The 288,358-nt window shown below is 38.2% G+C and overlaps 1 protein-coding gene across 2 annotated transcripts; it reads left to right on the forward strand.

Moving 5' to 3' along the window:
- Window positions 1-50,868: 50,868 nt before the first annotated feature.
- On the forward strand, window positions 50,869-190,117 carry FUT8 (fucosyltransferase 8). Of its 2 annotated transcripts, XM_065636623.1 has the most exons (12): window positions 50,869-51,066; window positions 80,361-80,439; window positions 103,671-103,764; window positions 116,153-116,578; window positions 126,140-126,255; window positions 126,446-126,611; window positions 133,667-133,781; window positions 143,984-144,221; window positions 172,510-172,756; window positions 173,980-174,156; window positions 180,874-181,024; window positions 186,564-190,117. In XM_065636623.1, exons 4-12 carry the CDS (start codon window positions 116,376-116,378, stop codon window positions 186,879-186,881), a joined length of 1,731 nt encoding a protein of 576 aa, XP_065492695.1. In that variant the 5' UTR covers window positions 50,869-51,066; window positions 80,361-80,439; window positions 103,671-103,764; window positions 116,153-116,375; the 3' UTR covers window positions 186,882-190,117. The 2 variants fall into 2 exon arrangements, with proteins under 2 accessions (XP_065492695.1, XP_065492697.1); XM_065636625.1 differs by lacking the exons at window positions 50,869-51,066; window positions 80,361-80,439 and adding an exon at window positions 80,553-80,597.
- Window positions 190,118-288,358: the final 98,241 nt, after the last annotated feature.

The raw sequence follows: 288,358 nt of genomic DNA on the forward strand, positions 1-288,358 counted from the left end.
GGTGTGTCTGACCCTGGTGCCTGCTGGCCAGGGAACCAGCACGTACAGCAAAAAGATGGCTCATGGCACCCTTCTGACACTGCGATTTAGTGCACTGGAGATAGAGAGTGTAACTTTGCTATATTTGCTTTCTATTTGGTGAATGTGGCAATAGGATTGTGATGATTGTTCTGTGCCTAACATTCTCATTTCCGCATGTCAGCAGCCTATCTTTTGCCACTCTGACAAAACCCAGAATCATTATTTCCAGAACTTTGTCAAATGTGTTTCTTAAGAGTGAATAACTTGCTGTCATTCACCCTTCCAATTTGTGCCTATTTGCACAATTTAAAAAAATGTATCCAGACATTTGTTCTAGAAAATAATATGCTGAACAAATCAGAGATCACCTGGACTGATATATATTGCTTGGGAAATCTCTGCTGATGGTGTTTTCTGTGTATGTATCTGGAATTTTGGCTTTCTATTGTAGTACTGCCTGCCTCATACCAGTCCCTTGCCCCAACTTTTTCAAGTTAAAGGACTCAGAAATGCTAAAGCTAAGCAGTCTAGAAGATATCAGAGGGCAGAACAGTCTAGAAATGCTAGCCAAGTAATTAAAAAAAAATCTTAGTATATTTTATTGAAAATTCACTTCAAATTCATATTCCTTGTCCTTGCCTTCAAGGCTGTAAACAACTCTGCCCACGCATCTTTCTGCCCACAAGTCCACATGCTGTTTTTGCCAGTCTTGTCTCTCAGCTGCTCCTTTTGTGTCTCTCTCACACAGGACTTTGTGCTGGGATTCCTCCCTGCCCCAGGGCTTCCAATATCTGTGATGTCTGTGTGTGTATATATGTATATTACATATTATTATATTGTATATATTTATGTATTATCATATGCATATAAAAAATGTGATCTCCCTTTCAACTGTTCCTTAAAATTGACATCTTACCCCCAAGGCAAAAGCTCCATTGCTCCCTTCACTTCCCTTGTGATACAAGAATTTATCCCTGAATGAGAACTTTGTGTATGTGCTTTGTGACTCTGGAGAAAGGATTGCATTTATCTTTTCTAAACTATCATATTTGCCTAAAATGTCATGTATATGATAAGGTGTAATAACAGATGCAAGTGAGGTGTGCACAGTACTTGAACTTGGAAGGGCAACTGGCAGTAGCCTGAAGCTAAAAAACAAACTGCTTAGGCTACCTGTCAGGGAAAGTCCTTAACTGATGTTTCAAAGCCGTATGTAATGTTTTGGTAGTACAGAGAACATGCTGGAAAGTGCTCCAGGAGGAATTTATAGAATAAGAAACTTGAGTGCAAGACCCTGTGGAGTGCTTTTCCAGTGACAGGCTGATGATGCCAATCCTGACAGTGCATACTGGAAGGGAGACTACCAAGAGGTCATCTGCATGGTATCAGCATTTCCCCACATACACTTCTGGTATAAGACTGGAAGAACTGCTGAGCGGCAAGTAGTTATTCCTCTGTTGTGTGAGGTTTCCCATTGGAAGAACATCTGGTTATAAAGTTCTTCCTGAATGCTTTTACCTGATGCTAAAAGTATCGCACAAACTGACCACGAGATTATTACTTAAAAAGTACTTCCTCTCACTAATCTTTTCCTCTTGCAGTTTGGTAACACTGGAAATATAATTATCCTCACTTTTGGAACTATAGTCCTTTGTCTTTAGGACTTGAAAAAGCCATTGCTTTTTCATTTGTATGAGCCTCTTATAGGTAGCGATAAAAATGACAGTAAAGCCAGAAGTTAGACAGGAGACTGAAAAATCAGTGAAATAGCTGACATGTATCTGATCTTCCAACATGAAGTACAAGGGGGTCAGGATGACAGTCTCCCTTTAAGGGCCTTGAGAAATACTCCAAACACTGTGTTAGAGAGGATATTGTGGTTTGAGCTTTTCCAGAACTGTAATCAGTTTTATTTTTTTGTGAAATTAAAACCATGTGGAAAATTGGAGCTGAGCTTCTTTGCATCAGTGTCCTGAAAATTTTTGGTAGGCTATCTTAAAATTACAGCTTGGGTTTGGTCCCTTTAATTTATGTTTCTCCCCTGCCATTGTGCTTTACTACAGCTTCGTGAGGAGATCTGTGCGTATGCAATCTTTGTTTTAATGTCAATTTTCCATGCAAAATAATTTTAGAGTTGCAAAGCTAAGCATCTAGAATTTGAAAATGTAAGATTAAATCAACAAGTTCTTCTTCTAGAATATGTCTCCTTCTGCTGTCCCTATTTACTCTGAAGATCTCTTGCTTTTAAATTATGTGTGAAATATGCTCTGACCCCGTGGGGAAAGATGTGCATCCCTGTGGAGCTGCAGTGAGTCATTGTCAAGAAAAACTGTGCAGAGGTCTCCCGAAAACTTGACATCTATTTTTGTACAAGGTAGAGAAATTAGGATGAACTGAAAATGTTAGTGGGAGAAAAGACATCATTAAAGTTGCGTCCTTCTTTTTGGGAAGTTAGAAGGAATTCTGGGATAGGTTAAATGATCTTCCGCAGTGTTTGCAGAGGACATTATGCAGCAGTGAATGCTGCGTTTCTGGCACAGGGTGGTTTCTGCAGCGATGTAACACTCTGCAGCTTGGCCCAGGCCAGCCACACTGGTGCACACTGCAGTAGTTGTGTTATGTAGCAAGGAAAGGGCTCAGATTTGGACCTGTTGGTTCTCCGCCCCTTGCATTCAAATGGGATGTTTCCTCTTCCACTGTGGCTTAAGAACACTTTAACTTAAATAAGCTGTCATGTGTACCAAAAGGCAGTAAAGCAGGAGGTGTAAAGAATTGTTATCTGACAACAGGCAAGCTGCTGAACTGGCGCATTGGGAAGGTTGATTCCCTTGCATGTGCCAAAAAGGAGAACGAATAATCTTTCAAAGTACTAAACAATATTATCAAATTATTTGAAAGGACTTAATTTTGTGCAAAACCAGACAACCCACACCCCACTTGATCAGAGACATCAGATTTATCAGTTTCTGCAAGGGTAGTCAGAAAAAATTGAAATTTGACAGGGACGGTGTCTTCTTTCCTGGAGATTTACACTATCTCTTAATGTGTAAATTTGTCTCCAGCTGGTGGGTGGAAACAAACTAGTGGAGCTGAGTGTAAGTGCTCTCACCAAGAGGTTCCCAGAATTTGAAAAGGTGATACCTTAAGATCAGATACTAATGTACATATTTCACCACGGTCCAAAGCAAAAAGCAGCCTGCCAAAGGATGCATGGCTTGTTGTACTGTTCTGGAAATAGTAATGGAAAAATATACAGATTCTCACAGGAACATTTGATTTCTTTTTGTCTTGTTCCCTGACCTAATCAGCGATTGCCTGGAAGGCTCCATGTTTCAGTGACATTTCTGTGCCTAACCAAATATCTTCTTAGGCCCTGCCTTTAGGGAAAGGATAAACATTGGATCATAAAGTTACTTTGCACACTTCATAGATGGTGTTTCCTTGTCACTATTTGACCTGTTAGGCATGGAGTGAGCCATTTCAGAGTGACCTCAAGTCTGTCCATCCAAAAACTGCAATGGCCAGTGGTGGTAACTGCCACTGTGACCACTGCTGGTGCTCCATCTGGCATTGAAGATTTTATGTTTTAATATAGATAGATAGATAGATAGATAGATAGATAGATAGATAGATAGATAGATAACCCACACGATTCTACTACTTTATTATGTGGTTACAGACAGTGATGCACTGCGCCTCTGTTTTCCAACTGTGCAGTAGGGCTGTTTTGTACTTTATCAGCTTGTTGTGAACTGCATTATAACTAATTCTTTGTGTGAAGAACTTTGAGAATCTCTTGGAATAACTGAAGAAATGCCAGGTATTAGAAATACTTATGTGAGTTACTTGACCACACCATTGCACTGCCAGTTTGGTCACTAGCTGTGGTCTATGCCTAATGTTTTTAAGAACAAGATATAATCGTATAATCATAGAATCATAGAATCATTTTGGTTGGAAGAGACCCTCAAGATAACCAAACTCTGGCACTAATCCATGTCCCTAAGAACCTCATCCATATGTCTTTTAAACACCTCCAGGGATGGTGGCTCCACCACTTCCCTGGGCAGCCTGTTCCAATGCCTGACAACCCTTTCTGTCACGGATTTTTTCCTAATATCCAATCTGAACCTTCCCTGGTGCAACTTGAGGCCATTTCCTCTCATCATATCTCTTGGTACTTGGGAGAAGAGATCAACACCCACCTCGCTACAACATCCTTTGAAGTTGTTGTAGACAGTGATCAGGTCTCCCCTCAGCCTCCTTTTCTCCAGGCTAAACAGCCCCCGTTCCCTCAGCTGCTCCTCATCAGACTTGTGCTCCAGACCCCTCACCAGCTTTGTTGCCCTTCTCTGCACTCTCTCTAGCACCTCAGTGTTTTTCCTGTAGTGAGGGGCTCAAAACTGAACACAGGATTCGAGGTGGGGCCTCACCAGCACCGAGTACCAGGGGATGATGACTTCCCTAGTCCTGCTGGTCACACTATTCTTGATGCGCACCAGAATGCTGTTGGCCTTTTTGGCCACCTGGGCACATCACTGGCTCATGTTCAGCTGCTGTCGACCAACACCCCCGGGTCCTTTTCCACCAAGCAGCTTTGCAGCCACTCTTCCCCGAGCCTGTAGCATTGCATGGAATCCCTGTTAAATGGGAATGGAGAATGATGTGAGAACTGCACGATTCTCTTGCTCAAAAGATGACTGGAAATTATTTAGTTAGTTGATGAATGGTATTGTCAGCTTGCCTTTATGCTGATGTACCTTAAAGCATTTATTTTCAGTACTCCTTTCTCTCTTTCATCAAGTTTTTCTATAATCAACACTGTCTTAAATGTATTTCCTGCTTCTTACTCGAAATGTCAGTCCATTTGCCTGTTCATTTCTGACTCTGAGGTGAAGGGGAGGTGTTTCAGTTATGAAGTCAAGATGCTCTGGTGTAGTGGGTTTGCTGACTTGGTCAGAAAGCCTGGACTTTTGTGACTTAAGAGCTGTGGCTATGCAGTCAGTTCAACCTAGCACAGGTCCATGCTTATCACAGAGAGTGGCAGTCCCCCATCTTCTGTGAGTATTCCTCTGTCCCCCTTGGTAAGGCGCTAGCATTTGTGTGGCCAGATAAACTAAATCAGGAAAGTCATCTAGTTAAATTATTTTCCCTCTTCACCCTCTTCCACTGTCCCCTCACACTTCTGTTCCTTTTCCCTCTTCCCTTGTTTTTCTTTGCCATGACTTTCTCTGTCCTTTCTTTTTCTGCCAGAACTGTTACCTGATCTAGCTCACCGTGTACCTGAACGGGCTCTTATACCAAGACAAGGGACATAGCGGGAGTGTTTAGTGATATGGAGGTGGGCAAAACCATCCCATTCACCATTGTCATGAATTTAGCTTACATTAATGTGACTGTGTAATCACAGACAGAATGGCTATAGGACTAATTCTTTTCCATCCCTGATCTCTACAGAAGAAGCAGGAAGCTCTAGGAAGTGCTGTCACTGGGGACAGGAATCAAGAGGTTCTCGCTTTTGAAACGCGGGAGATCCAGGAGTTTCCAGGATGCTGTGGAATATACTTATTGATTTAGCTCTGACTTTTGTCCAACTGCAAAGGCAAGCCTGAAAGGAGGATCCCTAGACACAGCTGGGATGATTGTGATGGTATGAGGGTGAGCAGTCATTTTAAAATGTGATAATTCAATGTATCCAATGTGCATTGACAGGCTTCTTCAGATTTCCAGCTTGAAAGGCAAAGTTGCTACTTTCTAGGACAAAATAATGACAAAGGCACATGCTGCACAGCAGAACATTAAATAGCACAAAGGCACATTTTGCACAGCAGAACATTAAATATTCCCTAGAAGACTGGGTTGGAGCCTAATCATAGCTTTGAAGGATGACACTGAGGATCTCAGCCTTCTCATTGCCTTTTTTTTGCTTCAGGATTATTTATTAAATTTTTAGTGCAGTGTGGGTAGGTGTGCCTATGTTGTCAAAGGAGTAATCAAGGACTGAGCTAAAATGAGGGGACTACCACAACAGTCATTAAGGAAAACTGTGAATAATAACAGATCTTTTTGCCATTGAAATGCTGAAACATTTCATGATTGTAAACTGGAGCACCCAGGGGTGAAACTGATGGAATAATTAAGAGCTAAGCATGTTGAAGGTTTTTGCATACTAGAATGATATGTATATACTGCTCAAAAGACTAGAACAATTTCCAGAGTAGGAGAGACATACAGGAGAAGCTAGACTCAATTAAGAAGAGTAATACTTGGGCTGGCTGTCTTTCCTGATGATCTCTGCTGTGTTGTAAGCAGCCTTCGAAAGGAAACATTGTTCCTTATATATGGGACTTTAAAAGCTTAGTGGTCTGGAGGGATCAATTTGAAATGTACAACAGAGAACAATCTCACAGTAGCAGGAAGCTGGAACACATCAGGAAATGACAGTTTTCTCATTTTCTGAAATTATAAGCTGGCCACAAATTTTGGAACAGATTGTTAAATGATCCCTAATAAAGTAGTTGCTTCTATAGCTAGTCAGTTTACTCACCTAATCGTGATAAAGACATGCAGAGATTAAATCCTCAGTTATATGTCTTAATTCTTCTCAGCTAGCACACAGAAGCTTAGGTTTTTGCCTCAGAACTACAGTTGCTACAAGAACTGTAATGACAGGGAGAAGTCTAACACTTAGAGTGCTAATCTCCGAATATTTAAGTGGATTTTTTTTTAAAGACATACATCTAACCTAGCCCACTTCCTCTTGTTCCCCAGTCATAGCATTTATATTCTGTAATTGGAAACAAATACTTGAAATTCTACATAATGCTTCAACAACTAATTGACCTGACACTCTGGACTTTCCGTGTGCTTTGCCGAGCTATGCTTTTGAATAATTTACCAAAAGAATGGTAATAAACCATAAAATATTAATCAGGCTTTCTACAGAACATAAGTTGGAGGCTTTTATTTGAGTTGCAAGTGTGTTGATTTCTCAGACAATCAGCGTAACTCTGTCAACATGACCGAATCTGGTCTGTGAGTCTGCTGTCTTTCATCTCAAAGAGACTTTTTGCTGATGTGGTATATTACAGCATTTCAGTATTAACATTCCTCCTGCTCCACTGGGATGGATCCTGATGTGTCTGAATATAAATTGTTGAGTGTAATAATGTAAATATAAGAACATAAAACCAGCCATACCTGGTCAGACCAATAGTCCATATAAGTCAATATCCTGTCTTCAACAGTGATCACAAATAAGTCCTCTTTGGGCCCAAAGACAAGGCCAGTGAGCTTGGAGGCAGTAGGTAGCTGAGCAGCATAAATGTTTTACAGCAGTAAATTTAAAAATTTCTTTGCTCTATTTAGAGAACTATTTTTGGTAGGGGAGTTTGTCGTCTTTTAATGTGTTTTCTTATTCAGGAAAAAAAAGTTTAAATTGTAATCCCAAATGAACGGATCATTGAAAACCTGTATAAATGGTAGTTTACTGGAATGTCCATCTTTAATTCTTCAATACATGAATTGCTCCCAATTTTTAGAGAGATAGTACTCAACTTATGTGGTTTGAAATAGAGACTGGATGCTAAGAGCATTTTTTGACAAATCAGTGAATACTGGCTGTCAGAAAAAAGTGCCTTGCAATCCCAACCCCTGAGCAGTCTAGTTTTCTTCAAAAGTATTAAAGATAGATCCTCTTTCTGAATTTACTTTTTGTATGAATTCCCAAGAACAACTACGGTAAGGGGCTTGCTTGTATATGTTCAGTTAAAAGATATTGCAATCAAAAGAAGTTTGACCAACCTTTTGTCTTCCCCTTATCTTGTGAAAGTTTGAGAATGGCACCTGTTTATTCTCTTTCTCAGCAACATAACTGATCCTATGGGTGGCAGGCATCGCAACCTCAAAAATTACTATTCTGTTTAGGAGGCTGAATCAACAATCCTTAGTAGACATCTCCTAGGACTCTTAAAATCAAATGATTCTGAAGAATGTTGAAAGTAATTTTGGTTTTATTTAGTTGGTTTATAATCCATGTCCTTTCTGTATGTTCACTTTCACCTTTTGTTTTTGGATAGGTAGATACATTTCTCGTATGCTGTTCCCTGCCCATTCTTTCTCAGATCAAATAGGAACAGAGCTACAGCAGCAACATTACACTGATTCTGAGCTTAAAACTTATAAGCAATAAAATTTTTATGTCTTTTCATACATGTAGTCTGAAAGCTCATCTTCTCTAACAGTATGTGTACGGGGACATCAGGAGACGTGGTGAGAATTTGAAGTCCCAGTGTTCTGTGGATGATGCCCTATTCTAGGCTGCTTAATATTAGCTGAAATCATCATGACCTCATAGCTTTCAGTTGCCCTGAAGAGATGAGCAGGTGGCTCTGGCTGAAGTTAGATAAGACAGTAATGAAGCTACAGAGAAGTGCTCAGATGGAAACGCTCTTCTCCAATAACAATCACTCCCATTGAATGCAAGCCTTAGGGTCCTCTTAGCTCGTACTGCACAATCAATAGCTGTGAAGGTGAAAAATGTTAATTATCATCTGTGGCTGGCAAGGAGATTGTGCTGGATCCTATTAATATAAAACTGGCCAGTGTGACTGATGTAGTTCTACGGTACAGACTGGAACCATTGTAAGTGTTAATATATAGGAGTAATTAATCATGGAATGAAATGGAAAGACTGAAAAGGGCACAAATCTGTGAATATGCAAAAATTTGCAAGAGGAAAAGACTGATTAACTGGACTGTATATCCATTACAATTGGGATAAAAAAATAATTGTGATGGAAGAACCAGCTGAGGGGGATCTTAGTGATGCAGCTTCTGAAGGATCATTTCAGAGATCAGTCCAATTTACAATTTTCCTTATGATATTGACACAAAACCAAAATTATGGTGATGAAACTTACTGGTGGCCTAAAGTAGGCAGATATCATCACATGACAAACTGGGATATGCTACAGAAAGAACCAAAAGATCTTAAGGATCTGAGTCTGTGGAACAGGTTGGTTTTTAATATTTCAAACTATTAAGATCATGTATAGAATTAATAAGCTGAAATTTTGGGACATGCTTGGAGTTCATGAGTTGGAAATGACAAAGGGGGAGAAAGACACAGGGTATCTGTAAGCTATCAGTGTAACAGAATCATAAAGTGCAGTCTTAGGACTTGTATCAAGCAAGTGAAGGAAGAAATAAAGGCATGACTGTGTAGACTTACAAGCAAGCATGTTCAAGAGACAAGAATTAAAGTAGGACAGATGATGATGAGAATGGAGAGTTTACAATACAAAGGGGATTAACAAAGTCTGCCTGGTTTAGCCTCGGTAAGCCAAGAGTGAGAGGGCAGAAGTTCTAAAAACCCACAGTAGAGTCTGGGGAAGGCAGAAATGGAAGAAGGAGAGGTCTTCCAGCTAAAGGGCAATGTTGGCTTTAGAGCAGATCATACAAACTTGCCAAGAAAACTGATGTTCCTTCTAATTTCCAGACTTCTGACAATCAGAGCAGTGACATTCTGAGACAGCCTTTCAAATGGACTTGCAGGACAAGAGACACAAATGATTTGACAATGGACTGTAAGCTGTTTAGGAGAAGGCTGTATTCTATGGTTCTTGCAATAACAGCAATAATTAACAGACTCTTTATCCCCCAGCTGACATTAAAAGGTCAAATAAGTATTTTTGGCAGCAGTAGGACCGATGAAACCTGGTTTCCCAGAGGTTTTTGTCTTGGGTAGGACTCTCCTGTAGACCCTTTGATGTCTGAAAAGAGACTGCTTGCTGCCTCTCCCCAGTAGGGGCATTCCTGCATTTCTCTACCTGGCTGCCTAGTTTCACACCACCAGTAAGCACACTATACCCTCTGATGAATTGGGTTGAAACTGGCTAGCAGTGTTTTGGAAGAGATGTGTAACGGTATGAAGACATTGACTCATTTCCTTTGAAAAACAGGCCAAAAAACCAAAGCTGTTAGGGGAATAGATTTCTTATGCTAGGGGTGATTCAGCTGGAAGGCTTAAGCATCGCCAGACCCAGTTTGCTTTCCAGTAGAATAAACACCTCACTGCTCTGACAGACTCTCTGGTAATGGGAAATTGTGTAAACAGCCTACTGCTCCCCACTGGAGTCCTTGTTCTGTCAACCTGGTTTGCTCTTCAGATGCACAGGACTTCATTTACAAGCAAAGGCTCATGAATGAAGCTGCCCAGAAGCTGGCTGCATTTTTATTCTGAATTAAAAGGAACTCCTTAAAAAACCTGATTTTGGGGTTTCTCTTCTCTTAGTTCCCTTTAATTTACAAATGACTGGTTGCAATTTATGTTCACGTGGTCCTAGACTAAATCCCAGAAAAAGGCTTGTTGTCATTTCTTGTGCTTTTAAATGAAGCCTGTTATTTTTCAAATTTCCTGGACTTTACACCAAGCAAAGCAGATGGAGAAAACATTATCTGAAAAGCACTGACATCCAGCACAGACACCGAAATGTTGAATCCTGAAGACATTTGCATTTGTGCCTTTTCAGTTTGCTGCCCAACCTGTCTTCCTGCCTCCTTATTCCCACGGTGAGCACTCTCAACTGGAGACTCCTGAATGTATGACTGTTATGGGGGAGAGAGAATTAGGAAGCAAGGAGTGGTTAAAGGAAGTGTTTGAAGGGCCCTAAATTTATTCTTTTGTTGGTGTAACTGTGGAATGTAGGAGTGGTCAATGAAAGTCAAATTATAATGGAATGAACGTAGGTGGAAAAAAAATGGGTTTGGTAGGAACGGTTGTGAATACAGGCTATATGTTCCTGGTTTGTAAATTACCAAGCATCCTGAAGTCTTGTTTAGTCAGGTCTTTATGATATGAGAATGCAACTGATCACCTGTATCCTGAGTAGACAGCGACATCGTGTACACAGCACGTGGAAATGCTGTATGCATGATGAGTGGTGTAACTTCTGATGCTGGTTGTGAGTTAAAGCAGAGGAAATATTTCTGCTCAAACAGCAAAGGTGCTATGTGGATGGAGACAAAATGTGTGTTTTGGACTGCAGTTTCAAAGCCTCTGTCGCTAAGGCCTATTCCTGCCCTCAGTATACTTGTGGTAAAAACTACAGTGACCTCATTGCTGTAACAGCTTCGTTCTGAGGACAAGAAGAATTATTAGTTAATATGCACTCAAACCAATATAACCAGTTTTAATTCAACCAATATTAATGTTTAATATTGCATGTTCTGTTTACACAGTAGTCTAAACAATTTTTAGATGCTAAGCAGCAACAAGCCTTTTAACTATTATTTTCTGTCATTCACTGAGAATTATGTTCACTGAGAATCATGCTGGAATGCAGAAGTGTAGTTGTAGAAAACCTTCTAGGAGATACTGAAAAATACTTTACAGACATGACAGACTACACTGGTTCTACTTGTCGGAGTCTGATGCTCTTTGAATGTCTCTAGCTAAGGCCTCCTCAAGCTCCTTAATTCTAGTACCTTTAATAACAGCTCCAGCTCTTGAATCAGCTTTGTATCCACATTCCATCCTTGCATATCAGCTCCCCCAGAAATGTGTTTTAATCAAAGCCTCTTCTCAAAAAGAAAAAAAAAATTGGTCATTTTTCTTTCAAAGATAATTGCCTACATGTAGGCTGTAAAATGTCACATTAACATACAAAGACCCTTTAAGAAAACACTGAGCCCTGTTGGAAGCACAGGGTATTCAACTGTCTTCTGTATTTAATAACATTTAAACCTAATTCTGGGAGTCTGAAAATGCTTTAGCAGTGCCCAACTTACAAGCCCTGTCTTGAGGTGGAAACAGAACACCCTTGTTAGGAATACTTTGTCCCTGCTTTGCAGCTGAGAAGCCTGAGGTACGCCAAAGTTAAATGGCTTGGTCAAAGTGCTGTGACAGCACTGGGCAGACAGATTTGGGATATTGCCTGCAAATTCTGTGGGTTTATTGAAAAGACATTCCTTCCTGCTGATTTCTAAGCATTCCTCTGGCTTTCTAGAAGGACTCTGCATGGAAATAAACTATTCTTTTCAAGTTCATTCCTGCCACTGGGCATTACCCATTGCCAGAACCTTCCTGGTCACAAAATTATTCCTGCAACTGCCGGCAGTGTGTTGCAGAGGATTATACAGCAGGAGCAGATGAACTGCTAAACAGATCCTGTTTTCCTATAGATTGCATCAGTAAGGAAGACGGACAAGGAGTAAAACAGGGGAATATCATGGAAAGAGGCACAGCTGCTCCTGAGCTCAAATGTCTTTCGCTGGTTTTGAGTTCACGGCTGCAATGCTGTAGATGCAGTTCAGAATTGGAATTAACTCTCCAGAGCTGTAAAAGAATATTAATTAGAGCTCCTTTGCAATAAAATGGGTTCTCCTCATCCATTTTAAAACTGGATGAGTCAAACCCCAGAAAAAGGAATGAAGAAAATAATCCCTTCTTTGGCAGACCTATAGGCAGGATTCCAATTAATAGGGCTTGTAATTTTTATGATTCTTTGACAGTGTCCTTCAAACCCCTGTAGGATTAAGCAGTAAAAGGACTGTAGTCCTACTGCTTGGGAGTCTTATGGAATACTTTTACAAGGTATGCAGTAGCCAGGATAAAATGTCCAGATGTGAATACTTCATCAGCAAGACATGAATACTGCACTCTTGGTTTTGATTCTGCCTCTGAGTTTTCAATCTGAGGTTAATATTTTTTGACTAAGAAAGTAACATTAAGCAATCTACATTCATATTTTGAGAAGTCTGCTGCATGGAAATCTTGCTACTTTTATGTAGAAGCCCTTCACATAGATTTGAAGACCAACACTAGGCATCTCGGTTTTGTTATCCTTGGCACAGATAATTTTTTCCCCACAGTCCGCTCAGATTAACGATGACATTAACAATTGACATTTGGCCAGATTCAGGGTTGGAGAAATAACCTGCTACCCTGTCTCAGACAATTCAAGGGCATTAGGGCTTCCAAGCATTAGGGACTCCCTCTCTCGCAGATGACTCTCCTTGAAAGAATAAACAATCTGCCAGGAACATTAGTACCCCACATGCTGTGTGAGGTTTCCTTTAATAAACTGTACATACTCCTCAACAGACTGTGATGCAGAGATCCTCAGTTCATAACAACAGCTGTACTAACCCTGGAACAGGTCTGTGCCCTGCCTAATAAAACCTACTAAGGTAAAATAATGTGCAAGGCTCTCCGGTTCCAGGGAGAACTCTGCAAACATATGAGGAAAACTTAATTTGCCAAACGTTCTTGCGCCAGAGCTCTGCTTTGTGGAGCAAGTGGTGTGGAGTGACCCAGGAGGAGCTGTGGAAGGAAGACAGAAATTTCTCAAAGCACATGTGCATCTGTGTGTGAGAGGAGGAAGAAGCGAAGCCTCTTTGTCCGTGGGTGTACCTCGGCCAGGGTATGGCTGTGCCACGCTCAAACTAGTGACATGTTGGAGGTGCATCCTAGCTAGGTTTAAACTGCCTCATTTTGTCATTGGTCCAGTGCCGCACAGAGCCTAGCGTAAGCTCATTTTCTTCAGCTCCTTAGCTGGGTTTCATTCCCATTCTGACCTCCACTCTGTGAGAGGAGTATGGTATGTTATACCCTGCGTAGCTAATTTTAAACCTGGACATATCTCCATGCTATACAGCAGTCAGTGGGATGGCTGTACACCCAGCATGGCAAGAATACCTTCCTGTTGTCACTCATCATGCTTAAATCTCTCCATGAGAACAGAATCTGCCACAATTAGGAGGCAACCCGAGCTCTGTTGTGGTTCATTAGGAACAACGAGACTTGCCGGGCCCACATCCCATCTGATGTGTTCTATTCTTGTTTCCTGTCTTATTTCCTCCCCACTGCTTCCTGCCTCTTTGCTCTACCTGGAGTGGTGTACAGCTGAAGCCTCTGGTGCACAGGTTCAGTCCTGTGAGATACACAGCACAGTTTGGGGCATGATCAGATACTGTGCTTGAGCTAAGCCCTTCTTAAGATAAGAAGCTTTTCTTCTGATCCGTGTTTGTTTGATCCCAGCAGTGTGAAGGTTGATCTAGGTAAGAAATCTGTCCACTGGGAAATACCGTATTTCAAAAGTGAATTACACCTGAAAATGAAGGGCCAGATTTTCAATCCCCAACAAGATCCCTTTGAACAGGAGTAGTGACATGGAAGTGCTCTCCACACCAGCCTCACAGCCAGCAGTGGTTCCTGTGCCATCATTGCTTGAATAAGCACATTAGCCTTAATTTCTGATGGCTGCCTTTGGCTTGAGGAATATATTGAAGATAGTGGTAGTGGGAACTGGGACACAATGCAGTCTAGCGACCAAAGTTAGAAGAATGGTTTGAAAGGAATCTGTGGACAGAGCACCCTGAAGCTTTTCAAACGGGAGCCGACCCCTGCTTGCTCCAGGGTTAAAAGCTAGGAAGGACATCATCTGCCTTTGATTCCTCTGCCTAAATGAAAGCTCATGCACTCAGCCAGAGCTATTAATTTCAGAACCAGATCCTATTTTGTGCGGAACAGCACCTGAAGAGTCAATAGTTTGGCTAAAATGGCAAACACTTTCATTGCCTGTATTTGGCTATAAATACATCATCAACTAGAACCAGGTTATTTCCCAAATGGTATTTTCCTATTACAGGAATTAAAGGGCCCAGTGGGTGGAAGTGATTGTTTAAAAAATGATTCTGATAGGGGAAAGATTGTTGGTTTATTTTCCTTAAAAACCTCAGGTTGAATGAAAACTGGCATCTGCTTTAAATGAAACAAACTTACAAACTTCTTCTTCAGATCTCTTTCTCTCTAATAGAAGCCAGTGTATTCTTTTGTGTACGGCATTTCTGCAGTGAGATAATTCCTAGTTGTTTTCATTTCTTTGGATCTGGACTGAGAGCTGAGATGAAGGTATCTGATTAAGTTATATCGAAAGAGAGGGAAAATCCCTCAAAGGTGATGGTAAAGGTGAAGGAGATAAAATAAGTCTTTCCTCATGAAAGACTGCATTTATTTTCACAATGTTGTGCTAGTGTCTTCTGCAAACTATGTTCAGCAATGAATGGGAAAAGCATCCTGAAGAGAACAGTACTTTCAGAAACAGTATATCTGTTACATTGCTATCAGGGAGCTGCAAAAGAATTAGGATTTTTTGTTATAGTAAATGCTGGAGTTGGTTTTGCCTTGACATACAGTTTAAATGAATATGTAAATCTTGGTCTCAATTTACAGGTGGAGATCATTCAGATGTACATGAAGATGAATACAGATATAATCACTCTTTGCATGATCGTACCAGCCATTTAAAGACTCCAAAAAGATGATGGTGTGGGGAGCTATTGTCTGAGAATTTTCCTCTTCTCTACCTTTTTGCAGACTGGAGGACAGCATATACACTAGTATTTTACTTTGCAAGAATTAGGGCTTTTAAAAAATAAAGCAGTTGGGAACATCCACTGTGTTTATGAAGTGCAGTTTGCAAAGACTACAGTTCCCAGTCTGTGGTATCACATACATGTTCAGGTGGAGGATCCTTAGAGTATAACTGAGCAGGAGCAGCCACATGCACCACACATTAAGTACAGAAGCACTTTTCCAACAACCCCGATGGAAGCTTACAAGTTGGTTTCCATACTACTATGTGAGATTCAGTGTGCCAATAACCTGATGTATTGATAAAGCAGAATTCACCTCTCTACTTGCCCATCTTGTCCTGTCTCCCAGCTGTTCCGACAGCTTAGCAGTTAAGGCCCATATCTAAATAGAGTTTATCTAATATAAGCTAGAAATAACAAACTTCATTTTGCTAGAAATAACAAGGCTCCAACATGAAGTCTAAAGGAAACATCTGATGGAGAAGGAGGTTTTCAGACAAACAAATTTGCTAAGAGTTTCTTTTTGCAGACAGGTTTCATTGAGGGGGCAAAAAAGCAACTGATTGAACATTTTTTCAAGCAATAAAATGTATTAGAAGTTATTTTAAGTCCCTGGATTCATCTGTCAAACTTGATGGTACCTGCACTACAGAAAAGAGCAAGAAGGTCACCATGCCTCACAGAAGGTGTAGGCTGGTGGAGAGCTCAGCCTCCAGGGGAGAATGTGAGCATGAAGTATGTGCTAATTTAGAGAGCTGTGGTTTGATATTGTGCTGAGACAAAGCAAAATACTCTGCTTTCAGCTTTGTGTTTTGAGCCTAAGATTTTGCTTTGGTTATCTAAAGAGGAAACAATGTTCTGTCCAGCCTTTATTCCAATAGGAGGCTGTTATCTTAGCTTGTGTTCAAGTGAATAAGAGATGAGCTAAAGGTCTTTCAACCTTCAGAAAGTGTTTCTGCAACTTGGACAAAAGCACTGTGGGGGAACCTTTGGAACTAACAGGCAGGTCTTAGAAAAAAGTCTGGCAACTTTGCATTCCACCACCTGCCCCCCTGTCCCTCCAAAAAAAAAAGAAAAAAAAAGAAAGAAAAAAGTAAAAGGGAAAAGGAGGCCTGTATTCAGGTTTTGTCTGCGTGGCATGAAAACTTGTAGGCACTGATGGAGTGCCAGCATAGTAACCCAAACCCAGTGGGGCTGTATTTCTCGGAACAAAGCTTCTTTCAGAGAGCTATTATTTCTGTTTGAGAATATTGTGCTCTGGCAATGAAATCTTCATGTGTTTTATGCGTTCTGCTGTTTGTCAGTGAAAGTGCTTTATCACCCGCTTGTCACCCGGCAAGACTCAGGCCCAGCTCTCCTCTAAGTGGCTGATGCGATCACCTTTCAGTCTGCGACTGACAAACCCACAATCCCTTATTACTGTCAGCATTGTGGGTATGCTGAAGTATTAAAAGCTCTTTCTTGTTCCATCAAAGGAAGAATTAACCTTTTGATCTACTTTGCAGCATTCTGAACCCTGGGTTGTTTGTTTCATGTTAATGAAATTCAATCTTTGTGCAACAGCAGAGGCTTCTTACGTCTCACAATTCTTCAGCAGAGGCTGGGAATGGAAACCTGATCTAACAAGTATGGTCTGGAGCCTTGTTGTCAAGGTCATTCAGCCTTTCTTGAACAGGAAGAAACTGTAGGAAAAATCATATAAACTGTTTTCTATTTTGGTTTTGACCATTTATTGGATAGAAGGGATTTTTTTCCCCCTCATCTTTACTATTAGGTCCATAGCAGTCCTATAAACAGCGTCTTGTCAAAAAATTGTCTCGAAGCAGTCCTGTGAAAAGGTCTTCTATGCTTAACTCTGCATTGAAGAATTGCTGGGAGGTCTGTGCCAAATTAATTATACTAGAGATTATTCTAGGTATTTCTAAGCTGTGTATGAATTTGGTTCAACTCTGTATATCAAGAATGTGTGTAGAACAGGATTACTAGTCACTTTCTCGAAGAACACTGGTGGTCTTTAGTCCAAGAGTTGAGGAGGGCATGGTAGAAGAGTGATAATGACACTAGATTCCTTCATTGATCATTAAAACAGTAGAGCTGGGTAGGAAACATGCTGGCGTGCTCCAGCTGGTAGGGCAGGGTTGTTTTACAAAGTACAGTTTGCAGTGTCATGCCATGTAATATGAGGAAAAGACACTGGTTTGCTGTTTGCAGCAGTTTTCCACAGCCGTTTTACTCGTTGGGATCCCTTGCCTGGGAAGTATGCAATTTCCATTACGTCAGAGCACATGTCTCAGGGGTTGAAGCAGATCAGTTCTGTGCTTAGGTGGGGAATGCGCTACACTTGCAGGATGGTGATCTTACAAATCTTTTTGATTCCTTTTTTATTTTTGATAGGCTGTACCATAGGCAACTTGCAGTTTATGCACTCATAAGTCCTTGTGCTTGTAATAAAACTATTGAAATGAAGCTTTCACAAGATATGGTTCAGATAATCCCAGAAGAATTTGGAAGCTTTTTTGGAACTTCCTTTGGCTGTCAGACTGGTGTAGACAGGTGGCTTAGGGTGCATGCATGTGAGAGGGAGAAAGAGAGGGACAGAGGTTTTAATATGGTTCTAGGTGTCACCTAGTTCTAGACTGGCTGGCAATGCTGAGAGATTAGCTTTCATCCCGGTATATTGGCACTTGCGGTTCAGGCTCCAAGCGCAAATACAGCACAATAGACAACAAAATTCTTTGAATAGCAGCAAGACAAAAATAGGATTGTTTTTGTATCTACATGAACAAGCAGCAAGACTCAGGCTCTGCCTTACAATTTAAAATGCAATAAATTGTACCAAGTTGGCTATGACTGTCATATTACCCCTTGTGTACAGACGGAAATTGAGGCCACAAAGAGGGAGAGTGACTTTCTCAAGATGATACAGCAGCTCTTCAGCAGAGGCTGGGAACAGAAACCCAATCTCACAAATATGGTTTGGAGTCTTAATGTCAAGGTCATTTGGCCTCATCTGAACAGAAAGAAACTGTAGAACAGAGAACACAAACTATTTCTCACTTAATTTTGAGCTGTTTATTGGACAGAAGTTCATCTTTTGCCTTACCATTAATGTTGCTCCTTCAGTGATGCTTTGAAACACAAAATACTTCAGGACATGGAAACTGTCTGAAATTGATAAATATTTTTCTGTCTAGTCCCACACTATATCACTATTATTTTCTTCTTCTTGGTTTCTTTCAGTGTGAAAAGAGACATTTAAAAGCTGGTATCGATGCTTAATTTGTAGACCGTAAAAGCACAAGATATTTGGAAGGTTACATCAATATTGTGTGGGATTGTGTTATTCCTACTGCAGTTCATTCTCATATAGAAAACTAAACTCCAAATGTGCAGGGGGTACCAACTCCTTGTTTCACTGATGACAAGATTTTGCAGCCATACTAATAGCACGGCATTCAGCCTGCATGGACCAGAGCTGCAGAGCAGAGGTGCTTCACCTGTTTTAATTCCTCTTCATGCCTCTGGGAAGCAAATTCACAGGTAGAGAGGCTGGACGTGGTACAAAGGGCTTCCATTCATCTCTGCCCTCATTCCAACCCAAGTCTGCACTTCTGCCTCTCTTGGCTCAAACAAGGCAAGATCACAGCTGGGGAAGGTTAGTTCTAAAGTGAGAATTTCGACAAAACATAGCAAAATGTGCTTTCTAATGAAAGAAATTAGAGTCTTCTTTCTCCTGGCAGGTGCCTAGCTTTTTGGCCAGGCTGTGTTTGCTTCCTTATTTTCACCTAACATCTTCATTTCTTAAATAATTACAGAACTTTTACTGACTTGCTTTGTACTAGCTACTTTGAAAGCAAATATACAGCTGCAAATTTGCACCTTCAAACCTCAGAATAAATAAGGATCTTGTGCCTCTGAACAGTTTCATCCATGTGAAAGCATAGTCCTAAATTAATCTGAGTAGCTAAGGTGCTGAAGGAAGTAAATTTGTTATGATTCACTAGACTAAACTAATTTTTCTTTGCATCTTTTCACATATTAACTGTCTATAGGTTCTCTGGAAACTGAAGCACTAGAGTAGGAGAAAGAGAAAGCAAGAAAAGAATGCTTTAGTTGAGAAATTAAAAGAAAATATTTTCAAAATAAAAAGTAAATATTTTTAGCTATTTCCAATAAAACATTTCCATTGTAATCACTGTGGCAGGCATTAAGACAACTTGCTACATGATTAAGAATACATGATTGTATATTGATTGTAACTGTCCTCTGCTTTCATATTATTATATATGAATATTACCATAACTTGGTCTGAATATTTAACATTTCTATTAGCTTTCTGAGACATTTTTTGGAGCTTTTTGCTAGCATGGAGGAGAGGAAAATGCTTTTGAAGGGATGCAGTATAGAAGATTAGAGAAGTAGGAGTATCCAATCCAATTATTTTCCCCTTGAAAAGTTCTTTGCTTCATTTCACAAGATCATACTATCTGTATCAAAGCTTCTCCATAAGCTTAGTATTTCTGCTGTGCCATCTTTTCTTTGCAAGGTATGCCACCACTTTTGTCCATTTTGGAGAGTTTACTTGGCACTATTCTCACAGAATATGTCGAGTCTTCCATATTAGATGCTGTACTAATATTTTTTTCCAGCGATATATAGTGGGAGCTGCTGCCTGGGTCCATGGTTTTAAGATCGCTCTTTTCTTCCTACAAAGAGCAATAACAAGAGTAGCTTCCCCTTGCCCATCTTAAATCTTCTGAATGGACCGAATCCCAATACACATGTCTATAAACCCTGTTCAAGTTCTGTGTCTAGCAATTTTTTACTGCTTTCAACATGGATTTTCAAAATATTTTAACCATCTAGTATTCCTATTTTGTATGTACGAGGGAAAAACAGACTGTTTTGTGTTTCATATAGACATCTAGGGCAACATTATGTATTTTGTGAGATAGCAATGGAGAAATATGCATTCTGTAAACTAGATAGTACTGAATCCTGTGTGACGGTTAGTTTGGGAGCAAGTATTTATCATCTGCATGATCTCATCTCAGTCTTTCACTGTTATTTCATATTTACAGTCTAGACTAAATAACTTAATAGTTTTTATGCAGTTTGTCTTTTAAAACTGGCTATGAATCATATATTCTAGACATAATCTTGATCGTGGAAACTTCAGCCTTTGAATTATACTTTCTAATGAAGCTAGCCTAGTTTGTTGCTTGTCTGGAAATATTATAAATAATCTAAGCAAATAGTATACATTTATATTGTACGTTCCTCTTTCTCCTTCTATTGCCTTTCCCCTTCCTCCTGGTAAGAAATCACCTATTCACTACAGTTTCTTTCCATCAAGATATGAAAGAATTTTATTTTCCTTCTGATTAAGATAAATTTCTGAGACCTGATTTTTTTATTATTATTATTATTATTATTTTTACTCAATAACTTGTCTCTTCTGTGACCAATTAGTAGATACAGTTTTAATTACCAGGTGATATTTCATGGGTGCCAGAATATTGGATGAAAAGTCTTGTAATTGCTACAATGAGAATTAGTTTGCCATTTTATGATCCAGTCATAATTGCCTCTTAATGCCTCATCCCACAGAGGATCTGATACACATGACCCTAACATATTGTTTGAAATATGCTACCACTGCATTTTCCATCCCCTCTCCTTTTACGTGTTCATTACTATGTTTTATTCTTAGTCATTGGAACATTTCTGAAAAATTTATTTTTACTTTTGGGTTTGGTTTGTTTGTTATGATCAGAGAGGGGCAAGAGGTTCATTTTAGAGTTTCTGTTTTTTACCAGAGAGTTCCACCTTCTACTGCACAGGGTTCTAATGGATGGCTTAATATTTAATTTAATTATTCTTCACTATAAACAGTGAACTGCTGCTTAAATATTTCATTTTATCATCAACTGCATTCTGCAAGTGTTCACTCTTTTTTTAAGTGTTTCATGGACCAAAGATTGAAGTACCATAATATACATCTGCTGGGGGTTTTTTGTTCAACTATTACTTAAAACTTTTAAAGAATTTTTTCTGTGCTCATTGTACTTACTTCATAATTTTATTTGGTATCTTTGAATTTTAATATAATGGTTTGGTAACCAAATGAAACCATGAAGATAATAAGAGTCATTTTAATCTTGTTCTCCCATAAGATGATTTTTGTTTAGTTTGTCGGCTTTTTTCCCCTCCAGGAGAAGACAGAAGATTTTTATAGATAATTTTGATCCTCACTTGAAAATGTCTCCCAATGTAATCTCTCCAAAATACAAAGCAGTTAGCATTGATAGCTAAACTGTTAAAGTTTTTTTCTTCATACTCTAGGTGTGTGATTCCATATGGAGAAATCCTCTTTTATATTAACCAAATAACTTCTTTCTTTTACAAAGCCTTTCAGGGGCTGTTTCACTCCTGGAAGTATTATTATGTACAATCCTCAATAGCAGCATTTTAGACTCTCTCATTTACATTAAAGAAGATCTATGAGACTCTGTATTTTAAAAAAAATCCATATTTGGTTCAAGTTTTAAAATTGCATTTTTTGTGACAAGTCGATGATCAGCAAACCTTCTGTCACCAGTAAAGTGTTTTTACGATCAGGGAGCTGATGGTATCTCAAACATTTTACAGCATTTACCAGCACATCCATTTGTGCAAGAGTCTCTGTTTTTAACAATTTCATTGTCTTGCTGAGGTCACCTGGTACCTCTTTCATTATATTAGAATCAAGACATTCTGAAATCTGTTTCGTACTGGCTCTTGCAGCATAAAAAAACTTTTGATCTGCTTGTTCACAAGAGTTTATTTCCTAAAATGCTCTAGAGATGTGAATAGGCTTGCTTTCTCAATATGCCGTTTTTGTCTTTAAAGTATAGTGTTGTTGGCTGGAGACATTTGTTTGAAGTCACTCAAACTCACAACCTCTGTGACTTCTTCCCCGCTTGCAGAGTCTGTCTTTGCCAAATAGGTGAGTTGTCTGGGATTTTCCTGATATCCGTGTTCTTGATGCTATCTTCACATTCTTAATCTCTTGGAATAAGTTTGTCTCATTCTGTAATCATCTTGCATTTTTATGCAACCCATACTGAGGTACTGGAGGTCCTCAGACACTACTCTTCTCCCAACTAGAGAAACAAAATGGGACAAGATCAAGAACAGTAATACAAAATATTAGTATATGTGAGGTTAAAATTAAGCCTTACTGTTTACCTGAGAAATTACTGAGCTTTCTTGCCTACACACAATGAAATAATTTCTGTGAATCATTATGCATGATATAGCGGTGAAGCTTTATTTAAGTAGAATTTGTGAGCATCCACAGGAAAAAAAGTGTTTATGAACAGGAAGCACTCAAGCTTCTAGTATTTTGGAAGTATCTAGTATTTTGGAACAAATATCTGGTTAATCAAAATTGACAAAGACCATCAAAAAGTACCCAGAAGCCTGAAGTGAAAATATTTAGCACTAATCAGTAATCACTGTAGTGGTAATTAAACATGATTCTGTCTTCAAGTGACAGTTAAATGGATATGTGGCAAAATCTATCCATGATTGTCTTTGTATTAGCTTCTGTATGTCTCTTTATGATAGCTCATATGAATGAAGAATTTGGTTTTCTTAACTAAATGTGATTTCAAATGAAAAGTGCAAGCTGCTTTGTTATGCAGCTGTGGGCTCGTCAGTCAGTTACTGTCAAATTTCTTTGGGAAGTTCAATCATGAAGCACATTAAGCTTCTAGTAAAGACCAAATCTGGGTAATCAGTTTGGGTAAATCAGCAGAGCTTACTCGACTTCAGTTAAAAATCTTGCTGTCTAGGTCTGATTCTTAGAGATGCCCTTGTATTTACATGTTTAAAAACTGGGAGTTGCGGAATCCTACCTTATCATGATAGTAGCATTTTTTCCCTGTTCAATGCAAAGCAGCAGGGAATTGGGTCCCAGCTTCCAGTCAAATCTGGAAAACGGGAACAGCAGTGGGAGACAGCTTTTAAATATATTACAAAGTCAAATAACCATAATGCAGCCTCCATTTATTTTTCATCACCTTCCTTGTATGTGTGAATAGTCACACTGAAGTGCAACTATATTTAATCCTTGTTTAAATCAGCTTCTGTCAACATAAGCTGTAGAGCAAGGCCAAGACAGTAAAACCTCACCCAGGAATGGAAGTAATTGTAACCTGAATTATCTCAACTCTCCACCTTTCAGGGCACAAAACCAAGACCAGTGCTGCCGTGCCTGGGACCTGACCAGGGCCAGGACAACTGCGGAGGGCATTCTTCAGTGGGCTTTTGGTTCAGAAGGCAACATCCTCTCCCAGCAGAAAGTCAGGTAACAAAGCAACCTCTCACTCCTGTGAGGGCAAAACTCTGTCGATGACCAAGGGTACTGTTGACAGAAGGAAGTATGACTCATATTTTGGCTTCAGTAAACTGGAATACTATCAGGGTGACTCTGGAGTTGTATTACTGCTATTCCTACCACAGCAGTGGCTCAAAATATCATGAGCTGTTGGTCCATCTAGATCTTAGTAATGTTTTCATTTCTGTACCCTGGTAAATATAACAGAGATGTTACGAACTGAAAGTCAGTTAATTCTTGGCCCAAATAAGTAAATCATAAATTATGTTTATATGGAAGCAGTGTAATAGATTCCCAATCTGATGTACAGTTATTATGAGATATATAAAGAATAATTGTCTTAAATTTGTGAATTTGTTCTTCAAGTTCTCATACATGAAAGAGCATGGAAAACAATTATCTTGTGAATAAGAAATTAGTTAAAAGAAAATTTCACTGGTCTGAGACAGAGGTTTGAATTGCTGGTCTAATGCTGCTGCATTTATACAGAGCGTCTCACAAGTCCTGATTGATGTCATTAAGTGACATCATAACGGAACATTATGGAGTGGTATTTTAGATGTTGTAAAGTCCCAAACTAGTAGTGCACTAGCTGAGAATAAAACCTCAGGACATTCAGGACATCCAGTAATTTTTTTTCCACAAGAAGTCTGTGGAAAAGTTCCTTTCAGCTCTGTTTGTGACTCTCTTTCTAGACTTGTCTTCCAATAATGTTTTCCCTAGCCTACCATGAGTTGGTGAAAATACTTAGTGCATTAAAATAGTTTTGAGGACACCGAATGGGGAATGTCATTGATACTACTTTGCATCCTCTGACTCCTTTATTTTTTCAGATTGTTGAGTTTGTCTATTATTTTTCGGATTGATGAGTTTGTCTATTGCAAGATTCTCTTAAAATGGTTAAAGGCACAAACGCCTCTGTGACTTTATGCAATTCCATCATAGTTTTCTGTAAAGGTCATTCCACTAAAGAGAAGCTGCAGTGATCTTTACAAAGGCAAGAGAACCTGCCTGAAAATGATAAAAGAGCTACCACACACAGAGCCTTTGGTAACTCTGTCATCCAGAGAATGGGTTCCTTGACCTCCTGGGATTACTTCAGTATACTTTTGCCTTGGAGTGAGGCTTGGTTTAAGCCATAAACTAGTTTTATCAGCATAGTTACTCAAAATGTAGAAAAATTCAGAGAGACATATGCCAGTTGAAGAAGCAAGAGTACTGAAAACCTTCGTGGTGGTACACTTCTCTGTAAGGACAAGGATGTCTGTTCTACTCAGCTGCTGCGAAAGTTGCTGAGACTGTGGTTGTCTTACCTGAAAATATTCCAAGGCTTAATGTGGTTCCTATGGCTCTTCAGACAGGCTAGGATTCTGCCGGGCTGGGTATCTCTGGTCTGCCCTGTGAGACTGCTGTTGAAACCCAGGGCCCCAACCAATGGCTTCAGGCTTTTCAGGCTATGCCGAGCTCTGGCACAGTTCGCTGCTTCCACACCTATGAATCTGGGAGCACTGAGGTCACTTGAAGACCTCCAGAAGTTCAGACATTGATTTGCGCACATGTGTAGAGCCTAAAACGTTTGCAAGCAAATATTTGTGGACCAACGAATGATAATTTTTCAATTTAAATGTTGTTTTTTAAATATCGTAAAGAAAATTCTGCCCTGCTCAAGGGACAATCAGTCAGACTGCCAGTGTTAGGAGCCTGAATTGTCACATGCTGACAGTGCCTAGAGCTCAGATATGTCTGGAGCTCATCTGCTTTCCTGACCTCCCACATTGACCAGGTATTAAGGGGCAGGAAGATAGATACAGGTAGGCAGGAGTAGGAGTCCTGAATCCCATCTTGTCTGCTGCATGTCCTGATATTTAGACTCTTAGTTACTGTTTGGTAAGCTTGTGTGCACTTTTTAGAGAAGATCTGAAGACTGCACCTCTGTTCCAGCTGTAAGGGATACCAAATTTGGAAATATTCTTCCAAAGAGAACACTAATATTGTTAGACTTCTGGGATTCCAGGATGTTGTTTACTCCCTCAGAAGGGTAACTACTCCATGCCTCAGTTTACCTCCAGTAGAGGTCATCTCCCTCTAACATGGGTGCTAATGGGAGTATGGAAGCATACTTGAGACGGTACAGAGAAGATCTGCTACAGAACCACGCACTGGAGCTTCACCATCTTTAGAGAAGTGTTTGTAGGAAGTAGATTCTCCACAGTATCTGGATTTGAACTTGGCCTGAGGCAAGAGCTCCTACTGATTATATGCCTTTAAGAGGCAAAACCGCTGTTGAGCTTCTAGTGACGTGTCTAAGCTCTAAGTTTGGAACAGCTGACTTCAACACAACTAGAAAGCTGAATGGGGGTTTCTCCACTTCCATCCAGGATGTGACACTTCACATAAGGATCTGTGAAGTAAAATACCAGAGAAGTCTATAGAAGTATAGAATTGGCCAGAAAGTGTAATTAAAACAGCTTGACAGAAGAATGTTTCAAAAGAACATTCTTTGTGAACTTACAAATTTCAGTAAATACTTCTCAGGAAAATTGAATAAAATGAAAACTGGGTTTGAACAATTTCATTTCAGAATTTTGACATTCCACTTAGCATAGGATGTTCTTACTTTAATTCTTTCATTGTTTCCTAAAATTTAACTAGTAGTGAACTTTTTATGTTACTACTGCCATGTGCCATAATCTGATAAAAGAGTTGTATCTATTTCAAAAATAATGAATTGAGGTTGCTACTTTGTAATGGTTGAAATATTTTATCTGTTTTCTAGATCAGAGTATCTTCTCTTTGCATCATAATGAAAGTAGTAATAAAAACAGACAGCACTTTGATCTAGAAAAAGTACTTGTTCTAACAAGTAAGAACTTACTGTTCTTACAGATTTTTAAAATGAAGGAGCGTCTGTGCTTCTTCAGGAAACTTTTCCTGACTTGCTTTAGAATTAAACTGTAAAATAAATACTGTGTTCTTCTAGCACAGCATAATGTCAATGAGACGAAGGTTAAGAAGAATTTTGCACCGGTACAAACGCTGCATTTGCCGCTCATCTGAGCATTTCTGCATCAGGCAGATAGCCGGGAGACGAAGCACCAGTGTCTTTGCCTGATCAGATGCATGGGACCAAAGCCCAGGCATCTGGTGCTTTGGCAATCTACCTGCTGTTCTGAGAGACCAAGTGTGCGACACGTCTGACTTGGTCTGTACCGCCCAGCTTCCCTCAGCCCCACAGCTGGGTTGTGGAGGGGTGGGGGCTGCTTCCCTTTATGAACACGTACAACCTGGCTGACCACTGCGCTGGGTAAAAAAGGCTTTCTTCTACGGCTGCTGCAGAGTGCAGCAGGCCAAGAGCTGCTGCTCCGTACTGCCGAACTCTGAACAGAGCCTGCTGCAGTAACTCCAAAGAGATCGAGAGGGCTGAACAGGGTAGGAAGGAGAAAGGAAGGACGGATTTCTGAACTGCCCCAAATTGAGGTAAAATGTTACTGTTGCTTTGACAAAGAAGAAAGTACTTCTTCAAGTTAGCTGAAATGCCAACCAGGCCGCTTGAATGATTCTGGGAAAGAGAATAATATCGCTAAGGACAAACTTAGCCTTAAAGAGGTTCATGGCTTTCAACAATGATGGCTATCAGACAATGATTAGGGGATCTTGTGTGGAGCTGAATATGAGACCCAACTAAGCAGAAAAATCACAGAAAGTGCTGATAGAGAAGATATGTGCAAGATTAAAAGTAAATACTGCTTTTTTTTTTTGCTTTTTTTTTTTCTTTTTTTTAAGAGCGGTTTTTGCCAGCTTCTGGGAGTGGCTCTCTATCCCTGCTGGAAAATATTTCAGTATGTTCTCAAGTGCTTCATTCTCTTCCAGCAGGTTAAATTACTTGAGGGCATATATTTGTCTTGGTATATGATTATGCAATGCTAAAAGCGAGAAAGAATCTCAAGATCACATTTGGAAGAAGATGACAAGGTTTATACATATGTCTTTCACCTGCAGAATTATCTCATGCAGATCAACGTAGAAGAACAATAATGGCAAGTCGAAGAGAAGGGTTTTTTTACAGAAAAGAAGGTTGTACTGTTGCTGTCACAGGTCTGTGGTTATGTGGAAGATTTCAGCCTCGGCAACCACCAACTGTCACCACCATCCTCTCCACCATTACACAACGTTTGGTCATTATTTCTGTTTTGTGATAGAGCAGAAACTTGATACAAAACCCTTGTCCCAAAGCTCACCTATATATAACATTACACACACAATATAGGGGGAAAAATTATATCTAGAAGGGTGATTATATCTTATAGATACCTGAAATGTGAGATAACCATGGTAGGCATGAGATGGTAGTAGTAAAGATAAGCTTCCGGCTACATAGTACTGACAGTTAAGGGTTGAATATTTTTTCCATATTTTCCATTTTGTGCTTACATCCGAAAAAGAGATAAAGAGGATAATTTTTTCTTGTAATAGAAATATTTATTTCTCAACTGCAACGTGTGACATGATAAGATGACATTTTAGACTTGGTCTATGTCAGAAAGATACTGAAAGAACAGTTAAGACAACAGCAAGGAAAGATTGTGTTAAAAGCAGCTACCTTCTTTCTGGTAAGTAACAAGGAGAGGAGCTCCTGCCAGCTTGTCACTATAAGAAATAAGCTCTATGATCTTAAACAGTTTTCAACATCTGTGTTTCTGCAGTGGCTGACAGAGAAGCAAATCTGTTTTTTATCGTCGTAGTGCAGGCTGCTGTAACGTCACTGTGGCTAACCTCTGATTGTGTCAAGGACAGGACATTCCAGTAACCTCAGGGCAGAGAAATATGACAGAAAAAGTCGAGCAACAGGATACTATAAATAGGGAGAGAGGAGGAAAAATTAGCTGAAGAAAGCTTTTAGAAGAAAAGTAACTCTTCTTCGTTTTGTGTTGTCTTTTGCATGTTCAGAAAGTTTGATTTTTAGTGAAGCTGTGTCCAAAGAAAGATTATTTTTCTCCTCCATGCTGTTTCCAACAAAAGACACATAAGCATTTTCTGGCCTATGCACACATTAAAATAATTGGCATTGCCTCTCAAGAGTATGGAAGCCTGTTCCCCATTTATAGATGGTGAAATGGAAGTGCAGTATGTTGTAGGTTGAAATTTTGGAAACCTCTTAAATTGAAGAACAAATATTCACTCACTAAACATCAGGGATGAATATCTGTAGCTTATTGACTCAGTTTGTAGGTGCATCTGTTCTGCACTTTTGCTGACATGGCCCAAAGTCAGGCACAAGGTCTTTTCCCCTTTACATGAACTTTATTTCAGAACACTCAAGTCATGGCAGAAAGATTTTATGTCCATTATAAAATCAGTGATATATGTGGAAAGATGATGCACAAATTGCCAAGTGTGAAAACCTTTTAATAATTCAACATGACTAGGAAACTTACGATCTTTCAAGTAGCAATTTTATGTGGCAAGCAAAGTTGGCCAAATCTTAGAAATACAGATACATTTTATTCACTCTGGGAAAGACAACATTTTCTGATGTCTTGTGTCGGTTGGAATTTCCATTGCAAATACCAACACATAGGATTTCTGAAATGCAGTATGATCCCTGGCAGCTGCTGGCTGAAATCGGTATGGTGCTGGTCGGGCTCAGTGCTGCCCGCCTCCTGAGCAGCAGCTGTGACTTTCACGATGATGTTAATTTTGCTCAGTGTCTGCTTCCTTCTCTGGTCTGGATAGCTGGAATGGGTCTGTCCTCTGGGTTGCCTCGTGATTTCAGAGTTTCTAGGCCTTTGAGCCAGCTGGCTCCCTTGCTTGCAGGGGCTGGATTCCTGGCGATCCCCTGGAATCCCGCCCCATTATTCATCAAAGATGCTGATCCTGGTGCTGACGCCAGCCTGCTCTGATGAAGCCATGTCATCTTGGAGAGTTCACAATCAGCTTTGGCTGGGACAATGATTAATTGATACTCCTAGAGACACTGATGCACAGGCACATCATTATCTTTAGTTTCCTCGCTGTATAATTACCAGACATAATTCAATATTTCTCTCATGAACAAAGCATTTACCAGTTATGCTCCACCTGCCCCTTTGGCAGCGTCCACAACGCAGAATAGCTGAGCAGGCCTGCCAGCCCCTTCCAGCCTCCCTCCTCAAGCCCTGGCACACAGTTGCAAGGCAGAAGTGATCTAATGCCCATTACTCAATTTTCTTCACACAGTTCATCCTTATGTCAGCTTATTCTTTCCCCATATCCACATCTCTGTACTTGGCCACCTGTGCCTGTTGCCTTCTGTCCCTTCAGTCAGATGGTACTACTGTATTTCCCACTGCTGCATATGCTCACTTTTCTTCTCATCTCATTATCTCCTCTTTCAGTTTGCTGAGCTGTCTCCTGCCCTCTAACCTCTTTTTCCGTATTGCCTGTCATTGGGGAGCCACAGCTTCCTCTTCCCCTTCCTTCTGCAGAACCTGCTGGCCACACTATTTTCACTATCCCTTCCTCTCCTGCTTTTCAATAAATCGCTCTCTTCTGCCTTCTTCCCAGTTCTCTTTCTATTAAATGCTGTCTCAATATATCTTACCTCCTCTTTCAACAATTGTCCTGAAGCCATGACAAAGTCAGCTTCCTTTTTGTCTTGCCTCATTCATCTCCTTTCCACTCAATAACCACAGCTCTTCTTCCTATGGGATTTGTTCCACCCAGTTTGTCTTATTTCTTAAGGCTTATTTGATCCAGCTATGTGTATGTTTATATGAGCATCTATATCTAATGACCCCTTTTTGAACCCACTGGTAAGCTGAAACCCCAGTGGTAACAGAGTGAAGGTCTTAAAACAACCAGCTTCCTGCAGTTTTCATGGAGATTGATGACTGAGTGAAGAAGGAGGATTGGCACTTGCCTCTACTGCTGGAAAGGCTGTAGCATGTACTTGCTCCAGTGAATGCACAATTATTAATTATTATTAATGCACGACACCAGGAAAACCTTTGGTCGGAGTTCATATTTCCCAGGACAACAGAAAATGAAATCACAGGACATAAATTTGTAAGAAACCAGACATCAAAAATTCTGTTGCTCGTTTTTCACTCTTTCATGTGACCTAATACTCAGTGTGTCATTATTTAAATTTGAGTTCTGTCTTTCTTTTTTATTTCAAATTTACTTCTATCTTGGTTGACTTCCTTAATCAAAATGTCTCATACAAATTTTTAGTCTCTCAGGTTTCTGGTTTGACCTCCATTTATGAACACATTCTTTCTGCATCTTGACTTCATCTTCTTCAAGATATCACACTTCATATTTCCAAATTCTCCGTTGTACAATATCTTCTCTCATAATGTTTCCTCTTTTTCTCTTGTTTTCTTTCTTCTTCCTTTTCTCTTGTTTTCTTTCTTCTTCCTTTTCTCTTGTTTTCTTTCTTCTTCCTTTTCTCTTGTTTTCTTTCTTCTTTTTATCTTGTTTTGTATCTAAGCACTTTTCTCATGGATGTCAGTTCTTTAGTTTTGTAGCTGTTGGTGACTGCCATTGTCTCTGAGCACTCTCCTTATAATCTGGTGCTCTGTAATTGAGAAAATAGCTTTTTAAATGCAGAACTAAAAACCAAACCAAAACACAAACAAACAAAAACCCACAATAAAAACACCAAAGCCCACATGCGGGTGTGCACACACACACAAACAAACAAACAAAAACCCTTAATTTTTCTACCAGGGAAGACTACAGCATCTTTCTGAAACTTCATAAAACTAATTCATAGCCACAGTGAAAATTCAGCTGCCCTTTTATCAACCTTGATAACTTTTTGTATAAATGTTCTCATTTTGTCACATAGATATCTTTCCCTTGTTACAGGTTGAGATGAAAAATTATTTCTGAGCCATGTAAAGTTATTCTGCACAAGAGTTCATGCAATGAAAAGGCTGTGTGGCTTACGAGTCATACAAATCTTCTTTTGCTTATTTTATTCTCGATGACTTTTCATTAGTAGCTAATGCTTTAAACAATAGTGGGCAACGGTTTTGGGACCTTCTGAATAGAAGAATATCAACACTTGGCATGGAAATACTTCTAGTGAAAACCAACAAGAACAGAAATGAAAAAAAACAGGATAAATTGTTCTTTCACCCTAGACTTTCAGCTGAATTGTTTCAGAAATACCAACAATGAATTAAAATCAGCATTTCTGAAGATCCTGAATCACATACTTGCAGAGAGAATTTCTTACATCCCCAAATAAAAATACAACTGAAGCAAGAAATCAAATATAGAAGTCTTCTATAATTGAGTGACAGATAATGAGAGGCAACAGAGAAGAAAAGTGCTCTCTAGCGGGCCTGATTATAAGGGATGCTTCTCATTTTCAATTTAGGAACATGTAGAGGCATCTCTGCAGCAGAGTTTTCAATCACTGTATTTCATAATTCCCAGAGACCACACACTACTTCCTGGATAGGAGTCAAATTAAGATCTTGTACTAAGTGAGAATTTGATTTTGCCCTGAGCAATTTCTGCAGAAAATTTTGTTAGTGTAATAAATTTCAGCCTGTGAAGTATTACAGGTATAGCAGTACAACAGACAGCTTCATTTCCACAACCAGTAACAGCTTTGAGTGACAGTAGGTACAGCTCCCACTTTCAGACCTATATTGAGCAAAAAGAAATCAAGCAAATAGGAGTAAGGAAATTGCAGCTTACTTGTGTACTATCAGATCATATAATGACTCTTAAACTAACATGAGATAAATGGGCACATCTCACATGACAGGCAATAACTTCCGTTCTGACGAATAGGTGGACAATTTTGAAATATCATTTTCATTATTTGGTCTTTATGTCATGCCTAGGCTAGAACAAGAAATCTTCTGAAAAAATATTAACATATGTGTCAAAATCTACTGTGCAGATAGCAGTTTATGCTTTAAATTTGTAATAGCTGGCTGCCTTGTAGTGTACTACTGCTCATGTAATTGCCATCAAACTTTAGTGTTTTGGTCACATAGTTATTTGCTGTTAAGTACAATCTGCTTCTTACGTGCTGCCTGTAGAGACCTATGAAATTATGAGTCTATGATGAAGTAGCTTATGGAAGTGGATTGAAGTTGAGGCTAATAGTAATGGTTATATACTTGCAGTGAAGTCTAGAGAGCTTCATCAGGTCACTATTTTTCTAGAGACTATACAGACAAATAGTTTAAAAGTGCCTACTTTGGTTACAAGAAACATTAACTGTATGAAACATGCAGGAGAAAGGGAAAGCAATTATGCGTACATAGTTGGTTGTGTGGGGCTTTTTTGTTTGTTTGGTCGGTTGGTTTTTTTTTACATAGGGTTAAAAAAAAACCCCAAATCTGCCTATTTTATCAATGAGAATCTCCCAAATACAAACATCTCAAGTGAAATCCACCAGCCATAGCAGACAGACTGAATCAACTACTAGTAGAAAAATGTAAATTGCTTTATATCATCTCAATAGCATTGATTTTGTACCTCAGTTATCACAATGTTTGTTCTTTCCTCCAGATCATTTTAGTGAAAACACTTTAGAAGCACACTTGCCCTATTACCTTTATTTCTTAGGTCTCCTCAAAACCTTCTTTGCCCCTGGACTAACTGCTAAACCTTCCCTCACTTGATTTATTTCATTTTTCTTCAATTATCTGTTTGTTGTTGATTCCAATTTGCTAAAATTTCTTGTTAAATATGTGGGATTTAAGTCAACAAAAGATCTCCAGGAAATCAAGTGAAACGTGATCGCTTAGGTGGAATATTTTCCCCCAGGTCTTCAGTAGCAGAAATAAAAGCAGTGTAAGTCGGCCATTATCTCATTAAAATCTGTTTCTGCTTTCAGCTCATAACCTCACGAAATTAGCATTAGAAGAACAGACCTTTATGTTAAATTCATTGCAGAGTTGTGCCAACAAGACTAGTTGCTTTTTAGTGGTCCCTCATTGCCTGTTTGCACAAAATTATAGCAAAACCCTGAACAGTAAATTAAAATAGAACACAACCTTTTTATGTTGAACTTAGAGTAGTTGAAAGTTTAAGCTTCTGTAGAACTCCATAATTATTGCATAAAGCTTGTTTTCCAGATTTAAAATTCTGAATGATTGATTAATTAAAATCACTTGCAATAATTAATGTGCATGCTAGAGGAAGCCAGAAATTATTTACACATAATTGCTTATGGTTTGTTTTATTGTACAAACAAGAAAACTTGATATACTGTCTCTCTCCCAGGATTTATGACTCCACAGACTAACACTGTCTGGGTGCCTGATTTTAAATTATTCCCTGCAGTAGGTTTTTCTCTTACAGGCAGCTCTGTCTCTTCAAGTAGAGTTCTGCCTTCTGTGTATTTTGTCTCTTCTATTTGTGACCCAGCAGTTTGTGACCATGTTCTCCTCTTTCTTAGTACCTTTATGTTTTTGTGGCAATGAGCTCCTCATTGTCTTTATGCGTATTAATGTACTAATGTAATTTAATACTTTTAGACACTGTAGGAAACATAATCTCTGTTGAAGTACAGTGTAAGCCAGGTTGTTGCCAGATGTTTGCAAATGTGGTGAATTCAATGGCACTTAACAGTATTTTGTCCTTGTCTCTTTGCAAGAGTTCTCTGAGCCATAATCCTACAAAGGGCCATAACATGAGGAAATGTCTGTATGTAATTTAGGACTACAAATTGCCAAAAGGATATAAAAAACCGCAAACAAACAAACATCCCTGTTAGCTCCTGTTTTACCTGACAGTCTGAGCAAGAACAAGGGTTACCCAAGCCCATTTAAATAGTAAAGATATAGTGCTGGTTTGCACAGAATCATTTATCAAAATCTGATCTGTGAAACTGCAAATGGACAAGGACTGGAAGGTAAAATGAGTCAAAGGGCTTTATTTTTTATAGTATATATATAATTATATATATAAAAAGATGATTTTATATATATATATATATATATAAAAAATTATAAATGAGATTACAGTCCATATCAGCTTGTACCAGAAGAAAAGCAAAGATTTGAATTCACAGTTTGTTTTGTTCTTCCTTGTGTCTAGGCTGTTCAGGAACATATTATGGAACGGGGACCAGGCAGGCTACTGGATCTGCTTCAGTATCATCATAACATCTTTTTATGTAGTCTCCATTTTGAGCTGATCAGTTGATTTTGATGATACCTGCAAGAGACACTGCCTGTGGGAGATCTGCTTATTCAGAGTGCACGTGTCTGAGTACACACGGTGAATGGAAATTGTCCATCTCATAAAACTGGCAGAAGGCAGATCCTGAGTCTGCAGCTCCCCTGAAAACTCACCCAGAGCTGTAGAGGCAAGTTCACCCACAAAGATCTTGTCATGGATCTTGTCATTCTACCTGCTCCTAGTGATGCAAATTCAGTGTGGTGCTGTTGCTAGATGTTCTTGTCATTCTTCTCCTCCAGATTACTAACCAAGAAACCACCGTCTTTGTCCGTGGATGTGCTAATTGTGGAATAACAGTCTATGGAAGCTCGATGACTTTTAAAGATGTGTATGTTCTACCAGTTAACCCAAGCACAGCCCTCAAACTTTACAATTAATAGTTTCACATGTATTTCAAAGAAAAATGCTTCTTCTTTATGTCCAGAATTTCCTCTTAAAATCACCTCTGCCTCTTACAGGCAACTACAGTCTTTTCTGTGCATGAAGGTGGAAAGACTTTATGTGACTGAAGGTGATTTTAAGGCAATAGATATAAGGCCTTTAGCAGCTGGAAAAAAAGAGATCATTATGTTTCTCGCAGTGTCTGTCATTTACTTTCGAAAAGTCTAAGTTGTCAGGTGTAAGATACTACGACATTAGTTTTTTTCCTGCATGTGGAAATAGAGTATAATAGTTATTGCAAGCTCATTAGTACGCTTTGAATTTATCTCCTGCTTTATCGTGCACTGATTACTCCTTGTGGACAAGCTCATTAGTCTCCGCTAGCATGTTTATGGTTTCCCCAGAACACTGTGCAGCGGGACATATAATAATGCAGTCACCTGCCTTTACAAGTGAACCAATTTGAAAAATCAGTCCCAGTGTATTAAAAACAACAACAACAAAAACCCAAACCAAAACCGACCAACCAAAAAACTGTTAAACTTTCCTAGAATAATTATTTAGCCCTCCTCACTCTTTTCTCCTGGCAGCACATGAAGATGATTCTATACCACACTACCATGTAAGTTTTTTGTCAATGTTTGCATAATTGCACAACTCACTCATGAATAACGTAACCAAGATAAACTCAAAGTGATGACATCTTTTAATACTGAACTGTTATGTATTCTTTGTATCACATAAAGTACTATTTAGTCTTCGGGGTTACATAGAAATCAGTTAGTCAGACTGTATAGGTGTGAGACAATTAGGCTAGGTATTTGCTGTTATTTCAAAATTGGCAATTGAAGGTAATTTATTTGATTAAAGAATTAGCATTTCCAAGTTTTTCCGTGCTGTGATTTTGAGGGCTGATTTAGCAACAAATTGAAAACCAGGTTTATTTGGTAGTGTGTTGCTCTAGAATAGGCAGGGAGAAATGGTTAAGCTTAATATTACATGGGCTGGAGGAGTGAAGGCTTCACTTACTCTGAAATGCATCACTAATGTTTTTTTTTAACTAAGAACCTGTATTGGGTGTACTGGGCCAGATGAAAGGCGCAGCTAGTCGGTGCTTCATGTCCAGTGCTGGCCATACAAGAGATGCCTGGGGAAGAATAAGAACAAGGCAAGCAGGAATGATACTTCCCCCTAATACATTCCTAAGCTCCAACTGTTTTCAGGTCTGGCATTCCTTGGGCTGGATGTGGTTTTGAGGTGTTTATTGACCCTTAGAGACCGCTCCTTGAGCTCAAGCAAGCTTTATTATCTACAGCATCTTTGTGGAAAGAAGTTGCACAGGTCCACCACCTGTCACATGAAGAACCACCTTTCTTGTTTGCTTTGAACCTGGCTGCCACCAGCTTCTTCTCTTTTCTGGACTGGAGAGTCCTAGCTAACTTAAATCATTCTCTGAACAGAAATCTTTCCTTTCACCTTTCAACATTACTGGTAAATTAGACCTTTTACCCTTTGATAATAGAAATTATTTAGTAGCTTTTGAACAGTTAGCCCCGCAACTTCTATTGCATGGAAACATTTAATGTCTGTATATTCCTGCATGCCTGTCTGTCAGATTCTAAATTGGTGCAGATCTGTTAAGTTTGCTGATTTCAAAGGAGCTCTACCTGTTTAGATCGAATTAAGCTGTGATCCAGGATTTCCCTTTCTATTTATTGCCAGTGATATAAATTTAATAGGTGTTTGAATATTTTTACAACCTTTGTAGCCTGCCTTAAAAAAATCAATTACTTAAATGTTGAAAATAATCTCTCTACAGAACTAAATGATAAAGAGAATTTTGTAAACCAAAATAGAGCTGTGTTTTTTCTTTCTCAATTAAGAACTACTTCCCAGTTGAATTTGGTCTGATATTACTGCTTTGATAATAACTGGGATTACGAAAACAGTGTATGCCCTACAAGAGCCTTATATAGCTAATTCTGTGGATAGTATGAGAATACTGAATATTTCAATACTGGATACTTCAATGTGAGTATGACAGCGATGGCTGGGGTGGACAAGTAACCTCTATAAATGAAAAGTCTTTTAAATTGTGCATGTTTAGGATGAACATCCAGTAGCATTCAAAGCAAATGTGAGCTTTTATGAACTATGACAAAGATTGTAAAATAAGCAAAGTGAAGCTAACTAAATGCTCTATACAAGGAATCTGTGGAAGCAAAAGGAAAAGGTGTAGGCGCAGCCTGTCTTTTTAACCACCGTGTTAAAAATCAACACGCAAATTGTTTATACAGGAGTCAAAACCAAACCAAGCAAACTACCTCAGAGCTGGGCAGCATTCCACCCAGGCAAGACTTGTTACATCATGCCTTAAAACTGCCAGTGAGAGCTTCAGGGAATATTAGCATTGCAGCCAACATTACAATAATCCAAGCACCAGCTAATGAACATGTGGAGCATGTAGCTGGGCTTACTTTGCTTTGTAGAGCTGGTCACACTCTTATTGTGAAGAAAGGTTGGATCAGATGATCCTTAAGGCTCCTTCCAACCTGGTATTCTGTGATTCAATACTCAACACTATGCTTATTGCATTTCTGTATGTAAATATTAACTCTGATCTACATGTGTGCACTTTTTCAACAGTTTGATGAGTCACCTGAGGCGACCATGCAATAAAGAGTTTGTTTACAAATTCCGAGCAAGATAGCGTTTAACAGGAAGCAAGTCACACAGTTGACTTTTACATTTGAACCCGCCACATGACAAACTATATTTCACATTTCAGATATTAAACAACTCTGTCATTCCTGGTTGTCTCTTGAGTAAAATTTTATGCCTTTATGAGCGAATTTTATTTTCTTTTAGTTTCTTTTATTTCTTTAGTTTCTTTATATTTATTTAGTTTCTTTATATTTTCTTTAGTTTCTTTTATTTTCTTTTTTTTTCCTAGTATGCTTTGGGCTTAAGGTGGCAGCCTGAAGAATCAGCCGACATACTGTAGTTTCCTCTCCTTCAGAGATCCAGAGGTCCAGTTTCAACCAGCTGATTTTGTTAAAGTGATGAAATTAAAGGTTGACCAGGGATATAGACTCTCATACTTCACTAATTAAATGCCTTTAATTACTGAAAACTGAATGGAGACACTTGCTGTGGGAGGCAGGTTACTTGGTAACTGCTAGCTGTGGAACCTTCTTAGGCTTTTCTATGAAGTATCAAGTGTACAATTCCTGTGCTCCTTAGAAATATGAAATATATTCCTGTGTTGCAGAAGCAGAACAAGTGTGTTTCTTTACAATAGCTCTATGAGTCTCAGCTTACAGGGAACTGTAGAGCCTCCAGCACTGTTTTCAGCAGACACACGTAAGGCTGAGAGGCTATGGCAAGTCATGGTACAGGCAGAGCACTGTATGCTGGATGACGTGCTTCCAGAATCTCTGCACTTCTTCTCTGCTGTTCCATAGTGCCAGCTTTGGACACTGGTGCCTATGCTGCTGTCTGCTAGCTACTCAGACTGACGCATCAAATAATATTATTTTCTACCAGTTTCCCTCAATTCTGCATGGGCAGAGGGTGCAAAGCCTTTGTAGACTATTTGCCACTCACACCCTTCAGTGTGGATTCTGGGCCGTATCTTCCTGTTGATGTCAAGGAATAGGACCAATTCTTTAGGAAAGTACTGCCAACAGCATACCATTAGCTGGAAGTAAGCTGGGTAGCCTCCTGCAACAAACCGCCCTGATCTTTTAATTTGTGAGGCATTATTTTAGATTGCTTATGGTGTGCCAGGTGAAAAGAGCTGTGTGGATCTCAGCACCATTCACAGTTGATGAACACTTGGATTATACTTAGGTTATTCTGCATCCATATTTCTGCTGTTTTCCTTAAGAAAGCTGGTAGCCAGGGAGTTTTTCCTTGGTGTGCACACAGCAGCATTTTAGTAAGTGTAGCCTTGTATTGTCTTTCAACTTCCAAAGTGACTCAGGAGTACCTGAGGTCTATTACATAATGCCATCTGTGTAACAGCTAATATTTTCAACTGTTTGCCCTGCAGGATCCCAGAGCATTTTCCAAAATAATATACAAGTGTCATTTACTGTGCACTGTAAGAGGCTTATTAAATAAGTAATGTCTGAACCTTACAGCTGAGTAAATATTCCACTCATTCAATAAAACCTAAAGTCACAGCCTATGTAGGGTGGGTCTCAGTAAGAGTTGAAGAAAGTTGGCATTACCAGAGAATATAAAATCTACTGAAATGAAATTTGATAGGTCTGTTAACAGCCAGAAAGAGCCCCAGGAATAGGGTGTGTGATGAAATCTTATAATAAAAAAGCCACTCACCTGCATTCACTGAAAGTTTGAACTTTAGAATAAAAAACTTCAGTTGAATTACTATTTCCCCTGAGATACCAATAAAAGAAAACCTTTGTCATACCTACAGAGAAATAAAACTTTGCAACAACTTCTGACAAAAATCGTGTCCAATATTATTTGAAAAGAAAATATAACATCAGTACTTGTTATATCCCATTGCTGTCCTCTGAGAGCCACCATCTAACGATCTCAGCTCTTTTGCAAATTTTGGCTTGCTCCCTTTGCGATAGTTGTTATCTCACCGTTCTGCAGATCAGAATGGGAAAAGGCAATGATGAACAGATTAATAAAGCTGATCGAAATTCACACAACTGATCAACGGCAGAGCTGATAGGAGAAACATCTTCATTCCAGTTCATCTGGAATGAAGCTGCAGCTGTATTCATCTACATTTGTAAGGTATATCTAACACCAAGTTTATCCTGCCAGGTTAACACACACCACATGTGTCAGGTTTCGTGCAGCTGCCCTGCCAGAGGTGTGGGTTATCCAGCATAGCTACGCACTTAATCTTCAGAGTAATGAAGTTGAATTTTACCATTTACTTTGTAAAAAAATTGCAACAGTAGCCAAACGATGAATTGAAAATCTGGACAGAATAAGTTAGAGAAGAGTGGATTGAAAAAAAGTATCAGGACAGGAAATGTGAATCAGTATTACAGTGCTGGCGGAGCTGATAGGCACTCCGGCTGAGGGTGGCAGCTGGTCTCTCTGAAAGGCAGATTGCGTGATTATCTCACAAAACTAGCAAAAGCCACTTCATATATTTGTCTTTCTTGTAGGAAGGAGACTACTGACACTTAAAGTAACAAAATGGCATGAAGGTTTCTCTCCACTAACCACCAATATTGATTTCTGGCAATAGTAGCTATTTGGTTCATGTCAGTGGACATTTTTAAACATTTAAAGCTATTGCAGTAGAGATTTGAAATGTCCTTTTACATATACATGTTCTGATTAAGAATATCTAGAACTGCATGAAAGCTGTCTGCTCCTGACAACAGCCCTACCATTTCAAGAGGTGAAATGGTCAAAAGTTTTGTGTATATTTTTATGGCTATATTGATGTTGAGAGAGCGACATATGGCTGGCTGCTACAGAGAACTCAGAAAAAGTAATTGGCAGATGAGACATGACCTGAATTATTTGTCGAGGTGGGAACAGAAGCTGCTTTGCTCCTCCTGGCAGTGCAGAATAGAATGTCAGTCCAATGGGCACCTGCATTTCTTTCCAAGAGGTGCTGTTCATCAGCTTCTAGGAAACACTCCGTAGTTGTTTATGCCTCCAGATCTTTCTCAGGTTTTGACTGTGTGTTATCAATGTTTGTGGTATGTAAAAATACATGTATATGTACTTCATAACAATACAATTTATTATTTAGTTCTGAAATTGCATTATTATACCTCTTTTAAATTGTGTGCTACTCGGATGTGAGAGAGACTAAAAAAAATCTTATAATAATTATTACAGGTTTGAAGCCATCCTGGATAATGACTATCCTTTATGGAGTGGCTATAGCGGAACCCTGGAATGATTAAAACCTGCTTTATAAACCCTGCTGCTCCAAGATCTGCGCTGGCATTAACACGCTTTGGGCTTCTCAGTGGTTAAGCTGTATCTACATGTGTCAGTTTTCACCAGTTCCCTCTCACGGCATCCCTATTTCTGTTATCACACATGAACATGACTGTAGGATTAACAGGAAATAGAAACATCAAATGGAAATAATGATTTGTTTTAAAATATGTTTGTAAAAGATCATGCAAACTTTTCATCCTTGATGTCTCCAGTGACAGAATAGCTAAGCTGCCTTCAACCCTTCCCAGGAGGCACCTCTTAGAGCTCAAACAAACAGCAAGTCTCATTTGAACGTGATACAAATATGTACCATGTAGACTGTGTAAGATTGTTTTGCTGCACTAACCATGATAGAGGATGGGATAAAATATTTTGCCACCTACCATATGTTTTGTGGCCATCCTGCAAAGGTGAATTCAATTGGGTGGAATTGGTAATGAAGTTTGATTTATTTTTGCTAATGTCAGACTAGATAGATTATATCTGTGTTTCTAGGTAAATCTATCTATAATATCGGCTGCAGAATGCATGGGAAGAGAAGAGCACAAAAAGAGGTTCACCCATTTTGAATCCTTATGTGATAGGAGTCTTCACTTAAGTACTGTAGGCTTTTGGGCATAACTCAAATTATGAAAGCACATCTCCCTAGATTCCATGTGCAAACGAAAATGTTGCACTAACATTTCAGATAAGGTGAATTTTAATCTCATGTGTGCAACAGCTTCACATCCAAATTTTACTTCAGGATTGAAAAAAGTTTGCATACAGCAGATAGCCTATTATTAGTACAAATAAAAATAGTCAAACACAGACTTGCTTAGAAAGTAAAAGTGGGTCTTCTAGTTGTCTTTCAGCTATGGCCAAATCAGTAATTGCCTTTGGTAGTTATAAGATCCTAAACTGAACAATGTTTTTTGTTTTGCTAAAAGGCATGGCACCAAGTCAGCTTAATCTGGAAGAACTGGTAGAAGAGAAAGTTGCTTTAAACATTGGTTAAATATTTCATCTAAGAACTATTAGACTTTTCAAAACCAGTGACTATTCATTACCAATGTTGAAAAAAAAATCTGGCTGGTTGTCAGAAATGCTATGAAGTCATCACTTGAATATTAATTCAAGAAAGATGAAAGCTTATTGCTGAAAGTCAGTTTCAATCCTTCATATTATGCAACGTAACATTTTTCAAAATTACTAGAGAAGTCTGAATAACTTGGCTTTTCTAACTATATTGAATCTTATATTCCTTCTTGAAGGTTAGAAGCAATTGATTATCCAAAGAATCCAGAGAAAATTAATAAATGAGATAGCCAGTTCTGAAACCTGGCAACAGTTCAGTGACAAAAGCTTTGTTTCTCCCCACTGGCTGACAGTTTCCTGGTTACAGTGGGACACCAACGGAGCTCCCACCAAGTAGGAATGCTGGATGTTAGAAGTAAAACCTTGAACAACCTTGGCGTTTGGCGGAGAACCAACACAGGCCGGCATACCAGCGTAGCATGCTCACAACAGCCCTTCGTTCCCAGCAAAAAGCCTGGTATGTTTTGAATCAGTTGGAGTTTTTTCCAGGGATAATGGAGTTTAGTAAGGAAGAAGGTCCTGAAAACATCTATCACTATAGCAAAGCCCATTTCCAGAGTTGCAAGTACAGAGTTGCAGGAGATGGGCTTGTTTTAGTTCCTGCTGGTGGGAGTGAAGGCTGAATTTCTCTTCTGGTAGATACTATATGACTGCGGGGAGGTTATTTTATTTTTATGAGGTAAAAAGTCATGCTTTAAACTTTTTTGTTAGCCACAGTCTTTGCTTTGTGCCAGGGTTGCTAGAAACAGGAATGAAATTCAGCTGAAGGCCCTGCATATAACTTTTTAATTTCTAGGTAGGATACAGTATCTGGTTTATCTGGCACTTGCTAGGAGGCAGATCCTTTTTCTTAATGTACTTGCTAATGGAGGGAAAAAAACTGGTCGTTCAAGTTACATGTGGGACATGTGATTTGAGAATGGGCTGATAAGTAAATGGTACTGATCAACTGATTTTGCTTGCTTATTAGCTGTTTTTCCATTTGTGCCAAATACTGGTAGATGCAATAACAATGAAATGCCCTCGGGAAATTTCAAATTGTAGCTATTGATGTAATAATAAGTTCACTGAAATTAGTCAAAAGCAAAATAAAATAATTAAGCTTAATGAAAACTTAGTTGAATAAAATGTGTTTGTTTTGTCTGGTTTTGGTTTACAGAAATATTTATGTCCAGAACTCAGCAGTTTCATGTGACATGCTGGGCCGGTGCTACAGGTTGTCTTTCTCTGGCAGATCTTTTATTAGCTGATCATCCTTTGAAAGTGTATGCATAAACCATTTGCAAGGGCAATGCTGAGAAAGAGGACAGCTGGGTTCATTACTTGAAAAGGTGATAGCATTTTCCCTATAATCACAGATAAACTGTTCCATGTTTCTATTTCAGGCTGTAGACCAGACCAGGCTGTTCTTGAGCTTAAGTTTACCTTCACAGGAAATCCTTTGTTTGGAAAGCTAATGGAGCCACCACACCCCTGTGCACACACAGATGGGGCTCTCTGATAAGTTCTTGTTCTTCAACAGACATGAATACCTCCAAATTATCTGATAACACTATTGTTAAAGTTCCAATACTGAAAATCCTACAAGCAGTGATACATTTATTTACATTAATTTATTGGGGCAGGGAACTTGATCTGAGCAAGGAAGAAAATTAGCAAGCAGGAATTGTGGTGTTCAGACCAATGCAAAGACAAGTCATCAATCTGGAATAAATCACTGTAAATTTGCAATAATCCCAAATTCAAGGGCCGTGTTCTTTTTAAAGGAAAAGAGTGACCTGGTATACAAAAATACTGACAATCCAGTAGCTTTATTTATTTGCCTGGGGGTGTACGCAGGCAAAAATCTACTCAGAAGAAACATTGTTGCATAGTTAAGCATTCAATAATAATCACCACTTTCCCCTTCCCTCTGGTGGTAGAAATAGGAGCTGAGTAAAGCTAGGAAATTTTTATGCAAAAATGTGTTGATGATGAACAAGCATATCTCCTTCATAGAGGGGAACAGTGTCTAGAAGAGAAAATTAATACAGCTTTAATGTACTCTGCAAATAATGTAGATGCCAGAACTCTTTTGAGTGTCATGCATTCAGTTATTGTAAAATAAATCTGAGCAAGGAAACCTTCAGATATTGTAGCAATTAACATCTCAGTAATACCACATTAAACATATTTAGATGTTTGTAATCACTACTCAGCTCTTGAAATGCTGCCTCTCCTAGTCTTTTACAGCAGAAAAATCATGAGTTTGCCTGTCTGTATGGATGTATTAGCCTTTCCAGGAGTAAGAAATGTATGGAGACAATCTGAAACATGAGAGAGAAGACTTCTTTCTTGTAGTCTCCACATACACCTAGACCATAAATTCCATTCCAGATTAAATCCTACTGAAATAGTAGATCATATGCAATACATTTAGCAACTTTGGGAAATTTATTTGGAAAACATATTTGCAAAACTCAATTTGTTTATATGACAGTTCTGAGTGTGTGAAAAATCTGATTTTTAAAGTTATATTCTCCCTTTGCTTCTTCTACAAATAGCCTGGTTAAATACAAGTAGATTTTTAGATGAAAAGCTAAAGGCATGTCCCTACCACTAGCATAATCCTGACAAATTTGAAAGTCTTACTCCAGAACCTAAGGCACTCGATAGAAAAGGGACAAACCTTCGAAAATGCTTGTCCAAATGGCCAACAGTTTATGAAATCAAGTATTTCTGCTATAAGCACCTGAAATGGGATCTCAAAGTGAGAAGTGCTGGACCGACTTCAGGTGACAGAGCCCACACTGTGGCCAGCCCAGCTCGTAATGCAGGTTGCATTGTAGGATTTTAATCTTGAAGCAGATTTACTGTGTAGAGTTTTGGATGATCCAAAATACACTTTTTGGATAAGCTGTATTTTACTTACTTATGTGCAGGGACAAATGATTGTGTTTACGCAGCTGTATTACTGCTGGTTCAATTTTAAAAAACAGACATTGCCCCTTCTGTCTTTGCATTTACAGTACTGTCTTTCAAATATTATGAATGTGTCATCTCTGTTCTGCTGAGGTGCACAGGCTGCTGCTGTGATAGTGAAGCTGTCCCTGCTTCACTCACCCAGAAGACGTATCGCTATGCAGCAATATTTTCCACATGATCACAAGCATCTCTGACGTTTATTGAACATCCACAATGTGATTTTTTGATTACATGACCTGCCCAGCTCACTTTAATAGTGTTTGCACTTTGCTCCTTTTGACCTTTAAGTCTTTGCTTGCTGTAAAACCAGTGTGTGAAGAGAAACAAAATGGTATGCCACATCGATCCCTGTCAGAACTCAAAGTGAAGTGTTGAAAAAGTGGAAGCGTCCAGAAAGAATAAGTTTACACTGATTTATATAAACACTTTATTCAAACGCTTTGGATACAGATAAACAGTCCTTATGCAATATTTGTTATGGTTTCACCTGCTTTAAGCTGGAAACTGAAAGTGTTTTGATTAATGGGACAGAAAAGTTTGTTGAGTTACTCTGCAGCTGCAAGTACTTACGCTGAAGCGCTATCTTACATCTTGTAACAGCAATTCGTCTCAGTAATTCAAATTTTTTTTCTTGTTTTGTTTTGGTTCTTTTTTCCATAGAGGAGGAACCATTACTTTGTACTGCACTTACAATGACTGGCTGTACCTGCTGGCACTTCCTGGAAAATGAAAAGTACAGCTTTTGGTGTTATTCTTTAATGGACATAGGTGTGAGTCTTAGTTAAAATGTTTTAAAAACTTCTTTATAACATGAATAACTTGTGTTATTTTCAATTATTTGAAATTCTGTTTTACCTGAAACTGAGACTTAACAAGTGCAACATCGCATTTCAAAACATTGGAAGAAACTGGAAAAATTCTGAGGGCTAGAAAAGAAACATTTGATGAACCCTTAAAAACATTCTTTAGAATGTAAGAAATTTGGTTTTATATTACATGGTTGATAATATTCTTAAGCATTTTTTAAGAAGTTGTATTCAACTGTGGCAGTTTCTGTAATTTCCCTGCTGATTGTGGCTTGATTTTCTTTTAACCCCAGTGACATGTTTTCTTCAACTCTCACGTTCTGGTTGCATTTCTGCAGATAAAAGCATACAGCTTTCCCGACTGGTACAGTGTCTGGGTACTCGTAACAGGCTGACTTCTAAATGGAGGATAAATAAACTGATTTGGATGTCTATATTTTTCCCAGCTCATCCTCCTCCCCAATATGTACAGTCTTTATTTAAGAGGGACAAAGGCATAACACACTCCCACCCCAGTTCCATTTTCCAAATATAATTTCTACATTTGTTTCTTAAATATACTGGATCTAGGGTTGTTCCTACTCGTGTCTTATTCCTACTTTATATGAGAAAATAAAGCTGGCATAAATTATGCAAAAACTTTATTATTCTTTGTAGCCAACACAGAAAAAAATGCTTGTAATACTTGGTACTTGAGTTTCCTGTTTTATAATGGTCTGCAATAGGTTATATAGAACAGCCGGCATGACGTAAACTAGCTTGCAACCACAAGCTGCATATGGAGCAATTCAGACGAGTGTGGGGTCTAACTCTGGTGTCACCTATAGAACTGTACATCTTTATAAGCAAAGTATTTGCAAAGTACAGATACAGTGCAATAAATAAAAAGTGTTCAGAAAATCTAAAGTAAACAACCCCCAAACCTGACATTTCATAAGAATCACCAAACCAGTTCCAGAAATATTTTTAAATGCTTTCCAGCTCTGGTGATTCTTCCTTTCAAGCTTACTTCTATGACTATGACAGTTAAAAACTGAGTTTGCTTCTGATGTTTTTGAGGCAATCAGAAAACTCGAAGGGACAAGGACGTAAGAAGTAGGGTATTTTTATAGGGGTTGGTGGTATCCATTAAGACTGCTTTATGACACTGGAGTTTGGAGCTGGTGGAGAACAGGAGACAGCTAACATTGTACAGAGAAATAAACAGTTCACAGAAGTAGAATTTTGTATCCTTTGAGGGTTAAATGTGGACTCCAGTATGTTTTCATGTATTTGAGGGGCAAAGTTAAAACATCTTTACATTTCTTTCTAACTCAAGTTGCTACTCAGAGTAACTTCTGAGACAGGTGGCCGGATGTCTCATCAAAGTGAAACTAGAGTTGCCCTGCTGAGATTCCACCTGCTATGCAAAAGTGCTACCACCTTCTTGCCAAATGGAAAGAATTACCTGACTCCAGCAGATTTTGAGTCTTTATCAGTTAAAGGCAATTTATTAGGGTTGTGAGATTAAGCACTAGAAAATGTATGCTGGACAACTACAACTATCAACAGAAGTCTCCACCTTAAGACTGAAGAACTGCCTAAAATAATTTGTTTTCTACTCATAGGAGTGAAAAAGGGCCCCATGTTGTAGTGTAAATTTCCCTTCTCAAGAGTTTCAGGGCATCCACAAACCAAGACTCTGACCCTGGGTCACCTGATGGAGGAGTTGTTGTTAGTCACACATAAGGTTCTACACTTAATGAGTTTTTTGTGGTTAAAAAAAACCAGCTACTGGCCTTTTTGTCTGGTTTGGGAAATGTACTTCTAAACGTACGTACCTGCTGCATTTAGCATTTGTAAAAAGTTAGCGCTCTGTAAAAGCACTTCCCTCTGTAGCTTTTCATCTCTCACTGGTCATTTAATTTTCTTTCTCCCATTATGCCACAGCTTAGCACTACTCAGGTCACCAGTTCCCCGAAATAAAAATGAGGCTGATAACAGCAGCTAGTTTGAACTCGAATACAAATAAAAATAACTCATAACTACACCAGTTATGTGCAGATTGGTCACATCTCATCCACTGGTACCTCCAGCGGATATTGGGTCAGTCCTAGTACTATATCGTTTTCTTTGGGTTAAGATAATATGCCTATAGCACAGAATGTCATGGGCTTGAAAGTAAATAAATGAGCAGTAGTATCACTTGAAATGCACTTAATTTCACACTATAGTAAGTGCAGCTGAAATCATATTCATGAAATTGCCCATTTATTGTAGGCCTGATTTTCATCCAGTTTGTGGACAGTGTATCTCAGAACTGTTTGCATTGAAAATACCATACTATTTTCTGGGTTAGTAAACAGATCTATGTCTATAAAACAGTATTTCCCCAGAGGCAGCTCTTCAGTTTTCAGATGTCACCCTGGACAATTCTATTTTCTTTCAGAATCTTTCTTTAGGTGAGATCCTCCAAACAAAATAACATGCAGTTAAATGTGTCATCCGGAAAGCTGTGCCTTAGTTTCTGGACCATCTTGATGCATCATAGAATGGTTTGGGTTGGAAGGGACCTTCAAAGCTCATCTAGTCCAACCCCCTGCAATGAGCAGGGACATCTTCAACTAGATCAGGTTGCTCAGAGCCCCGTCCACTTGGCCTTGAATGTTTCCAGGGATGAGGGCTTTCTTTCCTCACCTGCACTGCATGCTCTTTTGGCCTTTTTTCTTACCTCAGACTTTTCAAATGTTTTTGATTTGTGGCACTGTTTTTTGGTTTTTCTTTTCCATGAAGAAATGGCAGGGTAGCAAGTTTGAGGTTATTAATGGCAGTTTAGTTCTTACTTTCTTCTTACGCGTGCCTCAGCAATAATTCACTAGTGGATTTATATCACAAATGGAAAAAAGCCTCTAAGCTCTTTTAAAACAACTGTTTTCTTCTTTTACCTGTATAAACACTGTACCTAACCGAATGGTTTCTGGAATCCAAACCCTTGACTAAGTTTGTTAGTAACTATAACAACAATTATAACAACTATCACAGTAACAGAGGCTGGCAGCAGCAACTCAGTACTTCACAGCCACTGGTGATCTCCTTAAGATTTCAACTTCTAAACTAATCTCTCTAGTCTTATCAGTTAGAAATTAAAACCTTAGGGAAAACTGATATATTCATTATTTTTGCATTTCCAGATCTCTCTGGAAGGTTTCTATGAGCACAGAATATTATAAATCTCCTCTCTGTCCCCCAGACAATGTTTGCAGTAGCTGTGCCCCAAGCCCTGTGTTAGCAGGCAGCTAACCCATTACAGTCAAAAAGAGAAAAAAGAAGAGACACTTCCCTAGACCTTATAAGCACATTTGTGAATGTTTACTAGTTCTGGGAAACAAAAAGAAGAGGGCTCACGGAACAAACTGGAGAAGACAAGTGTGAACAAACACACAACAGAGGCCAATATGCAGGACAGCTCTTCTGAGACTGAGAATGGGTCTAAGAAAGATGTTAGAAAAAATCTCTACCAGCTCTGATTTTCACATGAATCCTGAGATACTGAAACATAATCCCAGTGCAATTCCCGCTCCACATGCTACCCTCCCATCTCTGCTATTTCATCTCCCAAGAACACTGAAACATTCCCAGTGCACAGTACGATACAAACTTTGAAAATGTGTACAGCTTTCCCACACAAATGCTTAGGAAATTACAGTTACATTAAATGCCCTGAAATTCCACATCTGCCTCAGTTCACCTGTGTTTATGTGCATTTTCAGGAAGCATTTTGATAAGCCACAGAAGCCGTATGTGCTAAAGCAGCAGTCACACAAGCGAGGGGTGCTCACACTTAGCAGGCCTCCCCCAAGTCCGGCCCTCACCCAGCAGACACAGAGCACGTAAGTCTCTCATCATTAAATCTTGTGAGGTTTCTGTCCTTTGCAGGCATCGCTGAATTAAAAAAATCAAACCATCCTGAGCTTCATCCCTGGGCGGACAGAGCAGCGTTGAGGCGGGGAGCTGCCTGTTGCGGCCAGCAGCGCGGGCAGGGGCTCCGGGCAGCTCCTGCGGCCCCCGGCGAGCACCGACCGGCGGCTGCGCCCGGCCCTGCCCGCCAGCGCGGACCGGCTGCCCGGGAGCTAAAGCCGACGCTGGCAGACGGATGTCTCCCCAGCGGGCCTGTGCCCAGCAACCCCTCCCAGTGCCTCATCTCGGAACTCCCGGGCAGGAAGGCTCGCCGCCGCGGCGCTTCAGCCGGGCGCTGCTCCGCGTACCCGCCCGTCGCCGGGGCGAACCCTCCCACCCCGGCCTTTGCCGCCGCCCTGCAGGGAAAGCGCAGCGGGCTCCCTCACCCCGCGCCCGCGGCCCCCGCCGTGCGGAGCGGGGGGGGATACCGGCCCCGTCCCGCAGGCCCAGGGCAGCCGCTCCCGCCCGGCCGTTGGGACAAGGGGACGCAGCGGAGAGCGGGTGTGGGGGGGAACGTCCCCCGAAGCGCATGCGCGCCGGGCGCTCTAGCGCTCCGTGACGAGAGCGCTCCAGCATCACCAGGAGCCCGGCTCGCGCTCCCATAGGCTGCCTCCTCCCGGCAGGCGCGCGCCCGCGGCGGAGCTCTTCCTAGTGCGCTCGCGGGGGCGCGCGCGCCGTCGCTGGCACCGCCGGTTGCTCTCGGCGCGCGCTGCCCGGCGTACGCCGCTGCTCGCTGTCAGCTGTTCGCGCGGCGCTCCCCGCCCTGGGCGCGCGCGCGGTGCCCGTGTGTCTCGCTCCGGCTTCTCAGTCCGCCCGCGGCTCCGTTACGCGGCGGCGGGTTCCTGCTCCTGTCTCCTCACCGCCGGGTCCCCCCGCCCGCCCCCCCACCTCTGCTCGCCCCGGCGTCTCCCCGCGCCCAGCACCCTCGGCGACGGCAGCGCGGGCCCCGCCAGCGGCGCCGGCACTCGGGTAAGGGGATGCGGGGGCTGAGCGGGAGCCGCGGCGGCGGGGAAGCGGGTACCAAGCCGAGACCGAGCTCCTCAGCCAGCGCTCCCCATCCCTCCTCCGGGCCTGGCACGGCCGCTGTTGCGACTCTGGCGCTGCTCAGCAACCGCCGCCGCCGGGGCGGGGTGTGTGTGCGTGTATGGCGGGGAGGGGGCCGGTCCCCTGCCGTGTGCCGGGGTCCCCGTGGGCTCCCTCACCTGAGGGGCGCTGGCGGGGCCTGGGCCGCCGGAGAGCGCGGCGGGGGCGCTGCGCCCGGTGGGGGAAGGGGAGGCCGGGGCTTGGCGGGCGGCTGAGGCATCACCGTCGGCAGCGGGGCCGGGCCGGGCCCAAAGCGGGAGGTGCGTGGGAGCCCGGGCGGCGGCGTTGCCCCGGGGAGCGGCGCGGGCAGCGGGGTTCCCGCGGCGGGGAGCGCGGCTGCCGCCGTCCCGTGCGCCGCGGCCGCAGGGCGCCGAGGGCGGCCTCCAACTTTCCTTGTCCCAGGAACTGCGGCCGTACGACGGGACACCTTGTTTTGGGAGAGAGAAGTACACGGGAAACGGGGGCTTTATGGACGGACCTTCCAGTTTGGGGCTCCCTGGTAGCTTGAGGAAGTGCTTGTCTTAGAAGGGTGCAGAGCCATCGGTTGCTGCTTGGGGCTCTTCCTACTGCGACCTTTACCGTATTTCGGCACATTTAACTGCTTTGGTCTTGGACTCTGTTACTGATAAGGCTCCAGCGATTTTGTTCTCTAGTCACGTTTGTGCTTAATGTATCCTCAGGTCTTTCACATGTATGTGGGAGAGTGTACCCACTGTGTTATAGATGCTTTCCAAAGACCAGGCTGTGACCCTCTGCTTTCAGAAGCTCGTGATTGAGGGTACAAGAAGAGGTAGAGACTATCATGCCGTGGGCCAGGTTGTACCAAAAAGCCTATGGGCATAGCTAGACGTTCGCTGACAAATTGCTTGTTGAAAGACTCTAAGTTCTTTGGGGCAATACCTGTTCTAGTGTCCTCAGTGCATGCATGGTGTAGCGTGCAGTACTGTAATGTGGTCAACACACTGTGATCCACATGCTGCGTGAAGGTGGATGTGGAAAACAACCATGTGTCTAGAACATTTTCACTTTGTGATTACGTCAGCTGAAACGTGTGTTTCAGTATACACATGTACATTTATACATATATATTTACGTCCCCCCTCTACCCTAAAATGCAATGTTTAAGGTCTAGGCATTAACTGAAAGCTAATGGTGTAAATACTTCAAAAAGATTGTTTAGGCATGAAAAGGTTTTTTGATTTTTTTTTAAGTCATTCTCTACTGTAAATTGTTAAAAAACTTCAGAAAATCTGAACTGAAAAAGCAAATAGATGGCCAACATTGCATGTGCTGCTGCTTGGGGTGGTTTTACAGTTCTTGCCATTATTAAAGAAAGCTGCTGTTGGGAGTTGGTGATTATGCTTTGATGTACTTTCAGTAACATCTGTTTCTCTGGTTATTATAGGTGTCCTTACTGACAAATTTTTATTGATACTTGTTAGGGTCTCGTATGCATAAATACATGTACCTTAAACTGGCAAAGTAGAGTATTGCAAAGTTTGCATATTTTCCCAGCAACACATAATGAGAAAACCTTTTTTCAGTGTTGAAAGTTTATTTAATTATTCATATTTTCTGAGCAAGCAGTTCAATGAGGGAAGGCTAGGAATCAACCTACTGTGTTGAATCATTCAAATTCACTCTTTTAGTGTTGTAGCTGCCAGGACATTTGACAACTGGGAAATACAGAGGATCAGGTTGGAAGTTGAAGCTCCTTTTCCTTTTCCTTTTCCTTTTCCTTTTCCTTTTCCTTTTCCTTTCCTCTTGTGTCTTCGTTTGTTTAAAATTTTGGCAGTTTCATTAGCTAACTGAAAAGATATTAGTTCTAGCTAATATTAGAACAAGAAAGAAGGTTAGCTATGCTTGCTGGAGTAGAACTAGAGCTAACTTACCTTAAGTGAATTAGTAAATGTAGTACTAAACCACATAGGGACTTCCTTTTGTTTTGACATCTGTGGTTCATAATCAGTTTATTTGGATGGTAAACAGAGGCTTGATTGTATGATGGAATGTTTACGTATTATAAATATTGCAGAATATTCATAGGATTAATCTGAAAAGTTATATTTTTGGTCCATTCTTTTCTCTCTGTAGCTGTATATAATTACTGCTTTATCTGTCAGATCTATCCTAAACCAAATGATATTCCCAGTCTTGGAATTTATGTACAGTAAAAAAATAATAAACAATAATTTTACATATACATTAGCTGATAAGTCTGTTCACTGACATATGAGGGGCTAAAGATGAAGAAGATTGGGACTTGAGTATTTAAATCCCATTGCAGAGCCAGAATTTAAAATAAAATGTAATTACACTAATCTTAGATTGGTCTGGAGGGGGAGCTAGTGTCAAAGCAAAATGTGACAATTTTTCTCTAGACTTATTCAAAAGCTTGCTGTTTGGTCATAGAATATGCTTCTGATACAATAAGAAAAACAAATGCAGATGATGCATGCTATGTATGATTACATTAATATGCATCTATTTTATATGATGAATGTAATCTGCAAGTGAAGTGATGTGTGTGTATTTTAGGGAAACGGTGCATATGTTTTGCTATTATGCAACAAAAACTATCATCAAAGAACTTTGAAGTTGCAAGATCAAGCTCTCATAAATCATGAAATGCCAGAATTAGGGATTTTTGTAAGAACTGTAATTTGGCCTGTAAATATATGGTTAAATGTTACACTTTTCTCTACAATGTTTCTTTCAGTATATAGCATAGAATGGCATAGATCATGTTCAGTGAGCAATACTGAATCTTGTTTCTTGGTATCGAATAATGTGCAGCCTCACTATTTGTTATGTGCTGTTCGTACTGTACCTTCTTAATTTCCTCTTTTGCTGTTTCATTACCTTCAGTCTAGTGTCTGCATGTTTCACTAGTAATGTTTTCACAGAAGTCACTGGAGATGTATTATGTGTCCTTTTGTATTTAATATCCAATTTAAGGCCTTTATGATATGATTTTTCAAAATAATCTATCAGTGTTTTAATGATTTGCATGTTCTAAATTGTTTTCTCATAAAGGTCTGTCTCCCTGTGTAATTTACTAACAACAACCTGGCTTTTCTTTATTTTTTATAGATCGCTTAACAGGGATCTGTGAATGCATATGCTAGAAAAGACGTCACTGCTTGATTTGTAGTATGATGTCTGTTGATTTAGACTGCAAGTATAAATACTTAGATTTGTTGCAATATTAACACCAAGATACTAAGTCCAAAATTTTGATGAAGAGTGGATTGCCCATTGAAAGTTTTTTTATTTATTTTTTTTTATTTTTAAAGATGATTTTCTTGTGAGAAGCAAAAAGAAAATAAAATTCTCCAGGACAATATTAATCCCCTCTCTTTTCCTGCAATACCTATCATAGTAACAGCACACTTGCCAACATTTCTAGTGCATATGGCAAGGCCTTCATATAATATAGTGTCATTATTTAATTTTTTTAGCGTCTTATTCAGTAATACAGCAAGAGTACCATGCACACAAAGGCACAGAGAACGAGGTCAAATCATATGCAATTTTTGTGATGTGACTAGGTTTTTTTTTTAACTGAGTGTTAGGTTTTGGGTACTCATCTGTTAAAAAAAATTATTTGCATTTAAACAAAGTGTTCAACATGCTAGATTAAAAAAGGCAGGAACCCTGATGGGCAGGAGGAAACTTTCTATCATGTGAGACTGTATTACAGCATGTAAGTCTTTAGGAAGGCTAACATGTGTGTATGAGACTTCTGCCACTTGAGCTAGCAGAGGATGTGTTATTAGTAATTTGTAATCCATCTGTGGTCCAAATCATATGGTCTGTGAATGGTTTTCTGAGATTTTTAAGTGTTTCAAAGTAGTGACAAAACTCTGGAATCTTGGGTTCTATTCCCAGCTCTGGAAATGAATATGTTCTAGTGGATACTGATTTTTCTGCTTATTCCTTCCATGATATCTACTTAAATATATTTCTGTCCCAGTCTGTTTTGCCCCATTCTGAAATTTTTATCACAGTCTTGTTTTCCCTACGTAAACAGTTCGTTTCTTGCTCAAGGTCTTCTTATCTGAGGTCCAGAACTGCTGTGCAGGGAGTTTCTAATTAATAAATTGTTTATCCCAGTGTTCTTTCACTGTTTGAATCCTATCCAGCAATTTGACCTCCTGTCTGCTGATCTCAGGCTTCCATCCACTATCGTCAGCTTCACATCCAGTTCTCTATCATGGCTAGGATCTGTCTTCTCTGTGTTCTGTGTTTCCACTGGCTGCTGCTCTGTCTTCTAAAGTTTTCCAGCTTTAGTGTTTTACTTCATTCCATTCTACTTGCCTAGCTGGTCTGTGTGGCCAAATGGACTGTGTCTGACAATGTTGATAGAGCTGGCCAGAGTCACAGTGAGGTCCTTCCTTAGCATCCTTGAAACACCTTGGAGATCAGGAGAGCTTTCTGATGACTGGAGAAGGGCATATGTTGCACCTTTCAAAAAAGGCCAAAATACAGTCCAAGGAGCTATAAAGCTGGCTACCTTCCTTTTTCTCCTTGGGAAAATAAGGGCATGGGTGTTCTTGGAACACGTTTCTGGGCACAAGAAAAAGGAAGTGATTGGGAACAATTGGCACGGATTTATCAAAGGTAAATCATGCATGACTAGCCTGATTGCTTTCTATGGTAAAATGACTGAATTGTTGTATGAGGGAAGAACAGTGGATTTCATTTACTTTGACGTAAGTGAGGCTTTCAACTCTGTCTCCAACAATATTCTTGTATCCAAATTTGGACATTACAGCCTGAATGGATGGAGAACTAGATGGGTAAACTCAGAAAGTAGTGGTTAATGTGTCATATGTGGAGGTTGGTAACAAATGAGGTACTACAGGGGTTCATCCCATGAAGGTGATGGAGTGTCCTCTTGTGGCTGCAGATGACACCAAATTGAGAGGAATAATTGATATGCATGAGGACAGGGCCTGCCATTCAGGACTTTGGCACTGTAGACACAAGGCACATCTGGAGCCTGATGAAATTCAACAAAGACAAATGCAAAGCCCTGCACCTGGGAAGGAAGACCACCTTGCAGTGATACAGGCTTGGGACTGACTGGCTGGGAAGCAACTCTGCTGGAGAAACCTGGGGTCCTGGTGGACAGCACTGTGGCCGAGGGCTAGCAGCAGCATGCCCCTGCAGAAAAGAAGGGCAACAACATCCTGGGCTGTATTAACAGGAACTTCCAGCAGATGGAAGGAAGTGATAATCCCTCTCTGCTTGGTGCTCATCAGACCACATCTAGAGTACCGCACCCAGTTTTGGGACCTTCAATACAGGAAAGACAACAGAAATGAATTTGATGGAGGGCTACCAAGATGGTTAGGGAGCTGGAGTGCCTGCCCTTTGAGAAGAGTGTGAGAGAGCTGGATTTGCTCAGCTGGAGAAGAGATGGCTTCAGGGGGATCTAACAACAACTTGCTGATGTCTTTGAGGAGATCATTGAGAAGATGTAGTCAGGCCCTTCACTGAGGTGTCTGGTGGGAGGACACAAGGCAGTGGTCGTAAATTGAAACAAAGAAGGATCAGACTGGATATAAGGAGAAACTTTCTCTCCATGACCATAGTTAAGATGTGGAAGAGGTTGCCCAAAGAAGCTGTGTAGCCTCTGTCTTAGAGGTTTTCAAGACCAAACTGGATAAAGATGAGTAACCTGTTCTGATCTCATAGTTGACTTTAGTTGGAGTAGAAGGTTGGACTAGGGACATCTGAAGGTCCCTTCCAACCTGTATTATCCTGTGAGTCTACAACTGTGAATGCTTAGCTCTCAGAAGCCTTATACTGGAATGCAGTCAGTACAGACAGAATCTGTAGGTGATTCAGTTATAACATATCAAAAGAAAAGCAATAACAGTAACATTACAGTGAACTTGACAAAAACATCATTTGTGTGTCAGGATATGCATTTTGTTGTCTGTTAGGAGGATACATGTAGAGTTTAAAGCATGCAAGTGATTAAACTTTTTGAAGCAAAAAATTGACTTTTGCGATGTGGTGGAAGTGTATTTTTCTGTAGCTTTCCTTGGAAGGGGGAAAAATGTTCTATGAGCAAAGTGTTTTGCTTACATTGAAGTAGCTCATCTTTGAAATGGACGCATGTCACAGAATGGGTCATACTGGAAAGCCTTTGGCAACTTAAAAGAAACTGAAAAATGAATTTTCTACAAGGAAATACCTGGCAGCCATAAAAATAGCTGATGTTTCTGGGTCATTTGTCATGATATGTATATAAATTCATGTTATGTAGCTCATAATGCGTAATTTCAAGGTGGTGATTTTCTGACTATCTGTTAAATCAGTTGCAATCAATTCTGAGGTGTGTCCCCCCTCCTCTCCATACATGAAACACCAGTTCCCTCGCATAATTATTGTTTCTTTCTGTTCTTTTTCCCCCGCTTCCCTCTCTCCTTTCCTCCTCCCTCTGCATTTTCAAAGTGGGGATGAGGGACAAATAAAAGAAGAGAAGCAGTCTTAATATACAAGGAACTGAGTAACTGTATTGGAAGACTTTTGACTACGAGTCTTCAAATCAAAAGAGTTAACTGTAGCAAAGAGCTATTGTTAAATGACAGGCTGGGGAGGCTAGGGATTTTTTTTTTTATATATATATTTTTATTTTTGGTATTGAAGTATGAGACACTGTGTGAGGAAGTCTTTAAATGACCTTTTTGTGAAGTTTTTGCTCCTTTATGTGTATTTGCTAACCTGTAGTCTTTAGGGATCCTTCTCAAGACAAGTAGTGATTTCTGTAGCAAAGCATAGTTTCCAGCGAGTCAACCATTTTACTTATTTCCATCAAACATTAGATATTAATAAAACATAATTTACATCTTTTATTTTTAGGTGTGATACATTCAAAATAAAATGAAACACTGCAGGTGTTGGTCGTTCTAGAATTTGGTGGAGTTTGTACTGCTACAATTGCTTTATAGTAGCAATATTAATTCTGAACGTAAATACTTTTTAGGAGCCAGCTTTCATTATATGTTTGCTTCATAACTTTATAGTGGTAAGGTGAATAGTTTTCTCTAGTAATAGAAAGTTTCTTCTGTGAGACAGTTAATAGCAATGTGTATCACCATGATATTATTAATTCTGCAAGATAAACACCGTTTTTAGAAGCTTTTGGAACGTTGCTGCATCTTGCGGAAGTTGATTCTGACTTGCTGTGTGTTATAACCTTTCTTCAAAGCATTGCTCTTCCAAAAGGTTTTGTAAAAGAACAGTAAGAATTCTTTTTCAACAACCTCCCAATGTTCATCTTTAGTTTATTAAATTACTTGTGTTGAACTCCACCATAATTTGGTTAGAACTTGCACAATGTCATGGTAACTTTTTATGGTAAGTCTGATTTGTATGGGTGTAAGTACATTTGTCAGGCTTTTTTGAGCTTAAAGTTCTTGAAAGTCTTTGCCTGTAAGGAGATTTCTATTGACCAAGTGACCTGTTTCCAAAATGTGAGCTTTCAGATTGCCTGTAGCCTTTGTCTTTAGTTCCATGCCTTTATGATGATAAAACATGTAATATACCTGAAACAAGTATAGAGGTTTCTGATATGCTGTACTTAGCTGACATCTTGTCTCTTTCTGGGTGTTGGCTAAGCAACTTCCTCTGTTTTACAATCAGCAGATGACTGTATGCTTGAGACAGAACAATTTTTGCTGTTGCAGCATATGTAGCATGTTGATGGTCTCTTTTATCTCTCCTCTTTTTCTCTCATCCTGAGTTGTATAAGACTGGGCACATTATGTCTTTAGTTTTTCTCAGCTGCAAGCATTTGTTCCTTATTTAGGGCAAGGTTTGAATTCACAGAAGAATAATATTCCTTTTTTAAAAATCTTCATTGTTTTGTTTCCCCTATTTATGGTTTTATTTCAGTGAGACACCTTTGTGATGTTGTGCCATGGCTTACTATGCTTAGATAGTCTCTGCACTTTTTATGTGGTCTGGTTTTTTTACCTTTCTAAAAGGTTTGGAAAGAGTTAGTCACAGTTCACAATCTTCTGGATGCATGTCTTCACATTTCTATTTATTAAGTCTGTTTCACAGTTCTGCTGGGATATTTTTTTTAGTAGAACAACATCTTACTTTTTGATCTGTCCATTGCTTGGGGTGTTTTCAAGTTATAGCAGTTATGGCAGCATGAATTACACCTTTCTTCTGATGTAGCTCACTGTTTAGGACACAGTGGCATTGGAAGATGCTTTCCTTGAGTTGTTCTTCATTGCAGATGCCTAGTCAGTGCTCTGGATTTTGTGTTGAACTGTTAGATGTTCTCTCTGCCACTTTTGCTGTCTTTTAGCTTCAGCAAAGTGGTGCTGGAGTAAGTATCAATAGTGTTGAGTTTGCCCTACCAGGCTGTAAAGATGGATGGCAATTTGTGTAATATGACAGCTTACATTACACCCTATAACAACATCTTAAAACTCTGCAGATGTGAGTAGACATTGTGTACTTCCTAGGGAGCAGGGGATGTTGACCCGTAGGAGGCTATTAATAGTTTCTTCTGATGTGATTTTTTTCCTTCAGTGACAGCAGGACCTTGGAATGCATGTGATAAAGCCCTTTTATCCTTCTTCACCTGATTACAATGGATAGCACTCTTACAGGATGATGGATTCAGTACAACCTAGAGCAAAGAGGTGTTGGTCTCTTGAGAAGTTAGACAGGTATGTAAGATACCCTGATTTCAGCAGGATTTAAAATGCTTCTTGGATTTTCCTGTACAACGTATCACAGTGTCATGCATAGGTAATGATAGATAATAATTCTGCAGATTCTGTGTCTACAGAAGTGCTGAGAGAACATTGCCTTTCTTCAGTTGATTGCCCTTCAGATCTTTATATGTGTGTGCAAAATCACTTGCTTGCAGTTTATCCTCAGGCATGCTGAACACACGTCTCCAATATACCCCTAGTTGCTTCAAGATATTGGGCCAAGAATAGGAAATATCCCATGTACTGAAATCTGACAACGAGGTTGTAAAACCGTGTCTTGAGATGTAACAAGATATTCTGGTATCTCTCAGCCAGAGATGTTGTGATCCTAGACCGTCCACAGAATGAGCTTGAGACACAATTTTATAGAACATTGGTTTTTTGCTTACTTCCAAGACCACTATTTTCTAAAGTCCTACAGGACATAAGATCATGCTGTCCCTGCTTGCAGAGACAGTTACAATTTTGTGACCAACTATATATTCAGTTGGGACTTCCAGGACTCTGCCTTTCATGGCACATTTTCAATGTAGATTGTGAGTACATCTGCTATTCCAACTGTATCAACCTCAGCTTCACTATCTGAATGCTATGGCTGTTTAGGGCGCGCTTGCTCATTCTTCAGGAGCATAGAAGGGGAACTGTCTAATCTGTATGCCTACCTAAGTGGATTAGTTAGCTGGATGAATGTCTCCAGTGTCAGTCTGTTCATTGTTCCAATTGATTCCTTGCTGAAACAAACTCATACAATTTTTTTTTCCTTGCTATGTGTCATTTTTTTCTCCGTGGTCTCACTTTGAGGGTTTATCTATGCTCTCTTACTCTACAGTTCTGCTATTTAAGCAGGGAACACTCATGCCATCTTTCCTAGAAAACATTCCATATTATGTGGATACCTGAGTCCACTGCCCTTTTGTAAAGGTATTTTTTTCTGTTTCGGCATCCTACTCTCTTTCCTGAGGTAAGTTATTTTCTTGGCTATATCTAGACAGTAGATGGAGGATCAAACATTGAGAGGCCACTCTCAATAATCTTTTAATGCTCATGGCAATTGGAAGAAGCACCAAAGGACAGGAGGAAAGCAAATGTCACTCCTTTCTTCAAGAAGGGCAAGAAGGAGGACATAGGGAACTACAGACTGGTCAGCCTCACCTTGATCACAGGGAAAGTGATAGAATAACTAATCCTGGAAAGCATTTCCGGGCATGTGAAGGATGAGAAAGTAGTCAGGAGTGGTCAGCGTGGGTTCACCATGGGGAAGTCATGCTTCACCAACTTTGATAACCTTCTGTGATGAAATGACTGGCTTGATAGACAAGGGGAGAGCAGTGGACATTGTCTACCTAGACCTCAGTAATGCTTTTGACACTGCCTCCCATAAGATTGTCATAGAGCAACTGATGAAGTATGGGCTGGATGAGCAGGCAGTGAGGTGTATTGAAAACTGGCTTGATGGCTGTGTCCAGAGCATGATGATCAGTGGCATGGAGGCCAGTAATTAACAGTCAATACTGGAGTCAATACTGGGTCCAGTCCTTTTTAACATCTTTGTTAATGACTTGGATGATGGGGATAGAGTGCACCCTCAGCAAGTTCACTATGACACACAACTGGGAGCAGTGGCTAATATGCCAGAGGGTTATGCTGCTATTCAGAGGGACCTCAAAAGGCTGGAGAAATGGGCTGACAGGAACCTCATGGAATTCAACAGAGGGAAATGCCAGGTCGTGAACCTAGGGAGGAACACCACCATTTGCTGGAGTATGACTGGTTGGAAGGCAGCTTTGCAGAAAAGGACCCAGGGTTCCTGGTAGGTACCAAGTTGAACATGAACCATCAATGTACCCTTGAAGCAAAAAACACCAACAAGATCCTGGGCTGCATTGGAAGGAGTGTTGCGAGCAGCTTGAGGGAGGTGATCGTTCCCTCTTCTACTCAGCACTGGTGTGGTTACACCTGGAGTACTGTGTCCAGTGCTGGGCTCCTCAGTACGAGAAAGACATGGACATACTGGAGAGGGTCCTGCAAAGAGCCATGAAGATGATGAAGGAACTGGAGAATCTGTCCTGTGAGAAAAGTCTGAGAGAGCTGGGGACTGTTTAGCTGAGAGAAGGCTAAGGGGAATCTTGTCAATGTATATAAATACCTGAAGGGAAGTACTGGAGTCAAGGTGAGCTGAGAGTTGGTACAGCGTACTTTCTGGATCTCGGTAAGAAAGGCCTGACAACAAATGGCTTAATAAAATGACTGTTTTAATAATACAGACTAAGAAGAGGAATATAGATAGCATGTAAATCTTACATCCTTTCAGAACCTGTCCTTTCCCTGTTTGTGCAGTATCAGTTGGAGGAGCCTGGACTGATTTTTTTTTTTTTTTTTCCCTGATACACTGTGCAGAGCAGCATAGATCCTGTCTGTGGAGAGAAGCTTTCCCTTCTGATTATTTGAGCTATTATATAGTTCCCTCATAAAAACCCCCAGCTCTTCCTAAAGGATGTTATCATGAGAAGGTTTTACTGCACTTTTAGATAAAGGCAAGACCATGCAGGTGGTGTAACCAGTGGTACCATGTGGGAGCTGCTTGCAGGCTCCTCTGTTACAGTTAGCAGGCTGAGTATATCCCACAGCCAAGGAATTTGTGCCACACAGAGCAGGCCTGAACCCACTCGAGTTAACTGTTATGTGCAACTGTCTCTTGGTTGGGATCAACACAGGAAGGTTCAAAGAGGATGGAGTCAGTAGTGCCCAGTGACAGGACAAGAGGCGATGGGTGCAAACTGAAACAGGTAGTTCCATCTGAACGTAAGGAAACACTTTTTTTTCTTTTTTTACTGTGAGGGTGTTTGAGCACTGGCACAGGTCATCCAGACAGGTTGTGGAGTCACCATCTTTGGAGATACTCAAAAGCCATCTGGACGTGTTCTTGGTCAACTGGTTCTAGGTGACACCACTGGGACAGGAGGTTGGACAAGATGACATCCAGAGGTCCCTTCCAGTCTCGTCAATTCTGTGATTCATTGCAGTGTTGTGGTTTTATGTTTGTTTTCTCAAGGAAGGTTGCTCTTCTGTTGGCATTGAACACTTTTCCCTGTAGTTGAGACAGGATTCCAAAAAGATAGAGTTGTGCCAAAACCAGTTTTGAGACTCTCACAAGCATGCAGGTCACTAGAATTTAAACGGTGCATGGGTCTTAATTGCAAAATGGCTTCCTGGGTCTCAGTTATGCTTTCCACAAGCATTTTTTAATTTATTGCATAAGCATCTAGGAATTATTCTGTATTTGATTGAATGGTCTTCTGATACCTATCAACTTATTTCCATAATTCTCTCTCTGTCATAGCCTTGCAGTAGACCTGAAAAAGGGTTAAATGAGTTACAAAGGTGGAGGGAGCACAAAACTGTTAGTCCAAATGCCTGTGGCATGTATTAATAAATGCTAAAGATCTGAATGTATAACAGAATTCTGATTATTGATTGACAATTTCTGCAATTATGGTTAGCTCTTGTTGAAGTAATATTTGATAAATACATTAGCATGTAATATGATTTGATTTTTCCTTACTTTTGTCATCAATTGTAATAACTGTAAAGGAATTTTAAAGCTAAGTTAGACCTATTGGCTGTGGTCAAGTGAACCGTTCAAGAGCTAGTGACAGCTTTGCAAAAAGGAGGGAACTGGTAGGTAGCAGTTCAGCGTTTCTACAGGAATGATGTAATTTTGTTCAGGGAAGTAGAATGATGGAAATGAACTTTTGAAATGAAAGGGTCTCATTAGTTTATCTGAAGACATAATTGCAGTGTTTTCTATATATTTACTTGACAAAGTTTCTTATTTTTTGAGGAAGTTTAAACTGAATTATCAGGTTGTGTGCCCGTGGATTTATGCTGAACTGTTATAATTAGCTTACACTCAGTACTAAAGGATACATTTGCTTCTGGACAGTAAGTCAGTCAACTCAATGTTTTGAGTTTCACCTGTCATTAAGATACCCTTTTAGCTAACTTTTTATGTCAGGTTGACATCAGTTAGCATTTGGAAAAGATTAAATAGAAATAAATTTTTTTTTCTGCAGTTTTTGTTAATGAGATGTGTATTCCCTGCCGCTGTCCACCCCATGACAACCCCATCATTGATCAGTACTTTTATATAACGTAAGTTTTACTGGTTGGTTAACTTTGGGGATCCCTTCTGCACTACTTCAACCTGGCAGATTCTAGGTTTGCTCTTAGTTAAATGACATCCCGCTTTCTCAAGCAGAGCATCTCCTCCTTAAAGTAGATTTGTGAAAGAATTACGTATTTTGAAGACAAGCATAAAATTGTCTATGATACAATGTAGTAAAGATTTTCAGGTATTGTTGAGACATACCATGTTGGTTAAGGCACCTGTATGATACTTTGTATTTTGCTACAGATTGTTTAGGAAAATAAATGATAAATCTTGATGGCTTTCTGTTTTTATAGATTATTTGACTAATTTTTTATGTTTCTAAAAATCTGAGCCAGCAGATGGAGATATGATTTAGTGTCCCATCAGAAATGTCAACCGAAAATATCAATTACATGGTTATTTTTGAAAATAATTGTGAAAAATAGGAAGCAGAACTGTATCTTGTTAATTTCAGCGTGCTGTCTCAAAAGTTGATATAGATTCTAAACAGTCTTCCTCTGATTTTCTTAATGTTTATATAGCTAATGTAAGTATGGAAACACTTTTTCACAATCTTTAAATGTTTATTTAAACATATTTTCTCATGGCACTGATGTGAAATGTTGCAATATGCTCATACTGTGTTAGAAAGCAAAGGTGCATCCTGGGAGTTTATGAACATTATAGTTTCCTGCTGAGATGTTTGTAAATAGTGGGTGTAATTCAGTGGCACCTGCAACTCAAACATATTTAGCCAGTACAGTTTTTGTGTGTTGAGGGGATTTCAATTTATTTGACTTCTAGGGCAGTAAAGAATAGCTTGTGTGCCTAATGTTACTGTATGCCATTTCTGTAATTCAAGTGCTCCTCAAAGTCATAAACGAACAGGGAATCTTTAGATTGATAATCTTTTTTAGTAGCTTTTCTCCTGAAGTCTCCTACAAATGGGTAGTATTGTTGTTGCTTAAACTTTTACCTTCCCTGGCAGAATCAACCACAAGGAGATTGATTATTTCTTTATCTGGCTTAGACATATCTCTTACCAAAAGAGGTGGTAGCTTTAACTGTGCTATTTGAAATCATAAGTGCTTTGGAATGGAAGTGCATGGAATGCTCCTTTGGACAATTCTTTTCTCGGTTGATGCCTTAAAATGTTGCATCAGTGTGCTGTTTATTAACTGCCATCGCCTGGTGTTGAAGGGCATCTGGAGCTCAGAGTCCTTAGATTATGGCATTTTTTAGTTATATGTTAGGTCAAATGTGATTGTAGAGAAAAAAAAGCTGTGAACTGTGAATTTCCATCTGAGAATTCTTCAGCTGTGTTTGGATGTGCTGTGTGAAGACTTACTGTTATTTTTAAGGTGGATAGTCCCAGGTATGCACAGCTGGTATGAACTAACATTAAAAACAAAACAAACCAAAATACACTGGGACAGTATTTAAGAATAATCAGTGTAAATACTTCTTGTGGTGTGTCAGTAACACATACATCAGTGTGAAAAGTTTCTACTGGAATGTGGTAAACCAAAATGGAATGTTGTCTTTTGAATTGTGATTTCTAATGGCATTTATACTATTGCGGGGCCTTGTCTTCCCTGACTGCACTTTTTACGTGTGTATAATTGGTGATAGTTACTCAGTCATTGTATGTAGTGTGCGGAGAAGAAGATACTTGGAAAGAAGAGTTATCAGTTCTTGAGGATGCAGTTTGAGCCTCAACTAAACATTTTTTCTTGGGTTTATCTTGCTCTTTTTCAGCTCTAGGTTTTCTGTTTCCTGATGGAAATGCATGAAATGTAGTGACAATTTTGTCCTTCTTTATCCAGCAGGCTCTCTCATGAGTTCAGTGATGGACAGTATGGATCTCAAACTGTTTCTCTTTAAAACTAAGCATATAGTGAAAGCTACTACAAAATGTGCTTTTACATCAGGCTTCAGATTACATCTCAATGTTTTTTAACATTGTGTCAATGTTTTTTTCTTTCATGCTTCCCTGAATTCTTCCATATATTGCCTTTTCCTTTCCTCCTGTCCTCTTGCTGGAGTCAGGATTTAGCAGAACACTCAATTTCACAATTCCATATCCCTTGGTGTTTGAGTACTGCCTTGTCTTTTTGCATGGTGTCTGTCAGCACCTCTTGACTGCTGTGGGAAAGGGTGATCTATTGGCTAAGTGAAGCTGTTGTAATGAAGGAAAACAGAAGCGATGCTTGTTGTGATTTATGAAGTCCTTTGCTGTATGAAAATTAGCTTATACATAGGGTATAGATTATATGTATCCATATTATACACATATAGATATACATATATACAAAACTATATAATTATTCTAGATTATATCTAATCCTTGTCACATAGGGTAGCTTGTGCCATGGTCATTGGATAGTGTAGGGAAACCTGAATTACTACCAATATATACTTGTTTTGGGAATGAATGAAGAACTCTCAGTTGTGGAGCCTTTAACGTAAATTCATTGCAGTGAGTGTGTTTGCTTTACTGCATACATTATAGAATGAAAGAGATAAAAAGATGAAATTCAACTTGATTAAACTCAACATGTAACTTTAAAAAGGGTATTTGCTTTTTATCCCTAAGTAGGGAAGACATATGTTTAATTTCCTAAAAATTTCCTTAATAAATTAAGCATCAGAGGAATAAGAGAGGAATGCATGATTGCCTAATGGACAGTAAAAGTGTGAGACAGGAAAATAACAGAACCACTTCAGAAGGAACCTTTGTGCATACATTTAGCAATAGTCTCATCTTAATATAACACAATTTTAGTCTGTTTGTGGTGAAGCACGCTCAAGGAAAAGACATATCAAAGATTATTCAAATACGAGCAACTTAAAAGACTGAAAGCTCTCTGAAATGAAATGTGTGATAGTATTAGTACATGTTTTTTTCCCTAACATTTAGACTCTATAAAGCTTGGTGTGTAGTATTGAGGAGTAGTTTCAAAGGCATTTTCTGGTGTACTGAAATATATAAATTGCATATTTTTTGTGTAGTATTCATGCTAATAGAATGATATTCAATTCAAATTTTCAGCTTCATTCATTATCAGGCACCATCAGCCACCTACCAAACAAAGTTCAAAAAGGTCTTTCAGATTTTTCTTGCTGAAAATCCCTGACCACTTCTTTGATCTTAATTGCTAGAATCTCAGCTTTGATAGTCTTCTTGACCTTTGTTTGAAGATCTACCTTTGATTAGCCTGTGTCTGCTAAGCATGAAGCTGCAGCATGGTTTTGCCTCAAGGGAAGCAGTGTTGTGTCTTCCTTTTTTCTCAGCTTCCTGGACTCTGAACGCTGCTTGCATCTGGTCATAGCCTTCCCATGGAGCAGCAATGGCAGCAGTATGAAACTGATACCATCTTTGAAATCTGCACAGCTGCTGGTATGGTTCTGAATCACAGCAGTGAAGTTGACCACAGTCTTGTTATTGTCACCCTACTCATGTTTGGCTCATGTTGAAAACACTTAAAATGAAATAAGAAATTATGTATGAATTCCTAGTGTAATTTCCATAGCAATATCAAACTGCTCACTGTGGGCACGTTTGAAGAAGTTACCTTTTTAAGAAAGAAGGAAAAAAAAGAAAGAGGAAGGATCAGGGTAGGCATATAAAGCACAATAGAAGATGCTGTTTGTTTTTTTAATCTGCTACTACATGAATTGTTTCAATACATACATAGAAGATTCTTAGTAACTCTGTTGGCACTGGTATTTCTCTTGTGTGTTCACTTCTCTTTCAATATAAATTTCTCTCACTCTAAAAGACTGAGTAATAGTATTTGTAGGGGTAACCAGTATTTGTAGTGGGTAGTAACGTGTGTGTTTTTCAATTTTTTAAAAACTTTGTCTCTTTTATGTGAAGTTTGATAAGCTGAATTAAATCCCACAATTTAAAATAATCCCTCATAATTAATAAAGAGGCCCTCTAGATTTTTTTATATAAATATGAAATAGAAAAAAAATAGATTTCGTTTTTGGCTTACAGCTATGTTCCTTTTTGTTATATTTTCAATATCACAATAGCTTTTCAGTGACATGCATGGTACTGTCTTTTTTCTTCTGTGAAGCTTGTTGATTGAAATCTTCCTTTTTTTTTTTTTTCTGGGACTGTCAAACATTGTTTTCATAGCCTTCTCTTCTGATAGGATAGGCTTTCTCTTTTGAACTAATTACTGTACTCATAACAAATAATCATGAGGTTGTACTGCAAAAAGATTCCTTCCTCAAATTCAAACACAAGTTTGTTTCTTACTGAGTTTCTTGACTTTATTTCAGGAGAATAGGTTTTGCCTTTATCTCTTCATGTTGTCTGTATTCTCACTTAACAACTTTCTTAATTGGGCTTTCCTGACAGCTCTTTTCAGTCTTTTCTTTCAGTAACCTGTGTCTAGAGAGAGTCTTCTCTCTATGTGATTTCCTTGCCTCTACATTTCCATATTCTTTTGGTTAAATTTCTAAAGACGGTTACTACTTTGCTGTTTTCTTCGTTTTGTGTACTCCTCCAGACTTTATCTGCACTTAGATTTTGTTTCCTGAAGCTGGTTTGATTTCAAATCCCTTTTTGGCTGCATTGACACTAATAAAGTGGTATTGAGGACAGTGGTATTGTCTGGTATTGAGGACAGTTGACATGAATTGAGATTTGTCCTTTATCTCTCAGCCTTCAAACAGGTAGCTGCATGCACAGTGCCATTTGGAAGTTGTCCTGGCCATGTGATAACCTTCAGAATGTTTCCCGAGGTTGGGAGAGTGTGGTTGGCCTTGATCAAAAGTATTTCAGGGCTTGTTCTAATATGGTTATTTGCTTTTCAGTGTCTGGGAAAGTTTCAAGCATTAGTATCTTGATGTAACCTTTTAGGTTAACTATCGTAAAGCCAATAGTAAAGCCAGTTACCAGCTAGAGGTTAACTCAGTTATATCTATGATCTGCTTCCTGAAAGGCCTATCCCGTGAATCATTAATATTAAATCTTGTGCTTTGAATGATTCTGCTAGCTGTCTAGAAAAAAAATACCCAAATAAAACAGAAGGACCAAAAAAAGCCCCAAACAACCTTTCTCAACAGTCTCTCCAAACTGTCATCCACTTAAATTTTCTTCATTGGTAATTTATAGGAGATCTACACTTTCCTTCTTACTTTTTCATTTTAATGTTATGTGGAGTGTTTGGCTTCTGTTGCATTCTGGATCTCAGAACAAGTATACAAACCTTAGATATTCAACGTAAGATTTCCTGCTCCACCATCTATATCTGTCGTTCCTGAGCCAAGTATGCCCTCTAACTTTGTTTAGTATCCCACTAAATTTGTTTCGTCAGATGAGTCATATTTTTGTTTATTTTCTGAGATTTCCAGCTACTCCTGTTTTATTCCTGATAGTTTTTGTATTAGCTTACAGAGATCAAGGAAGCTCTGAAGACAGATAGTCTACTGTTTGCCACCTTTTCCTCACTATGGCCCCCATGCTAACTACTCATCACTTTGGAGTCGTGATCTAGATTGCCATTTGTAACTCTTGTTATTTTTTTAAAAAGGGTAGTCTTCACCTTTAATTTGCTCACTGGTGATATGAATAACAGCAGATTTTTAGCTTGCCAGGATGGGAAGCACAGATGGCACTTCACATGGCTGAGAAGAAGTGGGACTCTGGGGAAAAGAAATATAACGTATGTTTTCCTGGATTTAAGAGAGCTGATGTCTAGTGCTTGCAGCATTTTCCTTAATTTTTTCCCAAATTTGCACTACACATGATAGTCTGTAATGTATTAGCAATGTCACTGTAGCATACATGAAACTTCCTAAAGTAAAAAATGTAGGGCTGGGGACACCGAATAAGAGTGTCCTCTGGGAATATTTGGATATGTCAGCCAGGGTCATGTATTTTTTTTTTAATAAAAAGGAAAAATGAATCAAGTCGTTGGGCCAATGTGTCTTGAAGGCGGGGATCAGGAAAGAAGTTGAGAACTGCACAGTGTCACATTATGAAATGGGAGACCTGGTTACCCAGGATATGAAGAAGGCTGAAGTACTCAATGACTTCTTTGCCTCAGTCTTCACCGGCAAGAGCTCTAGCTACACTGCCCAAGTTGTAAAAGGCAAAGGCAGGGTCTGGGAGAATGAAGAACTTCCCACTGTAGGATAAGATCAGGTTTGAGACCATCTAAGGAACCTGAAGGTGCACAGGACCATTGGACCTGATGAGATGCATCTGTGGGTCCTGAGGGAACTGGTGGATGAAGTTGCTAAACCACCGTCCATTGTATTTGAGAAGTCATGGCAGTCTGGTGCAGTTCCCACTGACTGGAAAAGGGGAAACATAAACCCTATTTTTAAAAGGGGAAAAAAGGAAGACCTGGAGAACTATAGGCCAGTCAGTGTCATCTCTGTGTCCAGCAAGATCGTGGAGCAGATCCTTGTGGGAACCATGCTAGGGCACATGGAAAATAAGGAGATGATTGATGACAGCCAACATAGCTTCACTAATGGCAAATTGTGCCTGAAATATTTGGTGGCCTCCTATGACCGGGTTACAGCTCTGGTGGATAAGGAAAGAGCAAATGACATCACTGACCTGGACTTGTACAGAGCATTTGACAGTGTCCTGCATGACATCCTTGTCTCTAAATTGGAGATACATGGATTTGACAGATGGACCACTCTGTGGATAAGGGATTGGCTGGATGGTCGCATTCAAAGAGTTGCAGTCGATGGCTCAATGTCCAAGTGGAGACCAGTGACAAGTGGTATTCCTCGAGGGTCAGTATTCGGACTGATGCTGTTTAATGTCTTTTTCGGTGACCTGGACAGTGGGACTGAGTACACCCTCAGCAAGTTTGCAGATTACACCAAGATGTGTGGTGTGGTCGACATGCTGAAGGGAAGGGCTGTCATCCAGAGGGACCTTGACAGGCATGAGAGGTGAGCCTGTGCGAACCTCATTAAGTTCAGCAAGGCCAAGTGCAAAGTGCTGCACAATCATAGGCTGGACGTAGAATGGATTGAGAGCAGCCCTGGGGAGAAGGACTTGGAGGTGTTGGTTGATGAGAAGCTCAACATGAGCTGGTAATGTGTGCTTGCAGCCCAGAAAGCCAACCATATCCTGGGCTGCATCAAAAGAAGCATGACCAGCTGGTTGAAATAAATGATTCTGCCCCTCCACTCTGCTCTGGTGAGACTCTACCTGGAATACTGTGTTCAGCTCTGGGGCCTCCAGCATAAGAGGGACATGGACCTGTTGGAGTGAGTCCAGAGGAGGGCCACCAAGATGGTCAGGGGGCTGGAGCACCTCTCCTATGAGGACAGGCTGAGAGAGCTGGGCATGTTCAGCCTGGAGAAGAGAATGCTTCAGAGAGACCTTATAGCAGCCTGCCAGTACTTAAAGGGGGACTACCAGAAAACTGGAGAGGGACTTTTTGACAAGTGGTGACAGGACAAGGGGTAATGACTTTAAACTGAAAGAGGGTAGATTTAGATTAGATGTAAGGAAGAAATTCTTTACCACGAGGGTGATGAAGCGCTGGAACAGGTTACCTAGAGAAGTTGTGGATGCTTCATCCCTGGAAGTGTTGAAGGCCAGATTTGATGGGGCTTTGAGCAACCTGGTCTAGTGGTGGAAGGTGTCCCTGCCCATGGCAGGGGGAGTTGGAACTAGATGGTGCTTAAGGTCCTTTCCAACCCAAACCGTTCTGTGATTCTGTGATTGGTTGATTACATTCTGTGTGGCCTACCCTAGCAAGCAAATAGATTAAACGTGTTTATATTTGGGATGTTATTTAATAACTTAGTTTGGCCTTTTAATATTCCGATGAAATAAATCAGTTGATTATGTACTGTTCTGTGTACTGTATTGCTTTTTTGGACCCTTCTTGATTTATGCCTTGAGAAGCTACGATGTGTGAAAATTTAAAGGGAATTTGTACCTTATAGCAACTGTTCTCTATTTTCTTCTGGTAAGGATAAACACTTTATGATTCTGAATTTTGCTCCTAATTGTTATTCGTGCCATTAAAAGTGCTGTACTCTTAGAACAAGGTCAAAGTGGCAAAATCCTATGTGATAAGTACCTATGTGATGTGTACCCCAATGATGAGCAAGACTAGTAAACTGGTAACAACAGATGTGGAGAAGGCTGAGATACCGAACAACTTATTTACCTGAGTCTTCACTGTCAAGCTGTCTTCCCACACTTCTTGAATGGATGAACTGCAAGGCAGGGACTAGGGGAGCAAAGTCCCTCACACTGTAAGAGAAGATCAGGTTCGTGACCACTTGAGGAACCTGAACATACATAAATCTGTGGGATCTGATGAGAGACATTCCAGAGTCCTGAGGGAACTGGCTGATGTGGTTGCCAAGCCACTCTCCTTGATATCTGAGAAGTCATGGCAGTCAGGTGAAGCCCCCAGTGATTGGAAAAAAGGGAAACATAGCAAGCATTTTTAAAAAAGGTAGAAAGGAGAACCCTGGGAACTACTGATCTGTCAGCCTTACCTCTGTGCCTGGGAAGATCATGGAACAGATCCTTCTAGAAGCTATGCTAAGGCACATGGAGGACAGGGAGGTGATTTGAGAGAGCCAGCATGGCTTCACCAAGGACAAGTCCTGCATGCCAACCTAGTGGCCTTCTGCAATGGAGTAACTACATCAGCGGACAAAGGAAAGGCTATGGATATTGTCCATCTGGACTTGTGTAAAGCCTTTGACATGGTCCCCCACAACTTCCTTCTCTTAAAATTGGAGAGGTATGGATTTGATGGGTGGACTGTTCAGTGGATGAGGAACTGGCTGGGTGGTCACACCCAGAGAGTAGTGGTCAATGGCACAATGTCTGGATGGACACTGGTGACAAGTGATGTCCCTCAGGGGTCCGTACTGGGACCAGTGCTGTTTAATATCTTTATCAATGACATCAACAGTGGGATCAAGTGCACCCTCAGCAAGTTTGTGGATGACACCAAGCTGAGTGATGCAGTGTACATGCCTGAGGGACAGGATATCATCCAGAGGGACCTGGACAAGCTTGAGAAGTGGGTCCATGGGAATATCTTGAGGTTCAACAAGGCCAAGTGCAAGGTCCTGCCGTGAGCTGGGGCAACCCCCGGTATCTGTACAGGCTGAGGGATGACGGGATTGAGAGCAGCCCTGCAGAAAAGGACTTCGGAGTACTGGTGGATGAAAGATTGGACATGAGCCAGGAATGTGCACTTGCAGCCCAGAAGGCAAATCGTATCTTGGGCTGCATCAAAAGGCCAGCAGGTCGAGGGAGGTGATTTTGCCTCTACTCTGCTCTGGTGAGACCCCACCTGGAGCACTACGTCCATCTCTGGAGCCCTCAGTACAGGAAAGACATGGACCTGTTGGAGAGAGGCCAGAAGAGGCCCATAAAAATGATCAGAGGGCTGGAACAGCTTTGCTGTGAGGACAGGCTGAGAGAGTTGGGGTTGTCTCTGGGGAGATATTATTGCAGCATTTCAGTACTTAAAAGGGGCCTACAAGAAAGATGGGGACGGACTTTTTAGCAGGGTCTGTTGCGTTAAGACAAGGGATAAGGGTTTTAAACTAAAGGAGAGGGGATTCAGGCTGGACACACGGAAGAAATTTTTTACAATGAGAGTAGTGAAACACTGGCACAGGTTGCCCAGCGAGGTGGTAGCTGCCCCATCCCTGGAAGCATTCAAGGCCAGGCCGGACGGGGCTCTGAGCAACCTGATCTAGTTGAAGATGCCCCAGCTCATTGCAGGGGGGTTGGACTAGATGAGCTTTGAAGGTCCCTTCCAACCCAAACTATTCTATGATTCTATGATAAGGAAAAAGAAGTGTGAGGAAGTCTGTCATTTGGCCTTGTTTTAAGGAATTTTGAGGAATAAAGCTTCCAAATCTGTATCTTGTTTGATTAAAGTAGAATTTCATTGAACAGTTTTATGTCCTTCTCAGACCTGTAGTAGTCAAAACTTGTTTGAAGGGGAACCATCTCTAGAAAACTGAACTGCAGAAAAATCCTGTGCACTTCATTGCAAAACAGCTAATTCCTAAGAGTCTTTCTTGGATGTGCAGTAGAAATTAGATGATTTGGCTTTGATCCTTGCTTATTATGAATTTAATATATTCCAGATTTTCTTTTGCTCTTAACAGTAAAAAATCTTAAAATTAAAAAAAAAAAACATAATAAATATATAGATAATCTTATATCTATCCTTTTCAAGTATATGTATTAAAAATGTTAATCTTTCCCTCTGTTCCCCTGGGATGTATTTTCTTTCCATATTTGCTTAAGGAAACTTGCTTAGCATCAGCAGCTAACAATAATGCCAGACGGATTGATGGGTATAAGAGAAATCAAGTTCATTTTTTTCAGCTAAATAACTGTCTCTTAAAACCGAAAACCACATTTTGAGCTTCACTTGGCTTACAGAAAGAAAGTTTATAATTTGTTTTTCTTTACCAAACATGAAAAAAAAATTCAGTGTAACAATTTAGCTGATTTTTGAAGCTGTTTTGTTGTTTAAACTGCTTCTTTTCTTGTAATATTTTTCCTAACATAGGTTTAGTCACTTCTCTGCCAGCTACTTGTAACCGTAGCGCTGGCACTGAAGTAAGCGACTTCACTAACAAGCTGGTCTGTTTGTTTCTGAAATTGCTAATACTAGAGAAGGTAGGATTATTATACTTAGTAGTAGAGATTATCTATATGTTTGGAGTAATAGAAAATGGTTTAATTAAAATAAATAAGTTGCAAATTCACATACTTGAGCAGTGACAAGAACTCCTGGTATAACTAGGCTGGCAATCGGAGGTAGGTCATTGTTGTATGGCCCAGATCCTCATCTGTTTCATTCTCAGGTGATGTGCTTTTGTGAGAGTAACACAATTCTAAGATACATCATTTGGTTTCTAGCTTTTAAAAAAAATCTTTAGGACCAGGCAATAAAGTGTTGGTTGATTTGCACTTATGATGGTATATATGTCTGATCACATTCACACTCAGAAAAGATCGAGTCATTTGGAACAGAAAGAACTGTTAGTGTGATTATGCTGAAGTTGAACTTGCCTTCATAAAGATGAATGAAAGAAAGGATACTGAGGGAGCTGGCAGAGGTGCTCACCAAGCCACTTTCAATCATTTATCAGCAGTGCTGGCTAACCAGAGAGGTCACAGTTGACTGGAAGTTGGCAAATGTGATACCCATCTACAAGAAGGGCTAGAAGGAGGATCTGGGGAATTACAGGCTTGTCAGTCTGACTTTGGTGCTGGAGAAAGTCATAGAGCAAATCAGGCTGAGTGCCATCACATGGCACATACAAGACAACCAAGCAATCAGGGTAGGTCAGCATGGGATTACAAAAGGCGGGTCCTATTTGACTAACCCGTTCTCCTTCTGTGACAAGGTGACCTGCTTAGTGGATGAGGGAAAGGCTGTGGATGTTGTCTACCTAGACTTTAGTAAAGCCTTTGACACTGTTTCCCACAGTATTCTTCTGGAGAAAGTGGCTGCTTATGGCCTGGAGGGGAGTACTCTTCACTGGGTAAAGAACTGGATGTATGGCTGGGCCCAAAGAGTTGTGGTGAATGGAGTTAAATGTATTTGGTGGTGGCTGGTCGTGAGTGGTGTTCCCCAGGGCTCAGTACTGCGGCCAGTTCTGTTTAATCTCTTTATCAATGATCTAGATGAGGGGATTGAGTGCACCTTCAGTAAGTTTGCAGATGACACCAAGTTGGGTGGGAGTGTTGATTTGCTGGAGGGTAGGAAGGCCATACAGAGGGATCTGGAATGGCTGGATTGATGGGCTGAGGCCAATTGTATGAGGTTTAACAAGGCCAAGTGCTGGGTGCTGCACTTGGGTCCCAGCAACCCCATGCAAGACTACAAGCTTGGGGAAGAGTGGCTCAAGAGCTGCTTGGTGTTGCTTGACAGCTGGCTGAACATAGCCAGCAGTGTACCCAGGTAGCCAAGAAGGCCAACAGCATCCTTGCTTGTATCAGAAACAGTGTGGCCAGCAGGACTAGGGAAGTGGTCGTCCCCCTGTACACAGCACCTCAAATACTCTGTTCAGTTTTGGTCTCCTCACTACAAGAAGGGTATTGAGGTATTGGAGTGTGTCCAAGGAAGTGCAACGAAGCTGGTGAGGGGCCTGGAGCACAAGTCTTGTGAGGAGCAGCTGAGAAAACTGGGGCTGTTTAGCCTGGAGAAAAGGAGGTTGAGAGGAGACCTTATCCCTCTCTACAACTACCTGAAAGAAGGTTGTAGCATGGAGGGTCCTGGTCTCTTCTCCCAAGTAGCAAGTGATAGGACGAGGAAATGGCCTCAAGTTGCACCAGGGGAGGTTGAGATTGGAAAAATTTCTTCACGGAAAGGGTTGTTAAGCACTAGAACAGGCTGCTCAGGGAAGTAGTTGAGTCGTCGTCTCTGGAGGCATTGAAAAGATTTGTAGCTGTGGTGCTTTGTATATGGTTTAGTGGTGGACTTGGCAGTGTTAGGTTAACAGTTGGACTTGATGATCTTAAAAGTCTTTTCAATCCTAAATGTTTCTATGATTCTATGAATTCGGCAAATAAAGCCTAGGAAGAAACAAGAATAGTCTTTATTGGGTGTGAGGACATATATGAGAGAAACAACTCAAAATAAATACAATTGAGGGAAAAAATAATAAATCTTTTTTGAAAATCAGGGAGTGAGGTCTACTCTTACAAAACTGGTAATAAGGAGAAAGAAACTCAGTGGTTCAATATGATACTTTATATATTTATGTAAAAAGGCTGTCTAAGGTGATAAGATTGATCCTGGAGTCAGACATTAAAAATGAACATATGATATTTCTTGTTACTGGAGTAATAGAAGTCTCTGAGAAAGAGACCAAGAAAGTATTTGATTGCTATTTGTCATAAAGTTTCCAGTTTTACAAATTTGATACTTCAGGGCTACCACTGCTGTCCTGTAGATATCAGAATGGAATATTTATTTTTTAATTTTTATCTTCTTGCGGCATGATTTATGTTCTTCTGAAGCAGAGGCAATTTGCCTTTGACTAAAGGTGAGATTTTGAGTGAGGTGTTTGATTCTTCCTGTGGTATTGGGAAAGTACTCCTGGCCACGTATACAGATCTAGTGTCTGTGTTCAAAGTTAAATCAGTTCGCCACAGTCAGAGGGGGAAGGGAGGACAGAGGTGTTTCCTTTTTTCTTCCCCCCTGCTTCACTCTTCTGTATTCTTGAGGTGACGTAGGTATTTTCAGCTAATGCTTCTGTAGTTGGAGGCACTTACAGTGTGGCAGACATCCTTGAATTCTATTCTCTTGCTGTCGTGTATTCAAGATTTGCATATTTTTAAAATTCAATTTAAATTACATGAAAAGTGTTGATGAAATGTTTTGGACTTTGTGTTGAGTGTGTTCTTGTAATGCAAGAAACTGGATTAAACACTCCAGGTGGTATTGAACCCTTTATAAGGATATATTTTTTGATGAATATATTATTTTTTCTAAAAATAAAAGGTAGCAACTAGTCTGTGTTTACCCAGGAATTCAAAGTCAGAATTGGGAGTATAACTAAGATTTATTATCTGCAAATTCACTTCATGACCTTTGTCTCCAAAAACGTCTCTGAAAGTGGAGCAGACGTATCTGGAAGGCACCACTGTCTAATTTATCTAGTGATATTTGTAAATACTGTTTAGGTGACTGAAAAGCAAATGCAAAGATTTTTAAAAATTGTTGTGGTTTTTACATTATAAATAGAATTCTGTTTTCATGGATCTGTTAGCAATATTAGGCTGGAAAGTTGTAAGCTTTTCAGTAATTTTAAAGTTTTGAATGACTTGGAATAAGTTGGCTATTTTTTTCCACATTTCCATAGAAAGATCCTGAAACAGACAGTTGCTTTACATTAATTGCAATGGTCGTAAAACAAAAGACCTTTATTTTATTCCTCTTAGTAATAGATCTATGGATGGAAAAAAAAATGCTGATCTCCTGCATCTTGGTTTCAATATAACATTCGTTACAATTTTGTGAGTTATTCTGAGCAGACAATGAGCTGCAAGAAAATATTCTAAAACCAGCGCATAGCTGGTTGCAAACCAATACTCAGAACTTGGATTAAAGTTTTGTTGTCATACAGGTAGAATCTGCTAAGTGGAGCTACAAATGACTTGACCAGGCTAAGCTTGACTGTTTTCTGTTAAACCAGCTCAACATATTTCGCTGATTCGTATTTTCTTTTTTTTTTAATTATTTGTGTTCTGGACAAATTTTCCAGATCAGAGGTATAAACAACATTGGAACTTCTTTGCCCTCAACCCCTCTACTTTTTCAACAGCTGTTAAGTAGCTACCTCACTCTGATGGTATGTTAGTGTGGGAATAAAAAGACCCAAATATTCATGCTTTTTTATTGTCCTGTGGTTTTTTGCATATTTTAGGACAACAGAGTTGAAAATTTTGGGGAGTTTTTTTGCAGGGCATGGTGAATTGCCCAGACTGGTAGGATTCTGGCCTTTTGGTGTTGCCCATAATTCTGGTGCTTACAGATAAACCGACTTGTACATTTGTTAGTAGTTATTTTCATTACATGAAATGTAAACATTTCTACTTCATGTTTACTTTGAGCCAATCTGTCTAAATCTACTTTTCCATACATATAGCTCACATAATATACTACCTTCTACCTGTTATTGGGGTAGCAAATATGGACTTATAAGAAAAATACAGCATAATGCTTCATATAAAATTAAAAGTAACCATCATTCTAGACTGTGCCCTAATGGGTTCACTGCAGGGCTTGGAACAGGTGGACTCTATATGCAGTTTTGCTTGGCTTCCTGGCTCACCTTCAGTTGATATTTTCACCTCTCAAATTTTATGAAACAGGTTGTGTAACTTGTTTGATGAGAAGTACAATAAAATAACTAGTTTAGTTTTCCTGGAAAGCTAGAATCCTGATGTTACATTTTATGCAGGGGATAACAGTGTTGTATTTTTTCCTTTTGATTTCTGAGATGCTTTATCCCAGGAAATGCTGTATCCTTTTTATTGAGGACCTCCTTAGCTGAAGTATACCCAAAGTATCAATCTCAAATGGAAATGAAAATGGGTTCTCTCACTCATTCCCCCAGGCACTCAGTTTTTGAAAGTTCATGGGCTCTGACCTCGTAGGTGCTGATTATTTCTAAATAATTTATTACATAAAAAAGAAAATACAGAATTCAGTCTTTTTTATCACTGTTGTTGCTTTTGAGATTTTTAGAGTTGCCAGTTCACAGTGTTCATTTAACAGTACAGCTGCTAAAGCTTCTCTTCAAGATATAAAATAACTTAATTTTCATTCAAAAATAAGACTAATTTCGCAGAATTCTCATTGCAGAAAAAGACAATTATCTAAAGCATTTATCGTTTTCTCTTCACTCCTATTCCTGGTACTATTGTTATTTTAATTGGTTTCCTATTTATTTTTCTTCCCCAGTTTTATCCCTTTCCTTGAAGTCAGATTCACAAATTAGCTTTTTCAACATCCAATTTATTGCTGTTTCAGAGTCTGATATGTGCAGCTTTTGATTGCTTTTCTGTTAAATGGCCAACAATCAACACTTGGTTCAGTAGTATACAGCCATTTTGAATTAGCGAGACCACTGTTATAAAATGATGTAGTTGAGTTCATGCCTTGATAACCCAAAAGTAAGATTTTGTTCAAAACAGTCTACTATGTCATATATGGTCTACTATGTATGTTATGTACAAACACAAATAAACAAGTGGTACAGACCAACTTAATTTGCTTACACCTATTTTAAAGGTGTAGCCTGTTTTTTTCCATGTGGCAACTATTTCAGTTTGAGGAGTTTGCTCTTTTAATTTTTGGCATCTGGTCTTAGAATATTGATCCTATAATTTTTCTTAGTGTTCTTTTCCTAAAATCTGGCTATATATATTCTGAGAATGAATCCACTGCTTTCCCCTCCCCTCGCTTTCTTCATTTGTTTTCACAGATACCTTGAAGGTCTATACTTGACCTTTGTTGTCGTTTTTGGCAATGAAGCAAACAGTTTCTATTTTTTCATATCTCAGTGTAAATAGAGGTTGTTAAAGGGTATTAATTTCTGTTTTCATAAAAGTTTTGCTGTAAGTCATCTAATCACAAATCATATAAAATTCTAAGCAATATTTCTAATAAGTGTTTGCATGCATCTATTGAATGCTGCATATCATAGTCAAAGAATGAAAACATGGGTAAATAAGGATAAAAACTAATTATCTTCTTTTTGTCTTCTACTTTCAGGAATTACCTAGGTTCAAAATGAAAGTGAGGAACAAGAGTCCCCAGAAGTATTAATTTGAACAATAATTATTGCTGATAAGTGAGTACTTCCCTTCCTCTGTGATGCTGCCTGCACTGAGACAAAAACTAGATGTAAAGAAACTAGATAAAGACCTGCACTACCTAAACAGCAACTGAAAACTGCCCTCCTGTTGATAAATCCGTGTCAGCTGGAAATAGCAAACTTTCCAAAGAAAGGTCAGGTCCTTTGCTTTTTTGTCAGATCACTGACAACATTTTTTCAATTAGACACCCATTTCACCTTTCTTTTCTCTTTACACCCATTCCTCTCCCTTTTCTGCTTTGCCTCTCACCTCTAAAAAGAGAAAGTCTTAGATAGATACGTTATGTATCCTCTGTCTTATGTACAAATGCCTTACGTACTTATGTATTCTTTGACTGTATTTTTAGGCCCTTTCACTAGTATCTGAATTGCAGATATTACATGTATTTCTCACAGATCAGCAATACTTCCGTAGCAGCTGCCACAGGCCCTATTCCGTGAGGTTTCTCTGAGAATTTTAAGTAACTAGGCTGTTTTGGCTGAAAACTGTTGTGTGCTCTGGGATATTGTAGATCCAGTGCTAGATTTTCTCAAAGAGTGGCAAGTATTAAAAACTTAATACTACAGATCCTTATGTTTTTAAAGGTCTGTGCAAGTACCATAATAATAATTTAAATAAATAAACTGATTATAAAAGATAACTCTTCTTTTTGAAAAGTTGATTAAAGAATGAACTTCACTGAAAGGTGAATTCAGGTGTGAATTTGGAAACCAAGCATGTCATGAGGTTATTCTTTTTTGATGCAAATATAGGAAAGACTGTTACGATTGGTAACTATGATAAGGATAAGAAGGTTGTGAGGTTTTCTTGAACTTTCAGAGTTAAACAAATTAGACTAACAGCTCAAGGCAAATTTGTTGCAGATGGGATGCTTTTACTGTTCACTCAACTTCAGTAATTGTTGTCAAGCTGAAGACATTTATAGTACTCTCAGTTATTATGATTTATTTATACAGTCATAACTGTTGGAGTACTTTGTTAGCCTAAGAATTTAATGAATCGTTAAAACAAAGAAGTAAATGTGGGACTTGACATGATGGAATAAAAATAGTTCTGAGGCTTCATGGCCAGGACAGAACAAAGAATATGATGGTAGCTTTCCAAGCATCCTGTTTCCAGTTAGGTTTCCTGAAACCTGGGTTAGTTGTTGTAACTGCTTACTGTTGCTGGAAGGGGTTGTTTCCATTTCCTGAACCCTGCTCTTCTCCATACGTGAGTCCTGCTGAAACCAGGTAACTAATTTATCTTACAAACCCAGCAAAAAGGTGGCTAGTTGTCTTTCTTGTTTTTTGTGTTGGATCAGCTCAGATAAGAGTTCAGAAAGTGTTAAAGTGAGAGCATAAACTGTCCCTTTAGGCAGTGGGTCTGTGCAGCAGTTTGTGGTAAGGCTGTGTCGAAGTTGCTAGACTGGAAATAGTCAGTCTGAAGAGACGTGGCTTCTGTGAGAGCTTTAGACTAGAACTGGGTAATCTCTGCAGATCTTTCCCAGCCCTTTCTCTTAGTAGGAGTGATCTGTTGATGCTGAATAGAAACAATGGTTCAGAGGGAAAAAGTCTTAGCAGAAAACGAAAAAATCCGTGATAGTCTTCCCCCCACACTCTGTGTGTTCCAGGACCTCGAAATGAATGAAAAGTATATATGAAGAACTTGCATGACTTGTCCAAACCTTACTTCTTATCAGAATCGGCTGGTCCCTTGTACATGATATTATGTAATACAGCAATTTATCTGGATCTTAGTTTACAGTTTTGTGAATTATTTTTTTTGTTGTTTAAATGTGAACCTAGATGCATACTTGTTTATACTTAGTTTCTGTACTTCATTTTGTACTACATTTCATACTACCTTGATTTGTCTATAAACGGTGGTGATGGTTGCATCTTGTGTAGAGATGCAGTCCTTCCTTTAGCAAGGACAAAGCACAATGATTGAGAACTGCGTGAAACCTCTTTTTGCGTTTTTCTGTTCAATTTGTGTGGGAGGATGATTAAGAGGATTTGTGCAGGTCTGTAAACTGCAGTGTCTGGAGCATTAGTTAAGCCAGTAATTCTGTATGCATTGCTCAACTACTAAGAGAGATTGAGCAGTGGAGAAAAGCTGATTTGATCTTAAAATCTAGGTGAGATATAGGTAGTGCTGGTAGGTTGATGCAAGTTACTATTTAATATAGCAAAGACAATACCTTTCCTGTATTACTTGTTTATGCAATCTATGGATTGTGTCGGACTCCTTCCTGTCAGATTACATAGCAAACTGCATTCAGAAATATTTTCTGCTGTCAGAATCTGACTGGGAGAAACCTGATTTAATCCATCGGCCTATTTAATATGTTTTTCTTGATGCTTCTCCCATGTAAAAACATTCCTGTGGTAGTCTTTCCCTTTCGTTTTTTTTCACATCACATTTCACATTTGGTCTAATCCATTCCATCTGTGAACTGCATTTTTGTAGTTTATTGAAAAAGGAAGATCAAATGAGCATTTTTATTGCATTCTAAACCACTTTCTTATCCTTGCTTGGACATACTTTAAGTTAGATTTATCTGCGACTTTTGAAGATAAACTAATCTCTGCAAAAGGCCTTTATATATTTTGAGTTTTAAGGTTTATTGTAGGAGCACCTGAAATCCTGGATAGATATTCTTTATTTCTACATATCTAAATAGATCAACAAATGATACTTGATAGAAAAGGAAAAGAAGGGTATGTTGCTGATCTAGCTCTGCCCTTTTTATCAGGGTCAAAGCTGGTCCATCCCTCTGTTTCTGAAGTGTCTACTATCTTTCTTGCTTACTACTTTCCCTGTTGCCTGAGGATCAGCAGTCTGCTTCTTGTTCTAACATTCAGCCTTAGTTTACTGTTTTATTCTGGTAGTCATTTAGCTTGGATTCTTGTTTGAAAGATGACTTATTGCTTGGCTGTCTTATCTGAAACACATTCTTTATTAAAAGTGTGTTCTATATAAGTTCTATGCAGCAGCACAGACAACAGTATTTCATGTCTTTTCCTTCTCAAGAAAAGATGTATCCATTGACTTGCATGTTTACTGCAGTGAAAAATGATGCCAGGCTGAGAGACTGCAGAGAAGTTGGAAGATTGGATTAGAATTTAACACGAACCAACAAATTAGAATGATCTGGGGAAAATGGGATACAAGCCATTAAAGGCAAGCTTAAAATACTGCTTTTAAATGGAAGAAAAATAAAATACGCAAATACAGAATAAGGAATGGCTGAGGCTTCTGAAGAAAAAGATTGAGGGTTAAGAGCTGACCTTAAGTCAGCAGTATCAAAAAAAGAGCAGCACAAAAAAAAAGTTCTGAAAATCTGACATCATACCAGGGTAAATAAATGGAAGCGCTGTCAGAAACACTGTGTAAATCCCTCTGCTCAGCTTAGAGTAGAAATGGACTCAACTAGCTCATTGTGTCCAGTTTTGAACCATGCACATAATACATGAAAACAAATCAAAATTACCTTGCCAAATTGTCCAGAAGACAATAGGACGGATGATCAGAACACTGTATCCCTGACATATGAGGAGAGGTTGAAAAAATATAGTACGATTTAATACAGAGAGTAAGTGTTGCTGTTCTAGGTCTTTTGGAACACCACAAAACCTAATAAGCTTACATTTTGACCAGTGGAGATTAATGCATTGCAGCTTCTGAAGCACTGTAATAGACTGAGAAGACCATATGTCTGTCTTTGGAAGTTCATAAAAAGTAGTAAGACACATGAGCATGTGTAATCTCTTAGAGGAGAGGAGTCATCTAATAACTTTCTGATAATGTTATTACATTTTATGATTTAAAGTCTAGTTTCTAGCTTTTGTGTGGGTTTTTTTGACTTTTTTTTTCTTAATTGGCTTTCTCTTTTGTGAGTGGAGCATGAGGAGAACAGCTTTTTGCAAACAACACCTAGAAGCAGCATTAGATCTATGTATTACAGTGTTTTTTATTTTCAAATTTTTTTTTAGCTTAAATATTTTCTTCCAATGGACCAAGTAACTTTTGATCTCGGAAGCATCTAACTTTAAACTTAAATATTCCAAATCTAAAACATTGACTGTAAATTTCGCAGAATTACAGATGGTAACCTGGTAGATATTATTTAGCTATACATTCATAATATTTTTATAGTGCCTGAAAAATCAAATTTCAAATATAATTGATAATCTATACCATTTTAAATGTCTGGGATTAGACTGTTACACTAAACTAAGTGTTGACAAATTGTTTAAGGAGACAAGATCAGAGGAAATAGCCAGACAAGAAGTCTGTTTTGTCAGTAATATGTTTCCTGCTTCACAAGTTCCTGAAGTTAAATAGGCGAGGAATTATGTCACAGGGTTTTTTGTCTTTTTTAATATGGAATAGAGAGTTGATACAGCCAATTTTGATGAAAGTATCTGTGAGTTAAGAATTTTTATCTAGTATTATAATTTTAGATAAAATTATAGAGTGGGGGTGTTAGTCTTGCCCACTTTTTGTTGTTTGTAAGAGGCAATTGTAGTTGTCATGGAGAGAAGAATGGAACAGGGATAAATTCTAAGGCTACATCTCCAATAGAGAAAAATTCTGCAGTTGTTTTGGCATTTTTTTTTCCTTCCTTCCAAATGATGTAATAATACTACACTAATAATTCAGTACTTCTTCATTGTGTCTATGTTTGGATTATGTTAAATGGTGGCTAATAAACACTTAAGAAATTGGCAGAACCTGTTGGCATAGGAAAATCTTCATTTAGCTGTTTTTGCACTTCGATCTTGGGGTTTTTTTTGGTGAAGGGAATGAGAAATGAGGACATGGCTTACTTATAGAGTGATTCACTTGACGTTGATCCCAATTATACTGGTTTTTAATCAGATTGATTTTTCTTAAAGATATTTGTTGTAGCTTATTTTAGCTATATTAAAATTGGTTAAGGAATCAAAAAAGTGTCCCTAAACAGGGAACTTTCAAACCCTAAGGAAGGTTCTCTTAAAGCTGCATGGCAGAGGGGTCTTGATCATTGTCTCTGCTGGCTCTATATTGCTCACAATAAATCTCTCAAAGTTGTGGTTTTAAAGATATAGCAATTTTAATGATAGAAAGAGATCACTAACTTAAATTGCTTGGCGAGTTGAACCTGCAGAACTTCTATTTGGATAGAGCCAAATGAGCGATCCCAGGTGTAGACACTAATATTGTAGATTGCACTTGAAGAGTTAGAGGCAGTACTGTTGTCTAAAATAACAGTAGGAGGAATGTAGGGGAGGTGGTATTACTACTTTATACAATATTAATGGACAATGGTGGGTACATTATGACTATGTTGGAAGTCTAGTTTTCAGAAATAATCTTAGGAAGTAGGAAGGGGCTTAGAAAAGAGGTATAAGAATCATTCAGATTCTGAGGAAGTGTATCTCATTTTAGAGATTTAAGAAGCCTGTTCTGTTGAGGTGTTACTCGAGAAGTTTTGAACATCTGTACTTTGATCCTGTATGAAAGGACATTGCTTGGAGCTGAAAACAGACATGTTTGGTAATTAACTAATTGAGCAACTTATTTGGGAATCTGTCATTCTCTTTCATGTAATATGTTTAAACCATATGGATGGCTTTAGTAAAAGATATGTATTACCTGGACAAAATGTGCGGTTCTGATGCAAAAAATAGGAACAAGTTTCAATGATTACTGGGTTTCAGTGATCAGTTTGTGGGACGTCAGATTATGTTGGAAATGGTATTAATATGATGTGTATAAACAAATTCACCTTTCCTCGCTGTACCCAGCAGGCTTTTTGAATTAACCCTAGCAATACATAGTTCAACAAAAATTTCAGAAAATATCGTGACTACTGCAATTAGCTTTCATTCATACTATATCAAAATAGGCTTTTAAGTGGCTGAACTTATAAAAGCTTTTTATTAAAAACATCCTGTAATATGGCCATGATTTTTAGACCAATTTATTGAAATAGGAAGAATGTAAATTTGTAGCAAAGGCCATCATTCAACATTTTGCTGTAGGAATAATACTTACTTATGGTAGCTTTGCATGTCTTTGTTTCAAAATTCAGCTTTTGCTCATAAAGCCAAATCTAGTATTTAAGCAAAATTGGTTTGTAAATGAAAAAAGTCTGCTGCCAACATTGCCACACTCTGTAGATGCCACGTTCTCTGTCTTGTGAAATAGTCTTTCATTGGTGTTCCTCACAGTGCAATTTGTCACCAACTGGCTACAATTTCAAGTGCCTAATGGTTATTGTGATTGGTATCAGGCTGTTGTCTTTAGAATTAACCAATGTGTTTTGGGTAACTTTTTTCCTGCTGCAGTTCATATAATGTAAACTGTGTGGATCTTTTCAGCACATAGAATCATGCTGTTTGGAAGGGATTTCCATTTAATCCAGCCACTCAATAGCAGGTCCAGTTGGAGCATCTTGCTCAAGTCTGGTCTTGTATATCTTCAAGAATGGAGATCTACAGCATCTGAGACTATTGCCTCTTGTCCTTCCACTGGGCAGAAAAAAGAGTGCAACCCCATCTGCTGAGTACTTGCAGGAATACCTCTGTGTTTATTATAGTCATACAAGAGGAGAACAAAGGAAAGGATGAAAAGTCGAGTGATAAGATGGCTTTTACCGAAAGAGGGGAAAAAAGAATAACTAAAATGCCTATGCTACTGTCCATGCCTTTGGCTTTCTGATGCAGTTTCATGCTATTCCTGTTTGGAATACTTTATCAACATTATTACCAAAAAGTAGATTTCTTTCAAGGCACAGAAGAGGGTACTGTAGTAACATCTGTTAATATTAATTCACCAAAAGGGGATGTACTGGAGGAGACAGACTCTTAAAGAAAGGAAGGAGGCTTTGGATACCAGCATGAGGCTCGGTGAATGGGTGAAGCAAGTTCAGGGAGGTAGCTTGTGTTTATATTTTTTATGTTCCTGTGGAAGCCCAACATTCTCCCTCCCCTCCCCAGCAACATATTCTGGTTGTAACTCTGAGTGTGTGATAAGAAAAGGAAATAAAAGAACTCGCTCTCAAAGCACCTTGCAACCCATAAATAGCCCATAAAGTCAAATAAGCTAGTGTTTTCTGGCAACAAGGTAGAATTTCTGGTTATGTATTACCAAATTGATTAGTTTCAGACAATAATATGTCACAACCAAGGACATAAAAATAAAATACGTTGGAGAAATGAAATACTCTTTGAAAACAAGATAGTAGTTAATTGGCCAAACTAACTGATTTTTAAGCCAGATTTGTGAGGAAAACTGGAAATATGAATGATACAGAAGGCATTACCTGAGTTTGTTCTTTTTTTTTTTTTTTTTTTTTTTTGTCTCCTTCGTCACCAGGACACCCTTCTCGTGCTGTTTCAAAAAAGTTTTAAGCAGATGCCTTTTCAATGCCATAAAACAGAGAACCGTTTAGGTTGGAAAAGACACTTAAGATCATAGAGTCTGACTGTTAACCTGCCCCTAATCCACATAATCCACATCCCTAAGCACCATGTCTTTTAAACACCTCCAGGGATGGTCACTCAGCCGCTTCCCTGTGCAGCCTGTTCTAGTGCTTGATAACCCTTTTGGTGAAGAAATTTTTCTTAATATCCAATCTAAACCTTCTCTGGTGCAACTTGAGGACTGTTTTCTCCTGTCCTTTTGCTTGTTGCTTGAGAGAAGAGATGGACAACCACCTCTCTACAACCTCGTTTCAGGTAGTTGTAGACAGCGATAAGGTCTCCCCTCAGCCTCCTTTTCTCCAGGCTAAACAGCCCCAGTTCCCTCAGCTGCTCCTCATAAGACCTGTGCTCCAGACCCCTCACCAGCTTCATTGCCCTTCCTTGGACATGCTCCAGTACTTCCATACTACAGTCTTTCTTGTAGTGAGTGGCCCCAAACTGACCACCGTATTCGAGGTGCAGCCTCACCAGTGCTGATTACAATGCTTGCTATGATTGCCTTTAATATCAAAGAGCAGCCATAATCACCAGTGTGTCTAAAATTTTGGCAATTCTTAGTGCACTATTTCTACATCTGGATCTTCAGCTACTCAACAGTTTACCCAGCAGCCTTTTCGTATCTGTAAGCTATGTTGTATGGTATACAGTTCTCTTGAGGGTGGGGACAAACCACTCCTGAAACAAACCGATTTAATTCAAAGAGATTCTCTTGGAAAAATGTAATGGTACTTGTATTCTCCTCCCTGCTCCCCCTTCTTTGGTGTGAGCAAAATAAATCTGTGCTTTCCATCAGTGGCTTTTGGTTGAGGTATCAGATACCTGAAAGACTGACTTTGAATAGGAGAAGGGAAGACATAGCTTAGGCAGTGACCATCTGTGGCGATAAAAAGGCTACTTGGCAAGCAGAGACACGAGGCATAATGTATTATCTGCAGTGCAACAAGACAGTAGAATGTCCACATTAGATAGAAGAAGGGAAGGATTGCCATTGGCTTTGAAAGACAGAACTGAGACTTCATTTTATTGCTCAAGGAACAAGCATGTTACAGAATATTACAGAGTGATCCCAGTTCAGTTCTCAGTACCATGCTCTCCTCTGCCAAGAGGTTATCCAACCTACCTTTGCCAAAGTCAGGATATTACTGGTAACATTTTTGTCACAAATACTGTGTAAAATACAATGTGTAAAAGTAACAGGAATATTAAAATCTGTGAAATCCATCCTTGTCTCAAGGCATTACCAGGTCCTTTTCAGCCAATCAAATGCATATTCAAGGTCGTTGCATCTTCTCATGCAGTAACTGTATCACTCCTTTCTCCTCTTCAGATACCGTGTAGAATTTCACCTATCAGGCTAAAGGTAGAATCCTTCAGAATGAATATTGGCATTGCAATTCTGCCACTGAATATGTGCCGTTCCAGGAAAGATGTTAATATTTTCACAAAGTCCTATTTTTAAAAGACCGCCCTTTTTGCCCCTTTCTGCCCAGCCATGTTAATATTGATGGCATTTTTTTTAACCATAGAAATGTACTCTTTTCCCTTCTATGCTGAAGATTGGCTTAGGAAGGCAGAACTGCTATATGTCTCCTTCCTCTTGATTGATTACATTTTAGAAATTCAGTTGTCTTAAAGTGTTCTTTTTCTTGCACATTACAGTTGCAATGTTGAGCAGGAGGTCATGTTTTTAGTGGCTTTTTATATGTGATGATGGCTGTTTACTCTATATTTCCCTTCAAACGAATGATCTGGTGACTGATAGTAGTCTGAGATTGCAAACTTCCAGAGGGCAATCATTCCATTTTGCCCCATTGTCAAATGCCTTTGATGTTGTTGTCAGTGTTGTTACATGGCAGTTGTATTTGGCACGAATGTGATCTTCTCTATCTGAAGAGTGCGAGGAGATTGCTGGTTGTCCTGTAACTGCAACAGTGAATAATCTTACAACTCGTTGCTTTTTTTCACAGGCTCAAAAGGCGCTTTGCAGCTGGTCAATGAATACTTGCAGCAGTTGGTGATTTTTATGCACCATCTGTATCATGCATCCTTTTGCCTTGATTATCTCGTCTTCTTTTCAGCATGATTTGGTAGTTGTTGAAGTCAAACAAATATGGAAAAAATATGTATGCTATTGTTATATGTGCATAACACTTATCTGAGAAGAATTTTCTTCTGGAGGGTGGCAGAATGAAAACGTGTGGTGAGCCACAGGTATTTTTAAAAGGGCACACTAAAAAGCGATGAATGGAGTTGTGGCAAGTGGACTCTGAGTTTTTCATAATTCCCTGAATGCTCTGATTGGCGTCCCACGGAACATTGTAAAACAATCTATTAGTCCTATCTTAGACAGTGATAAAGAAGGCTTGGAATGTCAGTCATATTGTGCACCTTTTTGGAGGGCAAAGGTTGATTAATGCTGATACTCCTGGAAGTATTTTGCAAAAACTGAAAGTTGAACATTCATTCTACATCAGTGCTTCACAACATATTTGAAACAGGACATTCTGAAAAACACTTCTGTTCTGAAGCATATGCTTTAAGCCAGAAGTAATGGCATGTACATGTACTCTGAACATACTACCAATTCACTAAATCAAAACTCTGCAACTGATCCCTAGATTTTTTCAGCTAGCAGCTAATGTTTAGTTTTGGTTGTTCAGTACAATAGCAGTATTCCAGAGGATGTTGCTAGGATGTGACCAATGTAAAATAGTCTCTGAGTTTGGGAGCATTTGCAGCAACATATGTTTCAGAGAGGCTTATTATTTTGATGTCTCACTTGAGCAGGGAGCATAGGAAAAAGCAAGGTCATGAAAAAGGAAAACTCAAGCTCTTTTCAGAAAATTAGTGGAATGTGGTTCATGCATTCAAATGGCTTCAGAGAAAATCTTAAAAACAGATGCTCTCCACGCTTCACTCTGCTTTCATTTCTTCCACGTCTTTTGGAGTAATGATCTTTCAAGCTTGAACTCTAAAAATCCCTCAAATTTGGCAGTATTTGAGGTTTTTCCCCATTTGCGTTCTATTGAAGGATTGCTTATTTCCTACATTTTGTTTATTCCTTTTCATTGACTTTTTCATAATTTAGTAACGGTTGTAAACATATCACATGGAGATGGAGTTGATGGCAGAGAGCATGAGGTCTTTTTCTGGTGCGTGCCAAATATAATCAGTCGGTTCTGTATGATTTCCTAAAATCTCTGGATTTTCTCTAGCTCTGTATGTGCTGAGACTCAAAACAAGCTGTAAAGAAGCATCTCAGTAATTAACTAACTGATAATTTGATAGAGAAAAAGATCAGAACTTTCTTGCAATTTAGTATTTACATATATGCATGCTCCTTCCAAATCTCCTTTCCCTGTAGACACTCACTAAGTCATTGCCAGCCCCTTTTGTTAATGTCTTTCAACAGGATCTTTATCTGTGCCATTTCTTTAGTGACCTTTAAAGTATGTGTGTGTCCATGTGCACACACATGATTTTTTTTTCCCCCCATGTTTAATCTCTGTTCTTTTTAGCAGGCATAGTATAAACAAATGCTTTTTCCTGTTTTCTTTTCTGTAAACATAGTATTTTTTCTGAAAAGCAATTTATTCTATTACTCTGCTTAAGGCTGTAACTTCTTTTGATTTCAGTCTAATTCACGGCCTGTTATGATGAGTAATCAAGTGTTTATTTAATCTGGAAAGGTTGTGGTTATGAATTGATTATCTTTCTTCAGCAAATAAATTGTTCAGTGTGACTATTTGTTCAGGATTCTTCAAGGCAAGAAGAATTTTGCCATTTCCCCTCCCTGTCCTTCTGGGCCACTTCATGCAGTCAAATTCTAGAAAGGATTCTAGGTTTTTCTGTTTTGTGTTTTTTTTAATTGTATTTTTCCCTACCTGTTATGTAATTGTACAAGATTAAGGAATGGGTTATAAAAACATGTTTTTCCTAAGCAAGCAGGGAAGACAAGTAACAAGCTAAGAACCAGGTTATTGCTGTTTGGTTTTTTTTGGTTTTTTTTTTTTTTTTTTTTTTTGTTAACCAAATATGAGAATTCTGTTGGGATCGTTTTGGTAAACTGGTTGCAGTGCAAAGTGTTTGCGGGAACCTAATGTTTTTCTTTCTTTATTGTCAGAATAAATTGATTTTTTTTGTTCCTCCACTTCATTTTATTAATTATAATGGTCTCCTGAACATTTTAAAATGACCTTCATTACTAGCATCAGAACTCTGAATATGTAAAGAATGTTTTGAAGGTGTGTGATTGTAATGATTTATTGGGTTTCATGTGAGTGCTTCTTTCATAGGATATAGCTTTATCTTAGTTGGCTGTAGTTCTATACTAGGACCAAATCCTATTCAGATATGTATATATAGAACTGGCTTTGTTGTGTAACTGTTGCTTATATTGGTCTCTGTACCAGAAAAATAGAAGGTAGCATATTTAATAGAACCTTATTCTGAAAGAATTTCAAAGCTGGTCTTTGGGGCAAAAGATCTGTAAGTTTAACTTCTGTACCAAGCAAATCTGGAGCATCTGTGAAAAAAGAGTTGTTGGGTGTGTGTTTAAGTATGGTATATTGAAGAAGAGCCAATGTAGAGCTGACCTTGTTGGCAAGGCTCTTTAACAATCACTTGTAGAAAAATGAAAGTCTACTGGGAAAACAGAAATAGGCTGTGAATTGATAACTTGATAAGGGAATAGAAAACCAGGAATATATGGTTATTTTTCATAGTAGAAAGAGTGTAATGCAAGGATTCATCTTACCCTGCTCCAGGAGCTGTGCTGGGTCGTGTGTGGTTCATCATAAAAATAAATTATCTGGAAAGCGGTCTCTTGAGTTTTTCTTAATAGAATCTGTATAGGAAACTTTAGCATTATATTTGGTTCTAAATAATCTTGATTTAATGTTTACATTTTAAGTGTCATTTTTTGGTGCACTTCTCTGACATAAAGTAGAAGTGAAGAAAGTTAGTAATGACTACATATTGGGATTTGGGAGGAGGTCTTCCTGCAGTCAGGTAATGAATAAAAGAAATCTGAATAGTACTAAATGAACCTGTGAATGTAGCATTTAATGAAGATGTGGCTATTTGTATTTTACTTGGTACAGTACGTAGAAGTGTTTTTGAACACTATGTGAAAGACTCGAAAAAATAATTGCATTCTATAAACATAAAGCTGAATTTTGCAGTAAAGTTTTTGCAACCTTCCCCACCTTGTTCTTATTTGACTGATATTGTTTTATATGCAGTTAAATAGCAACCAGCAATTTTTTCAGTTTAGTTCCATTTGTTCTGGTTCAGGTTTAACAAGTGTCAAAATACTGCTTTAGGTTCATTTCTGGTTCAAGGAAAACAAAGATTTTTGGGTGAGCTTCTAGATTAAGTTAAATTCAACTCGGTACATTAAAGGTATAACTCAAAACAGTGGCCTTGAATGTTCCCATTTTCTTGGTTATGATCTTAATATGCATTGCTTACAAAAAAGAACTGTGAAGCATGATTTTGGCAGTTGTTGCTGTTTATTGCGCATATAATTTCTTTTTGTGTATTGTAATACAAATATTCTAGCAGTATTTTTTAAAGCCTGTTTCAACTTTTGAGTACACATAAATGTTTTATACTTATGTATAACCAAGTTTCTTTAAAAGCCTATGATTATTTAGTAGTCGGTAACAAATCAAAATGTTATTTGTAGATCTGATTGTCAGTACACCGTTGTTTTTGCTAGCATCAGGAATCCCTTTTGCAGTTTGGAAATATTAACAGATCTATTAAAAGCAAATCAGAACAGTGTTTTGGTGGTGTGTGTTTGTTTGTTTGTTTGTTTGTTTTTTTAAATGCCAGAGTTGAATTTTTGACCACTCAACTCTATTTTAGATTTCTGTCTATCGTTGTTGCTATAAAAAGCAAGGTATTCTGGTGTATTTATTATAAAATGTATATTCCATTGCATGTGTGTTTTTAAAGTTTAACTTCTTCTGTATTACTGAAATAAATGAATAAAGATCCCCAAACTGAAGTTTTATTGGGTTAATGAGAACTGTATCTGAAATCTTTTGTATCTCTCTGGAGCCACCTATGGAAATCAGAGTGACATAAACTCAGGGTACATAATTTCTCTTCAATCCCTTGTTGCATAGAGAGTTTTTCCTAGAGAAATCTTATGAAATCTATCAATACATATTTAGACCATTTATAAATGATTCTCTATAAAAGTATAAAGTACTGTTTTTCATATATGTGAATTACGAACTTTTCTGTAATCTTATATATATTTCTGTGAAATAACCAGTGACAGTTTGTAGTAACAAATTATATGGCCATCACTTCTTTTTTCCAAAGGAAAATAAAAATACCCTGCCAAATATCTAGTATTTGAAAATGAATTAATGAAAATCATTAACTAATAAAAATACCCTGAGCTACTACAGTAGCAGAACATTGTGATATTGCATGATTTTTTTTTGTATATGCCTGGTTCCATTAGTCTTCACTCTCTCTGTGTTGCTGTTTTTAGTATTGATTTGAAATGTATTTAGTAAATAGATTAAAAAAATTATCTTGCTGTCATATTCAGATAGCTGCTTTTTGGTTTTGTTTATTTAAGAAAGCTTGTATCAGTTTTGACCTCCTGATATATGGACACTGATGTCCATCACCACTTATGCTTCTGAAGGCTGATGATCATAGTGTGAAGTAAAACATCTTGCTACCAGTTCTGTAAATATTTAAAATATTCTAAAGCATTACACTGACTATAGCAAAAGACTTAAAACATTCACTTGTGATGAGCAGATACTGTGGTAGTGAAAGCTAAGAGAGCAATGACAGAAGTGATTAGTAGTTCCACTCCAGGTAAAAATAAAAAAGCACGAAATTCTCATTTAACCTAGTTGTTATAGTTTAATGAAGGAATTTAGCACTTTTAAATTTTTCTCTGGAATTTAAAGAGAAGAAATGTTATCACAAAATTGTGACACATTTTCAGAAAGAAATTTGGTTTGAGTCTTCCTTTTGCCATGCAGGATGTTTAACTACATAAAGGGAAGGCTAAGATTCTATTCCAAATAAATGCAGTGGCAGCTACTAACAGTCTTGAAGTCATTTATGTGGTAATGATCAACACCTGAAAAGGTGGCTTGAGAAACCATAAAACATTTTTAGAGGAACTAGGTATCATAGCGTTTTCAACCTCAGGTGAATTTCTTATTGCTCAGTGTCTCAAAAACTGGATCCAATCTACAAATGTGTTTAAATTAGTATTATATTTCATTTCAAGTTAATGCCTCTGTGGAAAATTTGAAAACAGCAGATATATGTGGTCCAAGCTTATTCAAGTTTGAACAAACTATTAGCAGAAGAGGCAGAGTTAGGATTGCATCTGAGGTACTGTAGTGATATGCTTAAATACTTGGATTCCGATGTCTTTACAAGTTGGTGTTTACAAGTTATGCAAGTTTAGAATAAGAAGATTGTAAAATACAATTCAGTCAGAATGTTTGTGTTTGTTTAATTCAGTCTTTATAAAAGCATCTGTATCTACAGAAGGCAAAAGCTGTTGGAGAATCAGTACATCTGGAAAGTTCAATTAAGCATAAAGAATCCTTTCTAAAGAAACAATTCCAATGCTTGTTATATTGGTAGTATTGTGTTAAAAGTGTGGTGATGGATGGAGAGTGGGGAGAAAATCAGTTACCACTTAATCAATGTTATTTTTTTATTTAAGTTTCTTTTTCTCCATATGCTGCACTTTGGGAAGTTTGAATAGTAGACATGTATTTTTAGAACCTAAAGCTTATAGTATTCCCTGAACTTTGAAGACACATTTTAGTATATTTTAATCTACTTTTTTCATTTTTTTTTCCCCTGACAGATTTGAGATGTAATGCTTTATGATTACTTAAATTTTAAATGAAGCCTGTGATTCTGATGTTTTGGCAATCTCAATCTTTTACTCTACATGATGTGATTAGAAAATAGGCCACACACTATTGCACTGAGAATGCGGTGTTGGTATTCTGTGTTCACTACTGCTGTGCCACCCCCCATAAGTGAATTTAGTAAATAGTTTATTTTTTTGACATCACTTACACAAATGCATGTAAATATAAAAAGAAAAATGAATAGTTATCCTCCAAATTGATGACTGAATGTCATTCTGAAAAGATTAGAAATAACTCAGACCAGTATTGGAAAATAAAAATGTGTAAAATCGCATAGGTAGTCAGGGGTTCAGTTTTGTTTATTTCTGAGAATTCTTGTGTATTGATTGCAGCTGACACTTTTGGAATGTGTGGGTGCTTCTGTGAATGCCAGTGGCAGAAGCAGGATCTGAGTTAGGGGTGCAAAGCAGGAGCAATAAGTCCTTTGATACAGACACCGTGTGAGCATGTTTTATTTATCACACCATTCTGAAAAGTGCAGTCTGCCTATGCCTTAAATCCTATATGTACACACAGAATGTTGTGATTTGCGAATTAAAACATGAACACAAAGTTCATGCGCAGATTTCATTAGGATATAAAAATCACAGAAAAATAAATTTACCTCTTGTAAGTCAGAAGGCCAACTAATACATCCTTCTGGCTCAAACATGGCATCAATTCTTATGTATGCTTATCTTAAATGAACAGAAGCATTTGATTCATCTGCAAGGGACTGTATGCCTACAGAAAGGACATTTTAAAGCTGAACGTAGGAACTGTTTCGGAAGAAATAGCAATGTTTCAAGCATTCAGTATGTATTATAATGCCAGTATTTTTTCTGTAGTACTTAATGTTCTCAAATTGCTTCTATGTTTCAAAGGATATAATTTTTTGGGAAACTGTACTGGTTGGAAACAAACAATTACAAATTTTCTTTGATCTTGTTTTCTGAATAGCCTGTTTTTCAAAGCCCTTAACTGTGATTGTCCTAATAATGCCATGTTATTCATAGAAGATCATAGTAATTACTGCATTTACAAAACTAATTACTGGGATTTTTTCACTCAGTTTGCTATGAGGGATGGCTAGCTCTCTGATTAGAACAAAGTTACCAGACAAAATGTGTCTTGTAATAGTTTGTTTCCTGCAAGCCCTGATGCTTATAAGTAGGCCATTTTATAAACTATAGATTAAAAGTTATGTTTTGTATTTTATTTTACCATTCAAATGACTTTCATAACATTTCTTCTGTAGAAAGGCTGTATGACAGGGGTGACAAACTCATTTTCACCGGGGGCCACATCAGCCTCACGGTTGCCTTCAAAGGGCCAAATACAATTTCAGGACTGTATAAATGTAACTACTCCTACATGTTTGGCACACTATAGAGAAGCCCCTGTCCTGCACTTAGCTTCTGCTGCCATTTTTTTTTTAAATTGTATGTCTGTAATTTTAAGTGTAGGTGGTGGAGTTATTTTATTGGTTTATTGATTTTTTTTTTTTTTTTTTTTTTTGTGAATAATTTAAGGAGTAGAGATGTAGGTTCTTTATCCTCCTCCTTTCCTGTAGAGCTGAACTCTTATGCCATCCACAATCCCCTTTACCTTTCCAGGTTGTTCTGTCCTGAGACTCACTTTGCTGAAAGAAGAATCTGTCAGACTGGCACTGGATTTATTATCTGTGGCTGGGCCTTAGCCAGACTCTTCAGCAAAGAGTTGCTGGAGCAGGCGAGTCTTGCAGGAGATTGCTCAGGACCATGGAGAGCTCCTTCACAGGCCAGCATGGGGAATAACGGGCATCTTTTTCCTGAGCTGTTTGCTAAAACTAGGTTGAACTATTTATAAACAAGGGAAGTTGAAAGGAAGGGCTAAAGAAAGCCTACACTGAAAGTGGGAACAAGAAGGTAATATCTGGTATAAAAGAGAGTAGATGAAAAAAGCCTAACTTGCAAGTTCAGGGAATTATCATTGGAGGACTGCTAAACATAGGAGCAGCTGGCTGTGGTATAGTCAAATCCTTATTACAAAGGGAAATACTGCTTTTCTCCCAAATAATGAGTCTATATGCAATGATTCTATGAATTTAATGGCTTTCTTTGTGCATGGTATTGTAGAGCTTGCCTAGGAAACAGTAAGAAAAGCGCATGGTTGTAGGTTTTTCCTAGTGCTTGACCTTTTAAAAAATATTTCAAACTCTGTATTATGTTGCTTATTACCAGTCTGAAATACTTGAATAGGATTTCATTAGAATTTCATGTGAGAAAATATGCAAATATAGCTTTTAAGACCTATTTTACAATACAATATTCATATTGTTTTAATAATTACAGAATTTATATGAAAAATTGGTTTTATTTTATAAAAGAAAATATTCTTTTAAAAGAAATCAACAACTTTATTTTGTTTCTGTTGATAAAGTTTTATATATCTACGCACACAGACACACAGAAAAAAACAATATTGCATATTAAAGAAAATAGCTCACTACTTAGGGCTGATAGTTTCTAACACTCACCATGGTTTGACAGCAAATTTGTGAATTAGTAATAGTTATGAATAAAAATGGGAATGCTCATTATCAGTGTAATCTTAATACTTGACGTAAAAGGAGTTGAAGAAAAAGCTTATACCTTCAAAGCTGTTTTAAACTCAGTAAGTTTTAAACTCATCTGTCTTTTTCCTTTAATAATATGTAACACCAATTTTGAGAGGAAAAGCTGTTGGCAGCTTTATGTGAGGTTTTGACTTGCAACATTCACAGTCCTGTTTTATTCATAGCCTTACGATTATAGAAAGTATTTTGAGTTTTTCAGTTCCTTCGCTTTTGAATAAAAGAATAGATCTTAGATCAGCAGTGCACTTGAGCCATGGTGATGGTGAAGATCAGATACAGGAAGCAGTCAAGTTTTGGTGGCATGGAGCTCTGTGAAAGCTGTAAACCAGTGTAAATTAGGCAGCATGAACCTATATGCTAATGGATATAAATTGCTTCCCATACTTGAGTTAGCTCATTAGATCTCTTTATTGTGCTTTGTAGTGTATACAGTTGTGTCCTGAAGTAAAGGTTTTTTATCTATGAAAACAGAATAGTGTTTAAAAGAAAATTGGAGTGCCAAGGGGAATTTTTACAGGTTGAGATACACATATGGTGTACAGTGGAATTAAACTTAAATACCTCTTTATCATATGGCAATATTAATATTTACAATCTTCAATAAAATTTGTCTTATTCTAATAAAAACACTGCAGAAAACGGTTCAATTTAAGTTAGAAAATGGTGATACAAAGCAAGTGTGATTATTTAGATAATGATCATTTCAGACATTCTTTCCCTGATGTGGCCCACTCGAAATTGTATTCTGGCATTTCTGTTACTGGGTTGTCAAATCACCCAGTTTCCAAGCCTCCCATGTGTAACAAGGAAGGCTTTTAGCTCAATTCTGTGATTTTTTTTTTTTTTTTTTTTTTTCTCTCCAGTTCCTGAATAGCATATAGCCTTCACTATGTTTTGAGTTTGCAGAACCTCCTGGTTGCAAATAGCACTCCAGTTTACTTATGGCTGCCAAGTGTCATGCATTTTTGCATAACTATTACAAACTCAGCATCTCTCTCATCTGGCTGTTTTTCATCTTGATTTATAAGCATCCACCTCAGTTGTGAAAAGGCTTATGTTATATTTCTTGGTTATTAGGTTTTGCATGTTGCTTTGATGCCAGCCAAAAGAAGAAAGATCTTACCTCTGATCCTGCTTCTGATGTTTGCAGCCATTAAGAAATGAGATGGGGAAGCTGGTGGAAAAGAAGATTTAATGTAATGCTTCAGCACCAACAAGAATGGAAGGACCAAATATTAGCTAGAAGTTGTCCATCTTTTTTGTCCCACTCTGTTTCTTGCCCAAGGTATCTAGATTATGCTACCAGTAAGAAGCTGCACTTGCCTCAAGCAGAAGAGTCAGTTATACTTTGGTCCCAGAAAAGCACTGAAACAGAAAGCAAAACATTTGTATGTCTGATTCTGTTAAATTTGGATTCTAATGCAAAACTATGGAACAAAGTACCATCTTGGGGGTGGTGAGGGGGGAACAGCTCATTACTTTGTGAATTTCTTGGCTGTGGAACCACATGCAGTATGAAAGATGTTATCTTACAGTTGTGTATTCTAAGTGATGTTAGAAAATTAGCTGGTTTCTTTAAGCTTCTAATGAGTTCAGCCTGATTTTAGGAGCTTCTATGCTTCTATAAATGATAAAATTTGGAGAGCATTAGCTTATTTTTTAAATCAGGCTTTTTCTGGCTTTTGGAGAAAAAAAATCAAAAGTTTGGCTGTTGTGGCTAAAAGGTTATATGAAAGATTAGCAAGATCAGTAAGCATGTTTGAATACATTTTAACTAGGTCATGCTAGAGTGCCTCAGGGTCCATTCTTTTAGAGAAGAGATGGCAAATCTGTAGCTTACATGAAGTTTAAATGCAACTCGCATTTTAGAATTACATCATGTGACCAGTAGTGGGGTCATGCTGACACAGGGGCTGTTGGTTAATAGAAATCTCCAGCTACTGGAAGGAGTCATCCAGCAGCAGTGAATTTCAGCAGGATGTTCCACGAACCATTGTTCAGGGAGGCTTCTGAGCACTTTATCTTTTCACTGTATGTGCCCTGCTATGTGGATATTAACCATGTTAAGATTTTGGTATGCAGCCTGATGGGCTAAGAAGATTTGCTTTCTTTATTCTAGACGTTTACGGATCTTCAGAAGTATTTCACGGAATTAGGGGTGTTAAGTTCTCTGCTCCATTAAGAACATAATAAGTTCTAAGTTCTCTTAAGAAAGAGATGGGCCATTGTTCATCAACTCTTATCTGACTAACACATGGCAGAATACCCAGTTCTTTTCAACCCCTTGATTGAAATACTGTATATTTTTATAAGCATTTTTGCTGCTTCAATTTAAAGGAAACGAGTGACTGAGAATCCATTACCTCATTAAATCATCTGTTTCAATGGCAGATTCCTTTAGTTGTTTATACTTACAGGTTTAGGAACTCCTTTCCCCTTTTTTGTGAGCTGAATTTATCTAGGTTAAACTCCTAATCCCCAGATTTTGTTATGCATTTGTTTGCAAGTGTAAGAAGCCATTCAATGTCAGAAACCATTTCTTTTTTAACATAAGTTATGTCCTGCTAACTTCCACAGTCTGTTCCTACTGTATTGCTTCCACAGATTCTCACTCTTCCTATTTTCTTTTGGAATGAGGTTTCTGCAAGGGCTATCACTAGATTATTAATTTATTACTCTGGAGGAGGATCATGCTTGATGTTAGAGTTGATGTTTGAATTTTTATTATTCATTCTTGACTGTGATGGTATTAGATTAGGGTTGAATGGAGTCAATACAGAAAGTAAACAAGAATACATAAACCTTTGCTCTTATATAATTGTCTTGTTCATTTGCTAAGATAATTTTTATCTTACAAAGACATTTGGTTAGTTCAGATGAGACAAGATGCAACATCTTTGCTGTGCTTCTGGTTAATGTATTATCTTAATAGTTAAAAGGGACTATAAAACTGAAGACTGCTTTATCCATTACTTATTAAAATGAGTCCATATATATAGTTTCCATGGAGGAATGTAGTGTTTCTGCAATTGACTCTTTTATCTTCTAAAAGAAAAATCACCAGTTACTTTTTGTTGAAGTGTTTGACAGAGAATCTCACATATATTTGACAAGTAAGCTGCTCTTTTCCTTTGAAGGTACAATTCCCTCTTTTGTTTAAAATTGCATCAGTTGTCAAAAAATTAGAAATTACTGTATCTTTTTGCAAGTTTTCAAATGTAATGTTACAAAAATTGTAAGCACTTATTTATTACTGTATCTAAAACAAAGAAGTGCTTGATATTTGCAAACAGTATTGGTTTTTATTGTTGATTTAAGCCTTTTTCTAGTTTTGAGAATGTTTGGTCTGTGATAATAAAATTACTTTTTTTTTTTTCTGATCTCTCACCAGAAGCTATATAGTTGAAGTAAGATTAGTAGTAATACTTAATTTTCTTCTCTCTTTTTTTTTTTTTTCTTTTCCCTCCCACCCCCCGAAATGAATTTAGTAACTATAGGGAGTGGGAGCCTGAATTAGCCAGAATTTTGATGTTTTTCTGCCTATGCTTTCTCATTGTAACTAGCTCGTCAAAGGAGACCAAATGTTTTTTACTTTAAAAAATGCCAATTTTTATTAGAACGACAGGGTAATTAACATTTTAAGTGTTGCAAACTCAGTGAGTAGGGAAAACAGAAGAAAAGGGTTTGTTTTTTTTTTAACAACTTCTTCCCTACCCACATTGTCACTATGTTTATATTGTTGCTTCCACTTGGCTACAGTTAATTCAGTGACTTTCAACTGTGTACAGTGCCCTCTGATCTGCTGGAAGCTTTTCCTACTGTGTGCAAGGTCAGGTGCCTGCTCCCTGCTCCTTACTGCAATTTCTTTCCTTGGGCTGCAGGCTTTTCTACTGGAATTTTCTCGACTGCCATACTGCACAGTTTCTTGAGCCTCCCAGACCTGAGTATAGTCAGGATATCTCCAAGAAAAGACGATTGTCTCTCTCTGGGAGGCCCTACCTGACCCAGTCATCTTAAAGAAGCATTAAAATGGTTGTGAACAAGTAAGCACAATGCTTCCTGCCCCCCTAATACTGTCTGTCAAAAAGAGTGGAAGGCATTTCTAAAAGGTATGAAGCAATATACATCAAAAGTATTATTAGAACGCACAAAAGGCAGGGCTTGGAACAGCATGTATATTGTCTCTAATAACAAAATTCTTCTTTGTTCATTTTAGTATTTATAAGAGCTGATTATTTTTTTAGGTTAAGGAGGTATGTATTTTGAAGGATAGCAGGAATTTTCTTGAAATTTTGGGAGTTGTATTCTTCTGCTATGGAATTATTTGAATGGGCTATTCGATTTATTTGTAATGTGTTTTCTCCATATCTCCAGATTTGTGACAGTTCAATTAAATGATCATTCTAGTGACTTTTAGTATTTTGATTAAAAGAAAATTAATTTTTTTTGCAAGGTTTCCTTATTTATACTTTCTATAAACCATAACGTACATGAAAGAATATACATGAATACTCTTCTATCCATTTTATGAAAAACAGGATTAAAAAAAAATCCATCCTTAATGGTGGTGGTGGTGGTTGTTGTTTTGTGTGTTGGTTTTTTGTTGTTGTTGTTGTCGTTGGGGTTTTTTTTTTTTTTTTTTTTTTTTTTTCAATTTCAAAGTTTTCACTGGTATTTTGAACAGGGAGTAATGTTTAGAGATGGGGAAACAATTATTCAAAAAAACTGCTAAATGGGTGAATTACTTTAATTATGTAGATTTATATCTTGCATTCAAAATTTATGACATCCTTCAGCTGAAAATTTGATACTATCTGTAAACATTAGTGAATTCAACTTCAAACATCATTTTGGGCTTGGTAAATATTAACAAGGGAAACAGATCTGGTGAGACTGGCTTGTACAAGTTATTTACTAAATCACTACAGACACTAAAATATTCTTTGATTTAATTCTTTGATTGCTAGATCACATTGTATCTAGTTTAAGTGTAATGAGAGATGGTAGCTAAAATATTATGATTAAATAAGTAATTGATCTTTGTGGAAAATCAATAATTAGTTAAATAAAAAGTAGAAAATGTGATATTTTAAGATGAATTAGGTTCTTTTTTAATGTTATGATAAAAAGGCAAATCAAAAGGAAGATGTTCTTGTAGAATGTGAAATGTTTTTGCTTGAATGTGAAACTAAAGGGACCTTCTCTTTTCTTTTAAACAGTTACTAATTTCACTAGCTGCTGGACTAGTGGAATTACTTGTTAACCTCCAAGCCCATGATGCGCTTGCGTTTATGTCCTGCTATCATGGAATGGGTAAGCTGTTCTTCAGATGTGTTCTGCAGTTATGATATTTAAAAATTTACTATTATTTGTGTGAAAGATAATATACATTGTACATTTGCATGTTATGCATTTTAGATTTTTTTTCACACCAAAAGCTGTAAAAAATGCTGATTAAATTAAATTCCTGAAAAGTTCTGTTATTTCATGGAATCATAGAATAGCTGACTTTGGAAAGTGTTTCTGGACATCTATTCCAACTCTACTGCTCAAAGTATTGTCAAATGGAGCAGGTTGCTCAGGTCTATGTCCAGTCTCTAGGGATGGAGACTTCACTAACCTGCCCAACCTGTTCCAGTGTTTGATCACCCTCACAGTAAGAAGTATATTCTTAGGCTTAAATAGAACTTTTTGGTTTATTTTGTGCCCGTTGAATAGAGTAGACTATTTCAGTTGGAATGAACCTACAAAGATCATCTATTCCAACTGCCTGAGCAACCCAGGGCTGACCAAAAGCTAAAGCATGTTATTAAGGACATTGTCCAAATGCCTCTTAAACACCGACAGGCTTGGGGCATTGACCATCTCTCTAGGAAGCCTCGTCCAGTGTTTGACCACCCTCTCCTGCTTGTGACATGGGGAGCTGGAACCTCACAGGGAGTCTACAGAGGTGTTCAAGGAGCTGAGGTTATAAAGATATAATATAAACGCAGGAGTATGTATTTATTGGTTTCCATCAGGTGTAAATGAGGGAAGCATGAACAGCTATCATTACCAAAGAGAAAAATATATTAATCTGGATGGTTGACCTAGATAATGTTTGCTGTTTTGAACAGCAAGGAGATAATGGAAATGAATGTAATAAAGTAGTATTAGAAATTCCTTTGGAGTGGAAGAATTAAGACCTTGTTCAATAATGGTACCATGATTATTATTCTGGATAACAACTCAGATATTTGTGGGAATTAGAGATCACTGATGGAGGAAGAGGCTTATAGGAAATAAAAGGTATGCATACATTCCTTAGTTGCTTTCCTACAGCATTCTGATTGAACTTATTGTAAGGAAGATGGGAAATTACTGTTCTGTCAGCTTCAGCTTGTCTGCTATACACCTTCCTAAGAACTTGAAAAAAGCAGTAGCAATGTTGGTTTGGCAACTTCTGACATATCTTCACTGATTATCAGTCAGTTTAGGGAATTTATTGCTACTGCTTTGCTTCAAATACAGCAACTCTGGAGCTGTCAATCAGCTCTCAGTTTATAATCTACATGTGTTTATCTTTTCTTGTTGACTTTATTTTGGTTGAATCAGTAATCACTGCCTATGATTGAAGGATAAAATTAGTTATACAGAGCAGCTACCTTTGTTTGAAGTGCAAACAAACTGTAAGTACTGACTTCTCAAAAGGAGAAGAAATTTGGCACAAGAAGATTGCTTACTAGACATTCCTCTGCCTTCCTTTCTGAAGGTGTTTTAATTTCAAAATACTGCAAAGTGGTTTTCAACTATAAAATTTTATGCAGTTAATTTGAAAAAAGTCTCTGTGTTGGTCAGCTCAGTATTTTAGAATAGACACTAGAAACTCAGAAATAATACTAGGATCCTTTAAGGTTCATATTTCCTCTGCTTTGAATTCCTTGTCTGTAGTATAATATTTATTCTGCTTATGCTTCCAAATGAATCTTATGATGACTTTTCTCAAATTGATAATCTTGGTTTTAGGCCTAGCTTTAATTCCTCAACTCCTGGTAATTTACCTTCTTCATAAGCTCTGTAAGCAGAAAAGTCATCAAGCTTCCACACTCAGTGGTAGCCTCTCTGTAACCAAATTTCAGGAAGGATAAATCACATTGCATCTTTCTCCTAAGTTTGTTCTTGTAGGTTATGATTTTCTTTTCTAACCAAATAAGTGAGCCTGTAGCTTTCACAGAGTTAAGGAAGTCCCTCGGCATCATCTCTTCCTGCCAGGGAGTTTTCTGTGGTGAAGATGCAAAATCATAGTATTCAAAGGTTTCAGTAGTGAATAAATCTCCACTTGCAATGACATTAAAAAGAGCAGTGAATTCCTTTGAGACAATGTTTAATATGAGAATAATCTGCTGATCGTATCAGATGAGCAGGTCATATTTATTTGTGTAAAATTATAGGGGAGTATATGAAGAGAAAATTGCTCAGAGCAATCCATACAGATACAAAATTATGCTTTTACAGAAACAGTAGTAAAGATGAAGGCATGGATGTAGGAGTAAATAGTAAACAAGAGTCACGATTATGTTTACTTATGTGCTATGATACATGTGAATAGAAGTTAAGAAGAAAAAGGAAGTAAATTTACACAATAATTAAGTATATATATGGAATACTACAAAATTTATGCCCTTGTTCCAGAAAAAGCAGGGAATGGATAGTTTTTATGGACTGAAAAATAAAATTATATAACTGAAACAATGAACTTGAATAGAAAACGAAAGGAACTTCATTTTGTATATTTTTAGAATATAAACATTAATACATGCTCTGTGAATGGTTTTCTGTTCTCTGGTTGAAGAAAATAATACAAAAATATGTATATTAATAAAGGTAATTAAAAAGTTTTAGATGAATGAAAGAGTTTCTAAATTGTTTCCACTTAATATTCTGAAAAGTTTGGAACTAAATTGGATGAAGTGTCTTGGGATTAGTATATGTGAATGCTAGAATTAGAAATAATTACCAGCGCTGGCTTGATCCCAAGTAGTATGCAAAGCATGGGGACAAATTTTGAAAGAAATGATAATTAACAAAGTAGAGCTAGATGAAAATGAGATAAATGCAACGCAGGTTTGCCAAAGACAGTTTGGTCTGGATTATTCTAGATTTACTTATTAACTGTTTCAATAAGGGAAAGTAAATTTCCTAATGAAACTTAATTTGAGAGAAAATGTGTATCTGGACTTCCTTTCAGCAATTTCTTGGCACATAAAAAATTAGATATTGAGTTAGAGAACATGTGGATGAAAAGTACAATCAGTCGTCGGAAAAGGAAGTAGCTGAAAAGATGAAGTGACAGTGACTTGTGCTGCAAGGAAGAGTATTAGACTGGAGAGAGACACTATTAATGCAATGGATTACATCTGTTATTCATCTTCAGTGTTTTCAGTAGTGAAAATGTCACAAAAAACATAATAGATCATAATGAAATTTAGGTCACAAAGTAGAGGAGTGTTATGAAGGGGGTCAAAACTGGGCAAGAATAATTTTTTTACTTGGGATACTGGAGTGGTAGAATGAGATAAGGTGTAATAACACAAATTTAAAAGGATTAAAAAGAAGAATTTCTGTATAGAAAATGTGTGCTCATCAATTTGAACAGATATAAATGCAAAAAGATTTGGAGGTATTATGTCCTTGCAAAATGGTCGTTTACTGACAGAGTAATGTGGCCATGAAAAAGACATGTCCAGTTGTGGGATATATCATAGAAAACAGGTCCAAGGGAGAAAAGCAAGTAATTGTTTCATACAAGATAGCGCCAACATCTTGTGTGTTATGTATACAATTCTGACTCCTGATGTTCTGAAAAGACTTAATTGGAATGGCAGCTGGTGCAGGACCTGGAGAATTTGTAAGGCTCTGGCAGGGAAGAGCTTGTAAGCCAGTGTATAAGACTCAGACTAGCGTAGAAGTCTGAGAAGGGATGTGGCTGCTTTCTATAGATAGGCCACTGTGTACAGAATAAGGCAGTAGCTGAGCTCTCTGAACTGAGTTTATACTAGGGCAAGAAAGCACAAGTATAAACTGGCAAAATATAAATTTAGTGTGGAAATTAAAGAAGGCTTTTAAGCATTGGAAGAATGAGGTTTTTAAACAGCCTTCCAATAATTAGGAAAGGAAATCCATATTTTTTCTTTTAGGTGGAACTTAAAGAGGTTTCTATGACATGGTTACCTGAGTACTGGGACGTAGGATTTGAGTGAAGAAGTCTTGCCCATATGACCTAGTTCAGATTATGAAGATGGTGTTTCATTAATCATTCCTAAAGAATGCATTGCATACACCATGGATAATATTTGCAACATTTCTTATTTGTGTCAAACACTACAAGAGTCATTTAATTGTTATTTTTGTCCTTTGATCCTTAGTTTTATTTTAATATCCTAAAAGGATTATTTCTTTAGGCTCTAATCCTTTGTCAGAGGCTGTGCCATCACATCATTGTTACATAGGAACTAGAATCAGAAAATTGTGGGTTTTTTTTTTTTTTAATTTTTATTGGAGCACAACAGGTTAACATTACTTAGTTGCATGCTTTCCTAAGAAGATAATTTTTGTTAGTGAAATCTTACAAATAACAATGTGACTTATTGAAGTTTACTTGTAAGCGAAACTAACAATGATGTGAAGGTTCAATCTAAGTTGCATGTACAGTGTAACATGCTTTTTGAGTGTTTCACACTTAGTGATAAGTCATTGTGATAGCCCTTAACAGTGAGGTGAATTTCATGTTTCATATGGTGAAAAAAGAATTGTAGATAATGTACATGCCATTATATATAATACTGTGTACATTAGCTATAGTAATGTATGAGTTTTGCTTCATGAGTAATTTTTCTTCTTTTCCACTTACATAAGATACACTTTTGTTTGAGTGAATTTGGGTCAGTAGGTGGTTGAGCCAAAAGTAGACTTGCTTAGCTTGCTTTGAACTGAACCTAAAATATCTTGAAACTCTACATTGCCAAGAAAAAGCATAGTGCTATTCTGGGCCATAATTCTGAACAGCAAGCAAAAATACACAAGGAGAAAATCACTCAATCACTGAATTTGTTATTGAAAGCATGTTGGGAATAGTAAGTTAAAAGCACTTTTTTAAGTCATGGAAGATTTCCTTTCATGTGAAATGATGGTATGGGGCTATACAAGTACCTTTTAAAGCTTTAAAATAACCAGAAGGCATTATGAGAGCAAGATGAGGAAAGTTAGTATATATTTATTTTTTCATTGATTAATCATTTTTGCTATAGCAAAAGAAGTTTGTCATGGATGCACATTATTTCTGCTGCTAATGTTGGAGCTACACTTCAGCCTCTTTTTTTGTTATTTTAATTAAGTCGATGTTCTCTTTACTGTTTCTTTTAGTCATTTTGTAGACACTGCATTGCATTCAATTGAAGCAATGGTTTTTAACCGAACCTTGGCTGTTAATTTGACAACAAAACATTTTTATATGCTTATAATGAATTGTGCGTTACATGTGTAGTATGCACAATTTGATTTCCTGATTAAGGCATTGAAGCAGACCCTTATTTTTATGTAAATATTCTGCCTTCTCTTTAATGGAGTCTAAATAAATTTGTGACACTAACCACATTTTCTGTGCTATGCATTTAGCAGTAAATAAATTTTAATTTCACAATCTTGTTTTCCATTCAACTGATTCATTAAAAGTTGTGTAGTCCTAGTGGTTTATAATAGGAAGTACTTATCAGAACTTTTTTTCTTCATTAAATAATCCTGCATGTTTTGTATTTGACTGTTTATGATAGAGCTACAGGATTAAATTAAACCTGAAAAATAGCTTAATGTAGGTGATACTTTGCTTTCAACTTAGCATTTGCTTTTAACATTACTTTGTTCTTATTCTATGGAACTTTTTCCTAATATCGTATTGATTTCTTTAGTAGCTGAAACAGGAGTTTGAAATAACAAATCAATTTATGAGTGACAAAAAACTCCTACATTTAAATACAAAAAGCCCTGATGTTAATTACCACCAATATCTATTTGTTTCTCACTTTTTTTGAGAAGATTTCATAGCTGTCTGTAGTCTCTTCATCTTCGGTCTCCGATGGAACCGGGAGACTCTTTGCTTTCATATGTGAAAGATTTTTCCACTGTCTATGTAGGTTCAAACAGCTTTATTTCCCAACGGCTAAAAGCTGTGTCTTTACAAGTCTACATTCAAAAATCCCCGAAGGTTACCAGTTTCACTGGGGCATCTCCAGCCCCACACTGATACTGGCATTAACACTTCTTTTGCCACTGTACTGTTGTGTGCTGCTATTTCTGCTGAGATTCATCTTTTCAGTGCACACCCAGCACCTACACCAGTGCTGTGACTGGGATGTCTGTGGATGGTGGCTGGTTCTTATGAAGGGGAGATGATTTGCCTGAGAGATCAGATTGAAACCCTCTTAACTGGGTGTAGTGATGACATTTAATATGAAAATTAACTTGAAAAATTGCTGTAGAGATAATTCCAAGAGCTGTTGGGGAGAACAGAGCAAGACATTCTTTTTCATCCCAAACACCTAGGTTAAGCCCTTTGAAAGAGAAAAAAAGAGGTATCTTATGATATTGTTTTAGAAGGTGATACTATAAGAATGTAGTCAACCATTCTCAGAATTCCCTAGAAGGAAGACAAGAACTAATCTAAAATTGCAGGTAAGAAAATGCAAATTAGCTAATTGTCGATATACTGTGTTTTGACATGCTTATGGACTGGAAAATGCAAGAGCATGGGTAGATCCAATCTAACTTAAGATGAGAAATCATGAAAAATCTCAGGGAAAACTAGTTAATCAAAATACATGGCTTCCTCTGTTAAAAGAAATGTAGTGTTGTATTCTTAGATAAAGGATCTTCAGTATATAATAACATATTTTAATAATAAAACTTGTAATTATTATTTAGATATTTTCCTGTTTCCCACTTAATAAAATATTTATATTCATACTGCTTTCTCACAGCTTTTAAGTTTAGTGGGCTCTTATTTTGATATTCAGTATCAGACGATGTTAATGACTATGTATGTTATGATTCATCTCAGGTTTGAATTACTAGGTTTGTGGGCTGCTGCTGAGTTCTCTCTAATTTCAGGCTTATACTTTCAGTCTTGGCAGTCCTGAGCTTAGTTTGCAGTATGAAAACTCATAAACAGAAGGATAAATATTGACATTACATCTTGACTTTCTGTCAGGCAGGTAACTGTGGTATACGTCTGCATGTGGAGGTCTTTCAGAAACCTGATAACAAGCTGTAGAAATTGAACAGTTTTAAAAATGTTATAATTTTTCCTTTTTGTTTCCCTATTTGTTCTTTTATTTCTGCTAGTCTTTTATTTATTATAATTTAATTTATTTAAAGGTCTTGTATGGACTTTGAAATACTGAAATACTTTGACATTTTGTGTTCCCAGAACAATATGAAATGGAAGAAAAAAGTAAAAGGCATATTACAGTACAAAGCCAATAGTTAAGAGTAGTTAGAACTCATGTATAATTAGAAGCACCACTTTTTGAGGTACTGGCTGACTGTTCAATGTTAGTTCAAAATATTCTTTCTATTTCCTCAGATAGTTTGGCATTGTTATTTTATATTTAACTGTACTGTGACCTAAGTTATAAAAAGAACAATGACATCATCAGAGATTCATAGGAACCAGATAAAACATGCTGTCTTTTGCATATTATATAAAATGTTTGAATAGTTTGAGAACTCTATGTTCTTTAAAATATGAAAGTCCATTAATTGTTTTAGTCATAATTTTATTTATTCTCAGGAGGTAAAAACCGGTTTACTATTAAAGAAAGTTAAATTTAAAGCGTCAGTACTTTAAACTCACTTGTGTAAAAGCAATGTGAAGGTGCTACAAGAACGATGTACTTGAAAATAATTAATGTATGGCATTAATTGCTCAAGATGTACAGTGATGTAAATAAAAATGGTATTAGCTGTTTTTCCCCCTATATACACTTGAAGATTTTATAAGCTCTTGAGAGCCAGGAGTAATTGAACGATCTTATCCTCAGAACCACAGACAAGTACTTGATAACACTATCATTCCATTTTCTTCCTTGAAAAGATTGTCTGATATTTCTCCTGAGTTTCTATTTTTTTTTTTAAACCAAACACTCAAGAAGTTACATTTTTTATTAGTGAGTTCTAATTTTTTTTTTTATAAAGTAGATGTAGGATAGTTAGCCCTTTGAAAATGTAGTCTTTTTGTGTTTGATAACACAAAACCTTTAATAACATTTAAAATAATGTTGGTTTAACATTTTAAATATGATTGTAAAAGTATTCACACCGTATCAGATCAAAGGCTTATCTAGCCTGATGTATCTCCAAGACTGGCTTGTAATAGATGTTTAGGGAAAACTGCATGAACCAGGATACCATGATGATATGTATTACCCTGGTATATTCACCAGTTTCCAACAAATTGTGACTTGGGATTCTGAGAATATTGGATGGTGTCTTTGTGGGTAGCCTTTGATGAATTTTAATCTTCCTTAAAATGATCTAATGGCCTTTGAAATGTAAACTTTTAACACCTGCAGTGTTTCATCAAAATGAGTTTCATGCTGGAATTGCAAACTTTGAGAAATACCTTCTTTTGTTTTGAATTTAGTCAAGCCAGAAAGTTTTAGTCGTTATTGCCTTGTACTAGCAGTAACAACAAACAATTATACCCTGTTTACTTTCTTATACTGTTAATGATTTTTATTGATTTGCTTCATTAATTCCTGAGTTGTCCTCTCTACTAATCTGTTTAGCCACTCATACTTACTGAAGGTTATTCTCTTTCTCTTGGCTAATTTTTGTAACGCTTTTCTGTATAATTTATATTTCTACCTTATATTTTTTTTTGTTGGTTCAATCAGAATGGTATGAAGTAATCAAAGTTCTAACACTGTGTTTTTATCCAATGGTATAATGGTAATGATATCTGTAGGGGTTTATTTTGGGAATTCTTGGGTTTGTGTTTATGTTTTGTTGTTGTTTGGTGTTTTTATTTATTTATTTATTTATAGCCTGTGAAGACTCGGTTGCCTTTTGCCCAATGCTGAGCTGATATTTTATAGAATTACCTGTCACAGCTAAAGTCCTTTCCTGATGGATAGTGATCAAAGGTCATCTATACACAACTCTACACACTGATCTAGACTGATTTTTCATCTGCCATTTTATTTCTTTGTTAGATAGTGTCTTGATGTCCTTGAGTTCATTGCTGTCAGCTTTTGTACTATATGTGCAGACATTCTTACCTCACTTTTCTCCTTGTTTTCCAAATCAATTATCAATTATGAATATATTAAACTGTATGAACTCTACCATGAGTCCCAATGAGGTCAGTCCCTTGTCATTTGTTTCTCTTAAACTGCTGACCTAGTCTTACTGTAAGTGTTTTCTCTTTTAATGGGCTGGTGGCTCACATGATGAACTGTCTTTTTCCATGCAGCTTAGTTTCTTTGAAACACTTTGAGGACCTCGTTGAATGCCATCTGACATATTGAATAGATCAACTCTGTAACAATTAGTACTGCTTCTCTCTTGCCTTTGTGTTTGTTTACATCTTCAAAAGAAATTTAATAAATTTATGAGGCACAATTTCTCCTTCCAGAAGCCATGTTAGTACTTTTTTACTTTCATTACATTTATCCCTATGTCTGCAGTTTTATTTAATCTTATTATTATTTCTGCCAGTTTGCCTGACATGAACATAATGTTTTTTCTGATTTGTAGTTGCAGACATCCCTGCTGTAGCCCTTACAAAGAATTCGGTTTACTTTTTTCATTTTCCATTCCTTTGCTACAGGTGATTATAAATGAGAGGTTACATACTACTGTTAATAGTTAAACTATTGCATTCTTTAACTGCTTTAGAATTGTTGGAAGAATACCATCTGTTCCTGATGGCTTGCTAAATTAATTTTGTGTATCGTTTGATAGCCTGTTCTACTAACACTGTTGTTTGAGACAGACCAATGCTTCCTCTTATAAAGCAGCTACCTGATTTGTGAGTCTACTTAAGCTCCTGTGTTACGAAAAACAGTTCAAAAAAAAGAAAGTCGGTATTTTCCTTGCAAAGTACTCAAAACATTTCTTTTATACTCTCGTAATTTGTTGACTTGGAGTCTGTGGTAAGCTATCTGCTTTGGAAAAAAGGTTTAGTATTAATTTTTATGTCTTTGATGTACCAGAATTTACAGTTTTATCTATCTAATAATTTGATCATGCTTGTAACTTTTCAAAAAGGTACTTGCTTTGCTAATTATAATAGTCACCTTTACCTGCTGTTTTAATCAAGACCATGATATCTTTCCAGGTGGCATGGAGTCCCCTTGTCTTTTAAAATAGTTAATCTTCTCGAAATGAATCACAGCTGTAGTTAATTTTTTTTACTTTGATGCTCTTAGAATGAGATCACATCTGAGGATGTTATGGAGACTTATAAAGTGGTCCTCCAGCAGAAACTTTTTGATCTAAGTTTTGCAAACTGCTTATGATTAAGTCAAGAGTTTTTCATAGTTGCTTCTCTCTTAAGCAGTAGTTTTATTATGTCTGTAGCATCTGTTTATCCTCATCACAATTCCCAGAATAATAGTTACCCAATCGGTAGAGCAATATTTGAAATCTCCTATTATTTTTTCTTTCCTCTGCCTTCACAGACTTTGCTGCAGCCATAGTCAACCATTTTCTGGGCGACTGGTAGTATGGATGTAAGAATACACTCTCTCACTTACACCTTCAATGTCAGTCCATTGGGGGTTTATGTTAATAATTCCTGCAAGTAGATAGGCTTGCTTCGCTTATAGCAGCAGTCCTCTGTGGGTCGGTCATGGCCTTTTTCATATAATGTGGGATCTTTTTACTTGTGCTGTGATCTGTAAAGATTGTTGAAGAAACCACTGTCTTCCTGAAGGCAGTCCCATGCTTTTGCCAAGCTAAAGCAGAAGCTATATAAAGCGTTCTCAGAGATCTGTAGAAAATGAGACACTCCTACTGTGGGATTCTGATATTACGTTCAAAGAAAACCGATCTGCTTATAAATCACCTTGCCACAGATACATTAGATGGAAAAGCCTGAGAAAGGTACTAAAGATGTTTTCCATTTCATCAGTAGTATTGAATTTTCAAATAGTTTTTCTTATGTTCCATATTACCAGTCTTAAGTGGAATTTTTTTTCCCTCTTTCAAAAATATACAAACAAAAAGTCTTCTGCAAGATAACTAGAGAAATTTTTCAACTTTTTTAATACTATGTTAGAATTTTTGTATCTGGAAGTGTGTGCTCCAGGCGTGTGTCCACGACTGGGTGAGTTTGGAAGTTATTGCAAGATGGGAAGTCTTTTCTCTAAACTTGAAAATAGTCGGAACTGAAACAAAAACCACCAAAATGAAAGGAAAAAGAAGTTAAGGTGAAAGAAGTTGGGTGTGGATAGCATCTCAGAGGAAACACGATGGATTTACAGATTTGAGAAAAGGAAATATAGATTATTTTGGAAATTGAGTATAAATGGCATACATACGGATTTTACAAAATGTAAAAATATTACTTTGCAGAGAAAGAGGAAAAGAGGTGAGAAGTACTTAAGATTTTGACCATGCTGATTGCTTAAATCTTAAAATCTGTTCTAGTTAGAGTGAGGAGATTATTAAACTCATTTAATGATGTTTTGCCAAGTAGAAAATGAGTTGAGGTGATTTTGCATTTTTTTTAATGGTGCAGCGTTTTTAGATGAGAGAAGGTATTACCTATGGAGCATTTTTTTTTTACATTTTTATAGTATTAATAAGACTTGTCAAAATGGGTTTGGTAGTTTTAAAGCAGAAGAAAAGGGTTTCTAAAAATTAGATTTCTAAAGTCATATCTGATTTTTAAACGTGTGATTATAGCAGTGCCATATGGGTTCTACTTTCAATCCCCCTTTTTTCTACCCCTTAGATGTTCAGTGTTTGTATCTGTTTTAGCAAGTACAGTGGAAGAGTAAAGAGAGAAGTTGTGTGTCTTCCAATTTTAAGCAAGAAAAAAAAAATTTGGGTTTCATTGTAGGTGAGCATTTCAGGGGCCACTATAAATTTAAGAGTAAGATATATAATGGATTGTTTGTTTAGAAATTATTGCTTACAAGTTGCTTGATTGGTATTACAGCTGCTACTAGGCCAATCTACTTGCAAGTAGTAGAATATACTGTTAGAATGGCTATAACTCTTCTGTTACAGAGTGGAGATCATGATAAAAATGGAAAAGTGTGTTCATAAAGGTGAAAAAAGAAGATAAATTTGTAATTGAATAAAAGCTCTTTGTTGATAGTAAAGGAGACTATTCAGTTTACCACAGATGATTTTTGAACTATTTTAATGCATGAAATGACACACAAATGGGTAAACATTTCTCTTACAAAAAGTAGCATTTATTATGGCCATTTCAAAACCAGAGTTAATTGCATATTCTTTAAGTGGTTCATTCTTGAACTCAGCATAGTTTTTGTGGAAAGTTAGAAGTTTTTTTTCTTTTTCTCCTTGACAGAATACAGTAACATTGTCTACAATTGTTCCTGAATGTTAATGACAGTACATTGAGCTTAATTGCACTCCAGTATAATTTTATATATCAGAATTATAATTTCAGATTTTTTTATTCTTTTCACAGAATATAAATGAAGAATGATGTGTTATTAATGCTTTCTATGTACAGCCCGATAAGGATCTTCTTTAAGGAGCTGCATTAGGAGAAACACTGAAAATAATTTTCCTGTGGTACAATGTGGTGAAGCAGAGGAACTGAAATTGTCCACTTTTGTACAAGCTAAAGACTTAAAATGTTTGTTATTTTGTGAGCAGAAGCAGTTCTGGAGTGAATTGAACTTCTGAAAATGCGGCCATGGACTGGTTCCTGGCGTTGGATTATGCTCATCCTCTTTGCTTGGGGAACTTTACTTTTTTATATTGGTGGACACCTGGTACGAGACAGTGAGCACCCAGATCACTCTAGTCGTGAATTATCCAAGATACTTGCTAAACTTGAACGTTTAAAGCAGCAAAATGAAGACTTAAGGCGAATGGCAGAATCTCTCAGGTAGGATCTAAAACTAATTAAAACTTTTCAGGAAATGGTTGAAATATGAAATATCAGAAATTAAACTGAAAGAGTTGGTTTGTTTTTTTTTTTCAATCATGTTTAACATTTAAAAATACAGATAAGTGTTTTAGTCAGTGCTATAACTAACTGAAAATATATTGCAAAGCCTTTGAACAAGTAATATACATTTTGTTTTGATCTACTATATTCATTATTTACCAGTCATTATTTAATAGTGACAAATGTTACTGTCACAATAACAGAGTTCTGTGGGTGGTTAATTTCTCGATGCCCATTTCAAACAAGTGCAATTATTATGATGTTCAAACCAATTAGAACAGCTAGTGACTTTTCTACACTTTTGCATGCAGTAAATGGAAGAGCTCGTTTTAAAGGCTCTGAAAACATTTGTACAGTTTGTTGAAGATAAACTTGGATTTGCTGAAGAGGAGATGCATTAGACTGCTGCATTGTATGAATTCTTTTTTTTTCTTTGTCTTGCTGATAAACTTCTAGCAATACTTGTAAAATAGTAGGATCATATCCCTTTTTATAATTATTTGTTATGTTATGGATGGGTACAATTACAATTTAAAGTGTTTTCTTTCACCTTTTCAGACAGACAGCTTTTAACATAGACATCTGGTATCACCTTTCCTAAGAACTTGCAAGGGAGAGTTTCTTAGGCAGGATGTGTGCCAGGGTCAGGTTGGACCTAAGTATGTGGACATCACCACATGCAACCTAAAAGTCCCGATGGATCGCGGGGACAGTAGAAGTAGTTTCATGTGTTGTAGGAAAGTAGAGAGGAGCAAAGCTCAATAAAAGATTTTACAGAATGGGAGGGTGATGTTTATTTTAAAAATCTCTAAATGACCTGAATTCACTTACTGTCTCAGAACTACATACTGACAAGCACCAGGTCATGTGTGTAGCAGTGGTCTGGCCAGGATTACCTGCATAGAACATGGAGAGCAAGTGGCACTTGGAGTTGAGTCTTCATCATGTCTCGCGAGTGGTTCTTGCTTGGCAATGAGAAACTGATTTAGGACTTGCCTTTTAATACAGTTTAGGAGAAGATGCCATTTTGGATCTTCTACCTTGCTATTTTGCTTCATAAATCATAGGAAAAAATAGCAATTGCAAAAATCTCTTTGTTTTCCTTACTAGAGTGTTTTATGGTTCTAGTCCTGTTCTTGATACCAGTCTATTTCTTCCCTTCATTTGAATGAAATCGCACGTATGGACATCCTAGCAGTGAGATGAATCTCTTTCCTCTTAACACTGTTCTGATATTTCTTCTGGTGCATTCTCTCTCTTTCATGCATAGCCATGGCTATTTGATCTGATAGGCTGGATAGACTCCCCTGCCTGGCTGAAATTTCTTTTCAATGCACTAATATATGGTAACAACTGCATTGTCAAAAAGTTTAATATACTTTTGTTGACAGAATGGTGTAATGTAGAGTATGCTTCTACAAAGAAACTTAAGCAAGATCCTAGATTTGAGTAAATACAATATCTTTAAATTCCTTTAATATTAGACAATAATAGTCAACCTTAGGGTTTCTTGCCTCAGAGGGGAAAATATTTGGTCTTGAATGTAAAGATTACCACCCTCCAGGCTTTCAGCCCCCCATGTTTAATTATTTTACCACCCTCCAGGCTTTCAGCCCCCCATGTTTAATTATTTTTATTGAGCAAAATCCATGAAATGTTTTTTATAGAAACTTCACAGATAGGTTTGAGAGAGATCATGGTCGATCTCCATCATTAACATATTAAATCATAAGTGTGATATAGAATTTCAGTATCTCATTTCTTTGTTTGCCAAATAGAAGAAGTGGTTTTAAAAATAACTGTTAGCTTTAAAATTGTCCCATTTACGGTTTTGTGGGAAAATGGCTATTGAAAATGAGGCTTTAGCCAACAGTACATGGATTCAGTATCTATGTCCTGGAAGAGATCACTGCTGCTATGAACATATATAAAGAAACAAAACACCTCAACTTCAGAAATTGAATTAGACAGAAAGGATGACTTCTGCTCCAGTTAACATCTTAAAGTGAAGACATAACTTGTTTTAGGCTTTACTGATCAAAAGCAGAAAGACTAGAACTATTATTCGAATATGATTTAATTGCTAGATTTTTTTTTTTCTTTTTTTACTGAAAACTCCAGTTACTGATACTGGCTGTGAAATCTGAGTGGTTAAGATGACAGTCTTTACATCATTGTAGCTTGTAAAGGTAAAGCCTGTTGCCAAGTTGGATTTTGTTGCACTGAGGTAAAGACTTGGTTTTGCTGCCTTTCTCCATTAAGATTTTATATCTAGAGAACTAGGATGGTGGGGGTTTTTGTTTGCTTTTTGTGTTGTGGGTTTTTTTTATTCCACCAGAAGCACACTTTTTGCAGTGAAGATCTAGAATATATTATGGCATGCAACAGGGTTAAGCTAACACAGGAATTTAAGTATATTTCAATAATAAGTCTAACTTAAGGAAAATCATATCGATAAACAGGCTTCTGATTATCTACACCGATTAAAGTACTTTGACATACAGAGATAAAACTTTTGGATGGTAAAAATCTCAAAGTTAACAGAATTTATCTTATTGGACAAAGAAGTCAATGGTAGAAAATGAGCATTAATATCTAGCTGTGCCATTTATAATAGCTAGTTAGTGCAGGGATGAAGTGACAGAAAGCAGGTATGGTTACAAGAATTCAGTACTTTAATAAAAGTATAAGTCGTAACAATTCCCATTTTGAAGTTAGCAAAAACTGGTGTTTCATCTTTAAGTACATTGGGACCTTACTTATATGGTAAAATACATTTCAATAACATACATTTGAATTGCTTAGCATTTCCCATTATAATGGGCTCTCGTGACTTCAGTGACTTCCATCTCACCTGTTAAAAGTGTCAGTCCTCTGGGATGGTTGAAAACAGGAGCTGGGCTGTGCTTAGTTTCATCCAGGCATCCATGAATACCAGCATACGACAAGAAGTGATCTTTCCACTCCGAGATTTGAATGCTCCTTTGCTGTCAATTTATGTAGCAGCTCCTCATCCCCAAAGACAACAGCAACAACAAAACATGCCTTACAAAACACACCTTATGTGCATGCAAAATCAACCATTCAAAAGTTGAGATATGTTGTATCTGTGACAAAGTTTTATAAAATCTTGCTAAGCCCTTTTTTGCATATTTGATGTTGTAATATTTCTCCTGGTTGCTTCTTTTCACGCAGGATATGTGAGGAGTAGAATTAAGGTTTTAGGGCAGTAAAAGGACTGTTTGTTTTGTTTTCCCCAACACTTCTATGTTTGATTTCACAAACTACATCATGTTCTTCTGTTTTGGTTTTTTGTTTTGTTTGTTGTTGTTGTTTGGGGTTTTTGTTTGTTTGTTTGTTTGGTTTTGTTTTTATTTTATTTTTGTTTTTATTTGTAATTCATTACCCATATTGATTAAGAATAGTTCATACTTCAGTAAGGATTTTTGGTGAAGTTATTTTGAGATACTTTTTTTTAATATGTACCTTCAAAATAGTGCTGGTTGGAACAGTCACATCATTTTGAAAATTGCCTGAAGTAAAAATATGAATAGGAAATGAATACACTTCTCTGGTGCACTTCCGATGACTTGAAATGACTTCAGGCACCACTCAGGCTTTTCACATGCACAGTAAAAGCTTAGGTGAGAAGTTACTGTAGTTTTTCTTTTGCCAATATGATGCTTTGTAAAAACCTTACTTGTGGGCTATAAAGAGGCACAGATGTATATTAGTGATGCGGAAGATAAATGAAATTAAAGTCATTTTGTGTTGCCTGAGTTTTAGAAATTATGTGCATGAATATTGTGGTTTAATAAAATCTGGAGAGGTACCATAGTCTTTACAGGTTTATAAAGAATAATGTATGAGCAAATTGGATTGCTTTTAGAAGCAGCCTAGATCACATTAGTGCAAAATAGTAATAAAACTGAGTTTTTTCTATGTTGTTATGTTACTATTCTATATCCATTAGAATTGGAAGAGCCCTTTCAGGAACACTTATTACAGATGTTGTAGGTTTCACAGCAAAAATCTTCACCACAATTTTTACAGTTATTTAAAGGAAACTTGATAGGGTGTAATAATCAAATCAAAGTATTACATACTGTTTCATTGTTTGCCTGTAATGTAGTTTTAACTGAAAGTTTTATTTACTAGTACAGTTATGATATGACTACTAAAGGCCGTCACTGTTGCATTGCAATGATATAAGGCTTTTTGGAAGAGGAGAGCTTAAAATTACTACTTCTGTAAGCTTAAAATTACTACTTCTGTAAGTTCCTTAAACAGAAACTGGAAACATTGTGTGTATACCTTCATCTGTGTCCTAGACTTCCTTTTTTTTGCAATACATGAGTGATTCATAGTATTCATGTACTTCTTTGTGTCTGGCTGGGTGATAGTATAATTTTTATCTTTTATGGTATATTAGTGGTTTCCTCTCTTGGAAGATAAGCCTGGCAGTATGAGTACAAGTAATTTCAGAGTTTTCTTCAGGGAAGCTGAGAATCTTGTTAAATGGATTAATACTGTGTTCATATTACTAATACATAACTTCTGGTATATATTTACATACTAGAGTCTATTCAATATTACATTTTGTATAACCTGCAATTATTTTAATATGCACAATAACCTGTTTCTTCATCTGAATGGGATCATGTGTTATAAAGTAGAACAGGAATCAAAAAGGGCAAAATGTAATCAAACAAATAAAACCAAACACCAGTATTTCTAGAAATAGTTCTCATAGTTCTGAGTGTAGCTTCGGAAAGAAGAGGTAGGATTTTAATTTTGAAAGAGCATTATAGCTGCTTTAATGTAGTTGGCACTGAGGCTGGTATAGAATCCAAACTTGGGATCATTCATAAGGAAATCTCTTAAAGTACTTCCATCAATTACTCTGGGCAGTTGTTGGGCCCAGTAAGCCTGTAGTAAGCATTGAAAGGTACTTGGATACAAGAATGGCTTTGGGTTGATAAAAATTTAAAGGTTATTTTAAAATACTGTTTTCTATTACATGTACTCAAAGTGTCTCGTGTCTGAAGCTGATGGTATTGCAAAGGCTAGTGTGCGAGGGAGGAAAATCATTGAACTATATGGTGTGCATCTCTGCTCTTTTTACTGTTTTTTGTGCAATTCAGAATTAAGGGAAAGGACGCATCTTCAGTGGACATAAATAAGCGCCGATCAGGGCTGTACTGATTTAAATTGCTAAGAGATGTTGCTCGCTCTTTATTTGCAGATAACATTGAGTGTTTTCAGTTTTATTTACTGATGAGGTTGTATTTTAGGAGGGTGAAGTGACAACTTATATTCTTTTTTTTGATTGTGTGTGTTAGTGGTCATGAATAATTAAACATGCTTTTCTTCCTGGGGAAAAAGAAAAAGAGAAAGAAGAAAAGCCAGTCATAATGTGGCTTTAGTTAGTTGTAGACCTTCCAGCTCCATATGAAGAACTCAAAAAGATATAAATAAAAGAATGAGAAAATATTTGAGTGCGAATTTGTGAAATCTTACATTTTTCCTTTTGTTGATAAATTAGTTGAACCTTTTAAATGTCTTGGAAATAGGAAAAGGTTACAATGGTTTTTATAATTTATTTTTTGTTTTAAATTTTTTTAACAATTATTTTACACATTATGGCAGTTCTTGCAGCTAAACTGAATGTCACTACAATTATTTTTTGAGTGGGTCTTTCTGCCTTCAGAGGTTCAGATGAGAGCGCGCTACTTTGCCGTTGCCTTTCTATGTTACCTGAAGGTGGTGAGCAAGTGGCCTCAGTGATGTGGCTGAATTATTTTTTCTGTCTTTAAGTGTAGCTGGATTACTAAACAAAAGACGAAATAGAAATGGATTATCTCTACAATAGATAGTATTTTTGATGTTTAAAGTTATACAGTAATATCTTTATCTAATATGAGTTCATTATGCAAAAGATAATTTCTGTTTACTACAAAATGGTAGGAAACAGCATGCAAAAATTGCACCTTGTAAGTACTGAGAAAAATAATTCAAACAAAGCCACTGTTCCGTTTATTATCATGGCTTCCCATGTAAGTGGATTATAATTTTGTTTATTTTGTATTTGTAACTTAATTTGCAATGTTGTCATAAGAATAAGTGAAGTATAGTCTGTTCTAGATGCTTACTGAAATGTTCCTTTATTGTTGATTAGAATCATCATAGTTTAGATAAACTTACTTTGAACTCACTTCTCAAATTTTAAGGAGCAAGTCAGGACTTATTTTGATATGAAAACTTATGTGTATGTTTTTCAACAGGCATTCTTAGTCATAAGTATGTGTTATTCCTAGGATTTTCTGCACTAGGAGTTATTTACATAGATGATGTCATGAGTATAGATAAGGATTTTAATTCCAACACTTTTCCCTCAAATGTTGCCTTATCTCCAACTCAGTTGATGTACTTGTAGAGGGCAGTAACAAGCAAGCTGTGCTGGTTGCAGAGAAGAACCTTTTCCTTAATTTTGAGACTGGATGAAAGTGAGGAAGACAGCAATTCCAAGTCTGATGAGGTAACAGATGTAGAGACAAAACTGCAAAAAGAATAAGTTATTTTAGTTTTATACTGAATTTTTGAAAGTCCAAACAACTAGCTGAGGAGTATTCCCCCACCCCCATCCTAGCTCCTTTTATCTAACAACATAAGTGTTGTAAATGTTTTTATTGCAGCATGCCAAAGCAAGTTGGATGTTAAATGGCATGTACTTTTCTTTTTAAATACGTTAATTATATCAAATGGTCAGAATTATTTGGTTTCTTTTATATCATCCACAACCATCCTTCTGCAGGATTCTGTAATGGCTACATTAACAGACTTTCCTTATATTCAGAGGATGTGTGTGCTCTCTGAAGATTTTTTTTTTGTGGTAATGATTTTGTATCATTTTACATTATTCTTCGCAAATTCTACCTTTAGGGAATGAGACATATAAGATAAGCCATTCCACTTTCTGGTAATTTTGTGACTAGTTGTTCTGTCAAAATACAAGTTGTGATACCAAGTTGACAGATCAGAAATCTATTTCAACCTTGTGGTTTTAAACTACTGCAAGAACTTAAATGTGTTTCAGTATGCTTTTAAAAGATTTATTTTTATTGTCTTGTACATGGCAATACAGTACTGTATCTCAGTATGGTATCATACTGTACATTTGTTGCAGAAACAAATTCACAAATGTATTGTTCATACAAAGGGAGTGTATTTAGGGAGTACACATATTTAAGATTAAAATATTTTCCTCAGTTTTGTCATGCATGTTCCCTCAGTGCATAAAAATGCCAATATATGAGCAGTTATTGATAATTCCTTTTTATTTACTGTCACAGTTTAACCCCAGCCAGCAACTAAGCACCACACAGCCATTTACTCACTCTTCCCTGGTGGGATAGGGCAGAGAATCAGAACAGTAAAAATGAGAAAGCTCGTGGGTTGAGATAAAGGCAGTTTAATAAGTAAAGCAAAAGCCATGCACATAAGCAAGGCAAAACATGGGATTCATTCACCACTTCCTGTGGGCAGGCAGGTGTTCAGCCATCGCCAGGACAGCGGGGCTCCATCACGCATAACGCTGACTTGGGAAGACAAACACCATAACTCTGAATGTTGCCCCCTGCCGCCTTTTTTCCCCAGCTTTATATACTGAGCATGATGTCATATGATATGGAATATCCCTTTGGTGAGTTGAGGTCAGCTCTCCCAGCTGTGTCCCCTCTCAAATTCTTGTGTATCCCCAGCCACTCACTGGTGGGGTGGTGTGGGAAGCAGAAAAGACCTTGACTCTGTGCAAGCACTGCTCAGCAATAACTAAAACATCCCTGCGTTATCAACACTGTTTCCAGCACATGTCCAAAACTTAGCCACGTGTTAGCTACTCTGAAGAAAATTAACTCTAGTGCAGCCAAAACCAGCACATTTACCTTGGTAGCTTTAAAACACAAGTAAGTATTTTGCAGTAATTTAGTTATGCTTAATCTTCTTTCAATAGGGAACTTTAAGAGTGCAGACTTTTTTACTAAAATTCTGTCGGGCTATATAGCTTCCTGTTCCACCTCTCCCACCCCCCTCTGAAAAAAGGGGCTTAAATGCTATGCTTCATTTGATATACCTTTCTAATGCTCACGTTAGGTATTTATTCCCTTCAAGTATTCCAGTGAAAATGGACTTTTCATCAGTTCCTAAATTTTTATTGGTATTTAATGATCCAGATCTGAGAGACACTGAAGTTAATGACATCTCAGTAGGATCTTTAGAATGCTGTCATTTCTGGTTTAGGGTGAAGATACTCCCTCTAACCACTGTTTTCTCCAAGCTAGAGGAATCTTCCATCTGGTGGGGGGTCTTCCCATACGGTGCCTTGAAACTCTGTATGTGTGTGTTGTGAGATTATCCCTTTCTTTTTATGTTCATATTCCATTACAAATGGAGAATCATCTTCATGTTCTGCAAGAATTCTGTATTTTTTACAGTTCTTATGACTGCTCGTTATACATCTTCCTCTTTTCCTTTTCAGGGTCAGCTCATACAAGAGTCTTATAAAAGGTGGAATAATTTTTAACCCTTGGCTCCACCAGCAGTGTCATTTCTCTAGCAGTGAAAGGGATTTGTATTTTCCCTGCAGTAATTTTTAATTTGCGAGGCACATAGAAGATATCATCTAATGTATATCCTTTAATAATTTCAGTTTATTATTATGTAGATTCAAGTTGAGATGTAGAGAAAACCTTAGTAGTACCCCCGGGGCTGATTTATGGCTCAGATTTCAGGATATGTATTCCTATGCTCCTGTGCTCACATACCAGAGATTTCACAAATAGATTTTACGGTTACCGGTGTTATTTTAGGTGACCAGCAATTTAGAGTACCAGAGTTGTCATAAAAAATCGGTGTGATGGTACATTTAAGGAGTTAGGATCTTGTTCTGAGTGCACAAAATACATTGGAATAATCTCGTGCCAATGTGTAGGAAGACAACTTAAAAGTGGAGTTCCCATGCTACAGGTCTGCTCCTCTAGGATTATATGGCCAGCATTCAAGACCAGAATGTGTTTCATGTCTGAATATAAAAAGTAGCGAGAACTTGAGTCTTGTGGAGGCACATCCCTCGATTAGGCTTTACTTGTGTGCCTGTCAGTCCAACAAATGATCTGAGTTAAGCTGCTGCAAATACTGTTTTCACAAGTAGAGCCTAGGATTGGTCTTGTCAGTGAGTGGGACTCTTGTAAACAGCACAGTTTAACACCAGGTTGAATCTGTGTGCTGCAGCTGTGTTATACAGTGTTTTTCTCCTATGGGATTGAGGTTTTAAAATCTTTGTGTTAATATGTTTAATTTCTTTTGGTTTTGCCAAGAAGACTTATCAGCAAAACAGTGTGGAACAAAAATGAGAGGAGACCTGAATTGTTAATGCAAATAACTTATAAAATAACAATAATATTTATAAATCATATAATTTCTTTATTTTCTATATCCTAGGATACCAGATGGTCCCATTGATCAGGGACCAGCTGCAGGAAAGGTACATGCTTTAGAGGAGCAACTTTTAAAGGCCAAAGAACAGATAGAAAACTTTAAGAAGCGGACAGGAGATGGTTGGTAGATAAGTTCTCTTTTACTTCTAAAACAAGTTTTGGTATTCCATATCACAAATAAATTGGTTTCTTAACAAATAATTGAGCTACAACTGCTGATGCTTTTGTGCTTTTTTTGTTGTTTTGTTTTGGTGGGGTGTTTTTTGTTTTATTTTGGTTTTTTTTGTTTTGTTTGTTTGTTTGTTTATAGGAGGCCTTGGAAAAGACCATGAAATATTGAGGAGGAGGATTGAAAATGGGGCTAAGGAACTTTGGTTTTTCCTCCAGAGTGAATTGAAGAAGCTGAAAAATCTAGAAGGAAGTGAACTGCAAAGACGCATTGATGAATTTCTGTCTGATTTGGGTCATCAGGAAAGGTATTTGTATTAGTTGATTCTACATATATCTTGTAAGGGTTATGGATTGATTTAAATAAACTACTGATATACTGCTTAAAAATCTCTTAAGATAAGTTACTGGTGTATGGACTGGAATATTGTGTCGGAAGCATGAACATAGAATTATTACTTGTATTTAACGGGACATAAAGTGTACATCCAGCTTATGTCTCTACGGCTTAGAGTATGACCCTTTGACTTGTATATTTTCCTTTTTTTAATCAAAGACCTGGGTCCTGGATGCCAGTTGTTACTTTTCAGTTGTATATGTCTATATATGTGCATATATGCATATTTGTACGTATAACAAAACCATTAAAAAACCTTAAAAATCTTTATTTTAGGTATCTGATTGTGCCTTTCATAAATACTAGGATATAAATTACATTGATCATTGTATAATTGGAATTACTTTCAAATTGAGTATTATCTTAATTTCAGGACTAATTGTCATTCTGAAAAGTCACTTCTTTTTGTAATTAGAATTTAACAGGAAATTTCAGTTAGAAATAACCACTGTCATTATTGTGTTGTTCAAATGTGTTGGAATTGTGTTTTCAGTTGTTGTTGCTCTTCTGGCTTCCCCATTGTTGAATTACCTTTGTATTATACTAAAACATTCTGTATGAGTTTTATCATGCTGAACAAAATTAATTAAGGAGGTGTTAAAAATTCAGTAAAATCTGTCTGTAAGTTTGTTATATTTATAACTCTATTTCCAACAGGATTGCAGTGACAAGTTGTGTCTCATTAGTAAACAGTCATAAGAAAATAGTTGAATTAACTAAATATACCACCTTACACAAGTATCTCCCAAAAAAGCTGAGATCCGCAGGTATGAACATCAGTAGTAAAGCATAAGCTTTGAAAATATTGTTTTAAAAGGAAAAAAAATATGACAATTTAATTATTTGGAAATAATGTAAGCACTCTTTAAAACATAGTTTATAAATAAGACAAATTTGACTATTAATGTGAGCAAATAATATAGTCCATTAAATTTTGTAATTTAATCTTCTACAATTCCAAAACCCAGTTTATCACAGATCGATGGAGTTTAAAGTGAGAAGGGATTATTCAATTATCCAGAGTTGTTATTTATATAAAATAAGCCACTACATTTCATTCAATTATTTCTCCACTGGGTGCAATTATATATGTTTAACTGAAATAAAAGTGGTGCTTAACTGAAGCAGAATTATCCAGAAGACTTGAGATCTTCAGTTAAACAGTCAACTGAGAGAGAAACTGCCACTTCCCTGGACAGTTTGTTTCAATAGTTACCTCCACTCAGAAATATTTGTCTCTAGAGAAGTTATTTCTGTTAGGGTTTCTTGGGCTTCAGGTCATTGATTCTTGATGTACCTTTTAAACTACCTGTGCCGAAACTAGAGCAAGTAGAGACTTACTGATGTCTGTCATGGGAACAAAATTCCTTATGTATGCATTACTGCTCTAGTTGTGATTGAGCCAGGATCACATCAGGCAGTTGCCTCAGTGGAACCTTGAAAAATGTTGTGTGTTTGATGCTGGGAGGTTTTTATGTCCCTGCCTCCCAGGATGAATCCTTTTCTTATTCCTTTCCATCCTACACCAATGACTATTAATTCATGAAGCAAGTTTCTGTACTTCTGACAGCCTTATCTTCTCATTTCTCTGTACTTCAGGATGAGGTGAGACCCATACTAGAAATGCATACTCCTTTGCATTGATTGATAAAAGTCTGCCTTGTAGATCTCTGGAAGTTATGAGATGAATCCCACTATGGAAGTCTGAAACCACTGTGGTACTGGAAGAAGTTTGCATATAACGCAAGCAATCACGGTTGCTCTTTTTTTTCTTTACTTAAATACTTTCTTGTTGAATAAAAGTATTCTTTAGACTGACACAGTGGTTATCAAAAGCAGAACATCCTGGAGTCTGTTCAGTCTTAGTAGTAGATCTGCATAGTCCTTCCTGTGTGGTGAGGTTCCCAAAGAAGACTGAAGTAATTTAAGCTAAAACCAAACAGCCAGAAAGTAGATTTTATCAAAATAAAATGTAGAGGATTTTTTTACAATATGAAAATTCAAAGCAATTGCATAAGAGAAAACAGATACAAAAATATTTCTTCAATATTCAGCCTTGGTGTATTGCTGCATTTACAACATTGGCTTCGGGCAATAAAAGTATCTTGTGTTGCAGAATGCTCTTCTTGGTTGCCTCTAGTCCTGAGGAAGCTCATTCTTTCGCCTTTGAGGTCAGGCTGTCTGCTTCTTTCACTTTAATCTTTCAGTCTCGCTGTGTGAGTTGTAGGAGAACTCTCAGCCCCGTGAGTGCACGTCCTCTGGCCTGTGATGCACTACTGAATCGGGGCTGTTCTGTGCCCTTAAGAGGCACAGTAGCTCCCAGGGAAGGAGTGGGGTCTTTTTCCCTCCACACAGTCCATCTGGTCTCTTCTGAAAGGAACATACGTTTAGAACGAGCAAATCAGATGCTCTCATTCACTCTGAGAATGACAGCTTTTTGGTGGGGCTTTTTGTTATTGCTGGGTTGGGGTTTTTTTGAAGTAGACGTGCACTTGGTTTTTTAAGAATTTTAACAAGCTGCCGAATGCCCTTTTGTTGATGGTGATGTCCAAAAAAATTGTTACCTATGTAACCTATGTAAACGGAACATTGCGTGTGAAGCTGGTATTACTTATTTATAGATATATGTATATTTCAATATGTATGATAATATTGTAGTAATATAATGTATATACATATATATTTTAATATATATTACAATATTTGGATGAGAAAGATGTTAATATTAGTGTTAATTATGAGTACTTAGTACAGTTTTCATGCCCTCCTTCTGTGGGAAAGCAGATAAAGGAGTGGGTTTTGATCAAATGATGACATAGCTAGGTAAGGAAAGTGGCTAATATTTATTTTTGTTTGTTTGTGAGGAAAGCCTATTGTGTCATAGAGAAGACTAGCTTTTTAAGGGATGATAAAGACAGTTTCTGTGACTCTGGTCACAGTAGTATTAGAGTTTTTTGTTAAACTTTGTGCTGTTATCTGAATAGTCTACTACTAATAGGATAGCGCTTCTCTTGTTGGATGCCTCGATCACTGTTTCTTGGCTGTGTCCTAGGGATTGTGTAGGTTTTCTCCTGGGGAGTGCCAGTCTTGGCAGGTATTGTTGTCCAGTATTTCACTACCGATCCTGTTTAAGAAATAATGTAGCCCAATGCAGAGTTTCCTGCATTATAGAATGTGTAATTATATTCTTGCAGTTGCCATAAGGAAGGGGGTCGTTGAGAGTAACTTCATCTTAGCCATGGAGCGACTATTTGATATAGAGTTAACGAAAAAGAACAGATTAATCCTCTAGTTGTCATGCTTGTTTCCTACATTGGCATTATGTTTTTTGCAAAGTGGCCATTGCTGAGTTAGTTTCATTCCTTCTCCTGGGGAACAGCTGTCGTCAGGGCTTTTGTGGTAGCTGGCCAAGGTTTGATACATAGTGTTTGGGCATATTTTCACATTATTTCCTTTGAATTTGGTGGAACATATCACAATTTTTTTCTTTGAGGTTTTATTTGTTGATGTAAAGTTTCTACAATGTTTAAATGTAATTTTGTGGTGTGGCTGGAATACATGTGCAGACTGATCTTTAAAAATGTGTTAAAAGTGCCTGCCCTCCCCACTTTATGACAATCAATTGCAGGCGAAATATACAGTCAGACTCTTTACTCCATTCAAAATGCTTTCAAGAGCAGCTTCAACATTTACTTGATGATAAGAAGCAAGAATAACATCAACAAGTTGATATTGTTGATTAGTAACACAATGAAAGACCAAGTTTGACTGACTGAATATCTACAATGCCACTGTCTGAAATTCTTTCTGCCATTTTACCACCCCAACAGCCTCTAATAATCCTGTGTAGGCTCATCTTTTGTCTGCACTTAGCCATCCTGGGGTCATGGATCACCAGTTCATCTACTTTTTAGCTCTCCACATGGAGCCTGATTCTGGTCTTTGATATTAGTTCATGTCTCTTCTAAATCTCCATTAATAAGCCATCGTGATGGTCTGTCACACTCGACCTAGCAGGCGTAAACCTAAAAAAATGCACATTTCTCAGCAGTAGCAATCAAAGAAAGAAGGTCTCTGTGACTGAAAGTTTGTTGAAATTGCACTACCCTATAATCATTTCTGTATGATAATACCTGTGAATTTTTCAGTCCCTGGTTTACTTCAGAGTTTTGTAAGAGTAAATTTTTTTAAAAAAAGATTGTGGAAACTGTCTAAAGCTCTTGCATGAATTCATAAAATTTCCCACAAATTATTTGACATAGTTTATGGTTTGTACTGAGCAAAGCTGCCTTTCCCTGAAGTGTTGAGTCACTGAGGCTGTGTAAGGACTCTCATCATTCCTTTTAACCTCAAAAATGATGGAATATAATTCTATTTCATCTATAACGCTGATTATTTAATCTTACCTACTGCCTTTGCTTTATCATGGTCACTGTGGCCAATAAGATAAAAAATAAAATTTGGACAATACATTTTTTTTCCCTCAGAAATAGGAAAAATTACCTAACTGCTGTGAGAGAATTTTTTTTAAAAATTTTTTATTTGCTGGCTTTGTATTTTCAGTTATTTTATGCCAATATTTAACAGAAATGTACTTCTAGAAAGTGAAAGGAGAGTATACTGACTACTTATGTGACAAGTACGGAAGAGACTTTTTTAAGGCCATGGACAGACAACATTTGAAAATTGTTTAAAATGTGGCTGTGGTTGTGCAGCTGCTTTTCATGGTAGTAAGGATTTTTTTTTTTAGTGCTTAGACCTGAAATTATAGTTTTTCTTTAAACATCCAACGTAGTTGCATCCTGATTGGGAAGAAAAAGATATTTAAAATCCCAGGAAAATGCATGGATTTCCTTTTTTAATTTGCCTACTAGCCTGTAGTGCTTTCTGTAAACTGGAAAACACTGCTTTAAGAGGAGCAGACTCTTCATCTGTTCAGTTATGTATGTGTAATCCATTATATGAAATCTACTGCATCATTAATTCTGTTCAAATTGTTCGTAAACTGTGATTGTATGTTACTTCAAGTATTGTGTCTTTAATAGTTAGTGATTCAAAACTAGTTACCTGATGATACCTTGTTTGTTTTTTGTCCAAAACCAGAGTAGTAGGGTGTTTCAAACTTGGTTATGTTGTAAAAGAAAATCCAGTTTATATAGATTGAGATTAGAATATAAATACGGTACTTTCAATTGATTCACAGAAGGTGAACATAACTGCTGCTGAACAATTTGGATATAATGTTTTGTACAGCAACAGTAGATGATATAGTAAGTCAGTGTCACTTATCCTGTGTAGAAGTATGGGTATAAAAACCAGAATGAGTGTATGAAAATTGAAAGATTCAGGTCCATAAATCCAGTTATTAGCAGGAGAAGGTTGTCTGGTAACTCTGCTGATAATGTTAACTCTGTCCCGATTGGATTTATCTCAATATTTAATGCTTAAATATTGTGTCATTTGAGATAGTTACCTAATAGATATATGTCGTCTGCTCCTCTCTCACTTGCCAAGCTTATATTATGTTACGGTATATTATATTATGCTGTATTATGATATATAAGTATATATATAAAATATCTATATTATACAAGGGATAGCCCTAGCTAACAAGGTTTGTTGTTCCAGTACTAACAAGTGCTGCCAAAAAGTGTCTTGTATTACTTCACTGACAAGACCACTTGAAAGGTTGTTAGGACATATGCTTGTCTTCCCATCACATTCTTTTTTGTCACCTCCCAAATTCCTCTGCCTTCTATTGCATCTCTTCCTAGTGATCAAACTTGTGCTGATCAAGAATTTCAGGCAATAAATTGCAACATCTGAATTTCAGCTGAAATAATTCAGAAAAGTGGTTAAAAATTAAAATTTTAGCGTTGTTATGGCGAAATGTTTAGCAACTTTAAATATTCTCAGTCTATAAAGCCAACTCTGAAATTATTGGTTCTGAATTGGGCTAACTCTTGCTTGTAGAATAGCCATTAATGTTTTTACAAATATTTCAATGGTTTGTCTCTAGTTTTGCATTTCCTCCCAAAAGCCACAGATATAAAAAATCTTTCCATAGGTGTTACTGTTTGGGCTGTTTTTCAGAAAATTTCTGGCTAATCTTAATAAATAAATGCCATATACCATTTCTCTTCTAATGGCAAGGAGTTCTTTATCCTTTTATTTGGCCATGGAAATGTGATAACCGTAAGAAGAGGATCTCTAGTGTATTAGATAACCTCAATTTAATATTTGATAGTTTCTCAAAATTAATGTTTTGTAGTCTAGACTTGTAATATGTCCTTGAATCTGTTTTGAATTTTTAAATTTTCATTTTTTTTCCCATTTGAGTATTAGTAGCATGCAGTCATTCTTAGCAGACAGAATACTTACCTTCTTCTAGAGTCAGGAGGAGTTCCATGCCATAGAAAATACTGCTTCCTAAACCTTGTAATAGTATTCTGTAGTTAGTTTTCTCTAGTAAAAAGAGAAGGATTACTGTTATACCTGTGCTAAAGATATTTGTAATATTACATTCGATATAAGCATAGTAAGATGATAGTTGAAGGAAAATTAACAATGCGTTAGAATAGAAGGTACTCTAGGAATCATTATCGTACTTTCATCTGGCTCCACTGGATAATGTATCTAGCATGGAACTATTCTTTTCTTTTTAGTTTCCTTTAGCACATACCAGAAACAAGTGCTTTATAGCGGGCCTAAGGATTTTTGTAACCCATTTCCTACTTAATACTATAATGACTTCTGGATGTGGAACATATGTTAAATGGAGGATACAGTCAGTCTGTCTTGGCTGCTGTTTGAATTGTGGGGTAGGAGTTGGCATGAAGAAACAGATTTTGAGGCTATAATTGAATTATCTGTTTAATTTGTCTTTGATTTCATCTAATCTTCAAGTTTAGTAATGTTAAGATTGTTTTCCATTTTTTAAAGATTGTTTCCCATTGTTGTCTACAGGTCGATAATGACCGACTTGTACTACCTCAGTCAAACAGATGGAGCAGGAGATTGGCGAGAAAAAGAGGCCAAAGATCTAACAGAATTGGTACAGAGGAGAATAACTTACCTACAGGTAGGGGGGTAGAGCTTTTAAATCAATGTAAATATTTATTTATAGATGTGTATATATATCACTTAGCTATACCCTTGTAATAGAATAATTACATGACAGTTTTAAATGAATGATTGTGTACAAATGAATTACATAAAAAATAAATTAAAATATTCGTTTCAGATATTATTTTATATGTATATGGAATTATAGTATTTCGAGCAAATATTTGATTTTTGGGTTTTTGGAGTTGGTTGTTTTGGTTTGTTTGTTTGTGGTCTTTTGGATCTGTGGTTTTCACAGGGCTGTATTTACCTGTTTGGATTCTTTGTTTTATTAGAAAAGATAAGTCTCTGTTTTCTGGTTTTGATTCTTTAGAGTATCAGAATGTATACATGTATCTGCACAGTGCTAAAAAAAAAATTATGAAAGTCCTTGCGTGAAACTTCTGAACAAGGAGCCTATTTTTAAAAATATGAGTATACACAATTCAAGTGCTTATATAGTATGTTGTCCAGCCCTAGACTGTTTCAACAGAGGTGTGAGGCTTCTTATAGATGCTCATATTTGTGAGTGCATAAAGCCTTTTTAATATATGTCCTTGTGTGTGTCTATAAAATTTAAACAAAACTTAATCTGAAGGTTTTGGAACTTTTATTTATGTATGAATGCATGCAGCTATTTACATGGTGATCAAAAAGATATTTGATGTAGTCTGTCTTATTTTTACTTGGTTTGTTTTTCCTTGCATGTGTGCACGTCACCACTCTTTTTTATATGGTCACCCCTAACTTCTGATCTTTCCTCTACATAAACAGCTGAATTTGGGTCTCAGATTTTCGTTATTTCACATCTCACAGTTCAGCTATTGGAACCTTCTCTTCTGTGACCAAACTATATATTCGTTGCTTGTTAAACAAAAAAAGACACCCTTCTGTGGAAAAAAATCCCTGTAAATTATGCAGGAGACATAACTTTATTGCCTTTCTTCAACTCCTCCTTGAGAACTATTCCTCATTCTTTCATTTTTGATGTCACTGTTTGGCAGAGGTGTACTGTAACTACTTTTCATGCTGATAAATCTGGCCTTTCTCTGCCTTTTTCTCTTCTTTCACTGTATCCATTTGTTGTCTTACCTAAGAATCTATATGTTTCTGGAGAGTGATTGTCTTCCTATTGTATGTTTTACAGTGTTCAGGGCCTTAGTTCAAGACTAGGACATCCAAATACGTCCAATGAATAACAAAAGTAGAAGGAGTTTAGAACAGAATCTCAAAATTGAAGCATAAAAATAAATGCTTACATTGTTTTCTAGTGAATTTGAAAAAAATTTCCTTACTGAGTGAAGAGCTGGGAGACCAATTAGCTTTTCCTAAAATTAATTTGTATGCCTATAGTCTATGATAAAGGGCTTTCTTCTTATTAGAGGTAATTTATCTCATTTAAAAAAAATGTAGAAAAAATATTAAGAATGAAACCAGTGCCAAGTGACAACACATATAGAATCCTAATATTTCATATATGTAGCACAACTGATTAAAGCCTTTCAGAAAGTGTACTGTATCCTCAGGCACTTTCTTTATCCTCATTATCGTGAGAAGGAAACATGATGAGCATGAGTGGGTGATTTACAGAAAGTTGTGGCATTAGGTTCAGAATTAGAATTAGGTCTAACATACATGGCTCAATTTCCATCAAACAGGCCACTTTTGTTTCATTTTATTTATCAATTTGTTAAAAAGGAAGCAATTATAAAATTTCTGTCATGGGAAGAGCAGAGCATTTTGTCATATTTATGCATTTAAAATATTATTAATCAGTATGGTTTAATCCCGTAACACTGAGAGGTACATAAGAAAATGAGTATTACCCTCCTTTTTTTTTCTTCTTTTTTTTTTTTTTTTTTTTAAGTTTTAGTATTTTCTGTATTCTAGGGGAAATTACATTGTTTTTTGGTTTTCATCATTGTTAAATTATAGAAATTAGAAACATATAAATGTATTACTGCTGCTCATCAAATTACATATGACTTCTTCACATGGAAGGATCTAGAAACTATACAGAAGGAACATGTGTTTCCCTTGTAATTGTCTTTGAGGTTAAAGTTTAAGAATGGTGATAGGTATTTTCCAAAAAATGTAATTCCAGCTTTGATAAATGTTGATATTTTTAGCATTGTAATTGTGCAGGTCATAAAAAATAGCACTAAATTCTTGGGTTTAGCAAATATGCAGCAGCACATTAAAAATTATGTGGATATTTTATGAATAAATAATATTACCCTGTTTATTCTATATGTCTTTTAGGTTAGTTGAAATATTTTAGCTGTATCGGATGCTCAGTTTTTGTTGTACCGAAAAGTGAAACAGAAATATGTGATGAGCCTTTTCCCACTAAACTGTTCTTTCTTTCATATGCTTACTGTGTGTGTTTTTATTAATCTCTTTCCAGACCGAATATACCTAAATTTTCAAACATTTAGAATTTATATCACCTTTAATTTTTTTCTTCCTGATGTCTTCCCTTAACACTAATTGTTCACCAGGCTTTTAGAACTGAGCATCCACTACTTGACAAAGGACAATAGACTATCAATTTATTGAATAGCACCAAGCTATGTTTTTTTCTTATATTGCTTTTTATGCAGTCTAAGATATTATTTAGCTAATAATAGGTCTCCCTTGATTTCATGTAACTATGGAGCTATTGAACATGATGCCCAAGATTTTTAATTCAGCTGAATTTTGAAACTTGAATTTTTTTTTCTTGAATATTTTTTTACTTACTTTAAATTTAGTTAGCAATACAAAATTTCACCTGTCTTGAGTCATGCCTCCTTTGGTTAGTTTCTTCTGGAATTCATGCCAACCTTCTCTAGACTCGACTAATTTGAAATTTCTTAGGCATTTACTTTAATGGCCTTGCTTTTACCAGTTCTTCTGTGTTTCGTGCATGAAAGTATGAGTCCTGCTAAGATAACTAGAGCCATTTCTCTGTGTATTTGTCGTTTCTCTCTCCTTCTTGTAATCTGGTTTTGATTTTTGACCACACTTTGTCCCTCATGCCACGACTACTGTATTGCTTTGAAGGTTGTTCGCTAAAAGACAAAAAAAAATTTTTTAAAAATTACACTGTGACAGGAAACTGTGAATAGGATGGTTTAGTGCCTACATATGTTTATGGATGATCATTAACCTCCAGGTGTATACTGTTAACATCATTCATACAAAATATTCAAACCCCAAGGCATGGAAATTCTCAGCATGTGCAACATGTGCAACATTGCCCAAAGCTGGGGCGGAAGTAAGCCAGCTCCTCAAATATAGAAAATATTCTTTCTTATGAATAATTATAGTTTTTAAGTTGGGTCATTCACGTATACCATTACTACCATCTCTCTTTTTATTCTCATTCTTCTGTTTGAAAACAAACAAACAAAAAACAAGGATGCAACCTCTTGCCTGCATGCCTGTAAGCCAGACATAAGATTTTGGAGCCCTTCTAAAGATTAAAATATCGCCTGTCTTGAATGATTGTTGTAAGTAATCATCCAAAGTATGGAGTATGTCTGTGTCTACACATTTGGAAATCAAGTTGACTTATTTTGTACTGTTAGTTTCAGGATTTTGAAGAGTGTAGGGCTGACTGTGAGTATTCAATGTAAAGCAGTCCATGATCTGAAATTACACATGTAGACCTCTATTCATAATATAACTACAATAAAATAATAAAATTAAATAAAGTAAAATGAAATATTCAACAACCCTTGCCTGCCAGCTCCATGCCAAAAAGAACTATCTGAAACTTTTTTTTTCCCCCTAGTTCTCTCTCTGGTACATGTTGAACAGTGACAGCTGTATTATTTTGGGACATCTCCCTGGGAAATAATTTAGCGGAATGATTGTGAATAGTGATGACTGCTACTTCATCTGGATGACATTACCATAAATTTGATATAAGGAGACTACATTTAGCTGGTTTCCTATAGTTAGAGCAACACTCTACAAAGCTAGGAACTTACATTTAAGCAAAAGACCTTATTTTCAGGGATGTTCATTATGAAACTATTGAAGAGAATGTACAAGAGAAGTCAGACAATGGCTCCTGTAGTACTGTATATTCAGAAAGCGGTAGAGTGACTAAATGATTATGAAGGCAGTAGTTTGTTTTCTTCCCCTTTCCTTTTGTGCTTATTTTTGTTGTGTGTATTTTAGGAAGTTTGTGATTCATCATCCAGTCTCCCAATAGCAGAATATTTTTGCCTCCAATTAAAAAAAAATCAAACCATTTTGTTTGACTTTGAAAGTTAAAAATATAAGTAGATGATAAAGGTTACTAAGTACTCAACAACATAATCAATTTTAATAGTCATAGTTTGCCATTTTCATACTATTTATTTGGGGTTGTGTATGTATGCAAAGAAAATAAAGTTGCTTACAGGACTTATTCTGAGGTTTCTGGATTTCCCAGGTTTTTTTGTGATTTGATATGTCACTTAAATTCTTCTGTCTTAAAGTGTATTAAATCCTCCCTCTTTCCCTTCCCTTCAAATGAATTATATATATTTTTAATGAAAGTACTCATGCTAAACTGACAACAACAACAAAAAAGGCAATGGGCATTCTGTGTATGTGAAAAGGGATGTACCCTTCACAACTGTAAGTCTTGAAAAGTGTAAACTTATATCCTTCAATAATTGAAATCTAATGCATTATCTTTTCCCAGTTATTCCACTTCACTCATGAGAAACAAATTATAGTGTGTTCTAGCAGTTGTAGCATGCTGTTGATGTTGATAAATCCAAACTAATTTGAAACAAAAGCAAAAGTAAATTCCAAAGTGGAAAAAAACCTCACAGAAAATTCTCCATCAGCAATTACTGTTTTTCTGGGGAAGGAGGACACTTGCTGAAGGACTTCAGCAATGTGTCTATATGGGCACTCTTCTGGGACAAGAGATGCTTTATTTAATACACAGACCTCGTAGTGCTTCAGTTTTCACATGCAACCCAAAATCTACCCATTGAGAGACTTATTTCTACTTTTGATGGATTCTCAGGAATGTTTGTAATTTAATATGCATTTTTCTCTCTTTCTTTTTATTTCACCTCTATACATTTTAATAATTACCAACTGAAGTCTTTGGCAGATTGAAATTTAAGTGTGATTATATTTGTAATTTGATGTTTTGTCTAGTGACTGAGCAGTGTTGTGTTTTTTGTAGTTGCACATTTCTGGCTCTTACTCATGTTTTTTGTGAACAGATTCTGTCATTATATATTGAACTATATTTATTGTTTGATATTATAAGTTCATCTGTATTTTGCAGGGTTTTTTTCCCCATTTTTTCCTGGTTGTTGTATTGATTGTACAGCACAGTGATTTGATTCCTTCCTTGTAATACTAGACAAGAAAATAAAATTTAGGCATATGAATTAATCAAAGCATTTAAAAAGTTAATCTTTTTGCCAAAATAGATTTAAAAGTGAAACAAAAGAATTAAAGAGAAAATAGCAGACAGCAATATTCTATACTGCTAAATTGTTAGAACAGTTCCTAGTGTACTTTTGACTCGCATCAAGTAGCTTTCTCCCAAACATTCTTTGGCTGTGTTTGAGACTTAGCACAAGACACTTTTCACAAATCTGCTGTGTGTGTGGTAACTCTGTTTTAAGAGGTTTAGGATGTTTAATATCAAGGTTTTAGTCATTTCTGTGCCAGCTAGAATTAGTCTCAGGCATGTTTGATTTACTCCTATAGATTTTCCCTATGTTTATATGTTTCAAATTATCATATTTCTAACACTTTTTATTTTCTTTTATTTTTGTTGCCTTTGTTGTATGGTAGTAAGCTGAACCTAAAAATACCACAAACTGTAATTTTGGAGCCACACATTACATAATGAAACATCACAGCATTTTCTTAATCTTTCAGCAGTTTATGGAGTTAGTGGAGTATGTTTTCATTTTACTCAAGAGTACTCAGTCACCCAATAGGAACACGAAACAAAAATGCACTCATGGTACAAATAATGTGCTAGAGAGCATTAGACCTTTTGATTCTTTTGTTTCATGTGTAGAATTATGTGAACAGAGATGTGGTCTGTTCTCACCATTCTTGCTGGTGATTCCATTTAACATATTGCTGTTTGTTTAGGTGAAAAATAAATACCCACTCAGTAATGGGTATTTCCCACTATACCTATAATTTCCCCTCTAAACTTTTTCCAGATTTTCACGTTTTTTACAAGACAATACTGATTTATTTTAATACTTCTCAGGATTTCAGTCTCTCTTTTTGTTTGTTTGGTTTGTTTTAATTAGAGATAGAAAATTAAGACCAAAAAGTTGTTGCATTTCAAACAATATATTTAAAATATCTGGCTTTAATACTTTAATAATCAGTATTCTGCAAACCTTATGCTAAACAGCTTGAGACTAGCAGTTGCAGAAGACTTTTACACTATTAGCTCATTCTCCAGCTGTATCGTCTTTGACTGGATATTAAACTTGTAGATTACAGTCATCTGCACTGAATTTTGAATTACGTACATGGAAGAAGATAGTATTTAATATATATACACATGTACAGTTGACTAATACCATTGAGCAACAAGATCTTGGAGTTACCACTGATACTTCTGTGAAAATATTTCAGTGCTCAACAGTATTTAAACAATGCATCTGCCTCAGGGATAGACTGTGCAGTTTGACACTAGTCCCTTAGTGTCAAAAAGGATATAATAAAACTAGAAAACTTGAAGAGGAAAGTAATGTGGATCATCAAATACATGAACCTAGTATCTCTGAGAGTAAAGACTAAATAGATGAAGATTTCAGTCTACTAACAGAGCTGAGAAAGGGGTGTGATACATAGAGGTCTACAAAATCTTGTGTACCCTGGGGAACTTGAGTAGTCAATGACAGTCTAGTCTTTTCTAAGGAAGACATACTTCAGTACAAGTCTTCTACTGTGCTGCTTTTGCAGAATTAAGTTTAAGGTTGGATTTGACAAGGATTACATATTTGGGGCAGTCAGTCATAATAGCACAGAATCTGCTTCAGTCTTGTTAATAATCTTGTGAAGATTTATAGTGGCAGCATTCCTTTGAACCAAAATAATAATAATTTTATTTAAAGACTAATGGTTCCTGTTTGCAACGACTCAGATAAAATAGTTCTTACATGGACACAGGAGAACAATTTTAAATAAGTGTTATGAAGATGAAGTAGATATCCAAGTCAGTTATTCAAAAGAAGCCATTCAAGGATATTCCTTCAAACAGGCGGACCAATGAATGTTAGTTAAATCCAAGACATAACACTAGTATTTCATTACTAATGTAGTTTTGTAGGTCTGCAATGTAATAGGAGATTTCTCAGTTCCATTAGTAAAGAAGTCAGACAGACTTCTGTAACTCTCCTACACTCATATGGCCCACGTACCTCATCACAAAGGTTGACAAGTACAACAGAAGAATTAGGGAAATACATTTATTTCTGAGGAAACCTGGATATACTGTTCTCCTTGTAACCCAGGCAGGAGAGGTCATTTGCAGCCTAAAGGGTGGTAAAATTTCTTAAGGGAAGAAGGAACTGGAATCTGCCAGTGCTTAGAAGTTGGAAGTAATGGCATATTGCCTTTATTTGAAAGTTTAACTCTATCCATTTAGTGGAAACCTTGAATTTTGTGAGAGTAACAGCATATGCCCATCTTGTTGGTGATGAAAGACCATCGAATCCATTTTCCCAGTAATAAAAATCCACTTCTATATTAGGTGACATGTAGCATTCTCATCCATAGAAATACATAATTTTAACCTTTTTACAGTTCTGGAAATTTGCTACTGTTTTCAGTTGCAGTGTTCATAGAAGTTGGTTGTTCAGCCTGGAGAAGAGGAGGCTCTGGGGAGACCTTATTGTGGCCTTGCAGTACTTAAAAGGGGCCTATAAGAAAGATGGGGACAGACTTTTTAGCAGGGCCTGTTGTGACAGGACAAGGGGTAATAGTTTTAAACTAAAAGAGGAGAGATTCAGGCTAGACATGAGGAAAGAATTTTTTAAAATGAGGCTGGTGAAACGTTGTCACAGATTGCCCAGAGAGGTGGTAGATGCCCCCTCCCTGGAAACATTCAAGGCCAGGCTAGACGGGGCTCTGAGCAGCCTGATCTGGTTTTTGGGTTTGGTGTTGGGTTTGGTGTTGTGTTTTTGTTTGTTTGTTTGTTTTTAATGCAGTTGTATGGCTGTTACATTACAGGACTTGACAATCCCATAGGTCCATTTCATCCCTCTCTTGATTATGTAGACAACTCAATTAGATATAAGAGTCTGTGATGAGCGGTGTGGTTAGGGATAAAAACAGAGTGTGCATTGCTTATTCAAATCAGAGATTTATAATCCCTTTCTGTGACTTTATGCCAGGATGAAAAACTATTTATCAGTCTTCACTGAATTTGAAATTGACTGTTGCCATCCTCTATTAACTCGATACTTTTATGGGTTGCTTTGGTTGGCAGTTGTGGCTTATGAGCACACAACATATTCTGATGCATGTAATGTGATTGTAATTTTTCTTCCTTCTTGATGATTATTAATTCCACCTTTTTCAGGGATTCTCAGTTGAAACTGCAATATATCTAAGTATCTCTACTTTTTTTTCTCAATAATTTTTTTTTTCCTCAATAAATAATTTAACCTCAAATAGTGCCTTTTCTTAAAACAATTTGAAAAAACCACAGTCATAAAGAAATTAGCTTAACTAGCTTTCTGTTTAAGTCACAAACTAGTATTAGTAGATATACTTTCTAGTTAAGTCTCCAAATGATGTTAGAACCCAAGTGCATTATATTAACATTGGTAAGCAGTCACAGTATCGAATTATGTTTCTTATGTGATTCCTGCTTGATTTCCATAATATTGTTAATAAGCTATTTTAAGAAACTTGCATGTAAAAGATTAGAAGGGCACACCTTATTGAAGTTTACACAACTTCAAATATGTCATCAATTAAATGGTTTCATTGCCTAGTTAGTCTTAGAGTCAGATGTTTTTACCTTAAATGAAATAAATAAAATGCTGCACTAACACTTTTAAAAATTTTTTTCTTTTTTCTTCTTTTTTTTTTTTTTTTTCTTTTTTCCCCAGGGTTGAGCTGTTCTCCCCTCATATACGCAACTGAATGCACAAATTAAATTTTTTTATTAAGCATTTTAGGGCTCAGAATATTCAGAGTATCTTTAAGATCACTTGATGGAGAGATCTCAGTTGTCCAGCCAGTGATTGTTGGGTTTTGGAAAGACCTGATTTGTTGCAAATTTACAGAAGATTTTATTTAAAGTTGCTTAGATGTGAGAAGAACAGAATTTATATTGATGCTCAAATATCAGTTTTCTTGCAGCTTAACTGAAAACTAACTTTTAGTCCTAGAGATTTTATAAAAAACCTTTTTGGAATACAGAAGTATGTGTAGAGACATGCAAGCGTGAATGTATACAGCAAAGTACTATTTCTTACAGAAAGAAAAACTTCTGTAGATTATTTTGTTGTGTTGTCCACCTACCTAAAAATATTTTTTTAGTTTGCACTTTTAAACATAGTATTCACATCATCTAGACATTTGCCTCCTTTGTTGGTTTTTTTGAATTGTGGAAGTGTAGTATATTATTTTATTGAGAGTGCATGCAGCTTAAAATACTATCTTTTATAAGTCTGCTCAGGTATGTGTTTTATATTCTGTATTTGGTATGTGGTCAGTTAGTCTGGGAAGCAGTCCATTAATACGTGTTTGATTTATTCTGTGTCCTGTAGACAGGTGGACATTTTCTTTTGTTGGATGACATGTTTTCATTGAAAGAGAACTAACAAACTTGAAAAAATGCCAAAGGGAAATGCATTCCAACATTACAAATCATGTTGATGAAATGTGAACTCTGAGTCCAAATGTTAGCTTATTCTGACAGATTTACAAATGAGAAAGTTATTTAAAATCTTGAAGGTATTCTATTTTACATTAGGATCATGAAGTGTGTTCAATAACCGTTCATGTTCACAGTGAACAATTCACATAAAATTTTCATGGAGCTAAAGCTTACTCATCCATTTTAATAGAAAATGTATTATAGCAGGATGCCTTGTGTGATTTATGACATTTGTCAGTTTTTCAGAAAAAAGGTGTGCCTTTGTGTATATCTTCTCCTCAGCTTCTCTTTTTCATCCACACTTACAGAACCCAAAGGATTGCAGCAAAGCTAAGAAACTCGTCTGCAATATCAACAAAGGCTGTGGCTATGGTTGTCAACTTCATCATGTAGTCTACTGCTTCATGATCGCTTATGGCACTCAGCGAACCCTCATTTTAGAGTCTCAGAACTGGCGCTACGCTACCGGTGGCTGGGAGACTGTGTTTAGGCCTGTAAGCGAGACATGTACTGACAGATCAGGTACCACCACTGGGCACTGGTCAGGTAAGACTTAATAACTCAAATACTTTCTCCTCGTTTTTTTTCTGATTAATTCATGTAGAACCATTTTGATACCTCTTTCTTTAATGTTATGTGGAGTGTAATAACTATGACTGCAATTGTATATGGAAGCATCTTTTAAATCTTATTTTTGCATTGTATTGAAAAAATATCATCCTTATTAAGATATCTCTGCTTTGGCAGAGATTTTTTTAATACAAAATTTTGTATTTCAGATTTAAATTATAGTACTTCAGCAGTCTGCCACTCTGTTATGTGCCAGATATGAATCTGGTTTTTACAGGAAGAGAATATTAAATAGAGGCTGTTGCTGGTAAATTTTAAAATAATATAGCATGTTTCAAATATAAAGCAAAAGAAATACATAGCAAATGGTATCCAATAATCATTCACACACCAACAAAATAATGAAATAACTTTTAATGTAAACTGAACTGACTCAAAATTCAGGTTGTAGAAACAGTGGCAATGTTATAGGTCAGTAAGTTGATGCATTCTTATACTAGGTTGAACAATTTTGCTAGAATAACTCGATGAGCATTCATGTTTGGAGGATCAGATAATTTTGTCTCAAAGTAAACAGCACTCATTTTAATGAAATTCTCACAGCATCTCAAACAGTTATTAACATGTCCATGGTTTTGTATTTTTTCTATGTATTTAAAATTTTTTTCAGATACTTCTCAAAATTGAGTAGGTATACAGCACAACTGGAGATGGCTGTCAGTATGCTAACTTTTTGCTCTCAATTTATGATAAATATTAGGAATAATTTTTTAAAATTAAGTTTCTGCACAGGCAATTTTTGTGTGAACAGTTGTCAGCTTTTCAAAACATACATTTTATTGACTCTTCCTCTTTTGTTAAGCATACTTAATTTTTCTAAGTCTGTAACTGGTATAACAGTGGGAGTTTATAAATATTACAAGAAATGCAGGGAAGACACAGTTGATCAAAAAGATTACAACTGATTTACCCATGACTAGGTAAATTTAGTGAGATGTCTTCATTGATAAAAGGAGATTTTTGTTAAAAAACCCCATAATTAAACCATTGGGTTACAGAGAGATGAAACTTTAATTTAAAAAATATTTTGTATTGTTGACAATTATAATACATATAATTATTGGATGAGTAGATAAGCTAACGGTGGGTAGAGAATGGCCTAAGGTATGGACAAAAACAATTTAGAGTGGGAAACAGTAAAGAAGATATCATAGCACTTTTCAGGCTATATCTATTTATCAGCACTGATGTGAATTTTGATTGTTAGCATGTGGCATGTTAATCTTATCCCAGAAAGGAATTTTGGCTCTGTAGCTCTGTGCTTAAGGACAGATAAAAAGGACTAATACTTTTCATTATTTATGTTAGATGTGCCTACAGACTCAAGAATAGACTCAAGAATTTCTCTCCAGTATGTCCTGCAGGATGTATTTGGCAGCAACAGTTGTGACTTGGATTTCATTGGGACATTTAAAAATTGTGTAGGGATTTTCAGTAGATGATTATGTAAACTACACCCATCAGGAAGAGATAGTGCGCTGATGAGGTGTTATTTTAGCATACAGTTTTCTCATTAGAACTACAAGAGCTACAGCATGACTCTTGCAGACCAGTACTATCCCAGTGCTATAGAGACAATATACAGTTTGTCCGTTTGGACAGCAAGCAGAGCTTTTCAATTCTGGGTTGACAGAAACTGGTTTCCCCTGCACCATCTTCATTCTTCCTCTTCTGTTGCCTATCCCCAATACACAAATTTTGAATGGTGTGTAAAGTTAGATGCAGGCAAGAATGGCCAGATCTCCAAGTCATCAGAGGCTGTACACTGTACACTAGAGCCACAAGAAATACTCCCCTTCCCACATTTCTGATAGGTACAGGGTTATCCTAAGTTTCAGGAGGACTTTGAACTAGTCACTGGGCTTGGAAATTAGCATGAATGTGGAGATGGAAAAAAAAAAAAAGGCAGGAGTTCCTTCCTTCACTTCATCTGTTTTTCTGTCTTTGAAATGGTGGAACATGTGGCCAGTATCATAGCCACTTCCAGACAGGGAAAAATTATCTGTTCTAACAAGTGTCTCAGGTTTCAGTTGTCATTCCATAGTGATTGTGCCTCTCATAGTTTCTTAAATTATTCGAGTCCTCAAGCCTATTACAGGCAGAACTGATACCTTTCAAGGATTTCTAGTTATATATAGTGGAAGTGTCTGTATCTTCAACAATTGTACTACTTGAATGATTGCTTTATAGTTATTTTACTGAAAATTCTTGGGAGTTGCATTCTACGCTATGGTTTGTTGTTTTTCTGAGACCAGTGTGATATTTTGTTTGTTTCATGTGTATTTTTTTTTTCCTAGAGAATCAGTAACATTTCTTATGCATGTTGGATCCAATAGTTCTTGAAGATCTTTGTTATCTGGCTGATTAGCAGTTTAGTGAGGAATTGTGCCTTTGAGAATATGTAGAGGAAGGAGAATTGCCTATGCAGTGGGCAGTTCAGCCCCGGGCCTATTTGAGTCCAGTCATAACAAAAATTGAACTTCGCAGAAGTTTCCTTGATCCCACACATTGTATATGTCAAAGTGTCAATGAGATCTCGTATTGTCCACTGTTGTCTCTGTGTGCTGGTTTGACCGAAAAAGGGTTAATTTTCTTTGTGTAGTTAGAAACTTTTCTTTTTCGTAGCTAACGCACTCATTATTTGGACTTAGTTTGAGAACAAGCAGATAACACCCCAGCACAGAGCTAATGTTTTTAATTGCTCTGGTGTGAGAGCCAAGGACATTCTGAGGGTGATGCTTACAGCTGCTGAGGAAGGCAGGGCAGAGATGGGGCAGAGCTTGACTGGCATCCAGACTGATCAATAAGAGTATTCCATCACATTAGTGTCATGCTAATTATTTAAGGGGAGTTGAGACCTTCCAGTTTTGGCTCTTCCGATCTCTCTGGTTCTCTCTCTCTCTCATTCTGGGGGTAGCCAGGAAGTTTGATTGCAATGTTTAGCCCAGCCTTTTGCCATTTTGCAGAGGCCTCTGGGCTTTTCTGCCTTTTTCCTCTTTTCTCTCTCTGGTATTGGTGTTAGGACCAGGTGTGGCTTGCTGGGACTGACTGCTCAATTGTGGACAGAGCTTGTGAGGAATTGCCTTGAGTATCTTTTATTTCTATTTTATATATATATTTACTAGTAGTGTATTAGTATTTTGTTATTAAACTGTGTTTATCTCAATCGAAGTTTCTCCTTTCCCTTTTGATTCTCTCCCCTGTTGGTGGTGGATGGAGGGAGGGTAGGGGATGAGCGAGCAGCTATCTTGGTTGTATTGCAAGCTCAGGTTAAACCACGACACACTGTGGAAAAGGTTTTACAAATGTTTTTCTACTTCAAAGTATTCCTCAACTTAGCTGTTTGTAGGCTTCTTAGAAGGTTCAGGTACAATAACCTTGCTGAATTCTGAGGAGGGCAGGGCAAGGCAAAATGTTATAGGGAACTGTAGTTTAGGATAAAATGCAGAAACAGTACTTGCCTTACCAAAGCAAGCACACCTCTCTAGTTCAGTAAGCTGATATTTTGTCTTCTATTGACACTAAAGAACATTTCCAAGTCCTGATTTTAGATACCACACCAAGAACAATGCTGATTAAAAGCAAAACTTTTTCATCATGAACATAGTTCCTTGAAGAGCATGTGCAGTCTCCATCTTTGGGGGTTTTCAAGACCTGTCTGGCTGAAGCCCTGAGCAACCTGTTCTGATCTCATGGATGAGCCTGTTTTGAGCAAAAGTTTGGAGTAGATGTCCTCCTGCCCTATATACGATGTGATCTGGACAAAGCTAGTAAATTAGTTCAACTGTGGGAAGTGTTGATTATAACTAATAATAAGCTGATCTTTTACCCTAATGAACTGGCTCTATCCAGAACCAGCTGTTTTAGAAGAGGGTTAAAGTACAGGAAGAGCAGACAAGTAAGGGCTAAGCTGTGTCAAAGAGAAATTCCTACAAAGGGTCAATTCCTCCTGTTCTGGTTATACATATGAATCCTCATACCTGCAGGTGAATCTTGGATCTTTCTCCATGTGGTTGATAGTCAGAACATATCAAAATCTTCAGTGTTCTCAGTAGGAGACTGCATACCCTGTGCATTTGGAATCTTGAAGATTTTAACTCTTGAAGTCTTAGGGATCTCAAATTAATTTTTTCAGATTTACAAAATCCAATTTACAGATTGGTCTGTAAACATACTTGTGTGTTTATGCAATGAATCAATATTTGCACATTGAAATAATGTCTCTTCATCAAAGCTTCAGGATGCTGCAAAACTTTTCTTGGAAAATTCAGGCAGATTTTGTGAAAGACTTTTTTTTCCAAAAATTCATTCTTAGAAATGGTTGAATGTTTTCTAAAAATAAATCAAAATGGAAATCTGACATTGAAAACCTCAGCTAAAGCTTTATTCATGTTTGGCAAAGTTAGCAACTGAAACTGCCATCTGGGCATGGTTCTGGGCGGGCTGCTTTATGTGACCACAGAATTTAGTTGCATACAGTTTCGTGAGCCTTGCATTTAGCAAAATAAGCTGTAAACGAGTGTTGTGGAGCATTTATGCACACATGGCTTAAAAAGACTATATATTTTCATGAAAATCTGTTAAAACAGATCATGATTGCCTGAAATATGGGCTCTTGCTGATGGAAGTACAAATAATGTTTCTTTTAGTTCCCTAGAGGTTGTTTTTTTAAAAATTAGTTTCTGCATCTAGATCAAGTACCTCATCTTTTTCCTTGTCCTTTCTCACTGTTTCCCCCTGCATCCAACAGAAGATGGAGATTCTCCTTAGCTCTCTTTTTGTTGTTAATGTATTTATAGAAATATTTTGATTGTCTTTTACTACGATAGCCAGTTTCAGCTCTAGTTGGGCTTTGGCCCTTCTCATTTACTCCCTGCATAACCTCACAACATCCTTGTAGTCATCCTGAGTTTCCTTCCCTGTCCTCCAAAGGTCATAAACTCTCTTTTTTTTCTGGAGTTCCAGCTGCAACTCTCTGTTCAGCCAGGCCGGTCTTCTTCCCCATCAGCTCGTCTTTTGGCACATGGGAACAGCCTGCTTGTGCGTGCCTCTAAGATTTCCTTCTTGAAGCCTTCCTGGACTCTTTTGCCCTTCAGAGCTGCCTCCCAAGGGACTCTGCCAACCAGCCTCCTAAACAGGTCAAAGTCTGTCCTTTGGAAGTCCAAGGCAGCAGTTCTGCTGACCACTTACTTCTCCAAGAATAGAAAACTCGATCATTAAATGAACATTGTAGCCAAAGCGACCTCTGACCATCACATTGCCCACAAGTCCTTTGCTGTTCACAAGCAATAGGTCCAGTGGGGCACCTTCTCTAGTTGGCTCACTGACCAGTTGTGTCAGGAAGTTGTCTTCCATACACTCCAGGAGCCTCCTAGACTGTTTCCTCTCTGCTGTGTTGTACTTCCAGCAGACATCTGGTAAGTTGAGGTCCCTCATGAGAACAAGGGCTAGCAATCGTGAGACTTCTCCCAGCTGCCTGCAGAGTATTTTGTCTACCTCTTCACTCTGGTTGGGTGGTCTGTAATGGACTCCCACCAGGATATCTGGGTTGTTGGCCTTCCCCTTGATTCTTACCCATAAACACTCAACCCTATTGTCACCCTCATCAAGCTCTAGACAATCAAAACACTCCCTAACATACAGGACTACCCTACCTCCTGTCCTTCCTTGCTTATTACCTTCTGGACTTTTATAGCCATCCAATGCAGCACTCCAGTTGTGGGAGTCATCCCACCATGTTTCTATGATGGCAACTGTATCATAGTTTTTCTGCTGCACAGTGGCTTCCAGCTCCTGTTTTTTGCCCATCCTGCTTGCATTGGTATAGGTGCACTTCAGCTGGGCTATTGATCCTGCCACCTTTCTGGGGAGAGAAGCTTTAATTCCTCTGTGGCCATTCTGTGGGAACTGCTGGGCAAACTCAAGTGGAAGAGGAGGGTTTACAAATCATGGAAGGAGGGGCTGGCCACTTGGGAAGAATATAAGGCTGTTGTCAGAGGATGTACGGAGGCAGCCAGGAAAGCTAAGGCCTCCTTAGAGTTAAACCTGGCAAGAGGGGTCAAGGACAACAGAAAGAGCTTCTTCAAATACATGGCAGATAAAACTAACACCAGAGGCAATGTAGGCCCACTGATGAATGGGGTGGGTGCCCTGGTGACAGAAGATAAAGAGAAGGCAGAGTTACTGAATGCCTTCTTTGTCGCTGTCTACTCTGCCGGAGGCTGTCCTGAGGAGCCCCGTGCCCCTGAGGCCCCAGAGGAAGGCAGGGCAATGGAGGAGTTTGCCTCAGTTGATGAGGACTGGGTTAGGGACCAGTTAAGCAATCTGGACATCCATAAATCCATGGGTCCAGATGGGATGCACCCACGGGTGCTGAGGGAGCTGGCTGAAGTCATTGCTGGACTGCTCTCCATCATCTTTGCCAAGTCTTGGGAAACGGGAGAGGTGCCTGAGGACTGGAGGAAAGCAAATGTCACTCCGGTCTTCAAAAAGGGCAAGAAGGAGGACCCGGGTAACTATAGACCGGTCAGCCTCACCTCCATCCCTGGGAAAGTGATGGAACACCTTATCCTTGGTGCCATCTTAAGACATATCAAGGATAAGAGGGTCATCAGGGACAGTCAACATGGCTTCACCAAGGGGAAGTCGTGTTTGACCAACCTCATAGCCTTTTATGAAGACGTAACAAGGTGGACTGACGATGGCAGAGCAGTGGATGTGGTCTACCTTGACTTCAGCAAAGCATTTGACACCGTCTCCCACAGCATCCTCACGGCAAAACTGAGGAAGTGTGGACTGGATGATCGGGTAGTGAGGTGGACTGCAAACTGGCTGAAGGAGGGAAGCCAGAGAGTCATGGTCAATGGGGCAGAGTCTGGTTGGAGGCCTGTATCTAGTGGAGTGCCTCAAGGGTCAGTTCTGGGACCAATACTATTCAATATATTCATCAATGACTTGGATGAGGGAATTGAGTGTACTATCAGCAAGTTTGCTGATAACACCAAGCTGGGAGGAGTGGCTGACATGCCAGAAGGCTGTGCTGCCATCCAGCGAGATCTGGACAGGCTAGAGAGTTGGGCGGGGAAAAATTTAATGAACTATAACAAGGGAAAATGTAGAGTCTTACATCTGGGCAGGAACAACCCCAGGTTCCAGTATAGGTTGGGGAATGACCTATTAGAGAGCAGTGTAGGGGAAAGGGACCTGGGGGTCCTGGTGGACAGCAGGATGACCATGAGTCAGCACTGTGCCCTTGTGGCCAAGAAGGCCAATGGCATCCTGGGGTGTATTAGAAGGGGGGTGGTTAGTAGGTCGAGAGAGGTTCTCCTTCCCCTCTACTCTGCCCTGGTGAGACCTCATCTGGAATATTGTGTCCAGTTCTGGGCCCCTCAGTTCAAGAAGGACAGGGAACTGCTGGAGAGAGTCCAGCGCAGGGCCACGAAGATGATGAAGGGAGTGGAGCATCTCCCTTATGAGGAAAGGCTGAGGGAGCTGGGTCTCTAGCTTGGAGAAGAGGAGACTGAGGGGTGACCTCATTAATGTTTATAAATATATAAAGGGTGGGTGTCACGAGGATGGAGCCAGGCTCTTCTCGGTGACAACCAACAGTAAGACAAGGGGTAATGGGTTCAAGCTGGAACACAAGAGGTTCCACTTAAATTTGAGAAGAAACTTCTTCTCAGTGAGGGTGACGGAACACTGGAACAGGCTGCCCAGGGAGGTTGTGGATTCTCCTTCTCTGGAGACATTCAAAACCCGCCTGGACGCCTTCCTGTGTAACCTCACCTAGGTGTTCCTGCCCTGGCAGGGGGATTGGACTAGATGATCTTTTGAGGTCCCTTCCAATCCCTAACATTCTGTGATTCTGTGATTCTCAGGCATTTCTGCGGTTTCTAATGCATCAATAACTCTTGTGTCTTTGCTGCCACACGGCTTTCCATCCCCTGCCTCCACTGAGAGGGCAGACCGAAGAGCATGCCGCCCCCAGGCTTATCTCTAGTGAGCCTGGTTTTATCCCTTTTTCCCTTCAGATCTAGTTTAAAGCTTTTTCAATGAGTCCTGCTAATTCCTGTGTAACGATCCTGTTTCCCCTTTGAGACAGGTGTAACTTGTCTGTCACCAGCAGGCCTGGTGTCGCATAAACCAACCCATGATCAAAAAACCTCAAATTCTGCGCGTGATACCAGGCTTGGAGCCAAGTATTCATCTGCTGGGTCTTTCTGTTTTTTCCCCTCATCATTTCCCTCAATTGGAAAGATAGAGGAGAACGTCACTTGTGCTCCTGATCCCTTAACCAGTCCTCCCAAGGCCCTGAAGTCTCTCTTGATTTCCCTTGGACTTCTTGTTGCAACTTGGTCTCTGACTACCTTAAAAATGAATAATGGATAACAATCTGAGGGCTGTACTAGGAAGTTTTCTCTTCCCATATTTAACCCAAGCCCTGGGGAGGCAGCAGACTTCCTTAAGAAGTTGGTCTGGTCTGCATATTGAGTCTTCTGTTCCCTTCAGAAGGCAGCCTCCTGTGACAGAGACCTGTCTTTTTTTGTTTGTGGAACTAGTTTTGACACAAGGCCTAGGCCAACTTAACCTCAGTGGCACCTCCAAGCTGAGTGAACCATCGTCCTTGTTTGCTTCCTCTTGTAGAGCCTCAAATCTATTAGGCAGGGGCACCTGGGAAGGTAGGGTAGTCACAGAGAAGATGTGCCTGATGTGCTCAGCAGGAACTTCTCGCCATTGCCCCCTGTCCTTTAAGTCACTCTGTTCAGCCAAGAGGAAAGAGGTTAGGGAATCCTCCATATCATGTGTCCGGTCTGCCTGTTGGGCCTGTCTCTGGGAAGGTAGGGTGGGATCCCAGTAGTCTATCTTTCTCTCATACTCTCTGATACTCCTAAACCCACCCACGTCCTCCTGGAGCGCTCTCACTAAGCAGAGGAGTTCCTCTACCTGAATGTCCCTCCCATGGGTGTGCTCACTGCGGCTGTCTGGTACCCTGCAGCCTGGCACTGGGGTGGCAGCATGTTCCCACCACAGCTCTGTCTGGGAAGTGGCGTCAGTCGTGGTGGATGCAAAGCTTGGAGAGGCCATGGCTTTCTGTTGGTTGAGCTGGCAGAGCTTCAGTGCCCTTCTGCATGCTCTTCCGTGCAAACTGCCACACCACGCCCTTGCTGATGCGCCGCACCCTGCTTGCCTGCCCTGGTTGCTGGTGCTCCCTAAGGGCATCTTTTATACATGGTGGGTGGGGGATTGGCTGCTGTTGCTCCTGACTCTGCTGAGGTCTCGTCAGTCACTGCTTTGCGAGCTGCGGGCTCCTGGCAGCTCTCAGCTCCTCAGCTCTGGAAATCCTCCCTGCGCACTTCCATCCAGCTGTGAAGGACAATCTTTCTGCGGTTAGCCTACTGGCCAGCCACACACACTATGAACTGCATTAAAGGCTCCTCTTCTGCAATGGCATGATCACTGACGAAGAATGACACTGACAATTGATCTCTTTGACTAGCTTCAATTGGCTTCAGGAGGAATCCTCACTGGATACTTAATTGCCAGTAAATTTGAAAGACATTCTATCTTGCTGAAGATTTCAATGTATGTTTTTAAAGCCATTCTAAATTTATATAGATTTTGAGTTCTTTTCTTTTTTATTCCCTGTACCTTAACAGGGACAAATAAGACTGAAATTCTTAACTGTAATTAAAAACAGTTTTCCCACAAAACAACAACTTTCATTTTTTTTCTCTACAGCTTCTGAAATCAGCATGGGATTTTCTGGATTTTCGACATAAATGTATAAAAATGCATTGACTTTTATACATTTCTATTTCTCATAAACAAAATTTTTCTCCTATAGTGTACTTATTATGCTCTATATATGGGTTTTAATGTTGTTTTATACTTATGTATCAAAAATATTCGTACAAGTGAATGCTTATAACAAAATAACTGTGTAAATTACAGAAACAGGCCAAAAAGCCAGAAAACTGTATCGTCATCTTAAAGAAGTACTTCCATGTAATTTGCAGACCTGCATAGATAATAATTTAGTAGATTGTTCTTCATGACAAAATTGTTTAAATCTGTACATTTATCTTTCTTTTTAATTAAATTGCCTCTGCTTGACAGTTTTATTTTAGTTTTATGAGCAACATAAAGTTTTGAGTTTTCTGAAGTCAGTCTTCAGCAAAACAATTTAGATAATAATCTCTTCTACAAAGAACTAAGAGGCTTATATGAGCTGATAATATAAATATATTTAAAATATTATTGGTCTTGTCCTCTCCTAACTAGGCATAAAAGCTAATCTTGTCTGTTTCAGAAGAAATTATCATGTTTTTTTAATTTGGGAAGTAGGGTGAATTTTAATAAGCAAACTGACGGTAGTCTGATGGCAAGAGTAGTAAGGCATGTTCTCACCTGTGCCGAGAATTAGGGGTCATCTCATGCCTTGTCGTCTCTGGCAGGAATTGTTCTTTGCCTTTGACATGGTATTCCTACAAGTCAAGTTCAGTTTTTCTAGCTTAAATATGTTAAAAGAATGAGAATTCTATTGCAGGTTTTTGCAAATACAGGACTTATTTTAATCTGTGGCATAATTTTTCCTTTTCCTTTGTTTCACTCACTTTCATACTCTTATTCTAGAGAAAAAAAAACGTAATAAGAGATGATTTTATTCATGTTCTTTTAATTTTAAAATTATACCTTGCCTGCAATTGTAATATAGTTGTAGTTCATTTTTCTTTGGTATCTATGGCCAAACTATTTATTAGTAATTTAGGTAGGAATTGCTATAAGAAGCATGTATGACTTTCTAGTAATACGAACCAAAACATAGATAACTCGTGAAGACATATTTATCATTATTTTTTAATTAATTTTCTTTAAAGTAGTTGGTTATATAGAACATGAATATTTTTACTTGCCAGGTAATAATGTTCTGTTATCATTGCAACATGCTAAAACAAGGTGGGCGTCTTATCATTTTTTCCTTGCTGATTTATGGTGTCCTTGTGGCATTCCCCAATAATACATTGAAGGAGGGCTATAAAATAACTAGATAAAAGAATAGAACCATACCATAAATGGGAAAAGAAAACACATTAAGAGAAAGGACAGATTGATGTATGATGAGAAGTCAAATCTGCATTGGATGTCAGGGAATGAAGGGATGTGGAAGTAAAGAATCCAGCTTCATGTTTCAAATAACAGCATGTGCTCCTTCCCATACGGCCTGCAAGCCAGTAAGATGAAAGACAACTTGAAAAAGGAAGCCTGAAACAAAGTTTCCTGCAGTTACCTTTGAATATTGGTTTTTCTGCCTCCAGCCATGGTTTGATGAATGGATGCTTTTAAGGAAGGGCTACCCGGAGGGCAAAAATGGCAGAGCTCTTCACTTCATGGTAGTGCCAGCTTTTAAGTATTCCTTGAACTATAATCTTAAAATATGAATTAATTAATATGCTTATATGTATAATTCAAGAACAAGGATACTGTGGGTACACAAAATTAATTTTTAATTTATTGAAACCAATCAGGCAACAGTCATCAAAAGGACCAAATGAAAATTGCGAACTCAAACCATAAAAAGTTCTGCAGAATTAATTGCAATAAATAAAAAAGTTTCATTCCATGAACTAGATCTTCCTTGACAGTGGTTTTTCTTTTACGTAAATCAGGTGAATGTTTAGTATTATCCTAAAATCCCTTCAACTTGCATACAATTGTATGAATTACATTTTGCTCCCATATTTCACTCTTCTTTATAAAATCTTGCAGAAAAAATGGATCAATTTCTATTTCTAATTCTTAATACTTTCTTATACACTGACTTTCATTATTTACATTTTAATTCAAGCAGATTTGTATTACTGTGAAGCATACTGGGGAATGGGGATTTGAGAGAAAAGAGCAGAACAGCAATGTGTCTTGTATTTTCCCTTTGTTTCAGTTTCATTAATCTTGAAATAAAGCTGCTGATACTGTGTAGATTTTTTTTTGTTGTGAAGGTGCTTTTTAAGATGCTCTCTATGAAGATGTGTGTATGTAAACATAAGTAAATATTTAGAAAGTGGTAACTCTTAAAGCAAAGAGTTTCACCCCTCATAATCAATGATTCTTTGGCAGCTACCGAGGTGAGCAGTGCTGGCTTCAGTTCCTGAGCCAAATGGGAATTCATGCTGTCATTTACTGTTTGCTGAAGGGAACATTTTAATCAATGACCTCATCACCTTTTTGGTATTTCATTGACTCATGGTAGTTCTTCTGTTAGTTTCTGGATTTTAAATTCCGTATTTATTTCAACCACTGTACAAATTAAATGAATAAATAAGGTTTGAGCAATTCTAACGATATGTAAGTGAGGGCTACAAAAGAACAGCCATGTTTTAGCTCTAAATATTCAACACGAAAATAAGTTTTTTCAGAGTAAAGGTTCGGGTTTATTTAAATGTAAGGAAAGAGGCAACACTAGAGATTGCATGCAGAGTTGAGACCGAGGTTGATTCAACTAAACCATCTCTGGAAAGGCAACATGGTTGAGAAGTTTTTCCATGCCTCTTGGCATTTCCAATGTTGTCAGCAGAACCAGAACTGATGGCTACTGTGATAACTAGGCCTCTGAGGGCTAGAAAGTCTTGCCCAAATTCACAATTTAGGTCCACTTCAGGGAATTAATCTCCCTGTTCCAGGTTCAATGTCTTATGAGGACATGTCTCCTCTTGTTGTTACTCCTGACCTTTAGGCTTTGAGTGTGGTGAAGACCAAAGCAAAGATGGGTAATGGTTTTAAACTAAAAGAGGGGAGATTCAGGCTAGAGTAAATAGGAGGAATAAATTTTTTCAATGAAGGTGGCAAAACACTGGCACAAGTTGCCCAGAGAGGTGGCAGATGCCCCATCCCTGGAAAAATTCAAGGCCAGGCTGGATGGGGCTCTGAGCAACCTGATCTGGTTGAAGACGTCTCTGCTCATTGCTGGGAGGTTGGACTAGATGACCTTCAAATGTTCCTTCCAACCCAAACTATTCTATGATTCTATAAACTTAGTATTCTAAAGAATTAGATCTGGGTTTTCAAAGCAATGCAGTAACCTAAGAGAGCGAAGTGTGATCTTTATTTATACCTAAGTGGAGGTTTATTGAATAGTAGCAAGAAGTTATTTTTGCCTTGCAGAGCAATGGCCAGACTGCAGCACACTGCCTAGTTTTGTTATCAGACCTTCAGAATGGATGTTGATAAATCGGAAAGGATTCTCAGAAAGAGCTGCACTGATTCAAGGCCAGAAAAATCTGCTTTACAGTAAGAGGTTAAAGAACGTCATTCAATTTAAAAATGAAGCAAGTTTAAAAAGCTGATCCCACCACGTCTTATAGCTATTTCTATATGGGAAAATTTCTACTTTTAGACAAAAAGAATGTGGCTGGACGATTCAGATTGGAAATAATGTCTGGTTTTTTGTGGAGAGATTGGCTGACTACTGTAATAATTTATTCATGGGATATGGTTGATTCTTGATCAGTGAGTCTTCATTTAATCAAGATTAAATATGTTCTTGGAAACCATAGATTGTCTCAGTTTCAATCTTTTATTATTTTGCATGTGTAGTATAGAAAGTTATGATGATTTTGGTGACCCAGTTGAAGGTGCAGTCTGGTGTACAGTAAACAGGCTGGGATGAGGAAGCCTGAATAGAGCCATCAGCAAGGGAGTAGCTGTGCCTTGGATGAGCACAAGTAGAGTCCTTCATTTGAAACAGTCATTTACCTGCTGTTGCTTAAGAGATTGGAACTGCAGAAAAACAAAAGGAAAAATAAGTTGACACATTTTTTTAAAATGTGTATTTTACCTTTTTGAGTGAGGTGATTCAATTCATGAAAAGAAACACAAGTTATAACTGAAGAGTTGTTGTCTTTGAGTACATGGCAATACTTTTTCAAGTATCAGATCAGTGCTTAACTTTATGAACAAAACTGTTAGTGGAATAAAAGAAGGCAAGTCTTAGAGACAAATGGAAGTCAAATCCATTTAACCAGGCGATCTTACAGCGAAGGAAAACACTTTATATATAGAGAGAGGTGGGATGGAGAGGGAGAGAAACAGATTTGTGAGATTGAGCCAACTTTGCTATGCATAATGTCTTTGCGGTCATTGCAAATATCCTATCAAGAGTCAGAGATAGTTATAAATTCTGGAAAAAGATATTTTCTAATGGTTAAAAATTGACTTTAAATCCTCTTCTGATTAGAAGTCTTTGAATCAAAAATATTCTGAGCTTATAATATTCAGAAATAAAAATGAAACTGGTAGAGACAAATTAAAAATAACACAAGGGGTAATGAGGCAAAGATTTCGGTATATTTCAAAAGCAATTACATTCTTTCCTAGTAAGAACTCTATGTCATGAGACATAAGTAAAATAAATTGCCCTTTTTTTTTTGATTGACGATATATTTACACTGATGTTATGAACAGCAAACCAGACAAAAGTACTGTAATTCTTTTTCAGTTTTACCACTTCTTAAATTAGCAATTAGGCATCCAACATTTTTTATCATTGCAAGTCAGTATTTACTGTTGCTTCATATGAAATTTACATCCTTTATAAAATATAAATTGATGCTTTCTGGATCTCAGAGAAACTGAACAGCATACTTTGCTGTAGCTTTACAAGTAATTTAAAAGACGATTTGTGATCCTGTTTTGAACCATGGGTAGAAAAGATTGTCATTTTTTTCCTGCTATGAACTAATTCTCATTAACTCTTATTGACATAGAAAATAGTTTCTGGAAAGTAAAATCTTCTTATATATGTAAAAAAAAAAAAAAGGTCTTCAGCATACTATAAAGGAAGCTGTAATTAGAAGATATCTGGTAATGTAATTGAATTCAGTTCCAAGAAAACTGTTAAATATATTCCTGTTTCTTTTTTTTTTCCCCCACTTTGTCCTTTTTTCAAGAGGGTTTGCTTAATATAGATTGTCTGCCCGTTGCAGCATAAGTGAAGAGTTCAGCCTTCCTTTGGCCCTGAGTTAAATTGTAGCTTAAAAGTACATTATTTATATTTAATTATTTTTAAACTCTTGCTACAGTTTTTTTCTTGTTATGAAAATATGATTGTCCAAAATCAGAAAAAAAAGTCTTTAGAGTTCATCTTAAGAATATATTAGTTATTGTCATAGCTGCATTTATATAACATAGATTATTGTCTGAAAATTGGAAAATGGTGTCTGTAATTATTGATTCTGTTACAGAAGCACTTAAAAGTCTTGTTGTGACAGGGGTTTTCTTTTCCAGGGAGATAGTATTACAGACTGTAAAATCTTGCAATCACAATTAGGACCAATAAAATAGACACAGCAGAGTATATTAGTAGGATAGGTAATGTTATACCTAGTGAAATCCACATGAAGATATTTAACTCTTGGCTTAATTTTTAAATATAGTGTGCAGCGAAGTCATTTGTAGTTATAATCCCATCCTGCTGTTTAGTAGCCTGGCATTCATTGCAGACATAGCAGAGAAACGAAGATGCCTATGAAAGAGATTTCTATACCTGATGGGAAATAGGATCAAGTAGTAAAATACTGAAGCAGGTTTTGAAAAAGACAGTATTGTTCTGTTCAGAAGCCTGAGAATAAAAAAGAAATCTTCAGAAGGACTTTTGGTTTGGAGAGACTACAGGCAGAAGGAACAGAAGTGTTAGAGTCAGCAAATGCCAGGATGATGTCACAACATTAACTTAAATACTGTGAGTATCAACATACAGGTATTATCTACTTAACAAATCAGAATTAACTTGGTGTTACTCAACTTGTCCTTTATATGTTACATTATTTGCTGTGTCAGCCTTATATATGTATTTCCACCTGTTAAAAGCATCATGGCATTTCAAAAATGAACAAGAGACTAAAAACTGAAAAACATATACCAAGATGCTTGTGGGGAGTGAATTTCGTACTACTACTGTGAAGATAATGTGGTAGCAATGAAGTCTTGTCCATGAAAGTTTTTTAGATATGAGCATGGTAAGAATTTCAAGAATACAATGCAAACTTCTAAAAAGAAACCATACGAAGGTAGGGTTTTTCAGTTTCAACTGTGGAGTTTTCATATGCAGGGACAGGAATTGGACTCAATGATCCTTGTAGGTCCCTTCCAACTCAGGACAGTCTATAATTCTATGATTCATTATTTATATTTTTTTATTATTCTATTCAGTTGTTGCAACCTGTATTACAGGTACCGCACTTCTTGCTACTTTTTTTAGGCAGAATCGTCTATATTGCTGCAGTCATTAGCCATTGCCCAGCATTATTTTTTATGTTAAAATTCACTTTGTGCAATTCTCTGCTTTGTATTTTGTCAGTTTAGGAAAAGTTTGGAGGATAATTTTTCAGCAAATTTCATGGCCAGCGTTGCAATTAGGATTATTCTGTCCTTAAAACCCCATCCTTGTTTTCTCATACTTATGGGATGAAACACTAGAAGGATAAAGGAGAAAACAAGGTTAAAACTGAAACGTTCTTTACTCTGTGACAGCACTCTGCCTGGAAGAATATTGCTTAGTTAACAGAATAAACAGAATGTTATGTACCACCCATTTATTAGAGTAAGCTTGATATGTAATGTATACTGCCAGTTGTAGTTAGCTAATTATTTGTCTATAGTAACGACTGTTGAAAGATTTTTGTTGAGCTATGGATCTAAACCATAACTGCTTAAGAAGTCAAGTGTGCTCTTGGAAATTGCATTTTGTTGAAGAATGCAATTTTAAAATTGTTATTATTATTTACATCATTAACTTTTTAAAAAATTCTCCAAAACTGTGACTGCAGGATATAACTTTATTAAAATATTAAAAGAATCAATAATAGTGTTCTAGGGAAAACTTTGTTATATAGTCTCATATTTCTTGTCATCTAACATGTTAAGTTGCAGTTCCTTATAGAAGAGAAGATACTGGGTGCAACTTACTCTTATAATTGTGTTCTTTTTTTGTTCTTTTTTTTTTTTTTTTTTTTAAACCCCATAATCGTGCAGGAGAATATGAGATCAGTTTACATGGGAAGACAGTATAGTATCTCTCACGACATTTCTTGCAACATGTCTTAAAGTTCCAGTTAATAGTTTAATTTTACTTTTTCCCACTTTCGGACCTAAGAATCAGCTACTGATACCTTAAAAAAAAAATCCAGTATATGCTCTAAAGAGATTATATGCTGATTATAGTTATTTCACAGCATGTACATACAGTATCTTGTCAACAGTTGACATGTTCAGTGGAAATGTGTGAAGACATTTGGCTTGCTTTGTTGGTATACCACTCTTCACCATTTTGTAGCTACAGTGGAAGTTTAATTAGGCAAGAAGACTAAATAAGGGAAAACAGATAAGTGAATTCGTTAGAAGGAAAAAAATCTAAAGCGAAAATAAAACAGTTATCTTTGCATCTTAGAATAGAAAGCAGTATTCAGATAAATCAAACTTAGCTTGCATGACGGTAGGGATTTCTCACTTTAGGACATTACATATCATTTGTAAGGTGTTATGCTGTGTGTGCATCTCACAGACCTCGGAAACAAAGTGTTCTCTTCCAGACAGAGGGATGAAACTGAGAAAAAAAGGGGAAAGAAATATAATTGAGACTCTCAGTGATATCATAGAGTTGTCCTGCTTTCAGCTTGCAGTTCTGTTCTTGTTATGGAGTAACATTTTCTGGTAGGGTGATAAGAAGATGCCAAAAGAAACAGAAGCCTACAAATAGAATGGGAGGCTGAAATTCCTGTTTTGAAATGTGTGTATAACCAGAACAGCATATCAGAAATTTAGAGATGTTTTTGTACTCACAGTAATTTATGTGAGAACAACAGATGTCATGCAGCAGAGGTATAGCCATGTCTGCTTAAAATAGCAAATAAATAACAGTAAATAAAAGGAATCCAAACAACCCACTACAGTGTTTCATAGAAAAAAGGAATCTACACAAAAAATAAGTCAGACTACTTGTAAAAGAGGACTAAATACTTGCAAGCAGCATGAAGATTACAGAAAACATGGACTAAACTCATACCAGCTGTCAAACCTCCCTTCTTTTTAAGGAGGCAAATATAATGAAGTTGCTTGATGTTGTTAAAAGGCGTTTAAAAAACAACCAACAAAAGAAAAAAACCCAAACAAAACACACAGACAAACAAAAACTTTTGTGCAAATGAGAAAAATAGGAAAGAATATAATTTCTAGCAAATTACGTATGAAACCATCCCAAGGAAGGCCAGAAAAGATTTTGAGGAGAAGCTTGCTAAAGGCAAAAAACTTGATAATAAATCCTTTTTCTAACACATCAGAGTTAGAAAGCCTGCCAGAAAATCTGAAGGGCCAATAAAGGGTCAGAGGTTGAAAGAAAGCCTGAAAGGAGAAAAGGCTGTAGTACAAAATATGAAAATCTTTCATATCCACACTCATTATAGAAGAGCTTAGGTAGGCTCCCATACTGGAATCTTTCTTCATAGGAGACACTTTGGATGCTTTTTCTCAAACAAGTATCATTGACAGCATTTCACAACAAAATATTTTGTTTATAACGGCTATTTGTTTGTAATTACTAATTGTTTATTATTGGTGTTCTACAGAACAATGGGAGTTAGCTGAAGGAATATTAATTTTCAAAAAGGGTCCCAGCAAATCACAGACTGTGTATTGGACAAACTGACAGAAATAATGAAGAATCAGTTTAGGGAATACGCAGAAAAATATGTTACAGTAGAGAAGAGTAAATGAGAGTTTTATAGAAGGAAATGTCTCATAAATTCAGTAGATTTGAAGGAGGCAAAAAATACGTAGGTATAGAAGACTGAGCTCATTTCGTATCTTGCACTTCAAGAAAGCACTTCAGAAGGCTTCCCCAGATGTAAACTACCACGAGGTAAAAGAGAAGCTCCTGGTATATATAAAATTGGGTTAAAAGAAACTTCAGAGGGAAAGTATAGAAATTAATGATTAATATTCGTTAGAGGAATCAGTCGCCAGCAGAGGCTGATGCAAAATTTACATTTCAACATATTCATATATCATCTGGCAAAGAGATGGAGTGTGAGGTGGCAATATTTCTAATGATAATAACATATTTTTGTTAGCGAAAGTGAACATTCTGTCTGAAGAGTTGCAGAAGGCTCTTGCAGTAGCGTTTGTGAAATAAAATAGCAGATAAAAGTCTGTGTTGATAAAGACCAGGCAATGGGGAAGAATGACCCTGAAAATACATTCAGTGGTGAGATCTGACTATGTATTGCTACTTAAGAAGTGTGGAATCACATCCAGTAGTCTCTGTACCATAGTAACATGTTTGCCTAAAAACGTGCACTTAAACTTGCTTTTCAATATTTCATCTTCAGTATTAGAGAGTGCCTATTTAAACGGTAATACTAAAGGGACTAGGTGACTCAATTCATGTAGAGTGAGAAGAAGGTTTTTAATTTTCAGATCACAAGTTCATATCTATAGTTTAAAACCAGTCTGGGTATTGGTTGGATCTCTAAAATAAGTATATGGACTTTTCAAGCCACTGCTCCTGTTGACCCCTGTTTTGGCAGCCTTTCCAGAAGCAGAAAGGCTTGCATTGAACAAGGTGAGTTGAATTCTTTTGCCCTCCTCTCCCAAGTTTAGAGTAAACCCTTGCTGACGACGTGGTGGTTTTGCTGATACTTTACTTTTTTGTGTGTAAGTAGAAAACTACATACTTCAGTTTTCTGCACAGCTGTTTTCACAAGAATACCACTGTCTTTCAGAAAAAAAATATAAGGATAAAGTATATAACTAGCTGTAACTTTTTCACAAAGAATGTTAAGTGTGATCAGTATTAAAATCAAGTAGCTGTGCACTGACAGTCTGTTTATTTCTGAAAGATCTAATGCTTGGAAATTAAAATTACAGGAGATGCAGTCATTTGTTGTAGATTTATTTCTTTTGTTAGAAGAATGTTGGCCTTTGGTCTTTCAGTGCAGTTGTGGGGTTTTGTTTGGTTGGTTTTTGGTGGTTTGTTTGTTTGTCTTCCCTTTGTAGCAATACTTTTAACATTGTCTTACAGCTTGTGACACCAAGTTCACTTGTGCAAACCCAAATCTGCTGTACTAAACTAAACCCGTTTGCATTTTAATAAGTTCTTCATAAAATACATCTGTGTGCTCTTTTACACTGTAATCAATCAAGCCCACAATATTGAATGTTGATTCTGATTAAGCCATTTATATAGGCTAAGCGTACTATTGGTTCTCATTTAATTGTATGAGGAATTACGTTAAGTCTATTATTGATAAAGGAATGGTGTTCTTAGAGGTTGTTTTCCATGTCAGCAGCATTTTTCAGCAGGATGGGAGATAAAGGGAGAATACATTGCTTTTAAATACAGCCATTGTTCAGTAAATTTTCCAGTGGCAGAAGTAAGAATGTATATATTTCTTTAATGTTTTAGGTGCTCATGCTCTCTCTCCAATAACGTTCAAGGAGCAAAAATGTGAAGGTTTTATACAATGATTTCTCCTTATGTCATTGTTAATTTAGATTAACGTTCGATGTCTGTATAAAATGTGATTAAGTTTGATAATAGTTCCATGCATGGGCAGGACCATAAATAGACCAGCAAACACAGTGTTCAATCAGAATTATTTAAGTATGATGAAGTGAATGAAGGTAACCTAGAACAAGGGAATTTTATTCATGAATAAATATGCCCACTGAATTAATTATTTTCAAAATAGCAGAGACTTATTTCCCTACATTTCTTGATTATGGGAAGTTGAAGCACTGGCGTTATTTTCTAGACTTGGAAATCTAAGGAGTACATGAAGGGGGAAAAAAGGACTTCTGACTCTGTTCTCTGCAGTGGTACCAATGACTGATCACATATTTGATCACATATCTTATGCTGTTCATATGAAATATTATCTTTTGAAGCATGGCTTTCCCATTTTCCTAAAAGGTTGATGTTGTCTCAATCTACTAGCAAAACTAGTACTAGTAGGTTAGTGATTAATTGCAAACTTTTCTCACAAGCATTAAATCATGGATGACAAATCATAGATTGGTAAACAAATGCCAAGTTTCCATTACAAGCTGTAAAAGTTTTTTGCTTAACTGTCACTCTTCTAAGCGTTTTTCTACAAGCAAAATGCTACAAATTGGCATAATGTTAGAGTTTATTTGATTTAAGGTGACCATTCTTTACCTGAAGTTGTACTGTAGCATGTACACTAGGGAAGAGTACAAATATATTTTGTGTTCAAATGAAAAAAATCAGTGTTTTTTGAATATCAAGAGATAGCATTAGGCAAACTGAGAGTAAAATTACCTCAGAAGAATGGTAGGTCTCAAACAATCTTTACATGGTTTCAAACGTTAATCTGAGTTCTTTGTTTGGCTGCATAAATTTCAATCCAAACTGAAGCATTCTTAGATTTTGGGGAAGTTGTCACCTATATTCTAGTTTTGAGTTACTTTCTAATGCTTTACACTAGTCGTTACAATGTAAGCAATGTTATGGTTAAGTAATATTGCTTTTAAGTAATCTTTGAACAAGGGTAATCTGAACTGGCAGCTGTGGCATTGAATTCAAGTCATGGAAGCATTTCATCTAAACCCTTCCTGTGTCTTGAAAATGGTTACCACCATTTCCAGATGAAAGGCATCTCAGAGCACCTCCAGCACTAGCGGTTATCACTCTGATACTTGGGAATGTATCATTTAATATGAGGTCATCCTTTCTATTAATGCAGATACTATTAATTCTGTATAGAGGGGCTGTAGATCAAGGCTGGACGTTTCATTCATTTCAGTATAACTTTGCCAAATCCTAAAGGGTTCTAGTCTTTTTGCATTTGAGTAGTGAATTAAAAAACCCTAAAAATGTCACCTAAATAGTGAAGATCTATTCCTTTTATAGATTCAGAATGTCATACTGAAAAATGCTTTTATTGCTATATATTTTGTTTAGACATGATGAATGAACTAAGTAGGCAAATGGTACTGAATACAGTTTTTCCACTGTGTGAAATAACTGAAAGCTGTACAAAAGCTTTTAAGGCAGAAATAATTTCTTGCATTTTATATTTGTTTCTCAATCTTTAGGCCTTCAGCCTGCTGATTGCTTCCTAGTGTTGCGAACAAATAAGGAATTTGGAAACCTGCATTTTATTCCATTGGTCTTCTACCTACATTGGAAGACACAGATTTATTTTGTGTATTGAAATCTCATTACTTATTAGGACAGTAAGAACACTTTTTATCTTTATGTTGTGGGTTTGATTATGGGTAGGATTTTCAAAGAACCAGAATGATGTGGGGAAATAAATACTGTTGAAAGTCAGTGGAACTTGTGTTACAAAGATGTGTTGGTTGTTCAGGAGCTCTGGAAGTTAGGGTTTTTGCTGGAGCAGAAATAAGACTACCATCGAAGTTTTATTTTTTGAGAGTGAGCTGATAAAACAGTATCTTTGGCAGATAAGTATTTTAGCCAAGTTTCTTATAAGCGCAGAGGTTTTGCCATTATGCTATGCCTTTCTATCTGCTCCTTTTTTTATCCTGACAGCACAAGTTCTGATTATTGGTTGAATTTTGGCCAAAAGAAATAGGTCATGTTAAAGTCTCTCAAAAGTCCTCAAAAGAGGCAGCCTGGGTATGTGTATAGAGGCAATAAAGTCAGTATTCAGGCCTACCAGCAAGTGAGAAGCAGTGACTGATCACAGACTTCACTTTCCAACAGGCACCAGTACAGGGAGTGGTAAGAGACACAGGAGTATGTGAGAGTAGTTCCAAGAGTTGTGCAAGAGAGGAGAGGAAAGAATGCAGGAAAACAGCCTTGGGAGTGCTGGGTTGAGAAAAGCAATAGAAGATGTGTTGGCATGTTTGAAAACAATTTGGTTTATTCCCTCCTGAAGCTATCAAGAATCTGCCTCTTGGGGTGACAAATAGGACAACACAACCCATATGGTATATAAAACCTGAAAAAAAAAAAGACTGTATTTTCAGTTTATTTAAAAATGAATTGCACCAAATTTATGCAGTACCTGCCTGCTTTAAAAGGTTTGATTAGCCGAAGGATGATTTAAAAAATTAATAAGTGGAACACTAGTGTGAAAGTAATTGGAAACCAAGTTCAAAAATTTTGTATTAAAAATGTACAAAGCAAAATCTTAGAGCAAAACCACTTAGGTAAACAAGTTGTATTTTACACTGATGACTTTAAAAGAAAAAATAGGATGATTTATTGCATTTTAATTCCATTTTATATTCAAACTATGGCATTAAGTCCTTACTAGGTGACTCTAATAATGTTTGGAAGTGCCCAAAAGATAGTTGTAGGAGGTGCAGGCTGCAGCACAGGAGAGATAAAAGCATACTTTTTCTTTCTTCTGAACTAGTTGACAATTCATAAATAGCATAACACACCATAACTTTGCGTAGTTTCCTTTTTTATTTTGTCTGCTTTGCAAAGAAAAGCATTAAGATATCATTGAAGTTGATGAACCATGAACCTGCTGTCTTTGCAATACATAACAGTATCCAGCAAGACAGTGAGGAGCCTTGTGAGAGTTCGGCACGGTCCCTCTCACCATATCCTGTGGTAATCTAACAGCATTCCTAGCATTCTGACTATCCTGTGTGATTGAATTTAGAATTGTTCACTCAGTTGGGGTGAGGTTTCAAATTGATAGTGAGTCTTTCAGGTTATAGAGCTTAGTTAGGTAGAGCTGTGTTTAGTCTATGCAAGTTGATATCAGCTTAAATAAGTATTTTGTAGAAACGGGAAAGCAGTGAAGCGATTGCATCTTTATTTGAGTTCATTCAGTTGTGTTTCCAGCAACGCGAACAGAAATTAAATTGAAATTCTCATTTACACAACAGGAATGTCCTTTAGCACAGTATTCCTTGAAATACTTTTAAGGACAACTTCTTGAAACAATACTTTGAAATTAGATGATGAATTTTGAAATAACAGGAAAATGAATAAAGTGCTCAAACAGGTGTTCAGTTAACATTAAATAATAGTATTGATCGTCACTTGAAACAAGGCTGACATTTTACTGTTCAAAGTAATGAACACCCAACAAACATACCCATCCAAATGCAGATCTGAGCCAATGTTCAGGTGGCAGGAAGTAAGGTAAGGTAAAATGACAAAATTTCAAAGGTCATTTTGATCCAAATCAACATTTTTCGGGCTTCTAGTAAGTTGATATGAAAGATATAAATAGGAAAAGTTTCTAAATGAGCTTTAAACTAGGATGACAAAGATTAAATTTGAAAAGTAGACAGTCAGTAAGATTATGCCGAATCACAAAAAAATTATATAAGTCCTGTGAGCTATAAGGTAAGTGATTAGGCACATTGGGATACTGTAGGGAAGCAAAGTTACGTTTTTTATAACACACACAGCTCATTTCAGTATTTAAAAAGTAATCTATGGTACTCCTGGAAACTGAAACGGTGTTACTGATCTATTAGTGATGAACCTATAAAAAAAAAAAATCAGTTTCTTTACAGTCCATGATTTTGCTCCAGAATATGTTGTTATGATAAAAGAATGACTGTTGTTAATATTGCAGTACTTTATGACTATTACAAAAACACTCAATCTTTTGATTACTTAGTGAAGGAAAAATGGATTAAGTTGCAGAACTTTGGAGGGCAATTATTTAGATTAATCTGAACTGAGAAATAGGACCTGGAATCGTATGAAAGTTAAGCTATAAATAGAATTGTAGAAGCAAATTTTGGCAGCTGTAAAAGCAAAATATATCACACTGGAGGTAGTAGCTTGAAGTATTGCTGAAATGTAAATTACCTATAACAACTCTAGAGGTGTCTTCCAACCTAAATAATTCTATGATTCTGTGATCAAATGTCAAAGTTGGACCTGCACTGAACAGGGAATTGGATCTGATTGACATGATGATACTGTGATTTGAGCTACAGACATGATAAAAAGATAGAAGTATTAGTATGGAGTATTACCTTTTGTAGCTTATTTATTTTTTAACAAAATACAGCTGGGAAGTGGAAGAGCTAAAGTATTTTAAAATTTAGAGAATACAAAGCTGAAAACTGAAGAAGTGTGTAGATAAAAAGATCATTCTGTGTTTTTAACCCAACTTCACTATCTTCAGCTGAACAGCTACAACTCAGATCAATCAAGAATATGACAATGTTTTTGTAATGTATATGCTTGCCTATCCATCTGACAGAGTTTTTGTTACCTACTGTGTAATTGATTTTGATTGCAGCCTATTTCTGAGCAAACCAAAACAATATCCTCATACCCAAAATTTCCCTGGAAGTTTTTTAAACTATGCTTGATGAGATAGAACAATATCATTGCCTATTAGGAGTCTTTCAATGAACACTTTAAAAAAAAAAAAAAAAGAAGTGATCAGGAGGATAAGAAAGCTGTTGCTTGCCTATATGAGTGTTGCAGAGTTGTTTACTCCTGCAGGTTACTAGAGTTGCTCTTCACTGGTTTTGTCCAGGATAAAAGCAAATAGTTGCTGTAAGTTTTACCGCATCTGCTATCTCATGCTTTTTAGAGTGAGTGAAGACTAATAGGAAGTTTTTTCTTCACTGTTCAGAATGATAATAAAGGTAATAAAAACTAGAAAGAAGTTTCCTAGAATTGTTCACTCAAAGTGCACTCATTAGCACTTGACCTAGTAGTTAATTTTGCACAAGCAAGTTGTTTGTTTTGCCTTAATGAAGTACATTTTGTTTGTTTCTGATTTTGATTCACAGCAAGTCTTGCAACTTCATTAGTATTCAAACAGTGTATCACATACAGTTGAAAGCTCAAATCTGTGTTGGGTTTTTTTTGTCTATTTTGGGTTTTTTTGTTGGTGGTGTTTTTGTTGGTTGGTTGGGTTTTTTTGTTGGTTTTGGCGTTTTGTTTGTTTGTGGTTTTTTTTGGTTTTGTGGGGTTTTTTTTCCCCATGTGTTTTGGTTTTTTGGTTTTAATTTTTTTTTTTTTCCCCAACGATCTGCTTTGGCGTTCTTGTGATTTTGGATATTTTAATCTAGTTTGGGATATGCTGAGAGTTTTCCTGGCCAATCTCGTTTTCTTCAAAACCTTAAGAGAGCCCATGGAAATTTTTAGAAGCATAGAACAATGTATTGGGTGCTTTTCAGGGTCAGAATGCAGGATAGTGGGTCAGAATGCAGGACAGTGGGTCAGCTTTATGAATAGCAAGGTTTCCGAATGGCTGTCTTTAGACAACAACATGTTTTTTCAATGATAGAATAAAGTTTCAAAACTTGTCAGTGATACCACACAATAAAAATTCACCTTTTTGTATCTACCTTATTATCTCTGCTTTTTCTCCTCAAAAGAATTGCAGCAAATTTCCTTCTCTAACTTAAGATCGGAGTCTTTTTGTTGTTCCCTTGGCTAAGATTGCTTTCACTTCTTTTGCCACCGTGTTCTTTCCTCCACTCTCAATTAAGGAGGGGAGGGTAAAAAGGATTGAACCTCAAGTGTTGTGTCACGCTATTCCCAAGCTAAACATTTCATGTCTAGACTTCTGACTAATACTTCACATCTGCACCCGATTTTGCACTTCCCTGGCTTCAGGATGCTTTTCTTTATTGCAGCTTTCTGAAGACGTACTGATAAAATATTATCCATCTTATTATAAGAAAACTTAAATGCTCAGTATTTTTACTAAATTTATGAACTTTTACTAAATCTTTTCCTGTGTGATATAATAGATGGTAAAAATATGAATTGTCTTCTTGAATTAAAAAGTATCACCCATACCTGCAGTACATATTCTATGGGAAATTCTTCTAAAAGATCCCTTTAGAGTGGTGTTATATAGTGCAGTAATGAAATATTAACATATAGATACATCAGTGTAAACAGATTTTCCAAATCTAATAAAAATTAATTGCAAATATACCTGATCATAAAAACATATTCCTTATTTAAATAACCACATGTTAGGGTGTTACTGCTGAATATTGCCTAGTTTTGGTATGTTCACTGGTGTTAGTCTAGCATTCTGGCAATGTATGACTTAATCATGCAATTGTCATATTTGTAGGACTTTGTCGCAAATATACTGAAATTCTTTTTAGTGCATACAAGAGTGTTCTAACCTTAGGATTTTTTAACTGTTTTAGCCTATCCTTGCACTGAATTGAATTTTTCAGCCATTAGATTTACTTGGTGGACAGTTATGAGTGTAATTTGCTTATATTTCAAACAGTTTTCTTTCCTGGCTGCTGAGCACTAAAGAGAACATCTTTGCTAGTAAACACTGCAGACAATGAAAATATACTTTTAGAGAAAATGAGCACGCTAGAAATCTTGCCTGAAATGTTCAGTGTTTCAAAAATGTAATGCTTTGTATTATGTTGTCATGTATTATACTTTATTTCAGTGTATGAAAATAGCTTTGAATTATCGATTATGTAGACACTTACGTTTATGTAGTTTGTAAAAACTTTTAAAAAATGTTTAGTGGCTATTGAGCCTTGAATGAATGTCCCACCTAACACATCTGTATATTCAACTTCAGTTAGTATTTAACAGATAACAAATTCTTACCTGTAGGTAAATCACATGCTGGGCTGTTTTCCTTGATCTCTTTAATTTGACAGTTATCTTTTCAGTTTAAGTTCTTCAAGATAGGAATTGTCTCTCTGCCCTTTTTCCGCTTCTGTCAACAGAGCAGCTAATTCAATGATTCTAATGATGCCTAAAATGCTAAGATCTAGTGCAATAAGATGTATTCAATAGAGCAGCAGGGTTGTATACTCTTTTTTTGAAAATTTCTTATGCCTTAAAATATTTGTTTATTTTTTAAAAAAGTAGGTGAATTTTAAGCATATTAGATAACAAGTTTGTCAAAGTAATGGTGTAGTTGTAAATTCAAAGGTATAAATATATCAGCAGGAACACTTTTTATATTTTACTAACTTCCAGCTGCCAAGAATTCGAGGACCTTCAAGTTGTTCTGCTGGAGTCGATTGTTAGATACAGTTCATACATGAATCTAGTATAAAACTATGGGGTTTATTATTTTTTTAATGCTATTTAGAAAAGGTAGAGCAAGGGTTGGGCAGCCCTGTCAAAGTTGAAGATGCAGTTTAGCAGATACGTTGGACCGTTATATGCCAATGCTAAAGCTTATTAATGAAGTAAACTACTTGACTCATCCTAGTATGTATTTTAAAACAGGTGAGACTAATGATAAGGATGTTCAGGTGGTGGAACTTCCCATTGTTGACAGCTTACACCCACGGCCACCTTATTTACCATTGGCTGTCCCTGAAGACCTGGCTGATAGACTAATTCGTGTACACGGGGATCCTGCAGTGTGGTGGGTCTCACAATTTGTGAAATACTTGATTCGTCCACAGCCTTGGTTAGAAAAAGAAATAGAGGAAGCCACGAGGAAACTTGGTTTCAAACATCCAGTAATCGGGTGGGTATTTAGTTTTCTTTTTAACTCTCTGTGCTTCAATATGTGTATATAGTGATCCCTCTTCAGGACAAATTGTTTTATGATGGTTTTCTGAGAGTCTCAAGCATTTTGTGGGGAGAGAGGGTGCTTTCTAGGTTAAGCTGTTATTTTTAAACTGTGCATAATACAAGTTGATCGCAAGTACATCTTCAGCATACTTGCCTACCCGTAGTTGGATAAATATGTAAAAGGCAGCTCAATTGAAGGGGTTTTTATATGTCCTTCCATATCTAGTAATGTAATACAGAATTTCATTCATGTAATTGCCTTACAGCTTGTATTCCAGACACTTTCCTGTCTGGGTCTTCTTTTCAAGTGCCTATAGCCTTTACATTTGAGGAAAAAGGCTAAGCCTACATTTTACATGCCACAATCCACAACTAATTTTATTGTTGGCTGCACCTGAACATGGTATGTGCCTTTCCCTTTCCTGCTGATGTTTTCACGATTGTTGTTTCTTAGCAGTAACTATGAATTGCCAAGGTTTGTATGGGGAGATATGGGGAGAAGGAAGGGAAGCACCAATCGGCAATAAAGAATAGCTTGTGAACAAAAGGTTTTACTGTCATGTAATGTGAAAAATTGTGCTGCTCCTGTGCTAGAGTCTGTAAATACTGCTTCCTTTGACAGAATTTTCCTTCAATCCTTAATCTTTCTTTTTGTAGGAGTACACAACAGGTCTGTCCAAATGTTAGTTGGCTTTTGACTGTTGGGTTGGTAGGCCACTTCATCACTGGTGGATCTGAATACTTGTTTGGTTTCAAGCAGATGGGGAAGATACATTTTTAAGTACCTTCATTCGAAGTCTGCATTGTAGTTGGTGTCCCTATATATCCATGATGCAAATATTCCAACTTGGCTTTTGAATTGTATTGATCAAGCATTATCTAAATACACCAGATAACTTCTGCACAAACAAAACACCTTGTATGCTATAACTAAATCTCCTTCATTCTTTTCTTTCAGTTACCCTTTGCCTTCCATGCAAGATTATTATAATGCTTTCAAGAGCAGACTGACAGCTAACTTCGTGTTGTCAGCATGTTTTAATCCTCCCTTGTTTTATGGAGGGATTCAATTTTAATATTCTAAAAGCACAGGCATGAAATTTAGGGTTAAAATTTCAGTTGCTAAAGTATGTATTGTATTTATAAATTGAATTCCTAGTTTCTGCCTTTTTCCAGTGTTCATGTCCGAAGGACAGACAAAGTAGGAACAGAGGCAGCATTTCATCCCATTGAAGAATATATGGTACATGTTGAAGAGCGGTTTGAACTTCTTGCTCGCAGAATGCATGTTGACAAAAAAAGAGTGTATTTGGCTACAGATGACCCTTCATTGTTGCAAGAGGCAAAATCCAAGTAAGATGAATTACGTTTATATTATAATTTGTTCCTTCTGGTTAGCTTTACAATTTCTGACTACTGCGTGCACAAATCTTAGTATCTTTTTTTTTTTTTTTTAATTGTTTATACAGTTAAGATTGCATTTCAGCTTCCAGTGATTTTGATTTTTCTCTCAGATATTATCTTTTTTGGATGTTTTCCCAAGTATGTATGAATTATAAATACACCAAAGTTATTATACAATATACATGTTAAAGAGAAACTATTCAGAAATCTTGTAAAAACTAGTTAATGTGTTAAGAGGTTTCACCTGTCCAAACAATACATTTCTGTGAATAGTTGCCAGAGAAATTTTTTTAAGTTGGTTGAAAAGCTTCTCATGACTCTTTCAGAAAGACTTCTGTATTGACAACTTCGAAGACTTACACCCTACATGTTGAATAATTTTAGAGTTTGTCCTTGAATATATGTGGGATTCTCAATCTGTAACATTGTCTCTGTCCTGTTTTTGCTCTTTGTCCTCTTCTAGCTCCACAGAATGTGGGTGTAACAAGCTGCTCTAGCTATAGGATATCCCAGCCTGTTGTAAAAAATATAACTGTGTTAAAACCTGGAAATGCACAGTGTGCATCCATTTACTCCTAACGTGACCCGTATTTTCCTGTTAAAAAACTCATTGTGAAGTTACATGTTTTGCAAGGTGTCACTGAGATGGCAAAACCTTCTGTTTAGTAAAAGAAAGCAGATGCATATGGAAGAAAAATGTTCCATATTTAACCGTATCTTTCTTGGGTTATGGTGTTTCTGTTATATAAACAATTTCACAAATGCTTATTGCCGTGACTATGGAAACTTGGATAAGTATTTCAGATGCATTGAAGTTAATCTTATTTGTTACCAAGTACAAGTTTTCCTTTTGAATAGTATTTATTTATCTGTCTACTGAATGGCACCTATTTCTGTTTCCAAGATTTTGCCTCCCTTGAGCAGAACAACAGATTTTTTTTTCATTGAAGCAAGGAAATTAATACTTTTTTAAAATCAAGGTTACTCAAGAAAGGCAAATTTTTGACATGTTTATTCTTGGTAGACATGCTTGGAAAAATATATAAGATAACAGCCTGGATTACAAAGTTTCTTTGGCATATACAAGGTAAGCAGAAAATGTTATTTTGTAGCAGAGGAATTTTCTACAGCATTGCCAACCTGTGTATTTCAATTGTGCTGTTTCTATTTTTCTTTCATATCTATAAAGGGCTGCTGTTTAAAATTATGGAGTTTTGAAAAACTAAACGAACATACACAACTCCAGATGATGGCAATCTAATCCTTCCTTTTTTGTATATGTAGAGACAAGAACAGTAGCAGAAACAATTATGATAACATGACATTTAAAGTTCAAATCTGAACAATGAAAAGACAGGTAATACAAAGTTGAGGTTACACTATTTAATTCATTACATTGTCTTAAATAACTTTAATTATTGTTTGTAACATAACAGAATTCCATATTGCTGTAACAATCTTAGTTATGCATTTTTTCTTTGTGTTCAACTTTTGACCCTTAGCACTGTACACTTCAATTTTGTGAATAATAGTGAGATGCACTACCTATGTAAACATGTTGTCCCAAGTTTTCAATAGCAATAAAAATGAATAGTGGAATTGTGACTTGCTCAGTAAAACAATACTGAATTTTATTAAGCATTGCAGTTTCTGTGGCACTTCAAGGTCCATTCCAAATCAATTTTATTGAAATATGAGGAAATACAGCACATTAAGACAGAATTCATTTTGTATGTTTTCTTAATAAAAGCCATAGAATCTCTAAGTAGTGAAGATTTTTTTATGTGTTGCTGCTGAGTTTTCAGGTAATAGTTTACACTGAAACATGATTTCCTAAGCTGCTTGCACCCTACTGTTGCTTGCAATCAAGTAGAAGGCTTTGAAACTGCCTGTGATTTCACAGAAGACAGGATGCAATTTGATCTTTCAGCATTTAAAGGCATCTGAAGACAGGTTAAGGTCAGGTTTTAGAAATAAAGAACCTTTTCTTCCACTTCTTGTGAAGAAAACTACAAATTAGTTTACACTTCTGACAAAAAAGTTCTAGTCACATTGAACAACCAAACTTCGATAGAAACAACTGTCACATTGTACTGCAGTAGCTTATGTTGCATTTATTATTAGGTGCACTAATATTAGCAAGTACTAAATAGTATATCTCTCTTTACATGAGAGTGATTGGCTGTCAAACAATGTTGGCATTTAAATAATAAGGATTTAGCCAACATTCACATGAATAGGCGTGTGGTTTCTATTAAGAGAAGTATTTCGAAATATTCAGAGTCATGAAAACAAAAATGTTATGATGTAGGTTTTGGAAACTTCCCTTGCAGTCAGATGTCTTATCAACTGCAAGTAAAGTAGTAAAGACAGTGGAGTCAGTACTATCAGTTTGTAGAGTTTTTTGTTTGTTTTGTTTTCTGAAAGAAAGAAAGAAGTGATATATATTCAGAATTAGGATGATATAGAACAACGTGATAGAGAGGAGCATGGTTGGAGAGTTCAACAGCTGTAATGATTATGGGATTAAAGCTCTTGACAACTTCTGGTAAGCAGAGGTCATGGTATTTGTCTTAGATAAGTGATGTGTTATGGATGGAGTAAATTGCTTTTTCTTTGATTTAACAGTTTTCAAATACAAACTTTTGAATTTCTAGTATATGTATTTCTAGTCCATAACATTATTTACAGCATCTTCTCTATTTGTTCAAAAAAAGGCAGTTGAACATGCACATAAATTCTTAAAAATATATTTAATACCTTTCTGATTTATATATGAATCTATTTAGGTCTATTTCTCATGTCTGTGAACGCTAAAATACAAAAAATTGTATTCTTCCTTTCAGGATATTTACCTGTAAAATCATCTGTATTTTGCTTTTTCATTTTTTTGCAGTAATTTGCCTCCCTCATGAGGTCTGTTGGGTTTTTTTCAGCACTTGTGAAAGCTTTTTTCCACCCCATTCCACTGCTTATTTGCTTGCACAATAGCAAGTTAATGTCTTTTCTCCCTGTCTACTATCTGTAGTTTAGCTGTTGCAACCCCACCTGCCCCAAGTCATAGTATGCCTGATATATAGAATTCAAATGCACCTGCTGCACAGTGTAGCACTAAGCTATACTTACACAACTAGGTGATCAGCTTCTGAAACCGATGGGAACTTGAAATAGTCTCATAATTGTGCTTGATTTGTATCCTTATCTGAGGCCAGTAGGTGCTGGAAGGAAAGATTTTAAACTCTCTCTTCCCCACCTTCTTCTGATTTCTTCTTTTCCCCTTTTCCTAGGTGGGGGGAAAAAATCCTTCCTGGCTTGTATATTGGTTTCAAGAATCTATTAGGTAGCTTTAGAAGAATTAGATATTATTTTTAGATATGTGGAGGAGATATACTACATATATGTAGTCTGATACAAAGAAAACCATATTATTCCAGTTTCCATTCTTTGCTTTTATCTTTGCAGTTTATTCCTTCCTTGTTATAGAGAAGAGAATATGTGGGTAATTTCTTTGGAAAGCTAGGAGCTTTCCTCCTCCAAAATCCTACAAAACACTGTTTTTAGGAGATTCTGTTAGTAAGAATATGACATCTTATTATTTATTATTCATGTACCATGCAGTCAGGAATCCTAGTAATAGGATCATTGCTGAGTTCTGCTTAAAATGGAAAAAAAGTTCCCCAAAAGCTTACAATGTAAGTATTACATTAATCATAATATAAATACAGATGGAAAGGGAATAGAAGGAAGCAAGAGCTAACTATAGAACTTTAGAAGTTTCGTTTCCTTTATCCTTTGTAGTCATTGTGGTAAGAATAGCTTTAAATAAAATCTAGAGCACTATAGTAAGTGGGAAGGATAATTAAACCTCACCTGGTGCAAGAAGTCAGTAGGCCACATATGGCTAAACTTCAGAGGGGTATAGACTTGGCCTTTTACTGTATTTCTCTTTATGTTCTGCTTTCAGTCTGTGCTGGAGACGGGATGATGGACTAGAAGATTCTTTGGTCACACTGAGTATGGCTGCTGTTATACTCACATTTTAGGGTGTTTAAAAGAAGCCTCTTTTCTCAAGCATGAATATAGCATTGTGTGTGTGGGACAGCATGAAAAGTGCTCATTGGAAAACTTAAACTTGTGCGTAGATAAACGCTAAGCTTTTATCACTGATTTGACTAAATTCGTCCTGAAGCTGTTGGTTAGGTGAATTTGGATCAGCTTTACAAAACGGAATTGAAGACCAGATTTAAAAGCATCTTAAACACTTTTTACAGAATAAAGGAGGGAACGAGAAGATTTTAGATGTATGAAGAAGATCCAATATGACAATTTTTTTTGTGTGCTTCATTTGTTAAGTTATTAGACTGATCTTTTGCTAGTAAGAAATCACGTTCTTCGAGGAAGGTTTTTTTGGTCTCTGCTCAGCATGTGGATTTTAATTTTTGAAATCTGAAGAAAGTGAATAATTTTAGCAGTATTCCTGATGAAGAACTTGCAAAGGGGTGTGCAAATATCCTTACTATATTCACTGTCCCTAGAAAATGATATCTTCTGTTAAACGTTCTTCATGTTGCTTCTCTCAAAGTTGTGTCACTGAAATAAGACTGATGCCCATCTCTGTTCCTCAGCTAGTTTCACAGTAGAGTATGACGTATTTCTGTTTGGTCGGTACTTTTTTATTTACAAAAATATCAATATGATTCACACAATGGAAACAGAAATAGAATGTATCACAAATATTGTGTTGTCATCTGTTCTAAGAACTGGTTAAATACTGACAAAAATGCTAGACATGAAAAGATAAAGACAATTGTTGCAATAGACTTCATCTTGAAAAGAATATTTCTTGCCATACCCTTCTATAATTTCCCCAGAAGAGGTCTTATCATTTATTACAAATATTCCCTTCCTTCTCCCCCTCCCCCCATTTTTATTTTTGGTTGGCTGGTTTTTTCCTCTGTTTGTTTGGTTTGTTTTTTTCTTTTTTTTAATGTAACATGAACTTCCCCTGACACTCATGATCGGATGTACCCTTTAAAGTTGTCATGCTATCTCTGGGACATTTGCCATACCTATATTATTTTTTTGTTAGAGTGGGTGTTTCTCTTAGGAACATATAATTATTAAAATCACTACAGAGATAAATTAAAATTCTTCCTCAAATGTGGAAATTTTATATATGACTTTTTAATTCGCTCTTGAGGTAAATTTCCTGATTTGGTAGTCATGGCTAGGGAATGTTAGATGAAAAAGCCTGCTATATTTCCCCATTTCACTTTCGAATACGCTTTCCCTGTAGTTTAACATTAAAATGGAATAAATTAGGCATATTCTTACAAGAGGTTGTCATAATCATGTCTACCGCGTGCCCAGAGTGTATGCACATGCTGTGTTATAGTATCCAAGTGTGTGCTAAACTTCAGAAAATTTCCAAGAACTTCTGAGTGTAAACCTTATTTTGAGCAATGTTCAGCACAGGGCTGTCAGGTTTTGAAGCATCTAGTTACAAGTCTAAGTTATTGTTGCTCCAGCGTTATGGCCTGCTCTATATTCTGATTTTCTTTATTAAACAGTATAAGAATGATTAATTCTTGCAAATGTAATATTAGCTGCCTTACTATCTTATGTAATATATTGCTTTATAATTGCTATGAAGTTTTGAATTTGAAAAACAGATTTTATTTAAATTATTTTATAATTAACACTGTAGTTGAAATGTTGTAGTTGGCAGGTTAGTCACATGAGTTACATTTCATGAATGAAATGGAATTATTGTGTAACAGCAATGTAATTATCATCTTTGTTAAATCTACCTGGAATTTTTCATGTAAAATGTGGTTTTGGTAGGAGTCTGACTGAAAATTTAATTAATTTGTGCTACTTTCCACAGTTTATTTCAGATTTCAGTTCCCCAGTAAGGGCGTACAACTGTTTTGAGAAAGACCGTTCTTTTTCAACATTTTTAAAAAGTATTTTATTTGCTTTTAAAGTCATTGTTACATGTCATTAATGTTAAATCTTATTTCTAAAGTAATATAAAGTAAGGGTTTATATTCTTGCTTAAAGTTTTACTAGTTAGTTTACGATGTCTACATAGGCAGATTGACATGAAATTTTACATTTCTTTTATTTCCTTTTAACCAGTGAATTGCAAAATTTGTTCTCCATGTGACCTTAATAACTATGAAAGACTTAATTAATTTTAATTCATTTAGAGTCCTTTATTTAATATGACCCTTTTACAGGTGACTGATTTTCTTGCACAGTATCATAATCAGTATCTAATAGAATATGGTAGTAAAAGTTAGTCCAGTAAAGACACAATCCCATATTCTATTTAGTAGTAGAAAAAGTGAAGTAATCTGAGTATTTTTCATCTAAAATCAGGAGAATTAGCAGTATATACTTCCTGATATTTTTTTACTTCTTTTACAGTGTCAAATCTCAGACAGACTTACAGCATCTTTTCTTTTTTTCTGGATAAAGAGAGGGCAGGCTTGGGAGGAGCAGTATCATTCTAGAGTGTTCAACAAAATTACAATTAATTCCCTGTAAAACAGACTCACTGAAAACAAAGTAACAACCTTATCTTGCAGCAAAGATGATGCTTCTTAAAAAAAGAAAAAAAAAAAACGACTTTGCTGTTAACAGTGTATTGTATTTTCACAGGTATCCAAATTACGAATTTATCAGTGATAACTCCATATCCTGGTCAGCAGGACTTCATAACCGGTACACTGAAAACTCCCTAAGAGGTGTTATTCTGGATATTCACTTTTTATCTCAGGCAGACTTCCTGGTCTGTACATTTTCATCCCAGGTAAAATGCAACACAAATACAATAGAGTATACATACTAGTTCTAAATCTTAGTTTCTTTCATGCTCCTGTTAGCTTATTGTCAGTGCTCTCTCATGAAAATTTCAGTGGAAAATTAAAGGCTTGTTATGCTATCTGAACATTTAGAGGACTGTAAGCTCTGATTGACTAGTTCTCTTCAGTTGAAGTTACAAGCTTAATTAAGACATTTGAAATCAGCAAGAAATAGTATTAAACATCTTTAAGCATTCCTTGTTTTGCATAAAGTTAATATATACCTTGCGTCCATCCATTTGTACACATCATTGCGCTCTACTACAGTTCAAACATGTCTGCTATTGCCTTAGTTGATTATGGGAATGGAAAAGAATGAAGAAAGCAGACATTTAATTTCTCTTTGGTCTGTTACATATCTAGCAATCCAGTGGCAGTGCAATAAATGTGAATTCTGACTACGGTAATCCATAGGGAGTTCTTGTTGCAGATAATTATATGCTACAAGCTTCCATTCTTGAGTGGTCCGATGAAACAGGTTGGAGTCGCTTAGAAAATGAAATCCTATAATTATCATAGTTGGCATTTTCTTCTGTTATGTAATATTGTATGTTGATTTCATATACCGTGAAAATCATAGAAATGTTTAGGTTGGAAAAGGCCTTTCAGATCGAGCCCAACCATTAACCTAGCACTATCAAGTCCACTACTAAACCATGTCCCTAAGTGCTGCACCTACACATCTTTTAAATACCTGCTTAACCACTTCCCTGTGTAGCTGGTTCCAATGCTTGCCAAGCCTTTCAGTGAATAAATTTTTCCTAATATCTAATCTAATTCTCCCGTGGCGCAACTTGAGGCCGTTTCCTCTCATCTTGCCACTTGTTGCTTGGGAGAAGAGACTGGCACCCACCTTGCTCCAGCCTCCTTTCAGATAGTTATAGAGGATGATAAGGTCTACCCTGAGCCTACTTTTCTCCAGGCTAAACAACCCCAGTTCCCCAATGTCAAAGGCTTTACTAAAGTCTAGGTAGACAACATCCACAGCTGTTCCCTCATCCACTATGCAGGTCACCTTGTCACAGAAGGAGATCAGGTTAATTGGGCAGGACCTGCCTTTCATAAACCCATGCTGATGTGGCCTGATCACCTGGTTGTCCTGCATGTGCCATGTGATAGCACTCAAGATGATCTGCTCCATAACCTTCATCAGCACCAAGGTCAGACTGACGGGTCTGTAGTTTCTTGGATCCTCCTTCTGGGCCTTCTTGTAGATGGGTAGCACATTTGCCAGCTTCCAGTAAACTGGGACCTCCCTGGTTAGCCAGGACTCCTGATAAATGAAAAGCGGCTCCACCAGCTCTCTCAGTACCCCTGGCTGGATCCCATCTGGCCCCGTAGACTCATGTGTGTCTAAGTGGTGTAGCAGATCGCTCAGCAGTTCGCCTTTTATTATTGGGACTTAAGTCTGTTCCCTGTCCTCCAGCTCAGGGAGCTGCATACTCAGAGAACAACTGGCCTTACTATTAAAGACTGAGGCAAAGAAAGCATTAAGGACCTCAGGCTTTTCTTCATCCCTTGTCACTATTTGACACTGTCCGCATGACATCCTTGTCTCTAAATTCGAGAAACGCAGATTTGACAGATGGGCCACTTGGTGGATAAGGAATTGGCTGGATAGTCACACTCAGAGAGTTGCAGTTGATGACTCAATGTCCAAGTGGAGACCAGTGACAAGTGGCATTCCTCAGGGGTCAGTACTTGGCCAGTGCTGTTTAACATCTTTGTCAGTGACATGGACAGTGGGACTGAGTGCACCCTCAGCAAGTTTGCCCCAGGCTGTGTGGTGCAGTCACCCTGCTGGAGGGAAGAGAGGCCATCCAGAGGGACCTTGACAGGCTTGAGAGATGAGCCCATGTGAACCTGATGAAGTTCAACAAGGCCAAGTGCAAGGTCCTGCACATGCGTCAGGGCAATCGCACGTACAAATACAGTCTGGGCAGAGAATGGATTGAGAGCAGCGCTGAGGAGAAGGACTTGGGAGTGTTGGTTGATAAGAAGCTCAACATGACCCAGCAATGTGTGCTTGCAGTCCAGAAAGGAAACTGTATCCTGGGGTGCATCAAAAGAAGCATGACCAGCAGGTCAAGATAAGTGATTCTCCACTTCTACTCTGCTCTGGTGAGACGCCACCTGGAGTACTGTGTTCAGCTCTGAGGCCCCTAGCAAAAGAGGGACATGGACCCGTTGGAGTGAGTCCAGAGGAGCGCCACCAAGATGATCAAGGGGGCTGGAGCTTTTCTCCTGTGAAGACAGGCTGAGTTGGAGTTGTTCAGTCTGGAGAAGAAAAGGTTCCATGGAGACCTTATAGCACCTGTCTAGTACCTGAAGGGGACCTACAAGAAAGCTGGAGAGGAACTTTTCGCAAGGGCATGTAGTGATAGGGCAAATGGTAATGGCGCTAAACTGAAAGAGGGTAGATTTAGATTAGATATAGGTAAGACATTCTTTACCATGAGAGTGGCGAGGCACTGGAACAGGCTGGCCAGAGAAGCTGTGGATGCCTCATCCCTGGAAGTGTTCAAGGGCAGGTTGGATGGGGCTTTGAGCAACCTGGTCTAGTGGAAGGTGTCCCTGCCTATGTCAGGAGAGTTGGAACTAGATGATCTGTAAGGTCCCTTCCAACTCAAACCTTTCTATGATTTAATGATAATAATGTTTGGTTCAGATGAAGTATGTCCACTGAATGCATATCAGTGAAAGAGGTGATCATCAGCCAAGATCTAGGGCTGTATGTCTTCAGTGCCACACAGATCTTGGTGTTGAGACAGTTCATACTCTGAAGGAAGAATTACGTGGTCTTGGATAAAAACTTGATCAGAAATCTGAAGTTTTCTGCTATTACGATATTCAGATAGCTGTGTTAAAATTAGTAAATGTTGGCTTTTAAACATTTAGACAATAAAACACTGGGTACCGACATAGATGAAGTACGTTTTAAATATAGGTACAAATGGCTTCGGCAGAATATATTGTCCTTGAATTGTAAGTGTTCGAGTCATTTTGAAATAAGAATGCTATAATTGATATAGTTAAGGTGGTACAGGTTGATGGGGACCTCTGGGACTATGAATTTGGTCCAACCTTCTACTTAATTTATTCTGAGCAATTTCTTGTGCATTAATAATTTAAACTCCTCAAAAATCATTTAGCAGCAGTTTTGCTGGTCATGCAACAATGTGGATACAGTATTTTCATATATTGGGCTTTTCTAAGGTCTGTTGCAAGTTTTCCCTCTTTTCAGAAAGATTTATTTTTTATCAGTTGAAAGTTAGATCCTCTGATCTCTAGCATTTGAACTACTGTCTCTGTCCTTTCATCAATGAAATAAACAGTTTGGGTAGTTACTTTGGATTAAAGGTAAGCAAAATCAGGCTGTTAATGGCCATCTTTTGTCCAATCTGTATAAAGAGAAAGTAAGGATAAGAACATAGTCTAATTTATTTCCAGAGTGATTTTGGAGTTTCACATTAATCAATTGTATGCTGAGTTTTTTTCCATTTTCTTATCAATGCCAAAAAGAGTAAAAACTTCATTACAGAGGTATTAAGAGAAAATTACAGTATATGTGAGTAGAATCAGGTGCTTTAGGAAGTCCTCTATATTAATTCTTATTTATGCTACCGAAACTAAATGAATACTGATATAAGCTGAAGAATAGGTAATTCATTAAAATACTGTCATTAAAGAAATTAGGCCCATCAAGTTCTGTGAAGTCAAGGGAAACAACCTATATTAGCACTGTATTTCGGCAACATTGCATTAAATGAGATGTATAGAAAAGCCACATGGTACTTACGCAAATGGTAACACAGTAGCAGAATTAACATTGCACATTAAAACAAAGAATTTTTTTGTCCCTTCGGTCTTCATTTAGATGAGATCATAGCTCCCTCTGCCTGACGTACATTTCTTCATAATCTCATTTCCTTCCAGGAATTATTAGTCTCTGTATTTTGCATTGTACATTTAAGTATGCAGGCTGCAAAACAAGTGAATCTATGAATAAAAAATGGGAGGCTGGCTTTAACTATAATTCTGCATGTGGTCTCTGCCTACTGCCCTCAACAGCTTACAGTTTAGTTACCCAGGTTTGGCACCACAAAGGAAACAATTCCTGAGAGATGTTTTATGTTTTATGTCAGGTATGCAGGACACTAACACTCACTAAAAATCATTTCTACTGAAAATATTTGAAATCTTTTACAGAGTGTGTGTGTATCCTCCTCCTGTGGTGCACACACATGCGAAGAAGATCAAAAACAGTCACAGAAGCTACAAAATAAATTACCTCTTACCAATGTATGGGTAATCAAATTTGCTTCTGTATTATGGGGTATAACAAATTGTTTGAAATAATGAACTTCAGCCCAGTCTTCTCAAAGGTACTTCTGAAAAGTTATTTCAAAGATCAGATGGAGGTAAATAAAAGGAAATTATGACATTTTTAGAGCAAATGCCTCTCTTAAAGAAGCTAGGAATGTACAAATATGTCTGGTTTGACTGACCAAAGTTCTATTCACCATATCCTTAGAGGAAGAAAAGTAAATTCAAGCTCTACTATATTTACACAGAATGAAAATTATGAAAAAGCTCAAATGCTTGTTCATATTAAAGAAGTCTGCTGTATTGTTAGTTTATCACGCTTTTTCAAACTTAGACAAAATCAAAGAAAGATATGGTCATGTAGATTAGAAGTTAGAAAGGTCACAGTAGCCAAATCAAACACCTGACAGAGAGGAGCTTTCTTGCCAAATGTTGAAAAGAACTTGTTTAATATAGCAGGAGCCTTTTGTGTTCCTGACAAATCTGACAGATACAACACAATTCTGATGTGGGAACCTGTTGCCAGTCTGAAAATTCCCTTCATAAAATGTGATACAATGACATTTCAAAATGCATCTTTCTCCTCACCAACATCATTATTGTCTTGCTGAAATTCCATTTCATTTGGTTGTCTTCCAAGTTGCCAAAGATAATTCTATCACTGGTCTAATCTTAACATCATTTTAAAGCCTTGGACTTCTGGAACTGTTGGATAGTGGAAGGCAGAGCTTCCTTTAGAAAAGTAAACGTAAAGCCTCATTATTGCAGAATAAATTTTGAAAATGTAAATTCTAAAGGTTCAAAGGGAAGTAAAATACAGTTTTTATTAATAGAAAAGGAAAACAAATTTGCTCTTACATTTGATTGGCTACATATAATTCATTTAAAAAGCAGGATGGCTAGTGTTTCTATAGGCATTTTCAATTTTTACTGAAAAACAGACTGTTCTAATGATTTATCTTTTTATTTATTTACCAAATCTGATCACCAAAGTAGTAATTAAAATGCTGTAAAATTGTATGCTTCTTATTAGTAAAGGTGTGGGTCTTTTGGTTTTGATTCTCCTGTGAAATTTCATTTTTATGCATTGGTTTCTGGCTTCTGTGGTATATTGCAGGCACACACAATATTTATGACTTCTCTTCTGTTTTTGTTTCTAAGGTTTGTCGAGTTGCCTATGAAATTATGCAGACATTGCATCCAGATGCTTCAGCGTATTTCCATTCTTTGGATGATATCTACTACTTTGGTGGACAGAATGCCCACAATCAGGTTGCTATTTATGCTCATCATCCACGAACTGCTGATGAAATTCCAATGGAACCTGGAGATATAATTGGAGTAGCTGGAAACCACTGGGATGGTTATTCAAAAGGCATCAATAGGAAACTAGGAAGAACAGGCCTGTACCCATCCTATAAAGTTAAGGAGAAAATTGAAACAGTCAAGTATCCTACATACCCAGAGGCTGACAAGTAGACTAAAAGGACAACGTTCGGCAGTAATTCTCAATTTTGATTGGTTTGAACCAGCCAACACGCTAACTAATGGTTTATATGGGATTTGAATTTGCATTTTAACATGCGGTTAAAATCAAAGCCTTTAGCAATGAAACTGGATGAGAAGCTGAGAACAAATGGATGGGCTATTATCTGAACTTACTCTTAGACAGTTTTTGTTATATGCACTCTCACACATGCACACACAAAACTGCATACAACAGGAAAACGGTTGTTTTATACTTTTTGTCTCTTTTCAGGATTCGTCCCAGTCATTAGTCTTACATGAGCTTTGGGCTCTTTTCTCTGCCATTAATTGACAATAATGTTCAGACTTATAACACTGCCACATTGTGTAATTTGAGTGACATGAACATATTTTGTATGTGCAGAATTTAAAACATGGTGCCTATATTTGAAAAACTTGTGACCTTTTTAGAAGAGCCATCCCTATTTCACAGTGGGCAAGAGTCAATCTTCGACTGGTGTTACCATGACCACTGAACTTGCTTCAAACAATAGATTCAAATTTCAGACTAGATTTCTTTATAAGTTTATTTTTAGCATTCCATTGATTACTTCTCATCATTAATAAAATAAAGGATACATCCAACATTAAAGAAGTCACTGTCTGTTAGGAACTTTTGTAAAACAATGCCATGAAGATTCTTTAGTACTCATAATGTTTCTGGACATTGTCTCTGATTGAAAACAAAACAAACAAACCACAAAATGACAAAGGAAAAAGTAGCTGGAATTTCATTACATTTTTAAACACTCATTAGTACAACAACTGCTTAGTGACACATTGTTGCTTCGTTCTGTGGACAGTGGGTTTCAACACGATGACTTCAGTGGCCCAATTTCTTACATTTGCTCTAGCACTGTTCTTTTACCTTCTGTGTTTCTCTTCTGAAAATATTTTTTTAGGGTATTGTAGATGGCCATTTATCATTTTGGCATTGAATGTAGTTACTTTTAAGTGAAATACTTCAGGTTTTTGCATTTATAGAACCCGTCAATCTAGAGTACTCTAAAAAAATCTAACAATTTACCCCAAAAATAGTAGGTTCCAAGAAAATATACACAAGGATGAATTTTTATGCATGACATAAAATTGTTAGTAATTCTTAGTGTTCTGAAATCTGTTGCTAGTCTGCTCTCTATTAAGAAAAGAGATAATTTACAAAACAATTTTACAAGTAAATTTTTAGAATTGCGGGTTATATGTGTATATATATATATAAAAATCAATGTACAAGATATCAAGAGATTATTTCCAAATAGAAATAATATTAATAGCCTTATATGGGTTCTAGTGCAAGCCAGTCTGGAATACTGGAAGCGCAGAAAATGTTTACTATTGAGACACTAAGAAAATACCACATGAGTAAAGATTAAAAAAGCATGACTGATTGACCTTAAAGCGAAAGTTTAAAGGATATTTAATTATATTTATGAATAGACCAAGGACAGTGTTGGTATAAGGAATGAATGCACTTGACCAAGAATAAATTTTAGGCTCAAAAGTAAAATGAAATCTCTGGCAGCATGAAATTCTACAACAGTCTTCCAATTGAAATAGTGGCAAGATGGAACTTGACTGGTATGTAAATGAATTAACAAAGTGGTTCTCTCTGACATTACTTGCAGGACTGATTCTATAGATCCCTTCCAGTTATGTGTTCCTCAACTGAAAAACTATTTTGTGTCTTGAAAAAGATCAAAGTCGAAAACTACCATGGAAAATTAAAAAAAAAAAAAAAAAAAGAAAAATTATCTTTTAATAGTATTAAATAGACACATCAGTAAAAATGAGCATAGATACCAAATGGGATTTAAAGAGGGATTGAAGGATAAAGGCAAATGAATAGGAGTGGCCAAGAAATGCTAAAGATGATGAATTTTTATGACTAAAGATGGCTAGAGTTAACTGGTGTTTTTGTATTCTGAAACTACTAAGGAAGCTGTTCAATGTTAGTTTCCTGTGTAAGTGATTCTGATAAATTTTCCACTAACTTAACCAAACCTTTGATATTTCAGAGGCACAAATGTAGGCTAAATAATAACTTCTTTTTTACTCAAATTTGAATTGTACATATAAAGGTATTGCTACTTTTCAACTTGGAAAAAAAAAATCCAAGCCCACAGACATTTCTTCCTCAATGTTTCAATCAATGCATTTTATCTTTGGGAAAACTAATTTAATTATTTCTCCACAAATTCTACGTTATCTATTTGATATTTGTAGATTTTGAAAATGTTTTGGTTTTGAAGCTCTTTACTTACAGCTTCAGAGCTCATCATTTCCAGTGCATTTCTTAGAGTGCAGAAATAGTGTTCATAAATGAATTAACATAGGAAAATTACTCCATAGTCAGGTAACTCAACCGAAATAATCACTAAAGAAGATCAATAACAGAAGGTATAAGACAAGCCCAAAGGCAAGAGCAGATCTTCTGATATAGTAATGAGACAACTGAAAACAGTGATGTTATAGAAAATGTATAATGTGGCGATTCCTGAACAGAATATATCTGGCAAAATATTGGCAAGGTACATGTGCCTCCCTACATATTCTAAGTACCTAATTAATAATTAGCTCATCATCTTTGAGAAAATGATCATGAAATGATATGAAATTTGAAACTATTGTTAAGAAATGTACTAATGATGATCCTGTAGTGCTTATAATGCATTACTTGTCAGAGGAAGAAAACTAGCAATAGGCTGTATACTAGATGCATCTGTTTCTAGTGATTTGTTCTGTTTAAGACTACCACATATTTGGAGTCATAGGACCTTGGGACATTAAAACTGAATTTGTTTTATATTAAACAAAATGAATATTGGAGACTTTATTCTCAACTAAGGTGGAGTCCAGGTAGTATGGAAGGATCTATAGGTAACTGAAAATGAGACCCCCAGATTTTTATTGTAGCTCACAGAAAAGTGAAATAATAGGAAATTTAAAAAATGTCTTAAATACCTGAAAGAAAGCTGAATCTTTTTAAAGTTGTGAACTTGTTAATATCCTAACCAAAATGCTTGCAAGCAAGCAAATATACATCTTGTTTCTTCCGTTCGCCTTGTAGCTTTGCAACAATAGTCATGTAATTTTCGCCTCATACCAGACCACCAAGTCTGACATCCATAAAACAAAGACAGCCCTCATACTCTCTCAGAGAAGCTAATGTTTGATTAAATTTTTCCTCTTTAAGAAGCATTTGTGTGTGTGTGTATGTTGTGTTCATAAAAGGAATATGAACAGTACTCTTTTCATTCTTTGCTATTTTACATTATCATTGTCACATTTTCTGTAATAACGTGTTTGCCAGGTAAATGCAGTCTCTGGAAACTGAATATGGTACTTGCTTCTTACCAGCTGAGCTAAGAAGTTTATTCTAGGTAGTTTAGTTGTTTAGTCTTCTGTGTCATTGGTGCACCTGGAGACTGGGGTCATCAGCAGCAGTTTGCAGCTGCCACTGCAGTGACACCAACCTGAGTTCTGTCCTTGATTTTCAGTCCAGCCTACAGTCAGACACGTGGGATTCCCAAGCCGCCTCTACCAACATCCTTTCCATGTGAACTGCAGAGTATTATGGATTTGTCCATGAAGGATGATGTTTTATTTCAAAACTTTTAAATATTTACCTTCAAAGAAGTCTGTGTCTTCCCTTATGCCACTGAATTTTAAGGAAGTTTGCAATTGCCAGAAAGATTTCTCTCCACCAGTTTTTCAGAAAAGAGAACTGATGATACCTTTCTTGTGGAGAGATATGCACAATGTGAAAGTTTCCTTCATAATGGGTTTTCTGTTTCTTTGGTATGCAGTTGTAAAATAAGGGTCTTCTGAGCTAGGAACATAATAGAATATGAAATTTTCATTACAAATTATTGATAAGGAGACGGAGATTTTCCTTCATGCCTGTGGAGTAGCACATGTGGAACTTTTTCAAAACGGTGAATTGAGTTTGTTTGCAATGTAGTCTCTCAAATGTCTGAAGAATCCAAGTAAAAATCATCCATTCAGTTTGGGAGGCGGGAAGCAGAGAGTCTAATAAGACATGAAATTGTACTTTTAATTTAAGTTGCAATATAAATTCATAAAGCCACAAATAAACCTTTCGCTGTCAGGTTCAGGACCTCTGCCAGCAAAATCGTTCTGCTGTTTACCAAAAATACTTAAAATTTGCAACCCCTCTTTTGATTTTGCCTAATTCCAGTCCCAGTTATGTGTATAAATATCATGTTGGTCATATTCTGGTCACTGGTTGTTACTATATTACAGTTTCATTCATATTTGGGTGGCTTGGGAGCAGGCTGTCAAAGGGCACAAACTTTGTTTGGTTTACTTATTGTGTTGAATTAAAATTACCTTTAAAACTCACCAAAATCCCATTTCTCTAAGGCACCACTAGAATTCTATTTGTAGTCTACAGATTTTTGTCAAGATCCCCTATATGTACCTGCAAGCTTATCGGAAGCAAGACTGAAGCAAATAAAGTTATGCATAAATATCAACTGCAAACAGGTTGGGTTAGGCTTTGTAGTATCCTATTCATTTCTAAAAAGCATGAAATGTGGAACTGCATGATGCAAATAAGAGGATAGTATAAAGTTTCCAAGCCTGCAAAAAAATTGCTAGTCTGTTTGCTTGCATCACTGGTTGGGTTCACTGTGTACACAAGGTTGTTTCAGAATCAAAGTACATAAGGCAGAGGTCTTCCATCATTATTACAGGCATCTGAGAACCCCTTCCATTGGTGTGTTTGCTGGTCTTTACCCCTTTTAGTACCATGTATAAATACCTAACGATGCTGATCAGGTTTGCTTTTCAGTGGAACCTTCCTTTATTTCGTATGCTTGTTTCCTTTGACTAAACTTACTTGTCAGCAGAATCCTATTGCCACTATAATTCAAGCACATTTCAATTAATGCAAAGGCATGCCAATTGTTTTCACCAAAATGTCTTTACTGTTGCTCAAAATCAACTTCATGCTCTTAGGCTGACTCGTAAGGAGACGCTGCTGAGGGAAGGTGCCATCTCTGCTGGAATATACTGTACATCTTATATATCTGCTGACACATACGTGTACTGGTTTTACTTTCAATTTTGCATGATTTGTCCTCTTTATACAGACTCAAGATTTTGCATTTAGTATGTTTATGAAAGGTTTTCTTGAGCTTGGTGAGGCAAATCCCCAACTATCCTGCATTTTCTTCCATTAGCCCCACTGCCTACCTTATTCGGAGCCTAATCTACCATGGTTGTATGAACTTCAAACCTTTCTGCTTTGGTTTCCTTGCCTAGTGGCTAGTGGTCATTACTTGACCAGGAATCCAAGGGACAGCAAGTGTCTGTATGTGATTTTTCATAATGTGAAATTATATTTCTTGCAGGTTATTTTTTTTTACAAAATACATTTTTCGTATTTTCCCTAACTGGTATAGTCAAGGATTTGAAGAGAAAACATCATAATCGGATGTGCCTAATAAGTGTTTAGGAGGCTTACAAAGCATAGAAGTTCCTTATCTAACAAGGTTTAAAGCTCACACTGTAGCAAGTTTCTTGACCAGATGAAAGATGTATTCTCATAGCATTCCCTATCCATTTTTGGCTAGCACCTATTATACACTAATGCCTGCAGCTTAATTTGCAACCAACAGGGACACAATCTAAATGCAGTCTTTTTACAGGACCGTGAAAGACAGGACATTTTCTTCTCTTTAGTCTTAGAATCCTTTCTTTTAGCTTAGTTTCAGTGTTCCTTGTCTCTTTCTTTGGTGTTTTTTGTTTGTTTGTTTGTTTCTTTGTTTGTTTTTTATGTTTTTATTATATATAATACAGCTGCACAGTTTTCAATTACTCCACTACAAGGAGAACCACAAGGCTATTACATGTCAGCTGTGAGGATCCACTGAATGTAGAGATTGCTGTCCAATTCAGCTGTCTACAAAAGATTTGTCTCTCAAAGAAGCCGAATATGTCTGCTGATATCTTTCCGAACAGTAGCTACCTGGAAGAACGGAAGGAGACCGAAAAACAGGACATGCAACTTCCTCCTTTGTGAATGAGGAGTTGGGAATCCGTTATGTCCAACGCTAACAAATGTATGTCTCTAGGGTTGCTGATGTGTTATGACTACGCTTTATTACACTCATTCGTATTAGCTCATGTTGTCATGTTTCCGAGTGTGCCGCTCATTCTTTTTGTCCAATGTTTAGCTTGTAAGATTGATGATCCAGGAGTCTCCTTTGTTTCATGTTTCCACTACACTTGTCACAGTGGGATTCTCATAATTCAATAGGATCCCTAGACAGTACAGTAGTATGAATAATTGTAGTAATAAAATGTGTTAAACATTTCATCTATAATGCTAAATTCAGTATGACTTTATAGTGTTTGCTTTTATTTCTATTGCATTAATATTTTCATAGAATCACAGAATACCAGGCTGGAAGGGACCAACTATTGTTTGTTTCCCATCGTGTGTGTGAAAATAAATTATTTAAAAAAAACCCCAAACCAAACAACCAAACCCAAGCCCAAATATCAAGAGTTGAATTCAGGAAGTATTCTTAGTTCCTTCCGGCATGTTGATGACCTTTGTTATTGATAGTATATTTATATATTTGGTTCTGAAACAGCACAGTGATTTAAGAAATTACCTTGCATACTTCGTTTGCTCTCATTCCTACTCTTGAGACTTAGTAACTGAACACCGGTATGCTAAATCTATTTCGATGTGAATTGAAACAGGTTCATATCTATGCCACTGCTGATTAGGTTTGTATGTATTAGTCAGTGAGAGTTTTGGAAATAAATATGAATGTATATCCTTCATTTCTGTGCTTTTAAAACTGAAAGTAGGAGAGTAAGTGTAAGAACCATTGGAATAATAGGTTTTTGTCACCTTTTGTTGAACTGGCTAGAGCTTACTCAGGCCCCTTTTCGTTCTCAAGATAACACATTCCAGGAATATGCTATGGAGAGGCAGATGCATACACCATAGACAGTTATGTACCTAATAGGTACATGTTGAAGAGCTTGAAGAAACTTCTAGAGCAGGGGTGTCAAACTCATTTTCACCAGGGGCCACATCAGCCTCGCAGTTGCCTTCAAAGGGCCAAATGTAATTTTAGGACTGTATAAATGTTGGAGTAGTTACTGCTCTAGATGACAAGGATGTGACCAAGGTAATGGTTAGCTGGACATGAAGGTGTTCCAGTCTTTGCTTGATCTGCCAATGTGATTGACTGGTGGTCTTCTTCTTCTCTTTCTGGGCTGCCCCTTCAGGATTCATTTAACAGACACACATTGTTTTGTCGTGACTTCTTGCTGGTTGGATATTGGTTCAGAACACACTGTTCCTTTCTAATAAGATGCATCCTGTTAATGCAGGTGCCCTGCTGTACTATCTACGTAGATGTTTCCCTTGGAGCGTTTTCTTCTGGGAAAGGTATACACAATGGATAAACAACAACAACAAAAAACCAAACTAAAACAAAACCAACCCAAACAAACAAAAACAACAACAAAAAGCCATTATTTGCTAATTTGAGTCTGATTTTTTTATTTCTGACATACCTGTGATTTGCCCTGTTGACCTACAAAACCACAAGGTAGATTTTAACTTCTTTTCTGTGGCAAGTAGCTTACTACTGTTGGCTGTAGCCAGAAATTTGGTGCTGAAAGTAAGCTTTAAGCCTCTGTGAGAATTTCTGGCTCTTACTGCTGTCTGAGAAGGAGTTCTGGCTCCCCTAACAGTATGATGTATGGAGTCCACAAAAACTAGTATGGGTTCATTCTGTGTGATATACTTTTTCCTACTAACGTTGCCACTCTTTTGCCTAAATCTGTTTTATCCAGCTTTACTTTGGTTTGGAATTTATCTTACAGTTGCAGGAGTACAAGGCAATGTCTGTGCTTGAAAGGCAGCTGTAAATGAGTTTTCTAAGCATGCTGCTAGTACAAGGCACAACAATGTCCATTAATCTCTTAATTTATGCAATATCTTCTCCAGCAACTTTTCTACCAGTGGTGCCAGCTTAATTTCCACACTGTCTTCTGTCTTCTATGTCTTCTGTTCATTCAGATCTCTAAAAAACCTGCATATGTACAAAAAATGAAAAAAGGAAATGAAATGCAATTAAATCATCAAAACATCTGCTTTTTCATCAACTTTTGTCATATATGTATTACATTTTTGAATTTCAAGTTCTCAGAAACAAAAAATTTATTTTGCTGTTGTTCAGACTAGTTAAACCTGAAACAATAAATAACAGACAAAAAGGTGTATTGAAGGAGTAAAGCTTTTGCAAAAAGCAGAAGATCGTTTAGGCCTAGTACAAGCATAATAAAAAATAGAAATCCCATTAAATTCCTAGAAGCAGAACTGAATTACAGAGTAAGAAATACACAGGATTGTAATTTTTTCCCTGTTTCTTTCCCTATTAGTTGCTGCTTATGTGAGGAATCAGCATTAATTAGCATCTGCTGAACTGGACAGACTCTTCAATGTACAAACTGCCTGTCGGAACAACTATGTGAAATTTTATCGTGGTCATTTTTAATCTTAATACAAAACTACCTTGATGTTCTGTTACAGCATTTAAAATTTTTGCATCTTGAGGTTTTCAGATAACCACTAGTGGGTGATATATAACATGAATGATAGAACTTCGAGTACATCCCTCCGGAAAGAGTAGAAACAGCTGTCTATGCATAAGGCAATACATTGATATGTCATGTTAATTAATCATTTTAATTTCAGTTACAGGATGTGCAAAGGGCGAAACTGTTTGCTTCACAGCAATATGGCTAACAAATGATTTGTGAAATCATTGTCCATTTTAACTGGGATGTTCTTATTAAAGAATAGTAGGTATGACTAGCAAGAGGTTTCCATATTGTTTTAGTTTGAGGCATGCTGTTTGTTTATTATGGCAAACACTCAATGACTGAATAATAAAGAATGTAAACTACATTTTACTATTGCAGACAGATTCAAAGGCTAGTTGAGTCCTACCCAGGAGCCAAAAAATTTGCTTTTGGGAAACTCCTCAAATCACTTAAATTAAGAAAATAATAAGTTATTAGATAGAAAGGCTGATATTGAGTTCAGAGAAAAGTCTCTGCTCTGGAGTCTTCAAAATTTCTGTCTAGGAAAGATTTATTTTTCAAAGTGTGCATCAGAGCAGTACACTGTACTCATATTTTCTCATGATTACTATTTGTATGAAGATCTATTAATTTTCTGTTACTCCGATCTTATGCTTTTTCAGAATTCCTAGCATTTGTCAAGATTGTATACAACAATAAAACAAGGTATGCTACCTAAGCAAACAAGAGTTTTCCAAATTTCCAAATGCTTTTCCTTCTGTATACATTATTATTAGTGCTCTGGAATTAATGCATGCATGCATGATTAAATCACCACGTCAATACCTAAGTTGAGTATCTCTAGCATGCTTGTAATTGCAGAAAACTTTTTTCCAGGAATCACAAATGGAAATTCCCTAGATAAGTGAAGCTTATTTTCAACTGTAGTATTGTTTAGCTGTGCATCTGTTTGCAATGAAAGGAAACAAGCCTTTTGTCAAAGATGGTTGTAATCTGTGTTTTCCTGAGGATGTCTCTTTTATTTGAAAGTCAAGTGTGCTGATGGATGCATTCCTTAACAATTCTCTTGCTTCTGAGACTTCTCAAAAATTAGGTAGAGCACTTTATGCTGGTAATTACTACCTAGACAAGATGAACTTAGTTTGCAGTGCTGGTCAAATTCTCTCCCGATTTTCTGGCAAAAACCTGGTGATTTTTGACTGATGACAAAGTATTAGTTGCGCACTCTAACCTTTTCAACTGTACCTATTAAGATGGCTTTTGTATGCATTCCTGGCCTGTACAGACTATGCTCAGTAAAAGGCTCATCTGAATATCAGGAAAAAAATCTACAAAGAAAACTTAGGGGAATAAAGTCTGGGGTGTTTTTTTGTTTTTGTTTTGTGTGTGTTTTATTGTTATTGCTATTATTATTTTGTATTCCCAATTGCAGCTACTGATGATAATGACTGTCGTGTTCTTTGCACGCTTTGGGCCACTCCCAGGAATTACTTCATGTGCACTTGCCAGCAATTAGAGTCTTCTGTTTCTGTTTCATCATTACAAGGCTTCCATTAAATCATAACCAAAGCTCCTAAAAATACTCGTAAATATACACAGCTCAGGTTTCATAATGGCCCTAATCGTTACTTTTTGTATTAAGCTGTTCAAAATTTCTCTTTTTTGAGAGACTGACAAGTTCTGCAGTTTGCACCAGAAGTTTTCAAACTAAATATGCAGTAGAGTGCGATGCTGTGAATGGTCAAAGCCACTGATGCTCAATGTAATCCAATATGTTCAAAAATTTTCACCAGCTTTCATCATTGGCAAGTACAAGAAAATAACATAGACTTCTTTATAGACCTTTTGCAATGCATTTTGAACAAGTATTGTTCTGGATATATCTTCTAGCCAGTCATTCCATCCATAAGTACTGAAAAAGGACCGATTTATTCATTCATGTATTGTTTGGGAGAAAATGACAATTGAATAGGAATAAACAAATGAAGAAAGACAATTGCTTCGATCTAACAGATTTATCTTTGTAACACGTGGTTCCCATATGTATTCCATTTTTTTTCCAACTTTCTCCTTTGTTTCATATTTCTTTATACCTCATGAAATCTATAACAGAAAATAAATTACTAGAATTTTCCTTTGCACTGTGTGTAAATGGCTGAAATGTACTTATGAACTGAAGGGTCTCAATTCTCTGACCTTAGGCGTGGGAGTGCGTGCCCAGCCCCAGTCAAATGCACACAGTGGCAATACATCTGGAAAACGTAAGCTGTCATATGGGTATGTATTTTTCAATTATTAAGGGTTTAATATTGAGAGAGTTGTGCATCTGCTCTTCTCTCAATAGTTGTCTTACATATTCTCTCAATAGTTGTCATACATACTTATTCTACTCTTCAGTATGTTGTGTCATGGGTGTTTTAGTTATCAGCCACTACACACTGGACTGTAATGGCTCTTATGGCTGCTGGTGTTGAGTGTTTAGGGCAATAAGAGCAGACCAGTCCTCTGTCAGTTCTTTCCCTCACAGTGTTGGTTAATAGATGGAATAACTAGCAGTGCTTTTTCCCAAAGACATAGTTCCCAGATTCAGTGACATATTTATTTTTTAGCCATCACTGACTTAGGATTATTGATCTATGTTCTAGAATGTGTATATATATGTCATTCTGTCTATTTTATTTTTAGGCTTTTTATTTTGAGAGAATGTTGTTGGAGCAGACTGAGTGCTTTTATGAGAAAACTTAAGTCACTCATTTCAGGCTTTTTTCCCTTATTCACAAACAATGGTGACTGCTGTAGATGTGCAGATGGCAGTGTAAATGATGGATGTTTGTTACCATTTAGCTGTGATCCTACAGCTTTGTATTTTGACCTTGCCAGAACTTGGAGCCTGCTCAGTCATTTTCTTGAAAGCATAACTAGTTTTCCTTCTTCATTAAATTAGAAATAACACTATCATGAGGTCCTAAGGAGACCTGAATTGCAGGTCTCAAAATTTTGGACTAGCTATAATGTTTACCTTCTGTTGTTGCTTAGAGTAATTGCAGTGATTCTAGCACTGCTGCAGTGTATAGTCTACGTCAGCATCAGCTAGATACTAGCTGTAGCTATTATTGCAATGGACTCGTATTGCTGAGAGAAGTCACAGGATTTATTCTCTGGCTCAGCAGTATTAATGCGTACTAGTGAGACTCAGTTATCTCTTTGAGAATTTAACTGCTTGGAGGTAAAAATTAGTTTAATCTTTATCCAGGTTTGGGGGAAATGTACTAAATGCAACTCAGCTACCAGTTTGATTTTTTGTGCAATAAAACCTGCACATCCTGCACATGCCCATTTATTCTTGTAGCTGGAGAAGAAATCTCACATATTTGTTTTCCATATGGTTATATCAGTAGCCTGTGCATACATGAAGCTAGAATTATGGTCACTTGATGGAAGACAAGGCGTAGACAATATGGTATCTGAAATGGTATGCAGTATGTTTAATGAGGCCCTTGAGTTTTTGCATGTGTTATTAAGAGGTCTACAATAAAAACCCATTGTTAAGCAGACTTCTGAAGTGAAGAAAGGGGACAAAGGAACAGGAGGGTGACAGAGAGGTCAGTCAACCATCCCTACCCTTAAGCACAAAACCAGTATGCATAGCATTCTGGTGACTGGCAGTAAAAGTGGCTGAAGCAAGCTGTCAATTTTTATTGAATAGAATGTCTAAAATAAATTGGATTTATGACATGAAGTAGGTATAACCTCTGTATACGCTGAGCTGTTCCTCTACGTAGGGTATGCACCATCTGTTGCAGCCTGTTAATTTCTTTAACTGAATTTATCAGAGTCTCTCTCATATTCAGATTCATTCACTACTTTTCCAGTATCATTTATTCAACCGCATTATCATTTATGCATACTGTTGTTCTCTCTTTATTTCTCTGTTTTCAAGAACCATGTTGGTCTCTAGAAACGACACTATAACAGCTGGAAAATTAACCTAATATGAGCATATATATTCTGGACAGAGGCTAATACTAATTGACCTAAGTGTTACTAATAAAAATGTCACCAGGTGGTGAACTCTGTTTGCCTTTGCCCTGCCATCATTCAGATTAGAGCACTGGCAGGACTAACTCTTAGGTTCCAACCTGCCAGTGTGTAATACAAGCATTAAAATTTGTGATACTTAAGAAATTCATGCTTGAGTTCATACTGTGTGACCATTTATTGACATTAACAGTTTTATAAGTTTTTCATTAAACAAAATATTTTCTAAGTTAAGTCATGTGCATTTAATCTATTTTCAAGCAAAATAATTGACATTTTCTAGTAAAAATGAGGTATCATTTAGGTATCAGAAATGAGAATAGGAAATCTAGACTGAATTGCACATTTCAAATAATGGCTAAAAAAGGCAGAAGGCATTTAAACTACTCATATATTTTTGTCCTGATTTTATAGAAAATGAAACATGTCAAAGAAAAAAATTAGGAGGAAGTATTCTGAAACCTGAAGATTAATGACAGTGCACGTTCTTTCAGATAAAAAACATTGTCATTGGTTCTTGATCTTTATTTTGAAATGGCTTCAAGTAGGTAATCTCATTTAGTTTGAAAGAGAACTCATGTTTATGTTTCAGCTTCCAAGAGGTGTTAGCTGTTTTTTTTTTATATTATTACATTTTTCCTCGTTAATTAAAGGCACAGATACTCATTCTCATTTCAACACATATTAAACCCCTGTTGGAAAATTATTCCCCACAGCATCACAGCTCGGAGAAGCAGGTGTTTGACTAATGTTCAGTGAAGATGAAACATTTCATGACAGCTGTTCAGAGAAAGAGAAAACGTAATCATTATTGCTGGGTAATTATAAATTAATTGAGTTTTGCTTTAATTGAGCCTTAGTCCATAAGTGCTGGAAGATGATAAAACTGTTGGAAAAGTCCTAATCATCATGTATGTCCTTATCTCAATGATCTGCTGCCTATACTCCAGTGGAATACAGACATACTTCAGATAGTTTTAATACACCAGTGAGGGTAACAGCAGCACCGTAACCACAGTAAAGTCAAACTCATAATAGGCTAATTAAACCTTCACTCAGTTTAACCCTGGATTGAACATACCTATACAACACTGAAGTCCTAATTATAGATGCACTTTGAAAAAACTTACTGGTAAGCTGACTCTGCATTCATGAGCGTGCTAGTTGCTCTTTTGAGAATACGTCCTGAAGACTAAAATTAATGTAAGACACTTTTATGCTAATTAAAGATACTTATCATCTGGAATGGGGAACCTTATTTAAGTCAGTTCACAATTTTAGCCTTTTCTGCTGGCAAGCTATTCTATTCTAGAAATGATAGGTTAATTAACATATCATAACCATGGGGAGGTTTTAGTTTGCTTTTTTTCTTCCTGGAACTAAAAATGACACTTTAGCAGGTGAATTTGGCAAGAGCATTGTATCCTGTGAAGAGATCCTAAGTCAATGTTCTGTTTGAAAACTGGGAAGTGTCTCAAGTCTGTTTACTTGTGACAACTGTCTCTCTAGAAAATAAATTCTAAGGGAGAAGTTAAGGCTATTTAATGGATATTTTATTTTGAATTTAGTAGGATCTTTATGTTTGTACTTCATTCTTCCATGACACTTCCAAGGATAAGGTGTGATAGAATAAAATGTTTTCTTTTTGTTTGCTACCTGCCATTGTTGACCTGTTATGCCTTGATGGTAGATCCCTTGTAAGATAAAACTTTCAAGCATTCTCCATTATCCCTGGTTCTAATTATTCAGATACTTGCTATTTGAATAACATTAATTATGATTATTTTGAGAACAAGAAAACAATTTCCTGCTGCAGAACAGAAAACCCTGTAGAAGTAGATGTGAGTATTTTTGTTTGGTTGGTTTTGTGATTCCTTTTTTTCTTTTTTTTTTTTCCCTCTTTTTTATTAGGCAAAGGCTATTTTTGACTTTGCCAATACAGAAGGGATCTTACTTCTGACACACTCACACTCTTAATTTTTCTCAAGTTTGTAAATACTTATTTAATTCTTATTTAAGCCATAAAACTTTCCTGCAAAATACTGCTATATTACTTTCCTGACAACTACAAGACTCTTCTTTTAGTAATACTCCTCTCTGTAGCATAAGTGGTGAGCCCACTGAGGTAACATAATTTGAGCATGATAATGCTCTCTGTACTATTAAACACTGAGGGTTTAATTCCTGATCATAATCTCCTCAGTCCAGGAGAAACGAAAGTTCTAATCAATTTTTCTTCTTTGTTCTCATCCACTCAAATGTTACTGCAATTAACACATTCCAGAAAGTTCACTAAAACTGTGTTTCTGATCATTGTATTGATCATTCAGATGAATCTGGCACAAACAAGACAGGATTAGCAAAGTCCCCATTCAAGGTTAACTCAGACTGCTACTGTGAGCATTGGTATCTTCAGTCATCTTTGACAAGATTAACAAAGTCCTACCTTCTTGAATTTAAAATGGAAATGTGTTCTCTGAGACTGATCTCTCTCACCAGTCTCTGAAACCAGTGGGGAAGACTTACCCTTGGTGGGGGAGAGTTAGATTAGGGAAGACTTAAACAAACTGGGAGTCCCTGAGTGGACCTGACTCAGCAAGTGCTGATTGAGTTGGCTGATGTCATTGCAAGGTCACTCGTAATTTTTTTTGAACGGTTATTGTGTTTGGGGGAGGTTCCTAAGGACTAGAAGAAAGCTAATGTCATTCTTATCTTCAGGAAAGGCAAGAAAGAGGATCTTGGGAGCTACAAACTGGTCAACCTCACATCGGTCCCTGGGAAGCCATTTCTAAACATATTAAAGAACATGGTTCGAGTAGTTGGCATGCATTTATGAAAGGAACGTCATGCTCAATGCCTGATAACAGGGCCAGTAGCCTGGAATTAGAGGGTAGGGGAGCCGAGCAGCTGGGTTGTTTGTTTAGAGAAGGGGAGATTGGCAAATGACTGGAAATGTGGCACAAGGCCTTGGCTTCTGGAGGTGACTCCTCTCAGGTGTGAAGGAAAGGTATCCCTTCAAGGAAGATGTTATATGTCACCCAGGCAAGTGGACGACCATGGAGAAAGGTATCCAGTTGAACTGAGGGAATTTCTGTGCTGGAGACAATTTATGGTGACCTGGAAAGACAGAGAGGGACAAACGGTGGATGAATTGGCTGGTGAACTCTGGCCATAGGAAAAATTCTTTCTTCCTCCCTACGGGCCTGTGTCTCAGGTGTGGAGAAACTTCCCTGGGAGTTCCAGCAATTCAAAGAGGATATGTCCTACTCCCCACCTGTACAGGCCAGTATCTCAAGTATTAGGAGTAAGATTGCCTCTGCTCGAGAGAGGATATAGTGGGTAGACACCATGGGCCACCATGTGTTTTTATATGTGTGACCACAGAGAGGACATGAGGAAGTGGGATGGAAAATCTATCTTGACCCTGGAGGCAGAGATGCGTGAGCTGCAAGAACAATCACAAAAGAGAGTTCTTCCAGGAAAAATGCTGCGCCAGTTTCCAGTGAGCAGTTCCCCAGACAGAGTAGAAAGGCTGATCTTACTTGTGATCTTAACAGAGGCACTTCTGACTTGTATTTACAAGAAGTGAGTAACAAATACTATGACCAGGACTAGAGGAGCCCTGCCTTCAACCACGTGGAGGAAGGAGACAACTGAGTTTATTGGACTGTGTGGATTTGACCGTCTGGCACGTAAGACCCACAAAAGTACAAGGCTCTAGTAGACACAAGTACATGATGTGCCCTAATGGCATCAAGTTCTAATGTGCCAGAACCCATCTGTATTTCTGGACTGACTGGGGGATCCCAACAGCTAACTATACTGGAGGCCGAAGCGAGCCTAACTGCAAAAAGCACCCCATTGTGACTGACACAGAGACTCCGGTGAATCCTTGGCATAGATTATCTCAGAAAAGGGTATTTCAAGGACCCAAAAGGGGGCTTTTGGTATAGCTACCCTGGGGACAGAGGAAATTAAACAGATGTCCACCTTGCCTGTTCTTTCAGAAGACCCTTCTGCTGTGGGGTTGCTGAGGGTTGAAGAACGGGTGCCAATTGCTACCACAACAGGGCACCAGCAGCAGTGTTGCACAGAGATACTCTGATTCTCCTCTGTACGCTGATTGTCGACTGGAGAACCAAGGAATGATCAGCAAGACTTGCTCACCCTTTAAGAGTCCCATATGGCCAATGTGAAAGTCTAATGGAGACTGGAGACTAACCATAGACTATTGCGGCCTGAATGAAGTCATGTCGCTGCTGTGCCAGACATGGTAGAACTTCAATACAAACAGGAGTTAAAGACAACCAAGTGGTATGCCACAACTGGCATTGCTAATGCATTTTTCTCAATCCCTTTGGTGGCAGAGTGCAGGCTACAGTTTGTTTTCACTTGGAGGGGCATCCAGTACACCTGGAATTGACTGCCTCAACTCTACCATTTGCCATGGACTGATCCAAACTGCACTGGAACAGGACACCTGCAGTACCAGGACATCCGCAGCACCAGGACACCCGCAGCCCCAGAACACCTGCAGTACACTGATGACATCACTGTGTGGGACAATACAGCAGAAGAATTATTAGAGAAAGGGAAGAAGATAGTCTAAATACTTCTGAAAGCTGGTTTTGCCATAAAACAAATTAAGGTCAAGGGACCTGCACAGGAGATCTGATTTTTAGGAATAAAATAGCAAGATGGACATTGTTGGATCCCAATGGATGTGATCAACAAAATAACAGCTATGTCTCCACCAACCAGCAAAAAGGAAACACAAGCTTCCTTAGGCGTTGTGGATTTTTGGAGAATGCATATTCCAAATCACAGTATGATCGTAAGCCCTCTCTGTGAAGTGATCCAGAAGAAGAATGGTTTCAAATGGGGTCCTGAGCAATGACAAGCGTTTGAACAAATTAAACCGGAGATAGTTCATTCAGGACAAGAATGTGAAAAACGTGCTCTACGCTGCAGCTGGGGAGAATGGCCCTACCTGCAGTTTCTGGCAGAAAACACCAGGGGAGACTCAAGGTTAACCCCTAGGACTTTGCAGTCAGGTGTACAGAGGATCTGAGGCCTGCTATACTCCAACTGAAAAAGAGATACTGGCAGCATATGGAGGGGTTTGAGCTGCTTTCAAAGTGAATGTTGCTGAAGCACATCTCCTACTGGTACCTCAACTGCTGGTGCTGGGCTGGATGTTCAAAGGGAGAGTCCCATCTACACATCATGCAATTGATGCTACGTGAAGTAAGTGGGTCACACTGGTCACACAACAGGCTTGAACAGGAAATTCCTGTCACCCAGGAATCTTGGAATTTATCATGGACTGGCCAGAACACAAAGATTTCAGAATATCACCAGAGGAGGAGAGGAGGTGACATGTGCTGAAGAGGCCCCGCTGTAATAAACTACCAGAAAATGAGAAACAATATGGCCTGTTCACTGGTGGGTCCTGTCATATTGTAGGAAAGCATTGGAGGTGGAAGGCTGCTATATGGTGTCCTATACAACAAGTTGCAGAAACTGCTGAAGGAGGAGGTGAATTGAGCCAATTTGCAGAAGTGAAGGCCATCCAGCTGGTTTTCAGACATTGCTGATCGAGAAAGATAGGCTGTACTTTATAATGACTCGTGGATGGTGACAAGCACGCTGTGGGGGTTGCTACAGCAATGGAAGCAGAACAACTGGTGGTGCAGAGGGAAACCTATCTGGGCTGACCCATTGTGGCAATATATTGCTGCCCGCGTAGAGAACCCGGTTGTAAAAGTATGACACGTAGATGATCACGTACCCAAGAGTCGGGCCACTGAAGAACATCAAATCAACCAGCAGTTGGATCAGGCTGCTGAGATTAAAGTGGTGGATCAGGTGGATCTGGACTGGCAACATAAGGGTAAGCCGTTTCTAGGTCTGTGGGCCCATGACACCTCAGGCCATTAAGAAAGAGATGTAACGTGTAGATGGGCTCATGACTGAAGGGTGGACTTGACCGTGGACACTATTGCACAGGTTATGCATCATTGTGAAATGTGCTGCAATCAAGTAAGCCAAGAGCTTAAAACCTCTCTGGTATGGGGGACAATGGTAAAATATAAATATGGGGAGGTCTGACATATATTACACTCCTGCAAACCTGCCATGGCAAGCGCTATGTGCCTACAATGGTGAAAGCAACCACTGGGTGGCTGGAAAAATATGTTGTACCCCATACCACTATCCTGGGCCTTGAAAAGCAAGTCTTATGGCAACACGACACCCCAGAAAGAATTGAATCAGACAATAGGACTCATTTCCAAAACAACCTCATAGACACCTGGGCCAAAAGTATGGCATTGAGTGAGTATATCACATCGCCTGTCATGCACCAGCCTCCAGTAAGATCGAAAGATACAATGAGCTGTTAAAGACTACACTGAGAGCAATGAGTGGTGGGACATTCAAACATTGGGACACACGCATTGAGCAAAAACCATCTGATAGTCAACACTAGAGGATCTATTAATCAATCTGGCCCTGTCCAGTCAAAACCTTTACATACTGTATGACAGATGGAGCCAAAAGTCATGGACTAAATGAACTCGACAGACATTTTAGAGGGATGGCCCATAGACTAAGAGAATCATATCTGTGTGTATACATATCAAAAGACAGGAAAGGTGATGATGATTAATTGGGATTTTTTTTTTTGAAAGTGTGGGGCCTGGCCGTGATGTAGATGATATAGCATAGGAGGTGGATATTGTCTTGATTTCAGCTGGGATAGAGGTAATTTTCCTCCTAGTAGCTGGTATAGTGCTGTGTTTTGGATTTAGAATACGAATGATGTTGGTAACACACTGATGTTTTAGTTGTTGCTAAGCACTGCGTACACTAAGCCAAGAACTTTCCAGCTTCTCATACTACCCCACCAGTGAGGAGGCTGAGGGTGCACAAGAAGCTGGTAGGGGACACAGCCAGGACAGCTGACCCCAACTGACCAAAGGATATTCCATACTATATGATGTCATGCTCAGTGTATAAAACTGGGGGAAGTTGGCCAGGGTGGTGGTGGCTACAGCGCAGGGCCTGGCTGGGCATCAGTCAGCGAGTGGTGAGCAATTGCATTGTGCATCACTCATTTTATATATTATTTTATCATTATTATTATTATTATTCTCCTTTCTTTTTCTGTCCTATTAAATGGTCTTTACCTCAACCCATGGGTTCTACCTTTTTTCCAATTCTCACCTCCATCCCACTAGGGAAGGAGTGAGCGAATAGCCGTGTGGTGTTTAGCTGCCTGCTGGGTTAAGCCACACCATCACCTCTACTCAGAACTGGTGAAGCTCTGTCTGGAGTGCTGTGTTCAGTTCTGGGGTCAACAGTGCAAGAAAAATATGGACTTAGAGCGAGTCCAGGGAAGGGCCACAAAGATGATTAAGGGATTGAATTATCTCCATCCTTGGAGATATTAATAACCTGTCTGGACATGGTTGCGAGCATTCTGCTCTAGCTGACACTGCTTTGAGCAAAGGGCTTGGACTATATGATCTTAAGAGGTCCCTTCCAACCTCAGCTACTCTGTGATTCTGTCTACTAATCTAGAAGAAGCCACTACTAATATAAGAAGCCTTTGTCTTCTTATATTTAGAAATATCAATGCAGAATTCCAAGTTCATTTCCCAATGTGTCCATGTTAAGTTGGGTCAATTTCTGAATAAATTATGAAACTGTTTTGGAGGTAAGAATTACAGTTGCTTCCATCTGATGAATTGGTTTCAGTAAGAAGGATTTGGTAGCCAAAATGCTACCCTGAATTCCCCCGTGCAATGCTGTGTTTTTTAAAAACTTGCTTTACGTCTATGTGCTAACTCTGTTGATGTCAGCGACACCTCAAGTAGCATACTTTGAAAAGGATTTTTAAATGTTCCAATGATGTTTACTGGTCAATAGAGAGCAGGATTTTTCTCTTAAAGTTGAATTGCCTCTGCAAAACTGAAAACAGTAAAAATATGTTAAGATATTACGTTAATCATTGATACTGGTATGTGAAGCTGGTTATACACTAGAAATTAGAGGAAAAATACTATTTGTTTATAGAGTGACTTTTCATGAATAAATCTGCATATAAAACTATAAATTAAGCTTAAGGAAAACAACTTACTCAGTGTTTTAAGTGTAATGGAAAAAAAATTAGTACCACTTTTTAGAGCAAAAATAATATCTTCCCTAACCAAGAGACACACATTGAGGCCTGCCTGTGCAATTATAAGAAAGATCTTAATAATCTGGAAGATCTTCAAAAATAGTCTGGAAAAGCTGCTGAATCATTATAGGACAGTTGTTCAGAACAATGTTAATGATGGCTTGTTCCTGCTCTGTAAGCATAGCAACTCCTTGTAAGCTATTATATTTAAAAAAGGTCACTTAGGAGATTTACCTTGCTGTTAAGGTTCCTTTTGATGCCAACCAGCCTAGGAGGAATTGTCACTGATGAAGACTTGCATAATACAGTCCCCAGTATAGTCCTGAAAAATAATCAGGTAGTAAAAATTATAGTCCCTATCCATGGTCACGGGAAGACATCAGGCAACCAAAAACCTTGTATATAGCCAGACTGATTCTGTAGCTTGAACTCACATTAATTGTACATAGTTCCACATTAGGTTGCTGCTGAGTTTAGCTGAATTATGCAGCTGACGAGCTTACTTACTCTGTAGATCTGCAGTGGTTTTTACACTTACTGATACTGCGAACCACAGGAGTATTGCCCTAAATTTCCTTGTGTACTGAACATAATGTATCTGAGAGAAGAGATTTAAGCAGTTCTGACATTTCTTGTAGCATATTTTTTTTGCCTCCCTGAGCTGGAAACCCTAAGCTCTTAAATCATTATCTAAAGCTAGAGCTTCTACATAGACTCATGGAGCTGCTTCTTTCCTTCCACTTCACAAAATTTGCTTCTGCAATGGTATTAACATACACACTCATCTCGCTATTTTAGCCAGAGTAAATGTTGCAGCACTAACTATCTTCTCCCTGTCTGCTTTCAGCTAAAACTTAAACTGGTCATGCAAAAGAATCAGAGAGCTCTTTAGCATGCATTTTATTTAGTGTTTAAGTAGTTTTCACTTAAACATATGACTTGGGATTTAATTTGAAAAACTTCAAACATACTTATTTTTTCCTGTAACAGGAGCCAGAGCAATTGCCAAGAAGTATAAGTAGAAAACGCAGAGTGATATTTTCAGTGGATGACTTAGGTAACAACATATTAATAAATAGTGATAATAGTCTTTGTGAGATTACCAAAGGGAAATGGAAAAGGCTTTGTGTGATATCCATGTGTGTTCATAGAGCTCATTTTGTATAGGATTGTAAAAATTTTTTTTACCATTTTAAGAATTTCTAGAAGCTTGCCTTCAGGGCACTGGGAATTGTGTACACATGCAGCAAAAATATATCAATGCTTTGAAAAGCTTTTAGCTTGTTCAAAGAAACCTCAAATAAAACCCATCAATAAGTATAAAATAACAGTTTCAGAATAGAGGGAATTTTGTTGGACAGTTATAATGACCAAAAGCATATTTAGTATACCAGATGCATGTTTAACTGTCAGACCAAAAAGCCAGACTTCTTTATGTCTGTACTGTAAGCATGTACTTGGAGTTGAAAACTTATATATTCTGATAAGGCCTCTAAAGGACTTGCATTTTTTTTAACTGCTAGGGGAGAATAGACCTTATTAGCCAGAAAGTGAAAATGTACACTGAACTCCTAATCTAGTTATGAAAGAAACAAAATAAGAAATGCGAACTCATTCTTACGAGAGCTGATAGTGAACCCTCTCTTTAGATTGCCTAACATTTCATATTATGTAAGATTTTCATAACACCTTTCCCCCCCCATCAAAGCTTTAATATTAATACCTTATTGTTTTAACCAACCTTTGAAGTTAGTCAGGGTCGAAGACCTGTAGCTAGAGACAGATCTTTTGCAAATTTTTGAAATTCTCATTGAATTATAAAATATGACAAATTACTATTTCCCTTCTTTCATTTGCATTTCTGAAAGAGATCTTTGTAGGCTGCCAAAAATAACTGGATACAAAGACTACAAGTCCATACTGCTGCTGTGGTGGAACAATGTGTATTGGGAACATTGAGGACCTGCAGGAGCACCTACAGTAGAAAGAAACGATGCTGAAAGCAAAGTGTGATTGATTCATGATGGATCACCTGACCTCAAAATATGTCCATTTTTCCTGAGGCTTCTTAAAGGGTAAAAGAGGAAGGGAGAAAATGTTCTGTATCCTTCCTTCTGTTCTACCATCCCAAGCACACAACACACTATTGCATTTTCCACTCTAGTATGAAAACCTTTGTTCAAAAGCGAATGTTATTTTGATTCTAAAGTCATGTTCTCAGACATTGCTCTACCTTCATGGTTCCTCATGTGAATTTTATTATTTTCCTTTAAATCTTTGTATTATAATATAGTTATTAATTATATGATCACATTATGTATAAGAGTTGCACATCATTTAATACATGAGATTTTTTTATGTAAGAGAAATTATTACAGTTTGATGAGGAACTTTTTTTTCTGTAAGATTTTATTTTTAATACAACATCTAATGTAAAGAAGGAACAATAATGTACATGGAATATTAGTCTGTGTTTAAAACACCAATACTAAAGTAAGAGGCAGCATGAGGAAAATAGTATGGATAATATTTTTCTAGGAAAAATAGTCACTGTTCAGTTGGAAAGTTTACTCCTTTCCAAAAGGAAAATAGTCCAGAGATGTGATGACCTGAGCTGGTAGGGATATAATTCTGCATAGCTTACTTGCTGTTTTTTCAGTGTTAGAACTGTGCAGAATATTTTCACAAAGTAGTATAAAAATGTAGGAAGAGGTAGGCAGTCTAAGGGAAACCTGTTGGGTTTATAGAAAAAGTTGGAGGCAAGGAAAGGAAATATTGAGAATTACGGTAAAAGAAAGAGCAGTCAGTGAGCATTTAAAGAAAAAGGGATGTGATGATAAATTATTATTATGAACATTTGCAAGTAATCAGACATTAGAAAAAAAAATCAGGATCTTCAATTTTTAATGATTATTAATAATAGGAGCAGGGAATTAGAAATTATAGAAATTTACAGAAAAATTAAACACATCCATACATATGGTAACACTTTTATGCTATTTATTTTGAAATGTGTTCAGTGAAATACCTGCAGGAGCATAGTCAAATATTTTTTTTCTAATAACCCAGAGCTCCAAAGCATAGAAGGTTGGGACCAGGACTGGTAAGGCTGGAGAATCCTCAGAAGGTAGGTTTGGTGTGATGGTGTCTGGTAGTCTCCAAGTTCAGTTGTTGGTATTAGTGTTTATAAAACAGATAATGCAAGCAAAACAGTGGATAAACAGTCAGGATTCCCACATTTACTTACTTGATCATATTGGACCTCCTAGGAATGAAAGATACCTGTGAAATGTCTAATGAAATCTAAGCAGAGAAAACATACATATGGAGAGGCTTAGTGTAATACGCTGTTTACACTAATTAAGGCACATTTACATGTGCCTCTAATTTTGACACAGGTGCAATGGAGATTGAATATCGATGCAAACATTCCTTTTTTTCTTTCTGTTAAGCAGCTCAGAATGTGAATGCTAAAGCGTTTATTACATGAAATTACATCACAACATTGTTTTCTTCAGCCTTCGGTCTCTGAAATTTGGAAGAAATACAGCCCTAAAAATGGACAATGTTCAAGGGGACAAATGTGCATTTTTTCCCCTTATTTTGTTAATAATGCATAATGAATAATGTAAGTAACAGCAAATTATAAAAAAATGTGTGCTGTGATGATGCTGATTAGGTCATCATTTGGAATGCACTTTAGAGAGAAACAAAATCACAAACTGTATAAATACCTATGATGCACACTTTTCTCCTTTTCTGGGGACTGTATGGTTTTTTGTGTTTATTTTGGAATATATAGAAGGTATGACACGATAGAGGTCAAATTTGCAAGTAGGAAAATGGAATTAAAACACTTCCTGCTAAAGTTAGTGATTAAGCAAGAAATATGTCTGGCTAGTCAATCAGACATGCAATTGGCACTTAAATACACTGATAAGCAGCTATGCTTATTTTAGCGACGTCTACTATGCTATCTCTGCAGCTTGGCCAGGCCTAACTGAACCAACACTATATAAGCAAGAAACTGGATAAGCGAGGGGCTGCAGAAGGAAATAATGCAATGTGCACTAGTGTCCTAAGTAGTTGCACAGCTCCTCAAGTGGTGTTTTAGTCATACATTTTATACTGGAATTTGTTTTATCCTCAGCAATAGCAAAGGCCTGTTGTTTCAGAGTTTTTCTTTATTGTTTACTAATACACTGGTATTAATACAGAGCTGTTAATGATTAACTGTCTACCTCTGAGGATCAACCTGTCATTTGTCACAACTGACTTTCACATTCTGGAATAGTCCTAGGACTTGGATATTAGTGTGCCATGGAGCACTGAGAAGTGAGGGAGATATATGTGTCATTCTTGAGGTCCGTTTGCAAAGTCTCTGTGAAGATCTATACATTTAAGTCAGAACACAAGGTATATGCATTACCAGAGCTGCACAGAGCTGTGGTTTGAAGTTCAAGTGGAATAAAAACATGGACTATAGTCGCTCAGTAGCTCAACATGTATTTATGTGCTATAAAGCTACCTGTACATGATTCTAGATAGTACTGTCACATAATTATGCTTTCTAAGTCTGTTCATGTCAGAAAAGTAATATATTAGTACTGTTCATGTAAAACAAACAAACAAGCAAACAAACAAACAAAAACCCCTTCAAATTTTAAATATATTATATTTACTTTCTAAATGAAATCAAAGGTGCACATCTGTGCATATATGTTTCTATACAAAAATGCTTGGCACGAACACTGGCGTTAGAGGGCATAATAATTGAATATGTGAGATTGTTTTAAAATAAACAACTGTTAGGTAGCCTCCCTGATGTTAGTTTTATAAACCGCTGCTGATACTGCAATGACTTGTGTATTTCAAATTAAACCTAGTTTAGAATAATTTCTTTTTGTACTGTTCAAACCCATCAAGTCAGTGTAATTGTCACTGCAGGGTACTAGTGATATGGTAAGAATGCCTAGACTCACTTTCTCTGGAAGGAATAAATGCTAAATAGAAAATCTCCCAGCAATTCTAATATAATCCATAGATTTTGAAGAAAGAACATTTTTAATAGGATTTACTCAATATTCTGCCCTGTGGTCACCCTCACTGGATTAAAACTTAATCCAATTTATTAATTAGCATATATCAAAACAATATCATGCACAATACATATGTCATCAATATACACTGTGTAAACAGTGTTATGTTCTCTGTTTCTTTGTATTTTCCACTTGAGAATATCAACGAGACCTAAAAAGGTTAAATGGAAATAGACTGGTTAAATTCTGCAGGATTTTTAATTTATACCTGAAAATCACCTATTCTATCCACAAAATTTTGTGTTATTCCCTTCTATATTCTCTCATATAACAGACAATATAATCCTGGGCAGTGTCATATGCAGATATTATATTTGTTGATGTATCAATGGGTGAAATCCTGGCTTCATTAATATCAACACGAGTATGTTGAGTGAAACAAGGTTTTCACTGAAGTTCTTTTTCTGCATGTCCTTTCTACTGTTTTGTTTGGAATAATAATAGGGATTTTCTGTTGCTTATCCCAGTTAAAGTGTCAAAGATGCTTGAAAGTTTGTTTCTGACTTGAAATGACGATAAACCTTTCCAGGCAAATATCTCTAAGTAAAAATAATTTACTTTTCTTTGCTAAGAATCTTGTAATCAAAGACACTATATATAAGATTAGGTATCTGGTGCTTGCATGGGAGCTAACATCCTGACTAAATACAGTCCTTCTGTGTATATAGGACAGTCCCAGCAGTGTTTTTCAGCTGTGCAGACAGAACCTTTTCTGATCCTAAGCTTCAGAACAAGAATGCTTCATGTGTCAGATCAATATGAAAATAAAGATTTTTCATCTTCTGATTTTAGTTTTTCTTGGATACCTGTTAATGTGCCATTTTTGAGGTTGAGCATTATGATATTAACCTCTGGTCTTTTAATCCCCCTGATTTTTGTATCCATAACATAATAAACAGCTGTCCTCTGAGCAAATGTCACATTCATCTAGGTTGTTTGAACTCCAACAGCTTTGTTTTCAGCCTCTAGAGGATGTAAAGCATCTGTAGCAGCTGTAAAACAGGAGCCAGTTTGTTTTGTCCATATCTGAATTGAGTCTCTTCCATCTCAGACACTATAAATGTGAAAATTTAATGAAGTGTACAAAGAACAGCGGTACTATAAACATCATTACCTACCTATACCTGATGCATCTTCTCTGTTCTTTTTACAAAACTGTTCAGGTTTTCTCTGAAGTAAACTAGAAATTTTCAGTGAGTGAGTTGAAGAAAAATCAGAAAGTAGTGATATTGATTCCAACAGCCTGGATTTTAGACAAAGGCTCTGGTAAGTACTCACAATACTGTGACAGTGCCAAAATAATTCTGACCTTTTCAAGTTAATTGCCTTGAAATTCACTGGTATTCTGCTTTTGTTACTAAATCTTTCCCAGTGTTCATAATGTAAATGTTTTCTGAGTCACGTAGTTTAAAAAATTAGAGATTTCACAATGTGATAATATAGAAAGTACATTGATATGACGCAAAGGAATGATTAGGTAATACGTGGTTACCTTTCTTTTCCTCTGACTGATCTGTTTTCTGATTATTCCTATTACCTCTCTTCTTAAAAATTTAATTAGTGGACTGTTCTACCTGGGGCAAGTTTTGTTAAGGAATAAGGCGATAAGTAAGGCTGCGGTAAACAGTTGTCGAGATCAGCTGATCAGGACCAGCTTGGCCGGAGCCGTCGCAGCGATCTCGAGGTAAGGAGAAGCGTGGGGGTGGGTTTCGGTTTTGGGACCCGGCAGCCCCCGGCAGCCCTTGCGAGAGCGGCCGTGGCGTGGGTGTTACCACAGTGATGGTGATCACACCCCCGCCCCTCGCCTTGAAAAAGCTTCAAGGAGCCACCAGGCGCTGGGAGAGGCAACCAGCTTGTGATGCGGGTGAGTATCACCTACTCTGTGCTGCGGCGGCAGGTGGGGTAGCTCGTGCAGTAGGGCGCAGAGATTATCACTCCTCGCTTGTTAGACCCTCTCAACTACTGCTAGTGTCCCTGACTGTTGCCAACCATGGTCTCCTCCAGACAGAGAGCTTGTCACAAAAAGACTGTGGTGACCCAGACGGAGCACCTGCCCCAAACCGTGGCTATCCAGGTGTCCGGCCGCAGGGAGTGCCAGAGGCTGCTGCTGCCGGGGGAGGGAGGCAGCATTCCACCTGCGTGAGGTGTGAGCAGGTGCAAGATCTGCTCGGCATGGTGGTGAAACTTAAAGAGGAGGTGAAGAGACTGAGGTCCATCAGGGAGTGTGAAAAGGAGATCGACTGGTGGAGTAACTCCCTGGCGTGCCAGGCAGAAAGGCCCCAAGGGGGAACCCCCCAAAAGGTGATGGACCCCCTGCCCTGTCGGGGAGAGAGGGAAGATCTGAGAGAGCCCCTGCCCTGTCGCTGTCGGGCAGAAGTAGGGGGCCAAACAGCTGAGGAGGGTTGGAAGCAAGTTCCAGTTAGGCGTCGCGGGCAACCCCCCACCCTACCTGCTTTGCTTCCCCAGGTGCCCCTCCGTAATAGGTTTGAGGCCCTGGATATTGAAGAAGATGTAGGTGGGGATGTGGTGCAAGGGCCGCCTACAAGGTCACATAGGAAGAGGCGATCAACTCCACGCCTCAAGACTGCCTCTGATAAAAAAGAAAGAAGGGTAATTGTGGTAGGCAATTCCCTTCTGAGAGGGACGGAGGGCCCGATATGCAGAGCTGACCCTCAGCATCGGGAAGTTTGTAGCCTACCTGGAGCTCGGATCAGGGCCATCGCCAGGGCGCTCCCCAACCTGGTGCGCCCAATGGACTATTACCCCTACTGATCTTCCAGACAGATGGGGAGGAAGCGGCATCCCGTAGTCTGAGGGAAATGAAGAAAGACTTCAAGGCCTTGGGACAAATGGTGAAAGAGTCTGAGGCTCAAGTTATCTTCTCTTCCCTCTTTCCATTTTTGGGTGATGATGTGGGATGGAATAGAAAAATTAAGTCCGTAAATGATTGGCTTTGGGACTGGTGCTACAGGCAGGGCTTTGGGTTCTTTGATAACGGCTGGTTTTATAAGACACCAGTCCGGTCAGTGATATGTGGGAAAGGTTTATCCCACAGGGGTAAAAGGATGCTGGGACAGGAATTAGCAGGGCTCATTTGGAGGGCTTTAAACTAGATTCGAAGGGGGATGGGGTTGTAGCTGGGCTTGCATCAGTGGGGCAGCACGCTGGAATCCATAAAGACCGGGAGGCCCCTCAGGCCCCTAGGGTGAAATCGGTGTACTCGGCTCGCTCCCTGAAGTGCCTGTACACCAATGCGCGCAGCATGGGGAATAAGCAGGAGGAGTTAGAAACCTGCGTTCGGTCAGGAGATTATGATCTGGTGGCAATTACAGAGACATGGTGGGACAGCTCACATGGCTGGAATGTGGTCATGGATGGCTATGTCCTTTTCAGGAAAGACAGGCCAGCCAAGCGTGGTGGTGGAGTTGCTCTTTATGTGAGAAAGCAACTACAATGTATAAAGTACTGCCCAGGGGTGGATGAGGAGCGAGTTGAGAGTCTGTGGGTGAGAATTAAGGGGCAGGCTGGCAGGGCTGATACTATCGTGGGAGTCTATTACAGGCCACCAGATCAGGGTGAGGATGTTGATGAGGCCTTCTACGGGCAGCTGAGCGTGGCCTCACAGTCACAGGCTCTGGTTGTTATGGGGGATTTTAACTACCCTGATGTTTGCTGGAAGGACTACTCAGCCAGCCAGCCTCAGTCCAGGAGGTTCCTCTGGTGCATTGATGATAACTTTCTGATGCAAATGGTGGAGGAGCCGACTAGGAGAGGTGCGCTGCTGGATCTCGTCCTCGCTAACAAGGAGGGTCTGGTTGAAGCAGTAAAGGTGGGGGGCTGCCTTGGCTGCAGTGACCATGAGATGGTGGAGTTCAGAATCTCCTGTGGCGGGAGCAGAATACCGAGCAGAATTGCAACCCTGGACTTCAGCAGGGCCGACTTTGGCCTTTTCAAACAATTGCTGGAGGAAATCGCGTGGGCAAGGCTGCTTGAAGGTAAAGGGGCCCAAGATAGTTGGTTAACATTCAGGGACTGCTTCTACCAAGCTCAAGATCAGTGCATCCCGACGCGCAGGAAGTCAAGGAAGGGAGCCAGGAGACCTGCGTGGTTAAACAGGGAACTGCTGGGCAAACTCAAGTGGAAGAGGAGGGTTTACAAATCGTGGAAGGAGGGGCTGGCCACTTGGGAAGAATGTAAGGCTGTTGTCAGAGGATGTAGGGAGGCAACTAGGAAAGCTAAGGCCTCCTTAGAGTTAAACCTGGAGAGAGGGGTCAAGGACAACAGGAAGAGCTTCTTCAAATACATGGCAGATAAAACTAACACCAGAGGCAATGTAGGCCCACTGATGAATGGGGTGGATGCTCTGGTGACAGAAGATACAGAGAAGGCAGAATTACTGAATGGCTTCACCAAGGGGAAGTCGTGTTTGACCAACCTCATAGCCTTTTATGAAGACGTAACAAGGTGGATTGACGATGGCAGAGCAGTGGATGTGGTCTACCTTGACTTCAGCAAAGCATTTGACACCGTCTCCCACAGCATCCTCACGGCAAAACTGAGGAAGTGTGGACTGGATGATCGGGTAGTGAGGTGGACCGCAAACTGGCTGAAAGAGACAAGCCAGAGAGTCATGGTCAATGGGGCAGAGTCTGGTTGGAGGCCTGTATCTAGTGGAGTGCCTCAAGGGTCAGTTCTGGGACCAATACTATTCAATATATTCATCAATGACTTGGATGAGGGAATTGAGTGTACTATCAGCAAGTTTGCTGATGACACCAAGCTGGGAGGAGTGGCTGACACGCCAGAGGGCTGTGCTGCCATCCAGCGAGATCTGGACAGGCTAGAGAGTTGGGCGGGGAAAAATTTAATGAAATATAATAAGGGAAAATGTAGAGTCTTGCATCTGGGCAGGAACAACCCCAGGTTCCAGTATAGGTTGGGGAATGACCTATTAGAGAGCAGTGTAGGGGAAAGAGACCTGGGGGTCCTGGTGGACAGCAGGATGACCATGAGCCAGCACTGTGCCCTTGTGGCCAAGAAGGCCAATGGCATCCTGGGGTGTATTAGAAGGGGGGTGGTTAGTAGGTCGAGAGAGGTTCTCCTTCCCCTCTACTCTGCCCTGGTGAGACCTCATCTGGAATATTGTGTCCAGTTCTGGGCCCCTCAGTTCAAGAAGGACAGGCAACTGCTGGAGAGAGTCCAGCGCAGGGTCACAGAGATGATTAAGGGAGTGGAGCATCTCCCTTATGAGGAGAGGCTGAGGGAGCTGGGTCTCTTTAGCTTGGAGAAGGGGAGACTGAGGGGTGACCTCATTAATGTTTATAAATATATAAAGGGTGGGTGTCACGAGGATGGAGCCAGGCTCTTCTCGGTGACAACCAACAGTAAGACAAGGGGTAATGGGTTCAAGCTGGAACACAAGAGGTTCCACTTAAATTTGAGAAGAAACTTCTTCTCAGTGAGGGTGACGGAACACTGGAACAGGCTGCCCAGGGAGGTTGTGGATTCTCCTTCTCTGGAGACATTCAAAACCCGCCTGGACGCCTTCCTGTGTAACCTCACCTAGGTGTTCCTGCTCCGGCAGGGGGATTGGACTAGATGATCTTTCGAGGTCCCTTCCAATCCCTAACATTCTGTGAAACAGATATATCTTAAAGTGTGGGAGAATATGGAAAACTAGATTTAATGCAGCCCAGGATACAGTCAATCTTTGTTTCAGGGGAACATCATTAACTATCTGTCTACCAGGAACCCCAGATCCTTTTCTGCAAAGCTCCTTTCCTGCTAGGTGGCTCTTAGCACATACTGGTGCTGGGGGTTGTTCCTCCCCAGGTGCTGGGCTTGGCACTTCCCTCTGTTGAACTCCATGAGGTTCCTGTCAACCTATTTATTGAGGTTGAGGTCCCCCTGAATAGCAGCACAACCCTCTGGCTTTTCAGCCACTCGTCCAAGTTTTGTGTCATCAGTGAGCTTGCTGAAGGTAAACTCTACCCCATCATCCAGCTCATTAATGAAGATGTTGAACAGTTTTGGACCCAGTATTGACCCCTGGGGTGCACCACTAGTTACTGGGCTCCAACTAGACTTGGTAGCACTGATGACAACCCTCTGCACCTGGCCATTCAGACAGTTTTCATTCGCTGCCCCATTCAGCAGTGAGTCTGCATATTCCTAATCTTCCTTTTACTACTTATGCACTTGTAAAAGACTTCACCAGGTTCAGTGTCAGGTGGGCTCTTGCTTTTCTAACAGCGCCTCTGCGTGCTTGAGACAGTGTCTCTATATTTCTCTCAGGTTACCCATCCCTGTTTCCACCTTCTGTATACTTACTTTTTGTCTGAGTTTTGCCAGGAGTACCTTGTTCATCTATGCAGGCCTCATGAATTTTTTTGCCTGGCTTTCCTGCTCACTGGGATGGACTACTCTGTTGGAGGAGGTGATCCTTGAACATCAGCCCTCTTTCTTGGACCTCTCTTCCTTCCAGGGCCTTATCCAATGGGACTCTGTCAAGCTGATGCCTGAAGAGGCCAAAGTCTGTTCTCCCCAGGTCCTGGGCTGTGATCTTGCTTTTTGCCATGCTTCCTCCTCTCCTCTCCTCTCATGATGCTGAACCCCACCACCTCATGGCCACTGCAATCAAGGCAGCATTCAACCTTCCCATTACCTTGTTTGTAAGCAAGGTCCAGCAGAGTGTCTCGTTTACAAACGATGTCTGTACCAGCCCCATTAAGAAGGGAAGATGTGCAGTTTATTGTTTAAATGAAACAGTTAAAGTTGAAAGATCCCCTCCTCAAGATCCACCATTAACTCTTCATTCCAATTCTGTTGTAATTTTCACAGGACTGTGTAATGAATACATATTCAATAGGACATCAGTTGATGGGACAGACATCAAGTACATCTTCTGGTTACTGCTACCAGAATCATGCTGAAAGGAGCTATTATTTGGGGCTTTTAGTGCTCTCTGTGTGAGAGTAGAAGAACATTAATATTTATTAGTCACATGAACACCTAAAGTTACATTTTATGTCAAATCAACAATTATGAGATATGTAGGTGAGAATTTTTCAAGTCATCTAAAAGCAGGGAAATGAGCAAATTTTTTTCAGAGCTTTTTCTTTGAAGTTTTCAGAGCACATTTTTCAGCTTGTACATAAAAGTTAACACTTGGCCATAGACTTTTCAAGAAAGTATAGACAGGATAAATGTTCCCTGTACCAAGGAGAAAAGCTAAAAAGATGGAGCTGAGACAGACATGGTGGACATGAGATGTGGATGGGGAGGAGCCTGTACCCAACAATGCAATTTGAACAATGGAAAGCAAGACAGTGCTGACAAATTTTGTGGCCTTCTACGACAGGGTTACAGTGTTGGTGGATAAGGCAAGAGCAAGTGATGTCATATACCTGTACTTGTGAAAAGCATTTGACATTGTCTTGCATGACACCCTTGTCTCTAAATTGCAGAGACATGGATTGGATGGGTGGACCACTCAGTGGTTAAGGAATTGGCTGGACGCTTGCACTGAAGAATTGTGGTCAAAGGCTTGATGACCAAGTGGAGACTGGCGACAAGTGGCATTCCTCAGGGGTTGATACTGGGGCCAGTGCTGTTTAACATCTTTGTTGGTGACATGGACAGTGGGACTGAGTGCACCCTCAGCAAGTTTGCTGACAACACCAAGCTGAGTGGTATGGTTGACCTGCTGGAGGGAACAACGCCATCCAGAGGGACCTTGACAGTCTTGAGAGGTGGGCTCATGTGAACCTCAACAAACTCAAGTGCAAGGTCCTGCACATGGATCAGGGCAATCCCATGCACAAATACAGGCTGGGCAGAGAGTGGATTGAGAGCAGCCCTGAGGAGAAGGACTTGGGGGTATTGGTTAATGAAAATCTCAGCATGAGCCGGTGGTGTGCTTTTTCAGCCCAGACAGCCAACCATATCCTGGGCTGCATCAAAAGAAGCATGACCAGCAGCTCTGGTGAGACCCCACCTGTAGTACTGTGTTCAGCTCTGGGGCCTCCAGCATGAGAGGGACATGGACCTGTTGGAGTGAATCCAGAGGAGGGCGATGAAGATGATCAGAGGGCTGGAGCCCCTCTCCTATGAAGACAGGCTGAGAGAGTTGGGGTTGTTCGCTTGTAGAAGAGAAGGCTCTGAGGAGACCTTATACACTTGTCTAGTACCTAAAGGGGGCTTACAAGAAAGCTGGAGAGTAACTTTTTGCAAGGGCATGTAGTGATAGGATGAGGGGTAATGGTTTTAAACTGAAAGAGGGTAGATTTAGATTAGATAAAAGGAAGAAATTCTTCACCATGAGGGTGGTGAGGCACTGGAACAGGCTGTCCGGAGAAGCTGTGGATGCTCCATCCCTGGAAGTGTTCAAGGCCAGGTTGGATGGGGCTTTTGAGCAACCTGATCTAGTGGAAGGTGTCCCTGTCTACAGCAGGGGGCTTGAAACTAGATCATCTGTAAGGTCCCTTCCAACCCAAGTCGTTCTATGATTCTATGACAAACTTCAAGGAGGTCAATTTACATGTCAAATTGTGTGAGTTTCATGACGCTATGAGACAAGAATTATCTGAATAACTGATGGTTTTGCTTGTTTGTTGTTTTGTCCTTCCACTGATTTCCAAAACAAATTCCTTCTGAGAGACTGATCCAACATTACTTAGTTTGAATGTCTCATTGATAAACAAATCCTTCCAGGTATAGCTAAGCGCTGCTTGCTCAGAAGTATAAAGCAGTAGTATAACCTTTTCAAGACTGGATAGGACACAATGCTTGCTAACAGTAATGGGAAATTAGAAATTGGAAATATAAATCTTTTGAAACTTCTTTTTACTGTATAGAGGAGTAGAAGGCAGCCAGACAAGTGTTCATCTGATTCAGTCTTTGGATCATATATTAGAAACTAAAGAAAAACAAACCAAACCAAAATAACAAACAAACCAAAACCAAACCAACAAAAACCTGAAAACCAACCAAACAAAAACAAACAAAAAACCAACCAAATCACAACAAAAACCAACCAAACAAAAAACCAAAAAATTCAGAAGGAAAAAGAAGATAAATCTAGAAATTAATCTAGAAATTAGTTCTTCAAAGATTTAATGAGAAAGAATATGGAGAAGAAAGACAGAAGTAGTAACCATTGCCGTAGTTTCTATGATACCTCTTCCCAAGATTCTGAAGGGCCATCAGGATGGGTAGGGTATGTAGTGTTTTATTTAGCTATTGTGAAGTTAAAAGGACACTGTTCTGCACAATAAACTTTCTGACAGTCTTGGTCTAGCTTGATATGCTTCTGTTGAGTAAGCAAAAAATTTGTTCACAGTTTCTTTATGAAGAATGACAAAACATGTTTGAGAGAGAGGCAGCAAAGACTCAGATGTAGTTATATTGTTCCTTAAAATCTACAGAGCAAGCAGAAGAGAATTTGTAGTGTACTTGATTTATTGATTTTAATCTACAGTAAACTGACAGAACACCTTTGTCCTGCAGTGCACCTGTTAAAGAAAACATAATTGCAGTGAAGCAGATGAAATAGATCATGGAAATGTTTCCTTCTGGTGTTTCTTCCTGGCAGATGTGCTAAATGGTTATTCCTTTCTTCAGAGGGTTCTCACACTGTAAAATATGACCTGCTTTTTCTGTACTACATAAGCCAGGCAAACTGCCCATGCACTAGCAGAAACAAAATAAATGACCTTTCTGAAACATTGGAATTTATCAGAGCTATTTAACTGGCACTTCAGTTGTGTGTGCTGTAGACATTTGAATTGGCACAGTTTTTGTGACTTCAGACTTCTCCTTTCTCCACATCGAATATAACTTATGTTGGAAATGAACAGACAGTGAGAATGAATACTGAGGCTTTATTAATCTCTAAAATGTTGAGATCCAGGATTTTTTTTTAACTGGAGCAACTTTGGATTCTCTAATTGAAGGCATTGCAAGCTAATTAAAACCACACCAATAATTCTGCAGAGGGCAATGATTCTATAATAATAAGGAGAATCACGGGAGTGGAACACTTCTAAACGATACCATTAGAATTTTTCTAACAGGACCCAGTTAATGATCTGGAAAGAGGACAAAACCAGATGTTATGCTAGACTTAGGAAAGTCCAAAGCTGGGCTAAAAATAGCATATGCAGCTGCACTGAGATACTGGGGACATAGTCCTCTTCCCATCTCCTCCCTCTCAGTGATATTTCACTGTTTTGAGATACTGATATAACTGTTTAATAAAGCAGCAGCTCTGGAAATAAAAAAATAACATTACCCAGAATATATATTTTTGAGTTTCAGTTGAGGGAATTAGCTTCTTTTTCTATCTAATTCAACTCTCTTAATTACTCATTAATACTTTGGAATTTGTAGAAGAATGAACATAGGCACAATGACTTAGAGGAGTTGGTTCATTTAAATTTCTAAATGGGATTGTATGTGTTGTTTACTGCCCTCTGAAGTTCAAACAAATCTATTAACCTGAGTCTGAGTGATGACGAAGTATTACTCTTGCATTGTTGAAGCCAGATGTTCTTTAAAAAATATTCAAGGAAAAAATAATTAGCCCACATCAAGGGACTCTAACACAGATGTCATTTAGTGAAAAATTACTTACGCATTCAATACGTCTTGAAAGACTTTATTAAAACATAATACAAATTCTCTCAGAGCACTCACACATGCCAGAGGGCAGATTAATGAGAACTGGATAGCGAAGCCACCTGCCTGATTTCTGTACTGACAATTTGCTGGAGTTTTAAGAAATTGCTGAATACGTCTGTAATTTTTCATTGCTAGAAGTACAGTCTTAGACGTTGCTTGGCTTCCTCTTCAATATAAAGGGTAACAACAGAAAAGCAATCTCAGCTGCAGGGACACTTGTACCACTTCTGGCTGTAATGCCAATATAGCTGTCACATTTGTCACTTGACATGGTAATTACGTATATCTCGAAGAGGAGGCACTTGGTTTCCTATAGAGTTTTGTGGCTCCATATTCACAGCTGCTTAGCCAGAGTCAGAAAGATTATTATAGTAAATTGCAATTAATGACAAAATTGACACATAGCATATTGTGATCAAAACTGATACACCTCTCACTGGTTTTCTGAGATCTTAAATAATTAATAAAGCTGTGCTGGTTTGAAGAGGTACACTAGTAAAACACTACCTCTGCTGTGGTTGGTTGTATCATAATATACTCCATTTCAAAGAAACAAAAAAAAGACTAAAAGTCTTGCAAGTTTCAGTGATGCTTATTTCTCAGCTTTTCAGAGGTGTTTCTGGTAAAATGCTATGAAAATGTTAAATTCCCTCTCAGAGAAGCACAGTGATATTTTCTTTTGTTTACTTAGCTCTTCTTTGTTCTTGACGCGCGGAGAATGACCTTACAACCTGTAAGACTGTAAAGCAGGTATGTTTATTTCAGCGCTGGACACACAGGGAAATAGTTTTCACCAAAGATGTGTGCAAATTTCCAGTAGCCGTGAGCTTAGTTAAATACTGTAAAGTGTTACATATTCATGAAAGTTCTAGGAACGCCTATACATATTCATAACCTGTCCCCGAGAAGGTGGTTCTTATTACAATGAGTTCCGGGAAATCATTTCCATAGTCTCTTTGGCCCCTCCTGGTTGCGCCTGCGCAGTGATCGTGGACCGGGGTCATCTTCTCTGTACACGTTCACCTCCAGCCTGGTGTGATGAGTTGGCTGGGACTCAGATTGCTGAGTTGGTTAGAACTGGTGTATCTCCTGTCCTGTGCCCAAGTTTCGGTTATCTAATTCACCCAAGGATGCACCAAGGATGCACCCAAGATTTTGTCTGCAAGGCCTGTAAAGTTGTCAATAAACTTTTGTTTCTCTTACACAAGGCTAAGCAAAGCTAGGCAATTGTAATGTGGTTTAAGGGTTCTAAGCGTTGTGGGTTAAGGGTTTGCTCTCTAAGCGTTAGCTCCTTAAGTGTTAGTTCTCTAAGTATTAATTAGTTAAGTGTTAATTAGTTAATTCCCTGTGTCAGTTCTGTTTTTGATGGAAGAGTTCTTTTACATCTCTCCTAGTTATTGACTAATGCTAACTGTTGCAATCCATAGTAAAGAAACATACCTCTGGTGCAGCTTGTCAGACTATCAAAATGAGCCATCTTCAGTCATGCTGCAAGGTGCAGGCTGTCTCAGCATCATCATCTGGCTGTCATGGTAAAAGGTTTGTCTAAGGCACGAGCTTTATCTCTGGGAGCTCGTCTTGGAAATGTTTCAACAAACTAGCAGCTAATGTCTGTCTACTGCTTCTGAGTGTTTATAGGGTTGTTACTGTAACAGAAATGGCAGTAGCTATCCAGGTCTTGGTCTAATTTATGTAGTGATTATCAGGTGATAGAGGTGAACAGACTTTTAAACAGAAATATTTGGGGAGAGGTAGCAGATGAAAATAGTTAATGAGACTCCTCAGAGTATCTTATGGCAGTTTAAATTACTGAGAATAACAAATAAAATAAATTTACCTCTAGATGCACTGGTTAGAGGTCTGGTCCTCATTTCTTCTGACTGACAGATGTGATGGCCTGTTGAATACTCTGTACAGAATGATCTGAGGGGCATTATAACCTGTGTCCTACTACCTAAGTCATCATATTGCAAAAAACCCCATAATTGGAACAAAGCGCTGTTGTAGACAGCTGTCTCAGTAGAGATTCTAGGAGGAAACAAAGACTAAGGTTCCTTCTCAATTCAAGCTGCTCTTTTCATCTACACTACTGGCATATTTCCATATCGTTATTTTAAAACACGAAGTCAACACTGTCAGCAATTTCTTCATACTTCAGACTTGCAGATCGTTTGCTGGAACTTTTACTTCACTAACATTCTTGAATGCCCTTGGTTTTCTACTGGGATTCCATTTCAGTGTAACCCTCTCTGTGGAGTTTTCCTGCATGATTCTTGTCATCCACCTTTTTATTTTATTAGTGCTATGTTATTTTTAAAAAATGAAAGAAGATCTGAATGTCCATAGATGTTGAAAAAAGTTTGATTGAGGTGAAAATACCAAGATTGTTTGCTAAAGAAATCTCAGTGACTGGAAATCAGACATATAATACAAGTTTCCATCCCTTTGTAATTCAGTTCAACAGTGTGAAATCAGGGTATGGCTCCCTACAAAAAGGGGAAATTCTATCTGGAAACCCATGCAACCTTAGATACAGATGAATAGAATAGAATAGAATGGAATGGAATAGAGTGGAATAGAATGGAATGGAATAGAATGGAATGGAATAGAATGGAATAGAATAGAATAGAATGGAATGGAATGGAATAGAATAGAATAGAATAGAATAGAATAGAATAGAAATGTTTCAGTTGGAAGGGACCTAAAATGGTCATCTGTTTTGGCCAATCTGAATGTGAAAGCATTTAAACTCAAGTAGGTCATCATTGCCCACAGGCTGGAGTAGAGTGTGCCAAAAGTTTCGTCTTCTAAATTAAGAACTATTTAGGTGTATCCCCAGCTACAACTTCCAAAAAAGAACTGACTTCCTTATCCCAACTCTCTAGAAAAGTTGACATCTTTAATTCCTTAGGTGCAGAGAATTCATAACAGGTTTCGTCCCAGGACTACAAGAGTCTGACTCCTGAATCTGGAGGATTTTTTGCTTTCTTTTCAGGATTGTCTGTGATTAGTGCAACTGGACTTTTTCCTCACTTTGCTACCTCGATTGAATTCCTTCCTTTTTGGGGGAGAAGGTTCCAGAGCTGGCAGGTCTGGCAGGAGTAGAGTCACAGTGCAGCCCAGGAGGCTGCAGCCCACAGGGACAGAGACCGCTCAGAGAAGCCGTCAGCAGGACCCAGAGATAACTGAATGAGCTTCCTTGGGGTCAGAGGAGAACAGCAAAGTTCGATGCAGTTCAGAAAGCCACTGAGCTATCCAAAGCTGTGCCTACAAGCAAGGATCTGTCTTCAAGGATGCAATTAGCAGAAGGGATAATTGTTTGTGAAACTCTTTAATTTTCATTCTGTCTGATGTAGTCACTTCTTACACTTTAAAAGCTGGTTTACTTTTTTTTTTTTTAATATATATAACCTGTCCCTTCTTCTGTTTAGAAGTATTTTGTCTTCTCACATTATATTTCTATAGAAAAATGTCTAAGGAAACCCAGATCAAAGCTCTAACCAGTACTAGCTTCCTACAAATCAAACATTTCTGGTCATTTTATTATTTTTACAGTTCCTGTCTGTAAAGGACACCCTCAGCTGGTCTTTGGTGTGGCTTTCTGTTGGTCTTGGCATGATGGTGGAACTAATAACTTCCTGAAGGCGAAACCTTTGCTCTGCGGCTTCTGCTATCTTAGTGCTTCCTTCTACATCAACACTGTGTCTGTTTTCAATGACTCTTACAGAAAGTGCATATGTTTTCCTTTTCTGGACTCTGTATTTTTCTTAGCTACTCTTCTGCTTATGTGCTTAAATCTGTAAAACGTTTAATGACTCAGCTTGTTTGAAATATGCAGTTCTTTTCTTTATGGTGCAAGTAGCAAGAGACCTAAGCAATATAGTTGACTTCGACCGATTGTGGGCAGCAGGGTTCTTCCTGTGCTTCACCAAATCTGCTACAACGCATGGATTGTGAGAGAAAATGAAGTCTAGTGTCTTGAGGGTAGATTTCTCAGTCATATGTGGGACTAGAGAAGCATTTATATTGTCAGATGGGACTAGGATGGATTTTTTTCCCAGCTGATTCCTGTTCTCGCTGCTCACCTCTGGGTTTTCTCACACCTGCTCGTAATATTCACAGACTTGTACAATCACACACAAGTGAGACAATCTGCATGAAAAATTCATAGCAGGTTTTCAGATCATGACATTATTTAGGGCTTTAGGGAATGCGGTATAGTCACTTGTTATGCAGCAGTGCATGTTATCAGCAGGTGCCCTTGCCATGTTCAGCAAATGATACTTCTGTTCCTTCTCTGGCAGGTGGTCTCAGAACTACAAGTGTTCAGTGCATCTGGCCCTAGTACGTGGGAACAGCATCAGCATAAAGACTGCCATTTCTAATTACTAACAAATCAGAAACTGGAGCGGGAGAATCCTTCCAGTCCTGACTTCTCTTGAGTCATGTGCCACTCCTAAGCTGTAACGATGTGTAATTAGCCAGTTCATGTTTGTTATTCACTGCAAAGCTCCCTTCATAGGACCTTTCAAAAAAGGCTCTGCCTCATCTCTAGGTATATTCTTCCTGGGCTTTTCTTGTCTAAAGGAAATACAGCAGGAAGATAAATAATTAGGGCTATAAAACACCCAGGTAAGGACACAAAAGACAGTGAGTAAATCATCAGTGTTGCCTGTTGATTCAGACAGGTAGGACACTATGAAGAAACAGTGTTTCACCGTCATTGTCAGTATTTAGGTTGAAAAGCGTTAAGCCAAAGGTAGAAAAGGCACATCCAAACATTACACCATAATCTCCAATGTAAGAAGGACCTGGAAGACATTATGAGGACTTTACAACTACTGTCATCGTCCATCATGGCCAGACTACTTAGTGCTTGTGAGTATATGGATATGAAAGAATTATCGTAAAAGGATGAATGAGTTAAATTCATGAGAGAAGGACTGTGAGTGAAATTAGTTTTGATTGAAATAAAATTCCCTTTCCTTCCTTTATGATCTGTCACTTAGTTTAGTCACAATACTTGTGCAACACCAGCATCATAAGTTAAATTCAGAAACATATAACTATTTTTACATTGTATGAGTAACAGTGATATTATGACATTTAGAGGAGGCAGGAGAGGAGTCTCTCAACATTTGAAAATTGAGTAAGTGTAATTCAAAGCTTAAGAAAGAAGAAGCAGGAGGAGTGCATTATTGTTCCTTTCCTTGGCATGTCAGAGGGTAAGGAAGGAGGTCCTGTCACTATTAACTCAATATTAAAAACTTATGTTCTGTTGAGAGGCGGCTGCTTTTATTAACATCAATTACAGTTGATGAAGTTCATTTCTGTGGATAAGCAACCCTACATTTCCAAAAGTATTTTACTTATGGTTATATGCATTGTTTGTGTAGCATTTAATTCTCATTGTTTGCTATGTTTCTCAGTTAGAATGTAATATTAGACTGTAGTGTCAAATCCACAGTTCTCAGTTTGCTTTTAGGTCAAATACTTTTGTAAAGGCGATCTGTTCAGCCACAGCCTTAGAATGTTCTTTCTGCTTAGCATTTGTTGAGGCTCTGTGTGCTATTTGTGTGCAGAAAAGAAGACGTGCCCACATTCACACACTGAAGCAAGAAAGAGAGAAATGGGAACATGAACTGGGAAACACAAGGATGTTCATCTAGACCACTGTCCTAGGCTGATTAATTTCCCCTAAGCGGAGAGGGAAGGACATTGCTGTGGTGCTCAGCACTGGCTTTATGAAATGCCATGTACTCCTTACAATGTCACAGGCCCCTCTGTGCTAATGGGAATTTTGCCTGCTATGAGTCATTAATACTGAGGTCACCATCTGCTTGTTTCTGCTTCTGGGTGAAGGCAAGGGCTGCCTTTTTTCACATGAAGTAGATCTGCAGCCTATGTTTGTTTTTTAATATCTTTATTAACGGAAGAGAAAGGGCCTGCATCAAATGAATAATTATCCTAGAGGCTTGGTGCCCATTAGTGACACAGGAAAAGCTGTCAAGACTGTGCAGTCCTGAAACCAATAGTGGGAGTTTATAGCATTTGAAAAGGTGACAGCTCAAACTCTTCCTTTGTATTAAAGCTCTGCTAATGTGCTGATGTGGTTTTACACAGAAAACTGTTGCCCTCCAAATATTAGTCACCAACACTCATATAGTATCTTCTACAACACAGGGCATAGTGCTGCTTTCTGATATAATGCATCTGAGTCTTCTCGATATGGTCATTTGCACCTTCCTTGCAGAGGTTTAAAACAAAACCATTTTTATTTTCATCTTATTTGTGCTGGAACACTGACTTAAAACATTGCAGAGCAATTGAGAATGAGTTTGTCTAAGTCAAAATGTCAGTGACGGTCAGCTTAGAAAGACATGCAGTGTCCACTAAAGCATCATTAGCCTTTGATTCAGTCCAGGACCAAACACTGTTGAAACAGGTATGAAATTATGTGACATTAAAAGGATGTAGTAGGCTATGTAAGAATTAGTAGCTAAATTCAAGAGAAGATTTCTGTGATGTAACAAAAAAGTTTTTCAGGGAAGATTTTGCAAACATTAAAAAAAAGCTTCTCTCAAGCATTAGAGGAAACATGAAAGTATAAAAGATAATTGACATCGTTAAGTAGGTGTTAATCTTTTAATAATGTATAAAGGATGATAAGTAAGTCATTAATAGAGTTATGGCTGGTATTAGGGTTAAGATAGCTGGGAGGTAATTTTCAGGTACCATGGAATATGGCCACAAGTTCTTACTAAAAGGAGAATAGCCAAAGTACCAATGCACACCATGGCTTTTTTACCTGCATTTGAAAGCATAGACCAAGATAAATTTATTGCCTCAGTAGGCTGTGTTGGGTAGAGAACTGACACTGATTTGCTCTGGAACTAGGATCCATAGAGTGTGATACTTTTTTGTTTGTTCGGTGGTGCAGGTGTGTTTCATGTATATAAAAAGATATTTCAGTGCATTGTTCAAGATAGTTTTCAGATGCAATTAACAGGACTGGGATTAGCAATGAATAATGTACACTTTTTTTTGTAAATTGAGCTCTTTTAATATAGGTAGTGAGACACAGTAAACATGCAAGTCCCTCATACAGTTTTCCTTACTGCTTTTCATATTAAATCAACAGCATAACATCTTTCTTCTGTATTATAATGCAATGTTTAAGTCTGAGCTCTGCTTTGAGATACACTTTTTATGAAAGATCTTTCACAGAATAACATTGCTGTATTTTTACACTGTCAGGTCCAAGAAGCAAGTGAAGACCCAGGAGATACATCACAGAGGTTGCTTGAGGTGAGAGCTGAATAAGGTAAATAGCAGTTCCAGTGTTCGGTCACTTGGACGAAACGAACACTGGATGCCTGGGACAAAAAATGGGTAAATGTATTTTTCTTTGAGTGTTATTGTTAATTGCACCCCCAGTGTTAACCTAATCTTTCCTACTGCAGTTTCTAATTATTTTAAGAACTGTCTAGTAGAAGTTTTAATGTGTCCCCTACTCCTTTTCAGATGAATGTTTATTGGCTCATTACAGGAATTTTACAAGTAAAAGCAAAGTTACGGATTATTCACTATTTTCCATCATGTTCTAAAACTGCTTAAATGATCAACAAAGAAATTTTAATGGTTCAGCTGACATTTAGCTTTTGAATGTTGTCATGAAACAACCAAACATTTCTTCTAATGACTTGTCTGGGAATCCCAGATAAATAATGCCAGGGATGAAATACATTCTTCTGTGTAGTGTTTTCTTATTTGTTTAGACAGATAAGACTGAATAGGTTAAACAACATGTGTAACTGTAGAACCAAGAGTCCACCAAATCTGACTATTTTTACTGTATTTCAGGTGTCACTTTCAGAAATATAGTACCTGATCATTGCTAACTGAGGTCAAGAGAAAGATTTTCAGTGTTATCAGGCAGAGCTGCTGTTAAACATTTTGTGCCAACAGAAGTTCTGTTTAAGATGAATGCAGCACAGAACACTGAAGCTCAATATATCGCAGTTTTGTGACTGGATGGAAAGCAGGGCTGTTCCTAACCTATGTTAGAGCAACTGGGGTTACCCCTTGCATAAAAGTTGGGTTCTTGTTTGTCTGTGAAGTCCCAACTATCCCCAGGAAGTGGAGGATCATCAGAGAGACTGTTACAAGTCACCTGTACATGAAACATCACTGCATTGCACCATATTCCTCTCAAATACAGGAACTAATATGCAGATGATGGAAAAACAAAGCCTTTGTTGCATATTCCTAATTGAAGTCCCTGAAGAGTCAAATGACAGCTTTTCACACTTTGCTATCTTTTTATGCTGTATCACCTTATGTCCATATGGCTGCCAAGAACTTCTAATAGCAGCAGCTGTATAAGTCCTAATAATAGGACTTATACTTTTATATTTCTCAGAGTCACAAAATGGTTGAGGTTGGAAGGCACTTCTGATCCACCCTCCCTACTCAAGCAGGGACACCTGGAGCCAGTTGCTCAGGAACAATTCTGGGAGACTTTTGAATATCTCCAAGGATGGAGACTCCACCACCTCTCTGGGCAACCTGTGCCAGTACTTGGTCACCCTCACAGTGAAAAAGTATTTCCTCATGTTCAGAGGGAACCTCCCGTGTTTCAGTTTGTGCCTGTTGCCTGTGGTCCTGTAACTGGACACCAATGAAAAGAGCCTGGCTCTGTCTTCTTTACACCTTCCCTTCAGGTGTTTGTACATATTGATGAGACCCTCCCTGAGCCTCCTCTGTGCTAGACAGTCCCAGTTCTTTCACCCTTTCCTCATAGGAGAGATGTTCCAGTCCTTTCATAATCTTTCTGGCTCTTTGCTGGACTTTCTCCAGCATGTCCATGTTTCTCTTGTACTGAGAAGCCCAGAATTGGACACAGTACACCAGGTGTGGCTGCACCAGTGCCGAGTAGGAGGGAAAGATTGCTTCCCTTGACCTACGGGCAATACTTTGTCTAATATAGCCCAAGATACCATTAGCCTTTTTCAATGCAAGGGCATGTTGCTGCCTCACGCTCAACTTGGTGTCCAATAGGACTCCCGTGTCATTTTGTGCAAAGCTGTTTTCCTGCTGGGTGGCCCCCAGCACGTACTGGTGCCGGGGGTTGTTCCTCCCCAGGTGCTGGACTTGACACTTCCCTCTGTTGAACTCCATGAGGTTCCTGTCAACCCATTTCTTGAGGTTGAGGTCGAGGTCTCCCTGAATAACAACACAACCATCTGGCTTATCAGCCACTCTTTCCAGGTTTGTGTCGTCAGTGAACTCGCTGAGGGTGAACTCTACCCCATCACCCAGATCATTAATGAAGACATTGAACAGTTTTGGACCCAGTATTGACCCCTGGGGTGCACCACTAGTTACTGGCCTCAAATTCAACTTTGTGCCACAGATCACCACCCTCTGGGCCCTGCCATTCAGCCAATTTTCAATCCATCTCAGTTTTGCTTCACCTCAATTTGCTTCAGCTTTTCTTCATACTGAGTATGGTTTATTACTCAAATCTAAGTGGAGCTGAAGTTATCACATCTCAAGAGAAACAATTTGTTTAAATATATTTAATTTTAGACTTGCAGTGATTAGGTAATGCAAGTGAATGTTCTGATCTGTCACTTTAACATTTTGTGCACATTCCTGTTAAGAGTTTTCTTTCAGATAGCTGCTGGTAGTATATAAAACACTGTTGCTTTATATTCGATTTTCTTTCTTCACTGACTACTTTGCTACTGAGTAGTGTTAGATTTAGTTATCTTTTCTGTTTGCTGCAGGAATAAGGGAAGTACTTGTAGACTCCCATGCTGATACTTTCATTTCCACCTGTAGAGATGAGAAAATAAGCTTCTGCTACTCATTCAGTTCTTGACTTCTCTAGTAGCTCATACTAGGTATGGACAACTGGATATTTTGAGAGGTCCCCATATCACTGAATTTTGGCCATTTAGAAGTTATCAGAAGACAATTCTCTTCAGCAATAAGTTGTGTTCAGAATAGTGTCCTCTTGCTTATTCTGGAAGTACTGGACTAACTCTTGTACTTGTTGGTGGACTGTGGTGTCCTTTCATCTGAACATTCAGGTTTCTGCATCAGGATGAAATTAGGTAGCATGAGCTATCTTGTAATACAGAAGTGTGACTATGTGCTTTACTGAACAAAATCTGGAATCGCCAATGTCCTGTGCTTGTGCTTTTCAAATCAACAGAGACTTCTGATGATGGAACTCTAATAGGGTAATTTTTAGCCTACTCAAATGAAGAAGAAAAATGACACAAGCCATGTCTAAAATAGGAATGTGATTTGGTCTTTGGAAGAGATTAAAGAATTGTTGTGTAGTTTTATTTTGTTCCTAAACCTTTCATTTTCAATGTCCTCTTTATAGATAAATGCCTTGATGTGACAGGAATTGTTAAATACTGAAAGAACACCTACTTCTATTTTTATTTCCCTTCGCCCCCAGTATTTCTGGTCAGAGCACAGAAAAGCTTGCTTTATATTGCGAGTTGCAAAAATCCAAGATTCATCAGAATATTGAGGTTTCTGGGTGCACCATCAACTCTTTGAATCTTTTGAGATTTGTCCACAATGTATAATGTATCTCAGTCATTAGATTGTAGAGGGTGCATTCTTAAGACTTTTAATGTTGGAGAGTCAATGGAAATACCACAATTAACACGACAATGTTTATTTTTAAACTAACCTTTTTCAACAGAAAAAACCTTAGAGCTACTAGTTTTGCTTGTTGGCTGTCATGCCTCTTGTCCCAGGGGTAACCATTCCTAGCTGAGTGTGTTGTACTGTGACACTGACAGCTTTTTGCTGCAGGGAATCTTCACATATTTTCCCCCAGTAAAGAGGCAGCAATATGATGTCATTTTAGCTGTTTTGGGGAACAGACACGGTGAGAAAGGCAAACACAAAAGAAGTGGAACTGCAGGGCTCACAGGATTAACAGGTACCTGTGAGGTGCCTGTATTCTATTCCTGGCTCTGTCATTGTCTTCTGCTATTGTGAAGTAGTAAATTAACCTTGTTCTGTGACTGCAGCACCATTTATAAAGTGGGAATGATAATGCTTAGCACCACAAAGGGGCAGTGTAATTCTTTGCTAATTAATATTTATAAAGTGCCAGATTCTCCATTGCTCTGCACCTTTGCAGTCATTTACATCTGTGCAAAATGAAGACAAAGTGGCTGAAAAGTTCTGCTGTATTTTACACCGACTCTGCCAGTGTGAAGGGCTGTACAAAGATTACAGCAATGGAGAATCTGTCTCAGGTAATTTTCAAGATACTTTTGCCTGTAGGCATAGACCTACTAATTCAAGAGTGAAAGCACCTATGACAGATATATCCACAATTCCCTTTCTTAGAATATGGCACACAGGAAAGTTACTGTGGTATTAGTTAAGGCACAAATTTGTAGGATGCTACTTCACAGCAAGCAACTTGTGTGCATGTTCTTACATCCTAAAGTAGCTTATCTGCCAGTGAAAAAGGATTAAAGTGTATTTACTTACTGTGAAAGTGTAAAAATAGACAATCTAGCTTTATTTTGCAATAACCCATACCTGCAGATATTTTGGTAAGCTTAGTGATCAAATATATTTACTCCTCTTGCTGCAATATTGTAGCAATAGTTTTAGGGATGGTGAGGAACACAGGAGTTCAATGATCCAAAAGAAGTCAAAACTTTTGGGGTTTGGTCCTTCACCTGCTTTCTTCTCTTTATAAGAGAAGCCTTTGGATGTGAGCATACCAGTAGTGTTTACCTTCTGGAGATCTTCCAAGTGTCCCTGATGGGTTAATAGAATCACTATGTCATGATTCTCGGTTGGGCTGCCCAGAAGGCAGCAAGACAAACGGCCATCTTAATTGATGAAAATGAACAAAGAAAATAGGTAACAGAAAAATCTTAAAGTCAGCACAGTGAGAAGTTGTCTTTTTTGTCATTTGGCAAGAAGATCTTTGCAAATCCTTCTGGCAGGCTGACTCTGATGAATGCCTGTTTACTGTGCCTAGCCCAGCTTTTCTTGCCACTAAATATATAACATTTTTTGAAATCTTACTGCATGTCATATTCTAGGCTATGGGGAATGAATAAGGGGAGTCAGTAGTTTTGGAATGATGAAAAGGAAATTTATTACTTATTAAGTTGTTTATCTGCTGTTGTCATAGACTGAAGGCAGAAGGTGACCGTGGCTTTGTTCCTGCTCAGTTCAGATTTTATTTGAAAAATGGTGGAAAGAAGAAATTTAATTCAATTGTTATCTTCTTGTCCTCAACACTTTGCTTTGCATTCAGCAGTGGCCAGAATCACGTATATGTTAATCACAAAATTGCTTTAGTGCACATTCTTATTGCCCCTTTGATTATGGGTCTGTCACCAAGAGCCTAGCTGTTCAGACTACTTTCTGATTAATCATGCTCTTCTCATCAGACACTTCACTTGTAGAGTATCGCATAATGATCCTCCTCACTGAGAGTTAAAGGTTTCCCAATAAATAGACACTGTGACTGTTGGGAACTCCAGACAGTGTGGTATCCGTTAATTAAAGTGATAGGAAACTATTCAGTCTGCAGCTTGTCTCTAGAAGATTAGCACATTAAAATATTCACTCTTTATGATTCCAAGCAAAAAAGTAGGGTAAGAAAAACAATGGATGAGGTGTTATGAAGTAAGCATGAGCGTGATCAGGAAGTATGAACTGGTATTAAATGAATGCCCTGCCTTGCAGTCTCTGTGGTGATTCTCCATCTGCTGTTATTGCACGAACAGCAATGTGTTCTCTTTTGACATCTGTTTCATGTTTGTGTTTGCTCAGAGAAAGCATGAGGTAACTGAAATAATCCAATTCATTCTGTCATAAAAACAAGGACAGAGAGGTCTGCATCCTATTCAGTTGATCTTCTTTAGCCACTGTAATATGTGCTTTAGTTCCTTGTCTGGTCTGTAGCTCAAGAAACAGGATTTCTACTGCTTCCCTGGGCAGTCCTCTGCAGTCTGACACCACAGGTAATAGGCATGTTTTCTTACATGTAACAATGGACCAGTTAGAAAACAGTGCATTACTCTCTTGATAGCCTTTAGTACAAAAAGTAAAACAGGTTCCAGAAGGTGAAATTGAGTGCATTAGGGAGGCAGGGGGTGAAGAGCTAAAATCTGCTTCCATGCCTTGTCTGCTACATAAATGTTCTGAAGATTCAAATCTTTGTGTTGCATGCCCCCCTCGATATTTACTGTTTGCAGGAATGTCTTCTTGTTTTGTAACACTGCAAGATGCAGGGGCATAAAAAATCTGGCACTGCCAATTCCAATGATGTGATGATGGGTACACTATACTTTATATTTGTATGTACATTATATACGTGTATTATACATACATTGGATGACAATAGATCAGTGATCAAAATAGTGATCAATGATACATAAGTCAGTAATCAGTCAATATAAATAATGGCAGTGGTTTGGTAAGGCTTTTTAGGTCTTGAACAAAGTGAGATTTGCCTTTTCAAAACAAGGGTTTGTTCTAGTAACCAAGTTGTTGTGGTTTACAAAGTTACTGCATAGTGCCCGACTTGCAGTATTGTTTATGAGTTCACCCTTAGCCCATGGGAAATGTAAAGAAACTTTGATTTAGTTTAGTCAGCAATTAAGGAATCTTGAACTGCATCAGATTTCCTCATATTGAGAGGAAAATAAGGGTAAATAGACACAGCATGGTTCAGTTGAGTCATGGTAACCTGTTAGACCACAGCAAGGTGACTGTATACAATATTCCTTATTCTGCTCTAAGATACAGACCACACAGAGAACAGAGAAGCAGTATAATACAACAGCTGATATCAGGCTCCTGAATTTCAGGACATCATTGTTTAGTCTCTACTTTTCCACTGACTTGAAACATGACGCCAAGAAAATCATTATAAACTCCACACCTGAGCTTCTCCAAATGTTGGCAGTGGATAATAATTCTCAGCTGCTCTTGTAAGACATTTTTATATCCTCTGATTAAAGGTCAAATTTAATGGTATAGCCTTCCGTAAAGACAAATTAATTCAGCTTTGTTATGTACCGGATTTTTTATGAATAATCCCTTAACCGAGAAAATTCCTCTATGTTATCAATAACTGACAAAATCTAAAATACTTTTTAGGTGTGGCTTAAGTGCAGCTAAAACAAGATTCACCTTTAGTCAGATGAGTGAAAACTGTTCATGAGGATGAAACTGAGCCCTAAATGTCCAGCTAGTGTAAGACTTACACACCAAGTTACTTAAATGTGTTGAGATTTACTTTTTGCAGCACAGTGACTTCCTGAAAGTACGGTGAATCATTCCATGTTTCCTTGACCAGAGTTAAAATTCACAGGAATGGTAACCTATTCTGCTCTAGACGTGTTAATACTCCAGTCAAAGCTAATGCTGCTTCACGCTAAGCTAAGTAACAGGACAGTCAGGCACAAATGCTTCTCTCTAAGCCTTTCTGGGGCAGATGGAAATCATGCATGCAATTTATTCTGTTCTTGTAGGGCATGTAGAGGGAAATCTGGCCTGTTTCTTTAAATGTACATCGTGCAATGTGTTTTCCTGAGAGAATGAAGGCTACAGATCTGTGCCTGGCAGTTTGGGCATAAACCAGTAATTCTGTGGTAAGTCTTCTATTCTTTGGGAAGTGGTTGCACTGTCCTATGGCAATTGCTAAAAAACCTCTGACTCCTGCACTGGTGAAAGTTCCATTTGGTAGTGAGCTCTTCTTGTGTCTGCAGACTGTTGGCCCTGGACTTACACTAGTGCATGGCAACATCTAGCGTGGTCACTGAGCACTTTGCAGGTAGGAAGAGACTTTGAATGTGGCTGGCATGTGGAGCTAGGAGAGAGAGCGAGTCAGATGCATCTGTGGAATAAAACTGTCTCTTCTGAAATGTAAGGGAAGAGTAATAAAATGAAAACTAAGGGGCAAAGTTTTAATTTGGGAGTTATAACTGGAAACAGCATTAATTTAAGCAAGTCTTATATTTCCCCTTAAATGTCCCCAAATTTCAATCCAATTATTGTAAGTTGGAATTTAAAGTTTAAACTATACTAACACATTTTAATACATTTAATGTCAATTTATTAAGATCTCTGTATGTACAAGTGCAGTTAAATTTAATCCGAAACTCAGCCATAACAAAATAATAATTTAACAAATCTCTGCAGTCTGCCCAGATCTGTTGAAACGGGGAACATATTATTTCAGCTGCTACATTTGAAGTAGGAATGGACTGAATAAGTTTCCCAAACTTTAAGAAATAGAGAGAATTAAGAATTAGAGGTAGAACTAGATTACTTTCTACAAGCCTCTTGAGAAACATTCAGGCTCATATTGAGTCTCTCAGTATCTCACAAGGAGCTGCTTCAGGGAGTTAAATTCATTAGAAAAAAATCAAAGTGTGCAGATATCCTCTTCAGAATGTATTTATTTTACAAACAGAGGATTGGGTGATCAGTGCTGGCAAGTGGGAGAGAAAGGAGGACATGACTGAGAGTGAAGGAGATGTGGTTCCTCTTAGCAGTAACACTAAATTTGATTGCCTCAGTCATATCATAAACCCACCAGTAGCTGAACAAAGTTGCTGCAGTTTTATTCACTGAAGTCAAAGTGTGCAGTATTTTAAGCCAAATGGACACTGGTGAATGAAATCCTTTTGAAATTCTCTTCCCTTTTGATGAGTTTTTCAGATAAGAATAACACTTAAACCAAAAGGTTGTCATCAAGCCTTTGTTTTAATTTACACTTTAATCAAGTTATTATGTCATAAACTACCACATCCATGGTTCAGCTTTTCCATAATTTTATTTCAGACATTGTAAAAAAAAAATTACTAGAAATATTCTAGTGAGAAACATTCTAGTGAAGCAGAACATTCAGTGAAAAAGCTGTTCCTGTCTTCTGCATAAAATGAGATTCAAAGGGACATAGTATTGCAATGGCAGGATATTACATGTTTTTGTTAAAGAGAAGAACTGCTCATTTCAAATAGTTTAAGCCAAATATGCTGTAAGTGGTTTGTTGATTTATTAATGACTTAGTTAAAATCAATTCTTAGACTGCACACTCAGGAGCTATATCAGCAATACAATACAATGTCAGGCACTTAAAAATGTTAATGAACATCTGCAAATGCCTAAATACTCTTCTTTAGCTAATCCTAAAAGTTCTAATGCCCCCTGCCCATGCAACGAAATGGCTGGGTGCACATGGGTTGTGTGGGTTACAGGCAGATGTCCCTCTTCGGGACGTGTGAGTTCCCCTATATGCCCTTTTCTCCTATTTCAGATGCGGTTGCTCTGCCTCTGTATGGACCTGTGCCACTTGCTACAATCCATCGATGCACACACTGATGGGAAAACACCCCATGGGTTCCGGTGTGCACGCCCCAGGTGTGGGTCCCTCCTCATTGCAGCCTGTACTGGCAGCCCAGGAGCTGCGCCCAGGCGCCCTGTGGCATCTGGGAGGCACCTCTGGCAGGGACAGGCAGGGACTGGTGATGCCAGCAGGGTGATTCCTGGCAGTGACAGACAAGGTTTGACTGCTCATGCCTTCGCCCCCACGCATGTCTCATTTGATACAAATTTTTCCTGCCTTTTTATACGTCTTTTGAGGCTGATTCCTCCTTTGTTTTGAAAGTCTCTCTGTAATTCCCCAGTTACTGTTTAATCTGGTTGATGTTTGTCTTCCTCTTTCACATGACCAGCTTTTACGGTCCTCATCTTCTTTAGCATGAGCAGCTTGGGGCAATCGGCCTCCAGATAGTTTTGTGTATTCAATACGTACACACACACATGATTGATATTTGTATTTGAACAGGTGGTGTTATCCAGGCCATTTGCGAAGGGTGGGCCATGCAAGCACCCCAACAGCACCCGCATCTATTAAATGAATATTTCTAGTATCCTGCATAGCTCATCACATAGACATCTCTACTGTCAACGCCTGCTCGGTGTTTGGTGTTTATTCCACTAAGCAGATCAACTAAATGTGTTTGCTGCTTATAAATTAACAAATGGTCACCTCTGTGAAAAGCTTTCAGACAGAGAATGTAGAATGAGTTTAATATTAACCATTACTATTTTTATTAATAATATTGTTCAACAGAGGTGGAAAAAGTGAAAAAATACTGGTTTGTGTGTAACCATTCTTTTATTTTCATTGACTACTTCTATCAAGTAAGCAGCATAAATAAGGACACTATCCATATGTATAAATTAATAGTGTCTCTGGGTTTTACCTGTGTATTCCTAAATTATCAGAGGATTATATCTGATAATGAATGAACTAATGAATGAATAAATGCATAAATTCAAAGCTGTACAGAAACTATTCACTACCAGAGATGAAACTTACCTTTGCTTCCAGCCTTGGTAATGGTCCTATTTACATACACAGAACATTTGAATCAACTTGAAGGTATTTGGGTTTCCTCACTGACATAATTGTTTCCTTAACATATTTTTGATAAAGTTTTTCAGCACTAATTAGATTTAGATGATTAAAAGCTTATCAGCATTTATAGACTGATTCCCAAATATTTCAGAAAGCATACTTCATGGATACTTAGGTTTTTTTCCCTTTTTGCCACTGATTATCAGACCATTACTTTGTGTCAAAGTTTCTCACTAATATTAGTGTGAAGATCTATTAAATTTATTGAAGGAAGTTAGCAAAATCTCTTTCTGTGTTTAAGAACATGTAAGAGAGAGAGGCAAACTGTATATCTGCATTTGTATGCGATACTACATGAACTGATAGCTACAAAATCTCATGGAGGTCTATTGTGCAGTCATCAGATTTCATTACCAAAGAAATGCTGGGAATTTCATACTACAATTTATACAAAAATCTTTATTAAAAAGTGAGCAATCAGGAGGGACAGTATAACATTTAGAATATTTCTAAATCAGAACGAAAAGGCAAACAATAATGTGATGTTCCAGAAAAATTAAATAATTGATTTTGCTTTTTTAATTTTAATGTTTTCATATTTAATTTAATTTTTATACATGTAAATTGGTAACTGGTTTTTGAAAGTAGTGTTGTGTTTCCTGTGTGGCTATGAAATTGATATCCTCATTGATAATAGAGGCTGAGTAAACCATATTCAACCTGGTGATTCATAATCGTTATACTAACTCATAAGAGGGAAACGGAATGGTAATTGCTGTAGCATAATTTTAAATTAAAAAGTCTAGGGAGCTCTGTAGATTAGTACTTTCTAGCAGAGAGTTTTGAGATGTTCTATTTGGGACTCAAAAGGTGGTTAAAATTTGGACTCAGGCCTGCCCTTGAGGATCAAAAAGTTTGAATGATTCTCCTTGCTCTTATTGCCCCCCTGCTGCCTAAAACTTGAGTAGCTCCCAGCCAGTCATTGAGCTGGAGCTCAATGTCACGCAGCTGCTTCACTGCAGCTTCCCCTGAGACAAATTATCTGTGGAGGGGATTCATTCCGAAAGTTACTATTCCTCTGCTTTGAGGTTCTTTTCTCAAACTGCTTCCACTTTTTCCTGTTTTAATGTCTTTCCTTTCCCCATAATCCTTTCGATTTCCCGTCTCCTTTTCTCCTTTGTCTGCTTTGTGAGAACTTTTTTCTGTGAAACAGAAGCACTTGCAGATTTTCTTGCTTTATTCGTTGCAGGAATGCAGTGTCTTTTTAGCAGTTTCTGCAGTTTAAGGAAGATTTTAATAGTTGTAAATATACTTTGCTATCACCTTATGTATTTTCCTGTATGTATAAATGCAGCATAAAAATCACTAAGCATTGCTTTTAAAATTAACTTTCATTTTTATATTCCTTAAGTCATCTGCTTCAGGATTTTCATCTGCACCTGACAGTTCAGTTCTGGGTTTTGCTGTGGTACCTGGTTGTCCTGGGTGGCTGACTGTTCACATTTCCTCTTGTAAATATGGGTTCAGTATAGTATTCCTGAAAGCGGTACTGGGCATTTAAAGCCTAATGTTCCATCCCAGGGGGAATGGAGAAATCATGGACGACTGTGTGTACAGCAAGTCACTGTTAACACAATCCCAAGATTGGAAAATCATTATTATCATCAACTCTGTTTCATCTTGCATGTAGATTTGTTAATAAAAACAGATTTAAGAGCATTTAAGTCAGTGTTGCTTGTGCAGAAATCCCAGATGAAAAGAAACTTGAACTCCTAAATCTTCTTCATGCTCCCTTTATTCACTGTTTACTTTCTCCTCTGTTTTTTGGTGGGTTGGTTTGGTTTGGTGAGGGTTTTTGTGTTTTGTTTTGTTTTTTTCTTACTTTTGATTCTCCAGTCACTTAAATAACACCATAAACAAGTGACTACATTTTTCTTATTTAATCATTCATTCAAGTAACATATGGGATGTTAGGGAATATGTGGTCAGTAATTCACTACATTTGGGAAGGCAGCAGAAAGGTTGTAGACCTTGCTACTCTTATAGCAACTAGGAGGATGGAGGCAGATGAGTAGACCGTGTTGACTTTGCTACTGGAACATCCCAGTGTCCATTTCTTTACTTCTCCTTCTTTCTGTGAAGCAGAGAATTTATGCGTTGAATCTTTTCCAGATTACACAGAAGCAGAGATAACAAGATTTCAGTCAGGATGACCTGGTAGGAGAAGCACAGAGTCAGAATGTGTGTGTGCTGTTCCTTACTGTGTTACAGACACGTTAAATAACCTTCAACAAGTCCATGAGTTTTCTTTAGTATTCCTCCTGGCATGATACCCACAGAGAAAATATGAGATTGAATATTTTTTTTTTTTCCAACACTGAGTACTTCTTGAATAGGAGGTACTATAAAAGTGCAAAGTATTAGTTCTTTGACATTTAAAAAATGAATTATAAAGTTAATATTTATTTTTTGTTGAAGTTTTATGTGCACAAAATTAGATTGGTAGTAATGGCTGAATCAGTACCAAACTGATCAGATCTGAGTTAGTAAGATAAAGTAAGTAAGCTTTAATTTCCTGTTTTCATTATTCTGTATTGGCTTTTACAGAGAGGAATTAATAGAATATTCATTGAACGAGCCCTGTTAATATTGCAAGTAACAACATATTTTCAGTGATGAACCTTTTTGACGCTAGATATGTAACAAACCTTGAATTTATTTCAATATAAACATCAACTAAGCTTGAATAACCCATATTTCTCTAGCCTGCATCTGATTAAAAATGATCAATTTACTGGAGTATTTTCCTACTTACTGTTTAATTAGTGATTAGTTTCAAATTAAAAAAATACTTCTCTTTAAAACAAAACCACATTACACTTCTAGTGTCTGATGGGAGATGAATACTGAGGTTGTATATTCCTAAAGGTCTAATGCTACTAAGGGGATCAGTAACTGTTGTGACAGACGAGCTGTGCATGACATCTGGAAATTTTTGGAGTCTGCAGGAATTTGGTGTAAGAAGACTGGGAGACAGAAAAAGAATTATTTGTGGAAGCATGAAAACTCAAGTACAGTTTCACTGCTGCAAGTGACCACTGAGTACGGATACTGGTCCGTCCTCATGACTTGCATTACAACAACTGACGGGCCCTAGCTTACATTAACCTAATTTCCACATAAAATTAACTTCATTCATAGGATACTAAGAAGGTTATGGGGCCATCAGATTGTTGAGAACTGCCAGTGTTTGGATGCTGGCTTGCACTGAGCACTTGAGAATACTGTAAACCCAGGAGAGATTGACAAGGGCTGATTAAAATGGTCCCTAGATGGATAAAAGGGACAACACTTATCAAATTAACAATATATGATGATGCATTGTCCTGTTATTGTAGACTACAATGTATATTGGTTGGCTTACGGAGCCATTGGGAATCCTAGCAATGGTGGATTGCTACAGACCTGACTCTGGTTCTCCATGACTGGGTTTTTCACGTTTTTCATGTCTGTCTGCCTTCGGGCGTGCTATATATTCCATCAAACACAGAACATTTCTCTTTTTTTTCTTATTTTTCTTCCATGATAATCTCCTTCTCATAGAAAATAGCCTTCAGAGTCATCCACAAAGAAACAAATCCATGTATTAAGGGGGAAGGGAAGATAGCTTGTTACTTAGTACCTTAGTTGTAGTCTTTTCTGTACAGGCAGGCCTTTACTAAAAAATAAAATATAAGTTCCCTTTTTAAAGTCTCACCTCTGCTACGTTCATAGACTTTAAAGAAGGTTGGCTTGGTCACAGCATCTACAGTGATGGATCTGAATAGCTCTGTGGCTCTTAAAGCATTAGTGATCTGTGATGAGCAGTACAGAACAGTTATGAAGGATGGATGGATGGTAATTTTGGTGAAGCTCTGTAAGCATTTGCTATATATCTCTTTTTAGTGTATCTGCTTACCCGTTTTATCACTGATACAGATATAGTTATGATTTGCATTTTCTGGATAAGTAAATGTCTAATGCTATAAATTATTCATTACACCTGTGTAGTTCAATCAGAACAGGAGACAATAAACAGCAAGAAAAACAGTGATAAAGGCAATGAAACCTGTGTTAGAGTCCATTCTTGCTGAGGTACTGGCAGACATAAGAGATTGCCCAAAGTTGCCCACAAAGACATTCTGCTTCTTTTTATTAGAAAAAAGCATTTCCATTAAGCAGTTTGTGTTATTGATCTCTTGTGGAGCAACTTAAGGTTTGAGCAGAGTTGACACTTTATGAATGGTATAGAGTAACACTAATGTTCCACGTCACCGTTCGTATTTTTTCACATCTAAATCTTGCTGAATAAACTAATTCCTCCAATCAAAATGTTATCTTTATTTAGTTTTGGCAGGAGTGATTTACATCAATTTAGGGGTTTATTTAAATACACAGTATATTTAAAATGTATTTATGAGTAACACTGATTTTTTTTTTTAACACTTTAATACCAGTTTAAAAGAAATCTTGGCAATATTTAAGTAAGCATCTTAATTCAAGGATTGTTTTCTGTCTCTGAGCCTATGGCTGTCATTGCTAATATATTAGCTGGCATGGGACTGAAGTCAGGCCAATAGTCTCTGGCATTCCTTGTTACCTTTTATAATATAGAATATTAAACCTAGAATTCAAACACTGAAAAATGGGAAAAAGTAGAGTTTTGATCCCTGAAGCTTTAATACAGCAATTATACACAAAACTTAATGAAGAAATTAAGATAAAAAAGGACACTTCATAGTCAAGGATAGATCCATCCTTTTTCTGATAACGGAACACTGTGGTATCTTATTGATTTATCAGAGAAATTGCCAAGCCTTGCTTCCCCAGAGTCTTATCAGTGCAATGTATGTAACAGGATTTGGGAAGAAAAGTCAGTTATGTTTGTAGTATGACAGGAGAATACAGATTGGAAGGGAGCACAGAAGGTCTCTAGTCCAATCTCAGGTCAGGGTCAACCATGGGGTTGGGCCAGGATGCTCAGCTGAGCCTTGAAAACCTGAAAAGGATGGAGGCGGCACAGCCTGTCTGGGCAGGCTGTTCTGCTGCTTGACTGCCCTCGTGGACAAAGGTTTTTCCTCATATCCAGTCTGAGCTTCTCTTGTTCCAGCTAACACTCACTGTCTTCCCAGCGTGCAGCACTGTGAAGAGCCTTTCCCATAACCTCCTATAGGTGCAGGCAGGCTGCTGCTAGGTCCCCTGAAGCCACCTCTTCTCCAGCTGAACAATCCCAGCTGCCTCAGCTTTCCCTCACAGGACAAGCAGGCCCCAACCATCCTGATGGCCCTTTGCTGAACTTGCTCGTCTTTCCTGGGTGCACTACTGTAGATATGGTCTAACAGGTGCATAGCAGAGGCAGATAATAATTTCCCTTGATCTGCCATCTATGCTGCTGTTGACACAGCCCAGGATGCTGTTGGCTTTCTTTGCTGCCAGGGCATACTATTGAACCTGGTGTCCACCAAGGCTCCCAGGACCTTTTCAGCACAACCGCTTTCCTGCTTGCCCAAAGGCATGCTGTAAAGTTCGGATCACAAAATGAAGACATGAAATATTTTCTTACAATTTCCAAACAAGACATTTTGACATATTTTTGTTCCTTCTGTTTTATTTGAGCAATGAAAACTCAATTACATTGATCTAATTTTGCAAAGAACTAGGGTTATGACAGAACTGAACATCATTCTGTCTGCATTTCTTGAATCGGTTATAACTGCTAACCTCTCCTCCTTCTCGGGAATATCCTCTCTCAAAAAGGTTTAAATAATATTATTCCATTTATTCAATTCAGTTTGATTGAAATCTGTGTTATGGTTCTCATATTTTACTGAGATATTATGGGAGAGGAAAATATAATATGTGAATTGGCTGTGCAGGAAGAAAAATGGTAAGAAGATGAAAAGTGAAGCAAAAGCAGTATCTGCCAGAAGTCCAGCAGTTATTCTTTGACAACTGACTTGCAAAACAGGGATGGGATTTGTATGTTTAAATTGTACCAGTAAACAAATAAATGAAGCCCTTATGCAGCATTTTATGCAGGATACTGTGGACTTTATAGCTTGTTGTTTTGCCATTTGTAATGAGAAAGGACAACAGATTGGAAGAAGCCAGCATTAAGCCATAAATTAATGTACCATGATGTCTTTAAATCCCATTGTGAGCTAATGTTAGATTGTCATTGGTTAAATGCTTTCAAGGACTGATATCAAGAACATTCTAAAGCGAGGGATGTCAGTTCCCTAATGGAAGGAGGCCATTCAAGCAACATATTTGATGACTGGTCAGCAAGCTAGCAACAGCAAAGCGTGTGCATGAAGACAAGGGAAAAGGAAGATCAGGGGATCATCTCTTAATCCTTCCATCTTAGATTGTCAGAGATAAGAGAAAATACCAGTTTTTCACAAGAACAGTTTGTCCTGCTGGGCTTGTGAGATGCTGCAGTTCCAGGAACAAAAGCAACAGCGGAATATTATTATTACGATACTGCTCTGAAAATGAGATAAAGGAAAAGAAATAAATCCTTCTCCCTAGTTATAAAACAGAAGTTGTTAAAAATATCTTTATGTCTTCCAATTCTACCATAACATTCATCCAAAAGGCGCTTAAAGATTTTCTCACCAAAGTCACTTTGCTCCCCATCCTTATGGATGGGCATCCATTTCTGCTGTGCTCCATTGCAGCTAATTAAAAAATGGGGATTAGAAATGAAGTGAGAACAAATCTTTAAATGAAAATATTGTATTGTAGTAGAATATGATGGAATTTAGTCATTTCCTGGAATAATAACCAGGTTGTTTGGGTTTGTTTTGAGAAGTAATAAGACTATACTTGAAGGCATATACTACTTGGTCTGTACAATTTCAGAATATTTCTCTTTCTTTTTTGTCTTTAGGAGGTGAAAGGACATTTGGGACAGAACTATATGGTCAACAGAGATCCAGCCTCTTTATCTTTGTACTGTTATAATCCATAGGTGCTTAAATGTTCTTTTAGGCCAGAAACAATTCTCCCTGAGCTAAGTCAGCTGTGACAGAAAATGAGATTGGTATGAGGTCAGACAATATGACACTAACATGCATGCATGAAAGACATGAAACTGGCTTGTATTAGTTCTGAATAGAAGGCATGAGGGAGTCTGAGTTGGGAGAAAGTTTGATATTTATATTCAAGATACTACTGGAAGCTCTGCCTAAACCTGGTTGTGCTCCTGGACATAAAAATTGATGATGTATTTACAGGGATTGGTAGAGTCTGTACCCAGGTGGCATCTTGCCTTCTACTGTTACAAGACAGGCTTTCATTTGTGAGACAGGAATGGAGAAAATGCTTTTGTTTTAAAATAAGAGCCGTGGAGATTTCATTGTGAGTGATCGAGTGATAACCAAGGATATGCATACACTTGCTGTACCACATTTTTTAAAGAAACAAACAGAAAAAATAGACCAAAACAAATCAACATTTTTCATAATGCAGGGCTTGGTTGCTGATTCACTTTGACCTCGGAACATGCAGCAGCACAAAGGCCGTTAAACCAAAGGATAGCATCTTTTCACTAGTGGAAGAGATGATCAGCCGATCATGCCCTGCTGACGGGCATATAGGGAGATTTATAGTCTCCATACCTAAGACAGGTGATGTAGGTACATCCTTTGGAACCTGTTTTCTGTGTGCCAAGGAGCACTCCCTCCTCTAGCACACAGTGCAGCTCTGATGGTTTTAGCTGCACCTTTGTCATTGTTTCAACGTCACACCATTATATGGGGTTGATTACATGATTATTCTGCCTTTGTTAGTACCAACTGTACCTTGGTGTCAGATTTCTTTCTTCTAAAATTGAAAAAGAGAAAAAATCTCCTGTGTGTCCACAGTGATGTGTTCTAAACTAAATAGTAAATTCACAATGGCCAAAAAGGTGATATAGCGAATATCCTGCAGGGTCTTGTTCTAGTCAACTTCTGAGAGAGATGTGTGTTCTTTTCAAATGATTTTATTGGTTAAATGTAATCACCCAAAGTAGTCCAGTCCTCACAATTTTTTAGAAGATGCGATTGTGACCCATAAAAGGAATATATTAGTCTTTATCTTTATTAGTTTTTACATTAAGCACTGTCACTTTCTGTTAGAAGGTAGCATTTTTATGAGTTGTTTGAAAGCAGTGGAACAGCGAATTTTTATTTTTTATTTAACTCAAATGACATTCTATACTTTTGGCAAAATGCTAAATGTTTCTTGGTGAATCCAGGTTAAAAAAAAAAAGTGAGGGCGCTAGTAAGAGCAGCAGATGGGGTAAACCCTGTGACGAGTGATAGGGGATAATCATGGGAATGTAACTGTTTCTGAAGACTTTTCTGTTTTAATGGTATTGTTGTTCGAGAAAATCCTGAATAAGGACTGCTGCACGCTTGCACTTCTTACACCTATTCTGTGTGAAACAAAAATCTCAATAGTTCCAGCATTCCCAGGTGCAGTTTACTTGTATTTCCGTCATGGGAATAGAGTTGTGGTCTGTCATGGTGACAGCCGTAGCTCTCAATACTGCACCAGGCATCAGTGCAGAAGGTGGCATGTGGCTGTCATAGCCAAAAGGAAAAGAAGACAGCATGGATTAAAATTGGGTTTAGGCACTTGGAGGGTGTTCTGCATGGCACTTTAAACAGCTTAAAAATCAGTAGTGGTCCACATGCTCATTTGGCAACCATCACTTCAGAGAGGATCACAGAGCCTCATGAGGCAGGGGTTGTTATCCATGTCTTCTGCCTGTGTGTGTGACGAGAGCTCCCTTCCCTTTTTAGAAAGACAGAGAGCAGAAATTGTGTAGCAGATGCGTGACTGCTGGCACAACACTAGGAGTGACAGAGAACTCATTTCTGCTTTTTCCTTCCCCACATGACTATCAGGGAAGCAGTGAAGAAAAACAGTTACTGCTGTTTCCCATACTTCAATTTCCTTTGTGTACAGAGAGAGAAGAAAACAGAAAGAAAATGGGAAGAGAGTGTGCCAAATAGGAACTGAAAGAAAGCTGAATAGCAAGAAATGTCAAATGTCAGCTGATGACTGAATATTGAAATGTGTGTCCATCCTTAAAAGACATGATTTGGGGTGGCCACCCCATGCTTCAGCCTTAGTGAGTGAGAGAGATTAGCATAGCTGAAGATCACATGTATTTACTGAGAAACCTTTCATCCTGTCTGGAGAAACTCTTCAACTCCACATCTGCGCAACACTAAACTACAAATTCAGTCCCCAAATCCAAATTAGTCCTCTGCATCTCTTCAGTCCTGTTATTTTTTATCAAGGTTTTGTTTTCTTCTTGTTTTCTCTGGCTTTGTTGGTCGGAGTGATGTCTGTGTCTTCTCTTACCTGGCATGATGGTGCAGTTGAAAGGCTCTCAGGACGTGTCCCCATCACTCATTCAAGCAGAAAAGTCAGGCTTGGACCAGAACTGGCAGGCTCTGTTGCACCTCTCTTCTTTCCTCTAGCCCTTGCTCCTGGGAGAATGGTGTGACCCTACAGAAGAGATCTTTTACCCCTTTGGGGAGGACACTTAGTCGGAAGTGTCTTCCCAGAGGAAAAGTGGAATTCATAGGCGGACTGGAGAGCTACCCCGCCAGCTGCAACCACCGCGGTGTGACTCGAGAATAGCACAGGCAACGTTGCCAGTGCTGTAACGAGCAAGACGCTGCCAACTGTTACTTCATCTGCTTTGAGAGTCTGGGAGCAAAGAAACAGAAAAAGGGAAGGAAAGTGCAGCCAAAGGCACTTAAATATCATTAGAGTTATGTAAATCAGGCAAGTTAAAAAGACAGAACTGAAGTGTTATTTCCCTCCTGGGGAGATCTGGGGATAAGTGAAAGGGGGAAGTGATGTCTTGAACAATGATGAATTAACAATTTTTCTACAATCTGAGATTTTGTGGATAGACAGGAAATAATCTTGTATCGATGTCTTATTTTTCCAGGTTGATAAATATAAATGCAGAATATAATCCTTTAGGAATAATATTTTTCAAAACTTCATATCTGGCTTTAACATTTTAACACACTGATAGCCGATGAAACAAAAATAAGGACATTTATGTGGGGGTTTTTTGTTGTTACTCTACCAAAGTGTTTAAAGCAGTTCGCTTTTAACTGCCCATTACTTCAATTATTTTGGGTTGTACATAAGTAATTCAAAGCTAAGAGTAACTAATAAAAACAGGGCTATTAATGACCACAAAAAATCATTACTTCCCCAACTCTTCTCATCCAAGGGCAAGACCCATTACACCTGTAGCTTTAAATATTGAAAAATTATTCCCTGCAAATATTTCTGCTAGCAAGGATGATGTTCAGCTGGGGTACAGAAGGCTGGTGCAAAGCAGCCTGCCCTGCACAGCTCTGCTGTAACCAGTGTGTGTGACTGATGAGAGTGATCAGTTCTGCTCAGTGCTTGCCCTTCAAGGGAGTTTTGGTCAGGTCAAGATGGGATGACTGTATTAATAATTGTGTCTCTCTAAATGCCACAGATCTTTGCATAGAGATTCAAAATTAGGAGGAGTTGAGTTGTGGTGGTATGTGAAAGACTAATTTGAAAAGTGTAGGCAGATTGCAAATAATCCTCTGGTCCATGTGGCAAAGGGCAGGCAGTAGCATGTCACAAAATTCCAGATCAGTACTTCCTACATTACAGATTTCAGCTCATGCCTCTTCTCGTTCATTATATGGGAAAACAAAAATCTTACCCGAGTTTAGGCTTTAAGGATGGAGATATTAACATGTGGAGATGTGGCGCTACATGAAAGCAACTAACTGTAGTAATGCCACCTGTAAAGAGAGAGGCACACTGTAATCCGAGCTCTCGGCAGTGTGCAGAGAAGCAGCAGATGAAGAGGTGAGGAGTTGACATAAGTGCTGGGGAGCATCCAGCCAAGGGCAGTGTAGGTTTTTATGGAGAAAAAAAGAAGAGTGAACACAGAGGAGACAGCAGCTAACAGAACACAGACAAAGCCCAGGTCCAATACATGGAAGAATTTTTGCCTGAAACTGCCAGTGCCTCTGCACTGCAAAATATTGTCCCACAGAGATAAACAATAAAGCTGGCCGTGGCTACAAGGAATTCTGCCTGGGATTACTTTGCTTTTAAGGAGCATTTTACAGCTTGCTCTGTACACCTAAGTAACATAAAGCTCCACCTTACAGGCTCCCGTGCGTTTTGGACATACTCTGATTCACAAAGCATGGAGGTTGAAGCTAATGAAGGTTATGACTGCTGATAAATCTGAGCATTTGTTACAGATAGTGGGTTTAAGAATAATTTATAGGCAAGCTCCTGACTCTAAGTAGCAGAGTAAAAACTCTTCACATCAAAGCAGTGAGGGATTCAGAAACTATTCATAATACAAGTCTATCTGATATCAAATGAGGTTGTCTTAACAATGTATCTTGGTACTAAAAATGTGCAATTGTTTTTGCCATCTTGAGGAGATGTTAAATTTTAAACGTTTGAGAAGCGATGTGCTACAGTAGGTATTTCAGAGGTTTTCTGTCAGCCCAAAGACATTCAGCTCTAGATGTGCCATTAAGGAGTAAAGACTGGATGACAATTCTTGGTTTTGTCTGAATGGGAAGAGTGGCAAGTGAGAGTGTAGGTGCTGCAGTTCCTGAGAGAGGATGCTTTTTGGAAACACCTTTTTGGGTGTACTTTAGCAGCTAGTTCACCTGAACAGTGAATGCCATCTCCAGTGCAGCCCTTGTGAATGTACAAGAACAAGACCTTGGTGGGATGTGCTGCAACGTTGTAGCCTACTTGCTGTTTTAGAAATATGATTTTTGTCTTCAGTGTTGCCCACTGGATCTGATCTAAGTGGGATTTTTCAGCTTTTTTGCAGGAAAAAGATAATCAAATCCTGAAAGACTTAAATAAGTACAAAGTCACTAGGAATTAGTAAATGCACTACATATGAAGAAAAAAATGCCTGAATGTTGAGAATTTTAATGACTAATGACAGGAGTTTTTCTTTGTGTCACATCATGGATATTGTGTACACACCACAGTGTCTTTGAAAACCTTCTGACCTGGGGGCAGCAGTAGTGTGATACAGGTGTTGTAAATTGTGCATCAGGATCAGCATGTCTGCTTTGCCTACCAACTCTGAGGCGGCACTGCTTGAAAGCTCGTATTTAAACTCTAGGTCTTTCCAACACAAATGGTTGTTCTACCTTTTTCATGAAGTTGCATGAGTTTCTTAGAGCTGTTATACTCTGCAGTAGGACAAAATTCACATTAAGAAGGAATGTGTGACAGTTCTTAGAGGCAGAAGATGCTGTCTTTCAAGGAGGACAGAAAAACAGTCTTGGAAGAAAAACTGACATGTTTAAACCTTACAGTAAGATGTTGCTTTGATAATATTGCAACAGGACTGTACTTTTCAAAAAAATATCTAAAAGGTGTCTTTAAATGTGAGCCATAGGAGATCGTACAGGTACCTGCTAATTGGACCACTCCAGTTGAGAGGCCTTTGACATGAGTCATAGGTGAGACTAAGTCATACATCCATAACACTGTTTTATTCATAAATCTTAGCTAAGAGATACAGAAGTGAATTATGCTTTTAGACATACAAGAGAAAACATGAGCAATGGGCCGCACTTTTTAGAAACCTGAGAGCTGTGCTGAAAAGATGCAAAATTATTCCCAGCTCAGCAGAACCTCACCTGCAGAGCTGCAGTCCACAGAGATCACCAGTAATAGGGAGACCACAGTCTTCCCCTCAAACAGGCGAGAAATGGATAACCTTACTGACTCTAGACTCAAGCCTAAGTTGGGAAATAAGAGCAGTTGCCAGTCAAAGAAAGAACGTATGATAAAAAGCAGGGATTTCCACCTGATGGTGAGTTCAGGACTCAGTCAGGGCTCACAGACTTGGACACACACTGAGGGAGAAATCGTGCAACCCAAACCAGCAGCAGCCACTCTATCACAGGCTTAGTGATTTCTCACACCTGTGAGAGGCAGCTGCTTGGGAGCTGGTATGGTTCATGGTGCTCCCCAGCACTGAAGCAGTCCCACTGAATTCCTGCAGGTGTTGTCAATGGAGATTTTCCACTCTGAAAAGGCAGTGGAACTCTTTGAAAAACCAAGGAGGTGATATTGTATTGCCGCTCTACCTTGGCATTGCCTGGGGGTGCAGAGGAAGAGGCAGCCAGAGCTGGTTGTGCTCCTGCCTTGGAGTGGTGTCTTATGCAGTTCTCCAGGTTAGGAACTTGGGAGCTGCTCATGCTGGTGCTCTCCCTGGTGCAAAGCAACCTGGATCACCCACAGGGCAGCAAAAAATGTCTGGCCGAGATGTGCTATAGCCCAGTTTCCTATTCCCAGGTGCTACAAATAGTCAATTGCCTCTCCACACACTTTGTGTAAAACAATTATACGACTTAAAGTAGATTGTTATAGCTTCTTCACTAAGTTGTAAATGTTTATCCAGAGTATAAAACCATGGCAAATCTGAATGTACACCTCAATCTCAGTTCTTCTGCAGCTTCATCCAGAAAAGGAGCAGGTCAGTCACTGTGCAGAGGTGCTGAGTACCATCCTTTGAACCCACTGGCCTTGGCTATATTCATGTGAAATAAAACTGTGACTGACTGCCTACAAGCATGGAGACTTTCTCCTTGTAAGCAGCATAAAACCATGCAGATTTGGTCCATCAAATCCATCTCTCAACTCCCTTTTACAGCTTTTATTGAAGAGCCTAACACTTAATGAGGCCTCAGAAACATTCGTGCAATTCTTCTGAGTACTTGTGAACACCTAAAACAAGCCCTGACTATGTGATCCCAGTTTTATTCTGCTGTGTTTGGTCAGCTTTTTAAGTCATCTTGCCAAGAATAACCATCAGTTCCTTGATTTTTCTTTGAGTTTGTTTCATCTGTCTTCTTTACCGTGCTCTGTAAGAACAACGACCTCATAGCACTGCTTTCCTTGACAAGTGATGTCTTCAGCTCGAGTTGGAATGTGCAATTTGCATAAGGCAAGTAAAAACCATCTCACACCCCATTTAGAAATATTAGTTAGTAGAGCAGTATAATGTATTATAGAAAGAGGCTGCAGAAGAAAACATGTATCTCACAAAACAATCATTAAAACCAAAACCAATATGTATTTAAATTGCAAGAAACTCTCCTCCAGGGGCCCCGAAAAGACAAATCCGCAAACACTCTCAGATCAATATCAAGAAAAGAAAAACACAAGCACTCTTTTGTGAGTCAGTGAGGACACAGATCCGAGATGCACAGGGCAGTAGGGGTGAAGGTGAGGAGGATTATACTCAGCCCTCAGGTGCAAAGAATAAAGCCCCCACTCCCAGCAAGTGACCAGCTATCCATAAACCACCTGAAAATGAGAACCTGCCTTCTCTAGTTATGTCTGATAGGGACCTCACATCACCTACACCTGCTTCTCATGCTTAGCTCATTTACATTTCTCTGTCTTGTTCAGTTGAAGAGATGGATAGTCATGACCTCTGTTAGCATACTGAAGTTAAGCATCTGAAAGGGCTGCTGGTCTGCTTCGACTTGATCTTGCAGCACCTGTAACTTAGCACAGTGCCAGGCAGTATCTGAGGTATGGTATTTAATATTTTTATGTTTTTCAGATACCTACTGTGTATGTCAGTATATTCTTTTAATCACAGTTCCCTTTCTCTTGATTCTGTGAGTGCGTTGAGCTGCTTTCTCTCCTGGGACAGGCAATTGTATGGTGATGTACTGAAGTGGAAGGAGTGCTATCTCGGAATTCTTGTCTCTCTTTTAGATGCTAAGAATTGGCTAATGTGTTGTGGCTGTTTTGAAAGCTGCTGTGATGCATAATCCTGTTTTAAATGGCTATTGGGAAAGCATGCAGCTATTCTATTTCTCTTCTGGCAGACCTACCATGTCAGTCCTGGTGAACAGGCATTTCCTACGTCATGTTTCATTGTTCTGATCTTGAATTTATAGGCTTTTCTTCAAAAGCAATTGTTTCCACCCCGGCCAAAGGGAAGTTCATATTTTGTATGAAAAATGTGCATGTAAGAAATTGTGAGAGAACCAGAAATCCTGGCTCTTTTTAGACTCAGCTGGAAGTTAAATACTGATTTCAGTGAGGCGTGAGAATGAACCTGAGACTCGCTGCTTAATTGCTCCAAAAAGCAGAGCTTCAGGTTTCAAGTCTATTTTCTCCTTCCTGTCGTTCTTTTTTTCCTCCTCCCACCTCCTTTCTTCAATTTGTTTCCTTTAAATAGCAGTTCTGTCTGTATGTTTCTTCTGCTTATACCTAGCCCTAATTTTAGGCATAGGCAAAACGGAGGGTGGCTGCCGACTTGGCTTTATGGCAGCGTTAGACCTGGTGAAAGTGGCAGTGGCTGCTGCTGAGAGTTGGGGTATGAAGGTATGGTTGGGGTATGAAGGTTGATACCAACAGTTGGCTGAGAAAAACGAGGTAATGGAAAAATCAATGGAAACAAAGATATTCAACTGCTCTTCATCCCAGTTTTGTCCTACCTGCTCTGTTAGCAAAAGTAACCTGGCCCTGTTTCTCCTGCTCTAGTGGTACTTACATTGTTAAGAATACTCACATCAACTCTGCTTGTAGGTTTTTTTTCCACTGACAGTCAAGGCTAATTTTACTGGAATTAAAGAAAAGCCCTTGTTCTTTTGACTTGAATACCTGTTGGATCTGGGTTACAGCTTGTTAGAGACCTGTGTCTTGATTTAGATTTCTATAAAATAAAATACTGCTAGTGGGAGTCATGCCTGCAGGATTCTCTAGACATTTTTGGTGATTTCATGTCCTGGTATCTTAATGTATCTCAGTTGTTTTACTGTTTGGTTTTCTTTCTTAGCTTAACAGAGGCAAATGGGGAGAAAGCTTTAAGTTGTCTTTAAAGCCTACTTTTTGTTCAGATTTTTAAAAAACTGAAATATAAATAAAAATGCTGCTACTTGCCTTACTTTTATTAAATTCTAGGCTGGTCATATAAACCAGAATTGTTCATGTAGGCCAACTAATAGCTTCTGGGCTGTGTTCTGGGCTCATCTGTCTTTTGCACTGTTAAATCCTTGGTCTTGCTGAACATATTTTGCCTTTGGTTATACTCATTTTAGGTGGTGCAATAGTAAAAGGAATGAGTTTTTCTGAAGATGGCTGGAAAAGATTGCAAAGATGTTTGTTTAAAGATTTAGCAAGAGTCAATAGGAAGTGAATTTGTCTCGTGGTAAATTTATGATGAGGCCACAACATCAGTGAGTTGCGTTATCTGAGGACCGTTGTTTGAACACTCTGCTGTCTTCTGGGTAGTTTTATAAGTGATTCTGTCTTCAAATGTTCTGTGCATTTGTGAACCGTAAAGCTCTGTAGCAATGTTTATGTAAGTTTATTTTTTCCTCACAGCAACTAAGTTTGAATAGGCTACTGCTGTGCACTTAACAGCAACACAACACTTTTCACTCACAGAGCACTCACTGGGCACCTCTAAAAGTGGTTGTGTTAGAAGTGGGAGTATATTTTATCCAGAAGAATACCAAGTATAGAAAAATGACTCAAAGGTAGCGTAAGAAATCACTGGCATAACCAGGACTTTAACCTGTTGCCACCATATTTCATAGTTACAAGGTATCTCTTGCCCATTGGAAGCTTCCTCTCTTTGATGTGACACTTGGAACATCAGCCTAGGCTGAGATTCTTAGCTTCTAAGTCCATCTCAAAAGCTAGGTGTATACAAACATGTTTATGTTTCATTCAAAGCTGGTGTTAAATCAGCTGCAGCCACCCTGGCCCAGTTCCCCGAGGATGTGTTCAGCTGCTTGTGTTACTATTGCAGCCCATGCTGTTATAACTACAGAGCCACCACAGCCCAAATGAGCTAATTTAAATCTGCATTGGGTTGCATTGTAGACAGCCTAAACTGCTCTTAGCATAAGAATGCCTACTCAGTATTTTAGAAACTCAGTTTACTGGCATTATGAGCTGCCTGTGGGATGAAGAGGCTGCTTCTGTGCTCCTGCTGTTGAGAGTGTTGGCCCCTGGGTTTATCAGTCTTTGTGATTTGTGTAGTTACAAAAAACTGCTTGCAAATGTTTGTATTAGAAATGTCATCTTCATCTGTGTGTGTAAATATGTTGCTGTTTCTATCATTTCCCCAAACTGTCAATTGTTCATTGATCACACTGATCACTGTCATTTTCAGTGATCACACTCACTGAACTTGTAATAAATTTGTAATAAATTACCTTCTGATCAAAATGGGTTCATTTGCCAAGTGTTGCAGGGAAGCAGCCTGGCAGAAATTCATACTTAGCTGATAAGAAATGTCAGGGCTGAATATTTATGTGTTAATTGTTGTACCAACAATATGCTTACATCTGTAATCTTGCTTACAGTATCACCACAGGATTACCTCAATTAAAGACAGAAAAGATTGGTGCACAGATCATATCAGTCCACTCCCATGGCCTATTACAGGGTTCCTCTTCCTCACCCCCCACCATGATGGCTTCTCAGGGCTTGTCCAACTAATATTAAAGAAATTAAGAGATGGAAGATTTCACTATGTCCTTTGGGAGATATTTCTACTCTTGCACTGTGTTTTGTTTTTTCTTTTTATTTTCTTTTTTTCCTGATGTTCCCATCACATTCTAGTTTCCTGAATTTCATTCATATTAGTGTTATTTTATTATAAATTATGGCACTGTAGAATCAGTGTCTTATTTAAACACTATGGTAAATCTAAAACTTAACAGATGCACTTTTTAGATTCTGATTATTTTTTTTTTTTTTAAAATAGCTGACATGCTATCAAATATAAACTGCCATACTGGGACCTAATGTAAACCAATGTTACACCTAAAAGTGCCCAGAGTTTAAAAGTTGTTTGTTTGTTTGTTTTAAACTGGCAGCTGTATGCTTGAATACTTCAGACAAAAGCAAAGGCAATGTGACAAAGTGACTATTTTAGTGTAATGTTGTGTATTGAAGAGAGGTGTGCCAAAGAGTAGCATGGTTGTTATTGCTATTCATGTAGCCATCCAGATATTTCTACCAAAGTGGAAAATGGTAAATGCCATATGGATAATCTAGCAATGCTCAAGCCCTTCACTACTTCCTTTATGGCTAAACAGGGCCACATGAACTGCGAAACCAACAGTTTCTTAACCACATGCAGTCCCAATGTTTCTGTGTATTTGTCCAGTAAATAGAACAAAATTGCTACTTTACATTTATATCACTATTTACTGAGTGTTGAACTGAAGGAACTTGTGTGTATTTGTTCTGCATATGCTTTTCAGAGGTGTATATGTTACATGTTGAAGTACAGCACTGTCAATTTGTGCAATGGAATCACTGTCAGTTCAGATCATTTTTCCAAACAGTTCACTGTAAACTTAGTGGAACAAATCAGTGCATGCAGTCTGAGGAGGAGATGGGAATTATGTATCATCAAAGTGATGCATGAACTGCTGTGATGTTGGTGGTTTTTGTTGTTTTTTTTTTTTTTTTTTTTTTTTTACAAAAGCATGAACAGAAGGTTTAGTTGTTGTATTATTAATACATGTTACTGTAAGAGCTGGATGAAACCTACAAAAAGTCCTATTTAATGCTATTAGAAATGTCATTTAGGTGACAAGAGTCTGGATACTTTTTTCTCTTACCTTTCCCTTTACTCAGACCTAATGGTCTTCTCAAATGCTCTTCCTTGTGTAGCTTTTGCCCTCTGCTGGAATAAAGCAAATGCAAGCCTATGTGTTGCTACTGTGCAATTTTAAAAAAGTGTGCTTGATTTTGCTCTTCCTTCATGGGTGAAATCAGTTTCTATTAAAGTTTGTGCTCATTTTGATCGGGGAAGCATAAAGTATGCACGACTGCTGTGTGTCCGATTGCTTTCTGTGGGCTGGAGGTTTCTGGTTTGGTTATAATCTTAATGTCAGTTCTGCATGTTGGAAAATCTTGGGTTGCTCTGGTGATTGGAGCCAGTGAAAGACCTGGAACAAGAAGTTCTGTATGATCACCCATGGGTGATGAGGATCATCTCTAAGCTCAGCAGTTTACATTCACAGGTGCTTTTGAAGCTGTGTAATGGCTCCCAGCTGGCAGCATTGCCTTTCTGTTTTGTTCTAACCAGAGGGAATCACCGCCCTGCGTGTGGTGACAGAGTCTGCACACCAGAAGCCGGGAGATGGGCACAGTGGCTGCTCCAGCCATCAGAAGCTACAGAAGAATTGAAGATAACAACTCAAATACTTGATTATAAAATTAATGTGCTCCTGCCTGTTATTATTGCCTGTAACCTCCACCTTCCCCCAAATCCTACAGTGATAAGGGCTTGAGCGCTTGCACTTGCAGTAGAAGCTTGCTTTGTCTGGAGGGAGCAGTTCAACAGAGAACGAAATGCATCACTCCTTGGTTTTTTAACCACTATAGGGTGGCCATCTAAGAGAAAACTATGGACATTTCTAGTAGACGCTGCTCCTGGCACTACACTGTGATGGTATAGGGGTACCTCTGTAATGCTGCCTCTGAGGCAACAGCCTGTCTTGAGCTTCTTACTGCTATGGTTGTTTTGGCTTCTATGCAGGTATTGCTGAAAACAAGCTTCACTGTTTAACTCTTGGTCTGTTTTCAGCTCTGACCAACTCCAGCTCCCCACTGTCGTGAACTCCTTGTTTGTTGTCCTCCCTTCACGCACAACTGATCTCTCTTTGATTCTTCCTTCATTCTGTCTTTCTCTCCCCTCCCAGCCCATGTTATGTTTGCTTGGCTTTGCAAAGAGCCCTCCATAAGTGAACGCTGAGCTACAGCACTTCCCCATCAGAAAAATCCGTAATCCCAGCTTTTCCTTTTTGTGTTTCAGGGGTGTAAACATTGCTCATTTGCATCTGGTTTCTGAGGCAGGTGTTCCATCCCTCTGTCTTAAGTAAACTGTATTCACAAAAATGCAGAAGGTTAGCCTTAGCCTTTCAGAAATTATTCTCTCAAATCCTCCTGTGGAGTAGGAGAGGGAGGAGAAATCAATATCTATGTGGTAGTGGGAAGGGGAGAGCGAGGAGGGAGGCAGGGAATAGCCGTATATAATCTTGCAAAATCCTATAAACAACTGAGTGCTGCCAAGACAATTCTCTGGGCTCTTCAGTGAAGAACAGGTCACAGGAGAGGCCAGATTACCCTTCAAACAAGTAATCCTGGAGTCAGGAACCAGAAGAATTTCTCTCTCTTCCACCAGAGTTAGAAACTTTCAAGTCAGTCAGAGAGGGGCAGGAATGGTAAACTGGCTGCTTGGTAACAGTATCTCAAATGTGCAGCAACAGCCTGGTTAAATAACACTGTTAAGGCTGCATGGCCAAACCTGTCACAAATATTTCCAGAATGAAGTGTGGCTATGCAACCTTAATGCACCTGTAAGTGTGTGTTCTTCACAAATAATTCCTAATTGAATTTCTCATAACATCGTTCCCCTGTACAGCTTTGCATCAACCTATGCACAGTAGCTATCTAATATAGGGATGAATTAGGGGGATAGTAAAGAGGAGTTGCTACAGCAGGCACACCAAGTGTATGTATAGGGGTCTGTACTGGAACAAGTACTGTTTATTATGTTAATCAACAACACAGTGGGATCGAGTCCACCCTCACCAAGTTTGTGGATGACACCGAGCTGAGTGGCGCAGTTGACACACCTGAGGGACAAGGTGCCATCCAGAGGGACTTGGACAAGCTCTAGAAGTGGGCCTGTGCAAACCTCATGAGGTTCAACAAGGCCAAGTGCAAGGTCTTGTACCTGGTATGGGGCAATCCCTGGAAACAGTACAGGCTGGGGGATGAAGGGATTGAGAGCAGCCCTGTGGAGAAGGACTTGGGGGTACTGATGGATGAAAGGTTGGACATGACCCAGGAATGTGTGATTGCAGCCCAGAAGGCAAATCGTATCTTGGGCTGCATCAAAAGGAGCGTGGCCAGCAGGTCGAGGGAGGTGATTCTGCCCCTCTGCTCCACTCTGGTGAGACCCTACCTGGAGTACTGCATCCAGGTCTAGGGCCTTCAACATAAAAACAACATGGACCTGTTGGAATAAGTTGAGAGGAGTGCCATGAAGATGATCAGAGGGATGGGGCGCCTCTCCTATGAGGAAAGGCTAAGAAAGTTGTAGTTGTTCAGCATGGAGAAGGCCCTGAGGAGACCTTCTTGCGGTCTTTCAATACTTAAAAGGGGCTTATTGAAAAGAAGAGGATTGGCTTTTTAATAGGGCCCATTGTGATAGGACAGGGTGTAATGGTTTTAAACTAGACTAGGGTATATTCAGAGGAAGAAATTTTCTACAGTGGGGGTGGTAGATGCCCCACCCCTGGAAACATTCCAGGCCAGGCTGGATGGGGCTCTGAGCAACCTGATCTGGTTGAAGATGTCCCTGCTCATTGCAGGGAGTTGGACTAGATGACCTTTGAAGGTCCCTTCCAACCCAAATGATTGTGTGATTCTAAGTTTTAAAAACTCTCCTGGGCAACTACATTCAACTACTGTTTCTGTGTTATACAAAGCCATTCACATAAACAATGTTTTATCAGAGGTGATTACTAGTTTTGTGTGCTTGGCACCTAGAAAATAATGAAGCCTGGGGTTTGATTTGCAGAAGCACTAGCTAGGCAGTGGTGCAGTTGGAATATAGATCTATAGACAGACAAATAATCATAGAGTTGGAAGAAGATGAGATATTTTGCATTATGTAGTGGGATCAACGATACCTTTATCAGTTCTAGAGAGGTTTGTCTAACTTGTTCTTAAGATCCTCAGTGACAGATCCTCCAAGCAGTTGAGCATGCAGTGTTTATCGCTCTTTAAAACAACAACAACAAAAAAGATACCAAGTGTTTTATCTCTATTATTCATCTTGCAGTAGTGGATAGGACAAGAATAACTGGCTTAAGCTGACACAGAGAACATATTATTGTCTTGGGTGGGTGCGAGGAAGGGTAGAAGCCTTTTATATATTTGAAAACTTTTGGCTTCTCTCAGCTTTTTAAGGCTGTATGGTGCTTATCTGTTTCATCTGCTTTTTGTAGGTAGATGTATTTTAGCTTTCCATAATTTGAATTTCTCTCACCTGGATGTTCTTTGATTCGATTTTATCACTCTTGGAGTGTCTTCCCCCAAATGGGTAGAAATATTCCTAATGAGGCTTTATCAGTGCTCAGTGCAATAGAAAGATAACTCCACATGTCTTGCAGGCTATTTTCAGTGTGATACAGGAAAGCAGGAATTTGCACTCCTACCTCCTATTGGATTTTAATAGGCACCAAACAGCTGTTTCACAGGTGTGTTTTTTTCAGAAATGGGCAAAACAATGTGACTGAATATTTCCAAAATAATTCAGCTCAAGGCAGGGAAAATGCTTTAAGGCAAGTAATTGCAGTCTGGTAATCACCAGGTAGGCAACGGGAAGGCCCGGGTAATCTGGAAATTAGCTGGTCTCAACTCTACCTGTAATAAAGGTACATGTAGCCTAGGTGTCTTTGCAGGCCTTCAGGCAGATTTTCCTTACCTTTCCAGACAAATGGAAGTATCTTTATTAAATGAAAGTGATCAGAAAATGGGCACAATGGCATGAACTTAACCAGCCAGTAACTTCCACAGGAAACTGTGGAACAGTTTCAAACACTAACAGTGTTTGAAGAAAAATAGTTTGCCCAGTGAACTACCATCCTCATGTCTTCGAGCATAGGGTTGTGTATGTGTTTTGGTTTTATTCTTTTGATATCTCTCTTGTAAGTTGACTAAATCAACACTCATCACATTGGATTCAATGCTGATAAAGATGTAATCTGCCATGTTACAGCTGCTTTCGATGTAGTGAAGATGTGTACCTCTTTCATATATGAGTAGAATACTTTACTAGAAAATAAATCTTCAGTACATGTCGGTCTAGAAAATAAATCTTCAGTACATGTTGGTCATTATAAACACATCAAATATCATATCCAGCATCTGCTTCCTGTATTCTGAAAAGCATTTGACTATTAGAGAAGGCCAACCCTTGATTCAGAGGCTCTGTAATTATAATTAGTATTTCAAGTAAAAAGCAAGGCATACTGTCAGCTGTTTCCAGCAGGTTTCTGGGTTTGTGTTGACAGGCTGTGTAGGGTGATGCACTGTGGTTCTCAGCCCCTTATGAAGAATTTATAAGAATCCCTGTAATACTTTATTCTGTGGTTAAAACCTTCTGTTGTTTAATTCTTGGTGTCTGCTTCCACATGATTATTTACTCAAAGCTGGCATCAGAAATGCACTTACGTAAAATGTTATCCACAAATTCTGGCATCTAACTTGTATTAAACACCATCAAGTGAAACAGTGTAGTAGTTCAGGGTGCTGGACAGTTTGTGATGGTGGTCAGGCACTGTCCAGCCTTGTCACTGTCATACTCATTAACAGGGTTGCTCTAAGCTACTACAGAAACTGTTGCATTAATGTTATGTCCTCGTCAATGTCAAGAGGAATAATATTTGAGCTTCAAAAATGATGGCAGGGAAAAATGAAGGACATAGTTGTAAAGGTGTCTTACTGCCTCATTCAGAGCAGCAATTATCTTCCTCAGACCCAGATACCAAGACTGACTGGATACAAATAATAAAAAGATTAAAATTTCCACTAATAAATACGTTAAAGTTCTCAGTGATGCTTCTAATACCCAGAAATGTGAATGTCATAGAACCAGATACAATTCAAGTGGAAAGCTGAGGAGATCCCCTACTTAAGCAAACATGCCCAAGTGTTAAACAAGAAACTGCTGGGCAAACTCAAATGGAAGAGGAGAGCTTACAGATCACGGAAGGAGGGGCTGGCCACTTGGGAAGAATATAAGGCTGTTGTCAGAGGATGTAGGGAGGCAACTAGGAAAGCTAAGGCCTCCTTAGAATTAAACCTGGTGAGAGGGGTCAAGGACAACAGAAAGAGCTTTTTCAAATACATGGCAGATAAAACATTCACTAGAGACAATGTAAGCCTACTGATGAATGAGATGGGTGCCCTGGTGACAGAAGATACAGAGAAGGCAGAGTTACTGAATGCCTTCTTTGTCTCTGTCTACACTGCCGGAGGCTGCCCTGAGGAGCCCCGTACCCCTGAGGAAGTCAGGACAGTGGAGGAGTTTGCCTCAGTTGATGAGGACTGGGTTAGGGACCAGTTAAGCAATCTGGACATCCATAAATCCATGGGTCCAGATGAGATGCACCTGTGGGTGCTGAAGGAGCTGGCTAAAGTCATTGCTGGGACACTCTCCATCATCTTTGCTAAGTCATGTGAAATGGGAGAGCTGCCTGAGGACCGGAGGAAAGCAAATGTCACTCCGGTCTTCAAAAAGGGCAAGAAGGAGGACCCGGGTAACTATAGACCAGTCAGCCTCACCTCCATCCCTGGAAAGGTGATGAAACAACTTATCCTTGGTGCCTTCTCTAGGCATATCAAGGATAAGAGGGTCATTAGGGGCAGTTAACATGGCTTCACCAAGGGGAAGTCATGCTTAACCAACTTCATAGCCCTTTATGAGGACATAACCAGGTGGATAGATGATGGCAGAGCGGTGGATGTGGTCTATTTTGATTTCAGTAAAGCATTTGACACAGTTTCCCACAGCATCCTCGCAGCTAAACTGAGGAACTGTGGTCTGGACAATGGCGTAGTGAGGTGGACTGTGAAATGGCTGAAGCAGAGAAGCCAGAGAGTTGTGGTCGATGGGGCAGAGTCTAGTTGGAGGCCTGTAGCTAGTGGAGTCCCTCAAGGGTTGGTATTGGGACCAGTACTATTCAATATATTCATCAATGACTTGGATGAGGGAATGGAGAGCACTGTCAGCAAGTTTGCTGATGACACCAAGCTGGGAGCAGTGGCTGACATGCCAGAAGGCTGTGCTGCCATCCAGCGAGACCTGGACAGGCTAGAGAGTTGGGCAGGGAAAAATTTAATGAAATATAACAAGGGCAAGTGTAGAGTCTTGCATCTGGGTAGGAACAGCCCCAGGTTCCAGGATAAGTTGGGGAATGACCTGTTGGAGACCATTGTAGGGGAGAGGGACCTGTGGGTCCTGGTGGACAGCAGGATGACCATGAGCCAGCACTGGGCCCTTGTGGCCAAGAAGGCCAATGGCATCCTGGGGTGTATTAGAAGGGGAGTGGTTAGTATGTCGAGAGAGGTTCTCCTCCCCCTCTACTCTGCCCTGGTGAGACCACATCTGGAATATTGTGTCCAGTTCTGGGCCCCTCAGTTCCAGAAGGATGGGGAACTGCTGGAGAGGGTCCAGCGCAGGGCCACAAAGATGATTAACTGGAGCATCTCCCTTATGAGGAAAGGCTGAGGGAGCTGGGTCTCTCTAGCTTGGAGGAGACTGGGGGGTGACCTCATTCATGTTTATAAATATATAAAGGGTGGGTGTCACGAGAATGTAGCCAGGCTCTTCTCGGTGACAACCGATGACAGGACAAGGGGCAATGGGTGCAAACTGGAACACAGGAGGTTCCACTTAAATATGAGAAGAAACTTCTTCACAGTGAGGTTGACAGAACACTGGAACAGGCTGCCCAGGGAGGTTGTAGAGTCTCCTTCTTTGGAGACATTCAAAACCCGCCTGGACGCCTTCCTCTGTAACCTCATCTAGGTGTTCCTGCTCTGGCGAGTGGATTGGACTAGATGGTCTTTCGAGGTCCCTTCAAATCCCTAACATTCTGTGATTCTGTGGTTCTGTTTCTTCAGGAGATCAGATCTGTGCCCAATAGCACTGAATTTTAAAAACCTTTGGTAGGACACTTCTTACAGAACATAGCCTGAGTCTTGCTAGGTAAATGAAACATTTTTCTTCTTCATTTAATTATCTGTCATCCATCTTTAGTTGCTGTCATCGATGTGACTGAGCAGAAACCATTTGTCGTGGTGCTTAATGACCCTTTATTAACTAATTAAGTCAGTGAAGCTCTGAAATAGCTTCAAGTTAGCCTCAAAACTGAGGGAAGGCATGTTAAAGCTCTTAGTTTTGTAAGTGAATTGCTGTTACCTGTGTTTTTGTATTCACTCACACCCTTGGAGCAATGGGAGTACCTTTATGTTTTAAGGAGGCTGTAAGCATACACGTTGTTAGACAAAGGATGATTTTCACTTTGTGACAGACACTAACATTTCTCTCTTACCTCTTCCTGGGAAACTGCTTCCTCAGATGATACTCGTTTGCGTACATACCCTAGTCCTGGTTCTGCCTGAAAACTCCTGAGGATAGTTTCTTAGCTGTTTCTTAGCTGATCTCCTTGCAATATTAACAGCCAGTCCAATTTAGAAACAATGTATTGAGGAGCATCAGCACCTCTATGGTGTCTGGATTGATTTGACAAAAGCATGTAATGGTTTCACTTGATCTGCTCTCTGAAAGTTGGAGTGAATTGGACTGTTCTGATATTCTTTTAGTCTGTTCTATTCACGATGGGAGACATCGTGTGCAATAGGAAATCCTTCTTCAGTGGAGCTTCTCATGAAAGATGGAGTTGAGCAGGGTTGTATAGTCATATCTACTCAACTTCTCTTTTTAGTACTGCAGATCTTGACCTTAGCCTGTGACATACTGAGGGTAATTTGTTCAGCCCTAACAAAGTTATTCAAATCCGAGTGTCATGAAACCAGTCAGCAGCAGATCTACAGGGTTTCACTGGCTGCTTTATAACATCATACAAATACTTTCATCTTGCAATTGGTATCCAAAAGGCAAAGTCATATTTCAGCTTGCCCAAAGCTGCAGCCCTCTCTCTGTTGTAGTTGGAGACTCCAAAGTGTACCATTCTTGACATTTTTCTCTCTCCTAATTAATGATAAATACCTCTGTGGTTCTGGAACACAAATCTATCTTGAAAGATATTAGTAAAATTGTCTTTTGCATAGAGGAGGAGTAAATTCTCAGTACAGATCACTGATTTAAATCTTTGGCTGTATTTACTTGTCAGAGGCACAGCATGGGGATGCAAATGTCAGAATGCCCAAGCAGGTCTTTTAAGTTAGCTTGCTTGTGGGGATAGACCACCCGCGTGACAGTGCAAGGACAACCTGAAGTCCTGTCTTACAGCATGCCAGATCAGTAATTGTGAGGGATAAGCTTTGAGACTTGTGGAGACAAATTTTTCCTTCTGGTAGCATAGCTCTTAGTGTGAAACATACAGCTAAGCTGGAGTTCGAGAGAGAAAAGTTGTTTAGAGAGATTCTGTTGCCACCTCTCAGTCATCTAAAAATCACATCCAGCTTGTAACCATGAGCGTTATGTACAGGATGATGAAACTAAATATCGCTATTTCGCACTGAAGAAGTGGAAATTGTTGGATTAATAAAACAAGAGAGGGAATTAACCATTTTTTTTCTGAAGTGTTCTTTGATATTGCAGTATGACCAATGTTGTGCTGCAGTCAGTGAGCTTCTGACTGAACTGAAATGAGCTCTTTCTGACAACATTTTAAAACAATGAATATGCTCTTTTTCTTAGCATAATGCATACCTGCACTCTTAGCATAAACTTTGTTGCCTTGTGATGGCAGCTCAGTGGTGTCTGTAAAATGATTATGAGACTTAAGCCTACCTAAGGCTGAGCTGGAGCCTATCTTGCAAAAATTTCCTTAAAAACCAGAAATTTGAAGTCTGACGTCCTGTGCTAAAGGACTGAACTACCTGTAGAAACAACTTTTATTCCCTTTTTCTCTCCTTTTGCCCTCCACAACAGCAGCATCAATGCACATGGGCGAAGCTTGATATGTGGGTGTTATGCAGTTGTACAGTTCAGACCCTAAACAGAGGAGCTGGGTCTCTGGAGCCATTGATCTTTCCTTAGAGCTAAATTCAGGCCATATTACATTTTATGTTTTGGAAATTGTAGTATCAAATAACAGGCTCAAGCAAGGCTGAAGGGAATAATATAAAGATTGAGGAGGCATTTAGAGCAGAGAATGAAAAAGAGTCTGATCAGTTTGAAAGAGACTCTGTACCCAGTACTGCATACAGTTAATAAGATATAGTCATATGCCTGGCTGTATTGGGACTTCAGTGTACTGTGTGTGGGTCTCTGTTGTATTTAAAAAAAGAAAAGGGAGGGCACAGCTGGGTGGGGAGGGGCAACAAGATTAATCTTTTGAGAGAATGTGATAGAAGTCACCCCCAGGGAGAACAGACCTGACATAACAGCTTCTCTACTGTTTCTCACTGTGTAAATCAAAGCAGTTCTGTTGATGTGGTGAAGAAAAAAAAAACCCAAAACTTCCTGTGCAGTGGTGTGCTCTGGTGCTGTAACAGTGCCTGGCTGCATGCTGACGCTGGCCATGAGGACCTTTATTCAGATTAAAGGATTATTGAGTGGTGCACAGCTCAGCTCAGGATCTTGAGAATGCAACATACCCTGAAACTTCTTAGTTGTGGACAAATGAAATTCTTCCTGTTACTGGTGGTGCTGTCTGATTTAATTTCAAAGCTTAATCAGTTGTAAATATATGTAGCAACTGGATTTTGCTCAAGAAGGCAAACTTTAGAAGTTGAGAGTCTGCAATGTGTTAATGGTATATGTGGCAGTAGCATGTTCTGGTAAGACTGATCATACAACTTTGTCATTATTGTTAAATAGAACTATTTGTAAATTGACTTGGTCTCCTGGGAATATAGTAGTTTTGGAGTTTTATTTTTATTTTTTAACTCTTGGCCAAACTTGAAATGTAAATATAAAATATGAAGGGTTTGGTATTCAGCTGATTCAGGTCTCTCAGCTCTAAAGATTTGTCTCATTAGTTACACCTCAGGTCCTGTGAGGTGCCCCATAACTGTGGCATCTCCCTTCTGTATTGTATGTCTTCAGGAGGGAAGGGGGAATAGGAGATGTTGTGTGAGACATCTGGGCAACAGAGGAGAAACAGGACCCTAAGATGGCTAAGGTCATCTGTCACTGAGGCAGCACGTTCAAACAAATACAAATCAATGTTGAACTCATCCAAAACAGAATAGCTGATTCAACTTGGGGAGGAAAAAAAAAGCATTTGTGTTTTGCATCAGCTTGGCTCATATTTTTTTGTTTAGGCTTTACTGAAGGAAAATTGTAGATGTGTTCCTTTCAAAACATTACCCCAGTAAATTTCCCTGAAGGAATACGGGTTTTTAACTGAAATATTCTTCAGCCTGATCTGTCACTCAAGTCTAGTATCTCTCAGGGCTCTGTAAAAATGTTCAAATTGTGTAAATATCTGTCCTAAAATCTATACAGTCTTAAATAGATAGGAGTGGGGGGATAAAAGGAACACCTTGCAATGAAATGAATATGGTAGTTGGCTGTCACATCTTTACCAGATAAACAAATTACATTTGTTTAAAGTTTCATATTGTTTTGACAAACTTCTATGCTTGATGCCAAAGCTTTTGGGCCTGAACCCAAACTCTGAACTCTCCAAAACTTGCCTATGTAGCAGAGATGGCAATACCAAAGGAAAAGGCAGAGCAAGCCTGAGCACCTCTGAGAGTCTGGGGTGACAAATGTTTAGAGGTCTGTACCTAGAGGTGTAGGTCAGGTTGTTCCATGCAGGGGCCAATTCTTAGTTCCCCAAACAGCTGTGCTTCACGATAGACTGGGCATGTTGTATTGCTGAGAGAAGGCTGAAGGGCAGCATAGAGGAACAAGCTGAATTGCTCTTCTTGTCCTGGGATGAACTGGCCTTACAGAGACCTATGAATGGTAATACTGCCTAGAAGGCTGAAACTGCAACTATTTTTTCTTTGTTGATGTGACTGAGTAAAATAGATCATGGAAGACATCTGCTTTGGAAATGTATTTGGCACAATAAATAACATTTACATGACTGTTCCAGGAAATATCGCTGTGACATTTACTTTTTTTTTTTTCTTAAAACCTGTATCCTTACCTAACCTTTTTTGAGACTGAGAGATTATCTGCTTTAAAGAAATAGCTCCTACTTTCCTTTCCTCCTCTGAGCAGTGGTTTTATTATCACAAGAGTGCTACAGAGACGTACGGCATTTTGCAGACACTTCCAGATTGTTACTCAAAGGGATTTATAATTTGATCCCTGATCTTACATAGAGTTTTTCAAGACCCATCCATTGAGTCTTGCAGAGCCATGGCAAAATGATTGAAGAGCCCTGAGGTTTTAGGGTTTAAGTAAATATAGTACAATGAGGGAGAATAAGAATAGCAAATACCACCCACACTTCATTCCCCTCCAAAGGACCTGAGCAGATAAGGAAAACAGCAACTAGTATGTAACGAAATGCTTATTGTTACCTCTGTATCTTTTCTACTCCATTTACAAAGAACACATAGCCAACAAGTTAATTAATGTTGTATAAAATTTAGAAACAGTGGAATAAAGATCTGTGTGAAGATGAATGGTAGAAAGCAAATTCCAAGAAGAAAATGGAGGAATGAGAATCCGAAGTTTTGATTTTTCATTGTATCTATGTATGATGATCAATAGAAAGTCTCATAAATTTTAGTGTTGCTTTTTCACAATATTTTGGCAATGATCTTGACATTTTGGGTTGAGTTGCATAAATGTTCAATAATCTTGTATGCATTTTTTTTCTAATATAGACTTTTTGCTGTAACAGTTGAGACAGCATGGCCCCCTGAAGAAGGAAAATGCAGGCTACAAATAAGAACCCTAAATTAGTGTAAGTGATCATTTTGGGGAGTCTGGCTCATGATTTTTTGCCATGTGGTTTGCAACACTGGGAAGTTAATTAAGAAAATAATTGCTGCATGTTATAGTGGTAACATCCTCCTCCACTAAAGGACTTGGAGCTGAAATTAACTTACCAATAACAAATATATACGTGGAAAAGTTCACTGAAATGGAAGAAACCAGTAGAAATAATAGTAGTAGATAAGGATATAAGTTACCTGCCAGGTGTGTGTGGGGTAAAAAGCAGTCACCTACAGAATGCCTTTACCTGCTTTCCTATCAGCTTTGGAGTTATCATTTTATTCCTTCTTTCACATCTTGTGGTCTGCTCTTTTCCTAGCTGCTCTTGTTTGTGTTTGCTGGAGTGCCTGCTCTTACCCGTCAGTGCCTTGTTTTTAAAACAAAACTATCCTCCATGAGGTTCTGGTGTCATTGCCATTGAGAACAATCTTCAGCACAAGAGGAGAACTCATCATGTTCCAATGCACATTTCCAAGAGTTATTGGTATAAACAACTTTCTGACATCCTTAAGGTTTCTCAGTTGTTTATAGCCTTTCCATCTTTACTGGTTTCATAGTTCTCATTAATTTCAGTGACTTTGTGCCATTGCTAGACTATGTGTGACCTTCCAATGCTACCTTGATCTCCTCCGTGTAGAAACTCTGCTTCTGCAAAAGGCTGGTATTCAAATAAACTGTGACAATGATGACTGTAATTTTGTGTAACAGCAAAGTGAATCCTTCCATACACCCCCGTATACTTGATAGGAACATGAGCAGGATACATGTTCAGCTCTTGCTGAATGGTACTTACACAGCATCAAGCCCTTTGCTGTTTCTCATGTTGCCCTGTCAGCAAATAGGCTGGGGGTGCACAAGAAGTGGTGAGGGGGCCACAGCCATGACAGCTGACCCAAGCTGGCCAGAGGGATATTCCAGACCACATGACATTGTGCTTAGCAACAAAAGCCCAGGGAAAAGTGTAGGAAGGGGAGATATTTGGAGTTGTGTTTTTATTTCACCAGTTGTTGTTCCATGTGCTGAGGCCCTGCTTTCCAGGAAAGTGTCTAGTTTTCTGCCTGCCAATGGGAAACAGTGAATAAATAATTTCTTTTTGCTTTCCCTGTGCACGTATCTTTGCTTCACCTATTAAACCATCTGTATCTCAGCCCATGAATATTCTTGCTTTTACCCTTCTGATTCTCTTCCCCCATCCCTCTTGGGGGCAATGAGTCAGCAGTTGTGAGGGGCTTAGCTGCCTTCTAGGGTTAACCCACCACAATATCTCATGTCCAGATGTAGGAATATTGATCAATTAAAGGAGTTGGGACACTATATAGACATGTTAAAATGAAGGATGAGAAAGAGGATTACAAGGAGTAAGGCTAAGGAGCCCATCACTCTATGTAGGTCTCCACCCCCCTAGAGCTGGACACGTTATTGCTATCAAGTGCTGTACAGAGCAAGATGTTATCTTGAGTGTGGTTGCAGAAGGATTTAACAGACTAGGTGATGCCAGGTCTAATTCCCTCCTTTGACTGATTAGTTCTGGCACAAAAGCATGTCTGATAGCCCAGAGCTTACCGATATGAAGGAATCAGAACAAAACTCACAGGGGATGTACCCAGACCCTTTTGCCCTGTTCTTGCCAGCTCTCTGTCTTGACAGCACTCCAGCTGTCAGCCATGCTGCAGGAGGAGATGGGTTAAACATTATTGGGCTTTCCTTCAGTAAGATTGGCTGCTATTGCTTATTGGCTGCTGTTGCTTGCTGAGAAGTAGGAAATTATATGTATTTCTTTTTGCCACAAGATAGCACTGTTGTGGGCAGATGTGTGACATAGTTTCCCTTTTCTTGGTAATGACTTTTATTTGCGTGTTCAGAATGGAACAGCATGTTGAGTTAACTGTTCACAAATCCTCATCCTTCTTCCCGTCTGCCCATTTATGCAAATCTACTCCTGGCAAAAAATTTTGTGGGGATTTTAAATACTTCAGGATTTTATCTTCTTGTCCCCATTACCCTTTCTCACTCCTTCCCACACCTTTTCTTTTATTATTTCAGTAAAGGAAAATATCATGTGGAGATATATTATATTGCCAAATGTCTTTTTGTTATTCTCCTTTGTTAGTGAACAACAAAAGGCAATAGAGGAGCGTGGAGTGTTTGTGTTAGCATGAAATCATGCCAACAGAACGTGTACTCAGATTTCTAAACCTTGTAGTTTCAGGTGTGATGCTTAGTAGCACTTATATCATGTGGTATATCCGAATCATTGTGGGAATTAGTGGAAAGACAGAGATTCCTTTATTTGTAAGCACTGCTTCAAATCTACTTCAGGTCAGTAATGCAGAAAACCTGCCTGTATAGCTTTTAGGGCTTGTATAGGAAATAATATGATACCCTATGTTGTTCTTTCTGGACAGAAATGGCTAGGATTACATTTGTCATGCATGACATCACTGGGCTTTTTTTTCAAAGTGAGGCTAAAGCTCAATGGACACGTGAAATGAACAGTATACTTTATATCTTTGTGTTTCTTTCTCCGCCTACAAATTGCCCATATATTTTGCTAGTGTACCACAAATAACCATGTTGTATCTCTTGCCATGGACAAGTAAAAGATGGCAGGTCTTAGAACTGCCCACCCAAATTTTTTGGCTGTATTAATTTGAGAGGAATGTCCAGAGAGCAGGATGTTTTTTGACCAGTTTAGTCTGTAATCTGATCCCTACTTGTTCCAAGTTGCATCAGTCACAACATTGCACAAATGCAGAGAAATGCTTTTCAGTTATCCTGCTTGTTATCTTGGCTAGATATCTCACAGAGCTCCTGAGTCATGAGGGTGGTAGTCACTACACTTGGAAAAAGCAGTGAGGGAAAGGCAGGTGACATGTGGGCAATGACGCAGTATTTGTGGAAAAAGCAGCGGCAAGTGACCTCTTGGGTAGCTCCCCTAAATATAAACAGAATTTTCAGACTGAAGATTGTTTGAGTTGTAATTAAAAATGGCTATCTCCCCTGTGACATCTGTGATCCCTCTTAACCCTTGCAGTTTCCTTGGGAAAACACTCCATTTATCACAACTAGACATTTCTGGGAATGTATCAGTTCTGATCAAACTTACCAATAATATTCTCAAAACCAGGATGAATTGTAGGGAGTGTTTGAGACAACTGACTACAGTAATTGCTTGAGTTTTTCATGCTTGTTGCATGCGACAAACTTAACTATGCAATAACTATTCTAGAGACCTTGCCATTTCCCTCTTCCTTTAAAGGTCTAGTATCATTCTGGTGCAGAATGAAAATACTTAAAAAATCTTGAAAAATGGCACTGTAATTCCAAGAGCATTTCCCTCTCTGATCAGTTGAGACTGGAAATCCCGAAAGAAGGCGATATAAGATGTAGACCACATAACGCTCCCATGGGACGGGAGGGGATGTGATGTTTTCAAGCTACCTGTGTTCCGTGTGCAGCTAATCCATTTCCATTGACATCATAGCTGCAGATTAGCCAGGGTGCATCTGCACACACACACTATCCTTTATAGGGCAGAAATAGTCCTATGGGGCTGACAACCTTCTCATTTGCTGCTCCAGCCCATACAGCTCTGAGTCACAGTCCCATGTGGGCAGATGTTGGTCATTTGAAAGGCTTAGCCCTTATAGAAGTTAATGTAATTCTTAACTATATTTTAAAAACACATACTTTTTACTTCTTTTGTGGAGAAACATCTTATATCATTAGTTCTTAACCTGTATTAGTCCAATAAAGGCTATTAGTTTTCCCTGTGGCAGAAAGCCTACTCACTACTTGGCAGCTGCCCTTGGACTATATCCTTGGAGCAGATGGCTGCTCGCCTGCCAAATAAGATACAAATTAGATTTCCAGATGATTGAATGGTGGTGGCAGGAAAAACAGCCATTCATCTTGACTCCTCCTCTATTGCAAATCTGGTTAATCAGTGAGAACATAACCACTCACCATTAACGCATGCGCTCTGCACAGCCAAGATATCAGTGGACAGTCCCTACTGGGAGAAGATGGGATAAGTTAGAATCATAGAATCATTTGGGCTGGAAGGACCTTCAACGGTCATCTAGTCCAACTCCCCTGCCATAAGCAGGGACATCTTCAACCAGATCAGGTTGTTCAAAGATCTGTCCAGCCTGGCCTTGAATGTTTCCAAGGATGGGGCATCTACCACCTCTCTGGGCAACATCTTCCAGTATTTTAACACCTTCACTGTAAAAAAAACCAACCAACCAAACAAACAAAAACCAAACAACAACAACAACAAAAACGGAAAAAAAAGGAAAAAATTTCTTTCTCCTGTCCAGCCTGAATCTCCTCTCTTTTAGTTTAAAACCATTACCCCTTGTTCCATCATAACAGGCCCTGCTGAAAAATCCGTCCCCATCTTTCTTATGGGCCCCTTTTAAGTACTGAAAGACTGCAAAATAAGGTCTCCCCAGAGCCTTCCCTTTTCCAGGCTGAACAACCCCAACTTTTTCACCCTGTCCTCATAGGAGATGTGTTCCAGCCCTCTGATCATTTTGGTGGCCTCCTCTGGACCCTCTCCAACAGGTCCATGTCTTTCCCGTACTGAGGGCTCCAGAGCTGGACACAGGACTCCAGATGGGGTCTCACCAGAAAGAAGCAGAGGGGCAAAATCACCTCCCCTGACCTGCTGACCATGCTTCTTTTGATGCAGCCCAAGATACATTTGGCCTTCTAGGCTGCAAGCGCACATTGCTGGGTCATGTCCAGTTTTTCATCCACCAGTACCCCCAAGTCCTTTTCCACAGAGCTGCTCTTGATCCCTTCATCCTCCAGCCTGTATTGATTCTAGGGGTTGCCCTGACCCAGGTGCAGGACCTGGCAGTTGGCCTTGTTGACCCTCATGATGTTCACATTAAAAGGAGATGTTTTGCTCTTTGCAAACATTTGGTTTATAACGAATACCAAATCTGTCTTCTACACAAGTGAATTGCCAAGCCTCATTTAGTCCATAGGGAAAGCAAGAAATTGGTATAATAGGTCAACAGTACCGATAGCCTGTCTCCATCAAAGTCCTGCACTGGCTTATAAGTAGGCTGAGCTCCCATGCAGCAGGAGGATAATTGGAGCTGTTTTATGCAGCAGATTTATTCATGATTAGCTTGTATGTTCAAACACCAACTCCATATTAGCTGCATTTGTGTATCTGTGATCAAAGTATATGGGGGTGCATGCTGCTTGCCCCAGGAGGACAGGCAAGAAACTTAGTAACCTGCTCTTCTCTTATGTATTGTTTCTTTCTGTATTTTGAGTAAGGTGCGTCTTTATATTTGAACATGGTTGTTTCAACGTAGTCAAATGTGAGCAGGTGGTTGCTGGCAGTAGATATAAAAGCAGGACAAAGGGCTTTAGTTATGTTCCAAAACCCTTGGAAATGACCACAGACATGCACTTGTGAAGAGAAGCCAGGCTTCCCTTGGAACCTAATGTTCTAGTTAGGTAACTAGGAAAAAAGCAATGAAAACAACATAGCTTTCAAAACAGAGTTGGGGGAAAAACAGAAATATTTTTCCCTGTGGTAGAAAAATAAATACAGTAGGACCAGCAGTATGCTCAGTTGAACAAATATGTTTCCAATGAAGTTAACAGAGTTATACTGTTACAATTGTGAAGGGAATCTGGCTTAGCACAGAAGTCAGGGACTAGATTTTCAGTTGATGGAAGCAGATGTGGTTTCCACTGAAATCCATGACATTACTCTAACCCGCAAAAATGGAAAGAACTGGCCCCAGGACAACTGCAGTCTAGGGACTGCTGCTTCTCTTCCATATTCAAAATGCGAGTTTTTCTGTATATTTTTCTCCTCTTCCTTTCCCTATAAATAGTGGGGAGAGAAAGATTTATAAACCTGCACTAATTTAATGAATCTTATTTTTAATGTTATTTTATTCCAGAGATTAATTCTTTCTTAGTGTATCAATGCTGCATATATAGCTGTAAAAGTGTTAAAGTTACTATGCAGCAAAAAACCCCACTAAACCTTAAAAAGATAGAGAAAAATATTTGTTGCAGCTGTATCTAAAAATGGTTTGTCAATTTTCTACCCTTCATTAAAAATGCATTACCTTCTGAAGCTGTTCTTTGACCTAAAGAGACTTAAAGCTAAAGAAATACATACAGTTATTTAATTTTTAAAGAAGAAATCTAGAGAGGATGAGGCCAGAGTCAGCACAAAGCTGTTCAGTAGGGTCAGCGCTACTCAGGTTTGCTGTCCCAAGGGTGGCTGGGGAGTGGGCTGCCGAGCCTGGATGCGGGGGTGCAGGGAGGGCGCAGCAGTGCAATGCAGGGCCTGGGCAAGGGAGTGACACAGGGACAACCACAGGAGTTCTGTACGGGGGACAGAGCCGGGAGATAACAACGGGATGTCAGGGATTAGCAAAGGTATTGAGAAAATGGTTAATAGTGGCTAGTACAGAAGGTGAGGAGGAGTCGTCAGCAGGGTTAGGGGAGAGCATGTGAGGTTTCAGGGGGTTCTGTCTTCTTTTCTCCACCATTTTCTGCAAACCTTTTTCTCCCCTGCTGTTTCCTCCCTCCTGCAAGGAGGGATTGTGCAATGAAGTGGCAGGGCTAAGATAAAGTTTCACAGGAGAGTCCTGGAGAATCAGGTTTTCACCTCCTGCTTGTGCTCAGGATGAGGCTGCAAATGCAGGCAGCTGCAGCTGTTGCTGTTGTGGGGCTGCCTCAAACATCTCTCAGCAAAACCAGAACTGCACTGGCAAGAGACCCGCTGGGATGGTCACAGAAGAATCTCACCATAGCAAAGCAGGGTGGTTTGCCACCCCAGACTGTGTTGTATTTTTTGTGTATAGGTTCTCTGGATGAGACTTCAAAGTTTGGCTGTGCTCTGAAAAGAAACTAGAAGGGCTTTAAAGTTGTCTTGTCTGTTATTTTTCAAAAAAATGTGCTCAGTTTAGAAGTGAAAGCAAGGTTCCTTGTCCTGCTGTGTCTTTGAAAGATTGAGCGGAACTTTTTCTCTGGCTTTTCACCTGTTACAAAGGCATACTGCCCTAGATTTAGACCCTCTAAAGCTATATCCACATTTGTTGAACAGATATATTTTTTTTCCTAGTTTCACCTAACATTTGTTTATGTTAAAATCTTAAAGTAGACATAGTGATTAGCAATTCAGGTGTATCTAGCTAGCTGAGATAAATCTACAGGTTGTCCACTGTTACATTTCAATAGTTCTTCTGTATAAAATATATATTGCCATCAGTGCACTAGAGATTTAGAAGGAACTAAATAAGACTTCTGAAAAGACTCTTTTCCTAGTAAAAGCAACACCAGTGGTACACCAGTGACACTCCATTGCCTGAAAGCAGAGAGCTACATTGATTTAGAGTCACTTTAGTTTACTTCCCTTAACTGTATTTGCTCTGAATTGGTTTCACAATAAAAAAAAACAGTGGTAGCCTAAAATCAGGAAGCCTCAAATCACTAAAACTACTGCACTAAAATCAATAAGCTCAATAGTCACTACATAAAGAAAATGCATCTGAAGCTAAGCTTGTGTCCTCATAGAATCTGTTCACCTTGGAAATACTAGTGGATTTATTTCTGATCTGGCAAGGTTGATAAGAGAGTGTTGGTTTTTGATTTTAATTTTTTGATGGGGAAACTGAGGCATAAGCAGTACAATACACATCTGTTCTAGTGCACTGTCTTTGGCACAGGTCATATTTGAGCTAAAACTTCTTCTGGAATTTCTATTTTTACCTTCCTATAGCTTTTCTAGCATCTAAGGCCTGAAATAGGCACTATCTTGTTATATGCTGTCTGCATACACTCAGCACGCATGTCTGTATATGCTGCCAGCAAAATCTGTTTTGGGAGCAGCGTACAGGCAATATGCAGATAGGGAAGTGACATTTTTCTGCAAAGCTACTTTTCAGAAATCCTGTGGAACCTTTACATTCCCATGAACCGTATTTATCCATTCATTCACTATTTCATTTTAATCCTCCTCCCTTTTGAGGCAAGAATCTTACAGAGCTAAACGACACATTTGAAAATCTTGACATGGATCACCTGGGTGAATTGGTGCTATGTACAGAACTGTATTAATACTTACGGGTGGTGGGTGGTCATTCTAACAGGACAGAGCCTGGCTGCCCACTCTGTAGAGGAATCTATCACTTAAAATAACTGGGAGGTGGATGGCACATGTCTTATTTGTCTTTTTCTTCTCTGTTATGAGTCAGGTGAGTGCCAGTTACTAAATGGTCCTAGGACATGGTGTGCTTCCTTGGGACTAAGGTCCTGATTATAGTTAGGCTAGATGCTGGAGCTTATCCACAACTGTCTTCATAAATCAGAGTTTCACTGTACACCTAACCCTTCAATTCCCTTCTCTCCCATAGCAGATTTTTCATGTCAGTGCTGAACTTTCCTCCCAGGCTTGTTCTCTCCTCTCTTCCCTCGTTTATTAACCCTTATTAGAATGAATATGCCCTAATGGACCTGTTCTGGCCAATGTATTCATGCTTGCTTCAAGCAGTCTCAGGTCTGTTTTAATTACTGTCCTTTTGGTAATTACTGTCTCTTTCTTCACACTCTTTTATTCCTTTTCCCTCACTTCAGTGATTTAAGCCTTTAAAAAGAGGTTTTGCAATTTTGCAACACCAGACCGAAGTCTGTTGATCAACTAATATTGTTTCAACTCCTTGTTGAATTGCAGTTTCTCTTAAGCTGTCAAGGAAAGCAAGAAAATTTCATATGTTATATTACAGCAAAATTGTTCACAGGAAGAAGTATCCATCACTTCTACCTATTTACAAAAGTTAGGCTTCTGGCATTTTGATAGGGAAAAATAAGAAAGGACAATAGTAAAGATGTCTCAGTAGATGTTTATCCTCAAAATTAAAGTCTAAATGATATAGAAGTATTTGTCTTACCTTTTCACAGCCACTTTAATTCTAAAAAAAAAAAAAATAAACAAAAATACCCAAACCCACAAACAAAGCCCAAACACCCTCCCTCCCCCAATTAAGAAAAATTTAAGTTTCATTTAAAGCTGTCATCTGTTCATTTAAAATCTAAAAATAGTCTTACAAAAGGTGGATGTTTGGTGTTTAGATCAAATTTCAGTTAAAATTGAATCAAGTGAGACTGGATAGATTATTGGACAGACTGTCATACTTGCAAAAGATGGAATAGATTCTATAAATAATCTTAACCAGTCTTCTGCTGCTAATCTTTGTGTGGTGTGAATTGTATATGAATATTCTATTATAATGTGCCTGTGAGCATTGAAGATGTAGTCAGAATGATGTCTAGGCTATGGTTCTAATTGGGCCATTTTTATGGTTAAAAAGAGAGAAACTATGTAGGTTCTGGTTACAATGGATAAATGTTTGCAGATATGGCCCTTATGTGATTCATGTGGAAGATGCTGATGACATATTCAGTTTCTTGCAGAACTGGATCTTAGACAACTGTAATAATAGATGTGCTATAAATCATTTTCTTTAGAGCTTTGTGTTTGCTTGATCATACTGTGATCTGTGACCTACTATTAGTATTTCTTATAGGAGCCTAAATTAAAGATATCAGCTCAGGAAAAAAAAAAAACACCACAACCTGTATAGCCTATTGAGCTGGGCATTTTATTGCTGTATCCATAGTGTTGTAATTAGAATGAAAAGAGTGTATGTGAGAGAAAAGAAGTAGGGGGGAAGGCAGAAGGCTTTGATTCATACTTAAACTTCCACTGCTTTCGTTACTAATTGTCAACCAGTGAGACCCTGTAGCTGGTAGCCAGTCTAAACCTGTTCTTATATATTAGGGAGTAATTGAAACTTGCGTCCAGGGACAGATAATCTCCATCTGCTTACTAAGATTTTTTTTTTTAAATCTTCCTCCTTAGGTGTTTGGTGTTGCTGTCAGCTGTAGAATAGGGAGCTAAATAAACCAAATGCTTGAATCAAGTATAACAAATCATAGCTAATCGATAACATGCTTTTGCTTGATGAGTATTGGTCCTTGCTTCATATTACTTTCTATATAATAGCATCCATTTCATGTTCTTTGGAGCCTCTGAACAGAGGGGGGAGTTAATCTTATTTTCATGGTTTGTCTTTTTGTTTCTTTTTAAATTTAATTCAGCCACGAGTTTCTGATTAAATGTTTATCCTAAATGGTACTTCTGCAAGGTCGTCTTCCAGTTCACACAGACTTTCACTCCAATTAATAATTTTAATTCTGTATCTAGTGTGATGGAGATAGCAGATGCTAGCAGCCACTCCAACTGCACTATTCCACTTCTATGACGCATGCTGTTTGAAGACCAGCCTTTTCTCTGGGTTATACCATTCCAGATTTTAGTGCCAAAGTATTTGTGCTGTTTCTTTTTCTTCAAAAGCCTTTTTATAGTCTTGCTCACTCCTGCTGTAATGCTCCAATTTGCCGCTTGTCTCAAAAGGTAACTTTTTTTTTTTTTGCCAAGGAATGCAAAATTTCCACAGGTTATTTGCTCTTTCTTTGGGTCTTGAATATTATGTCTGTTTACAGATGCAGTATCTCCAGAGGGCTAACAGCTGACCACAACTTGCTAAGGGATTAGTGGTGACTTTGGTTTTGCCCATATAACTTGCAGGTTTTTGGATGTCAGCAAATGTCACAATGAATGGTATTTTCTCTGGTATTTGTTTGTTTGGAAACAATTCTAGATTTTGATATTTCCATACCTTTTTTGAATAACTTTTGTTTTCCTTTTTTTTTTTTTTGGTGGTTCCTTCAGTAATGGAAGTTTTCCTGCAATCATTCTGCTATAAACAATCGCTCAGGTACCTGATACAGTTTCTATTGAAACACCTCTAGAAGTCAGAATAATCCCAGTGGCATTCACAGCAATTGATGTCTGCTAAAAGGCATTGCAAAGAAGAGCCACTATTCATGAAACTCTACATGCCAAAATCCATTTAGTGCTTCCTTTTAAGAGCCTCAACTGAGAAAATGCTGAGTTTTGTTAAGCTTGACAAGGTAACATCTTCGTCCCCAACCAAATGCAACTAGGTGGATCTGTTTTGATAACATTGTTGGAAAGAGTATTTTGATATGCTTAACAGTTGCTTGTTTAAATGCACCTTTTCTTCAGAGCATGCAGAATCCTACACTCTGCCCTGCTGCCTGCAGGTTTTGTATGTTACTGTCTGTACTTTTTGACCTCTACAGGGAAAGTAAGTTGTACGCACTTAAAAAGAACCATGTTTGTGTATCTCATTCCCTTTGGGCTATCTGCTTTGCTGACAGAAGTTAAGGTAGAAAATCAAAAGGAAAGCTCTAGAAAACAACAGAAGTAGTATTGATTAGGAACAGCCTTTCCTGACTGCATCATTTCTACACCAAACCTCAGGCTGCAGGGATGTTAGTGACTGAAAATGCTGACTGAAGCAAGAAGGTGAGAGGACAGGTTGTGAGAAAATTGAAGCTGATAAAGAAATACAGAAACAGCGAGTGTCTGTCTGGACTCGTCCAAAAGATGGGAGTCAGCTGATCTTACCCAAATTATCATTCGAGGCTGAGCTTCTGTAATTAATTTTGTATAAATGTCCTTTGTGTTAAGCTAGTATCCAGAATTTTAGGATACTTTTGATTATTGAATAATCTCTGTCTCTGAACAAAAGCAGAGTTTCTGCCTAGTTGATGTTATGGGTCACTACAGAAAGAGGTCTAAAAAGTGGTGTATTGTCCTGCTGGCCAGGTGTTACCATGGGTGACCCATGCAGCAGGACCCTGTTGTTTTTGGACAAGGGAGGTACAGAGGCTGTGGCTGTTACCTCCTGGATGTGCTTGAGACAGACTGGAAGGGTCCAAGGCAGAGTTTGACCTGTAACATCCTTCCTTTTTTATTCCTCTTCTATTGCAGAACATGGTTGCTGTAGTGCTCACATTTCTTGCACTTTCATCCACAGGATTTTTCCTCTCTTTATGTAAAAAGCTCATTCAGCACAATGTCTTGGTCTGCTTACATGTTTTTCATGGCACACTAGATGTTATTCCAAGAAGATACATCAGTCTTCTTATGCTCCTTCAGTTCACTTGGACATGTTTGGTTTTTTGGGGGGGGTGTTTTTTTTGGGGGGGTGGTTTTTGGTTTTTTTTTGTTTTTTTTTGTTTTCTAATGCAGAATGAGCTTAATATCATTTAGTGGGGGTGGGCCTCATCACAGATTTGTCATATCCACGAACAGTTAGAAATGTACAAATTATTGGTTCCTGCCAGTATTCATAAAAGTGTGGTTGTACTTTATTATTCCTGGCTTGTGATCTACTAAGGCTAATTTAATCCTTTTAATTGTTTCCTTCATTTGTAATTGCAGTATTAATCAAATATTACAGTTTTCCCATCTGTACTTGTCTGTCCTGCTACTTTACCCCATTATGAACACTTGAATGCACAATGATCTTACTTTCAAACAGAGACAAAATATTGTTGCTTCACATTACTTCTTGTTTTCTGAGTTTGTTCATTCAACATAGAAACAGAAGTCTTCTCTTGTATTACTCATGAAAAATTGTATTGCTGCTGCACCATAGTCATGATCAAGCCTATGTTTTCTATTGATTAAAATTTCAAGCTTTTGAGAAAAATATATATCACTCCCATCTGAGATTGGAGAACAGCCAATACTGCAGAACAAAGAAGCTTGATTCCCGGTAGGGCTAAGTACTTTGGACAGACCTCAGCAGGCTTCCCACCTCTGCAGAACGTAGAGAGAATAAAGTATTTCCAGTGCTGCAACTCTGGACCCTAGAACAGCTTTTGTTGAATCAGAATTTAGAACCATATATAAGAATTTATTTACTCAGTAAATTAAATGCTTTTATGTGAGTCTGGGTATATTTAGAGCCTGGTTAAGAGGCTCCCACAGTAGTTTGAGTACTTTTTTCCCCCATCCTATTCCTATTGTCATTAATACCTATAAATCTTAATTAAAATGAAAAAAACACATTGAAATGACAGAATGTGCTAGTCTGTAGTCAGCTGGGATGAGAAGTGACTTTCTGGTCCTGGGCCACCAAAGGAGTCAACATTGTTTAACCAGTCACAGTTGCAAAGGGTCTGTGCATTAAGATTTGAAACAAGATCGTCACACCTCAAAGTTACATTTAAATACAAGTCTGAGTGGCAGGAAAAACCCACTGCTCAGGGCTATGTATACTCTGTGTGTGGCTCTGAATGCTAAGCCATTAGGAGGAAAGGTGCTTTTTATTAAAATGCTTATTTCTTCTGACTGCATATTACTTAAGAATTTATTTTCAGAGTTAACTCTTGAAGAAGGATCTATCTAAAATGAGGATCTGTATATTTAATCAGAGATTGAATGATTTTGAGGTAGATGCTAGGGAACTGCAGAAAATACTTGGTACCTGGTGAATCAATGTAATCTTCTGGTATAGAATTGATGCTATGTTTAACTTTTTGTTGACAAATTTGGTGGCTGAAGTGCCATGGCTAACATGAGTTGTAAAATGAAGGTTTAGGACTTCATGCAGGAATTAAGCTGTTTTATTCCACCACAGAAGGAAAAATTCTGAATGACCTACATTGGAATTCTGAGCTATTTAACTGAGTAATTTCAGCTGTGCCAGTGTAGTGCTTTCTCTCATGGCTCCACACTCCCATTAAAATGAGTATATCTGTCTGTCTGCATCAGGAGTGTGGGATATGACCCTGCTAATCTGGTTCTGAAACTCCCTCCAATTTTTCATGGCATAATTCAGATCTCCCTGCAGGTGTGTCTGTGTCAGGGAGCGGTGGGGGCAGGTGGTCTGGTGAAGTATTATTCTGCCCTGATTTCTTGGTTTTAGCTAATGTTTTGGGTCAAGAATGCATTTTGGACTAATTCTGATCTGTCCTCTAGAGTTCAATTTAATATTTACTGCAAATGCCACTTCTGCTGTGCCTCCTGCTCTAAGGTGTTTGCAGCTGTTAAAATCTCTGTAAATCTCAATGAAATAAGGAGGTTTATTTCTTGCATTGCCACACCCCCCCCCCCCCCCCCGCCCCTTTAAACTCTTATTGGGACACTCTGCAGGCTCCACAGACAGAAGGTGCCCTCGTCCTGGCCCTGGCTTTGTCACACACTGGGTATATTTAATGTCCCACTCCCTGCTGTGGTTTGAGGGCTTTAGCAAGCTGTTGTTATCTTCCTGAGTAGAAAGAGCTCTAGGGAGAGACATGCTAGACTGATGGTGATAGAGAGGGGAGGCTTTTAGATACCCTGCGTGCTACCTGTCAAAGAAGAAAAACACCAAGAAGTTAGAATAAGCAGGAAGAGTCTCCACAGGCTTGACAGCTGAACTTCTGAATGAGTTGTAAAGTGCTTTTTAGCTCTTCTATGCACTGGCATTTAAGATGGCAACTGCTCTTGAAGATGAGAACTCTCTCTGCCTTTTGCTGACTTCTGGTGTTCACCCAGAACACTATGGAAGGTATAAGGAAAACGCAGTTCTCAGGCTTTCTTCAAGAAATTAGGGCACTGGGGCTTAGTCAGCTCAGAGGTTCTACTTCAAAGTATAGCACTCTCTTTAAGCGAACACACAAAAAAATCGCAAACACTCTTCTGCAGAGGATCATGTGGATTTCCAATTTTCATTGAATGTCCTAAATCAAGAGTTACTCATGCTGAAATCTGAAAATTTAAATCTTATGTCAAATGTGACAGCATATATATATATATTTAGCTAGTAGTTTGGCAAATATTAGAAGTGCTTCTAAAATGAGAACTTTGAGAGTGGCAGTTGAATTACCCAGATTCAATGAGGTTAAGGAAGCTGAAGGAACTTTTTGACTGCTTTCTTGTAAGTGATTCTGTAAAGAAAACTTTTTCCTCTGCCATTGCTCTCCTTGATAGAGCTGTTATAAAAGTTAAAACATTTATCAAAACTGCCACAGATCCTATGACCCGTAGAAGGACTATCAGACCTTAATTGCAATAGCTGTGTAATTTTAGAACTTCTCTTCCCTTGTTCACCTACTCTGTGACCTTTATGCCAGCCTCTAATTTCCTTCTGTAATTGACTCTTTCTCTTTCTAGTACAGGAAACTATGGCAGCAAATGCATCTTCGTAATACAGTGGAAAATCCAAACAGTGTTGTCAAATGACTAGCAAATATACTTTTATCTATTTTACAATCAAGTTTTTGGGAAAAAAAAAACAGTTTGAACAAGTTTCAAATGAAAAAGGAATGAGTTTCCCCAAATCTTGAGGTTGCGGGTGTTTTACTTTTAATAGATAAACCTCAGTAAGGACTTATAAGACCATCTTCAAATTTGTGCTGAAGATAGTTATTTGGTTCAAGAGTTGCTCATTTCAGTGACGTGCTACTGGAATCAAAACCAAAGTTTACCTTGCTTCAGGGGACATTGAATCAATTGACACAGGGCCTGAAGAGAGGAATTGGAATAGCCTCTGAGTGTACCCTAAGAATACTTGTGTTTTCTCATCCAAAGTGGAGTTTCTATATCACGCATGTTTCTATATCTTTTCTGCATCATTATACCTTTATATCTTTTTTCCTTTAAGAGACTTCTGTTTTAGCACTCGCTTTCCCTGCATACCATTGTATGACTGATACAGGAGAGAGTGATTTGTGGATCTACTAATTAATGCCCTTACCTTATAGGGTAATCATCAACACTAACAGTCATGTTGTGGTTTAACCCCAGCCAACAGCTAGGGCCATGCAGCCACTTGATCACTACACCCTGACAAGTGGGATGAGGAAGAGAACTGAATGGGAAGGGAGAAACTTGCGGACTGAGATAAGACCAGTTTAATAGGACAGCAAAGGGAGAAAAAAGAAAAATAATGATAGTAAAAACAATATATGTACAAAATCAGTAATGCACAATGCAATTGCTTACCACCTGGTGATCAATATCCAGCCTGTCCCTGAGCAGCAATTGCAAACTCTGGTCCTATATAGCTGATCCCAGAAGAACGAAAACCCGGACAGCAGTTCACGCTCAAACACACTTGTGCCTAACAGCCAATCCCGGAAAAGAGAGTGCCCTGGTCTCAAACAGCTGATCCCAGAAGAAAAGAGAAACTAAATAGCAAGGTGGAAAAACTGGTTCCAGCTATATATACACCATGAAGCTAATTGTAGGGAATATCTCATTGGCCAGTCTGGATGTCAATCTAAGTACTGTCAGTTAGGTTCTCTCCCAGTTTCTATGTCCACCTGCAGCTGGAAAGTTAAGAAGTCTTTAGTTTCCTCTGCAACAGCCAAAACATTGTTGATTCCTCACATTCTTTTCATGTCAACTCCAAAACACAGCCTGGCTACTGGAAAGAAAAAGAAAATAACTCTCGCAAGCAAAGGCATGGGAAGTTCAGTGTGTTATCACATTATTCTCACACTAAATCTACACCAAAATACTGCTATCTACTAAAAAGATTCTAAGTACTATTAAGAAAAATAACCTGATCCCAGCAAACCCAGCAATAGTCAGTAACTGGAAACGCAAAAAAACAAAACAAAACAAAACAAACGACTTTAGTTCCAGGCTACTCTAGTTGGAAGTACTGTTTAAATAAATCAAAGTATCAGTTACTAAGATGATGTTGTTGGCAGTTA

The sequence above is a fragment of the Caloenas nicobarica genome, chromosome 5 (assembly GCF_036013445.1).
Source record: "Caloenas nicobarica isolate bCalNic1 chromosome 5, bCalNic1.hap1, whole genome shotgun sequence".
Classification (NCBI taxonomy): domain Eukaryota; kingdom Metazoa; phylum Chordata; class Aves; order Columbiformes; family Columbidae; genus Caloenas; species Caloenas nicobarica.

Coding starts and splice junctions, on each gene's coding strand:
- FUT8 (XM_065636623.1), top strand. CDS start 116,376: ATGCGGCCATGGACTGGTTCCTGGCGTTGGATTATGCTCATCCTCTTT. Junction 126,612..133,666: donor GATTTGGGTCATCAGGAAAG/GTATTTGTATTA, acceptor TGTTGTCTACAG/GTCGATAATGACCGACTTGT. Junction 174,157..180,873: donor TTGCAAGAGGCAAAATCCAA/GTAAGATGAATT, acceptor GTATTTTCACAG/GTATCCAAATTACGAATTTA.